Consider the following 234,969-nt stretch of genomic DNA (forward strand, 5'->3'; position numbering starts at 1 on the left):
TGAAAAAATTGTTGGCTTATTTTTTTTTTCTAAAAAGATATTAAAATAACTTATTCTCAATATAGCTAAGTAATAATCCAAATGCAGTGAGGTGAGGAAATCTGAATCTCTTGGGAGCTTCTAAACCTGAGCAAAAAAATTAAAAATACCAGACCCACCAAACTGAGATCTGTGTATCCTCCAAGTAGAGGCAGAGCTAGGAGCTGAGCGGGGAGATGAAGCCAGCTGGGTGGTGTAAATGCAGGAATTCTGATTTTCTCCAGCTACCTGGGCTTAAAGCTGGGCTGCTGTTTACTTTTTAAATTGACTTTGTCTTTCTGTAGCTTCTGGCACAAAGTGACATGCAAAGTCTGTGACAAATGCAGGATGTGTGAACTTCTGCTGAATTCGCTTAATCCCAAAGGATTTCTCTGCTGTTTACTGTCACCTAGTTAGGTGCTATAAATCCAGTTGCATCTAAAAATTCAGGCTACAGAAGATGAAGCAGTTAAAGCAGAGTGTGGCAATTTATACAAGCTGAACATGGAGGTGCTTGCTCATGTCACCAGAGTGCTTTGTCACTGCACCTGAGCCCTGTTCAGGCCAGAACTAACCAAAGTCAAGTGGGAAAAAGCAAGGTTTTATTTTTCCTTCTGGTTGACAAAATTGTCCCAGGACACCCAAGAATATCCATGTGCAATTAAATGATGATTTTGTCCTTTCTCTCTGGAAAACTCACCTTTGCAGGTATTAATTCAAGAAAACTTGTCTCCTGATGAAGAAACGGTTTCTATTCTGAAAAAGCCAACTCTGCCAGGTTTTAAGCATAGAAGTTGATTTTATTAAAACTCCGAGGCAAGAAAGCTCGTCTAAAATAGTCAAATTGAAACTAAAAGCTCCATAAGTAGGATGGAATAAAATCCTAGACTGGAAAAGTTACCTTATCTTGATGAACTCCTTACCATGTTTACCAGATTAACTTCTTTTTGATAAGCGTTAGCTTTATTTAATTATAAAGTAATTTGCTTCTAGGATTGTAACCTTAGTCAAAAAAAACATCTTTTAGTAGTGTGAGAAAAACACTGTGTGAGTCTTTTCTCATGGCAAAACTTAAAAAATGAAATTTATATCATGTCTTAATCTCAGCCTTTCTCCCAAAAGCAGCCATGCCCAAACGATTTGCTCTGCATTCACACTGCTGCAGCTGAGTAATGTGTGTGCTGGCACGGGCTGATCAGTCCCCTCCTCTGTCACCTGTGTCCTGGCACAGGCTGATCAATTCCCTCCTCTGTCACCTGTGTCCTGGCACAGGCTGATCAGTCCCCTCCTCTGTCACCTGTGTCCTGGCACAGGCTGATCAGTCCCCTCCTCTGTCACCTGTGTCCTGGCACGGGCTGATCAATTCCCTCCTCTGTCACCTGTGTGCTGGCACAGGCTGATCAGTCCCCTCCTCTGTCACCTGTGTCCTGGCACGGGCTGATCAGTCCCCTCCTCTGTCACCTGTGTGCTGGCACAGGCTGATCAGTCCCCTCCTCTGTCACCTAAAGCAAGCAGAAATCCCAAGCAGGGCCCCAGAGCGTGCACGTTTTCAGCCGGTGCCGCACTCGGCGCTCAGAGGAGCCCGGCTGTCCGTGCTGGCGGCAGACACTCACTCAGGATCGGGTACATGAGCAGCACTTTCCTCCTGTAGATGTCGGGGGGGAACTTGGCGTAGTACACCTTGGCTCGCTGCGTCTCCTCGTCGCTCTGGATCAGGATTTTCCCGATGCGGATGGAGCGGCAGCAGTCCCGCAGGCCCTGCTCCATCGCCTCCCCTGCGGGGGCAGCGCAGACACAGCAGCAGATGGTGACACTGGGAAAGGGCTCGGGGCAAGGGGCTGCAGGGCCAGGGACAGTCCCAAAGGAACAGTCCCCAAAATTAGAGTCCCAAAGAGACAGTCCCAAAGGAACAGTCCCCAAAATTAGAGTCCCAAAGGAACAGTCCCCGAATGGACAGTCCCCAAAATTAGAGTCCCAAAGGGACAGTCCCCGAATGGACAGTATCAGATGGACAGTTCCCAACAGGAGAGTCCCCAAAAGGACTGTCCCAAAGGAATAGTCCCAAACAGACAGCCCCCAAAAAGACAGTCCTTAATAGACAGTCCCCACATGGACAGTCCCAAAGGAACAGTCCCCAAATGGACAGTTCCAAATGGATAGTCCCCAGAGAGACAGTCCCCGAATGGGCAGTATCAGATGGACAGTCCCCAAAGGAACAGTATCCAAGATTCAGTCCCCAAATGGACAGTCCCCAAAAGGGCAATCCCCAAAAGAGACAGTCCCCAAGTGGACAGTCCCCAAAAGAACCGTCCCAAAGAGCAAAGAGACAGTCCCCAAGACACAGTCCCCAAATAGACAATCCCCAAAACGACAGTCCCCAAGACACAGTCCCCAATGGACAGTCCCCAAAAGGACAGTCCCAAAGAGACAGTCCCCAAAGAGAGGGTCCCAAAGGGACAGTCCCCAAAGAGACACTCCCCAAAGGGACAGTCCCAAAGGAACAGTCCCCAGATGGACAGTCCCAAAGGAACAGTCCCCAGATGCACAGTCCCACCCCTGTGCTGGTGGACAGTTCTCAGCATTAAAACACCTGAAGCTCTTCCCCTTTTCCCCGTTTACAGCTCGGTGTTCCCGAGCCCTGGGTTTGGTGCTCCCAGCTGTGCTGAGCTCTCACAGGACGGAGCTGGAAAGGTCAGAAGGGGCGGGTGGGGTTTGGGGACATCCCAGTGACAGAGGCTGGGGCAGAGCGTGGGGCCAGAGCTGGCTTTGCCAGCACAGATCCAAAGGTTTGCCCAGCACTGGGCACTGCCGGGGACTCTGCCCCCGCGGAGCGTGGCTGGGGTGGGGCCCTGGCTCTGGGCACAAGAGGGAAACTGGGGAGGGCACTTGGCCCCTCACAGGGAACAGCTGCCAGGGAAGGGGCCACAGGAGAGCTGTTCCAGCCATTTGTCTCCTTAAAGGTTAATGGGAGATATTCCTGGACATTCTCTTAGCAAGGATACCTAAGAAAAAAACTAACAAATAATAAGCTGATAAATCATTTCAAGAAGATACTGTAGCATTATGAAAAGTAGGCTTTGCCCTGTTAACCAGATATTTTCCTTTAATGTCATAGTTTAGAGTAAGAGAGCTGTTAGAAGGAACTTTCACCCAGAGACCAGATCTTGTCTTTCACTGTACTTTGATTAAGAAAGAGGAACAATGTGTCAATATGACAAACATTAATTGGATTGAAAGCTAACTGATAGGTCTCCAAGAGTAATTGTAAGCAGAGCACTGAACAGCAGAGCTCCCTTCCTGCCCGATCTTGACCCCACAGCACTTAACGTGTGATCGCTGACCTGTGAGAAAATGCCAAATCATTACTGGTGATCTGCAGCTGCACAGAAGTTGGGGCAGGTCGCCAATACCAAACCTAATCTGGATCACTTAATGAGCTGAGTTTAAATAAACAACATGTTTTTCGTGCCACCAGATGTAAAGTTGCTAGCCTAAGAATAGAGCAGCAGCTGGACTAAGAGGTGGGTGATAAAGTCATGGAAAGCAGTGACTCAGAAGAGGAATATTCAGCTGGAGATGAGCTCCTAATGAGATGCTCTGCCAAGAGGAGCTAATGCTTCCAAGGAACCACAAAACAAGGCACCAAGGAAGACAGAAGGGGTTTTGTTACCTTGGTGTGGGCTCCAGGAAGTCTTCCTTGAGGGCTGGAAAACACATCTTGATGAGAAAACACCCAAGGAACACAGTTTACAAGAAATAAAAGGTGAGGGGACATTTTAAATGCAGTCTCTGGGAAGGCACCTGACAGATTTAACCCTAAAGGGTGGCGAGGCCCTGGCACAGCCTGAGAGGCTGTGGCTGCTCCGTCACTGGAATTGTTCAGGGCCAGCTTGGATGGGGCTTGAAGCAACCTGGGGTGAAGGTATCCCTGCCCTGGCAAGGGTGGAATAGGATGATCTTTAAGGTCCCTTCCAACCCAACCCATTCTGTGACTCCATGATTTATCTGGCAGAGCGGTGTTTGGTGGCTGGATATCAATCCAGGTTGCTGTGCATTTTTAGGACTGGGGAAAGCTGTCCACTGGAGCAATCCACATCCACAGTTTGCCAACTGTGGCAGAGTGCCTGTCACTGAAGAGTCACTGGAAATACTTAATGAGATCATTTTTTTCCCAAAGGAAACACTCTGGTTTGGACAAGCAATAATTCAGAGGAATCCAAAGGCCTTCGTTAGGCAGGAATTGGGAGCAGGTTACGAGAACAGCTCCTGCTAGATTTGCTCTGGATAAATACAGAAACCCTGTGGCTTCAGGCAGGGGCGAAGGGAGGGGTGCACCAGGCAGCACAACCTGCACACTGCCTTGGCTGTGCTGCCTGTGTGCTCCCAGAGAGGTGAAAAGGCTATTTTTACCTGACCCATCCCCCCTTCCCATATTCAACATCTTTTTTTTTGTGTTATTAACATTATCAATGGGAATCCTGGCTGCCCTCAGCAGCACCAACTGTGGGGCAATCAGCGTTTGTGAACAGCGACCAAAACGTGCCTCAGACAATTCATTGCCAAGCCTTTTGCTTTAACTCTGGTCTGTAAGAGCACCATCAGCCCCTGGGAAACTTAAACTCATTACAGAGCGAGAATGCAATCAAACAGCATCAGCTTTATTGCAGTCCCGTGGCATTTGGAAAGTGTTGGGTGCCCGCTGGGTCTTGTTGTTTAAGGGAAGCAAAAACTCTGGGCAGGCTTTATTGCTTCATTCATTTGTGTGGAGAAACCAGAATGGAGTTAAAATCCTTTAAGTGAAAAATTCAGGAAAGAAAAAAGGGGGAAAACAGAATGGGGCTGGAGAAAGAGAGAGATTTCCAAGATTTTTTCTTATTCAGTGTTGATGGTCTCTTTCTTACTTACATCCAGAACAGAGTTCTGATGGTCACTTACCAATCCTTATCTTGGGGCATGATTTCTGACATCTCATGTGCAGTGTGAGAGTGTGCCAGTGACTGGGTACTGGTGCCTGGTTAATCCCAGGGATAGCAGGGGGGACCCGGAGTGCCTTCTGCCTCTTCTGTTTGGCAGCTGTTTCAACAGCAAATGCTAATTCCTCTCTCAATGTTTTGCTCTTTCTGGGAATTTAAAAATAACTTGCCTAATGAAGCAGTGCTGAGCAGCTCATATGTCCAGACAGATAGGAGTGAAATGCTTCAGTTCAGAAAGCAAAGTCGTCCGTGGTGGCAGTCCCTTTGAACAAGTCCCCCAAGGCCCTTTTTCAAATAATCCCAGGACTGGCTGAAATTAATGCTGGAAGAAATTCAGAGAAAGGGGGGAGAATCACGTCAAAGAGGCTGGGACTTGGGAAGACATTTCTGGGTGAGCTGTAATCAGGCCCATCCTCTGACATCTCTTTAGCAGTGCTATTTAATTACTCCTTTATGGACAGGGTTTGATGTATGTGTGCTGTAGCAGGGACATCCAGAACATGAAAGAAAAACGTGGCACTTACGTAAGGCTTTTCAAAGATCAGTGAAGCTCCTTGTCCCTTGTTAGAGCAACAAGAAGCTGAGCAGAGTGACAAAACTGTCTGTCCAAGGGCAGCCACCAAAGCATGAGCAGAGACAATTAGCAGAGACAAAGGAATGCAATTTTCAACTTCTCCCTCAAAAACACCTTGTTTTGTTACACATCTTTGATTTTCTATCTCCTGCACCTGGAGGTCACCATCCTCATTTAAGTTTACCCTGCAGTGAGCTCATCTGCCTCAACAGGACGGGACACATGAGAACCATGAAGGGTGAACACGGAACAGGAGCTGGAGGAATGGTTACAGAAGGAGCTGGCCATGATATGCTGGGAGGCAAAATTGCTGTGGAAAAGCAGGCATGGGAGCCAGGGAGATACCTGGCTTCTTCCTTGGGGCCAAGACTGGAGTCAGAAAGTTTCTTCCTGCCCACTTGGAGCAGCCTTAGCCTCTTGCATTGATTTGCTACATTATTGTTTTCTTGATCTAAAGTGAAATAATTTGCTGTTGGAATCTGACATGTGCGGAACTCTCAGAACTTTGGGCTTGTAAGCTAAAGCTTAGAATTAAAAATAGGATTTGATCTGAGACCTTGGAAAAAGCTTCCAAACATAGGTACTAGAAGTAAGAATGCGGATTTATAGTTTAGAGCAGAGTCATGTTAAGCTAAGTAAAAAAAAGTTTAGAGTTTTAGAATACAGTATTGTAGGTTTGTGTGTTATAACATGATTGGCTAAGAAATTTACACTGTAGCATGAGTCCATAAGATGAAATATTTAAGGATTACGTTAAAAACATAAATATCCTTGTTAGCAGTGTTTAATTGGTTAATAAATCCTTAAAAGGTCTTGTAATTAGAGGTCTTGTGACCTTTTGAACCATGCAGTAAATATGTGAGCCAGCCTCACCCTTCCTGCCTATGTAGAAGATAAGAAAAACAAATCACATTATCTAAAAAAACTCAGAAGTCCCATCTCTAACTCATTCAAAATTCCTTCACAATTCCACACAATTTACAGTGCCATAATACTTACCAGATTATAAATGCTAATCTTCCTAATATTTCAGTGACAAAATTGTTTTTTCCTCAGCTAGATGAATGATCATTGCATTCTTCAAATCAACTGTTATTTTTCTTTAATTGCTTCTTATGCCTTTGCACTGTTAAGAGAGAGGATCTGCTCTCCATCCTTGGAGGCTGCTCAGGGAACTCGGCAATGTCCTCATCTCCACAAGAGGAGGTAATCGATCCTAAAAAACTGGTGGTTTTATTTGGGGTAGAAAGGATGAGGAAAGTATCCATCAGAAGAGTTTTAAGAGTTTTCCACACAGAGATTCACAGTACAACCCTATGTTAACCCTACAAAGACCATAAGATCTGTATCATATACAGCATGTCCGTATATTTTCATTGAATTGTTCTTAGAGTGCAATTCATCTTTCCCTCGAGTCCTGCATCAAATGTGCCATGCTGCAAAAGGATGAAATGAAGCCAAACCACAGGGATCATGTGTTACTTTGCTCTGTGCTCATGCCAGGGAAGTGAAGGACTTCCACCACTGGGATTCAACTGCTAAAACCCAGGAGCTTCTGTCCCTCTGTACAGAATAATGAATTCCAGCATTGTCCTTCATCCTTCAACCAAGAACGTGGCCTGTGTGGTGTCCAGGGAAGTTCAGGCAATGGCACATTTCTTTTCTGTGCTGGAATCATGACCTAATTCATAACTGTAGCCCTAAAATTAAACTGGTGATTGCTCCCAGCTTGGCCACCCAGCCACTGTTCTCCTTAACTAACACGAGTCTGCTCCTCAGCACATTCCCTGTAGGATTGCAGACTTCACACACCTGGCAATAATTGAGAGATCTGCACCTTTCTGTTCTCAAATCCCAGCCCTGACATCAAACAGCCTTGGCCAGAGCAGTGCAGTGACTGTCTCACTCACACCAGGAGCTGCATGGAGCTCTGGGATTCAGTAAGAAGAGTGACTTTTCAGCTCTTGGTTTCCATCATCTTGGTGTCATAACCCCAGCAGAGACTAGAAGCATCACAGAGGGGTCCTGCCAGGCACCCACCTTGGAGCAGAGCCAGGGCAGAGCAGGTGCCTCAAGCACAGATCCAAAGCGTGTCCTCACAGGACTTGGGGTGATGCTAAATCCCTCTGGGCAGTGCTGGACAGGTTCCCCTCACGGAACACTACGCCAGGGGTTCATTGCAGCAAGATCCTACATAGTCTCTACAGCCAATGCCAGCATTTTGCAGCACTATCTGATGGTTGATGAAGGAAGGATACATTCCTTAAAAATAATCCTCCTGGTGGTAAATAATGTGATTTAGCAGGCTGCCTAATTCTCCCCCTCAGTATTAAACTGCCCTGTTTATTCCTGGCTGCAGCTCTGCTTCTGTCCCTGCCCTGGCCTGTCCCCTCCGCTGCTACAGCTGGGGCTGGTGTCACATTAGCCCTGTTTTAGCAGCTGCCTGCTGTAAAAATGTGCCCTTATCTCTCAGACTGCAGTTTATGCTCAGTCTCTTTATTTCCCTTCATGTAATCATCAGACATTTCTGCGTTTTGTCATGATAAATACCAGACTGTTGAATCTCTGGGGCTGCCAAGAAATGCATCTCAACATAGCACAAATAGAGCTGCTATTTTTTTTTAATCCTTCCTTTAGTTTAACATTTATTCCTGCTATTGTTGTCCTTAGAAGGATAAAGAGGGCTGCATCTCACTAGCCAGTTGCTCCAAATACATTAGATTAAAGATTAAATAACACGATAACCGAAGGCTATGAAGACTATATTAATATATTATATTGAGATAGTCAAGCAAAGATGTGATAATGTGCTATTCATTATACAGGTGCGCCAGTGCTCACTACAGGATAAAATTAGATTGCCTCATCTGCAGGTCATGTACCTTCTACAGCTCAGAACTGGCAGAGCTTTGCCTCTCTCTGCATTGAGACAGGAGTATGACAGTCCCAGCCCTCCTTGCACACAGAGGTGTTTGTGCTCACACCACACTGCCCAGTGCAAGCCACAAAGGATCCTGGTCACCACAGCCTTGGCATCACAGCTCAGGACATTTTTCCCATTCCCACTGTTTAAATGCCGTAGGTTTCTCTTTCCCCTGCTCTCTGAGAAGACGTGTGATGTGCAAAGAGATCCTGATGCTGGCACCTCCCTGAAGTGCTGCTACTGAGAGGCAAACTCGGCTCACACAAACAGTCACTGCCGGGCTGAACAGGCAGTGTGGCTCTGTGTTCCCTGTTTTCCTTGATATCCACATCCCAGCTTCCAGCCTCCCTCTTGAGGCACGTCTGCCACACACCTGAGCTGTAAAACGCCTCTTGCTCCTAGGAGCATGAAGTACTTTTCTCTCAGTGAGTCGATTTGCTGTCTGGAACTGCCTTTATCGCCACTCACCCTATTGTTATTTCCATTAAAAGGTTGGAAGCCTAATACTGCATAATCATGTAGTCTGAGATCTCAAAATGAAATCTGAGGGTAAAGAAAAAAGAGGTGCAGGTATAGGCAAGAAGTAGAAATGACTCTTGTGCTTCTCATGGAAAACAAAGAGATACAAGATGTAACATTCCACAGAAACTCACCTGTGTTTGTTAACGGGATCAATAAGTGCCTGCACTGTCATTTTGGCTGCCTGGGTTATCTCCCTGGGCGACTCATCTGCAGGAAATGCTCTCAGATGGGTGCCCTGTAGGTGTGTCAGCTGGCTGGTCTCTCTGGATAACAATCACTTCCCCTTCTGCATTTTAAGATAGCTCAAAATATAAATTTTAAAAGAAAAATCCAGTTAGGAGCTGTGATACCTTGTGGTATCACACAAGAAGGTAAAAACCATTCTGTTTTAGCACTGTCAAGAAAATGAACTCCATCCCACCCAAGACCAGCACACTGTCCCTGTCCTGGGGTGGGGAAGGCTCTTTGGTGACAGCAAATGCTGCTGGAGAAACAGAAACCCAGACACTTGTTTTGCATTCAACTTGTCGGAGCTTGATATTTTTGGAATTCCTTTTTTCCCCTCAATTAGATGAAATTTGTCACAGAGTTCAAAAGTTATGGAAATGGTCCAAAAGACAGGCTGGTGATGCAATTGCAGAAACTCTCTTTTCTCAGCAAATCAACTTAAATCCCCTAATGACTGGAGAAATGATGCCACAGCCCATTAGTTGGTGGCCACTTACATTCCAAGGTCACTGTCACTGATGAGAGAGAGAGGATGGCTGAATCCTTCCTTTCTCATAATTAAAGCTCATGAGCTGCAGACTCATTTCTAAGGTGCTCCTTTCTATTGATCTGTAATGCCACTTTAGAGATTCCAACTAATAATATTAGATTTTCATCAACTCAGATTTGGTCGTGGATGCTGCTTTCAGCTGAAAGAATCGTGTTAACTGCCTCTTGCCTTTTTCCTATTTATATTTTAACTGCATTGTGTGAGAATAATGTAACACCTTCATTCAGACAGAATTAGTCACTGACTTTATGTCGAAATCTTCAGCTTGTAGTAATCTCACCCACATTCAGCCAAGCAGGTAAGCACATACTGAAGTCTACAATTAAAATCCTTAATTAAATCCTTAAATTAAGCACATACTTAAATGCTTTGCTAAAGAGGGATATAATCTCCAACATGCTCAAGATAAAGTGTACGTTTAAGTGCTTTATTGAACCAGTGCTTTTGCTGCAACACAAAGTACATTTGCCAAGCAAAAGCTACTCCTATAGGTGTAATTCCATAAAAACTGGGGGATGGGGGACCCTGTGGGCATTTATCAACATAAACCACACGGCACCTCTCCTGACAGATCACACCTGGAATGCTGGGAGGTGTAAGAAACCTGTGGGATTGTTGCAAATCATTTAAATGTAGAAATTTTGTAAAGTATAGTATGTAGGAATTAGTAGCCGTTTGAAGTGTGGTGTAACCTTCGGAGTGTGTAACCATAGTATTCAAGCAACCGTAACGAATGTTTAATCAGGGAGGGAAGCAAGAATGTTGATCTGTATACAATGTACTGGAAATCATGATAGGTACCTGATTTATAGTCTTGTTTGTAGCTTAAGGAGTATATCGTGAGTTTCACAAGAAGCCAGTTGCTAAGAAAGGGAATTGTTGGGGGGGGGTCCGTTACTTGGAGAAATCTGTAACAAACTGTAGTATATAAGGAGATCGATGTATCAGTAGCGTTGGAGCTCTGATTTGGGACTGGGGTCCCCAGACTCCCGGGCCCTCAATAAAGCACCACACAAAGCTTACGGGTTTTGTGTCTCTGTTCGGGCAACAGGATGGGATGTTGCCAGTGGATCAGCTGTGCAGGAGCTGGACTGTGCTGGACAAAGGACAGGCCCAGCTTGGATGGCTGCTGGGGTCCACATGGCTGAGATTTTGGGCAGTCTGGGCTCTGTGTTGACTTCAAGGAAGTCAAATATATTTCTAAGTTTTAAATATATTTAAGAGAAGCACTTATGAATACCCCAGACAAAGAAGTTTCCATTTTTTCTCCTGTTGACTTCCTTGCATGAAGAGACACAAATTCATCCTGAATTTAAGTCATTACCTGGTACCCTCTAGAGGCCTCCAGCCTGCCAGTGTGTCCCAAACTATCCTGTGGAATTGTCTGCAAAATTGTGCTGCTACTTTGGGACGTGGTGAAGGCCACTAACCGACCCCAGAGACACTGAGGAAAGGCTGGTGCCACCCAGGGCAGGTTTGTCCCCAGGACAGGTTTGTCCCCATGCAAACTCTTCCCTGGAGGCAGCAGCTCCCACTGGCAGGACAGAGAAGCTGGTGATATTAAACTACATCCCAATTAAAATCTCACTCTGCCTTCACTCACAAGGAGAGGCTGCTGGGCCATGCACAGACATGGATGACGGCTCATCCAGAAGTTACAAGTGTTTTAATTATATGTACTTTTATATAATATAAATACAGTGGATAAACACAACCCCATTTATCAGGTTCTTTCTGTGGCATTGCTCTGGTGGATGAAGGCTCTGCTTGTTTTATTAAATGGGTTTTGGTACCACTCACGCCGAGTGTGGACTGGCCAGTGTGGGGTTGTGTCAGCACTTGAGAAAGCACAGGATTGAACAGGGTCCCCAAAATGAGTTTTTGAGCAACATAACCCTGATTATAGAGAAAATATACAATAATAGCTCAGAGAAACAGCAGCCTTCCAGTTTGTTCCAAGCCCTATCCAACCTGGCCTTGAACACTTCCAGGGATGGGGCAGCCACAGCTTCTCTGGGCAAATGTGTGCCAGGGCCTCGCCACCCTCAGTGTAAAACATTTCTTCCCTACATTTAGTCTGAATCTACCTTCTTTCAGTTAAAATCATTTCCCCAACCCCTGTGGCAACAGGACCTGCTGAAAAGTCTCTCCCCCAGACTTGTACTAAGGAGCTGGAACTGTTTCCAGCCCATGGATCACAGGCTTGATCCCACATGGGACACACCTGATGGTTTTGGTGGCCGTGGGCCTGGCCCAGCCCTCTGTGTGTTTTATTTACTGTAGAGCTTCTAGTGCCACATGAAGCTCAGCCCTTCTCAAAGCTGAGCTGCTGATGGGCTTCCCTGGACCATGGCCCCACTCCAGCCCTGCCCTGCCCTGCCCTGCCCTGGGCTCCCAGCACCAGGATCCACACAGCCACTGGAGCACTGAAATCCTTCCTGGGCCCCATTTTACTCGTCTGAAACCCCTCTGTGAACACAGGCAGCTTGTAGAGCTAGCATTTCTGCTTTTGGGGATTATTTCCCAGCCCCCTGCCAAGGGATCCAGTCACAGAACACAGAGTTCATGTGTGAGCACTTTCTGCTGCCAGGGCTGGGAATGACCCAGCCTGAATTAATGCTCCCTTCCTTCATTGCTCCTATCAAGTGCTAATAAAAGGAACTGTCGATTTAAGACAACGAAGTTTTATTCCTCTTCCACAAGAAATTGAAGACCGTGGCATCTCAGTGCACACAGCGCCCCTTCCCAGGCGAAGGCCAGTCTGGGAGTGTGCTGGGACAGTACCGGGACAGGGACCTGCCCTGGGACAGAGGGCTGGGAAGAGGCTCCGCTCCCTCCGGGCAAGCCCGGCCCCACCTCTGCACCCACGGAAGGCAAAGCCTGAACTCTCTCCTGCCTTGCCTTGCTGAAGTTTCCACTTCTCAGTTAGAGCAGCCCCACTTCACAGCAAAAGTGATCCAAGCCTTCTTCCTCACTGTTCCCCACCCACAGCCGCACCTCCCTCCCTGATGTGCTTCCCACTAACCAGCACCAGCCCAGCTAGGCGGGGGCCTGGAGTGCCCTGGGAGGGGGCAGCCAGACAGATTTGGTTAAAGAAACGATTCCTAATATTCAATAAATGGCAGTTTTAATTTCTTCTTCATACATGATCTTAAAATGAGATTTTAAATTTTTTTATTTATTCCATAAACAATATAACAAAACTCAGCAAGTTAACAATATGACGTTTTCACCATACAGAGTCAGTCACAAATATTTAAAACCTTTGCAACAAGAACAACAAAACCCAAAATATTACAAGAATAATTTACAAGAGGATCTATAAAACAGCAAAGCGCTCACAAATTTTCCAGTTTCCTTTACACAATATCACTACACTCTTTCACAACATTTCTTTTTATTACAAAATTCCCAACAAAAGTTTAATTTTTTTCTTTGTATTTTGGTTTTTAAAACCAGAAACTCTTAAGTATACATCCTTTTATTAACACCCGAAGGTGCAAAAAAAGGGAAACCTCACACATACAAACACTTCACAGCACTTTTCTAAGAAAAATATACACTTACAAAATATTTTACAAATTGGCACACTTAAAAATATACAAGATTTTGTAGGCGTCTTAGAGTGATCCTTAAGAATTATACTTCAATTGACTCTACAGAATATTTATAAAGCTTATTCTAAAAGAAAAAAGGCAAATCATTTCCAAACATGTTAAAATTGCAGTGTAAAATGTGGAACAGAAATGGATATGTTACATTCATAAAAAGGGCCATTTAATAGTTCTTAAATGCTCAAGGGGGGGAATAAAAGTTTTCTTTAGCACCATAAAACAGGAGCAACTTCCTAACGAGGTGCCTCTAGTTCTATGGAAGGGAACTCAAGGAGCAGTACATTCACATCTCTGGAGGCAGCAGTCGAAGCGCCCGGCCGGCGCCGGGGCAGCGGAACAGAGCAGCTCCTTGGATTTCTACCCTGCTTCCCACCGGGAGTAAGAGACAAAAGGAGTTTCACTGGTACCTTGGTTTTGTGTGTGTGTGTGGTTTAGTCTAGGTTTAAGTCTTCCCTTTGTGCTTTAGAAATGGGCGTCTATCTGTCTGTCTGTCTGTCTAGCTAGCGAAGGGTAGTGAAAAGACCAATTTTATTTCTTGTTTCCTTTTGCACCAAGTGTTTAAAGGCTCAGTAAACGTGTCTGGCAACCCAAGCATCCTGCAAGATGGAGGGAATCCTCCTGCTTCAGATCCCAATTCCCTTAGATGGCTGTTACTCCACTGTCATTAGTGTCACTTGTTTACCTGAGAAACAGATTTGAAAAGCCTTGCTTCTACCACAGACATTGTACTTGGTTTATTTTATATTTTTCTTTTTTTCTTTTTTTTTCTTTTTTTTTTTTTTTTGCATTATTTCACATGCTGAAGAGATAAAGAGGCACATTCTCCAATAGATGTCAGCAGTTTGAACCATGCAACCTCCACTGGACACCCTGGGAGCTGCACAGGCAAAGTCCAACACACTGAATTGACCAAGCAAAGACCGAGGGCCTGATCCTGCACCAACCCAAGTCCACGCTCCTGATCCTCTTCCCACTTACACTGACTTCAGGGGAGTTTCTCTTGGGACTTGACATCACTGGCTGGAAAAGCACTTGGGACATGAGAGCCCCTGGGAGTGAGCTCCCACCTAAGTGCTTTGCTAGATGGGGAGCTTAGAGAAAGAACATGGTCCAGCAGCTAAAGGATGACAATGCTTAAAACATCTTTATTTTGGTTCCTGGCTTGTTTGGCCCATAATGCCAAAAAAATTAACAGCAATCCTGATTGTTAAACGAGCAAGTGGTGCAGCAATGTTTTCTCCAAGCAATCACCAGCCAGCCTTGGCTTCTCCTCTCCAAGCTGACCCAGCCTCAGCAGGACAGCACAGCATGGCAAGGACAGTCCTGTGGCTGCTCCTGCCCTCCTGTTGCTCCTCTTCCTTCTCCTCCTAAAATGCCTGGCTACCTCTGGTCCACAAGTCATTATTTTCAAGATGTTTTTTTAAAAACATCCATCCTCCTATGCTAAAAGAAAAAAAGAAAAGCAAGATGAAAACCTGGTAAGATGTATTTTGTAATAAAAACCCAAATGGTTTTTATTGGATCCCCATCACTGATATTTTTCTATTTACAAAACCTCTAAATGCAATCGATGGCCATGGGCTGGGTTAGCTCCTGCTGCAGGATTCCTTTCTGCAGGACATCTCTCCTATTCCTGTGCCACGGGAGACCTGTGCTCCTGTGGCAGAGTGGTTAGTATCACCTTGCCCTGTGGAATTCTCCTCTCAGATGGATTTTAGGACTTTTGGAAGTGCCCAGTTCCTGCTTTCTAATGCCAGTGCCAATTCTAAGTCACCCAGACCGTGGTGACACCATGGCTCGGCAGCACTGCTGGCACTGTCCTCCCATCCTGCACTGGAGTCAGAGTGAAAAGAGATGAAGCAGAAAAGACATTTTAAGGGATGCTGCAGAATAAACATCTTCTGTGTGGCTTGGCTTCATCGCTCCCAAGAGCCAAGCAAGCTCCCGGAGCCCAACGAGGAGATGCAGGAGGAGGATGGAAGTTGCACTGGGACTGGGCAAGAGGATGGGCTGAGGTGGGAGCCAGCACAAGAAGGGGCAGGGAGCCCCAGGGGTGGGGGTGGCAGGCAGGGATGGGTGGGACCCACATCCCTGTCCTCCCACAGCTGTGAGAAGTGCCATGAAAAACAAAAATGCAATTGGAGAACAAGAGTTTGTACGGTGAGAGATGAGGCAAAGGTGGGAGGTGAAAACCTTGAGGTAGTGATAGGCAGGTGGAGATGAATCTTAGGAAAGTGAAGTGCCAGCTCTTCAAGGAGAGAGCTGGCAGATCTTTCAGGATGCTTTTCATAGAAAGCAAGAGCTCTCGATCCCCAGGTGCAAGAAATCAGGCAAGGAAGGCAAGAGATTGGCCTGGCTGAGTTGGGACCTGCTGGTCAGGCTGAAGGGCAAGAGGAGATGCACAGGCAGCAGGAGCAGGGACCGATATCCTGGGAAGAGTACTGGGATACTGTCACGTTGTTCAGGGACAGGGTGAGGAAGGCAAGGTGCAGGTGGAGCTGAATGTGGCAAGAGACATGAAGAATAACAAGGGCTTCTACAGGTGTGTCAGCATGAAAAGGAAGGGTCAAAGCAGGAGTGACACAATTGGCAGACTAACAGTGGATGAGAAGGTTGAGGAAACCTCTCTTTCCATCTCCTGTGAGTGGTGGAACCACAGGACAGGGATTGGAGGAGCAAAGTCCCTTCCATTGTAAGAAAAAATCAAGTTTGTGAGCACTTGAGGAACCTGAATATACCTAAGACTATGGAACCTGATGAGATGCATCCCAGAGCCCTGAGGGAGGTGACTGATGAAGTTACCAAGTCACTCTCCAGAGTCTCTGAAAAGTCCTGGCAGTCAGATGAAGTCTTGGATGACTGGTAAAACTAAACCATTGAACCAGTGCCCTGTCAGCCTCCCCTCTGTGCCTGGGAACACCATGGACCAGGCCCTCCTAGAAACTCTGCTGGGGCTCACGGAGGAAAGGGAGGTGACTCAGGACAGTCAGCACAGCTTCACCAAGGGCAAGTCCTGCATGGCCAGCCCACTGGCCTTCTAGGATGGAGTGACTGCATCCATGGACAAGATAAGGGCTCCAGGTGTCATTTGTCTGGACTTCTGTAAAGCCTTTCACACAGTCCCCCACAACACCTTTCTAAACTGGTGGGTGTTGAAGAGAGATGGATTTGAAGGATGGAGTGTTCAGCAGATGGGGAACTGGTTGGACAGTCACATCCAGAGGGCAGTGGTCAACAGCTCACTGTCCAGGAGGACATCAGTGGTGAGTGCTGTCCCTCAGGGGTCTGTCCTGGGACCAGCAATGTGGAGTATCTTCACCGGTGATGTAGACACTGGGATTGAGTCCCCTCAGCAGGTGTGCAGATGACACCAAACTGAGTGGTGAGGTTAACATGCCTGAGGGACAGAGTGACATCTGCAGGGGCAAGGACAAGCTTGAGAAGGGGGCCCAGGGGATCCTCATAAGGTTCAAGGCCCAATGCGATGTGCTGCACCTGGGATGGGGCAGTCCCTGGGATCCAAAGGCTGGGAATGAAGGGATTTAGAGCAGCCCTGCTGACAAGGACTTAAGAAATTTTTTATGAGGGTGGTGAAACGCTGGCTCAGGTTGCTCAGAGAGGTGGTGGCTGTCTCCTCCCTGGAAACATTCAACGTCAGGTCAGACAGGGCTCTGAGCAACCTGGTCTAGTAGATGATGTCCCTCCTTTTTGCAGGGGAGTTGGACTAGATGGCCTTCAAAGGTCCCTTCCCACCCAAATACTCTATAAAGATCAAAAGGAAGGAGGGAAAATGGTCAGCTCAAGGCAATTTCTAAATTTTGGGGTCAAGCAGCAGAGCGATGACCTTTTCAGACACAGGGAAGGGTCAGTGCCACACCATGAGGGATCCAGGCTCTTTAACATCTTCCCAGCAGTCTTTTGGAGGACACGGGATGACCACCAAAGCTGTCAGCAGCTGGAATGGTAGAAGGACTGAAGGAGAGCAACAAGGCAGCTGGAATTTGTGATTAACACCATTCTGAAACACCCAGCTAGGTATTCATGGATAAAACAGTCGATATGTTTCATGCCTGATCTTCATGCCCTATTGCACATTCCTCACATGCAGTCAGTATTGCTATCCCGTCCAGCACAAGGGGTTTTATTCTGAGTTCCATATTCATAACATTAAGCATAAGGAGCACAGTGCAGGCCAGGTGAAATGTGCTTTCAACTGATGGTTCTGGGTCAGAAAGAAGGTCTGTGCCTCATCCCAGCCCTGGGCCTGACCTGTCTCTGTAAGAGCAGCAGCCAGAACATCCAAAAGAAGGGAGCTGCCAGACCCACTCCTGCAGCACGTGGGGGGAATGCTGAAAAACTGGAATATACCAACACCACAGCAGTGGTTGGAGCTTGTAGTATCTGATGAGCCTGTGAATAGAAAAGAGAGCTGCTGGGGAAGCAGGGAGAGTGTGGTGGCTTCAGGCCAGCCCAAGAGCCCAGGGTTGGAGGTCTACCATAGCTCTTGTCTCCAGAGTAAATCCTGAGCATATTGTGGATGTCCCTCCTGGAGCCAGAGCTGGAGTGGGATGCTGCCTGCCATGGGGCACCAGGGACCACTCTCATCCACACCAACCCACTCCAGGCAGCGCTAGCATTTATTCCATGAAAAAATGAACTTACAGGAGTTTTTTTAATTACTTTTTTTTTTTTTCAGAGTTCATCCTTTCATCTGTTAAATACAACAATGCAGCTACCGAGCTGTTCTCTCTGGGATCACAGAGCCGAGCTAAACTGCACCCCAAGCTGGGTAAGAGCTGAAAACACCATTCTAAACTAACACTCTGCATCTCCACTTCGATTTTAAGTGATCGCTCTGCTTTTCTGCTAAATGAACTTAAACCAATTCTGCTGCTTTGCCTGGCGCGTGGGTGGATTGGGAGGAAACCTGAGCCCAGTCCTGCCCTCTGTGTGACACCACGACTACGCCTGTGGCCGTATCAGCAATGTAATCTGTCCACTGCTAGAAAGGCTCCTCTTCCTCACTGCCTGCTATTGCATAAGGTGTCCAAGCCTCACATCCCTCTGCTCCCAGGGCTCTTGCATATCAAGGTTTTTCATGAGAAGTCAGCAGCAAAACACACAGGCTCTCAGTTGCACAAGGAAAATAGATCTTTGTTGGGTTCCTTATTCTCGTGGAGGGTGAGGGTGTGGTGAGGAGGGTTACAAGTAAGGCCTTTTGAGAGTACATTTAGCATTCAATACTTAACGCTGTCTTAATAAAGTCCAGTCATGATCCGGCCCTGATTGGTGAGATCACAAATAGCTCCATTGGTTGTATTTGTTTCATGAACTGAATCAAAGAAAAAGTTCAGAGTTGTATCTTAAATTAATGACTCTGCTTTCGAAAGTTCAAACTATATTGGCATCGCAAAGTTAGACATGGAGGAAACACCAAAGCTATGATGGGAGAGCACTTCTGACAGGCTCTGCATCGAAAATGTTTAAGAAACTATTCAAAGGAAAAGTGAATAGCACTTAATGTTTGAAATGTATTAGTTCTGGTTTTATACCTATTTCAGAATCTATCCCAGGTTCTTATAAAATATATAAAACTGAGATACAAAGAATTAGCTATGTAACTTTGCATTTCAAATGATCTTCAGCTACAGGTTTTGCTTTAAGAAAACAGACACTTGAAAAGCAGCTGTTCTGTAGTCTCTAGATGCAGACACTTGAGTTCCTGGCAAACTTACCGTCAGTGGTTTTCTGAACTCCTCCACCATTGCAACTCTCTCCTATAATGAAACTCAACATTTCACCATTAAAGTTTTTCTGCTCGTGGTTTCAAAGAGAGGACGTTACCATTTCCCAGCATTGGTTTCAAAGTTCCTTTTTTTCTTTTTTTTTCCCCCCCTTTTTGTTTCCTTTTTTTTTCTTTTTTTTTTTTTTTTTTTGTTTTCTTCCCTTTATGAGCTTTAAACCACAGGGTGAATCCATGAAATGAGGTAAGTAAATTTGGCACACTTCTAGTCATGTCCATAAAACTTTTGGTAAGTTGTATCAGTGAACAAAATCGTTTCTCATCGTGAGTTACAGGTGCTTTCGAAGGGGGGTGGTTAGTACTTAACAACTGGAATGTTTCTAGTAAAACCAAAAGGCATAGCTGCAGAAAACACTCACAACCCAATGTTGATAGAGAAGTAAAAATATATACAATACAGTCACTTGTTCATAGTTTGGCACAATTTTTTGTTGTTGTGGGTAATAGTGCATAAACTACTGTACAACAGTATGACTTTTAAAACAGTCTTTCACAGAGAATACCAGATTAGGTTTGCTTTCAAATAATAAAATTCCCACAATTTCAAACTCTTCATTTCAGCACTTACATTTCAACAGACCACAAGGCAGATTTTGAAAAGGAACCAATGGGGGAAAAAAAAGAAAAAACAACCGGGAAAAAAAAAAATGATAAGAAAAGAACCAAACATCAACTGTCTTTCTAGAAAAGGGAGTCTCTTCTTCAAATACAGGAAAACCCAAAAATGCTGTTTCTGCTTTAAGAAGAATGGAGTCTGATTCCCTGCAGGAAAAAAATCAAACATTTGATGCCATCTTAGTTAGCTCGTCCGGAGTCACCACGACGGAGCGAACGCGCTAAAGGCGGGCGGGTAGAGAAGATGCAGCTTTAGATGATGCAGGTTAGGAGACACAACAGCAGAGGGGGCCAGAAAGCACTCAAAAATTGCCACGTGAAGCTCAATTAGGAACGAGTTCTCATTTGCAAAGTAAAGAGCCTTTAAGTTTTGAGATCTTGGCTTTTGGATGCAGAACCTCTTTTTTTTTTTTTTGTGGTTTATTTTTTACAAAATGTTCCAAAAAAAAAAAAAAAGTCTTTCCTTGTCAAAATCATTAAAAAGAGCGTGTAATTTTTTTTTTTTTAGTTTTTGTTTTTCCCCCAATAAATAAGTAATTAAAAACTGAAGAAGCCAAACAGCAGAAAAGAGTAGCCTTGTTAGTTTTTTTAACCCCAGCCAAGCCAGAAAATTGGTCATTCTTTTAGGTAGCTTGCAAGTCATAATTATTTTCATGCATTTAAAAATAATAATTAAAAAAACCAAACAAACAAAAAAAGAAACCAACCCCAAAACCAAAACCAACCAAAACTGTAAAAGGGGAATGTCTTTTTTTTTTTTTTTTCATGCAAACTTTTGCTTTCAGGAAGGAAAAACTGAGGAACAGCGGGCCTAGCAGGTGGGAGGGAGGTTAGGGGCATTCCAGCCAGTTTGGTGCAGCATTACCTCAGTTTCTCAAAAGCAGCTGTCACGGGTGGGTCCTTGTGGGGCTGTTCGCGGTCCGTCCGCTTGATTTTACAGTTCTCATCCCTCAGTGATTTTGAACTGGATTTATGACGGTAGAGTTTTTTATGGGTAGGTCCATTATTGCCTAAAGTGCTCAGGTTACTATAGTTTTTATCAAAAAAGGGAGCGTGAATGTCTGTGGTGAACCCGGTGGAGCAGTTGGGGCGACCGGGGTCGCAGGTCACAGCTTTGCTGTTTTTGCTTGAGCCCTTGTTGTTTGACTTGTGGTTCTTCGCCGCCCCTGGTGAGCCACCGTTCGCCTTCTTCTTCGACTCTTGGGACGTCCCTGCCAAAATTTTAAGAGTTTTCAGTTTCAGGCTGTTGGACTCCGGTGACCGGAATATGTCTGGAACGCTGTTGTGGCTGACGGGCCCCCACAAGGGCTCAATGGAGGCCATCATAAACCTCTGGACATCGGCCATTCCCGACGCGATGTTGGACAGGATGTTGGAGGGCTCCTCGAACTCCCTCTGGTCGTCATCCAGGAGGCTGGTGGCGTTGCCCAGGCTGGCTTCCGACCAGCCCGTGCCCCCGTCTTTTCCCAGTGCCCACTCTCCAGAGAGCCCGTTGTGCTTGCCCAGCTTCACCCCTGCCGGGCCGCAGTGCTGAGTGCCCTCGGCCATGCCCTTGGTGGCCGTGGCCACAGTGCCCAGCTGAGTGACCACCCTGCCACCAACAGCTGGAGCCTTTTCGCCGTTGACTCCTGCTGCATTTTTCCCTTTCCTGGTGGATTTGGGTGCCTGCCTGGAGTTTTTCCCTTGCGGCTTCTCGGTTCCTTTGTTGGTTTTGGGTGATTTTTTCCGGGTGGCTTTCTGGGAAGAGCTTTGGTTTGTACCCACATTCTTGCTGGATGAACTTTTCCTCTTCGATTTTGACACTTTGCTATTGGTGCTAATTTGACCAGATGGCTCATTAAATGTTGACAAGCATGGACTCTTTTCGAGAAGGCTGACAGAATCTTCATCGTTGAACATATGGAACTGGAACTGGTGATTATTTAAAGCAAACCCATTATCTGCCTGATCCTCGGTCTGCAGGACCCCACAGTTCCACTTGACCTTCTCGGAACTGTTGAGGGAGGCCTGGGGGCTCTCCTGAAAGCCCTTCAGGGTGCCCAGAGGCTTGGCATCGGAGCCAGCTATCTGTGGGGACAGGTTGGGAGTGTCTGGAGGGGACATCTCCGAAAGCGATGACTGGCGGAACCTATCAGGTGTGAAGTTGGAAATGTCTAAAAGGTCCGTGGACTCCTTCAAAGGGGTGATTTCATCTATGCTCTGCTGGATCACTAGCTTGGGACTGCAGTGGGCCAAGAAATCATCATTAATATCATCCTCACCGTCCTTTTCACAAGACTTTAAACTTAAAGAACTGTAATTGCTAGAACTAACTGACAATGAACCCACTGAATCAAAACTAATGAGCCTGCCATCATCCGTACTGAGTGTACCTCGTTGGAAATGAAAGCGCCCCTCTCCATTATTGAAATGACATGACTGATAAGAATCATCAGACTGCACTTGTTGGCTATCCGGCATGTAATTTTTTTGGTATAGCAATTTGCCGCTATTCAGATTGACTTGAGTGTATCCAGAGGCGGGGAGGCCGTCCGTGCCCGGGGCAAACTCGCTCGGCATTCCGGCCGCCTCCGGCATGTCCCCGGGGAAGTCCTGGCGCTCGCTGCCCTTGCTGGCCGGCCACATGCTGCCGAAGCCGCCCTGCTCCATCTCCAAGTGGCCGGGCGACTGCTGCAGCTCCGACTCGGAGGGAGGGGAGAGCACGCAGCTCTGCGCCGGCTGCAGGGACGGGAAGGGCTTTTCCGGTGGGACGATGCTGGGGAGCGGGTGCTGCTGCTGCTGCTCGGAGGGGTGCTGGGCGAAGTACGGGATACCCGTGTTGCTCGACAGATCTGAAGCATCTAACAACGTCTGCAGATACCCTCCGGGGATCAGGGGTACATTGGTGGTGATATTAGCAGATGGCAGAGGCTTGTCTGAAGAGGAGGTGGATGGTAGGAAAGGAGAATTTTTAGCAACTTTATCCTCGTGGCACTCGGGGAGATGGGAGCTGTCTGAAGCACAGGGACTGTTTTCGTCCTTCAGACGCGCTGCGGAGTCCTGATTTTCCAGTGCTGGGGAGTCCTCTGCCGTACTGGTGGCAGCTTTAATCTTCTTGCACTTCAACCTGGCTTCACTTTTGAATTTGATTCTGCGGAGCACTTTCCGCTCCGTCCCCTTGTGCTCCCGCTCCTGTGGTTTGCATTTCACGGCGATGCCCGCGATGTCGTGGACGTGTAATCCGTTGGCACAGCTGGGGGTGGCAATGGCTAATGCCGGCAGCCCTTTCAGGCCCACGTCCTCCTTACTGCTGCAAGGCTGCTTGTGATCAGAGGAGCAAGAGCCCAGCTTGTTCACTGATTGCTCGATGGCTTTAATTCTTTGAATCCGGTGCCTGTTTGCTAGCTTGCATTTTCGCTTCCGTGGGTGAGGGAGGAACGAAGCATCTGAGCCGTTAAGATAGAAATTCTGCTTGTGGTAGAGAGACGATCTAAGCAAATCCAGCCGGCTCTGCTGCCTCTCCTGCCAGAAGCCCTTCAGTGGGGCCAGCTTCTTGTATTTGCTGAGCAGCTCCTCGTTCAGAGTAACAGTTGTCTCGTTGGCATCCACTTTGCTGAGCTTCACCAGCATATGCTTCTCCCCTTTAAACCTGTTAATGATGATGTACTTGATGATCACAGGGGGCTCCTTGCGAGAGACTTTTCGCCGTTTCTTGGGGCACCACTCGTCGTCGTCCTCCTCCTTGGGCCCGTCCGGGAGCCACTCCTTCTTGTCCAGGATCTTCTCATTCTCGATGGAGTCCACATCGTACAGGTAGTCGTCGCTGTATCGCACTTTCCTCTTCGCCCGCAAGCCGTAGTTCTGCTGGATAAAGGAGCCAGAGTGGTCCCGGGCCAGGTACCGGCTGCAGTCCTTGATGTCCCGCAGCACGTCGTAGGAGGACTCCGTGCAAGTGCTGTCATCGCTGAACTCCCCGGAGTCCTCTGTGGAATTCACCGAGTCCAAGAAGTGGCTCCTCTTGGAGCCCACGTACTGCACCATCTCTGTGCTGTTGCAAGATTTATTTAAGGCAGCTTTCTCCTCCTCCTCACCGTCCTCTTCCTCGCCATCCTCCTCCTCCTCCCCCCAGATGATGCCTTCCTCGGATTTGAATTGAGAAGGGTCGGTGGCACCGCTGGGCCCCCTTTTCAGGGTGCTCCTGCTGTCCCTTTTGGTGCAGTTGCTGAACACGCTGGGGAAGAAGTTGAACTGGGCATCCTCTTGTAGCGTGGTGGTCTTCTCCCGCACATTGTCCTGGAAAGATTCATATCTAATCTTTAGGGAGCAGACATCACTTCCCAAGGTGGAATCGTCATCATCGAACATGTAATTGTCCACGTCTTCCTCAGAAAACAGATTTACAGAAAGCTCATTTTTGGAGCAGAGGTCAAGCAGCTCAATTTTACTTTCACTAATGAAAGATTCAAAATAGCCCCATTCCTGGTTGGGATTTGTTAGTAAAGGTTCCTCACCATTGCATTTGTCTAATAGTAATCCCTCGTAATAATTTTTCTGAGTGGGGTCCTCTGAATCACTGTCAGATTTCTCTGCATCTCTTTTGTCCGCTGCCCTCGATTTATGCATAGGGAAGCTTAAAAGCTGGTCTGAAAGCAGTTGATCCCCATATCTCATGGTTTCTCCTGTGCTCATGCAGTGAATCCCTATATCAGAGACCGAACAGGTGTCATAATCCCTATTTATATCCCCCACTTTCAAGCTTATTCCCGGCTCCGCATCAATGCCGTCCTTGGATTCAATAAAGCAGCCCAGACAGGTCCGGCTCGGCTGCATCAGGCAGTCTCCCGTCAGCGCCGACATCCCCCCGGGCTCCATCATGGTGAAAGGAGCCTTCTCGCAGTCGCCCGGCAGCGACCAGGAGCTCATGCCCTTGGTCACGCAGGACGTGAGGGAGATGGCGTGGGCGGAGGAGTCGTCCGAGGCGTGCTCGGGGACATCTGTGAGGCGCAGCGGCGACTGGGGGCTCAGCAGGCAGGGCTTCTTGGCCGTCGGGGCGCGGTGGCACGCGGGGCCCTCCTTGGGAGCCGCGCTCAGCGCCGGGAACGGCGCCGCTGCCTCGGCGGCGCTGCAGGGCCTCTCATCGGCGTCCAGGGCGTGCGGCTCTGCGGGTATGGAGGAAAGGAGAGAAACAGAGAGGGGTTACCACCCTTGGAGGCAGAAAATGAAAGAGGGTTACAAAGGTTACCACCCTTGCAGGTCTCAGGCTCGCCGCCCCGTTCCCCTTCTCCCAGTGACTTTTCCCAAGTGCTCCTTTGGGAAGCCCTTCCCAGCGATCCTTCCCTCCTGGATCCAGTTAACGTGGTGATGTGCATGGAAGGCAGAGGTAAACAGGCTGCTCCCTGCAGCCAGCTGGAAGAGGTACAAGAGTATGTTTAAAACACGCAACGCATCCGCTCTTCCCTCCTCATATCCATACGGTTACCTGGAAACTGCCTCTCAAACCTCACAATGTTATTAAAAAACAAAACAAGCCTAATAAAAATGTTCTCATTAACATTGAAAAAATTAACAGGAAAGTGAGAATCTTAAAGAAACAAAGCACCCCCCCTGCGGGGTCTGAGCTTGCACACACCTGAGCTGCTTTACTGCTCCGGAGTCAGGGAGTGATGGCTGATTTTAAAAACCCAGCGGTCTTTTTGTCACTGTCCACACCAAGGGAAGGCAGAAGATAACACAGAGTTTAAAGCAATTATTGTTAGAATTATTGTGGGGTTTGCCATTCTTCCCTAATCGCTAAAAATGCCTTTTTAGTCATGTAAGGATTTTTTAACCTAAGGATTTTTTTAGTTTTACCTCGTTGCGCTTCTTTTATGGCAGAATAAAGTTATGAATGTACTTTTATCTGACTCCTGGCTCAACAGACGGTATGACTCTTGAAATTTAAATACGATGTCTTTTCATCCATGAACACGCTCTGATATCTCTGCATTAAAAAAAAAATATATTCCAATGAGTGCATTCATCCCAGCCAGAGAGCTCTGCCGACTCAGAGCCTGGTGCTTTTGTCACGGCTCAGGTCTTTCCTTTTTGGTGGCTCCGCTGAAGGCAGAGGGGTGAGAGCCAAAGCTTTCCAAGGAGGGACAAGTGCTTTAAAACACAACTGGAGCACCAGGATGTGGCATTAAATGGGCCACGCAAAGGGATTTATTTGGCTGCTGCAACCCTCCACAAGTGCCCTTATTCCAAACTGAGAGGAAGGTGAGTCTCCTGCATCCTTGGCAGCCTGGGGAGGGGAGGTTGGTGCTGGCACAGGTACAACCAGCAGAGTGGAAAACCCCCCAGGTGGGGAGGCTGGAAAGGAACAGGATGCCATGGAAGGAGTGGGATGCCTGCCTGTGCCAAGCAGGAGATCAAAACCCCTGTGATTTCATCCCAAACATTCCCATAAGTTTAGTGTTACAGGGGCCTTAGGGATGGAGCCATCAGTGAAGTCTGAATAAAGCACAAACTGCAGCTGGAGCCTCGCAGCACTCCCAGGACTTTAAACCTTTTCCCAAAGACTCCCTAACTCCAACCAGAAGTGCAATGCAATGCCTGTCATCATCTTCAACATGTATGACTTGGGAAAGGCCAGACTGGCTTGCTTGAAATTGGTTAAAAAAGGAAATAAATAAAAAAGCCGATTTTTGAGTCCCTCCCACCAGTCTTCAGATCAGAAATGCAGAGGTGGTATCTTTTTCCTTAAGCACCACAACAAATTAACCAGTGCAGTTCCACTTCAGAAGTAAAATAAAATAAAAATCAGCTTGGAGCTGACAGGAAGCATGGAAAATTTGAGGATAAAAGAAGAATGTCTGTGAATGCTGTAAGACTCAAAGAAGGGGGAGGCAGAAAGCTGAAATTCAATCTCAAAAGCTATGTTGAATAGGCAAAGCTGCTATTATATAAAATAAACCCTCTCTGGGCCTTTCTTTAGGTTTATACTTGTGTGAGTGAACTTAACTCTTGTGAAATACAAATGCCAAAACCTGATTTTCTGGGGCTCCATATCAGCCTAAAATCAGGCCTGTGTTCAACTGGTGCTCCAGGGGAATACAGTTCACACAGAAAATGCTGGAGAGGCAAAACCACTTTTCCCAGTTTCCCTCAGCATCCACCCAACAGCACATGGGCAAGGGGAGGTGACAGCTCCAGAGCTTCGGGCTGGCTCCTGGCCTTGGATTCAGCAGCAACTCCCACACAGCAGTGTTCAAACTGGAAGTTTAAACTGACAGAGGGGAGGCTGGGATGGGATGTGGGGAAGGAATTCTTAGCTCTGAGGGTGGGCAGGCCCTGGCACAGGGTGCCCAGAGCAGCTGTGGCTGCCCCTGGATCCCTGGAAGTATCCAAGATGGATGGAGCTTGGAGAAACCTGGAATAGTGGAAGGTGTCCCTGCCCATGGCAGGGGGTGGCACTGGATGGGCTTTAAGGTCTCTTCTAACCTAAAGCAGTGTTATGTCTAATTAAAGCACTTTTTAAGCCCTGTTTAATTGAATTCCATAGAATTGGTGTGGGGTTCTAAAAATCCCCTCCTTACTGATCAGGGCAGCGCTGACTTTGTTGTCCACTGGATCAGACAAAGGGACCACGGCTACAAAATCCCTTTGCAGCTCCAGCAGCTGCAGCTTCACCCTGTGCAGTCAGGAAGGGGATGGGCTGACAGGGACAGACAGCTCCCAGATTACATCCCAGGGGCAAGAGTGAGCATGTGCCTCACCTGCCACCAGCATGAGCTGCGGGGTCCTCATGGGCACCCGCATGGCTGGAGTTGCTCCAAGGTTTTGGCAAAGAACATTTGTCTCTACCACCTTGTTTAGAGCTGACAGAAAGATCTGATCATATGTCAGAGGACCAAGTCCTTGACATCTAACAGGATCAAATTTATATATAAATAAAACATATCTATCTATCTAGCTCAAGATTTATGGGCCAATACAAAATGTAAAAAGCCATGAAATTAAGCATAAAACACATTGAAGAATGAAAGCATCAGGCTCTGCCTCCCCTCTGCATTTGCTGTGGCCGGAGATTACAGTCCAAATGACCTCAGAAAATGCTCAGAGGCTTATTTATTTCAATCAGGGTTTCAGACAGCTGAGCACTGTTACTCCTAATTAGTTATTCTGAGAGCAAATATAGAATCAATGAAACAGATACAAAGTTGGGCATTCTGGGAGGCTGCTGCAAGGGGCTGATAGCTCCCCATCCATGTTGGTGGCTCCCAAGAACACTTCCTGTCTGTGCAGAAAAGAGATTACAGGATAGGCAATCCCATGTGCTGGGTGATGGGACACAGGCAAGAATGAGCTCACAAATCCAACTTTCCCTTCCCACTAATCCTGGTTCCTTTCTCCCAGCCAATCTGTAATTTCCCCCCAGTTTGTAGGGACTAAGTATCCTTCAGCTAAATCTTGCTAATATTGGCTAATGGGATTGTAATGCCAAGAGAGGGGAAGATTCCCAACAGATAGAGGGGCTGGATGATTTTTTTCCCCCCAAGAAACCAAAATAAAATCTCTAATTCAAACTGCATGTGCACATAAACATTTCCAGCCATGCCCATGCACAGGTAAAAGCAGTTCTTGTTAAGGCCTAAAAAGGTGTAGATTTATGGCTGGAATGATTCCTGTGCAGAAAACACCCATTTACTCCCCTGCTCCACATTGCAGAGATACCCACAAACTGCTAATATTAAATGCACAAAAGGAATTAGGAAAATAAGTTGGCTTCCAAGTTGTCACTGCTCCCTCATGTACCATAATTAAGTTCCTTACCATTTTCTTTCACCCCATTAATCAGGATAGTTTCTTGGTCTTCTGAGGCACAATCCTGCTCTTGTTGGTCATCCATCAATTTAACCTCTTTCTGTTCACTCCATGCCCCACTGCATCTGGCCAACCTGCACATTTCCAGAAACACAACCACAGTCAGTGCAATCCCCAGGATCAGCTCAAGGAACCGTGAATAAAAAATAACAACAATAAAACACCCCCACACAGCCTCACACGCTGCCTGCATCCTCCTTAAGAGGACAAATCCAATTTATTTAGGCTCTCAGCTTGTCACTTTTCCACTCCAAAAGCCAAGTCCCATGTATTTTCAGCAAGGTGAAAATGTTGTGTATCAGCATTTCCTTCCCCCAAGTCCCGCTCTGGGAGGTGGAGAGGTGCTCAGCACCTCTGCAGGACCCTCCACATCACCCAAAATTGCTGTGCAAAGGCACATTAGTCATGTCCAGCCAGGAGAGGCCATCCATCTCCAGATGGATCAGTGGAGAGATGAAGGAGAGGATTCATCCCGGTTCATCAACAGCAACTCTACGACGCAGCTGGAAAAAACCACAGATGTGGAGTGACAGCTGCTCACCCTCGCTATCAGCCACTGCCCTCCAAGCACTGGCAGGCATGAAAAGCTTCCCCAAAAAGCAGTTTGATGTGGAAAAGTGTCTCCAGTCTCACTGTTCACCATGGGAGCCCCATCCCTGGAAGTCTCATCCCGCAGACCCCTAAGACTGCCCCACTGGGTGAAGCTCCAGCTCCAGGGAGTGATGAGCAGCCCAGGCTGACTGGGCTCGGTGGGGCTTCACCAGAGCAAAGACCCTGAGATGAGGATCCAGCCCAGATCTTCTCATCCCTCCACTGAGGGCCCCCCACCCTTCAAAGCCACCACCTGCCTACGGAGTGATGTGGCTGGAACTCGGGCATGGCTGGCACTGGAGAACCCTTCTCCTGTGCCAGAATCAGTGCTCCTGATTGACAGAATTTCACTTCTGTGACTGCACATTCAACTGAAAATCTATTTTATGCCCTTCTGGCAACTCAAACTCCATTTTTTCTCTCTGTTTTCCTGTACAGAACAGGTACTAGACTGCAGCATTGGTTTAGGTGTTTTTCTGGGTTTGGGATTTTTTTGTTTGGCTTTTTACTTTTCACATCAACATTTGTCAGTGTCTGCTGCTCCCGCAGCACTCATTGCCCTGGGGTTCAGCAGCCAAACTTCATTCATATTCAGATTTGCAGTGGAGTCCTCTTAATTAACGTGAAATCTTTACAACCGCCTTAGTAAGTGAAACCTTCACCCAACTTAAAGATGTTGTGACACCGAGAGGAAGATAAGAATAACAAGCATCAGTAACTCCATTCCTTTGCATATTTAGAGGAATATTTAACTAACCCCGAGAGTTTTCCTTTGATGCAAATCCCCATCTCAAAGCTCTCCAACACCAGCCTGTTTGCTGTGGTTAGACCCCTCTCCTGCCAGCACCCTCCCCACAGGCTGAGCTCCCTCTGTGCCCTTTCACTGCTGACATGCTGCAGCAGGAGACACTCCAAAAGCCAGGGCAGAGATCAGAGCTATTTCTCCATGAAGGAGATTAATGTCTGAGTGTGGAAGGTGCTCTGCATCTGCCACTGACAGCCTACAGCTTCGTGTCTCCTTGATAATATCTCCTGCCTGTTAAATGTGCCTTAATTAATACAAGTATTAATAAATGAAGTTTTTAGAATATCTATTAATAAAAATGTTAATAAAATATTGTCAGCCTCGGGAGAACCAGAGGAGTCTCAGGAGACCAGAGAACCATCACTGGCTCCACACGTGGGCAAGTGGGGCTGCTGGGGACGGGGCTGAGGTGTCACAGAATGGTTTGGGTGGGAAGGGACATTAAAGCCCATCCAGTGCCACCCCCTGCCATGGGCAGGGACACTTGCCACTACCTCAGGCTGCTCCAAGCCCCATCCATGAAGAAGGGGTCCATCTTTCCATGATTCTGATGGATACTCAAGGGCCAGCCTTCATGGAGAGAGCAGGAACAGACAGGGGGGGAGCAATGGGCACCCAGGCAGCCAAGCAAACAGGCACAAAGGGAGCGTTTTCAGACCTTTAGTCTCGTATATTATGATTTTTGGGGATGTGTGTGCATGAGGGAGAGGGAAGAAGACCAGGGGTGTTCCTGGTGGATGAGATCCAAAGGCTGGAGAAGACAATGAAGACAATGAAATGCAGCAAGAAAGGGGATGTATGTGCTTGGGGACAAGCCTTTTCCTCGACTGCAGTGACCCAGAGAGCAGAGCTGAGCTCCAGAAACCAGCTGGGAAGAACTCAGAAGGGTCCAGAGGGGCCATCTTCCCAGGGGTCAGACAGACATGAAGTACAGATGGGACAGACAGCCCAAGTTTGCTGAGACCTGCTGAACAAGGGGACCTTTGGGACCAGGAAAGGTGAGACCCAAAAGGGATGGGGGGAAACAGCAACAACTGGGAAAGAAAAGCTGACCAAGGGCAGGACGTGATGCAGAGCAGGAAGGAACAGAAGGCTGGGGACAACAAAGAGGAGGAGAACAGCCGGGTCCCAGGCAAGAAAAACGAAAGCAGGAGAGGTCTAGGGGATAAAGGCAGTGTGCAGAGAATACACTGGGTAGCGGGAGAGCACAGAACACAAGAGCCATCTGCAGACTGAGGTATAAAAGGGAGAGAATATAGATTTCAGATGGTGTCAGGCCACTGAAGAGAGGCGCTGCTGGGGTCACGATATTATGAAGAGCTGGCAGGAAGAAAATCAGGCACCAGCTCCAAGTTTATGAACTTGACTGGAGCCAGAGTGGATGGAGGAAGAGGATGGCGGGCAGAAGGGACGGGCAGAGACGTGGGGTCAGATGAACTGCAGCCTCTGGAGGAGGAGGGCAGGAGCACAGTGGGGCTGGCTGTGCTTCAAGGACAGGCACAGCACGTTCAGTCACAGGGAAGAATTCAGAAGCACTTTTGCTGATTGCACCGTGGACTTCAGGGCATTGGCCTGCTAAGATCACAGCTGGCACCACAGAGAGTCACTGGCTAGCAAGGAGATGGAGGGGAAGGAGCAATAGGAAGCAAGCAGTGGAGCTGAACAATAATCCAACTCGTTTTAAGCACAAGATGGACAAATTAATGGACAGAAGGCCAGGATGCAGAGCTGTGGTAGCAATACACAGCGCTCACTGACCTGGAGAAACCCCTTTCAGCCCTATGGCTCAGGTCAGGTGAAAGTCTGCAAGTGCCTCTAAAAACTCTCAGCATCACAGCTGAGGAAATTCCCCATTCCTCACAATTCCTGTCAATTTTCCTATTTCTAGTGCTAACAGGGCCATACAAAACCTGTTAGTGACCAGCCCCCATGCACACAAACACAGCACCACAATGGACCCTCTGCCACAAACCTCCTGCTGCCTTCGAGCAGGTCCTTCTGCCCAGGGGGCCAAGAAACCCAAAAGATGCTTTTGTTCTCTTTAAAAAAACCTCCTGAGACACTCAAGAGGTGTTATGGGTGTTGGTGGTGCTGGAGCGGAGGCATGGAGTTGAGTGGTTGGAAAATGATGTCCCAGCTGAGGCTCTACCAGCTCCCTCTGCTCCCAACTAAGAGAAAGATCCTGGTGGAATGTCCCTTCACCAGTTCCTTGGAGTAAAACCAGATTATTCCTTGTTCTAAGAATTCCTAGAACCACAGAATCCCAGAACAATCAGAGTTGAAAGGAACCCTTGAGCAGAGAAGGAAACACCCAAATTGCAAAGCTAAAAATCCTGGACACGTTCCCTCACTCACCTCCAGTTACATAAAGGATGGACCTGCTGCTCACTTAAGCCCATCCAATCTTTAGGATTTAAGCATGTTCCTGTTAACACTGATTTTATAAAGACAAAAGGGGAAATGCCATCCTTTTAACCAACCAAAAAACAGCATCTGCTCAATGGCTGCCCTCTACAAAGAGCAACAAGTTGCTTTGCCCATTTGCTGCTGCAGCTTTTCTGAATGGATGTTTACAAAGCACACAGGCCCATCGCTTCACTCTGTCAGAGGTGCCATGGGGAGATGGCATCCCCTTCAGCCTCCCCAGCTCCACAGAGCCCCAGATGCCAGCCCAAGGAGGAACTGTGCCAAGGGACCTGCTGGAGAGGTTTCCTCCCCCTGAGGACTCTTCCTCGGGAAGCAGCAGTGATATGTCCTGATGGCATTTCCCAGCAGAACCAGCAATGGTCACAGTGATGCCCTGGATAGCTTAGAGGAGATAAAACAAATGAGTTGGTCATGATTGCCACAGAATCCAGTGCTCTGCCACTTAAATCTATGTATCTTCATCTCAATAGAATCTATAAATACAAATATTTATCCCCTGCTGCTTGAACATCACCTCATTCAGATTTCCTGGGTATCACCACTACACCACAGAGCTCAGTCCTCTGCCCAGGCAGAGGAGGAAAATGAATCTATGAGGGAAAAATAAGGAACAGCCCATGAGCCCATGACTGGCCCAGCTGCACATGTGGGAATTCTGTCAGGTGGACAAGGTTCTGAGCTGGTGGTGGCTGCTCTGGAATTAAAGTTGCAAGAGTGTTTCCTCTTCAAGCTGAACAGACAAAAAGCCACTCACACCCAGAGAAAACCCAACATGCCAGCTCCTATTTACACACATCTTCCACATCCCGAGTGCTGCAGCCCATGAGGGGAGATGGAGAGGGAGTATCCAAAGTGAAGGAGAATCTTTTTGTGGAGAAGTGGGGGAAGAAAGAGAAGAAGAAGAAGAAGAAGCTGTACCTTTTTTCCTGCAGAACTGTGAATAAGTGCAGGTGTTCTATATATGCAGTTGTATCTTTCAAAAAAAGAGCTTTAGAGAAATTAATTACATGTCAGAGCCTCTGACAGGTCTTTTAAGAATTGTGATACTTTTGAATGAAAACATTATATACTTAAAAAGAAATACCATGTAAATGTCTCCGAGATATTTACAGTCAGTGGAGTAATAGTAGGAGAGGATTCAGCTCTCCCCGTGGATGGGGGCTGCTGAACACACCATGCTCCTCCTAACCATCTCTCCTGCCCCTGCAGGACCTCAGCAACTGCTGCAGAAGCTCAGAGCAGAGCTCAGGGCCAGGAATTGCCTGGGAACAGAACCCAGGCTCTCCCCAAAATGCTGAGCCACCTGTCTGTCTCTGCCCCCAGGGCCCGTCCCTGAGCACCCAGCCCCTCTCAGCAGCAAGGACATCTCACACCCTTCCTCCCATGCTGACAGGGGCAGCTGCCCTCTGGAGAGGACAAAAGCCAGGGGGTTTTCTCCTTGGTTGGTTTTTTCTTGGGTTCTCTTCCCCCCTTTCCCCCCCTCTTTAGTCCCACAGCAGGGCACAGGACAGAAGTTCCCATGGAGAAATTGTGGTGAGGCAGCACCAGAAGCCCCAGCAATGCCAGGCTGGCTGTTCACTGCCCTGAAGGATGCTGTTTTCCTACCAGACTGAAATCCCCTGATCCTTTATATTCTAGGGATGCCATCTGACCCTTGTTTTTTCACTATAATTTCATAACTGGGGGATGAAGTGCTCAAAATTTTCACTTGCCAGCAAATAAGGGTGCATTTTAATGCTAACAGCACCTCTCTGAATAAAGCCCTGTTTCCATGAATTCACATTTCTACCTAGGCCAAGGGTCTCTGATTTTTGCTGAAATAAGGAAAAAATGCAGAGTACCTGAGGTTTCCAGATCTGACAGGGTCAGAAAAGTGAAGCTCCTAAGGAAAGGCACATGGGAACCATCCTCCCTCTCTGCCCACCACCAAGTGCTGCTCCAGTCCCCCAAAGGGATGTTGGACTTGAGGGTTCTGGTTTCAAAGCTATTTTCACAGAAAAATTTCACAAGGAAATTTTATCTCCCAGCAGTTCCCTGGGCTTTTCATATCAATGATGGTGTGTACACCAGAGAAAAGCCCAAGTGAAGGAGAAACAGTACACAAAGAAGGGTTTTGTGGGTCAATCCCAGCAGTGAGACATCTAAAACCCTACAAGAAGGTTAGGCCTGATAGAGCCAGCCTTAGCTGAGAATAGGTTCAGGTATAAATACAGATAAAAGCCTCCAATAAGGAATAAATCTGGAGGGGGGGGGATAAAGTTGATTAAAGAAAAAGGAGGTTGCAGAGAAAATGGAGAACACAAAAACCATTAAAATAGGAAACAATTTCAGAACTGGTGTGTTCCCAGAAGGTGCAAAGGATGGATGAGCTGTTAATATTCATAGCAAGCCTCCACTTTTCCTCAGCTGAAAGCAGATGCAACAATTACTGCAGAGCCCAAGCCCCAACTCCAGCAGACCCCAGATATGATATTAAGAACAGGCTATTTAAAGCCAGCTCTCAAATAAATGACAGTTTCTGACCTTACTCTGGGAGGACATAAGGTGTGAGTGTTTCAAGACCTGTCACAAACAACTTAAAGGCAAAAAGGAAGGAAGTGAACAAAATTACAGCCTTCCTGACAAAGCACACGTTAAATACCAAAGGAGCTTTCTCTGTAAATGTATTCTCAGCCATCAAGAGCAGCAGCGTATCACAAAGGGAAAAAGGTGGCAATTAAAATCCTGGAGGAGCTGAAACGCATGAGGGAACGTCTGAAATGTGGAGGGCTTCAGCATAATACTGTCCTGGGTTAGGGAAGGCAGAGCTGCCAAACCCCAGAGAGGAGAGCTCCAAAATGCAAAGCAAGAAAAGGAAGAGTCAGGGAAGAATCACTGGAGAGCAGGGGAAGCTCGTGGGGAAATGGAGAACAGAGATACTGAGGAAATGGAAGGGAAAAGGATGGTCCGGGGCCACAAACAAGGGCTGTGGCCTCAGATGAGCACAGCTCCACTCCCTATCCCCACAGACAGAGATCAAGGACCTGAGGAAACCTTGATGATTCAAGGGAGGAAGAATTAAATATCCCTTTTTACCAAATGTGGGATGAATTTGCACATGGGGCCGGGTAAATATTCCTCTGGGAATAATGAGGGTGAGGAAATGCAGGAGCCCAGGTGGACCTCATGAGGGTTTCAATGAGTGCACCCCGTTTTGAGGACAAGAAGCACAAAGAGAATTCCTTCCTACCCAGAGCAAGGGAGGATGATTAAGAAGAGTCGCTGGGGAATTTTTTGGTCATCCTCTCATATTTTATAGAAGTGGAAGGAAATGAAGCAATAATTAGTGTCAGCAGCTGCATAGTTTTGAAAAGCACTGGCAAGTGAGGGGGAGATTTTCATCTCCTGAAAATGAGTAAGAACACAAACTTTGGTTTAGCTGTGATGGCCAGAAGTAAAAACATTTCTAAATAATAGAATCACAAAATGGCTTGGATTGGAAAGGACCTTAAAACCCATTCCACCACCTGCCACAGGCAGGGACACCTTCCACTGTCCCAGGCTGCTCCAAGCCCCAATGACAACCTGGCCTGGGACACTGCCAGGGATCCAGGGACAGCCCCAGCTGCTCTGGGCACCCTGTGCCAGGGCCTGCCCACCCTCACAGTAAAGAATTTCCTCCTCATTCCTAATCTAAATCTCCCCTCTGGCAGTTTAATCTCTCTTTGTCCTTTCTGGAACGCCTCTCTCTATCTTTTTTCAAAGCTCCCTTTAAGTAGCAAAGATGCCCAAAGACAGCCCATGATGTTGCTTTTTGCCTTTCCTCCTTAAAAACAACTCTATTCCAAACATGTCGTTTTCACTCCATCTCTGGATATGAAGTTAAATAAAATCAGAAATGTTAAGGGCCTGGATTTCTGAGAAAATTAGAGTGGAATGATTGAAAACTCCAACTCTCATAAATCTGCACAGGTTGGAAATTCAGCAGGATCGTGGGGTATTAACCTCACAAAATCACGAGGACTCTCCAAAGCTAATTATACATCAGTCTGCTCTAAAATAACAAAACCAATAAAGAATAGTTTGGGATGGAGATTTCTTGATGGGCAGAATTGCTTCATTTAAATGAAGTTATTACCCAGATTCCCTTTCTGCTGCTGTATTTATGGATCCATTGACAAACCAGTGTCTGAAAAGCTTAACAAACTCTTCCTGTGAACCTCATCAGGAAACAGGAGAGGCCAAGGTCAAGTGCATTAAGATTACAGAAGCTGATGAAGAAAGGGGATGCTTCAGAGTCCCTCACACACTGGGTTTTATGAAATAACTCAGCTGAAGAAGGGTGTGTAAAATTTTGTTTAGAGATATGGATTAATGCAGAGCCAAAACAGCACAAAGAGTTGGATTTCACAGGGATATGCTGAAGAAAAGTCTCAGTCCTAAATTTTGCCATAGCCTCTTTCCCTATGAGAAATATTCTCTTATTTTCCCTGTTAAAAAAAGAACACCAAGTTTAAAAAAAGAAGGAGGAAAAGGGGAATTTTTTTTTCTGTACAAATTTGTAATATATTGAAGTTTGGACTAAGGAGGGTAATTAGGCTGGTGCCGGAGGAGGAAGTGAAAGCTCATCAGGATATTTGCAGTAACCCTAGTGGGGTAAACATTTCTCTTTTCTAATATCTTCAAATTAGAAATTTTACAGGAGAAAAAGAAATTTTAACAAATCTCGTTTGTCTCTTATTAGCAATTAGCCAACATGGACTCTGGATAAAAAGTGTTAATTTCTAAAGTACACATAATTTTCATGAAAGCACAGATAGGAAACCAAACAGCAGAGTGCTTGGCTTAGGCACAGGAAGGAATTAAATGGAGCAAGGGAGGAAGGGCTCATTCCTCCCATGTTTTACACGAAGAACTGGCTCAGGGAGCTGCTGTTCCCTTACTGTGGGACACGGAATCCCAGAATCCCAGAATTGTTTGGGTTGGAAGGGACTTCAAATCTCATCTCGTTCCCAGGAGCAGGGCCATGTGCTACATCCCAGGCCATCACCTTCAAGAAACTAAAGATTGCCAGAGAAGAGGCAATGGTGAGAAATCCCCCCAAGAAGGGTGATGTTCCACAGGGATGTGGAAGACAAAATCCCCTTAGACATTATATCCAAGTTTCTAGCCAGATCCTTTGAATGTTCCTGAACAACTCCCAAGTTTCATAAGGACTTTTCCTTTCTATGTACATATAAATGATGGCACTGATAGCAGATGGGCCCTTCCATACGATTTCCTTTTTAAACTTCCAACTTCATGCAATTCCTGCATATTCCTTGTGCTTGGAAAGGAATGCCTGTGCTTTCAGCTCTGGAGCACAAAGCTGGGGTTACTTCTGCTCATTTGGTTTTAAAACTTTTAATTACACAAGCAGGTAGCAAGTCTCAAATGCATCATCATCACCATCATTTTGCCCTGAGACCACCTCGGTGCAGTGGCTCTGCCTGGCAAGGTGAGCCTAAAAGTGAGCCACACTTAGGGAAAACATGCAGCACCTGATGCCTGACTTGGGTTTGTTTTCCTGAGTAGTTTCCTACAGCTGACACAGCTGGACCACAGATTTTCCAGGTAAAACAGCTTCCCAGCCTCATCCCGTGATGTGCATCCCAAGGAGCCAATGCTTCTGACTATAAAGGGAATCAGGGGAGGTAGGAAAAGGAAATGATCAAAACACTTATCACACCGAGAAAAGAACTTATTAGGCCCGATAAGGAGTTGGAATTGATGACAATTATAAGATACCATCCATTTTTAGCTAATAATTCAGAAAATGGATGAATTATTTGAGGAATAATATGTGATCATTTATTTAAAGACTTATACTAATGTATACGCTGGAGGAAGCGGAGCTGAGGTTGTAGGAACACTTTAACACTTCCATTCCTGGGTGGTTCTTCCTCTCCACTCAAATGCAGAGATTTAATAGCACTGGATTGAGTTTGAGGGTTACAGGGCCCCTGTAGGAAACATCAAGCCATTTTCCAAGGCTGTTTTATACACAACCTACTTTTCCTCCACTTCCCTATTCACATTTAAGAAATCCACCAACGTTTTCCCTTTGAGAACTGGCTCATTTATTCAAAATTCCCCACACCAAACAACCCCATCCCCACTCCACAGGCCTTAGCAGGTCCCACAATTAGATGGAAACGACAATTAAATCTAAAGCCACGTCTCTTAATTTTACTTGGGAAGATTTTGGGTTCCGCCGAAGGTCGGAGGCGATTTCTGAAGGCAAAATCCCGCATTAGGAGAGATTGCATCTCCTAAGATATCCATCCAAATCTCCATCCGTATCCAGGTAACAATCTGGAATGCTGATATTTAAGAGGGAAAATATCTGGACAGCTGCCCCAGCTCCCCGGGAAGCAATGTTTAGTTAAAGTCTTGGATATCACTGAAAGAAGATGTGGAGATGTCACACTGAGGCTGAAGCATTTTTTCAAGTGCTGAATTATTCACCCGTGAATCTCAGATGTGAAATCCAAATGCTCCGGTACTGCCCCGGCTTTAGACAATGGCTAATTCCTTTCTGTGCCACTGCAGGGTCTCTTCATCAGCTTTCTTTCATCTATAATCACAGCCAGGTCATGGATTATTAGTCATATTCAGCGCAGAATTCAAACCCTGCTACACCAATCAGCCGGGCCGGGACTCCCCCGGCGTTAACACCGCGGCTCTCGGAGGAGCCGGCGGCTCCTGGCACGGCCTCACAGGGCACAGGAGGCACAAATCCAGCAGCCACTTGCCCAAGCCAAGAGGGATGAAGCCCTGAGCTGGGAGAGGACACAGAACAACCTGGGGCTGCCAGGGATCTGCCCCAACATCCCACCTGCAGCATCAGGCACGGCACAGGGGAGCACGAATCAAGGAAAGGATCATAAAGATCAGCTCCAGCCCCTGCCATGGCAGGGACACCTCCCACTGTCCCAGGCTGCTCCAAACCACATCCAGCCTGGCCTGGGACACTGCCAGGGATCCAGGAGCAGCCCCAGCTGCTCTGGGCACCCTGTGCCAGGGCCTGCCCACCCTCACAGGAAAGGATTCCTTCCCAATATCCCATCCATCCCTGCCCTCTGGCAGTGGGAAGCCATTCCCTGTGTCCTGTCCCTCCATCTCTTGTCCCCAGTCCCTCTCCAGCTCTCCTGGAGCCCCTCTAGGCCCTGGAAGGGGCTGTGAGCTCTCCCTGGATCCTTCTCCAGGTTAACACCCCGAGCTCTCCCAGGCTGGCTCCAGAGCAGAGAACGTCAATATGTTTCCCCTCCATGTAAATGTAGTGGGAAGAAAAAACCATAAAGACAGGCATTTATCAGCCTTTGCTGGAGGTGTTACTTTGCATATCAAGCCATGAGGATGCAATTGTTTCATTAGGACTTCGCTGGTGTTTGTAACGTTTAATGAGTCTCGGAGAACAGAGGAAGAAAATACTACAGGCGCTGCCGCAGCCAAGATAAATAGGTAAACATCCCCCGTCTGACATCAGTTAATGCATCACAGCTCTGCTCACTTAGGGCAGCCATGAAATCAATTCTTCAGTAAAAATAAAAACTCGTATCCAAATCTGCGCGCGCGACGCGAGCGAGGCGAGGGGCGACGTGAGGGAGGGAAACTGCGGCTTGGCCGCAGGCTCCAGGCCTCTCCTTGTCTCCGCCTCACGCCAAGCCCGCTGAGGGCTTTGCTTTCCACAAAGTAAGGGTTTGTCATTTTTCCTCAAAATAAACAATCCGGCTTTTTAAAAACTTTCTCAGGAGTCAGCAGTGATGTGTTCCCAGCCTCTCAAGGACACTTCATTGTCAGTTCCAAAGTATCCCAGATAAATTGAGAGCAATGATGGAACTGCTAAGAAAAACTAAAACCAAACAAAAAACCCCAACTTCTTTTTAGCAAAGCTAAAAAACATTTTAAAATCACTTCAAAACCCATCTTATTCCTGGCTATACTTCGCAGCCTCCCACTGTAAAGAGTAAGATCTCAACAAAGTCAAAACCCAACTGAAAACAGATTAATAAATGCCAGCTGAAGGATGAATTCACGGTTTTGTACCAATTCCCCTGGAAAACCAAGACCAGATAACGCACAGGATGCACCTTGAGGTTCCCCCCTTGGGTGGGCTTTGCTCATGTCCCCTCTGTCACCCACCTGTGTCACCCTGACTCTCAACCACATGCCAGGATTTGAGGGGTGACCACCATTGTGTGGGTCCTGGCTACAAGTTTGCCCAAGGGGCAGCACACCTCAGTTTCCAAGGGAAAGATGGATGTGATGGACCCAGAGCTCCCCAACCCAACAACTCCATCCCCCTAACGGCTGATACTCCTCCCAGACCCCTGCAAAGAGCAAGGAGAGGGGAAATGCAAAGGACAATGGAGCCCACGGGCTCTGGCTTGGCAGCAGAAACACCATCAGGGAGGAAGAGTGCCATGGATGTGGCTGCACGGTGCCATCTGTACCCTGTGGTGCTCCAGCAGCTGCTGCCACTGCTGTTGGCCCAAGGTGGCCAAAATCCAGCAAATTCCACCCTCAAAGTCAGTGCCAGTGGATGACCAGGGTGCACAGTTATCATCTGAAAGAGGAGAAAGTCGCTCCTCTTCTAAACCTTGCCTCTAAACCTCCTACATCCAGCCCTGCTGCTGGGATTAAAGGAGGTGGGAAGGGTGCGACCTTGGCATCCCATGGCAGCACAAGGAGACACAGCCACCTCCACAGGATTTACCAAAATCCCTGCAACACCTCCTTCCCTTTTAGCCTCAACAGTCCCGTTCTCCACTCTGCAGTGAGAAGGGGTGCAAGGCAGGAGCTTGGGGACCCTGCACGTCACAGAGGCACCTCGAATCCTGCTCAGACTTTACAAAACCATTCAGGGCTTTTTTGGGCAGCAGCTTCCATCTATTTTGGGCTCAAACTGATTGGCAATTTTGAAGAACGCGCTGCAAATTGCTCTGCTAATCACGGCAACTCCAGCCGTGGAAGTGTATTAAAATAACATCAGTGCTGAGAAAACTGAGATCAGCCAGGGAATGCTGAGCTGAGGCTGACCGCTCTGGAGCCATCATCTTGCCTGCCTGGAATGCTGCAGCCTCCCCAGTTTTTCCTAGCTGATTCCAAATTCCAGATGGCCGCTCGCATCAATTCAACGATAACAACACTTAGGGTTTCAGTATTTTCAGAAAAGCAAGTGGTTTTCTGGTGGCCGTGGCCTTTCCCAGGCTGCAGGTGCCTTCCCAGTGCCACCCACATTGGCACGCACGCATCACACCGCAGCTCTGCATCTCTGACACACTGAGTGTCAACCATACCCGGGAAAGGCCATTCATCCAGCTGAAAAATAGGGTACCTCTCCAAGGAAATATCGACAGACACAAAAGAAGATTTAAAACTCCTCTTATACCAAGTTGTCTCTAAATCCTTTTAGTGGAGGGAGGGACAGGGCTTTGTGACAAGTGGGGAAAGGGTCTGCCCCAAGCATGTGGGTGCTACTGTCTGACCTCAAACCCTGCTCAGCTCTGCCCTCCCCCAGCTCTAAACCAACAGAGCCTTAGGGAGCATCCTCTGTGGCCTAACAGCCTGCAAGGAGAGTCTATGCCTCCATCCTCTGAGATGAAGATGGAGGGATCCCTCCCTTCTGCACCACAGGTGAGATCCCAGGACCTCCCACCAGGTCTGGAGAACTTGGGGCATCAACTCCCACTCCAAGACACAAAATCTCCCACCATGAAGACACAATGAGACTGTGACACTGTGTTGTCTTATTTTCCAACTCATCACTTCAGATTTCTAATGAGATAAAATGAAAACTTTCAGTTGGATAAAGCAAAAACCATCATTCAAGCTCCAAGCAGGGACACGCACCCAAGGCTGGTCCTGGGCACTGCCGTGGGTCAGCTGAGGTTATTTGGATTCAGTGTGTGCTGCAGAGGGCAGGATCCTGTGGGAAGGGGCTGTGCTGCGTCCATGTGGGACAGACAGCAGCAAGTGTTCCCAGCACTGACTGTCCCAAAAAACCAATGAAGAGGGAAGGGGAACAATGCCCTCTCTACTGGCTGGCTAACACAAAGGTGGAGATGGAGGATGAATCACCCAACTCCCCTTCCGCCATTTCCCTTACACTGGTGAAATATCCTCCACAATGGATGGAATCAAAGTCTATCACCAAGTTCAAGAACACATTTAATGCAGATCTATTCATTTCAAGGAGTGTCTGCACAATGGACAGCTTTCCCCTTCAAAAATTATTCCAAACGGCACGCTTGCTTTTCATTCTTCTGCATCTTAACATTTTAAAAATACAGCACATTTGTAATGAAGACACACGTTGCATAAACCACAGCCTGCTCTAAAAAGTAGATTTCACAAAGACTTGCCACGGTACAGGGACAAGGACCACTTGTTGATAAATTACTTTCACTCCGAGAGTGGAAAAGTCATATTTGTATACACCGTAAGTGGTGCTATTGTTGAGCAATTTGATGGAAGTCCAGCAAAACACGTTGTGCAGGTTTTTATTTAACCTCATTTAAATCAAATTAACCAACAGAGATGGTGTCTAAGGACAAAGCAGAATCCTGTACATAAATGAACCAAATGTATCACTGAGTGCCACATCCAGTCTTCCCTTAAACACCTCCAGGGATGGGGACTCCACCACTTCCCTGGGCAGCCCCTTCCAATTTCTAATCACCCTGACTGTGAATAATTTTCTCTTAATGTCCAACCTGAACCAGATGAGCTTGCAGCTTGGAACCAGGTAAGCTTTACAGTCCCTCCCAACCCAAATCACTCTGTGATTCCATGATTTGCTGACGGAAAGATTTGGTACCCCTGCAAGAGTGACACATGTGCATAAAAAAGAAAATAACAACAAAATCCCTCTGACCATAAAGGCAGTGTGGGAACAGAGCTGAAAGTGAAGACATTCAAAACACACAAGAGGCTTTTAAAAATCAAAGTCGGGGTAAAAGGTGCATGGGGTAAGTGCTGCCCAGGGAGAAGAGCCTGGGGTTCGCTCCTCCTGAGCCCCAGGGATCTGTGCCAGGGAAATGCCACGCCCACCCCAAAATGAGGAGGTTCATTTGGAAGATTCAGACTCCTGGAAATTACTGCAGAGCTCCAGATCACAGAGATAACAGGCTGCCTAAAACTGACCTGGGATTTCATTAGAGCTGATAACGGTGGGAAAAAAACCCTTCCAAACGTGCATTACAAATTCAGTCTGTAGAAACTCTTTCAAAGGTATCTCGGTTAAAGCAAACGATGTGCAGGCATTTGATTTGCAGAAAATCAGGGATTCTGTCCCTGGGAGCAGTGGCAGGAGCAGCAGCTGGTGGGCATGGAGGCTGCAGGGAACATGGAGCTGAGCCTTTGCCAGGAGGGACAGGAAGGAACCGAAATCTTTGTCCTGGTCTTGGACCGGTGGTGAACTCAAAATCCCAAAGCAGAATTGATCAAATCTGGTCTTTGCTGAAAAAAATACAGCTAAATACAGCTGGAACATGGGAGTTTGTGAACTCCAGCATGGAGGGTGACCATGGTGGGATGAAGAGTGGTGGGCAGTGGGCAGAGACGTGGTCACTGTCACTGCAGCCTCTCTGCTGAGCAATGGAGAAATTTTCCTGACTGAAGAATGGGAAAGCGGACTGGAGACACTGACACAGACTCACAGAATAATAAAATGCTTTGGGCTGGAAGGGACCTTAAAGATCATCCAGTTCCACCCTCTGCCATGGCAGGGACACCTTCCACCATCCCAGGCTGCTCCAAGCCCTGTTCAAGCTGGCCTGGGACACTTCCAGGGATCCACGGGCAGCTACAACTTCTCTGGGCACCCTGTGCCAGGGCCTGCCCACCCTCCCAGGGAACAATTCCTTCCCAAGATATAATTTATCCCTGTCCCCTGGCAGTGGGAAGCCATTCCCTGTGTCCTGTCACTGTAGGTCCATGTCCCACGTCCCTCACCAGTTCTCCCAGAGCCATTTAAACACTGGAAGGGGTTGTAGGGTCTCCCTGGATCATTTCCTCATAGGATAGGAGTTACATGATAGGAGTAACATCACTTCCACCACCTTTTTGGCCTCCTCTGGACTCGTTCCAGCAGCTCCATGGCCTTCCTGTGCTGGGGACTCCAGAGCTGGAGGCAGCTCTGCAGACCCCACTCTCACATGAGCCACCACTGTGAAATATCCATCCTTTATCTTAGCAAGGGAGCAACAACCCACTGAATAAACTCCAGAGCAATGCATAAATTAAGTCCTAAACCAGTCCTCTAGCTGTGCCCATGGCTCTTGTTTAAGGAAAAGGCATTAGCACAGCATCTTAAAGTCACTTAGAGGATTCCTGGATATTACCCTGGCGAGGTGACGCCGCTAATGATGCTGCAGGCAGAGTCTGTTTTCCCAGCCCGGATCTTAAAAAAGGGGATTGGCATGTCCAAGTATATTTAAAGCACAGGGGACAGGCTGCTCTCCCAGCAGGACAGGCCCTGCAGCAATCCAAAGCCACGGCTTTTGGCTCGCCACGCTGGAGAGGTTAATGGGAAAGATGCCGGATGGCGTCTCCCGGCCCGTTTGCTAAACCCACATGATATCCCTGCTAAAAACCTCTGAGCAGGAGCTGATAAATGGGCTGTACTGAGCTCAGGGCTGCGCAGCTCACGCTGCACCCCAAGAAATGTGAGTGGTTTCAAAAGGAGCCAATTTAGCCTGGGCACGGCGAGGTGGAAGCTGTCAGTGCCGGAGTGAGAACGGGAGCTGTCAGCTCGGCCAGCCCTGGCGCCGTTTCCGAGGGCTGGGCTCTGCTCCGGAAGGTTCATTTGCAAGTTTGTCGGTATTTAAAAACATTTTGGGGTGGGAGTGAGTCCAGAGAAGGGAATGGAGCTGGGAGAGGGCTGGAGCACCAGGAAAGGCTGAGGGAGCTGGGAAAGGGGCTCAGCCTGGAGCAAAGGAGGTTCGGGAGGGCCCTTCTGGCTCTGCACAACTCCTGACAGGAGGGGACAGCTGGGGGGATTTGGGATCTTATCCCAGGGAACAGGGACAGGAGGAGAGGAACAGCCTCAGATTGTTCCAGAAGAGGCTCAGGTGGCTATTTGGGGAAATTCCTTCCTGGAATGGGCTGTCCTGCCCTGGCACAGGCTGTCCAGTGGTGGAGCCCCATTCCTGGAGAGATGTAAAAGCCGTGTGGATCTGTTACGTGGGGACAGGGGTGAGTGGAGGCCTTGGCAGTGCTGGGGGAGTGGCTGGACCTGAGAGTCTCAGAGGGATTCTCCAGCCTGAATGAGGCTGTGATTCCATGACTGTGTAGGAAAACCAGACCTCTTCCAGTGGCAAGCAGCAACCTGGGAGCTACAGCCTGCCTCACCCCTGGTTTAAAACAATTTATGGGATGGATTTAGGGCTTCTGCTTTGGGTTCATCCTCACCTGAAAAACATAAAGGTCTTGCCAGAGGAGTGACTTATCCCAGCAAGAGTTAAGTGCTGCAGAAAGGAAGCAATTAAACCCCTCACAGTGATTCAGTCCATAAAACATTTTCACTGCTATTTGTCTGGGAATAACTTGCCAGAAATGACAGACCCCACTTATGTGTAATGGCTTTTGGAAGAGGTGGGAATCCCCTGGGATGAGACACCCAGGCATCCTGTAGCGCTCTGATTCTGCACCCAACCCCAGCCAGGGCCCACTCCTCCTTGCTGATCTTTCCAACCTTAATGATTCTGTGATTCTATGGAAAAACCCCAATCCAAGGGAGCAACTGAAAAGCACAGCTCAAGGTGGAGATTTCCAAGGCCTACATCAATTGAAGACATCTTTAAAAATCTGAGAATATTAAACATTTCCTTTAATAGAGAGGCTTGTATCAAAGAGATAACCCATCACAAACTGCTCTGGTACCTGAAGTGGCCCAGAGAAGAGGGGCCAGGCTGGGGGTGCAGAGGATGCTCCCCAGCCCCCGGGCTCACTCTACACCCCTGAGCAGGGAGCTGCCACTCAAACACCTGGACAACAACCAACCAGGGCAGGCAGTGATGCCTTGTGAAGGCTGACCCAGAGCAGAGGCTGGACAGAGCTAAAGAATAAAGCAGGGATTTATTAAAAGGCCTCAATGGATCCACCTTGGGCAGCACAAGAGCCCAGCCAGGGCCGCACCCAAGATGAACCAAAATGGTCCCAAAATCCCCGACCGCTCACGGGGTCTCTCCCTTGGATCAGTTCTGCTCCATTTGCACCTTGCAGTTCATTGTCCAATCCCAGCTTTAGCCTAGGCACTCCCATCCTGCTTGTTTTTCTCTCCTCAGCCCACGCTGTTTGTGCTCTTGGGCTGAGATTTGGATCATTTGTCCTTGGTCCCCAGCTGGAGCAGGAATTGTTTTGTCTCCCTGCTCTGTGCAGAGAGCTCACCATGCCCTAATATGAAGCCCAGACCCACACACTAAAGCAGCACAGAACCTGAAAAATATCAAAGGTAAACCCTGAGGCATCAGGAGGAACTGGGCAAGAACATCTCCCAGTGGTGATTCCGGCCCCCAGCCACCTTCCAGCCCCACACTGCTGCTCCAGGGGCAGCCGGGCTCCCTCAGGAATCCTCCCCAGTCCATCAGCCCACGGACAGGCAGGAAATTTCCATGTGCAAGCCCTGTAAGGCTTATCCAGTCCAGCTCTGTGCCTCAGTCTGCCAGATGACAAACGTCCTTGGCTCCCATTTACTTCAAGATGTGCTGAGAGCCTTTCAGAAATTCAACCTCTTTATTGCGAGGTAAATGACGCATGTTTTGCTGCACGATCTCGTTCCCTATTATCCCCCATGCCCAGGACTGAATGCAGGTGTCACAGATGGTGCAACTCCATCCCACTAAAGGGTTTTCTCCCTCCTTTCTTGGAGCCAGGAATATTTTCTCTCAACAGCAATCAGATCTCTGGGTTGAATTGGCTCAGTCGTGTCAGGTCACTGCTGCAACTCCCCTGTCTACCAGCACAGATTTCTCTGACTGTTGCTTCTCCTGGCGTGGATCTGCCAATATTTCATTAGCAGATCCCTGGTATCTGTTCTTTGGGTGGATGGGGAGGAAAATGACAGCGTTCCTCTCTCTCTTTGGTTGTGGGAGGGAGGTGAAGCTCCACAGAATTTATGCTCGGATTGAAAAGGATGGGATCAGTTTGGAACTCAAAGCACTTTCATGGTTTTTTTCACCTCAGTTAACAACCCAGCAGCACCACAGAGGGGAAAGATTTTAAATTATCTAAATTTAGTGCTTCCAGCTTGCCCTGTGGTATCAGCTCTGACTGTTTGGTGTCTTTCCCAATGCTGGAGCTCCTGGAGTTGAGACCTGATAGTCTCACCTGAACCAAAGCCTGTGCCTGGTCCACCAAACTGTAAAGAAATGCTTGAAAACATGAAACAAGTGTGATTTAGAAGCTCAAAAACCCAGCACACACGTAAAAGAAATCAGGATTTACTTTTTAAATGGCATGGTTTAAGCCAGTTTCACAATTTCTGAGCATGTAAGGATTCACCCTGTTCCTTATCTTTTACCATTTATCCAATCTATCCTCATTTTTCCCTGGGTCCACCCTTACACATCCACAGTTGCTACAGTTCCTGCTCTGATTTACCTGCATGATGTCACCATTGCATTGGATGGTGTTGGTTTGCATTGTTCCCCTCTTTTTACTGAGGTTCAAAAAAATCAAAAAACGCAGTTCTGAATGGCAAATTAAGTTGGACTTAAAACAGCATGCAAAGAGCAGTTGTGTTTGGTACCAGTTCCCTATCAAAGGTCCTTTTAACAGGCACGAGCCCCTTCTCACGCAACAAAGTAAAGAAATCCAAAGATGTACAAGAGATTTTTCTTGAAAATCTTACAACATGTAGATGCATATCCATAAAAATATTCCCCAGCAAGTTAGAATCTACTTTTTAAAACCATAGCTCTAAAATGGCTTAATGGATGAAAACCATTTTCAGTTTTCTGTTATTTTTTGGGGAAGTTTTTTTGGTTTGGTTTTTTGGGTTTTTTTTTTTTTTAAATTGCATCTGGGCTGACAGCTTGAACACTGAGCTGCAGCCTGTGAGACAGAAATACCAACTCACTCATACCAGCAGTGCTGCTCCCAGTCGCTGTAATGATCTTAATCAATGAGTATTGTGATAAAAAAAGGGATTCTGGTCTGCCTGCCTTTGGCATATCCTAAATATAAATATCAGTGTCCACATTCCACATGATGCAGCTGGAAAAGAGAAATTCCCTCTATGGCAAACCACAGAATCACAGAATGGTTTGGACTGGAAGGAACCCGAAAGATCTTTTTATTTCACCCCTGCCATGGACAGGGACACCTTCCACTGTCCCAGGCTGCTCCAACCCTGTCCCAGGCTGCTCCAACCCTGTCCAGCTTTCAGATGATGAAAGCTGGCCTTGGACACTGCCAGGGATCCAGGGGCAGCCACAGCTGCTCTGGCCTCAGCACCCTCACAGGGAAGGATTTCTCCCTAGTATCTCATCCATCCCTGCCCTCTGGCAGTGGGAGCCATTCCCTATGTTCTGTCCCTCCATCCCTGGTCCCAAGTCCATCTCCAGCTCTCCTGGAGCCCTTCAGGCAGTGGAAAGGGCTGTAAGGCTTCCCTGGAGCCTTCTCCTCTCCAGGCTGGACACCCCCCGCTCTCCCAGCCCGGCTCCAGTGTTCCCACAGCTCCAGCCTATCCCTCTGGGCCCCAAAGCAGGAAGCCAAGGGGAGAAATGCTGCCTCTTGTCCTTCCCCTCCTGCCATCCCTGCCCCAGAACTGCTGTCAGGAGAAAGCCCTGGGCAAAGGAGATGTCCATTAAATATCCATTAACCCCCGCTGAGCTCGTGTTTTCCCCAGCCAGCTGCTGGGGTGGGGGGTTCCCCTGCCACGTTACACCAAGCACCAGCAACCCCACCAGGAGCACAGCAAGAGCAACCCAGCAGGAATGACCCCAGCTAAACAGCACTTCAGGAACCCAAGCAACAACCTTTTGATGCAGCTGGTGGTACCTCATGATGTTGGTAACTACTCAATGTCACCTGTTAATCCAGGTCGAAAGAGCAGCCACCCGTGACCATCTCAGCTCGTCAGGTCCCTGCCACCACCTGCCCTGCTGTCACCCTTGTACCCCGGGCAGGACCCAGCCCTGCAGGGCTCAGAACCCCACAGAAGCCATTTCACCCCTGCTGGGAAAATGTCACGCTGTCATTTGTGCAGAGCACAACAGGTGCTACAGCACAGGCAGGGGGAGGAGGAGGAGGAGGAGGAGGAGGAGGAGGAGGAGGAGAGTAACACCAGCAGGAACACCTGGATAGGCAAGGGAGAGGCTCCATCTAAATCCGGTGTGAGTTCCAAGGGAAGCAAACAAGGTGAGGAAACAAACATGGTGCTCCTGCCTCCCACTGACTGCCAGATGCAGAAATAGCTCGGGTGAGTTCAGATGATGAAAGCACAAAGTGCAAAACTGTTCCTACCACACACAGCCCCACGTGGCTGCAGGCAGGCAGGCTGTGTCTGCACGCGTGCTGGGAAGAGGCTTTCCCTCTGCCAGGTAGGCTGTGGAGGAAGAGCTGGAATGTCGTGTCTCCCGTGGGTGACGGTGCTGTCGCAGAAGATGTTCAAAAACCTTATAAGCCCCTGGGAATCTGTGCCACTGGGAAAAAGCAGGAGGAACAGGGCTTTGAAGGCAGCCCAAGAGCTGGCAGTCTGGAATCTGGGGTTGAACCAGTGGAGAAACAGGGGAGAAGCACAGGATCATCAAGGCTGGAAAATGACCTCCAAGATCACCAAGGCCAGCCCTCACCTGGACACCACCATGACAAATAAAGAATATCACAAAGTGCCACAAACACTTGGTTTTTGGAACACTGTCAGGGATGAGGACTCCACCACTGCCCTGGGCAGCCTGTTCCAATGATTAACCACTCTTCCAGTGAAGAAATTTTTCCCATTATCCAACCTGAACCTCCCCTGGCCCAGCCTGAGGCTGTCCCTGTCCCTGGGAGCAGAGCCCGACACCCCACACCCCCGGCTGTCCCCTCCTGTCAGGAGTTGTGCAGAGCCAGAAGAGCCCCTGAGCCTCCTTTGCTCCAGGCTGAGCCCCTTCCCAGCTCCCTCAGCTGCTCCTGGGGCTCCAGCCCCTTCCCAGCTCTGTTCCCTTCTCTCCAGCCCCTCCATGTCCTTCTTGTCCTAGGAGAGGAGGCGTGGCAGAGGCGCTGTGTCCTGAAAAGCCTGGAACACCGATGCTAATAATAACAACCTCCAAAAGCCTGGCCGGATTTATCCCGGGAAAAACAAAGAGTGAGCATCTGTCACCAGCCCCTGCCTGCCAAGATGCAGCTTCCAAAGAACTCTGTGGAGTCCAGATTGGCAACTCTGGGCAAGCCTGGCCAGAGCAGCTCGGGTGTGTGAGCCACATGTGTGTCACCAGCCTGGACACGGTCCCCGTGTCCCCAACACCTCCTCTGTCCCCAACGCCTCCCTTGCCAAAGGTGGAGCTTCCCCTTGGGGTCTCCAAACCCCCCAGGTGATGAGTCCATGGATGCTGGGGCTGGCATCACAACTTCAACTGCTTGGGCCTGTTTTTCTAAAATGATTTTTCACCAGGAAGAGCCTGTCTCAACTCCACAAAGTTGAGCATTGCCAGAGTCCTGCTGGAGAATCCGTGGTGAAAAGCAGGAGAAATCACAGAAATTCAGCTCATGGTATCTCTGTGCAGTTTAGATCATAACAACAACTCTGTGGCTCCTGGGCAGTGTCTGTCACCTGCTTCCATGGGCTGGTGACAGAGATGGCTGAGACTGCAGTAAATCCACCTTGAGTTTCCCCCCTACCAAGCCACAAACTCTCCATCACTTCCCAATTTTCTGCTGCTGTCTTTAGAGCTGACACTCACACACTGTATGGACCAAGGGTGACTTTCCTTCTGGGTGTTATTATTAAAATAATCACCACTGGCTGCAGCACTACTGGAAACAAAACAACATTTGCATTTCACTCCACAAAAGTGGCTTTGCTAGGCAGGAACATTCCTACCTTTGCACCCTGCCTGTGTTTTGGGGAAGCGGAGCACAAACAGAAACAGGAATAAATGTTCACATGGAAACACAAGTAGATTTCGGTGCAGCTTAAGGCTTAAGAAAAGCACAACACAGATATGAGCAAAATAAACATTTCCTCTTTATTAGCTTCAATTAAAGAGCTATTTTGTTTGAACTTCTCTCTTCTGTGTTTAAGTCGCACCAAATTTGCATCATTGTTTGAAGCCATAAAATCAGAGAATCATGGAATTGCTAAGGAAGGAAAAGCCCTCTGAGATCTTTGAGTCCATTCCCACAGCACTGCCAAGGCCACCATCACCCCATGTCCCCAAGTGTCACATCTACACAGCTCTGAAATCCCCTCAGGGACAATGATTCCACCACGGCCCTGGACAGCTCATGCCAGGGCTGGGCAGTCCTTTCCATGGAGAAATTTTCCTCAGTATCCAGTCTAAGCTTCCCCTGGCCCAGCCTGAGGCCGTTCCCTCTCCTCCTGTCCCTGTTCCCTGGAGCAGAGCCCGACCCCCCTGGCTGTCCCCTCCTGTCAGGGAGTTGTGCAGAGCCACAAGGTCCCCCCCAATCCCCCTCTTCCCCAGGCTGAGTCCCTTTCCAGCTCCCTCAGCAGTATGAGTGGGAAAGAAATCTCTGGAGAAGTAACCAAAGGTGGAAGTGGGACCGGTGGATATTCACTGTCCACATCCATCAGTGGTGAAAAGAGAACTGAATTTCAAGTTCCTTTTATGTCGACAGTGTGATGTCATAGTGGCCATGCTGAGCAGAGATGGGCTGACAAAATTCCCCCCCAAAATTCCCTCTTTCCACCATGAGCTGGGCAAAGGAGAAGGCTCACAGGGGCAATCCCTGTGGATGAAGATCCTGATGTTAAACCAGGAGGCAGCACTGCCCTGCACTCCCTGACCTGGGACAGACAGGGATCACTCCTCACCACCCCAGGGCTCAGCAGCACATCTGGGTGAGGTTCTGCCAGCAGGGAAACACCAGGAATGGTGGTGATAATGACAATGATGAGGAGGGAAGAGAATAGGGATGATGATGATAATGGCAATAGTAACAGTCATAATAATTATCCTAACAATTTCCTTAAGGTGTCATTAATTTTATGCAACTTCTAAATACATAATATAAATAAATATGCAATAGACATATAGTGTGTAAATAAAATACATATATACATGTATTTTATATATAAAATATTAAATATATAAATATATGTATAATATAATATTTAAAATATTTTTAGTTTAAAAAGCCCCATGCACACACCTGACTAACTGACTAAATAAATCTGAAATGGTGCCTGAAAGCCTTTTTGGCCAAGAAGGGATGGATGTACCAGGGGTGAGGTGCTGCAGCTGGGTCCAGCGTGTACCAGGGGCTGGGGGGCTGAGAGGGATCCAGCAGGGCTGGGTCCAGCAGGGATGGCTCTGGCACATCCAGGGCCTCTGTCCACTTGCAGAGCTGGAGCCAGGATCCAAACCCATCCCTGTGCAGCTGCCAGCCCCCAGTAACTCTGCTGAGAGTGGAATCACTGAGCTCTCACTGCTAAAAAGCCCCTTTGAACGTGCTGGAGTGTCTTACATAAGATGGCAATAAACTGGCACCAAAAAAGAAAGCAAGTAATTACACTACTGCCTTGTAAGCTTTGATTCTGTGCTGTTTGGGAACAATCTGAGGATTTTTTTTGTTAGGCTTATGAGGATAATGCCGAGAACAGCAAAGGTTTGGAGGTGGGGTGTCCAGCTTTCAAGCTCCCATGTAAAAACACAGGTTTCCTTAGAATTTCACAGCCTGACAGGCACAACCAGAGAGAAGCAGGAGACATTTCTGCCCTCTCCTAGCAGCTTATGTATTATTCCTTAAAAAATAAAAAATAAAAAAGGAAAAGAAAAGAAAAACTTCCAGAGCAATGTGGTGCCTTTATTCCCTTGTGTTGTTTAAACCATTTTTCAGGGCACTACACAATGAGCTTTCTTTGGGAAGTAGAACAGTAGCCTTCCCTCAGACCACAGTGAAGCACTTACAGCTTCAGTGCCTTGAGAAGGTGGTGGATAAAATAGAAAAAAAGGGAGAAGAAGCTAAAAGGAAGAGAGAATGAATTGGGAACTTGAATCAGGAAGGAAGGCGGGGGGGGAGGAAGAATGAACAGGCATCAAATGCAGGGATAATTGCAAAGCACCACCACACTCCTGGCCAGGGAAAAAAAGGAATTGTAGATGAATCATGAGTATGACAAAGAATCCCTTCAACAAGTTGTCTTTTATCACAACTTTGCTGCTCTACAGCTACACTGCAACCAGGAGAAATTGCATCATGTCAACAGCAAGTTTATAGAGATAAACTGACTGGAGCAGGGGGAAGATGCTGCAGTCACTTGTGCTTCCCTGCCAGGCTGCAATGAATTCCCTGAGAACAGCACACACAGGGCATGAAACCAAAACACACCCCTGAAAGGGGCAGCTCCAAAATATCCCTGGGGGGAACCTCCTAAAAATCATCCCAACCAAACCCCCAGCTGTGAGCAGGGGCATCTTTCACTAGATCATGCTACTCAAAGCCATAATCTTTTGTTGAGGTTTAGATTGGATTTTAGGAGAAATTTCTTTGCCCAAAGGTTTGGCCAGCCCCCTTACAGCTGCCCAGGGCAGTGGAGGAGTCCCCATCCCTGGAGGGATTTCATGTGGATGTGGCACTTGGGGACACAGGTCAGCGGTGGCCTTGGCAGTGCTGAGGGAGTGGCTGGACTCCATCCGAGAGGGCTTTTCCACCCTGAACAATTCTGTGATTCTATTCCGTGGCTCCCAGCCTCTGTCTGACCCTTGTCCAGAAGCACTGGAGGGATTCTCCTGCCTCCCTCCCCAGGTCCGTGCCCTCCTCGCCGGCCTCTCCCCTGCAGAACGGCTGCTGGCTCAAATGCAAATAGTGCACATGCAGGCACAGGAGCTTTTTTTAAATTCTGAAAGCTGAGACTTCTAAGTTTATCTCAGAAGGACACTGGAAAGATGAATAGAGAGAAATTATGCAGAGAAAGAGAAAATATTCAAAGAGTGGAATTATGTATGCATAATTGCCTGGCTCCCTGGGGTGCACGGGCGAGTACACCAAGTCACTTTGTGAAATCATTCCCCACAACTCCTGGATCCTAATTATAGTGCAGTAAGTGGGGAGAAGCTAATTTTTAAACAGTCCTGATGGGGTAACTGGAAGAACCATAAGGATGCTGTTTAACCCCTTGCCTACTGAGAGGTTTCAAGCAAAGAAGCCAACACAGGAGGAATAAATGAAATGCTGGTGAAGCCAACGCATCGTTCCCTGGTTGATTTAAAGGTGGCCAGCAGGAGAACAAAGCAAGCACAAGGCTTCAGGTTAGAGGAGAAAAAAGAGGGCAGACCTGAAGAAATAAGCCAAAATTAAAAAACCACCAGTAAACATGACCTCTGCCCAGGCTTCAAAGGAGGCTGGAGGCAGCATTAGGGTGTCTCTGTGTCCCTCTGCCCTGCACAGCAAATTCTCAGCCAAAAGCTTTATAAATCCTAAGTATGCCTGTGCAGGAACCTCTTTATCCATGCAGAAAATACAGCCAAAGCTGCCTGGTACCTCAGCACATTCCCCAGTGCAGCACAAGTACCTACAGCAAAAAGAGCCCCATTTAATGCTCCCTGCAATCATGGCTGGCTTGGGAAGGACCTGGTTCCAGCAGAGATTTGCTGATCCAACACCTTCTGAACCCCTCACAGGTCACAGACAGCAGTGGGACAGCAAGAAAGACAAAACTGGGTGGTTTTCCTGCATTATCTGTGAAATGCTAAACCTGATTTCTTTACAGGAAAATAAAAGCAGTAGCAGGACATCCCTGCCCGCAAGGTGTGCCAGGGGAGGTTTAGTTTGGATAACAGGGAAAATTTCTCCCCCCAGAGGGTTGTCCAGCCCTGGCACAGCTGCCCAGGGCAGTGGTGGAGTGCCCACCCCTGGAGGGATTTAAAGCCATGTGGATGTGGCACTTGGGGACATGGGTCAGAGGTGGCCTTGGCAGTGCTGGAGGAATGGCTGGACTCAAAGATCTTAAAGGGATTTTCCAATCAAAATAATTCCATGACCCAACCCATGCTCTCACACTGCCCTACGAGTTCAGCTAACACAAAAATCAGCCATCAAAGGCCTTTTATTCTCACCATGCTCAAGTTTAAGCCAACCAAAACCGCTCCTGGAAGTCCTTAAACTCAGATATTTTGACTAATTTCCCTTTAAATTTCTCAGCCTGGTAATGTTTGTTCTCGTTCATTCCAAACCCCTTCCAGTGTTCCAATTAGCATTGTTTTTCCCCTATCGGAACAGATGCAGGCACACAGTATTAAAAAAGAAGAAAAAATAAAATAAAATACACCATTTACCCGTTCTAGATGGGCAAAGAATGATTTTGTCCCTCAGCCATGCCTTGCACAATACCACTAAAAGCATGAAAACACCACTTAGGACTCCCAGGGACGCAGCACATGCGCGGGGCCGCGGCTGCTGCAGCCCTCTGGTGCACAACACCTGGATTCCAACATCTGCTGCCAGCAGAGATGGGAAAAGCTAGGCTTTCACTCCAGGTTGCATTGTTTTGAATCCCCGGGGTGTTTGGGCTTTTGTGTTTCTACCACGCCCTTTTGAGGGGAGAGACCCCTGGAGATGGATCCCCTTCAGGGGAGCTCTTAGCCTGGGAAAGGGAGGCAGATGCTTGCAGGGCTCCTCTCTAAGAAAAGCCACCTCCAAAATTTTATAGATATCCACAGGGTTTAATACCAGAAGACCATTTAGGAGAACCTCCTACAAAAATAAGCAATTAAATCTTCCCCAGTCACCTCTTTGTTGAGGCCAATTATTTGTTCAGAGGAGAATTTGCAGAAAGTTGTGCTTGACTTCCAGCCTTGATCTCAAATCTCAGCACGTGAAGAACTCTCAGTGCAGTCTTACAAATGATGAACTCTGCCAAGCCCACATTAATACCTAACCCTCATGCTCAGAAAATTATATATTCTACTCAAATTGAATAGTTATTCCTTTTTTTTGGCCAAAGTAATAGACACAATTTTGCTACTTAATCCTCTCCTATTGTCTCAAGCTCACTCAAATTACAGCCATTTGAACTGTGATCTGAGCTCCCCTGTGCTTAAGGAACTAATTAGACCAAGGACAGTCAAACTTCCCAACTTCCTGAATACTAAATTCCTTGTCTGGCCAAGAGTCACAGGATGAGGCCTGGGTGCTGTGGGAAGGGAAGAAGGGAAGAGCAGAAGCAGGTCCCAGGTGGGTGATGGCTCCAGGGACATCCCAGTGCCTCCTGTCAGCTGCAAGGCAGGGGAACAACCACCAGGAGCTGACAAAAAATCCCTACTGAGTGGAAGAGAGTTCATGTTTTCTCTACTTCCTTCTGTTCCATCTGAAAACAAGAGGAAAACCTGAGAGAGCCTCAAAACATTGTTCCTTGGGGCACTTGTCCCAGAAGAGGAGATTCTGGTTTATAATCTCATTTTGGGGTGGGACTCCACCTCTCTCCTTTGAAAACCTCAATGGGGAGCACACAGTTTGCCTGAGTTCAGAGGCCCCTCAGGAGAGGGGCTTCAGGCTGTACCTCGTGTCACCCCCTGTCCTGTCCTGTCCTGTCCTGTCCTGTCCTCTCCAGCAAGGGCAGGATGACACAGCCAAGCCAACCTCAGCAGACCTGGGGTGGCACCTGGTTGTGGCACACGCGGTCAGGGCTGTAAAACACGGACACACGGCGTTGTCCAGGCAAATCTCCCTCTCTTTTTCTTGGGAGAAGAGAGGGAATCAGGCTCCAGGGGTAATAACATTTCAAAAAAGATGTAAAGGAAGAGTTTGAGAATGAGAAGGGCTGGGAACACAACATGTTGGCAGCACACCTCACCTCCAGTTCCAATCTGGCCCCAGAGCAGGAGTAAACCAAGGATTTCCTGACAAGGTTTATTGCTGAGCCTGCTTTGAGCCTGACAGCACAGCCACCTCCTGCCTGACAGGACAACAGGAATGACAACACCCACAGAAACCGAAATTGCTGTCTGCACTCGAAGGTGGCCCTGTCTGAACTAAAATGTGCAAATAAATTTGCACCACGGGTTTTGGGTTCTCTGGGTGAGTTTCAGGGCTGTCAGTAAGACTTAAAGCATTGCTTGGGTTGGCAGGGACCTTAAGGAACATCTTATTCCATCCCCCTGCCATGGGCAGGGACACCTTTCCCTGTCCCAGGCTGCTCCAAGCCCTGTCCAAACTGGCCTTGGACACTGCCAGGGATCCAGGGGCAGCCCCAGCTGCTCTGGGCCAGGGCCTCACCACCATCAGCCACACTGATTTCTTATAATCATTATTATACACGAAATACCCAAAGCAGAAGCCATGTACAGATGCCATGACACAGAAAAATTGACTGGATGCAACAGCACCATGTTTGCCACCAAGACAAGGGTGGAGGAGTCACAACAGGCACAGAGGTGACAGGGTGAGGGCACAAGGAGGCTTCAAGTGCCAGACGTGTCTGCTGCCCTTCCACACCATCACCTCCTGCACACAATGTCAGAGGAGAGTTGAGGGAGGATCTGGAGGCATGGGAAATACTCCTGCAGGAGCTTGCTCAAACAGCTTCCAGTGTAACACAAAAGGAAACTTCCAAGTGTTGGAAGGCCCAGCCAGGATATTCTCCAGGACGTGCAAGGGGTGTTCCAGAGACTGCAGGACCAAGAGCCCTTGGGCAAGGGCAGGAAGGAGGAATCCCAGGAGAAGGCTGGATTCAGGCAGATTTCCACAAGGATCTGCAAACGGGCTAAGAGGGTGCCAGAGGACTGAGACTCAGCTGGCCCCTGTCACCTCCTGGAGACAGATGATCACCTTGGGCTGGGCCCTCCACGATGGGGACGATGGGGATGCTCTGGGATGGGTCACACCCCACAAGGAAGATCCAAGCAGTCCCACCCTAATCCAGCCTCTCAGCAGCACCAAGAGCACGCCCAGAGGAGCAGAGAGCTCGTGTCATTTTTCCACCCTCAGAGCTTCCACTGGGTGCAGATGATCTCGTGACAAGATCGATGGATCCTGATATAGCAGCACTTGAGATAAACATTGCTGCAGAAGGGCTCTTGTGAGAGTATCTGGCATGGAGAGGAGTTTGGAGGGATGGGTGCTGAATGAGGGACAATGGAACACCACCAGCTGCTGGGAGCACTGTGCCACCTTTTGTACAAACACACCTTTTTGGGGTGACACTTAAAACTACCTGCAAAGCCATTTCTTATTTCCAAGCCTTCTTTCCACAGTCCTTACAAAAGGTTTTTGGCACCAGCACAGCTGTGTTTGGAAGTGTCTGACACAGAGAGTTCCTGTGTCACTGCCTCAGAGTGCTCGTGCAGCCCCAGGCAGAGGCATCTACACCTCAGTAGGTGAGCACATCTCCTCAGCTCCACAGAGGTGAGCAGGGGCTCACCTGCTCCCTGCAGCCCCCAGGTGCTTTGGAGGGATGTGCTCCAAAATCCCAGGCATCATCATCATCCTGCTGCGGACCTGCTGTACCCCGGGGTGTTAGACCAGTTAAACACCCCCAAAATACCACTACCCCACATCTCCCCACTGCCTCTGGTCAGATCCAACCTCATCAGCAGGAAAACAATGATCCTGGTGCCTCGAAGCTGCCAGAGCACTGCCCAGCACGGCAGCACAAGCACCAGAGCTCTCATCTCAGAGGGGCTGGTGGCACATGGCACAGAGAGAATCCCAGTCCCAGCAAAGCCAAGAGGAGCTGAGGCACACCAGGACATCCTTTGAGCAGGATACACCACCAAGGACACAGATCCATAGATAGACAACAGCTTCTTCAGGGACCTGATTCCTATAACCACATCAGCTTTAATTTTTACACTGACTTTAAAAAAAAAAAACCCACACAAACACACCCATAAAACTGGGAATCTTGCCCCACCCCCCAGCCAGGTAAAATCACATGAAAGCTCCAACTCTGGCTGGCACAGTGGCCAGGATCAGGAAGGGGAGGGAATGTTTATGAAATGGTTTGAACCATTGCAATTCAATTTTAAGGCAATTTGTGCGCAGCAGCAGAGGCAGCCCTGACTGCAGCAAACAGGGAGCAGGCTGGATCAATGGCAGGGTGGAGGTGGGGGCAGGAAAGCAGGAGCAGCAGACTGTGGCACTGGGGCTAATGGCTTTGGAGCCATTTATTCCATGAGAAACACAGCTCAGAGCCACATGGGGTCTGTGCCGGGAGTATGGCAGTGCCTCCAAGGGACAGTCCCCAACTCCAGGGAGGATCAATACCAAACACGCCAGGAAAAGCAGGAAACTTCTCCTCTTACAAGAATAAATAAATGACAATTAATGGATCCAGTCAGGCCATCTGCAAAACCCAAAAACTCTGCTGAAAAAAGCCCCCACCCAGTGAGGTAAAAGCTCCAGTGCTGTCCAGCATCCCTCCTGGGACAGCCACTCCTCACAGCCACACCCTGGCCCTGCCACCTCACCCCCAAACAACACCCTGCTGCCAGAAACGGGGATGGGCTCTTCATTTTCTGCACCAACAAGGAAAAACCCATGGAAAAAATCTCCAACCCCTTCCCCAGCTTGGTCCTCAGCAGCAAAGCTTCACCTGGAGACACCATTTCCCCTCTCCTCCGTGGCCTCCATCCATGCTGTGGATGAATATTCAAGGAGTGGACAGTGAGAGCTGGTTTGGGGCTGGAACAAAGGGAAATGGCTTTCTGGACCCTGGTTTTGACAAATGAGGAGAGGAATTGCCCCTGATGGCTCCCTGTGCCCTGCAATGCAGGATCAGCAGCTCTGGATCTCTGCACCAGCAGAATTTGCTGGGAACTGCTCCTGATGGTGTTTGCAGCCCAAGGATAATGCGCTGCTCTTTCCACATCCCACTATCTCCATGCCCAAGCACATATGGTCTGGCTAAATAAGAAGCCTTGGAAAGGCTGTCAACAAGACTAGAGGAAGGTGGGCATCTGTGCAGAAACATATGCATGTCCCAGCACTGCACTGTGAGCATGGAGAGGATGCCCAGAATCCCACCAAAACCTGCCTGGGTCCAGCAGAACTGGACCAGGGACTCAGTGGCTGCCACTTCCCTTTGTGCTGAGGGACTGCAAACCCATCGTTCTGCTTCCAAGCAGCCTCCTGCCAGGAAATCTGAGATGTTCCCTACTCTGGTCCAGCATTTCAGGGCATTGCTGCTCCAGCCCTCATTTACAGACCCACTGATGTGTTTGCTTCAAAGTCTTGTGTGTTTGCTTTATATTCATCTGTAAAAATCTCCCCCACGGTACTAAAGGCAGTGGAATAATCTACTATTTCAACCCGCATTCCTCAGAGAATTCTGCAGTTAAAAAAAAAAAAAGAAAAAAAAAAAGAAAAAGGGGAAAAAAACCTGGTTGAATTTGATTAAACCTTTGGAATCTCTCCAATATTTCCAGTTATTCCATCTGTAGAAACACTCTACTGGCACTTGGCACATTCAGAGCTTTAACTGCCTTCTAAATCAGCAGCAGTTCTGCCTAACAATTTGGCATTTGCACAGTGCCTTGTAAATCACCCACCTTACATCTCTGGGTACGAGCACCAAACCCTCCAAAAAGCCCATTACTGCCTCAGAGAAATTCTTCAGGAAGAAAATACCTTCTTATGGGCTTGTCTCTTGACAAAAAGAGGGGGGCACTGGCATGCAGTGGGCACGGTACTGACACCAGGGCTCCTGGTGTTACTATGGCACTGAAATCAAACCCAACACAGCCAGCTGGTTGCTACACTGCTACTAGAGCTTCTTCTCTGCTTCTGACCTTTCTAGAACGCTCCAAAATGCATTAATCTGTACCAAATCCACCCAGGATCTAAGCTGGATGCAAGGTGAAGGTGTTGGTGTCCTGGTCCTCCCAGCGGGCACCACGGAGAGAACGATTACGATTCCGTCGGCTGGGATTTGTTTGGTTGTTTTCTTTGGGTTTCTGGATTTTTAGGGGTTTTTTTGGAAGTCAGGAACCAGGCTCGGAAGGGCTGCAGCTCCAAATCAAGCCACAAAGCAGCAGGAAAGCACTCGGCAGTATCAGCAGCGATTTGTGCATTTCTTGCAAACAAAGAGCGGAGAAGGTCGACGTTGTTACCTCCCTGCTTCCACCTCTTTTGTCTTCCCAAATCGTTGGAGGCTAAAAACCTCCCCTTCCCAAACTGCTCCTGGCTCCAAGCTCTTCTGAAAATGCTATCCCCTTATCTTTATCCACACCTGCCCCTCCTTTTATGCCTCCCCATCGACAAAGTGTAAGAAAATCATCAATTTAAGCACTATGCTCACGCCTTGCCCCTCGCCTGTGCCTCTGATGTTGTTTTCTGTGGGTCCTTCCCAGCATGGATTTGGGCTCTGAAGTGTATTGGGAGAGATAAAAGGAAGAAGAGGACAAGGCAAAAAAGAAAAGAAACGCATGGAGTTAACTCCCCTCCTCCTGCCCTTTGCTTCTACAATCTCACTGATTTTCACTTGTGCTGTGACCCTGCAGCATCAGAAACCCAGGGTCACCTGAGGACTTGGAGATGGTCACTGGGCCACGCAGGGTGACCACTTGGAATCTGCCAGCAGGACAGAGTTCAGGGCTTTGTGATTCAAAAGGACTGGCCACCACAGCCAGGGCTGGGAGGGAATTTCTGACTTGTTTTGCAGGTGCAGATCCGACATGCAGAGTGGAAACGCTCCGGGCCCGTCCAACTATGAGAGGCAGCGACTCCAACTGATTTACTCATTTATATTCTTTAGGAATTAGTGGCTTAATTGATGCTTCCCATGCTAACATATTTTAAAAATTGCATTTTGTCCATCCTTTTGTACCCTTTGCTCTAGCCCTGCTTGGTGCCTTTTTTTCTTTTAACTCTAAGGAGGAATAATTTCCCTCCTTGGCTGCACTAAGACACCTGCGGCAGCGAGCACCCACAGTGTCCTTCACCCATTTTCAATCAGTTCATCAGGCAGAGCAAGGTCCCACCCTACATCTACCACAGGATCCTGTGCCACATCCATAAGCCTGGGGTTTGGGTTCCCCAGTAGAAAGCTTAACCCAGTAAACAGCTTAACCCCCCTCTGCAAGGAGCTGGTGGGGACTGGGTGTGACCAGGACACCCAAGGGTGCTGCTCCCCCAGCGTGCCCCTCCTGCCTCCAGCACTGCCCTGGATGAGGTGCAGGGGCTCCAGCACTGCCCTGGCACGAGGGGCTGGAGCAGGAGAAAGGATCCTCACCAGGAGGTTTGGAGAAGCAGAGCTGAGCTCAGCTAAATGCTCCCCACCAGGGCTGGGAGAGCACCAGATTTGTGGCCACTCAGCTCTGCAGCCACTCTGCACATGATGAAAATATCTGTTCCCTCCCAGCCAAAACCCCTAAAAATAATAACTAAGCAGAGCTGTGCCTGCAGCCAGCCATGCATACGAGATGATGGCCTTCTCAACACGAGAGCAAAAGGGCAAACGAATCACATTACACTCCATGAATAAAAGCAGAGTCTCAATGCGCAGCGACTTAATGATTCCATTCTGGATGCACGAGAGAGGCCGGCCTCGTTTGCAGAGGTGCTGAGCGTTCCCAAGTCCCCCTCAGCTCGTGGGGACAGCCAGGACTCTGAACTCTCCTGAGACCCATCCACTCTGAGGAAATCCCCCCACTGGCAGGGAGGCTTTCCCTGAGATCTGTGAAATTAGAAGCCCCCAGAGCTGGGACCTTGTATCTCGACCTGCTGCACCCAAACCCATCCCTGGGAAGGTGGGATTAGGGGCTGCAGCTCTGTTTGGACTGTGCTTTCATTGCACGCAAAGTGATGAGGAACAAGCCCTGCCCACGATGGTGCCCCTGGAGCAGAGAGAGTCCTGCACTCCCCAGGATGCCCCCACTGGCACCAGGAGGCAACCACGGCGTTTTCCCAGCCCGCCCTGGCACATTCCCTGGGCACAAGTGAAAGGCACGGTGGTACCCTGAGGAGGCACCTGAAATGGAGAAAAGAGGATTTCCAAATGACCTCCTCAGCCCGCAGCTCATGGAGCTGTTACAGAAAAGCACATCGTGGAGAGACGGCAGAATAAAACCAAACCCCACTGTCATGGCATTACTGGGAAGGGGCTTCTGCACAGCACAGCACCCAGGGTGAGTGGGAATCACCTCCACTGGGTCCTGCTGGGGTGCTCAACATGCCACCGCCCCTTCCTGGGCTTTCTATGCTCCCCATGGCATTTAAACCCAATCCTGTTCCCATTTTGTTTGGTAAACCTTGCTATTCTCTTCTAAACACCCCCCTGCAAGGCTGGGATTTCCCACAACAGCCCCAGTGTCACATCACTGTCACATCTGACACACAGGCAGTGCTGGCAGGGTGAGCTGCACCCCAGCCTGGCACCAGCCTCCTGGGAGGGACTGAAAATCCTCCATACCTTCACTATTTTCCTACATCTGCTTGGAAAATAGAGCCCAGGACAACCTCTTCCAAACATCAGTCCTCTGGCAAACAAAAGGAAGTCAAAGGCAAACGATTTATTGCCAAACCCTCTTCCTTCGTTGTAAAATACTGCTTAATTTTATCCCTCAGGCATCTATTATCTCATAGCCCATATTATTTTTCCAGCTATTACTGCTTAATTTTCCCCATCCAGAAAGTCCATACAGACACCAGCCAATTTCCGTCTTGGCATAATTGTTTAGGAGAAACAAGCAGCTGTTTCACTGGGGTCCTAAAGAATTGATGGGGAATCAATGCTTCTCCTTTCTTTGTCCACAAGAAACCTCGGAGGAAAGTCACATGTGCTCTGCCCCAGCATTGTCACCCTGCCAGGGGACGCTCTGTGATCAGAGGGGACCCTGCAGAGGGGGGAAGATATGGGGCTGAGGAGCCAGACCCCTCATTTATAACCCCCCACTGTGGTGGAAATAAAGGTGAGCATAAATATGGTTTTTTTTGGTTTTTTTTTTTTTTTTTTTTTACTTTAAATAAAAGCTGCCGATTTTAATAAAAGTTTAAAACAGAAAGTAAAACCTGTGGCTAATGGAATCTGCCTGGACTGCTTCTGCTTCCCATTTCTGATAGAATTTGTTGGTTTGGTGGGGATTTTTTAGCAGCAAAGCTTCTGTGGGAGCTCAAAGTATTCAAAAAATGCCAACACTGGTAAACACAGGACATTCTCCAGGCACAAAGCCCATAACCCTTGTTTTGTGGAGACTTTGGAAAAGTGATTACCAGCATCAGCTGGCACAGGAGGGACCAGCACACACCTGACGGGGTGGAGGTTTGCAGGAGAGCACCCAGGAAACCATCTCTGCTTCCCAGACTAGCATGGGGCAGGTAAAGGATGGCAAACAAGCTCAGAAACTCTCACCAAACAAAAATGATTGAGGCAATGAAGAAATGAACAAAATGGTGAAATACTGTAAAGGCACACAAGGAATGAGCAAGTTACTGGCAAAATCTGTGAATGCCCAGGTGTGTCAGTATGGGTGAGATGGACAGGGCCAGGAACCCATCTGGCCTGTATTCACACCAGCATTTTCCATGCAGGGGTGTGCCACAGAAACATGGAAGATCCTGAGCTGGAAGGGACAACAAGATCATTGAATCCAACTCCTGCACTGGACACAATCCCATCCTGTCCCGTGGAGTGGTATCCCAACCCTCCTGCAGCTCTGGCAGCCTTGGGACCATTCCCTGGGGAGCCTGGGCAGTGCCCAGCACCCTCTGGGGGAAGAACCCTTCCCTGATACCCAACCTAACCCTGCCTGGCACAGCTCCAGCCCTTCCCTGGGCCCTGTCCCTGGGACAGGGATGCACTTCAGCCTAATTCCAATCTGGGCTGAACATTTGCTGAAGCACTGCTGACACCCTTTTCCCTGCAGACACAGCTATTTATGGCAGTGCTGGGATTCTGGATGCTTGTGGAATTGACTTTTTGTGTCACAAAGCACCTGTGCATCCAAGGGTTCCCTGGTGAGTGGGCAGAAAGGGATTTGTGATAATGGAGGGAATGGGAAAGCATTTCTCAGGGACCACGGAAGAGCCTCAATGGGCTCAGCACGTGGACATAGGACAGAGCATCCCCCACATCCTCCTTCCTTTTAACACTTTATTGCTGCTTCTGAAAAAAGGCATCTTCCTTTCCCATCCTGGCTTTAGCTGTTCAATTAGAAAAGAAGCTCCCAAGGCAATGGGAAGCATCAGGGCTTTGCTCCAGCCTTGTCCAGTGGGTGTTCCCAGAGCAAACGGGAACTGCAAGGCAAGGCTGGATGGCAGTGAGTCAGGGAGGCAGAGAGGCGTGAAAACAGGATGGATGGGAAGGCAATAAACCCACAGTATTTCACTGAGGGCCTCAGCTCCTGCATCACCTCCATCCATCAGCACCAGCAGGTCCAGCCAGGGCTGTGCTCACACCAGTGGCACTGGCACAGGAGGGGCTGTGGCCACCTGGGAGCATCACCAAGCCACGGGCTGGGGCCACCGTGAGCTGTGGCAAGGCCACCCAACATCCACCACCTCCAGCAGCTCAAATCCCCCTCCAGAACAACAGGGAAAGCACTCCAGCTTTTACCAGTACACGAGGCATGGGAGAAAAGGGATGGGGCAAATCCCATACCCAGGAAAAGGAGCAATCCAGGAAAGGCCCTGATGGTGGATGCAGCATTGAAACTGTCCTGCTCAGGGACTCTGTCCAGGAAGGATGAAAAGGGCTCGGCCATCATGGGTCTGATCTGCTTCAGGAAGAGGAACCTGAGAAATATGTTTAAAAAGGAAAGTTGTTCCCTGCAAAAATCTGGGAAACAATTCAAAGAGTCAAATCAGAAAAAGGTCACCCCCAAAACTCCCTGTGTCCCTCATCCCCCATTTCTCCTGGAAGCACAAAGCATGGCAGGTTCTTTTTGGGACCAAGATGGGAAAACTCCCCTCTCTCTTTATCTACAAAGAAATCACAAAATGATCACCAGAAAGGAGAGGATGGGAACTACCTCAGTGCTTTATTTTCTGGAGCTCCAGCCTATTTCAGAAAGAGTCTCTTCTTTTTCAGAAGGATCTCCACAGGTTCCTGCACCTCCTGCCATCGCTGCCCATCTCTTGCTCCAGAGATCCAGCCACAATTCCACAGCAAAAACAGCCATGCACAAGCTTTGCTTACACACCAGGCTCATGGCATTTCACAGAGAGCTGGCGCCTCCCAAAACAGAGCTCTGCAGCCTCCTCAGCTGGTTGGTCCAGCTGACCTACAGCTTGGACACAGGTGGGGGCACCCAGCCAGGCTGTGAATAAATCCCCCCACTCTCTCCCTAAAAAGAAGCATATTCCCCGTTAGAGCTGCAGCAAACTCAGGCAATCAGCAAGAAGAAAGCTTTTTAAAGAGATATAACCCAGGATTTCTGTGTTGAAACACACGCCACAGATGGTGGAGCAGACGAGGATTAATTCATGAATCATATTTCTTAAACGATACAATCTCTCTTTTCACTTCCATGCTTTCCCTTTTCGACTCAGAAGCAGGGATTTAAGATGCCCTTCCCAGATATGAATTTTGCATGAACAAACATTGCAGGGGTAAAAAAAACCAAAAAAAAACAACAAACCCACAACAGCAATAAACCAGAAAACCCAGATGTTTAAAGAGAAGTTCTCAAATGCAAGCGAAGGCGTATCCCTGTCCATCTACACCAGAGCATGTGTGGAAATACAATATATGCAAGCACAGAGCTGGGAATGGGGTGGGAAAACGAGCTCCCCAGCATTTGGAGCTCACTACTGCTTCAGCCAGGGTTCTGGATTTCACCAAAGCTGATTTTCCATCTCCTCCTATCTCATCCACCACCCTCGCAGCAAAAGGAAAGCCTGGAGGCAAACACTTCCAGGGAGAGGCCTCCTGGCTCTGCCAGTCAGTTTGTGCCTCCTCCAGCCCCCAGCAACGCTTCCCTTCGGAAAATCCTGGCACAGGCACCGCCAGCTCGCCCTCCAGGAAAGGCTCCCGGAGCTGAGGGACTGCAGAGAGCAGCAGCAAGGCAAAACATCCTGCCCCATGCACACAGCTCACCACCCCAGCTGAGAGGGGTTTGAAGTGGGGAAGAGAGAAGGAAATGACACAAGAGCTCTTCAGCAGCGGGAGGCTCCGATATCCCGGCTCCCTCCCAGCTGGGGAGCTCCTTCAGACCAGCCACAGCCACGCCAACCCGCGCAGAGCCTCTGCTTCCCCCAGGCAGGAGCAGACACGGATCCAGGGCGAGCAGAACCAGCACCAACACTCCAAACTGCCCCTCCCGGGCACTTTCTCACCTTGCTTTAATCAGCAAAGCAGCATTTCAGTCATTTTTTCCACTTTGCACGCAGAGCAGCTGTGTGTGTGCTTAACAGCTTCTTTACACAGTCTTGCACTTCCTATTGTAGCTTTACACACAGAATAAGAGTGAAAAAAAAATCACTTACCCTTCAATTATTTCAACCTTTCCCTGCTCTGTGCGTGACGTGGGCTTCTCTTTTGGTTACTATTTCCAGATTTGGTCTTTGGGTAGGTGAATGGAAGAGGAGAATGACAGGAGTTGTATTTGATGACGATGGAGACTGTAAAATAAAGAGAAGCATTTTCAGCACAGAGCAGTCCTCCCCTATACATACAGATCAGATTATATTAAATTAAATTAGTGACACCTACATAAATGCTTCCTACTGTTTTTATGCACACATACAAATATCACAACTGTCAAGGAGAATGCGGCTGTCAGTGATACGGCAGGGGGGAAAAAAGAGCAATTTCTAAAATGGAAGGGAAAAAAGGAAATCTAGGCTAACAACCAGCGTTTGAGCAGCAGCAAAGGGGCTGCTGCTGGTCTGCAGGAGGGCCAGGAGGCAGCTGGAACTGCCACGGGAGCACTGGAAAGGGCTGGAGCAGAGGACAGCATGCAAGGAGCACGGGTAGAGAAACTGCAACAACAACCCTGACAAAACGCTCCTCTGCTTCCCAAAATACCACATCAGCTTGTGAGGAAGGGAGGAAGGAGCCAAGAGAGAGCTTCAGGAAACACAATTCCCCCATGCCCTGCATCGATGGAAGGACTCCTAGCACGGGAAGGAATTAATAACGTGGTCATCGTAGCAGCAAGTACCCCCCTAAAAACCAGATTAATCTCCCACCATCTGCTTTAATAGCAGAATTTCTGCTAAGTGGTTTTCCCCTACACAGCCCCACATATCCATGTAAACAGACAAACAAACCATTTGGCTTCCCGCAGTCCCGGGGAACGCAGCTGCTCCGAGCAGGGCTCGCTGCCTTTGACACGGTGCCAGGGTTGAATTCCTGCCATCCCATTTACTCCTACACCTCTCCCCACACCCTGCTCCTCTGCAGCCTCCTTAAGGCTTGGGGCACCCCCCAGATCACTGCCCATCGAACATGGCAGCCTGGGATCCTTAAAATATCCTTTGATTGTAGCTGAGAAAAACAAGGGAGGTGAGGAATGAGAGGAATGGACTTCCATGCTATAATTTTCCTCATGGCAACTCTCCCATCCTCTGTATGCAACTGGCACCTCCAGCACCACGAGTCCCAGCCCAAACACTGAAAACACCCAAAAAAAAAAAAGTATTTACAAAATCACTTGGAAGATGCCACGGCAGGCAGTGGAAAAAACCAACCCCCCGAGTCAAGAAGATTGTCTGCTTGGTTGGAAAAACACAAAGGTCACCGCAAGGAGTACATAAAAATACATGCTAACGTTGAAGAGGTATAAACATAACACTAAATAACGCTTTTTATACCCAGCTCAGCATTTAACACTTGCCCAGAGGCCTTTGATAAATCCCAGGTGCCTGAACAAAGCAAGGAAGCTTTTTCATTGCTATTTAGCAAAACAGGGAAAGTAAAGCACAAGAGAATAAAACTGTTCAAGACATCAAGGACCGAGTCAGAAAGAAACAGCCAGGTCTCCACATCCAGCTCCTCCATCGCCAAATGCCCTGCCAGGCTGCTGGATGGAAATAGAAATACTATTGTTAGCCCCAAGCCATGCAGACTCATTAACATTTATTTTAGTGCTATAAAATATATTTTTAAATACTTGAAGAAATAATCTGGAGGAAGTGCTAAAAGCTCGGAGCATATTTTCAATATGTCCCAGCTTTTCCAGGGAGATTTGAGACCTCCTGGAAAGACAGCGACCGTCTCGGAGGCTGTGGGAGCATGAGGGTACCTCCAGCCATGAAGCAGATGCAATTCCCTGCCCTTGCTTCTGCTCCCAGATTGTTCAGTGAGAGGGAAGTCAAAAAATGTCATTGATTTTAATTACTGGTGGACAAGAGAATCCCCAAAGTATCGTTCCCACATGTTTTTAATGCGTGTGGGTGTTCACATGCCAATGACACTTGGAAACAGAGGAACCTGATGCCTACTGGGTCACCTCCTCGCCAGCAGAAACCCTTCAGCAGGGACAAATCCTTCTGAGCACCTTCCACAGGGCCCCAGGTCCCTCATCCTGAAAGTTCATGGAGACAAAGCATGTCCGAATTATCAGGAGCATCTCCCCTTCCTTGTGAAGAGCAGCAGCCCCATCGATCCCCCAGCTCTTAGGAGAGGGGTTTGGGGTTGGTTGAGAGGAGCTGTGGTTATTCCAGAGGTACCCATAAGCACATCCAGAGAAAACCATGGTGTGGGAGAAGAGATTCAACTGGGAACAGGATCCAGAGGTACACGGGGACACACAGAGCACAGGGCCCTGTTCCTGCCACGCCCAAATGGATCAAGCATACGGACAATCCATTTTCTCTTAAATAAACACTTCATAACACAACTCCTGTTTTCCATCTGACCCAGCCAGCCTTGGATAAAATAAAATGGGAGGAGCCAGGGACTGAGAAGAAACAGTTCTCTCCCTTTTCCTTGTCAAAATGTTACTGGTTATTCATGTTTCACAGGCTTCCCATGAATTTGGGCAGTCTGTAATCGGTGTTCTGGTGGGGGAAACAAAGCACCACGACCATTTGTGCAGTTCCAGAGCAGGTTCAATAGACGTCCACTGTGCTTTGCCATGCCAGGCTTGGAGACACCACCTTCCCCAGCATCAAGAGGCCAGCCTGGCACAGGGCGCTGGCCATGGGACGGCACGACAGAGCTGGAGGAGCCAGCGCTCCGAGATGTCAAGGCGCTGGCTCTCCCCCGTGCTCTGGAGCTCAGCAGACGGCAGCGGTTTGGGTGCCCGTCCCTCAACAAAATCTGCACGAGCTGCACCAGGCCCCAAGTTCAAAGTCAAAAGGAACATTTGTTCTACAAGAAAACACATTGCAAACGACCCCTAACAAATTGTAGCTGCTGGAGCAGGCAGCTCAGAGCACAGCAGTGTTTCTCAGCCCCGTTGTTACTGCGGGCGCTGTGCTGCACGTGTGAGTGGCAAGGCAGGCACGGCCACAGTCTGTGTTTCAGTACAAATTACAGAGCAGCACCACAGAGCTGGAGAGGCAGCTCTGCTCTTCCCTGCATTGCTTCCCTCACGTTTTGATGCCCATTAAATTCCTTCCCATTTAGTTGCTTTATTTCAGCTCCTGGCTGCATAAAATCGTTCCGCGAGCGCCGAAGCCGAATAAATAATGGCAAAACTTTCCCTGCAAAAACTCTGAGAGCTGTTATGTAAAGCAGGGAGGGGATCAGCAGATAGAGACAACTTGGAGGCAACCTGAGGGTTGGGATTCTGTGTCAGCTCGATACACAGGGGAAATAACCCTTTAATCCAGTGCAGTGTATTTCATTTACTGTAGTGTTATCCAGTTCGAAGATGTTATGAAAGGAATCCCTGGAGAGACTTAAGACTTCAAAACCAGCCTGAGTTTGAACTTAATTCCACTGTTGCAAAAGGCTGGAGCTGTGGAAGATGACCTTTTCCATACCTTGGATGCCAGGAGCCATCCTGCCTCATAATGTCACGCCAAATTAGAATATTCTCTTTTTGTTTTACTCGGGATTTTGTTTTGTCATTTCTTTTTAATTAAAAGCATCTGTCACTGTTAATGAAACAGGGGAAAAGAGAAGAAAAAATATCCTAACACACAAAAAATTAAAGCTGGTGATGTCCAGAGAGATGGAGAGAGTCAGAAAGCTGGATAATTAACAGAGGAACTTTCACCTCCCCGTGAGATCATCACCAGAGCCCAGGTCAGGACCAAAGGATCACCAGTGCCATCTCCTTGATGCTCATCACCTGGACAAAACAAAAGGGATGCTCCCCACACACATCCCCCAGATCCCACTGGCAGCAGAGCCTTGGGTGGTCTCTTCTCCAATAGGAAATGAGAGGGGAAATACTTTTGAAGTGCAAATCCCAAAGTTGCTCAGGTCTTGCCAAGGTTATCCTGAATGAAAGTTCAGAAATACTTGAAAAAAACCAACCCATAAATCCATGCTAGTGAACCAGAAGCTGGTGGAATCCCGGGGGTGAAGGTGTGTGGTCTCATCTCTCACCAGCTGCAGGAGCTTCCCTGCCCAGGGGGTATTTTTAAGGAACCCTGCAGGAATTCATTGAACAAGTCATGGAAATCCCAGTTAAAGTTGTTCACTACTGTTAACTGCTTCCATGGACTTTCCTGTTTGGAGGTGAACCATAAAAGGCCAGTTTTCACTTGCTGCATCTTCCAAGTCAGATTGTGAGCGCAATTAAATGTAAATTTGTGTTTTCCAAAAATAGGGTTCCCCCACAAAATACTAAATTAATTACAAAATGTATTCCTAATGTGAAATTATTTAGCCTGTTAAAGCGGTACAAACAGCTTTATTGGATCATTAATGCTTAGAAATGTTCAGTCAGCACAGTTGGAAAAAATGTAAACTAAATATGTCAAGGATACGTTGCTTTCTCCACTCACTATTTTTTTAATGTCTTATTTCATGGTAGATAAGTGAAAAATCTTTTTACCTGACTTAGTAAGAGGCTCATTTACTCATGCAAATTTAAAACCAAGTGTCATAATACAATGAAATTATAAAAACATATCAAAAAGGAGTTAGTGAGTCACTAAATTTAGCTCCTAATGGAGTTCAAGCTGTCTTATACAGTTGTGTGCTAATGGGAAGAGCTCTGGTGGTCTGTAAACACCAGAGCAGAGCTCAGCAACCGTCCCACGTGCCCAGGGTTTCTGGAGAAGCCTTTGGGGTTTCCAGCCCTCCACACCTGAGGAAGTCTAAGGGAAACTCAGATTTTGATCCCAGCCAAGGCGAGGAATACAGCGAGCATTAAATAAGTTAAAATCCACTGCTATGAGCTCTGGGCAGCCCCAGGTTCTGCAGAGCCACATCCCAAGCTCTGATACCACACTTGGGGTGATTTGCAGGCATGGTCCTCAACATCCACAGGGATTTTCCTAATCCAGCCAACATATTAAGGCTGACATGGGGAAGCACTGACTTTGTGGGCTGGGAGATACTGAGCAACACGAGGGCTGGGCTGGGAATCTGGGCAGATCAAAGTAACAAATTAAAGTGGTGCCTCGGAAACAATGGCAGCAATTCGGGTGCCAGGGCAGGAGCAGGATCCTGGCTGGGGCTTTTTTCACTCACTGATAGTCCAAGGACAGCACTAACATGAAGTCTTTACTTTCCGGAACAATCTCATCCCAGGAGTAAGGAAAGATGGTGTAACAGAGGAAAAAGGGAGGGCCAAGGTTAAGAGATGACCAGTCCATCCAACAGAGCTCCAAAATCCATCAAAACCAAAGCACCTACTGGGCAGGGTGGGAAAAAGAGGCCTCTGCAGAGAAATTGGCTTAAGATACAGGGAGACAACTTCTTAAAGGTGAAAATGTCCCTATAACACCTTCCAGTGCTAAAGGGGCTCCAGGAGAGCTGGAGAGGGACTTGGGACATGGGAATGGAGGGACAGGACACAGGGAACAGGTTCCCACTGCCAGAGGGCAGGGATGGATGGGATATTGGGAAAGAATTCCTGGCTGTGAGGGTGGGCAGGCCCTGGCACAGGGTGCCCAGAGCAGCTGTGGCTGCTCCTGGATCCCTGAGGTGTCCAAGGCCAGGCTGGATGGGACTTGGAGCAGCCTGGGATGATGGAAGGTGTCCCTGCCATGGCAGGGTGGGACTGGATGGGCTTTAAGGTCCCTTTCGACCAAGCCATTCTGGCATTGTCTGACACCCCTGTCCCTGGGGGCACGCTTGGGTTTGGGTGCCAGCCAGCAGGACAAGGTGGCTGCAGCAGAGGGGATGGAGGGAAGGTATGGCCCCATGCTGCCCCTTCAGCTGCTGAAGAGCAAAACTGGGGGCCCAGCACACCGTGAAAGGAAGAAATAAATATTCCCAGTGCTTTCTGACCTGGCAGAAAATCGTGAAAATAAGGCCCTGTAAGGAGAAGAGGCGAGGGAACTAATGGGGAAACATCTTGTTGCATTAAGGGCTGTGTTGAAGGTTTACAGCATCATCTCCAGACAAGTCCACTGATATTCCTGAACCCTCATCGATTCACAGGTCAAACCAGGAATGAAAAATATCAATTTTAGAAAATATCACTGGCTGAGATACAATAAACCTACCCTGTCCCTATGTACAGGTAAACAGAGAGACCTTTCCACGTGAGAGTGAAATCTGCCAGAGAGCTTGGCTGTAACTACAAAATCCCTGACCTGTCCCCTTCTGTAACACTCACAGGCTGATACAAGGAATTAGGGAGATGTCCTACATAACTGCTTTAATTAATTTGTGAAATTTTGCACCCTTCTTGGAGGCGGGCGACGTGGCCCTCTGTGCTCCCTTGGATTGCCACTGCTCTCAATTTTATTTTTATCCCGAGTTCGATATGAATCAGGCTTTGCAAAAGACAAAACAACCCACTGTAATCATCCAGCATGCCAATTAAACTAAAAGATACCCTGGAAATTAAAATTAAATGCCATATCTATGAAAAGCAGCAGACAGCTTCCTCAGAAACAACAAAAAGAGCCCATATTATAGGAACACGGCCGTGGCAGCCCAAAATCGGCGCCGAAGCACTTATGTAACTTACTACCATCCTTCACATCTGCATACTGGAGGTCTTCATCAAACTGGGTATGTTTTTGCACGTTTATCATCAAGATTTATTGAAGTTGATTCCATAAATTTCATTGAGTTGTTCACTGCTGCTATTTGTTTCCAAGGCAACAAATGCACTTTGCCCAAGCTGCACAGTACATCACAATTGTTCAGGATTTGGGGGTCCCTGCCCCTGGTGCTGCACAGCGCCAGCACCTCCCAACGCCAGCCTGGCAGTGCTGACAATTAACAAATTTGGGGGGGATTTCTGGAAAAAACAATCCCTATTAAGGGAGAAAAATGTCAAATGAAGCAGGCAGGGAGCAGGCTGCTGGCGAGAAGGTGGGATTTGTGCAAAGCCCCCGCTCCCATCTCATTTACACCTCGGATAGCTGGAGGTTGAGAAATCCATTCGCAGGTTCAGGAGGAGCTGGAAGGTTCTTTCTGCACAAAATAATGACAGAAAGTCGTCCCTTTGTCATCATTGTGGAGAAAGGGACAACAGAAGTAGTGAGGGGAATGGAGAGGAGGAGGATTTACAAACACTGCACAAGCATCTCCCCATCAGCAGCACCCAGAGCCAGAGCCTGTGGCACAGAGAACTTGCAGGCAACCTTGGAAAAGTTTGGCTTGGGATAAGAAAAACCAAGCACCAACTGAAAGGAAGCACTGCTGCCCAATTTCCTGCTATTTGAAAAGTGGCATCGCTGCTGTCCTGGCCCCATCAGGGCTGGAAAAGCTCAGGGGCACCTCTCCCTCTGCACCACAGCCCCGTGGCACAAGGCACAGTGCTAATCCACACAGGATCACCAGAACATCTCGTGAAGAAGTGGCAGTGACAGAGGCAACCTCAGCTGCAGGAAGGCAAAATTCAAATACAGCAGACCAAGGCAAGGCAGGTTCTGCTCCTGGGGACTCCTCTGGGAAAAGCTTCCCACAAAAAGCCATTCCATCAGCATTTCTAAATACAAAACCAATCTCGGACACAGCAATGATGTTTCAACAGGACACAGCATTTTTCCAAAGATAATGAAGATATTTTTGTTTCTCTGTCATAAGCAAATATCCACGACTGAAAGAAGGAGTGGCTGCCAAACTCAGCACTCCAGGGCTGGCTGGTACAGACTGAACTGGAAACTTCATGGTGTGAGTCAGGGAAACCTGAAAACCATTCAGCTTCTAAACCCAGTCACCAGAGTGCCGTGTAGATGCAGAGGAGCCACCCCCAATTATCCAGAGCACAGGAAGCTGTAATCCCTTCCCTTTTCCCTTTCTTTTTTTAACAAAATTGCTTTGTTGGGTAGCACATTCCCTTGGATTCCCAGAGCGATCAAAAAAGACAGCATCCCTGATGACAAAAGCCACTCGTTTTTCTGCTTTCAGCCTTAGAAACGTTAAAGGATTGTTTGCTTTCTAAGTGCAAGTCCACATTTAAGAGGAATAAAGAATTTCTCTGGCAGGCTGGATCAATGATGCAGCAAGCCAAGCATGCGACCTCCCGCAGGGAGCCTGGGTCCGGCGCTCCTGGAAACAATAAAATAACCTTACACTGCTCCTGATCGACTGCACGATGCGGGGAAGGGGGGGGAAACTTACTCCTGACCCTCGATATGGGAAAGAGGGGGAAAACTTACTCCTGACCCTCGATATGGGAAAGAGGGGGGAAACTTACTCCTGACCCTCGATATGGGAAAGAGGGGGGAAATTTACTCCTGACCCTTGCTGCAAGGAGCCACCCCCTTCTGAATGAACTGACGGCTTTCATTAGCACTGCTGTGATCATTTCATCCCCTTCTCCCCTTCGTCAGACTGGCACCCAGGATGCCAACTCTGCTTTCAAAGCCGTGGCAGTGGCTGCAGCCCGTGAATTGCCCTCTTCTTCCAGGAATGATGTTGGAAACAGACGGTCCTTGCAGTCGGGCGACGGCTGAAGAACATCCCACGCTGCCGAAAACATCGAATGTAAGGATATTCTCCAGCCAGCAGCACAAAAGCAGGGAAGGGTATAAATAGCCTTTGAGGAGGGTGTATAAATAGCTGTAGGTAACATTTGTATGCTATAAAAACCCTTCCTTTTTGGCCCAGCCTCGCAAGAGTGAGTTTCCTCTCGCAGCACTTTGGAGACCGGCTTCCCCTCGCCTTGCAGTCAGCACAGCAGGGAGAGGACAGGGACTGCTCTGAATCCACTACTGCAGCCCTTGAAAAAGGTGGAAGTGAATTTCCCTTGCTGTTTAAAAGAGATCCTATCAAGGCCTATCCTAATAGGAGACCAAAAACTGGATATATCGGGCTAGATCCTTCTGCAGGTGGCAGGCATGGGGCAGTGTGGGGCTGGAGGGAGTGGTGATTTTCGTGTGCCTTCCTTCGACATAAAACCCAAGTGATTATGTGGCCACACGCACATCTCAAGCTCTCCCTCTCCAAAACGAACCCAATCTGTCAAAGTGGGAACGGGGCGCTGCCAGCTCCAGGCTGGGGGAGCAGTGCAGTGACAGTGGCATCTGCCTATCACACCACCCCTCTGCCCGGGCCATTCTTACCAACCAGCAGAGGATACAAATACTCTTAAAAAGGCCTTATTTTCCTCCCAGGCTATTTGCTGGCGCTGCAGCCTGTGGGTTCACACGGCCAAAGCAGTGGGAATTTCACATGCCGAGCGGCTCAGCTCGGCCGTCCCCATCCTGTGCCCCATCAGCGACCCCAAAGATGCTCCAGCCCAACCCCATCGCTCTCCACACCCCCCTCGGTTCTCCCCCTGACGAAGCAGTATCCTGGCACAACCACACAGCCCCGATCCCGCCTTCCATCCCTCCCGAAACCCCCGCTGAGGGCGCAGAGAAGCCGGGGAGGGAGCAGCCCCCTCCCGCGCCGGCTCCCCGGGAAGCGGGGCTGGAGAACAAGGCTCGGCGATGAGCGCTGGCACCGCTCGCCTGCCACCCGGTGAGCGGCTCCCCGCGGCGTGCAGGTGGCTCCTTTGATTCCTGATTACTTGTCAGCCTTCCTTCGGGCTGGCACCGTGCCTGGGTCAAACTTTGCAGCGAGCGGGTCACCCCACGGAACAGCCGCTCCAGAGATGCTCCCGGAGCCAGCGCGGGGCTCGCCGCACCCCGGGCCACCCCACGGAGGAGGGACACGAGGTCCCGAATGCCTCTCCAGGGAGGGCCCCTCACCGACGTGATGCCCCCCAGCCGAAAGCTGGCACAGCACGAGAGCTGCAGAGTGGAGCTGTCAGAAAAATCCCTGTTGAATTTGTCCACCAATTCATTGACGACAAAATGTTACCTCAGAATATGCCGGTTTCAGCAGAAATCACACAGGAATGTCTTGGAAACCCCAACATCCAGAGCAGATCACAGCATCATCTGCCAGGGAGACACCTGTGTTCAGGACCCTGCTGTGTCCAGCTCCCACCGAGCATCTCCCACACCTCCAGGGGCAAAGCCCAGGGAGCAAAATCACTGGAGCAAAACCTTCCGAGGTTGTGGAGCAAAAACCATCCGAGTTTGTGGAGCAAAACCTTCCGAGGTTGTGGAGCAAAATCCATGCAAGGGTGTGGAGGAAAACCATCCAAGGGTGTGGAGCACCACAAAAAGGCACAAATGTGTGGACAAGCCTCTACAAAGCAAAAAGAGCAGCCTGTCAAATCCACAGCTCCACAGGCTGGTAACAGCAGCTCTCCCAGTTCCGTGTTCTTCAATAAAGCTGGGAAGCACAGGACTCCACTGGAGGATCGCAGCATCCTCCAGCCCAGGCAGGCAGTTGGGTAGTTTGGCCTTTTTTAACTTTGCCCAGACCCTGCTTTAGCTCATTTTGGGCACAGGGCGTTTCCCAGTCTGGATTTGACCCTTCAGCTGAAGCTCTCCATGTGTTTGAGTGCCTATACCAGCAGGGACTGTGTGTATTTGTGGGAGAATGGAGGAGCTAATTCAGGGCTTTGGTGAGATGAAAGGAAAAACCCTAATTAAAATAAGTTTTAAAGCCCATCAAGATTTTTTTGTCCCTCTTATTCAGATTAGCAGCCAAGCTAAGATTCCACCTGGATTCCAGAAGTGCTGCTTCCCTTCTGCCATTGTAAGACACTACACCCCACACAAACCTCAGAAAATAGAAATAGGGGGGAAAGCACATCTGACAGTAACTAAAACTACAGAGACTTCTCCAAGAATGCAAAGTAATGCCCTGATTTTGTAAAAAACTTCCTTCTGCCCCACCCAGCTCATGACAAGCACTGCTGGGAGCACACCACTACTCACAGAGGGTCCAAGCAGCTTTCCTTCTTCACAGAACCATGGAATGGTTTGGGTGGGAATGGATCTTAAAGCCCATCCAGTGCCACCCCTGCCATGGGCAGGGACACTTTCCACTGTCCCAGGCTGCTCCAAGCCCTGTCCAAGCTGGCCTGGGCACTGCCAGGGATCCAGGGGCAGCCACAGCTGCTCTGGGCACCCTGTGCCAGGGCCTGCCCACCCTTCCCAGGGAAGAAAAGACTGGTTCACACAAGGATTTGGATGACAAGGACACTCATTGCCCTGCGGATTCTCCAGAGCCAGCAAACACTGACAGGAGCAACCTGACTGAGCAACTCCAACCACCCAGGCACGAGTTCTCCTCTCAGCGTAGGGAGCTTTGTCCCAGGGCAAAAGCAGGGGTGGGGCAAGGACACATTTCCACAACAGGCTGATTTTTAAAGAAAAATCCCAAAGCAGAGCCACAGAATTTCTGCATGTTCACAACACTCACAACTGATCCTGGCAGAGATGGAGCAATGAGTGATCATCAGAGCATGAGAAATGCAATTTAACATCACAGTTCCCCAATCCCTGACTCTGCTTCCACCACTGTTTGTGATCCCCAGGCATCCCCCAGCACCTCCAGGAGAGAATTTTTTGAGGAACATCTGCAGAGTTACAGCAACAGTCTCACACAAATGCGTTTTACAATGAGGAGCAAGCACAGAGTCAGTCTCCCTACCATAATTCCAAGTAACAAAACTGTATCAAAAATAACAAAAATCCTTTGTGCTCAGAGGTTTCTCCAGCAACACCAGTCCTGACCTTCCAGTCACCCATCTGCCCTCCAGCCCCAGAGTACAGGATTTGGATGCTTGCTGTGATATACAGCAAGGCAGGGAAGAGGAAAACCAGCATTTCCAGGCAAACCTTTTGACAGATATTTGTTCTCAACTCTACAGCAGCCTGAGCCAGGGCATTACCTGTATTGCATCCCAGGTACCATCAGTTTGATATTGAGATTGCTTTAAGAAAAAGAAAAACCAAATTGATTTCTTGGGAGGATAAACTCGCAGCTAAAGGGAAAAACTACAATTACACTTTTCAGCCATGAAAAGTAAATCAGATGGTGCTGAAATCCCAGCAGAAAACACAGATTAATTAAAGTCTGCACTTTCTAAATCTGTTATTCAACTAAACACAGCTGTTAAAAAAATGATGCCTTTGCTGTAATTTCCATGTACATTCATACCACCGAAATACTGCAAAAAACATTATTAAGTGTGTTCAGTGGCTGCTCGAGTTGAACAGGAAAAGAAAGCACACACATATCTTTAATTATGACAAGGACTGCTTTCTTTAAAAGAAAAAAATTTACTTGGGAGCTCAAACTCTGCCTCCATGGATGGGCTGGAATTTATTCCAGTGGGAGGAGAGCAGGATTGAGACCTTGAGGTGGAGCAAACCAGCACCATCTCAGCAGGGTGGGAGCTCAGGGTGCTCCCTCCCCCTGCCTCACCAGTGCATGCCCATGGCACGTGGCATCCATCAGCCAGATCCCAGCTTTCCTTCTGGTGCAAACCCACTTGTGCTTCCAAGTGCTTTTGGCCATCTGTCCGTCACAGGCAGCACTTCCCAATTGCACTGATTTCATTAACCCTAATATATTTTAAGATCTTGCACAGATTAAAAAAAAAACCCCAACCACCATCAGTTACTCTGCAGGGCCTCATCTAAAAGCCCATCAAGGCGAGGAGAGGCTCGTGCTGACCCCTGAGGATCCAGCTCTGCTTCCACACTTTATTTATCAATTATTCATCAGGAGACAGCGCAGTTACCGACACAGGGAAATCCCACAGGACACATGTCCTGGTCCTCCTGCACATCCCAGTCCCTGCCAGGCTCTGGGGGAGCCCTGGCAGGGTGAGGAAGAGCACAGAGCTGGCAGAGCACAACCACACTGCCACCCTGCCAGGTGGGGACAACCCAACACGCCCCCCAAAAAAGCGTCCCTCCTTTTTCCCCTCCTTTCCCTCCAAGTCACCATCAAGGCTCAAAATGGAGAGGTCTTTGGAGAAATTGAGAAATGGCAGTGATTTGAGCGGGACCTCAGAGGCACTCTGCAATTCAGCCCAGCCACGAGAAACTTCCTTCCCAGCCCCACCAGAGCTGTGCCTCCCCTAGGGAGGAGAAAGCAGCGCTTGAACTGGGGAGAAGGGAGAGAGGCATGGGAGAGCCCTCGCTGCCTCCCAATGCCTCTGAAATCGTTCCAGCTCGAAATACAATTATGATGATCTAATGCAGTCATATATTAATGTTGGCAAGAGCTCCCTGCCTTAATACCAGCCCGGAAAGCCTCCTGTAATCCAGACTGTGAGGTGACAGCAGTGCCACCAACACACCCTCACAGCCACTGACACCAGGGGGACTCATCTGTGAGCCTGGAGAGGGAAAACCCATCAGCTGCATTGCCAGTGCTCTGTGAGACACCAGCCACCACCGTGGTCATCCAACAGCCCACCTGGAGCTGCTGTCCCAGCAGGGAGGGCACCCAGTCACCACCACCCCCAAGTGCCCTGAGTCCCTGTTTGCATTTAACCTCAACAGAAATTACCATCTTTTCATTGCCCTGCATTTCTTTTTGACTGTTGTTTTGGTTTTGAGTTTTGGTTTTTTTTTGGGAATGCAAAATTGGATGGGAAAAACATACATTCAAATGTAAGGAGGCCGTAAAGAAAACCATTCTCAAGTCCAGGGAGGCCCCTGAGTGTCCTCCCAGTCACCTGTGTGGGACAAGGAACGTGTTGAACAAACTGGGCTAAGCAACTCCTCACAACTCTACAGAAACAGACACTTTTCAGGAGGTTTCACAGTTGCTGGTTTTTGCATGAAACACCTCGCTGCACCTACTTACTATTACCTTTTTACCTAATCTACCCAACCCCATCAGTGTGCATCTTCTGAGAGTTCCCAAAATACGATCAACTTGGAGAAAAAACAATGAAAACCAAGGAACTTTTGGTAAAAAAGAGGAGCTGCATTTTTCAGGGATGAGCAAGTTGCACTGGTAGCAAAGTACTTCCTATAATCTTCCATTACAGGGTGAAGGTTTTAATAAAGTGCAATAAAAAAAGCTCACATTTTGATCTTTTCCCAGAGCTAGACATGGTTTAATTAGCTTGATCTCATTATGTAAACTGGAGAGGAAAAAAGAACACCATTAAAGCAATATCCCACTGGCAAATGAGACAACCTTGACATCAACTATGATATTTTCTTGAAGAACTCTCCCCTGCCTTTGATGCAGCTTCCACACCTCTTCCCCATCACCAGATCTTCATCATCCCACCTTTTCCAGCTGCCCTGCTCAATCCAGTGGCATTTCTTGGTTTCTGCTTTCCCCCAAGCAGCCTGGAAAATGCTATTAGGGGGGAAAAAAAAATTCCAGCTAGATGCTGTCTTGGTTGTATTTAGCCCGAGATCACTCAGCATGCTCTTTAGAAAAGATCAACTGGAACTAAACGTTGCCATAATATAACTCCATCTGTTAAAGTACATACTTTTGTAATAACACATTCAGAACTCAATGAGAAAAGCCAGAATTACAAACAAGGTGTCCATAATGAGCCTCAATATAATTATTAAAGCAGATAAAGTAAACCTGGGTTTCAATACAAGGAAGTTATTTGGACCTTAATGATAATGAAAAGTAAAAAAGCATCTGTAATTTCCGCTGAAATGTATTTCAGAAAGTCAACTAAGTGCACGTCACTTTGTTAAGACTATTCTTATTATTGTGTTTGCACTGACAGCAAAATGCTTCTTAGTTCCAGCTCCTGGGATATATAAAAATATGATTAGAGCACTATAACAATACAACAATGGATTAATTTGCCCAAGCATTACATTTGGATCTGAAAGACTTTGATAATTTATTTTACCAACTGAAAGGTGGTTATTTTGGGATCCTGGCTCAGAACTAAGTAGTTCAGTGTAGCATTTTGAAATATTTTTTTGTTATATTTCAGCACTGGCAGCACTGTGAGGTTCCCAGTGATTTTCTCCTGTTTGCCTCTAACCCTGAGCTTTTGTGCCAAGCCTTAGCCTGGGATTTAGCTTGGGCTGCCTACTCCAAAGGGCACCACACATCCCACAGCCTGCAAAACAACCAGGCAGTGGTGATTTATCTGGTAAAACTGCCACCCAAGGAACAGAAAATGATGGGTTTTGGAGATGTTGAACAATCTTACCTACAACAGGCAAGGAGAGCATAGAGAACTAATCCATGCTGAACACTGAAGGTAACAAAGATGGACCAAAAGCTGTTGGAAAGTCTGGCCTGGAGGGCAGATGATATAAAGGAAAATAATTAACTCATCTGCTGAGTGTCAAGCAGAGCCATCCTCTACAATGGCAAGATTAGCATGGAATAATCACAGATTATCAGCAAGTTCAGGTGCTCCCTCCCAAATTAGAAGAGAATTACAAAGAAGTTGCCATTTTGGCCAAAAACAGGGACTAGAACCATGTTTTTCCAACAAAGTAAAGGCCCCAGGAGCCCAGTTATGGGGCTGTTCCAAAAGCAGGTCTGGGTCTGCAGAGGCAGGAACAGCCCAAGGATCAGGAACAAAACACAAGCCAGAAATACCCCACACCATGTGACAGCACAGACAGGAGAGCACAGCTCTGACCCCAGGCTCTTAAAATCAGGGAATCACCGGGTCATTTAGGTTGGAAAACCCCTCGGAGATTATCCAGTCCAGCACTGCCAAGGCCACCCTGACCCCTGTCCCCAAGTGCCACATCCATGGAGTTTTCATACCCTTCCAGTGATGGGGACTCCACCTCTGCCCCGGGCAGCTGTGCCAGGGCTGGACAAACTTTTCCATGAAGAAATTTTCCTTAATATCCACCCTGACCCTCCCCTGGCCAGCCTGAGGCCATTCCCTCTCCTCCTGTCCCTGTTCCCTGGGAGCAGAGCACAAAGGTCCTCCCTGAGCTCCTTTTCTCCAGGCTGAGCCCCTTCCCAGCTCTGGATAATTCAGCTCTTAGGCAGTGAGACTTATCCTGGAGCAAATTGCCCAAATCTTGCATGAGACTTTTTTTTTTAAATCCTAAAGAAGATTTTTAGGACGACTGAAATTTCCCTGCTCTTCATCTTCCTCCCTAACTCTAGTTATTTTGCAGTTAACTTTTGTGCTTGTTTTTTGGTTTTACAAACTAAAATTTGGTCAAGTATAACATGCCACATGCCCTTTTTTCACTTGAGGAGGAAAACAGACCAAATTTTCCTTTTTTTTTTTTTTTCCCAGAAGAGAGGAAAAACAATAATGGGGTCAGGGCTCAGGGATGTGGCTCTTTAAAGTGCCAGTGAAGTTTTCTGGAAGGTCTCATTCTCCAAGTTTTAATTAAAGTAATAAAGCTTATAAATGCTCTTTGTCAGATTTTCTTCCCTGGAGAGTTGGGGGCAGAAGCTGCTGGGTGAGGATTACAAACAGGACGTGCAATTGGCCTCTCCAAAGGGGCACCAGGCAAGAAGGATGGGTCTGAAAAACCTGGAATTTTGTGAGCATTTGAGCAGCCTGAAATGCTGTCTGGAATTCATATGTAGTATTTTGTAAGGGGTTTGTCCCCTCCCCAGCCTACAGCAAGCCAGTTAGTGGGATAGCATGGATTTGGGAGAAGAAGAGGAGGATAAAGAGCAAATGGAGGCTTGTCTGTCTCCTCAGAGTCATCTTAAAACTTTTCCTGCCCTGCTTTCCATATGGAACCACGTGAGCTTCCCATTCATTCCTATCAGTGCCTTGCCAGATTTGGATGATTGCCCAACGCTACTGCTGCCAGAAATCCCAAACATCACAGGGGTGATTCATCTGATGCCTTGACAGCTCTGGAGCTGGGCTGGGGCGGGGGGGGAGACCCAAAAACCCAAATACCAAAGGATGGAGGGATCTGAAATCCTGCTGGAGCCACAAACAGAGCAAAACTCTATTCCATTCCTGTTCCATCAGGAACTGCAGTGACAGGACAAAGAGCAATGGGTTCAAACTGAAAGAGAGGAAATTTAGGTTAATATTAGATAGAAACTCTTCCCTGTGAGGATGGGGAAGTCCTGGCACAGGTTGCCCAGGGAAGCTGTGGCTGCCCCTGGATCTCTGAAAATTTTTAAGGACGAGGCTTGGAGGAGCCTGGGACAGTGGAAGGTGTCCCTGCCCATGGCAGGGGTGGAACAGGATGAGCTTTAAGGTCCCCTCTGACCCAAACCATTCCATGGCTATGCCCTGGCAAAGCCCTTCCCCCTTGATGCTGTTTAGGTCTTGTTTATACAGTGCTCGCTCATCCAAAGAGTTCACAACTGGAGAACAAGGGAGGCTTTGTACCTCCTTGCTCTGCTATGTTAAAAATTGATTTAGCATAATGGTTTCAAAGAGATTCAAATCCAATTTTGTAAATCAAAGCAGGAACTGTACTGACTCATTCCACAGCAGCAGAAAGGAACCTGCTGAATTCTGAAAACGACAGTCGCAGCCCTGAGCCTCTGTTAACACACGCACACTCAGAAAGTGATGAACCAAACAAACCCACAGTTTAATAAGCTGCTTTTATTGAGTGCATCTGCTCTCCACATCTCTAAGAAGGGATTTTAGAACCCCAGAATGGTTTGGGTTGGAAGGGACCATAAAGATCACGTAGTTCCAACTCCCCTGCCACAGGCAGGGACACCTTGCACTAGACTAGGTTGTTGCATGCTAAATCATCATCATCATCATCATCATTTCCAGACGATTTTCATCTGGAGAAGAAGAGCAGGCAGCATCTTGGTTAGCCACAGCTTCTCAGGTAGCATCATCCAGCTGTCCTGCTCATTGTGGGGCACTCATGGCTAAACCAACACGAGATCCTTTCTCCTCCAAGCATTTATCATCCTTCAGGAGTCAGCTTTGAATTATTCAGTTCTACAAATGGCTTTCAGCATTAAATCTGATTTACAAAAAAAAAAAAACACCCGTAAACAAACACAAATGGGCAAAATAAGATAAACTAAGATAAAACAAATGTGCTCTGCACATGTTCTAAGAACTCCAACATACAAACTACCTCCTTCAAGGAAAACACGTTCCCTTTAATATCCTGGATATGCAGAAATAGCTGTAAAGCAAAAAATGCACACATTCAGAATCATTTATAGTGAGTATCTTTGATGGTGACGGCATCTCTTGAAGCAAACACAGCCAGAGCTGACAGAGCCTGATTCCAGGCAGGACAGGGATGTTCTGCTGGCTGCAGACAGCCCAGCACTCATTAGATCTTTGAAACAAATTCTGCCTCATTTCTTACAAGCAGTACAGAAATCCTATCACTAATTCACATATAAACAAGCAATCTGAGCTTTAAAGAGCACCTGAACCCTGCACAGGCACGGAAGGAATTGTGGATATTCCAGCTCAAGTACTTACAGAGATAAGGTGGGGTTTGGTGGGGTCATTTAATTTTGTTTTCTTTTAGCGAGAAGATACTGACATTTTTCCTGGCTTTCTTTTCAATTCAACACTTAACCTTGTTTATGCTACTGATTTCTCACCTAAATCAAGATCTCTGTGCTACTACACAGAAATATTTTGTGTTTATCCTCAGTTCCCCAGCTCTACCAAATCTATTCTACAAAATCCCTGTGGAAAGCTAAGGGCTTCTTGTCCCAGGGACACATTTAGGGGGATCTGGAGCCACAGAAGCAGGAGGTGTGGAGGAAGCCCTCGTGTCACAGACATTATCCACCAAATGTTTTAGAGCTGGGAGCAACGAGGGGGAGGCAGTCACCAATCTCCCATTGAGAGGAGTGAGAATAACGAAATCTGTACAGAGAATGGCACACCTGGGCTTGGTGGGGAGGAGTCAGACCCACGCCCTGCCTGGGGCTGCAAAAACAGGTAAAGCCCTGGCCAAGCCCAGATCCCAGAACATGACTCTGAGAATGTTTGAGATAAAGTGGGTGAAGTTCTTCACTCATCCTCTTTTCTTCTGGTGTCACTCCAAGCCCCCACCACAGCAGGCACCAGGCACTGCTGACTTTGCATCCTCCTAAGCCACCGGGAAAAATCCCCCGTCCCTGGGATGGGGAGCACATCCCAGCAGCACAGCAGCTCTGCTGGCTCGGGCACCCCCAGGCTCAAGGGACAGCATCTCAAGCACAGCAGCTTTGCCAACTTTGCCTGTGGGCCAGCACGTGCCACCAGAGTCATCCTCGGGAGCACGGGAGCTGTCCTGGTGTGGCTCAGATATGGATTAGGGAAGGGGAAAAGGAAGGAAGAAATTGTTCCTTCTTCTCCCGCTGACATGTGAACCAAATACAAACATCTCTTAATTAGCAACACCCTCCAAATCCCTGGCAGCTGCAGTTTTGATGGGCATTTCATCTAATCCAACAATTCTCTGCATGGAAAACAACCACCTTAGCCCCACGTGGAGGATTATGGATTTCCATGGATTTCCGTGGGTGCTGAGTTAACTCCCGACGCTTCCAGCACCAGTCACAGCGAGACATTCCCAGGGGACACATGAACTGCCTCAGCTCCAGCCAGGCCTTCCAGCCCAACTCCACAACTCCCTAACTGGGAGACATCACACCAGCAGAGCCAGCCTTTTTTTTTCCCCCTTTGAAAAACTGTGAGGAATATTTTGGAAATGCACCCATCTCTCCTCCACTCTGTCATCATCATCACCATCACGAAGAGCCTTCAGCGCACAGCAGCAGCTCTCACCTCGCAAGGTTTTTGTCCCTTCTGTTGCTTTTATCTCACATGAAATGAGAGGACAAATGGGGGGCTCTCATTTCAAGGAGAAAATGATCTTTCCCAACTTCCATGCCCGTGGGAAGGCTCCGTCCTGGGAGGACAGCTAGAGATCCTGGCCCGCTCCTCGGGGATGAGGACCCAGGAACAGGTTCTGTACTGAGAGCCGGCCTGCAGCACGGAATTAATGCAAATGAGGAAAATGAATATTTAAATAAAACATTTATTAAGGACAGATTAACTCTGTCAATCACTGCTCACTTTTGTTTTGCTGCGTGCGCGTTCGGAGCGGCTGCACAAAAACCAGTTTTGGTTTTTCCAGGGTATATTTAGCTCTGTATTTAGAAGTGCAGCATCCTCCAAGATTTTTTTTTATTAAAAATGAAGTGCATTTCCTTGTGCAAAGGAGTACAAATTGCTACTTAAACTTTCTTCTATTGTCTATTTGCCTGCAATTTCCACCTCATTTACAGCCTTTTTGTGTCTGCCCTTTTGTTTAGTTTTTACCTTTGACGTTCTCTTAATTTCTCTTCAGAGATACCTGACACCTTTACATTAAACTCACAATACCCATAATTCGGGAGTTTTTGGAGAAAGGCTGCTCAGCAGCAGCAGCAGCAGCAGTTCCCAGCCAGGCTGAGAACCCTGGTGGCAGCCAGGAGGTTTGGAGAACCATTTCCAAAAGGAATTTTCATTTCTTGTCTCCAAAGTGTGTACGGAGAGGAAGGAGCACTGGCACACTGTGCTGGGTTGACCTCAGCTGGACTCCAGGTGGGCAGTCAGCCACACCATCCCAGCCTTCCCCAGCTGGTTAGGGAGAGAAAATACAGTAAAAGATTTGTGGGTTGAGGTAAGGACAGGGAGAGATCACTCAGCAATTACTGTCATGGCCAAAACTTGGGGAAATAAATGTCTTTTATTATCAATCGAATCAGAAATAAGAACTACATCTGAAAAGCACCTTCCCCCCACCCCTCCTTCTTCCCAGACCAGACCTCACTCCCGGTTTCTCCATCTCCTCACTCCCAGCAGCACAAGGGGACTGGGAATGTGGCCGTGGTCAATCCCAGGGATCCTGCAGCCAGACAGGGGCCCAGCACAGGGCACAGCAAAGGAGGATGACCACAAACTGCAACTGCCCAAGCTCCAAGGCTGTGCAAAGACATCCCCTCACCTCCACAGCCCCCTCCTCCTCCTCCTCCTCCTTCTCCTCCCAGTTGTTTCTTACAATGACCTTGGTGCCACTACACATGCCCAGGGCTGCCAGGTGCCCAGATCCCCACTGATATTTGGGAAGCAGGACCTCTACAACCACCCAGGGGTCTCAATCTCCTTAGAATTGTCACAGATTGAAAGATTCAACCCATCACCCATGCTGGCTGGACCCACTGGGGGGGGATACAATCCTATCTCAGCAACAACCCCATCAGCAGAGACCCCCCTCATCTCCCCCATATCTCAGCTGAGTCCCATCCCCACCTAAATGGGATTTAGTCACCTAAATCCCACTGTCTCCTGCAGCCCCAAGCCTCCCATGCACCACAGCAGGGGTGGGACAGGACCTACCCGAGCCGGCCCCTGCTCAGGAGCAGCTTTTGCTTCTCAGCCATCCCTTCCCGAGGCCTCCTGGGTTTGCAGAGGAAGCACAGCACCCATCTGCAGCTCCCCACCCTCCTCACAGGCCCCCCAAACTGAACCCAGCCAAAGCATTTTTGCTTCATCTTGGTCCTTTTCAATCTTGATTTCCTTTCAGCGAGTGTTCCAGTGCAGCACTGCTGATAACAATGGGGTTATAATATATTGCTGTTAGAAGAAATAATGAGAATCTCCTCCACCCCAGCATCTCCCGGAGCCTGCCAGGGCTGGAGTGGCTCTTCAGTGCACACCAAGGACAGGGCACACTCAGAATGGTTATTGTGAAAAGCACTGAGACCATCACCCCAGCCCTCAGCAGATCAGTCAGGCCCCTTCTGCTAATGCTTCCATTTTGTTTGCAGAATAAAGTGAAACTGGTTTGCCCCTAAATGCTTGCTCCCTTTCTCTCCAAGCACTCCCGTGCTCTTGTTTCCTCCCCTCCTGATCTCAAACCAAACCAGCTGTTTGGTTTTGCTCCCCAGGCAGCACAATCAGCCTCTTTCCCTTTAATAAAGGAGAGGGGAAAGCAAAAAAAAACCCCAAAACTCAAACCCAAGAACGGTCAGGCATTAGCATCTCCATCAAACACACTGGCATGACAGTAACATAAAAAAATAAAGCAAATAAAAAGACTCTTGGCCATTAAATTTCCCAGAATTTTCACTGTGCCCTGAGACTGAAGGGCTTCATAAAATTACAGAATGGTTTGGGTTGGGGAAAAAACCATCTTGATCCACCCATGTCGTGAGCAGGGACACCTTCCACCATCCCAGGCTGCTCCAAGCCTGTCCATCCTTGGGCACTGCCAGGGATGCAGGGGCAGCCACAGCTGCTCTGGGCACCCTGTGCCAGGGCCTCCCCACTCTCCCAGGGAACAATTCCTTCCCAATATCCCATTATTCCTTCCCAATATTCCTCTGGCACTGGGAGCCATTCCCTGTGTCCTGTCCCTCCATCCCCTGTCCCCAGTCCCTCTCCACCTTTCTCTGCCCACCCCAAACTCACAGGAGAGAGGATAAAGCCCTGTGAGCTGCCAGCACCACATGTCCCCCTCCTGGAAACACCACCCACCCACCCACCAGCAGCGCCGTGGAGCGGGGTCGGAAGCTGGGATTTGATTTTCATCTGCTTTGTTAAATTTCTGCTAATTGCTTCTAACGCGCTTCCTCCGCCGAGCCTTCAGAGCTTAATTCCTCCTGGGCATTCGCTCCCAGTTTCACTGAGTGCAGCAGGAAAATGAACCCTAACCACACGCTGATGATGGAATCACTCATGGCCTTTGGAAAAACCAGAGCACAGGTGGGGTTTTTCTGGGAGGATTCGGGGTTTTTTGTGACCAACAGCCATCGTCAGGTTTTGTAAATCGATGAAAACTGAGCAGAAAATGCTGCAGCCCCATAAATGCCATGAGGCTGGGTGTGATGGCACTAAGTCCAGTGTTTTATAATTGATTAGCACATTGGAAAGTGCATGAGAAAGACTGAAATGAAAAAGTTGGCTCAGAGGTTGTCCCTGGATCCCTGGAAGTGTCCAAGGCCAGGCTGGATGGGGCTTGGAGCACCCTGGGATGGTGGAAGGTGTCCCTCATTGCCTGGTGGAACGAGAGGAGCTTTAAGGTCCCTCCCAACCCAAACCATTCTAGGAATGTATGAAGTTTTAATAAAATTCACCTCTAACCTTCCTGGTTTAGACTGAGAGAAGTTGTCACCACAAAGTAAGAAACTTTAGCAGTTCTCCAGTCATCAGCAAGCTGCAGCCAGCAGGAATTAATGCATTAATACTCTTTTACTCCCCAACAACAAGGATGTAAGATCCATAACTCCCAAACAATATTATGCACAGCACATACTTTTCATCATTACACATTAATAGATTTGGGAGTGAAAGTTGGAGGGGTGGTGTTACATGTCAAAATTAATTATAATGCCAATAAGCTGAAATTCAACAGGGAAGATCAGGTTGACTAAATTATTGTGTTGAGTTATCAGCACTGAAAAAATCAACTGCAAGAGGCTGTAGCCTTTGGCTGCAAATCCAAATGTAGACTGAAAAATAATGAGAAGTGAAAAAAACCCAACATTGCCAGCCCAACCCATTGCAGAGGATTTGAAGTGACTGAGAGCAGATCCAAGTTAGGCTGAATTTCTTTGGGATCTAATTTTGCATTGTAGCTGTTGGAGAGTTCAATTGGATCTTAACTTTTCACCACAAAATTTGGGACCAGTGGCCACAAATGGTGTCAGCTCAGCTAAATCAGGCTGTTTTCTTCCTTTGCACTGGAAAGGAAAGTCCAGCTCCGTTTCTGTAACATTCTCCCAGTGTCTCTCCACAGAAGGCACCACCAGCACCCTTAAGGACAATCAAAGAGAGACCAAAAATTCTCCCCATGCTGAAAAGAGGCCAGCTGGCAACTTCAGAAGAACACCGTGATTAATGTAATATTGTTAAAAAAAAAACTAAACAAAAAAAACACCCCACAACCCTGCAAGCAGAGACCCTCCCCAAGCCCACAGCATTTAAGCCTTCACTGCTTTCCTAAGAGCTGAGCACTAAGAAAAATCTTATTTTGTACAAGGATGAGAACAAGCAAGTACCACATGGCCATTTGATTCCTCCAGAGCCAATTAAATGGGAACAATAAAATACAGTCTGAGTTAACGCTGGACAAAAGGATTAAGGAATGAGGGAAGACTTATTTATAAACATCCACACGAAAACCTGGTTAAGAAGAAGTAGGGGAATTAATAAAATATAAAAAGGAATGATTCCAATATGGCTAAGAAGGGGAATTCCTTTATTAAATTTGTCTTCTCAAGTAAATTAAGGGAAGATGCCTGTGCTATCAGAGTGATGGTGAGTTTACAAAAATAGCTTCCACCGAAGGAGGGGAAAAGGGAGTATCTGGAAAATGCAGACATGTGCCAAATCACTCAATCTGTGCAATTAACCAAGGAAATAAAGTGTTGTTATTTGTAAAGAATTATTTTTTTCAAAGGGAAATCTAACAAATTTCTTCAAAACATAAGGCTAATACCCTAATACCTAATTCTGGAAATTACTTGAATGGATGGATGCAATTAAGTTCTATTCCTAGCAAAAGAATGGGGAGAACATAAAAAAAAAAAAAAGAAGAAAAAAGTCTCTGTTGCAGAGAGCAGCTCAGCAAGCTGCAAGTAGAGTCTTACAGAGAACATCTCGCCAGGCAGAGTCAGTTAGCACAAACTATTTATTTAAGGAAAAGAAGAATGGAAATGCCACATGGATTACAGGAGCATTTTCCAGAGACAATCCTAAAATTAAAAGCAAAAATTTGAGCAGCCTCAACTCTCTCAACTTTAGAAGGGATTAGGATTTAGCACCTGCAAGGCCAAGTGGAAACAAAGCAGTTGGAGAAAACAGCCAAGGAATCACATGGGTCTGCGTTAGATTTAATTTTAACACTTTTGTTAACGATGTGGGAGAGGAAAGAATACAGTTTGTTAAGTTTCACCGACTATGCAGTGAAATGTATTGCGGGATTAGACAGGAAAAATAAATACAAACAAAGGAAGTCTTGCTTTGATTGCCTGGGACATCACAAATTTGGGAAGGTGCCTCACTTCACTCAGGACCACCTGGTGAACAGCACTCAAGAAATTTCCCTGTCCTCTTGAGGAGGCCCTCCCTAAACTGCCAGATCTGAAAGGAGATGTCCAAATCACACAAAGATTTTTTCTTTTGGAAAAAAACAGAACTGAAACTGAGGTGGTATCACCAAACCACAGCCACACTCCAAGAAGGAGCTAGAGTTGGGGATGCGTCCATCCAAAGAGGGAGCTGGAAAGGCAGAGGCCAAGCAGCTGGAGATGAAATTGCAGAAGGATGTGGCAGCTAAAAGGACAGTTTGGTTTCTGAGGCAGAACTCACACGTCTCACATAGCAGGATGTTCCAGTCTCCTCTCTCCACAGATGTAATTAATCCATAAATGGAATAATGTATTCACTTCTGGACACCTCATTACCAGAGAAGACATTGACAAATGGAACTGAGTACAAAGAAAACAACAAAAATGTTTAAGGGTTTGAAGGGAAAAATTTCTCTGGGAAGATCAAAAGATTTGAATACGTCCGGCTCTAAGCAAGAGCACAGCTAAGCTGGATGAGATGTGTATCAATATGTGCTTGAAAGGTGTAAACATCAAGCAGAAAAACCAGCATGGAGGACTTTTAGCAGGAAAAATGGAATCAAATTAATAAAACAGAAAACTTGAGATGAAAATCTTGTTGCTCTTCTGGGATGTACAGTTAGTCTCGAGGGATTGTGGTACACATTTGCTAGGAACCAGACTGGACCAATCCTTAATAAATGTCCAGCAGCCAGGAGAGGTTTAGAACTTCCATGGTGATCTCTGACATCTGTTCCCCCTCTCATGTTAGACACTGATATAGTCTAGTTATGGACTTTCACAGAAGTACTTTACCTAAACCTGGACCAATTTAATAAATCAAAGTATCAGCAGATATGCATGGTTCCCCCAACGCAGATGACAGCTGAAGGACTCAATCCAACCATCCCTGACCTCCCAAAACTGCAGTGGGTCTCTAATGGTAACAAAAACTGCAAAGAGAGACAAAATGGGGGAAAAAAAAAACTGTTAGACCTGCTTTAAATAACCCAAGCAGCTCTTACATCCCCCTGCCACAAACCTTTCCCAAGCAAAGGCTGTCTCCAAGTCCATCAGACTTTGCCCAAGGAGATCCTGCCAGGTCAGATTAGGCCTTTGGACGAGGACATGTTCAATAGCAGCACATTCCTCCTCTTCTGCTCACCCCAGAGTGCAGCAACAACTAACTGGAATCAACCTTCTACTGAAAGGAGATAATTAAAAAACTACATTAAGCCAGATGCAAGCCTACAGCACCGTTTAATGACTCCTGTCATCAGAGTGACACTTGGTAGCTGTGCCCCATCCAGCAGGTTGTTATCTGAAGGACTAAACCGTGGAATTTCCTTTAAAAAGAGCCTTTCAGAGCAGCAAGTAGGGAAAAACCAAAACCAAAACAGCCAATTTGATAGGAAACTCCACACCAAAAAACCTGGTGTCATCCTCCCTTCTCTGCTCCAGCAGCAAATCTCATCCAGGCAATACCTTTCCATTGGCACACGGAGCTGCCAGGCTGTCCTTGGCAGTGCTTCTGCAGTCAAGAGCACTGAGCACATGGGATTTATTTCCCTTTCCTAAGGGATGGCAGACAGCAGCTCCTCATGCAACCCCAGAACCAGAGCCCTGGGCTGAGCCGAGCCGCAGACAGACACGGAGCCATAGAACACCTCAGGATTCCTATTTCCTTTTTTCAAAACTGTTTTTGGAACTTTAACGGAAGGTTAAACTGTAAAAGAAGGAAAATCTGCCAGGCAGGTCATGCAGAGGCTCTCTGCTGGCACCCACACGGGGCTGTGTTTATGGGTTATTGATGTGCCTCAGCCTGGGCTGCTGCACACTCCGTGCCCAGGGTCTCTCTTTTTCTCCAAACATTCTGAAGGAGAACAAGAGGAACCTCTGCAGAGGTTGGCAGCCTGTGCTGCCCAGGCACTGCCTCATCACCATGACAAAGGGAGGTTTGAACATCCTTCAGCAAACTCGATGGTTCCCTTCTAGCTTCCCACTGAAAACCTGGCACTGAGAGTCCCCAGCTCCTGATATCCTACTTACTCAGGCAGAGGAACAGCAGCAAATACATTTTAGGGCTTTTTGCAGTTCTTAATGAAATTGTCTGTGTCTGTAGGATTCCTCCCAGTCTCACAGTGCTGCGCTCACTGTCTGCAGTCCCTGTGGTAGCTCCCAATAAAGTCATGAACTTCTTGATCAAGGAGGGCTGGCAGGCCTTTACCATGTGAAAATGTCCCTGTTTGTTGCTTGCTGAGGCAGGATTTACAGCCAGCCCGAGCCAAGCAGCTTGTTTCACACCTTCCCATGGCAGGGGAACAGTGTTCTCCTCTGGAAGGCACGTCCCAGACGCTGCAATAATGCAAACACAGATCTGTCCATCACCAGGAATGTGACTCTGGGAGAGCTTTCCAGAGGGAAGCCCTGAGATCCCAATACAGAAATGGCCAAATCCCACCCTGCTGCCTCCTGCACCAACCGTGCCCACAACCCAGCCTGCAAAGAATACCACTGGAAATCCAGGATGCAGAGGAGGGGAAACAGCACAACTGGGAAGGAAGTTCTGAAAAAGAAGAGGATTTTGGTAGCTCTATGATGATACTGTGGGCTAATATGCAAATGAAACATGGGTATTCTAATAAGGTATCACCCAACCTAAAGACAGGGTCAGCAAGAGCCAAGTGCTGAGGTTTGCCAGGAAAACCCAGGGAGCCTTCAGAGGGCATATTCCTGCATCCCTAATTCTTCAGCTGATGTGATTTCAATGCTGAGATGTGATTACATCTGTGTTACCTTTGCTTGGCAGGCAACACCACACGAGATGAGCACACTTGAGAGGCCACTGTGCTGATCCTCAGGGGTTCTGTGGTTAGAGGAGCCTGGTTAAACTGCACCAACCTGCACACAGCACAGTGGGTGATGGCATTTGCAGCACAGGTGAGTGATGCCATGTGCAGCACAGGTGAGTGATGCCATTTGCGCAGCAGTTCCCTGACTTTTTCCCCAGCCCTAATGTCCAAGAGGGTTCTTTCTGCTTGGCTAATTCAGAAGAAACTTCAGCCAACACCCTCAGACCTCTAGAGGGGTGTGCACCACACAGCATTTCAGCAGGAAAGCAAACACACCCATCCTGCTCTCTTTTCTGCAAAGGTTCTGCCCCATCACACATTCTGCTACCATGAGCATGTCAAATCAGCCCCTCTACCAAGGCTCTAATTTCCTCCTGTGTGCACCCAGAATGAAGCTCAAGGGTGCTGAGAACCCAGAGTTATTCCCCTGTTCGCCAGTGCCCAGCTCCCAAACTGGGCCTCCACTCTGGGGCTATTCCCTCATCATCAACCCTCCAGTACAATCCCACAGGTGGCATCTCCTTACTCCACAAGATATCCACAGCCATGGCCAGGTATATTCCAGGAGGTCCCTGGACACTCCCCTGCCTCCAGCTTCACCTCCAAGGAGGATGTGCTGCCACACAGGTTCCACTAAGACATGGCTGAGCTGGAAAAGGCCCCATTACATGTGGCACAGGTGCTTCACTCCAGCGTGGTTTCAGGAGCCTACAAATCCTCTGTGAGGAAGGGGTTCCTGGGTACCCACAGAGCAGGAAGGCAGCACTGGGATGCTGCTGTCCCTGAGCCCCTGGGGGAGGCAGCTGCTCCCACAGCCAGGCAGCGGGTGACACCCCACACCCCAGCAGCAAGCCCTTGTGTCCCCGGGGCTGCTTCTCACCCACGACAGGCTCGTGCCTCCATGTGAACACAGCCAACATCCTGACAAGCACAACAAGTCTGCCCCAGCTGCTAACAAGACTCTCTCTGCTTTTATTTTATTTTTTCTAGATACTCTACACAGAACAACCAGGTTTCTCTGTATAAATTGTAGGTGCTAGAAAACAAGGTGTTGAAATGACTTCGATTACACTGGAAGAATATCCCACTGTGTCCTTAGGGAAAAGAGAGAGCAGAGAAAACACATTTGAAAAAAAATATTTTACTGGCTCCTGTATAAACCTACTCTCACACTGGGGCAATGTTTAAAAAGAAGAAACAAAAGACCTTTGTGCAAGTTCACAGAGGAGGAAGGTGAGTCCAGTGAGCAGATCCACTCTCCTATTCAGCAGATCCACTCTCCTACTCAGCAAAGCCACAAAGGAATCCCAGAGTGGTTTGGGATGGAAGGGGCCTTAAAGATCATCCTGTTCTCCCCTCTGCCATGGGCAGGGACACCTCCCACTGTCCCAGGGTGCTCCAAGCCCCGTCCAACCTGGCCTTGGACACTTCCATGGATCCAGGGGCAGCCCCAGCTGCTCTGGGCAACCTCTGCCCTACTCATGGGAAAGGATTCCTTCCCTGTCTCTGCAGTACAAGCCCAAGCTGAAGCTGAGCTGTGCTGGGATGCTCTGCAGCTGGAGGGATCCAAGATGCAGCAGCAGGAATGGGAAGCTCCAGGCTGCGGCTGCACAGCAGCTCACACCCAGCACAACTCAAGCTGCCATGGGAAGAGGTCGTTTTGTTTGATTTGGGGATTTTTTTTTTTCCCTCAAAATATCTGAACATTTTGTTTTTTGAGTCCTTAATACATTTTTTTGCCCTAAATTTTTTCATGGAGCTTCACAGCTCTGCTTACAACAGCGCTTGTCACCCCATCGGGAAAAGACAGCAGGCATGGATTAATTTTTGAGGAAAGCTGCTTTCATGCCAGTGAACTTGGCAATAGAGAATAGAAGAAGAGCTATCCCAAAAATGCAGTATTTATGAGAGGAGTGGTTTCTAAAATTGTTTTCGCTATGGATACCAAGAAGCACCACCTGATTCCTGACTCCCCTTCCCGCACACGTTTTCCTGGGATTATTTTTAAGGTGACATCTACTTCACAGAACTACAACCTCAAAGGAAAACAGTTCTAGCTGGACATCCAGCATGACCCATTTCCAAAAGTCACTGTGGAGGGTTGGCAAATGGAAACCGCACTTTTATACCCACAGAAAAAATAAAACGTTGCCCGCAGAAACAGAAAGATTCTCTCGGTGCGGTTGTGATTCTGAGATTTAATTATCTCAGCCCAGAACTGCAGGTATCAATGCTTCAGAGCTAAAGAGCAAACAAGGCAATTATTCCCAGAAGTCCTCCTTTTACCCCTCTAACAATCGTCAGGGTTACAAACATGCCAAGGTCAAAGAATGTGTAATAAAGAAATTTATTTCCAATTGGAATGCACAGAAACCTTGCACTATAATGGTGGAAGAGCAGTGGTGTGAAGCTCAGCAGCACCGAGATTAATGCATGGCTAAAGATCATAAGGACTATCATGGAGCCGTGTCTGAAATGACAAGGAATAAAATTACCCAGCATCTTTCCAACCAACTCCAGCTCCTTCCCCCTCCAGATTCCCGCTGAGCCCGGAGCTCTGCCATCCATCAGCCACGTTCCCTGTGCCCTGGGATGGCTCCAGGATCTGCGAGATGCTCTGGGGGGGAACTTCTGGGATTGGCCCCCTCCAGTGTGAATGGAGCGTAGACGGGGGGAAGAGTCCTTTCTGGTGGCAGCCTCCCAAGGGCCTAAAAGCCCCCTAAGAACAGGAGTCAAACATGTTCAGTTCCCTGGATTTATTCCTCAGCTGCATAATCCTGGGACTCCACAGGGAATATTTGTGGGGAGCCATTCCAGCAGCACAGGCTGGAGCCACACACACCACGTGGACAGGGAAGCATTAAGCACCAACCAAATCCTCCCTGGTCACCTACATGGACAACACAGGGAAAAGTGACCATCTTGAGGGCAGTGACAGACAACTTTGTAATTTAAAATCTCCTTTAAAAAGCCAAGATGTTGTTTGTTAAAAAGAAAAGCCAAACTGTAGACAATTACTTTGTGCTTACATTGATATTAAAATTACCTTTGCCCTATCTCCAACATGGCAAGGCTCCAGCAGCTTAATTTTTTGCAACAGCAAATCATGATATTTTCATACATAAGGGCAGGAAAAGTGTAATTGAGTCTCAAAACAGGGGAATACCCCATGTATTCCAGTGGCCAGAAAAACTAGAGCCATATCGCTGCTACAGAAAATTGTTGACTGATTACAGCCCCAAGTAAGCTAAAAGGCATGAAGTGAAAATAACTATTTTAACAGTTTCAAGTTTTGTTCTTTGGACTTCTTAAAAATCCTGTAAAAAAATTAGTTTTTCTTTCAAACAGATACATTTCTGTGCTATTCAGCCTGCAACAACAGCATTTGACTCAGACTTTCCACATGGTTCCCACTCCCTCTCAGCCAGAAGATTTTTGTCATCAAAGTTATACATTTGGGCAATTTTTGAAAACAGCAAAACTGTTTGTGTGCAATTTTATGCAAAATATGTATATTTAGGAGAACAAATATGGACCTGGTACATCCTACAGACCCTATTTATAAAAACTTTAGAGCAGGACTATCTCTCCTGCTCTGGGAACTGCTGAGGAACCTCCAGTCCTGGGGGCAGTTCTGGAGAAGGACATGGAGGGGCTGGAGCATGTCCAGGGAAGGAATGGAGCTGGAGCACACCAGGAGAGGCTGAGGGAGCCTGGGAAGGGGCTCAGCCTGGAGCAAAAGAGGCTCAGGGGGCTCTTCTGGCTCTGCACAACTCCTGACAGGAGGGGACAGCCAGGGGGGATCGGGCTCTGCTCCAGGGAACAGGGACAGGAGGAGAGGGAACGGCCTCAGACTGGGCCAGAGGAGGTTTAGATGGATATTGGACAAAATTTTTCACTGGAAGGGCTGTCCAGCTGCCCAGGGAAGTGGAGGAGTCCCCATCCCTGGAGGGATTTAACAGACCTGTGGATGTGGCACTTGGGGACACGGGTCAGTGGTGGCCAGGGCAGTGCTGTGGAACCAGCTGGACTTGATGATCCCAAAGGTCTTTTCCAGTCTAAATGATTCCATGATTCTGTGTTAAAGCACATTACACATTACTTTAAATCTTCAATCCCCAAATCAGATGAGCACAACTCACTTCATTTTGTGGCTGGGCATGGATTCAGTCATGTACCAAACAGTGCAGAACAGCTCAATCCGAATTTAGACACAGATATCCGAATTTCCAGTCCTTCCAGCCAGCACACATGCCCTGAAACGATGGCACTGGACCTGATATTATACACACCACCCAAACATTCTTGCTCCCCTTTGCTAGAGACACAGTCTGCTGGGCTGAGTCCTTCCAGCTGGTTTTTGTAAATGATAGGAAAAAGTGAGGGTGGGATCATTTTGATTTGGCTGTGTGCATTACAACTTGCTCACTGGCACATGCATAGCATTATGGCATGTTCTCAACTTTTTTTTTAAATTGAAAAGTCTGAATTTCTTGCAAAAAATTCCACCCATTGACTGCTCTGTGCTTGGCAGGGAAGGGAAAAGGAATAAATAGAGGACGCAGCATTTAGGTTAAGGGAAAAAATACTATCTTTGTTCCAAAGTACAGCTTTACTAGAAAAATATTGCAAATTAAAAACACCCAAAATTAAATGGCAGTTCTGTGAGTTTGAACTTTGCCAGCCTTTCCCAGCACCTGCAGCCAGCTCCTAACCCTGGCTCCCAGCAGGATGGGGGCTGCAGCAGTCCCAGAGCCTCACCAGGCACAGCTCAGACACTAAACCCCACTAACAGCCTCCTCCAAGGGTTTCTCATATGCAATGAGCAAATTCAGACAAAAAACCACAAGTTTTTAGTAATAGGGAAGGAATAAAACACTGCAGTGTGTCCTAGAGCACAGGAGAGACACGGAGAGCTCAGCCAAGTCTGCTGGGTTTGTGCACACTGCGACTCCACAACACAGGCAGGCAAACCAGCAGTAGTAGCAAAGCCCAACTAAAGGCAAGAATCTGTGGTTTTGGGTGGGAATCCAGCCTGGCTGGCAGCAGCAGGCAGTTCTCACCTCTCCCAGCACAGTGCCAGGCATGGGTGTGCTCACATCAGGCACAGCCCCACCACGGCAGGGACAAAACAAAGCAGGGCAGAGAAGAGAACAAGGGGGAATGGCTTTCCCAAAGGAAAAGGGTTTACATTAGGTATTGGGAAAAAAACTGTTCCCAGTGAGGGTGGGGAGGCACTGGCACAGGTTCACAGAGCAGCTGTGGCTGCCCCTGGATCCCTGGCAGTGCCCAAGGCCAGGCTGGATGGGGTTTGGAGCAGCCTGGGATGGTGGAAGGTGTCCCTGCCCATGGGAGGGGATTGATCTGGGTGACCTCTAAGGCCCCTTCCAACCCAAACCATTGAACCATCTGTGAAGGGTGGGTCTGTCGAGGAGGATGAGGAGAGCTAAAAAAAAGACATCAGCAAAGGATGTGCTGTACTGAGACAGTGACCAAAACCAACCCATTCCTGGAGCCAGCCCCAAATCAAACCACTCCTGCCTCAGAGCTGGGGCACAGAACAGTGGGGTAAACCCAGTGTGTGACTGCCAGGTGGCTCCTTGTCACGTTAGTGTCACCAGCACCACAGACCCCCGGGCAGGAGCCTCCAGCCGCACTGTGGCCTTTCCAGGGGACAATGGCAGTGATGCCACCAGCACTCCCTGCAGCGTGGCAAGGTCGCAGTGGGAATGCACCAAGGGCTGGCTGCAGAGCTGCAGGATGAAGAGCAGCACTTCACAGCCCTGCCTCAGCCAGACAGTCCCTGCTCCTCCTTTCCCAGGGAGAGAGACTCACTCCTGACTGAGTCTCTCTTATTACAGCAACAATTCTCCACTTCTCCCTGGGGATCAGCCGCATGGAGCTCGCTCTCTCTCTCTCCCTCTCTGTCTCTCTCCCTGGTTTTTGTTGCAGCTGCTGTTAAACTGTGCTCACGGATCGATCCACGCCTGAAAAAACTTCAGGAAGCTCGTGCTCCTGGCTGAGCCCTGCCAGGGGAAGGACCAGCCACATCCTGCCAAAGGAAAGCTCCTTTGACAGCCTCTCCCTACCCATGAGACAGTCCATGCAAACTGCAGACCAAGGAGAGATCAAGGAGTGGGAAAACAGGTGAAAAAAACCTAATTCTCCTCATTTTCTACCAGAACTGCTGCTTGTGCAGGGATCATTTTGGGTGTGATGCCCTGGCCATGCACAACCACTCCAGGCACTGTTCATGCACCAGTATTTTCTACTTAATTTTGCCTTTACAAACAGGCAAATATAAGAGACCATGGTTTAAGGCACTGATTTTCAGATCTTAAGTTGTAAAAGACATTTGAAGGTGCACCAGTCCATGGGCATCACCACTGACCTCCTCAGGGCACTTCGCAAATGCTGCCAAGTGGAGAACACCCTCATATCTGTGCAAGTTCTGAGCCTTGGCTGTACTGGGCTCCAGAGGGGCAAGGGGAGACCACCACAGTCCAGGGAAAAACCAGGGAACCACGATGACCAGGTCTGGTCATCACTGCTCCTCAACAATTTTCTCAAGGAAAAGTCAAAGGATGCACAGACATTAACAGCACCAGCTGACAGCAAACTCTTCCCAGGATAAAGATTATGTACAGGCTGCTCAGAGGTACTGCAGGCAGGCAGATTTTTCATCTATTACCACAGAAAGGCAGTCCCTTGTAACAATAACACAGTTTCAAAAGGCCCTCGCCACCCTGGCTCCAGATGTACAGCAGCTTCTCCAGCTGCTGCACAAACAGCAGCATTTTCACCCTGTTCCACAGCCCTGCAAGGAGACAGGCACAAACCCAGCCTGCCCGAAACCTCCTTTCTTCAGCAAAATACCAGCAGACACAGCGCTGACCCGCTGCTTCCAGCGGAGCCTGAATATCCACGTTTATTTGTATTTTCCGGAGGATTCTGAGCCCGCAGCCCCCCGCAGCACACACACAAAGGAGGGAGGACCACCACGGCCTCTCCAAAGAGAACAGAGCTCCTGAGGTCTGAGCCAGCGTGGCACAAAGGTCACTCATTACTGCAGTGGGGGGTGGCCGAGGGAGAGCAGCTACGAGCTGAAATATTTGGGGAATAAACGCATTTGCTAATTCATTTCTGTTCTGTACAAAAATGTAAATCGGGTGCAAAAATAAAACAAACAGAAGAGGCCTAATTATTTATACAGGCATTTTAATCAAACAATGAATAGCACACAGCAACCTTCTACATCAATTAATAAAGCTGGCTTCTGCAAAACAAAAGAGTTACACCATGTGCCCTAATTATAAAATCCAGCCTGGAGATGCTGCCTTTTTTTTTTTTTTTTTCTTTTTCCCTCCTCTATACACCTGGCTTAATATATGCCCACTGCATTCCTGTGCTGAGGACACTCGTTAGCCCCACTCTCTAGTTACAAATTCATTACTGTGCTGCATTTTTCCTCCTGGCTCTGACAGTAGGAGTGGTCACACTGCAGCACTCCAGGCAAACCAGCAGCTAATTGAAGGCAGGGGCTGGGGGGGCTGAGGGGAGGGTCTGCCTCCTTTTCCCGTGCAGGAGGCAGCTGCTTCCACTTAAGCCAAGCACATTTCAGGAGAGGAGGATAAACCAGGAGCGATGAGATGCTTGCACTGGATTGCAGGGAGCCACCTCGGTGTGTGGCTTTTTTACAAAAAGCACTTTACAGCGTGCTCCTCCTCGCCTTACCTTGGGCTCCACTCCATCAAACACCGCCTGTAAGGTGTGTGACCAAACTGGCTGAAGACGAGCTGTCCCCTTCCTGACAAGTCAGGGCTTGTGTCTCCTGAGAGCTGATCTACCAAAAGCAGCCCTGGTGCCTCGCAGCTCTCTGCACATCCCGGAGATTTTTGGGCTCAGCACCTCCAGCAGGCAATCCCCAAGCGTCAAATGCATTTTGTCCCCAGTTCCGTTGGGTTTGGGGAGCAGGGGATGCTGCTTGTTTATTTGTAAGTAGTGACAACAAAAGGCAGCATAAACATGGTTATATCTATTTAGATTTATGGCATTAACCACAAGTTTTATGAATCAATCATCCCAAAACTTCTCCAGTGCTCAGCAACATGTGGTTTGCCCAGGGCACGTGGAAAGGGGGGCCACTGAGCCAGAAGAGACCTGGCACTGGGGTCATTCTGCCCTTTAAAAAGCACAGATGAAGCTCCCCCCCATCTCATCTAAACAAACACCTGGAAACTCAGAAAGTGCCTCAATTTCTGTTTTCAAATTTCTCCCTGCAACTCACGGGTGGGGAAGACACACGGGCAAAGGTTTCCCAGGAGGGATGAGGAGGTAAAAACCTGGGAAAACGGGGCAAGGAGGACATCTGAGCAGAAATGGGCACGAGGCTGGGCTGGGTTTCCCACAATGTCCAGGCAGGTGTCACCAGCTCCGCGCCCACCCCCGGTAACACTGGCAGGGAAGGAGCACCAGCCCAATCCACACTGACAGCAGTGGCATCAAGAGAGGAGCATCTGGCTCCTCTATTCCAGGAGCCAGATCCAGTTCCTGGAAGCTCATCCAGGGTTTGTGCTGCTCTCTGAGCCCATGAAACCTGTCGGCACTGCCAGGGCTCAGCAGCTCCTGCTCAGGCTCTGGGCGCATCCGCTCGCCCAGCTGTACAAATGGGTTACGAGTACAGAGTGTTTTGAGCACTATTTCTAAAAAGGACAGCTCATATTTTGCGTTCGGCGTTGCAGAACATCTAAAAATGGTGATGAAGTCAGACCAGCATTTATCCACACAAATGGGAAAATATGTCTGTGAAATAAATCTAAATAACAGCGACAGATTTGCTTTTGTCTCTTTTAGCAGCACGAGGAAAGAGACCGATAAATTAATTTAAAAGAAAAATCACGCTCAGTTAATATATTTGGTCTAAATATTAATCTAGAGGCAGTGTAACACGCTTTAGGAATTTGGGGAAGAGGACTTTAAAACCCAGAGCGTGTGTTTACAGATTATATTCCATTTCGCAACAGGTAGGACAGGCTGGTAAACAGCAACAAAAATGATGATTATCCTTGGCTGGCACCTCACAGAAACCATCCAGATTTACTTTGATTAAGTCCTTCATCCAGAAGTCAGGCACTGCAGTGCCAATACTGCATGTGGTACTTTCCACAAGGCAGGAAAATACAAATATAGAAATGCAATTGCAATTGAAATCAGTAAGGAAAAAAAATGGATTTTTGAAACACACCAAATGTAATCAGATACTATTGACGTTCAATTATTCCTTGTTACATTTAAAAAATTTTGTTAATATACATTTGATTCTCCTAGAGAATATCGCTCAATTAGAAAGCTCTCCAAATTTCAGAACCAATGCTTATGTGGAGTAAGTGAAAACGTTCAAAAATGTACTTGTCAGTTCCTGTTGCATAATAGGCCTCGTGGCAAAGGAAAGCAAGTTGCACATTCAGTGCCTGCAATTCCAAATTACCACCCTGAGTCACGGCTGGGGCTCGGCTGCAGGAGAAGCCCTGTGCCCTAACTCTGACTTCAAGAGTTAAATAGAGATTTCAACAGCCCCGGCACTGACAACAACAGCAGCAGAGACACTGACAGAGTTCTTGAGAGAGGACAGAAAACATCTCTCCTCCTTGTTACATCTTGACATTGCAATTCCAAGAAACAATGGGAAAGCAGAAGCAGCTCCTGAGTTGTTGGCTCCACACCCCAAAGCTGGGGGTGAAACACCGAGCTGTGCAAGGGACACCTCTGAGACCTCCTGTCCTGCCCAAAAACAGCCCAAAGAACTGCTCAGATAGCACCAGGGAAGAGATGGAGAACCTCTGCCATGAGGAAAGGCTGAGGGAGCTGGGATGGTTCAGCCTGAAGGAAAGGTGGCCCTGAGGAGACCCCAGAGCCCCTGCCAGGGCCTGAGGGGCTCCAGGAGAGCTGGAGAGGCACTGGGGACAAGGCATGGAGGGACAGGACACAGGGAATGGCTCCCACTGCCAGAGGGCAGGGCTGGATGGGATATTGGGAATTAGGAATTGTTCCCTGGGAGGGTGGGCAGGCCCTGGCACAGGGTGCCCAGAGCAGCTGGGGGTGCCCCTGGATCCCTGGCAGTGTCCCAGGCCAGGCTGGATGGGGCTTGGAGCAGCCTGGGACACTGGGAGCTGTCCCTGCCCATGGCAGGGGGTGACACTGGATGATCTTTAAGGCCCTTCCCAACCCAAACCCCTTCTGTGATTCTCTGATTAAAAGCCAAGACAGCAGTGATGAGTTCTGGGTCCCTTCCACCATACAGGATTTCAGGGATTTGCAGTCACCAGCACACAACCCTCACTATCAGCAGCACAAACAACCTTTCCTTATTTCTTCCCATGCCCTCAAAGTCCTCTTCAGAAGCAGAGGACACTGAAGAGCATCTCTGTTAGCCAGGGAAATATTAACACATAATCACTGTTAGATTGTACAACCTGACACCAACCCTTTCTCCTCCTCTAGACCCTAGAACCAGCTCTCCAATAACAACATTTATGAGAGTCCTTTAACAACTCCTGTAATGATTCACTTAAAAAAGAAAATAAATCATTTTTTATTGCAGTTCCCTGCCTCTTTAGGAAGATACAGCATCCTGACAAATAAAATGTACCTCCTGAACAACAAGACCTTAGCTGTGACATTGTGAGCAGTGAAATAACACTTGGAGAATAGATGTATTCCAGAACCAAATATCCCCAGGGAGCTTGGATGTTAAAAGCAACAGCACTTGCAATTTTGGATATACACATCTGAAATGTCCTTCTAAGCTACACCACAAATTTCACAGGTGAGAAAACAGGGGAAAAAAGCCCCCAAACTCCAAGTGCAGACCAGAAATGTGCTTCAGAGAGGAGAGATGCTGCAAACAGGGCTGCTTTCTCAGCAAGCAGCAGGACTTCCCCTCTTTGTGATTTACAGATACTTAAAAACAAGTAGGTTAATGAAGCAACAATACACTGACTGCAGAGTGCTGATTAATACAAACTTCCCAGCACTGTGATCCATGAGCCAATTCAGCACCAGGGCAATGTCCTAGCTGTTTGGCTGGGCTTCTTAAGGAAAAAAAAAAAAAGAAAAAAGAAAAAAAGGGAAAAAAAAAAGCTTTGAAGAAGCAACAATGGCATTTATTTGGTGTTAACTAAATAAAATAATTCCTAAGAAATAACTGCCTGCATCTCCACTGCATGGGGACTAAAACCCCACAGCTTACAGTATTCTACTTTCCACTCTGCATGTTGAGCTTGGCTTGCTCCACTATTTTCACTATTTTCATTAGCTTTTTAACAGTTTAATGTAGAAAAAGTTTGGCCCAACCAAGCTGATCTGCAGAGAAACCACCAAGGCCTTAAATGTGCCTCTGGCACTCTGTGAGTCTCTGCCTCAGTTTCCTCTTCTCTAAGGAAAAGGCAACTCCCCTGGGCTGGCTATTAACCACAAACACGCTCGGGAAGCCTCTTCAGCACTTAAGAAGATGAAATTTCTCTGTCAGGAAGCACAGGAGCATCCCCTCCTCACCCACAGGACCAGAAGTCCACATGCCACCAGCAGATGACAACAAAATCTCTCCAGCACCCTCCTACAGTGTCCTCACCAGAACCACCTGGAGATGGGCTTCAAAAAAAATAAGATGCAGAAGCATCTTCAAGCTCTTCCAGGTTTTTTTTTTAGGGCACAGTGATGACTTTGGGAGACTCTGGAGCACCACACAGCCAGGAGCAGTGCAGGGACTCGTCACCTTGGCTGCTGGCACGGGCTCAGAAGGGCCAAACTTATGCTACACACAAACAATCCAAAAAATCCCTTTCCAGAGCTGCAGAACACCTGAAGCTGTGCCTTCCCAGCCTAAATATGCTGCTGGAGGAGAGAACCCACCCAGCTCCTGGCATCACTCCAACAACCCAGACATCCCAAGCACTGTGGTCCTTCCAGTGAACCACAAGATACCGCAGCAACATTTCCCATTCTTCTTTTATTTTTCTTCAACAAAAAAGCACAAACTTGCACATTGGTGTTTCTACCCGTTACCTACAGTGAAGATTTCCTGACTCTCACCAAAACAAAGGGACAGGATTGAAAGGGGAGCCTTGAGTGGGGTGAGACCATCGAGGTGGTTTTCTGAACCAGCTTTTCCATCTCGGGTGAGGGCGTAGCCAAGCTCAGAAGTGATCTGCACTGCATGATGGCTGTTCAGCAGTCAATGATACACTACTGGAGGTCTCAACCCAGTTCTCAGGGAACAAATGGCTGTATAAAAATAGCCATTACCTAAGACGACCATTTTCATTCCAGGACAAAAGAACGTCGGGCTGGAAATTGCAGAATTAATCCCTTGAGTCTGCAGCCCACCACAACGTCTCGTGTTTAATTTGCAATAGGGAAAAAAAAAATCACATCATGGTGACTAAGAACAAAGGACACAAAATAAGAATTATTTTTATATTAACTACCACTGAAACAAAGGGCAAATTGCAACCTCCCCTAAAAGAAGGTCCAGAGAGACCTGAGAGCTCCTTCCAGGGCCTAAAGGAGCTCCAGGAGAGCTGGAGAGGGACTTGAGACAAGGGATAGAGGGACAGGACAAAGGGGAATGGTTTCCCACTGCCAGAGGGCAGGGATAGATGTGATATTGGGATGATGTTCTTCCCTGTGAGGATGGGGAGGCCCTGGCACAGGGTGTCCAAAAGAGCCCCATCCCTGGAAGTGTCCAAGGCCAGGTGGTATAGGGCTTGGAGCAGCAAAGGCACACTGGTAGGAAACAATGGGCCACCTAAAATAACAGTCCAGGTGTTCCCTTCCTCCCAGCCTGCTCCATATCCTCATTCTTCACACTAAAACTTGCCAAATTTATGCCAACAACAACCTGCCCGTTCGAATCCTGGGGAAGGGCTGCGCTGGGACAGAAATGGAAAGCCACAAATCAACCTTCAGGAGAGCACCACAGGATGGAAGGGCCATTTAGACAAGCAGAGCATTTATTTGTTGCGACTGATTTGTTAAAAGGAGTAGCAGATTAGCAGCAGGTTAGAGCCAAACACAGCAGCTGGTTTGCAGTGACTAACCAGGGCAAGCAGGGATAACCATTTAATGAAGCAACGGCGTCTGCCAGAGGAATTCTCCAAACACACCCAGAAGAGTGAAGGTGTAGAAGGCCGAGTTAGTGATGATCAGAATGACAGTCAGCGTTTTCCTCATGGCTGCTGTGCTGAACCTCAGGAAAATGCTCCTGAGTGGTGCCAGCAGCAAGCACTGCCCCCCCACCATTCCCAGCTCCACCAGAGCTTCCCAGAGCTCCCGCGCCAGCCACGTCCACTCTCCTTCCTCACAACTGTCCCTCCCTCCAGTGCCACCAACCCCAAAATCAAGCTGTTGCACATGAAGGATTAAAAGGAGAAAAAAAAATTAGAATAATCATAGTAATAAAAACTCAGTGAACCCATTTTTTAGGGTTCACAGAGAACCTTTTAGGATGTCAGGGTCACCCTGTGAATGCTGGTCTGCAGGTGGCAGCTGCATCCTGCCATCACTGGAGTGGATTAAAACCATCTGAGCACGCTCCTGTGCTCCCTGCATATCACTGGGTACTCAGGGAAGAGCTGGCAAAGGTTATCCCTAAAAGTTTACCTCTGAATCAGAGCTGATAGGAAAGAAAAGCAAGCAGATGTCGGATGAGTAACTTAAACGTGCTCGAATGGGATTTCAGAGCAGTCAAAAAAAAGAAAATGTCCCTGGGGGATTTCTCTGGACTTCATGTTTAGCATAGTGCATATTGATTAAAAGCAGTCACTGGTGCAGGTATGTAGTAACACAGTATTGGGTTAACACATGGGCAAACTGGGACTGACAGCTCCAAACACCTCTGGGATGCCCAACCACATCCCAGGCTGGACAGGAGATCTGCCCTCAGCGCAGCTTTTAGGAAGTCTTCAGGACAGAGCATCAATGCAAACTCTTCTAAACCTGCTGCTTCTACCCTGTTTTCCTAGGTACAAGTCTGATGTGTCTCTTACAGAGGTCTCTCAGCTCCCAGAGGAAGCAGTGATTGGTTTGGTTCTCACTGTCCAGCTGGGAAGAATACTTTGGAATGGAGAACACTTGCAGCTTTCGATGCCCAAAGAGTGGCTGCTAAAGAAATGAGGGAGCAGACACAAAAAGAGCAAGTGATATGCATTTTGACTTGAAAATCCTGGTACATTTTGTATTTATCCCAGTTGCAGTCAAGTGTCTGCTGCAGGAAGGGGGCAGGAGGAAGCCCTGAAGGCAGAGCTCACAAGGATGAGGCAGAAACACAGAAGGATGAGGCAGAAACAGAGCTGGAGGGGAGGAATGCCACCCTCAGACAGGGGGACACAGCCACTCTTCTGGGGACATACCTTCCTCCTTCATTGCTGATCCCTCAGGAACTTCCAGCCAAGAAGCTGAACAGCCTCAGCCCCATGGCAGAGCCCCACAAAAGCTCACACTTCCTCAGCTCCCCCTTGATTTACAAATCTGCCTCTTGCAAAGCTGCATTTCCGACACCGGAATTCCAATCTGCTATCACAATTTTCAAAGCTACAACTAAAAACTGTCCTTTTCAACACTGCCCAAGTGGCAAACCACAAAGAAACTCAAAAACCCAACCACAGAGGTCTTTAAAGAATAAAAAATATTTAGAAACTCCACAAAGCCGTTCTGGCTGCTGCACAGCAATGGGAAAAGCACTCAGTAAATCACCCGCCTGACCGCTGGGCAGGGGCCAGCATTCCCTGAGAACCTGGCTGGCAGCAGCACTTCCACAGGTTCTCCACCACAGGCTGCCTGAATTTGCTTTTTAACTACCCAGAGATATGACATCAGCCTTTGCTGGCAAAACAGTCTCCAAAAAACCCAACAAAAACAAGCCCAAGTAATGTTGAGCCGCAGCTGTGTGCGTGTACGTGGAAAGGTGCAATTCAGCAGAGCCTGGGTTTGGACAGGGGAGCCCTCTACAAAGAGAGATAGGTAAAAAAGACCCAGGTCTATTTAGAAATGAGAAAGCACAGATAAAGCAGTAAAAATTTAATAAGATTGCCATGCCCCACTTCTTTTTTTCTCTCCTTCCACCCCATTCCTCTCCACCTATTTCATTCAGGGACTGTCACTCAGTCCCACACAAGGGAGGATCTCCACTGTGTCTTACAGAGTCTTGTAGGGGAGGAGAAGCTCAGCATTTGCCTACATGGCTTCAGGTATTTTTCTGGCACACCAAAACCAGAGCCCTGTACAAAACCAGCTGGTAAATACCCACAAGGAGCAAAAAAACCACTGGATAATAGAGAAGAGGCAGCCAACACTGCTCACACACAATATAAACCTGATTATATGGTGTATAAAACCAGTCTAACAGCAAAGCAGGAAACAGGCTCTGTCTCCACATGATTTTGGGGGTGTTTGTGGCACCCACACACCATTTTCCAATTGCTATCTGCAAAGAGTGCACTCTGGAGAGAAACTGAGGCAGCAGGCTCCAGGATCCAGATTTGTCGTTTCCATCTGTGTTTAGCCTGTTTCTCCTCTCCTGTGTGACTCACCAGAAAAATGGAAGTGGAGGAAACTGCTCAGAGATTAAGCTGAAAAGCAAACAGAGAAAAAAGGGATGACTTCACACTCCGGGGTCCGAGCAGTCTGGTGATGCTGCACACCAGCTGCTCCCAAAATTCACCCTGGCGGCATTGCCTACCCATCCTTAGTGAGGAAAATCCCAGGGGCAGGGTGGGCTGCATGCACTGCTTACAGAGGCCTCTATGAGTCTCCAAATGCCAGCCCAGGATTTTTACATGGAGCCTCCAAGCACAAAATGTCCTGAGGACAAGTGGTCTCATAATTGGTTAAAAAAGGCAGGGAGGGTCAATCTCTGAAACATTAGGCTCTGTACTCAATTTCACTACTGTTTCTCTTCTCTCCACAGTCAAATCCTGCTATTTACTCCCACCTACATACCATCAGGCAGATGGGAGACACTCAGCATAATTCTTCACTCTGATCCCTCCCCGTGTCCCCCAAAACCTGATTTGGTTTCCTATGCAGCGAGACAAAAATCATATTAAACTGCAGGGGAAAAAAAAAAACCCACAACCCAACCGGCTATGCTACACACAGGATTTGCATCTGATCCCAAATTTCCTTCCCAGCCTGCGCGTATGTTTTGCAGATTTCCACCGTGGCAGGACTTTCATCCCCTCCCTCTGCACAGCCACTGCTTGTCTTGCAGGGTGAGATTGAAGTAGACAAGTGTGAAAGAATCATATAGGGCTCAACATCATTAGGCTCACCCTGAAAGCACAAGAGTTGACAGGTCTGAGGAAGAACTTCCGATTTCCCCCTGGGGCTCAGATTTGGGAGCTGGGAGGTTGGGGAGAGAAAGGAAGATCTTTTAAAAATAAAGCCAGGGAGGCTGGGTGTTTGTGGCGGTCTCTGCAGTCTTGGGGGAGCTGTGAGGCTACCAGGATGTCAGAAATTATGAGGAATTAAATAGCTATGAAAAGCCTCGAGTTAAACCTAAACCCAAACTGCGAAAACACAATGAAAGTTCAGCCTGTTAGAAATAATGTGCTGGGCAAAACATTAACACATTTACACTTGAAAGTTGTGAAAGAATCAGAATCACCCTCCTTAAAATGTATCAGTCAGACGAGATCTGATTTCAGGACAGAGCATCCTGCACATACATAAAAGAAAGTACTTGAATGGGCGTCATAACACAAACACCCATTTATTTTCTGCCAAATAAGATCAGTGTTCTCTCTCCACAAAATAATGTTCCCTGCAAAATGCTGGAGCTTAGCTTGCTCCCTTTTTTTTTTTTTTTTAACAGAAAAAGAGCTCACCAAATCAAATGGCCCCAAATATTTCAGTTATTAACACAGGCTCAGTTGCACACTTCAGGGCATTTGTCCTTAATTCAGACTGCTGGGTTTACACAAAAATATAACATAAAATAGCCTCACCTTAAAGGCTGCCAGATCAGCTCTGCCTGAAAAGTCAACCAGGGCTTTCCACAACTGAATCAATAGCAAAGTTAAGATCCTGCCCACTGAAAAAATCCAGTGGTTTAAAAGCTGGGGCTATTATGCAATGGTTCCCTCATCGTCATTCCAGGTAATCCTCAGTGGCTTGTGGATGGGTAAATGGCATCTCTGAATGGGAGCTGCAGTTTGAAACAGTATTTGTGGGGGCTCGGTTTGGGGTGCTTTTAAATTTATTTTATATTTATGTGTGGAAATAAGTGTGAACCACTGAGGATCAAGCCATGAGTGCTGATGGGCACCAAGATCAGGATCAAGCCTGATGGCCATAAACCAGGCAGGCAGGTACATTTTGTACTTCTCAAGGCCTTTGAGGTCTGCCTTGTTCAGAAAACAACACAACAGCTCCAACCAGACAGCGCAGAGAGAAAAGGACACCAACACAGCAAAATGGAGGGAGATAAACAAACCAACAGGATTTATCAGCAAGGCCACCCCAAAAGCAACCAATGCGCATCCCAACAGCTAAGAAACAAAGTGAGAGACAAAGAGCTAACTCAGGGAGTTGTGTAAAAAGTATCGTCATTCTGGGGAGGCTGCTTCATGACTTTTTAAATAAATACACCTGGCACACAGGTTGCAATGGGAATATATACTCATTAATTTCCAGACCAGTGTCAGCTTTCCAGATACCAGCTTGTGCCACAACAATGCCTGTAACTGAATACAAACCCTCCAGGTCACTGTTCTGCCTGGGGTATTAAACAGCACTGAGGAATAAAAGGCAGAATGAATATTTCAAGGGGCTGCAGCATCAGAAGTAATGGATGGGGATGAGACCTGAGCAGCTCCTGAGCTGAGCTGTTCCATGGCACAAAGTGGGCTGGCTTTCAAAAGCCATGACCAGCCAAAATTTCCAGAAGCAAGCCACAATTCATGACACTCCCATTTATACCCTACCAGGTGAGATATTTCATCTGCTTTGTTTCCAGGCATTCAGCACTTCTGAAATCACTCCTCCCCATCACATGGGGGTGCACAAACATTGGCTCACCTACAAAATTTGGTTTCTCTTCCCCCGACTCAGTTGCAACAAGGGGGAAGTTCCTTCAGCTGTAATCCCATAGTTCCTGAAGTTGTTGGGAGGGGCTGATTGAGGTCCCCTCTTTTTAATTTACTGATCTCTGATATCCCCCAAAACTAATTTAACAAGTCCTGCTTGTTAAACTGAAAACCAGGCAGGCAGAAACTCTTCCTGCTATTCAGGTGCTTGCCAGAAAACTCAGCTGCAAAATATTTCTGTGCAGCACCGAAAGCCTCTCCCGAAACCTTTCATGTGTCTCTCTACACGTCAAGCTCCCTTTCTTCTTCCTTTTATCTTCATATTTAGATAATTCTCACTAAAAGCAAGGTGGTCGTTCTTGTGAAATTACCATAACATCTCTTGATGGACTTTTAAGATCTCTGCTGCTTGTTACACAGCGCTGCGATGTGTTTTGCCAAGAAGCGAGACATTGTTTATTCTTGTATTAGGGAGACAAAGTGTTTCCCACTTAAAGGGCTTCATCTCTCCTAAAAACACAGCAGAAAGAGTGGCAGAGCTGGAGGGAGGAGGCTCCTGATGGCACCAGAATTTCAATTCCATTGATTAGCCAGCATCGCTGGAGTAAGGAGATTTAGTGCCGAGCCGGTGTAAATTGGATTCCAATTGCTGTCCCTGTGTAAAAGGGGGTCTCACATAAAGGATTAAACGCAGGCCAAGGGTGCACAATGAACCCACTGGCTCATTCACAATCAGCTTTGTGTACTCATTAGAAAAGGGAGCTAATCACCCCAGTTTGTGCTGGTTTCAGAGCTGCCAGCACAAAAGGCTGTGACCTCCCACTGCGAGTCAAAGACAAAATATCCCACTTTCTCCCATGTACCAAAACCTCTCATTTTGTGCCTCCAAAATTCAACCTTCTGATGGACCCACAATAAAAATTAGCTATGGTCAGCAAGACTCAGCTACCCCTAAAATCCCAATTATGTTGCTTAATATAGGGGGTGAATTAGGAAAACTAAACATGTGTCCAGTAAGGAGTCTTCCAGTGACCTAGTTCTGTCCCAGTGTGTGGCTCGCTTGTAAATGTGATCGGAGCATGTGCAATGCAACAAAGCCCAGAGATTTCCTAAGCAATCTCCCAGGTTATCAAAAATCACATTTCAAATAGCACCTGGAAGTGTATTCCCACACTTTTTGGTACAGCACAGGAAAGCACAGGAGTTAAACCAAAAGTCATAAGGAACTGAAAAATGGAAACTTTGCTGTGAGTGCAGTTGGAAGAAAGTGCTGGGCAAGGGGGTGTTTTGTTCCCCCATAGCCCCTTGGGTCCTACAGGCAGCTGCTTGAAAAGAAAAAGCACTCCAAGGCTGGACAGCAGCCCTTGCACAGCCCTGTGTGAAATTCACCATCCAGAGGTCGGGGTGATGGGCACCTCCACACACCAATGGGTCCCTGAACCCTCTTCACATCTCCCTGGTGAAACAACATCTCAGCCCCTCAGAAATGGGGTGACTCCCACACTGAAATCACCCCCCACAGTCTTCCTTGGGGTGACAGCCCCTGTGGTCTACCTTGAGACCCCACCTTGCTGATGTTCCTGTCCACTGTGTGTTCTCAGCACTTTTGGCCACCACATCTCTCCCAGCAGAGCTGCAGCCACTGCCCCCCTCCCTTCCAGCACCTCAAAATAGCTCTGTGCCACTGCTGTGAGATGTGGGATCAGCACTGTGGCTGTCTATCTTTAGCACAACACACGTTTGGTCCTTTGTGAGATGAGGTAGTTGCCCTGCTTCCTCTTCCTCCTCCTCCTGTTTGGCTGTTTGGCCATGCTGCCCGGTGTCCCCCACGGCTGAGGACGTGTCCACAGACAGCAGTGAGGGTGTCACCAGCCAGCTCATGGAAACGCCATGGGCACTTCCAAAGCAACTCCCTGGCTGGGAGAGGAGCTGGTGCGTGTGTCCTCTCACTGCACACCACGACACAGACATCAACAAATGCCACAGGGACACTGCTGGCCACTTGCGACGCTGGAGCAACCCAGGAGGCAATAATGCAACACACGTTCTCACAGAATCCACCCAAATTGTGCACACTGTGTCAGAGACACCAAGACCCTCACAAGCAATAAACTCCACCCACTTCATGAGGATTTCAGGGAAAAGTACATCAGAGTAACAGTTAGGGGTCAAGAAAGATTCAGATTGACCTTGCATGATGTTAAATTATCCTGTGCCTCGAATATAACCCTTGGTTTCCAATTTCTTTTCTACTACAGAAAGCCCCAGGCCACAGGAGAACTCCCAGCACCCACCCATTTTCAGATTAGGAAAACCAAGTTTGAAATCCCAAGCAGTCTGAGGAGGCAGGAGCCAGTATCACAAATGCCTTTCCTGTACACACCTGTTTTCCCAGAAAAACAAGGGAAACAATTCCTGCTTCTCTTGCAAAGGAAATGAACCTGGCGAAGCCTCGACACCACAGCACTCCTGCAAGGAACAACCAGCACCAGGCACACCACGGAACTGCCACACCAGTGAGGATACCAAAAGTGAAGGGCTGATCCACTTATCCCTCCTTACACCCCTCCCAAGCAAGTGTAAAACCAGAGGCAGGCACAGCCAGCAGCACCGTGTGTGCCCTCCCACAGGCTCCCAGCCCGGGCTGAGTGACACATCACTGGTGTCCCATGGAGAGGAAAGCAGGTCAAGAAAACTGAAGAAATGCAGAGAAAAAGGTCAGAACGGTAGTTTTCCTATTATTTATAGCACAACTATTTTATTTTTCCTTAATAGAGGATGTTTCATAGTTCGGAGGAAATCAGTCGACCTTTAAGAAGGAACAATTCTGAAGGAAGACAATCCAAAAATATGCTGAAGGACCACTCTTGTCAGTGAGGAACAATTTCTCTGTCCACAGGGACCTCTGTCAGGCAAATAAAATCTTCTGTCAGCAGCTGCACACAGAACCTCCAGTGCTGGAGGATAAAATCTGATTGTGTGCACATCTGAGGAGATGGTATCTATTCACTGCCTACTGGCACACAATGCGCTGGGTAAAAACAGTTTAAGCTAAAATCTCATTCTCCTCTTTAGAAAAAGAAGGAAGAAAAGCTGTAGGCCTATGGCAGCAGCTCCAGTCCAGATGTGTCCCTCTGCTGATTTTTATGTAAGTATCAAGTGTTTTATTAAATTACAACCTATTGGCAATAAGAAAGCAGAATACTCTGGATGATTTTCAGTGTCACCAAATTGAACTATTTTTTAGGATATTCAAGAAAAAGCCAAACCCAAATGACACACAGAAGTCACAGAGCATTGAAACTACCCCCTGATATTTTAGACTGAACAAGCCCCCAACAGTTTTATCCAAAAACCCACAGATTTTTGTTATTATTGGAGCTGCATCATATACACCAGTTTCAAGCCACTGTGTCATAATAATATTAGCAATAATATTCACTGGTTTATTGTCCTGGGAAATCAGTGCTTAGCAGCTTGACATTTCACTAACACTTGAAAAATTCCACCTCACATTTCTGCCACTCAACCAGCACCCTGCAACCAGCACATGAATCTCTGCACTCCTCCATCAATATATTCACCAGATTCTCCCACCAAGATGATAATACTCAATCTGCACTTATTTTCCAGATGATCAACTGGACTTCTGCACGCCTTACAACCTGGCCTTTGGCATTCTCAGCAAGAGCAGCATTAGGTCCAATGATCATTATCTCCATGACTTCAATTTTCCTCTCAGCCTCTCGCAATCTCAAACCAAAGCTTTCCAACTCCTTATCCACTGCAGCATGAATAGCATCTCGCTTTTCTATAATGTCTGCCAAGCACTTAGCAAGCCCAGCACTGCTTGATAAGCTGAATCCATGCCTCCTGACAGTACGGAGCTGAGAGCAGCCAAGCCTGACCCTCCCAGCTAGAATGAAGTTTGAAAGTGAAATATCAGGGCCTCAGAGTGGCCACTCTGCCTCATTTTTCCTCCACAGTCACTGTAAGCACACAGTGCCTGACATCCCATTCCTGGGGTCACACCACCAGCTCCAACAAGCTGCCCACGTTTGCAGCCCACAACCATCCACCCTAAAGGTCCATGTGGGTTTATCACAGCTTAAACAGAGGAATAAGCTTTCCATTCCCAAATATTGGATTATACCCCAATTCCAGAGGTCAAAAGGGTATGGCAAACAAGGGAGACAACTGTGTAACCTGGCTTTCAGAGTTACAAGAGGTGAGAGAAGGGCCCGAGGCACAAGTCCCTTCCCCAGAGCCCCAACACTGCCATCCTTCCTTCTCCTGAGGATTCCAGACCTGTCAATTCCAGAGGCACAGACCAGATGAGTTCTTTCCTACCTCATGGTGAGTTAGGAAAAAAAGCTACCTGGTTATAAAAACCACATGGCACCTCCCTTACAGAAACATCCTCAATGATTTCACTTCTGTGGGTTAACTGGGATCCCCATGTCAGGGTTGGGGAGCAGCAGAGTTCCCAGTGCACCTCTCTGTGGATTACCCTCACTCCCAGTGCCAAGGCTGATCTTACTGATTTAAACTCACCCTGCTTTTTTCAGGGATCTACAAAGAATCAGCTGTGGGCTACAAAAAGAAATTCTATAAAATAAAGATGCTTTTTGTTGGGGTGGGGAGAAGGGGGAACCACAGAAGAAGGAGAGAGGCTAGAAAAGATATTAGCTCTCAGAAAAAATCAAAATAGAGACAACTACAATTTGATTCTTCCATCACCTGAAGAATACAAACAGCACACACTGTAGAAAACTATTACCTGAAAGACTCCAACAGAATATTCGATGTACAACACCTCCTTGGCTCTGAATTGCAGCCTTTTCCATGAGGAAACAAAATGGAATCGTGTCATCATCAAGGTTGGAAAATCCCTCCAAGATCATCAAGCCCAACCACCCCCCCAGCACTGCCAAGGCCACCACCAGCCACATCCCCAAATGCCACATCCACAGGGTTTTTGGACCCTTCCTGACACAGTGATTCCCCCCTGCCCTGAGCAGCTGCTCCAGTGGGAAGCAGACGGGCGGTGGAGGATAAGGAATGGTGTTCATGTTTGGATTTAAACGTTAGAACTTGGAGAGTTGGGGAAAAAGGACTGGGGAAGGAAGGGAGGGCTCTGAGAGCCACTTCTGGAGATGGGAACAGTGAGTGGAGGATATGAGGATGCAGCAGCTCAGACTGACAGGAGATGCTGCTTCCCCCAGCAAGCCCCTGTCAGAAAAGAGCAGAACCCAGCAGCTGGATTTTGTATTTGTTATTTCTTTCTTTAAGAGCTACATAAACGTTCTGATTAATAATAATGGACCTGTTACTGCTTCCACTATCCCCAAAAGGAGGAAAATCAGGTTTGGCATTTGCAATTATGACTGCTAAACCAGGAGTTATCAAGTGTCATGTTAGAGAATAGAGGGCTTGATCCTGGGCAGTGCCGAGCGCTCCCAGCACCGCTCAGCGAAACCATCAAAGCATCTATTAATTTTTGTTTAATACACCTAAATTCATTCTGTGTCTAAAGTATGTGCTCAAGCCACGTGCCTGGGTCACAGCAGAGACCGGCACTGGGGACATGGAGGAAATCTTTCCCCTGGGAGAACTCAGCCTGGAGGAGAACACGAGGTGCAGCAGGTGGCCCAGCACGGATCACATCCCACATCCTCCACGGGACCTGCTCCCTGCTCAGGTGGGCATGTGGCACAGAGGGAGATCAGGGTCACAAGAACCCATTAGGCTCCCAGAGTCCATTCCTGAATTGTACCCTTAAGGACTCCAACACATTTGTTGCTGGAGCTAGTGGATGTCTCATCCTATTTACATAATATATGACCTAATTTTGTGTTCACTGAGTATTTAATTACAGCCCATTGAATACAAAAATGACTCAAAATACTCCCAGCACTAATAATTAATGTTTTAATTGTGTTTTCTTCGTGGGGTTGGTTTTTTTGCCTCGCATGCAGCATTTAAATAATTTGAGCACATATCAAAAAAAAAATTAAATAAAGAAAATGCACTTTTCCTTCTGGAACCAGCTCAGAAGGGACCAGTGCTTGTTTAACGTGGTGGCCCCTCCTTTTTCTCCACAGACACAGGGATTCTGTATTTCACACTCCCACTACCAGAATTAATCATTCCAGCCCATTTTGTGGACTAGAACCTCTGTCAGCTCACTCACCCAACTCCATCCCTCCGGGACAGGCCCTTGTCAAGCCATGGAGCATCATCTGCTGCCTCTGGCAGAGCTGAGGCACAACTGTGCTGAAAGGAACCCGAGCACAGCCGCTCAGCGATCCTCTCCCAGCGCACCACAAAGCGTCTCTGTGAGGAACACCAACTCCTCATCGGGGTTTTCAAGGTATTTCATAAGGATCTCCTTCATTAGTGAGTATTTCCATCCCAGGCAGGGCTGAAAATCCCCATCCCATTGCCTAATGTTTGCAGCAAATCCAGTCCTGACCATTTCTCAGGGCAGAGCGGGAACAGCTTTGCAATATTTTATTTCAGCTCATCAAAAGGCATCGATGACCATTTAATTAGGCCAGTTCAAAACATTTCACACTTCAGATAGCAGCAGATTTAAAAAATAAATAAAAATTGAAAAAGAGCAGAAGGACTAGTAACTGTAGAATCGTTCACATACCTCAGATTGAAAGGGTTTACATGTTCTAAACACTTCAGGAATTATGTGTACTGAACCCATAAGGAACAAATTCATCAAAGAATCACTACCACAGTGTACTGGAGCAGTATCAGTCCCGCTGCAGCACATCCAGGAGTACTCTCTGTGTTTTCTTCCCTGGGAATGACTCAGATAATGACAGCAAGTGGCAAATTAAATCATACCAGTGCTATCTGAGAGCTGCAATCCTTTATAATTAGGGGGCTTTGTTTGTTTAGGGAAAAAAAAAATCCCATTTATAAAAAGCTTATCTCAGGGATAAGGAACCATTGTTTTTAGACTGCTTTTTAAATAATGCTAGCCTTTAAAAAAAGAAAACAAAACAAAAACAAACCAAAAACAAACTCCAAAAGATCTTCTAAGCAGAGGGTCATTATAAATAAAACAAAACATTAGCCTGTAAACCACTGTTTCTGCAGAGCCAAGAAATGCTCAAACATACACAATATGCTAATCCCACACTTAGCTGGACCACTAGTTTTCACCTTAAACCAAATTAATTATTCCTTCCAAAATTACTTTATTAGAATAATAATCTCCTCCTCCTCCTGATTCTTTTGCTGAAATAATAATAAATAGAAATTCTGGTATTACATGGCCATAATATACACCAAGAAAGCAGAGTGCTGTAGAAAGGCCTTTTAGCTTTTGAGATCAATACAAATTACTATGCTCAGCATTCCTCTCTCCAGATATTTACACCATGCTCATCACCTCAGTATCCCAGCTCAATACAAGAAAAGCAAAAACTTGTTCACAACACAGCATATTTAATCTTCAAGTGCTTGACAAGCACCAGCCAATATCCAGAACTCCCTGGTGGCTGCTCTGGTGGAGCGACTCAGAGGCTGAACAGAGAGAAGGGCTCAGGGCCTGGGCAGAGCTGGGCAGGAATTGGGCTCACCTGGTCCAAGAACCCCCAGGTGTAGCAGCCCTCTAAATCCGCAGGCATCTGAGCTCATGGCCACATTCCCCAAGGTGTTGAGTCCAACACCTTCACATCCCTCCAGCTCTGTGCCCAGCATCTCCCTGGATATAAAGAATTGTCCTCTCTGTCCTCTCCTGCCTGGGCAACTCTGGAAGGTGCTCCAGATTCTCCAGGCTTTAAAAGATCACCTTATCCAGTGCCAAACCCTTCCATGCAGCCTCTATTTAACCCAAATTTAGGGCTTCACTCAGGGATCCAAGCACTTAAAAATAAGATGCTGCAAAAGCCAAGTCTTCTATTAAATTTAATCCCAAGCAACCTCTGACATCAGAGCCACAGTGACTAATCCAGCAATGATCAGTGAACAGCTCTGCTCCACAATCGGTTCCGTCATGAGGAGGAAAGACTGGGAACAATCTCAGGATTTGGGTCTTGTGGGAACCTGGTGCACGTCACCCACGCAGCCCCTGGGAGGGATGGCAGACTCATGGCTGGGTAATCACTCCGTGGTTTTTGTGAAACACAAGAAATCCAGGAAAACCAGTGCTGGAGAAGGCCACTCACAGGTGACTCTGTCATGGACAGAGAGTCCATGGCAGCAGCGACATTTGGATCTGCTTTTGCTCCATTTCCTGACGTACAAGGTAGGTCCCCCTCACCTGGGGCCTGGGAGACTTCATTGCAGGATAAATATCAGCACTGCCTGCAAATAAATACCCTTTAATGCATCACTCTCATTATTTCTAACGCCTCAGATTAGGTTTGGTTTTGTTTTTAAATAGAAATTAGGTCTTCATCAACCTTGAATGCTTGTTCTTGATCTACCAGTTAAACAAATGATCTATCCATCCTTGCTGGGCTTTGGTGAGGATTGCTTGGATACCTTCTGAAAATAAACAGCCCTTGGTAATCACTAGTCTTGCTTAACAAACACAGCCCAAACCAATATCTTATCTAACTTCTAACCACTGAGACCCTAAATAAGCTGATGTTTTGTAAGAGTCCAGAACATGGTGGGGAATAAGAGTGAATCTGGAGAAATTACTCAAAGGACTTGCCTCATTTTTTATTTACTACCCAGTGACATTCAGTTCTTAATCAGTCATTTTCTAGGAAGGTTGTATTAATTTTAATAGCAAACACACAACACAAGTCCATATATTCATCTGCTTTAGTCCCATTCAACTCCTGATGAACACAGTGTAGGACTGGAGCTTGGACACAGTTTTTTCTCACTCGAACAGCTATGAAATTTCCCAACCTCTGTGATTACAAGGTCCACAAACATTTCCAGGAAAGGAATAAATGGGGCATTACCTGAATCACTATATCCACAAGTCAACCAAGGGAGGACAATTCAGAAGAGAGTGGTTAAAAATGAAGGAGGAATTTCTAATCTCCAGCAGTGGTTTGATGGGTGAATATCCCCCTGCTTCATCCTGTCCAGACCAGGGCTCTCCATGTAGGACAAGAAGTTGGGGGAAAGAAGAAGAAAAAATAAAGCTTCCTTTGTCTCCAACAGATTTTATAGTTTCTGTTTAGCATTTCAATGAAATATTTACTTTTCTTGTACTTTATGCTTTAATTATTCATTACTGAAATCAGTTTAAAGAGCTGCCATGCTCTTAAATGAAGTTCTAAAAGCGATACCTTGGAGCTCCCCATTTATTGTAGTTTAGTGACTTTCATCTCAAGTCTGCTCTGACAAACTCACTCCAGACACCACATGAGGAGCTCCTGTAAGGGCTGCCTACAAATCACACACTGAGGCAGCAGCAGAGGCAGAAGCTGGCTCATTCTGCTCCTGCAGGATGGTGAAAGGCCATCACTGTGTCTGACTGCAGGGGTTAAACACCCCTGGGGCACGTGGGAGGTTCTGGTGTCACTGTGGGTCTGCCACACGAGTGGCAGAGATGATCAACATCCAACTTTAAAGGGACAGGGAAGAAAGAGCACAGAGAATACTGAGAATACTGGCTTCATGGCACAGCCGGGAGCAGGACTCACAGCCAGGTTCCTCCACCCACACCCAGGTCCCTGTGTGAGAGGTCTGCAGCACATGAAACACCCAGACAGGGCTGCAGAGGCTTTGCAGATAAACCCTCATCCCCCCACACTCAGTGGAGAACAGTAAAATACAGCTCCGAGCAGCAAAACACAGCCACAGCAAACACAAGTTTAAAGTTCACCCGGTGCCTTTTCACAGCAAGACGTGTCTGTGGACAACCCAAAACCCTGCTGGCACTGGCAGGGCCTAACAATAAAACTCCTGCCTAAACCTTCTCAGTTTGTCTTCGCAAGGAAAACCAGAGCTGTCATCACCTCACCTTCGCTAACCCAGGGCAGCTTTCAGAGGTGAAGTCCCTGCAAATGGTGCAGCTTTTGACAAATTGCTGTGGTCAGACCAGCCTGGAGGTCCCCATCACCTGCCAGCATGTCTGAAAATGTGTTCCCTGGTCTCTCTCCTGAAGTGCAGCTGGTGGCAATGACGACGGTGAGTCCCAGCTGCTGGTGCAAGCACCGAACACAGAGACGATTTCAGCTCGCAGTCCAACTCGATATCGCTCTGAAGGGAGAGGGGAATAGGAATGAGCAGACTACACTGGTCAGTGTGACAGTCATTTGTCACCAGCTGAACTGTTGTCAGGTCTGGGGCACTTCATTTCTTTCACTTCTTCAGCATGACGGTGGCGGAGATGATTGAGAACAACACTGGGGTGTCTGTGCAGATCTGGAGAGAAGGCTTCCAGGAGGGACAGCAAGATGCTCAGTGGGGTGTTTCAGGAAGGGAGCAACAGAAGTTGGCAGCACAGGTTTGAGGGGGATTCTTGTCAGATTCAAACAGAACAGTTTGGGTAGGAAGGGACTTTAAGATTCCTTGGGCAGGGACACCTTCCCACCATCCCACTGCTCCAAGCTCCAACCAACCAACTCTGGACACACCAGGGATCCAGGGGCAGCCACAGCTGCTCTGGGCTGTGCCAGGGCCTGCCCACCCTCACAGGGAAGGATTTCTTCCCTACATCCCATCTATCCCTGCCCTGTCATTCCCCTTTTCTTTTATCACTATATGTCATTGTAAAAAGCCCCTTTCCAAAATACGCTGCTGTTATTTCATGAAGAGTAGATACAATATAAAATCAGACCCTGAGAGTAATTATGAGGTTCAGGATAATGCTACTATTATTTCTGGTGCTCAGTTTCTCTATCTGGTGTCTAATGCATCTCAGAAGCTCATTATTAATCTCAAAAAAAAAAAAAAAGTGTCTCTATCTAATTCACTAACTGTGAATACTAAATATTTCAGATTGTGTTTTGTTTGTTGTCGTTGTTTTTTGAAGAACTCAAAATTTTCAAAACATCTAGAGGGCTCCTAAGGAATAGCATAAAACAAATACTTTGCATTTTCAAAATTAAAATTCTGGATGAGGCTCTAAACCTAACACCAAACACTTATGCAACTTGAATTTTAACCATCTTCACATCCTTAATCTTCATGATGTTTAGTACATTACATTTCTTTGACAACTAATCAATCAAAGGCATCATACCTTCTGTAAAGCTGCCAATTTAGTGTCATTTTGCCCTCTCTCAACAACGATTTATTTTCTACAGAAACTTCCTTGTTTATTTTATATATGTATAATTTATATATATAAAAATATAGCAGAACGAAGAGGGGAAATAAGAAAAGCAAAGCAGCCAACACAATATTGCACCACTCAGGACTGTCAAGAAGAAACCCATGGCTTTCCACGGATCCACAGCCTCTCATCAACACATCATCGAGGACATCCCCACGACTCGGTGTCCAACCAGGGAAAGCAAAGAACTGGCTCTAAAAGGACTAGGAAGCTCTGGAAAGAGGCCACGGAGGAGCCAGCAGCAGTAATGAGCTCTTCTGAATGAAGAGGGGAGCAGTTTTGAGAGCTCTGGCAGAGGGGATGGTTGTGAAATGCAGTCTGGTGGTTGTGCTCCGCCAGGAGAGCGCTGCCGAAAATAAAACCCCAGCACATCGCTGTTTGTCCACGGCCTGACACAAATGTCTCGAGAGATAAAGGGAGAGTGGAAGGAGATCAGCGTTAAATACTAACAGAGGCAACAGCACAGAACTACTCCAGGAAATGGCAGCTCCAAAATCACAGCAAACCTCCCCCCAAGAGGGAAGCGAACACCAAGGGATGCCCACCAAGAGCAGATGTCTGCAGGGGAATTCTGCAAGGGAAGGTAGATCCCTCTGCCAGGTAGGTTCTGCTCTCCCTAAAAGCACGGGGGGGTTTCAAAAACAGATTGATTTCCTAAACGGGAACAACACCGCAGCCCAATTCCATTCTTTTCAAGGGAGCTGAATTTGAAAGGTCTATTCAGGTGTGATGGCACCTTCCGGGAAAAGGCAGTGAGGAATCAATTCTGTAAACCACGGTGATTGAGGCCACTTAAGAAAAAACAACAGGAAAAATCAAATCTTTCACAACAATTCAAAGAACCACCCCTAAAGCACCTGACAGCCACAAGAGCAGATTGTTCTTGCAGCAGCACACCTGGCCCCATCCCTGTCTGCCCGCACATCCTGGAACCCACAGCTGCTTCCTACCAGCTTCAGGCTACTCCTGGGAGCAGGATCTTCCCAAAATAACCTCAGGGTGAGGAACGCAGACCCAGGGCTTGCTCTGGCTAAGTGGCCTGGGGAAATGGGGCAGGGCCATCATCCCCCTCCAGAGCCTTGGAAAGGGCAGGGAGCAGGAGAAGAAAAGGCTGGAACGATGCCTGGATGCAAGGGATGCCAACACTGCCTGGTAGCTGATACAAAGATACATCCAGCCTACAAGCCTCCCCCTCAGCATGAAAGCAAACCCATCCCACACCATGGCAGCACTGCTCTCAAGCAGCTTCAGGAAGAATCCAAGGATTTCAAATGTGAGGCTGAACGACAGACTCGGAGAGGAGGGGAAGGGAAGCTCCCACCTGTGGGAAAGGCTCACAGGTGCTTTTAAACTCATTAGCAGAAACCTGCACGGGAAGATAATAAAATTCAAAATTCAAACACCCAGTTAGGGAGGGCAGCTTGGCACACAGCAGCCTCCCAGATCGCAGGATATTGGTTTTAATATCCAATTATTTCATGGCTATTCATAAACTTTACCAAAACTTCCCGGTCACCTCTGCAGACCCTGCCACGCTGGCGAGCAGTGCTGAGATCTGGGTAGGCTGCAGTGACCTTCCCACACCACATCAGCATGCATTGTTTGATAATTTAGCAGTTCCTCCTGCTGCTTTCCAATACATATCAAATTACTTCTGAGCTAATACTCAAGTCTTAAAAGCTTCTTACAACTCACCCTAGAGCCAGCTCCAATTTGGTGTGCTGGGCACAGCAAACCTGCAACACTGCAAGCTCTCAAGATAAAAAACTTCTGCCTAAATTCTACTGCACTAGCACCTAGAAAATGAAATTAAGTGGTCCAAGGTCACAATAGGCCCACAGGTACCCCCCATATTATTTCTGTAAGTTGTACCCAACACCTTGTGTTCAGAAATTCTTGTACTTCCATTTCCTCTCTCTGAGACTTCAGTAACACAATTATTCCCTTACAGTGGACAAACTGAGACATAAAACTTTGCCCAAAATCGATAAAGGATATACTTCTATGCAATATGATGTATTAGAGTCCAGATTCCATTATTTTCCTCAGTTCTGATCAAGTTTCTGGGGTTCTTGTGAACATCACAAACAGCAACTCCTGTGCTCCACGTGTCAACCCCAAAGCCAACCCAACGAGACAACCACGGCTGGGCAACTCTGCCTTGTCCTGCCTGTCCTGCCTCAGGAGGGCTGGCCAAGCCTAGAACTGGTTCTAGCTGTCTGAAAGGATCAGTGAGGGGAACATCCTAGAGCTGGACATCAGTGAGGGGAAGAGAAACCATCAGATATTAAGCATCCAATAAAGAAATGCAGACATATTTATCAACTGGCACTCACCACCCTCCAGCCTGTGTAGCTCAGGCAGCACCTTAATCTGGCATCTATTAAAAGGTGTAAGACAACACTGCTCCACCACTGAGGTCCTGAGCCGCTGTGCTGGCAGGGCACATGTCCCCACAGCTGTTCCTCCTTCCTCTGATTCTAATGAATCCTGTTTACTCCTCTCCTGTGCACCTCCAGGCAAAAATGGCCCTTTAGCTACTGTACATCTTATTTGTCCTTGCTTTTGCAATAAGCACTCACATCAATGAGTGTTTAAAACACTGCAAAATTCAAAAGAAACTCCCCTAGGTGGTCTATGCATACAAATAAGTATATATTTTGCTTTTTTCATAAAAAGACACCCTGCAGGTTTCAAGCTCCTCTCACTGCAAGAGATATTCTCAGGCAACAATGCTGATTTGGTGTAAGCTGATCCATATCACTGAATCCTGCCTTTGTTTTTGGCAGTCCTCTTTCAAGGTGACTAAATTAAAGTGGAAGTACAATTCCAGGCAGCCCAACAAGGGGCAAGGCTGTTTTGCAAAATCTAAAAGGCTAAATAAGATGAAGCAGACCTTCAAGCTAAAGAATTAGCTCATTAAAAAAAAAAGGCACTGAGAATGTCACTGGTCATCATGGAATCAGAATCCCAGAATAGTTAGGGATGGAAGGGACCTTGACGCTCATCTCATTCCAACCTCCTGCCATGGGCAGGGACACCTTCCACCACCCCAGGCTGATCCAAGCCCCGTCCAACCTCACTTCGGACACTTCAGGGATCATGGGGCAGCCACAGCTGCTCTGGGCACCCTGTGCCAGGACCTGCCCACCCTCACAGAGAAGGATTCCTTCCCAATATCCTGTCAAATCTATCCTCTGGCAGTAGGAAACCATTCCCTCTTGTCTTGGCACTCCATGCCCTTTTCCAAAGTCGCTCTCCTGGAGCCCCTTTAGGCACTGGAAGAGGCTCCGAGGTCTCCTCAGAGCCCTCTCTCCTCCAGGCTGAACAACTCTGTATCAGAACTGGAAAAATTACACCAGCAGGTGAAACCAACACCAAAGCTCCTGACTCACAACCCCTCACATCTAGTGGTCAGGGGTATGGGCAGAGTTTGAGAAGCTGCCTCCTCAGTGAACCTGATTTACAAGAACACAACTGGTTTGGCTCAGTTCAAGCAATTCAGCCCAAAACACACGGCTTGTCACCAACCCCAGCCCCTCCAAAGCCATTATGCACAGCAGATATTAAGAGACAAATGGAGAAGATATCTAAGTTCGTTCTAAGTGTGTGAGCCTGAAATTGCTAAGAAAAAATATTTGCTGTCTGCACCTGTGTGAAATTGAGATCAGGGCTGTAAGTGCTCTCAGCACTGTGCACGCTGTGGCACCAATACACTAATCACCCAAGGGTTCAGCAGCCTCGTTAAAATGCATCAGCAAAGAGCACATTTCCTCATCTAACAGACTCCAAAAAGGAGCTGATGCACCCTTCCTTTGCAGCAAAACCAGGGCTTGTCAGTATGGGCACCTGTGTGCACCCTGGACTGAGATGCCAGTGAGCTCATGGTCCATGTGAGCACTGGACACAGGGGGGTGTGGGGGTGCCTGCAGCTCCAGGGGTGCTAAAGCACATTCTCAGCTTTTGCACACAGTAAATCCCCTCAGACAGAGCCGTTCCTCACATATATCAAGGCTGGCTGAGACACTCCAGCTCACCACACACGAGCCTTTCAGTCTGGCCAAAAACCACATCCTCCAAGGGAGCCACTCAAAGGTAGCCCTGGCAAGTCCCAGCTGGGAATTCACAGCACACAAATCCCAGCAGGAGACCTGGAAGGCAAAATCTCCAGGTGTAACATCCGCTATTTCTGCCAACACCAATTTCTCATGTAGGAGGTACTGGACCCCTCTGCAGCCCACCCTCCTCACCTGTGGGGCTGGAGGGTGAAACCAGGAGCGCAGCCCAGCCCAGGGAGCTGAGCCCTCCTGGCAGGGGCAGAGCAGGGATTCTGCAGGCCAGGCTCTGCTCACAAAGCCCAGCAGAGCCCCCGAGCCACGGCAGGAGCGCGGGAGAGCCCGGGCAGGTGCTGCTGCCAAGCTCACCAAACACACTCAAGGCCAGACTGCTGCACACTAAAATAGCTGCTGCATGAAAGGCACAGCCAGCTCTGCATATTCAAGATCAGAGCAGAGATAGATGATGAGATTCTCTGTGCTACTCACAAAAGCCAAAAATCACCAGTGCATTTACAGTTCAATATTCGCCTAATCCCATCTTTATTTCTGCTGCATAAATGAAGCTCATTACAAATTATTTTCTTCAGAAAGCTACCAGCAACGCAAAATAATTTATGAATGTGCTGTTTGCATTTATACATCCTTGACACCCACAGCAAACATCAAAACAAGGAACTCAAGTCAGTCACATTGGTTGTAAGACACGATTCCTCTTTTCTCCGTGGATCCTGTCACAGCTACACCCAGCAAGCTCCTTCAGCAGCATCTTTCATGTTACCAGGTGTACATACACACAGGTACATATGTCCACTTCCTGGGGGCTCCTTCTCAGCCTACCTTACTTTCCTGCATGAGCCAAAAGCATTTTGTGACAATGCACATACACCTATTGAATAATCAATGGTACAAATAAACAGTAAAATGTTCTGACCCTGCTCTCTGTGCTGCTCCCTTCCTCACTCCCACACTACACCATTTGCCCACCAGTAAATGGTGAGGTTCTGACGTGCAGGGACACACCAGGGATGGCAGCAGGTGCTGTCAGTGCAGGAATCACACAGCACCACAGCCTGTCCCACCCAGAGAGACCTGGAGCAGCTGTGAGCTCAGGCAGGGCTGGTACAGGACAATACCCAGATCTGGAACATCTGCCAGCCCAGGGAGGGCTGGTACAGGGTGCTGCCATCCCATCTTCCCTGCTGGGTGACTCCCTCCCAGCACCCAGGAGGCAAAGCTGATATATCAGGATTTGCTTTGCATTTCCTTCCTTGAGCACTTCAACAGGATGCAGAACTCAACAAACAAATTCAGGGACAGAATTCCCTTTTTTTAAAAAAATATTATTATTACAAGAGCACACATACACACACACCAATGAACACATCAGCACACAGAGCAAGGACAGGATGAGCACTGCCAGACATGCAAGGGCTGCACATCTGGCCCAGGGACACAGGTGGCACGTGGCCAGGTGGCTGCTCGGGGCGTGGGCACCCTGGAAGTGCCTGGAGCAGCCTGGGTGGCTCTGCCATGGCTGGTGCCCACCAGGCAGGGTGGATTTGTTCAGCCCCCGAAGCCTTTCCAGCCTCTGAACCTTGGCACTGTCACAAGGAAGTGTTAAACAGCAAAACCATGCTGGTGAGAGCTGAGCAGACACAGGAGATGCTGGGGAGGAGGGAGGGATACCAAAAAAGCCCCCACAGGTCCCTCCCCTCAGAGCTGTGCTGCACTGGTCCAAGAGGAGGGGGCTCAGGTCAAGGTGGAGTGGGGGCAGACTCCTGCCCTGCTGCCTTTGGCCCTTCCAGCCAGTTTGGATGGGGCTTGGAGCATCCTGGTCCAGTGGAAGGTGTCCCATGGCAGGGGGTGGGATGAGATGAGCTTTAAAGTCTCCTCCACCCAAACCAGCCTGGATTCCATGAAGATTTACCAGCAAAGCGACCCCCATGGCTCCCAACAGCTCTCCCATGTGCAGAACCCAGATCTCTGCGTCCCCAGCACATCCCACACGTTTGGATCTGCAGGACCCGGTCTGACCACCCCAGAGAGAGCCACCAGCACAGCCTGAGAGCACCACAGCTCCCTTTCTTCCTCAGGGCTTTGTGCTTGCAAGAAGCAGACACAAAGAGGGACTCTTATTGTCAGCTCTGTGCTGAACACACACACACACACACACACACACACACACACAGAGCCCTCCTGATTGCACACACCAGGTAAAATCATCATCAGGAATTTTCCTCAAACGTTGTTATGCTAACCTCACTCCATCAGCCAATAGCTCTTTTCCTTCTAAGTCCTTGAACACCAGTTATTTTACACCAAATTCAGTGTTTGGTCTGTGTAGTATGGGAATTCAGGGGGGGAAAGAAAAGAAAGAAAAAAAAAGAGAGAGTACTACATTTAACACATTTGGAAATACAATTAATCAAACACAACTTCACAAATAAGCAGTCCCCTCTGCCCTCAAAATAAAAAAGAAAAACTAGAGTGCAAATTTAGGAACTGAGAATGGAGCTTGGAAATTTGCCACTAATGGAGAAGAACAGACATGGCTTATGAAATAACCCCACCGTTTCTGTGGATAATCATTATTTTCAGTTTGGCCTCCCTAAATTAAATCGGTTTTAATCTTTCCTGCTAAACTGGCACAACGTTGACTCCAGCTTTTGGGTGTCCATTTGTTCTACCACATGACATCACGAGATGCCTGCCAATAACAGAGAGATGCCTAAAAGCCTTGAAATTCTTGGCTTTGGGACTCCAGGTTTTCTGAGAACTGTTAATTTACTTTGGCTTAAATCCTAGATTTTGGCTCCACTTGAGAAAAGTATTTCTCACACAGTAATTAAACTTGTAGTGGACAACACTGAAGCAATAGGGGACGAGCTGCAAAGACAGGATGTTGTCTAGGCACGTTTTTCTGAGCTTTCTCTTCTTGCAGCCATGAGAAGAAAGCACTGAAGGACCAATAACACAGTTTAAGTTCTAATTAGAGGAATCAAGGAAGTAGAAATGGCATTTGTTAGACAAAACTTTATATATAATTACAAAATTGGAGAAAGCCAAGCTGTCAATTGGAAAACAAACTCAGACCATGTAAAATTCAGAACAGGAAACAGCAGCAGTGAAATTACCTTTCCCAAAGGAATATTTCCTGGGGTCTGAGCAGCATCTTTGTGCTGGTGCACAGCAGGAGAAGCTTCACCTCTCCCACCTGCATGGGGATTCTCCTTGAAAACACAGTAAAACCAGGGGACAGCACAAAACCAGCCCCTTGACCCTCAGAACCAGGACAGAGGCGCTTGGCTGCTCCTAAATGGGAATTTGGCTGTATTTCCCTGCCCTGCTCATGGAGCAGGAGAACAGAAATGGCACAAGACTGCAAGTTCAAATACATTACAAAATAGTCTGCAAAAATAGCTGGGCCTTGTAAGAAATATCCTTCTCCATGGAAACCACCAGACGCTCCCAATTCTGGCAGACTAGAGAAAACGGGTTTGTATTATTAAAGGAAATGTCTGTGTACTTGGGCTTTTATAATTCTAACCTTCAGCAAGAGAGGAGCAGTTTGGTGTCCAGCACAGGTCAGCTGAACTTCCCACAGCCTCTCCTCGTCCAGGGATGTGAAATTCCCAAGGGACAGAAGGATGGGCGGGGGGTTTGCTTTGCAGGTCTCTGCAGTGCTTTTAATTACAGATACAGAATGGAAAGAAGCAAGGAACAAAGACCCCCTGGGGTTTTAAAACACCTGTCCACACAAATCAGACACCTCCACGTGTTTTTGTGTGGAATGAGGCAAAGCAGTGCTCCTGCAACACATTATTAAATGCGATGTATATATTTCAGCATCTGTGTATTCCAAACCTCTCACACTCAAGCAAGTGCAAGATAAGCCATTACTATTCTCTCCCTCACCCAAAACAGTTTCCACTTTGGATGCCAGGTGGGGAACTATAGATTAATTAACTCCCAACTGGCACTGATGGGATAATTACAGTCTCCTGTCTCTGGATTTCACTATTTCCAGCTGAACTCCCACACCAAAAAGCAAATCCTAACCATGAACCTCCACTTCTCTGCTGATTCCCAACAGGGCACTGACCCCTTACCTGTGGAGGCTGGGATTCACAATTCAGAAGAACTTAATAGAATATTTTTAAAGAAATAAAAGTGCTGCAGCCTCAAAACATGAAAGGGCTGGGCTACAAAGGAGCACTCATATAGAGAGCAATTATATTTTTGATATCTAATGGTTCTGCCTCAGGAAGCAAGAGCTGGCTAGCATCAAACTGTATAAAAGAAAGGATTATGGGCTCATGAAAAAAGAATGCCATTTTGATTTAAAACCCAGCAAAGCATAGTGCAGATTTGTTATTTTAACTCACAGTGCTTAATTCCTATAACAAGCCTGAATGCCATTAAGGACGAAAAATACACGAAATACTTGAGGTACAAGACATTAAAAGTAACCTCAGTTCTCATCAATGGCTCTGAACATGCCATTCTCTGCTTCCTGGAGCTGCTCTGCACCTGCACAATGCATCTGGGCTACACAAGGCTGCAGCAGGAAAAATTAAAACAAAAAAAAATTCAAACTCATTTCTGAGAATCAGCTTCTGCCCAGCATTTCTCACATTATGGTAACTCCCAGGCAAAGGAGCCCAAAACCTCCTCCTGGCTCCCCAACCACCACCAAAAGCAGCTCCCACCTGGTTTCTGTGATTTCATTCAGGGCCACAGGTACCACGGCCGAATTTTTAAAAGAAATTCTCAGCATTTAATCCCCAGCACCAGCAATCATCATCACGGGTGAAATACAGAATTTGCACAAAAAGGAAAAGATTTAGTTCTTCCTCAATTCATGAAATTAAAGGATAATCCCCAATTATTCAGAATACTTTTGTAGTCTGGTATCTCAATTTGCCTTTTACTTTTATAGCGGGGTTTTGGGTGGTTTTGTTGTGGGTTTCTTTTGAAGTCACTTGTGTCCAGAGGATTTAGAAATTATGCAAAACCAGTTGCTGCTCCCTGTTTTAAAGAAATGGGTGTGTTCAGCGTGCCTTGTTTCATAAACAGCATGCAGCATGAGCAAATAAACAGACAGAAATATGTTCTTGCTGCATTAGTCCATTAAAAAGAGAAAAAAAACCCAAAAAAGAGTTCTAACAAGCAGACGTGGACGTGACTTCTGCAGCACCTGCACCATCACCACGGCAAATGTGACACTGGGCAAACACACGAGGGAAGATGGCAAAGGGGCCAAGGCACAACGCAGGAGTGGAGAACTAAACCTGTGCTAAAATGTGGTGCTTTGGGATCCTGGGAGTGTCCAGGGCCAGGCTGGATGGGGCTTGGAGCAGCTGGGACAGTGGAAGGTGTCCCTGCTCATGGCAGGGGGTTGGACCAAAATGGGCTTTAAAGTTCTTTCCAACCCAAACCATTGGAATGTAATTTTTTTCCCTGATCAAACAATCACTCCAAAGCATGTTTGAAACTTCTCATTTTTGTTAGGTAATCTCTAGATAAAGATCCTGGAAGATAAATCAATAGACTGTAATGGTTAACAAGGCACCTTTAGACAAGACTGATAATCCATTCATACAAATTCCCTCTGTTTGTCAAAAATCTCAATCCCACAAGGTGCACCTGAGGTTGTTCAGGAGGGAGAAGGATCACCTCCTGTCACACCCCATCCATCCGAACCCACTCCATTCCCCCCAAAATCCCATCTTCCTCTGCCCACTGACAGACTGTCCCAAAGTCCCATCTCCTCCACACTGAATAAAGCTGTGCAGGCACACTCTGGAGATTTCTGTGGAAAAACTGGGGAATGGTGTCAGTGATGGAACAAGAAGTGTTCTGCTGAGAGCTGTAACAAGAAATGCTGCTCACTTTCTGCAGTGAAATGACAGCTGTATTTCCTCTGCTGACATCTCTTTCCATGGCCATCACCTCCTCACAAACCCTCCTGAAAACCCAGTCCCTGAAACTTCACACCAAATCATCCCAAGGGGTGAACCAAGGGAATGTCAAATTATGTTAAAAAATAAAATTAAGTAATCTGAGAAGGAAGTGATCCAAAAGCCACCTAAAAAAACTCCACTCCCTTCTTTTCTGTCCCTCCCTTATCCCATGTCTTGGATCCCAAGCCCCCTGGCTGCTCCAGGTTACAGGATACATTTGTGTATTTTGGGGTGAATTGACTGATTTTTGACTAATTCCAGCTGGATCAGTGAAACAAAACAGCACTCTGTAAGATTGGGGTGCCTCAACCTGGCTCCTTTAAGAACACTCCTGTAAAAACCAGCCAAACCACAACTGCCTTCTAATATTACCCTTTAAGTAAAAGTCCTGGGTTTATTTTTCCTGAATCAATAAAAAAAAATTTATAAGGGTTTTTATGACTCTTTTGATATTTATAAGAGCCATTTTAAAGGGAATAAAACAACCCTACTGACTATTCAGGAAAATAAAATTCTATACAAAAAAGAGCTGTCAGAAGCCTTGGCTAGTTAAAAAAACTGCTAATTTCTATAAATCACAGCTTAAATTTTGGGTGAAGCCACAGCAGGTACATAAGGGCAAAACTGTAGTTCTCTTCTTAATGTCATTCAAACAATCAGATCCAGACAGAAGAAAGAAAATTCACTGCTTTCAAGTGATGAAGGCTATAAATTAATATAAAAATATTTAAATATGAAATCTGAAGAGACAAAAGGCAGCTGGAGGACAAGCACTGCAGCAGCCAAATTCAGATTTTTAGCCTCTGAAGGCTTCATGCACTCAGCCCTTCCTTCCAGGGGTCTCTACAGCTCCAAGCAGTGGAAAAACATCAAGGAAGTACAAAGATGCCCAGAAATACACACATCTACCTGCCAGGCAGAGCTCCATCAGGATGAGCTCCATGGAAGCCTGGGCAGGACCCGCTCCCTTCCCACAGAGGACAGCATCAGCAGACAAATGCCCTGTTTGGTTTCTACAGCTCAGGAAGCTTTACAGCTCATTTCAAGGAAGTATCTTGGATTTTTTATACTGTTTAGAGCTTTGGGTTTTTCAGTACAACAGTGTCACAGCTCAAAATCACTCCTGCCACACACACAGTGAGAGGCTTGTGAGAAGTGGCCTCTGCTCCACCACCTGCCCTTCCCCACACAGGCTCCATCCAGTTTGCTTTGCTGGGGAAGAGGGAAACACCCCAGGAACACCTTTCCATCCTCACCACAAAGCCTCCAGCTCGCCTTCCACTAACCTGTATTTGCAAACCTGCAGGCAAAACATCTTTTCCCTCATTTTAATTTAATTGAGAAGCAGGTGCCTGCTGCAGTCCCCCAGGGCACGTTTATATCCTCCTGCTGACGTTCCAGAGGTTCCCTGCCACTCCTGCTGCACGAGCCCAGCCAGCTCTGCCCAGGAGGCAGGGACAGCCACCGGCTCCTCCCAAGCCTGCCAGAAACCGGAGCAGCCCCGTGTCCTGCTCCAGGAGCCACAGGGATGGAGGGATGGATGATGGATGGATGGGGGGATGGATGGATGGATGGATGGGTGGATGGATGGATGGATGGGTGGGTGGATGGATGGATGGGTGGATGGATGGATGGGTGGATGGGTGGATGGGTGGGTGGATGGGTGGATGGATGGATGGATGGATGGATGGATGGATGGATGGATGGATGGATGGATGGATGGATGGATGGATGGATGGATGGATGGATGGATGGATGGATGGATGGATGGATGGATGGATGGGTGGATGGGTGGATGGGTGGATGGGTGGATGGGTGGATGGGTGGATGGATGGGTGGATGGATGGGTGGATGGGTGGGTGGATGGGTGGGTGGATGGGTGGGTGGAGGGACAGATGGACAGAGGGATGGATGGATCCATGGATGGAGGGACACACAGCCACCTCCTTGCCCAGGTGGCATCTCCCAGTGGCTTCCCCAGAGTAATTCCAGCTGTTCCAGGTGCCCAGAGCAGAGTTGTGCCCCAGGGCAATGGGCTGCTGGGGTTCAGCTGAGCTGCAGTAACTGGTTTATTCATGACTAGAACCCTTGCAGGAATCATTACAAGCTTTAGCTGCTCATACATGGGTTGCAGATTTCCAACACAGAGAATTAAAGCCACAATGGCAAAAACAAAACTTCAGTGGGAGTGACACACAATTTGTACCAAGGAGGGCAAAACAGAGCAGGGAGGAGCACGATGAGAATTTGTTCTTGTAGGGAGAAAGGAGAGGCAACCCTGGGCTCCTTTCCATCATTTCTGCTATGGTTTACACCTCTTGATACCCAAAACAAGGCAAAGTTCACTAAAAGGACACAATGCAAGGAGCTCCAGCCATTCCATATCCAATTTTAACAGATCTGAAACCCTCTGAAGTCAAAGCAAGTATTTCCATGAAGTCTATGTGCCTTTTGCTTCTGCCTTTTCTTTTCGTCATTTTCTTTTTTACAAGTATTTAAGTCAAGAATATTCATACTCATCCTGTCCACTCCTCAGGAGGGTGGAGAGGTGTTCAGTGCCAAAGGTATAATAAAGTGCTCAGATAAGCTTACAGGTTTAAAGCCAGACATCAGTAATAGAAGCAATCACAGCCATCAAACTACTAAGATGAGCAGTAATGGGATTATCTGTCAACACAAACAAAAGGATAAACACAAGCAAACCTGTAAGTCCCTGAAACCTAATTCTCATGTTAATCTTAGACTATGGCAGGAAGATTACAGAACCCTAGGATCAAATAAAAAGTTACTGATTGTAAGATTCCTGCCTTAAACAAAGTAGGTGTTCGTGGTTTGGGATAACCACGTGTATGGCATCAGCTGGCTAAGGACAAAAACTGCACCATCCCAAAGGAGCAGCAAACAAGGGATACAAGTCAGGGAATTTCCTCTTCCAGGAGGGGCTTGGAGCAAGCAGAGATAGTGGAAGGTGTCCCTGCTCAGGGCAGGGTTGGAACAAGACCCCCATTCCCTGACTCCCTGCACCACTGAAGGGAGAAGGTAGAGCTGGGACGAAGGGAGAGGTGGGGGGCAGGTGTTTTGAAGGTCTTACTTCACTTCTCATTATCCTGCTTTGGCTTTGTTAGTAACAAATTCAATTAATATCTCTAATTCAAGCCTGTTTTGCCTGTGATGGTATTTGGTGAGTGATCCCTCCTCGACCTTATCTCAGCTCATGAACCCTTCATTACATTTCCTCTTCCATGCAGAGGGGAGTGAGAGAGAGGCTTTGGTGGACCAACCCACTACATCTCCCTTCACCACATCCAAGCAGCAGGGGAAAAAACCCAACTCACCACTAAACCACAACACAGCTAAAGCAAACACACCATGGCATTCAAACCCCTCTCCCACTTGGCCAGCCTTACTGGTGTGCACACAGCCAGAGCTGAAACACCCTCTGCAGAGCTCTGGACCAGGCCTGAGCCCGATCCCTGAGCTGTCCCTGCTGCTCTCCTCACATCTGCCTTTTACATCACAGCATCACCTGCCTCTGCCTCCGAAACATGGAAACTGCTGGGAGCTGTGTCAGCAGGAAAAGAGCCCCTGGGCTTGTGCTGCCAGGTGAGCAGGGGAGGTGCACACACAGGGACACAGGTGTAAAACACGAGCACAGGTGTAAAACATGCAGGTGTAAAACACGAGCACAGGTGTAAAACATGAACACAGGTGTAAAACACGAGCACAGGTGTAAAACATGAACACAGGTGTAAAACACGAGCACAGGTGTAAAACATGCAGGTGTAAAACACAAGCACAGGTGTAAAACACAAGCACAGGTGTAAAACACGAGTACACATCAACCACACGCACCCTGGCAGGAGTCTGAGCACGGGGAGGGAGCCAGCCCTGCTTTCCTTCTTCCCACTCCTCCACAGCAAGCCCTGCCAGCTGCCCTCTTGCCTTTGCTGCGTTCAGCGCAGCTGCCAAGGCTCCATCCAGATGAAAAGGGGGCAGCATGACACACAGCACCCACCCTGCTTCCCTGGCAATCCAATTACTGGGTTCACCTGGGCCCAGGGAGCAGGGAAGGAAGAGGGGGGCCCAGGAGCAGGAAGAGGCTGTGGCAGCCCGTAGTTAATTTGATGGCACCCAACTTCTGATCCAATTACAGCCCAGCACTGGGGGACTGGCAGAGCTGTTTCCACCTTCCCACCTGGATGAGTGATCCCAGAGCTGCTGGAGCTGTGCTCATTCCTTAGGGCTGCACCCCCAGATTGCTGATCAATGAAGAGATCCTCACTTTTTTAATAGGATGGGATCAGGCCCTGGTTGCACAAAAAGCCACAGTGATGGCTACGAAACTGGCAGCACAGCCACTGGGAAGGCTGAGAGAGATACCTGCCTGTGTCTGGTAAAACAAGGAGTTATTTCCCTGGCCCTGCTCTGTTCCAGACGCTCTCTGCCCACACCAGGATTGCAGATACACGTTTTTAGGAATCTGTTCCCTCCCCTTTTTTTTTGCACAAGAGCCTGAAGTCCACGCTGCTCCCTGTGTGACAGGCACAGCTCCAAGCTCCCAAGGAAGGGTACATGAGACACCAGAAGGCTCCATATGCATTTTTCATCTTCTTACACAACCGTGCCCCTCCACACATGGCTGAGGAGATTTTCTGCAAGCAGCTCAGCCATCCACCTAATGCTTACTTAATGGGAGTGTTTTCAGAAAAACACTACAAGAATTTTCAAATAGAAACAATTAGCATTCACAGTAATTTGCATCTACTTTCCCCCATTTCTGAAGCAGCAGGCTCTGCTTTAATATTAACCCCTGCTTGCTCCTCAAAGCCCAGTGCAGGGGAGTGAGCCACACAACTCCCATTAGAGACCACAGGAACAATTCAGTTCAGTGGGGAGAAGATTACATGGCAGCACTTGAAACTTTGGGGGACAAGGCTTTGTTTTTAAGCATCCTGTGTGTCAGCAGAATGAGCAGCTTCCATCACACCACAGCTATTTTCACCAGGGCTCCATTTCCTAATCCATCCTCCTATGCATCCAGGGACTAGTGATGGGATTTACACGTGCAGTATTCACCAAATCACTCCCCCATCACCTAAGCTGCCCTGAACTCATGATAGGCTGAGGCCAGAGCAGCCAAGCTCCTTCAAAGGTTCAAAAAACCCCGAGCCTGTGCTGGAGAGCAGGAGGGAAAGGTTTCATTAGCCAGAAAATTTGATGTAGGCTCATTTTTGAAAGGCAGCTATCCCATGAGCATTTACATCTTGGAAGTCACAAATTACACTGAGAAATTTTTGTTTTCCATGGCATGGAACAGCAGCTTCTACCTTCCAGACCCTGCAGGACAGAGCAAGGTGAGCACCTGGCTCAGACATGCCTGCAGACTCCTGGTTTGGGGCCCAGGGGGGCCAGGCACCACTCCCTGTGCCCACGGGATGCAGAGGAAGGGGGGAGGATGGGGACAAGGGGAAGGCCAGGATAATTCCCACGAATGAGGCCGTGTTTGCAAAGGTGCCCGAGAGAGTTACTGCTCAATCAACACCAGACGAGCAGACTCTAAGAGGAAAGAAGAAAGGGAGCAGCTTCTTACTAAAACACAGCAGCTTTTTTGCTGTCTAGCACCGAGTTCCACAAGAGAGCAGTTTTTTTTCCCCCCTCTTCCAAAACCCTGAAGAATTCCATGTAAAATAAGTCCAAGTTTAAAGACTCCAGATCTGACAGCATCTAAGCAGAGCCCACTTCAGCAATGCAGTGCTGTCCCCTGTGTACACACGCTGCTATTCACGCTTTAAGAGATCACAAACTCCTTTTCCTGCAGGACCTCTGCCTCCTTCAGCTCACTAGTTTGATGGGGAGCAGCAAGTGATGCAGAACAAACGGGAAATGTCTTGTCAATCTCTGTCTGATCCAGCAACAAGTTCTGCTGGCAGGGCAGATGTGGATTCAGGACTGTGGTACTGAAATACCTGAGCTCTGTAAACAAGATGGCTGGTGTGCAGGGAGAAGGAGACAGACCCAAGGAGCATCTGGATCCTTCAGAGGACGCTCTGGATTATTCCTGGTGAGCTGGGTGTGACACTACTCACCATTTACAGAGTGCTACCCGAACAGAAGGGACACAGAGAGTCAACCAAAGTCTCTCTTCTCTCTGGTGACCCACGACAGCATCCAAAGAAATGGCTGGAGCTGTGCCAGGGCAGGTTTAGGCTGGGGATCAGGAAAGGTTCTCCCCCAGAAGTTGCTGGCACTGCCCAGGCTCCCCAGGGAATGGGCACTGCCCCGAGGCTGCCAGAGCTCCAGGGGCATTTGGACAGTGCTGCAGGGATGCCCAGGGTGGGGTTGTTGGGGGGTCTGGGCAGGGACAGGACTGGACTGGATGATCCTGGTGGGTCCCTTCCAACCCAGGATATTCTATGACTCTGTGACATACTTAGTTGTTCAAACCATTACAATATAAACTGTGCAACCAAGGGATTTTCAAGAGATCCTCTTTGCAAAACATCTTCTTTAAATGTAAGTGTTGAAGGGCTTTTTGGGTAAGAAGGCTTTTGTTTGGTTTTTAGCGATAAAGAAGTTGAAATACCATTATATCACTAAATTACCAAAATGTGTCTGGCATCAGCGAGACACAAAACAGACTGAACAACAGAGGTCCCATGTCAGCAACTCCTGAACAAGGTAAATGCAGCAGATCTGATAAATGAATCTGGAGATAAATGAATCCCAGAGCTGGAATCCCAGAGCTGCTGACTGCACACTGCGAGACACCCCACGCCTGCTGCTCCCCAGGATCACCTCAGAGCCTGCAGGTACACGGTGACTCCAAAAGCCCCAAAAGCTGCACCTGTGCATGAGGAAAAGAGTGTGTTTTATCATCATCCAGGCAGCTGATCACAGGAACAGAGTGACACAGCCACACACCCCTCCTGGGGCAGGAGCCTGCAGAGCACCAGCCCCTCTTGCACATTTTGACTATTTCCTCCTCACAAAAATAAATACAGTTAAAGGCAAACCTCAGGAAAAGGTAAAGCTAAATATCACATCAGGCTTTGCAAACACCTTTCTTTGCCTACTCATTAAGTCATATCCTGTAGTAACTACAATGCCAGGGAGATGAGGGTGCTGAGTGTGTTTGCATTTCCCAGACACAAAGCTCAGAATGAAAAGCCACTCCGAAAGCCACACCACGCTCTCCTGATTTTCCTGGGAGCTCAATTAAAGATCTGCTCAACCTGCCTCCATACAAAATTCAGCAGCCTGCAGGACTTTGAAATGCTTTATACCCTGGTGTGGAACAGCCACTGGATCATTAATACTCCACTTCAATGTAAATGTTTAAAAACTATGCAAGAGTTGAAAATGAGATCTGTCTCTGCCAGTTTCGTTTGTACACTGGGAAAAGTCACATCTTAAGAACTCCAAACTGCCAGCAGCAGGTACGCTGAGCACATTGCAGGGCCACATGGAGAACAGCACTGCAGAGGGTGATGCTCAGGCAATGAAAGAGCAGAAAGCCTTGGCTGAACCCAGAAGATCCAGGCCCGGAGTGGGCTCCAGAATGAAATCCAGAGCACGAGGATGATCGGAAAAAACAGGAAATTATCATTCCCACAAACACTTCCTTTGGAAACTACTTTCCACCCCTGAAACTCAGCTGCCTATACTTGGCTTTTTTCTGGCTGGCGCAGCAGTGATGGCTCTGCTCACACCAGGAGCTGACACATTCCCAAGCACAGAAAACACAAAGGAAGCAGAGATCTTGTCCATCACCTGGAGATAAAACAGTCATCCCAAGCTTGCCTCCTCAGGCTCTGGCTCACTGCAGCAGCTCAGCACATGCTTGGAAGTGCCTGCTAAATAAATCACAAAACACACACATCCAGAACAGGTCTCCTGGAACTTTGGGAACAGAAAGATCCCAAGCAGCTAAAACACTTCCAAAACCAGTTTTCAAATGACAATTTATCCTCATGATATTCCTTTAACTTATGCCTGAGTTATTTACCTCTTCTTCTGCAGATGAGGATCTGTAAGGAAAGGCTAAGCAATACTTTTCTGGCAACCCAGACATCTGCTGCAAGGTGTTGAGACTGTTCATACACCTCCAAAATTCTAAGGAAAGGGAGGAAAAAAGATAATATAATCTGACATAGATTAAATGTCACCACATATCTGTGGCAATGTCTAAAGAGCAGGACCTCACAGTGCAGGGTGTACATGTGCAAAAAAGGAGTCTGAAGTCCTTGTCAGAGTAGCTTGGATTCTTTGATGTATTAGTAGAGGAAAAGGTGTTTAGCAAACAGGAACAGCACCTGCAGTGAGGCCTGAAACAAGACCTCCCCATTGGATCTTATGGATACGCATAGCTGGAAGGCAAATAAGCAGGAAAAATGATGACAATGAGGGACAAGGCAGAGGAAAAGACAAAAAGCTCTGGAGTGAGGACAGAGAGATGAGCAAGAGGGACAACAGCCAGTGATCTCAGCTTCTCCCTCCCTCCACACCACTCCTGGCTGCCCAGAACAACCCAACACCCACTTCTCTGCATCTCAGGATGCTCCTTTTCCCCTTTATACATCCCTGAGCTCCCAGAGCCCCCAGCAGCTCCCTCAGAGCTGGGACAAGGACACTGCCAGAGCCCGCTGGGGAAGCGCCTGCCCCCAGAGCCAGTCTTCCACGGATCCTCCCCGTGGGCTGCTCGCCTGGGATGGGTGAACCCTGCAAACAGTGAGCTCAAAACTGACTAAATCCTTCCTCTCTCCCTCTCCAAGGTAAGTGCAGGCCTAGGGATGTTTGTTTGGGATGTCTGCGTGTGTCTGCAGGCAGAAGGATGGGTTTGCTGCCTCGTTTCTGAGATGTGAACCGGGAGAGGAGAAGCAGGGAAATCTGTGCTGTTTCTCTAAGGACTGATGGGGAGGAAAGCACGGCAGTTTGTAAAGGTCAAAGCCTGTGCAATCATACATTTTGCATGGGTGAAAGTCACTTCTGTGACAGAGGGAACAAAGGAGTGACAGGAAGGTGGAACAGCAGTGGCAACACTTCAGCATCCCAGGTAAAAAGGCAAATTGCTACTCTCCTTTTTGAGTGTTTTTGGGAAGGTGGTTTCAAAAGCAACTTTTATATTTTCATGGATTAATCCCTCATTTTCTTTTCTTACACAATTTGTTTAGAAAAATCTCCTGAAAGCATTTTCTAGATGTCAAATATTGTGTAAGCCACAACGGAAAATAAAGGCTTAGGCAAAAATATATACTGCAAACATCACCTTTTTCATTTGGTTGAAGTCATTTACTCCAGTAACACTGTCAAGCTGAGAAAATGATCTTTTGTCTATAACTGCTACATAGCTATTAAGCATTTTAGCATGTAAGTATGATATTTTTCTTCTTTAGTGTGTAGCTCTGCTTGGATAGGTGTGGGGGAAAATAAAATCAGTGATTAAGCTTGGATAGGAAGTTCAAAAAACAAACACAACAGCCAACAAGGAGATGGTGTTTACACTGCAGAGAGAGAATTAAAACAGCATTTAAGTTGAAGCACAAATGGCTGCTCCGTGACAAAGTCAGTGATGCCACATCTACAGCTTGTACCACAGGTCACTAAATAAAAAGAGCTTCTTAGAAAACATCAAGCAAGAATTTGCCTGAGCAAACCCCTGCCTGGGGATGCTGATGAAGTAAGAGGTACCAAAGCATGGATATCTTCATTTACCTATCACCCTTATCAAGGCAAACAACTCCATGCTTGTTTTCTTCTTAAATGAGAATTCAGGAAAACTTGAGGCACCTGAACAAAAAGTTCAAGTGGATGCCCACAGCCATGCCCAGCAGCCAGAGCAGGGCAGGGAGCAGGGAAGGGAGGAGGAGCAAGAGGCCACATCCTTCCCTTTGCCGTTCTAAGGTGCAAAAACTTCTCCAACACGACAGATTTTTAAGAAGCTATCACACATTCATAACACTAATTGATTTTCATAGAGAAGAGAGCAGATGAGGTCTCTTTGGGAACTGCCTGCTACATTTCTGCTTGAAAGGAGATCGCTGCTGGTGTGCCTCAGCTCCTTCATAAAAAATTTAATTAACAATATCTCCAAGAAGGAAGGCACAGTGAGGTCCCCAGCTATCATGTGACTGCCAGCGCTCCGATGCACCACGGCAAATTAAACCTGAGCAAACAACACCTGGCGCACGTGACGGGCTGGGCAGGATCCCCAGCAGCAGCAGGGACGGGCTGGAGAGCAGGGAATGACACAAAGGGACGGAGAGATGCCTGCACCCAGCCTGCCACTGACAGCTCGTGCTCCTCGCTGCCGCTCCGGAGGGTCACACGTTTGTATCTGTGATCTGGTGGCAATGGCACAAGCAAAATGCTCACCAGACCGTGGCTCCTGCTGGTGATCCTCGTGGATTCCCAGAGCCTGTGAATGGAGTGTCCCAGCACTGTCACCCCTGAATGGCACCAGGAATAGAAAGGCACCATGTGCCAGGTGTCCCATCTGGCACAGCCACGGAGGGGAGAAGGCAAAAGCGAGTTTCTCTTCCCTCCAGCACCACTGCCGCCCTCGCTGCCTTTCCCTGGAGGAGCTCTCATCCCTGCAGGATTTGTTCCTTCCACAGACTGAAAGCAGGGGGGGAGAAAGATCTGAAAATATCCACATCCAATGCTATACACAGATTACCAAACTGTCCCCGCACACGGACTCCAGGCTCACACGCAGCACAGGGAAGCACATGTCTGAAATTCCCCCAGCTGCACAGCAATTACTGCTGGTTCACAGGGAATGATGGGGCCAGCAGGACTTGGGAAGTGATCATTTACTTCCCTGTGCTGGGAACTGCTGAGGAACCTCCAGTCCTGGGGGCAGTTCTGGGCACCAGAGGACATGGAGGGGCTGGAGCGTGTCCAGGGCAGGGAATGGAGCTGGGGAAGGGGACTGGAGCACCAGGAGCGGCTGAGGGAGCTGGGAAGGGGCTCAGCCTGGAGCAAAGGAGGCTCGGGGGGACCTTCTGGCCCTGCACAACTCCTGACAGAAGGGGACAGCCAGGGGGGGTGGGCTGTGCTCCCAGGGAACAGGGACAGGAGGAGAGGGAACGGCTGCAAGTTGCACCAGGAGAAGTTTAGACTGGATATTAGAAACACATTTTTCCCAGAAGGGAAGGGTTGCAAAGCATTGGAACAGGCTGCCCAGGGAAGTGGAAGGGTCACCATCTCTGGAAGCGTTGGAAAAATGTGTAGATGTGGCACTAGGACATGGTTTAGTGGTGAACCTGGTGGTGGCTGACAGCTGGACTTGATGATCTGAGAGGTCTTTTCCAGCCCTAAACACTTCCACGATGGGCAGCAGGCAGTGCCTGTGCCGTGCTCTGACTCCCATTTTGTTATCCTTTAAAAACTTGCACCACCGCAGACGTGATGCCAATACACTTGATTTATTATCTATAATGTCACAATTGAAAAGGTTAATCACCACTATTAGTCAGTGAAAATGAGGCAGGATTATCACTTGAATGACAACGCTGACAGTGGAGCAGGGGAAGGGAGGAAGGGCAGGCACACGTGGGACCTGCCCAAACCACAGCTCCTCCACCCTGGAGCAGGAGCAGAGCCTAAAGGGTCTCCACCAAACAAAGACCACAACAAAGCCACCAAAATGTGAAGAATTAGTGTTACTTCTTACAGCAATTTTTAGCTCTCTAAGTGATCTTTAGTTTTTCCTGGCTGACAAAACTCTGGTGACGCTGTACCAAGGTCCACAAACCTGGCAGAGGTGGCTGTGCCCAAGGAAGGGTTTTGGAAGCAGGATAAGGAAGCAGACACCCCTTATAGCCCCTGGTGCCATCCCACATGGTCCCATAACCTCAGCTGAGGATTCCCACTGCAGCCCCAGCTCGGAGCTGAGCTGGAACAGCCCCTTTGAGTCACCTCACAGGGAACTGCTCTCCAAGCTCGGGTAAATTCATCCTTTAGAACGAGCTGCAGACTCCAGCCATGCTCCAGCTCCTTTGAAAGGAAGGCTGAGGGAGGGAAGGGAACATCACAAACACTGAATACCCACCTCACCCATCTCCAGTTGGCAGCATTATCTTTTTCTTCAGCAGTTCAAAAAAAAAAAAAAAAAAAAAACAACAAAAAAACCCAACCACCAAACCAGCACCACTAATGGGATGGAAGAAGAACTATTTTTACACAGGCTGCATATTCCAAAAGCCCTGTTAAGCCAGAGATGTGGGAAAGAGGCGCTCCAGAGCACCCTACTGCTCTAGTCCTGCTGGGAAGCTGGGAAAACACCAGGAAAAATCACCCCTGGGAAAGGGCAACGCTGTCCTGTTCGCAGGGGAAAGGAAAGGAGCAGCTGGAGGATGCACCTGACCAGGTTCAGATGGGAAAAGCCCACAGGTTCCAAGAGTTCTGGGATCTGATCATTTATCTTGGGATTACAAACAGGAACACAGGTTTGCAGAGATAAAACTGAGAAAAGGTGACAAGAAGTTGGATATTTGAAAATTAGACCAAGACGGTTTTGGCAGCGAGATCAAAAGACAAAATTAAACCATGGCATTTAATTGCTGCCATAGCTGTACATCAACAAGACTCATGGACACTCACTGCAATATTTCTACACCATTATAAACTTCCTTATCCTTATTTTGAAGGTTTGTTCTAACCTGAAACTCAGCATAAAAAAAGCAAAGCTCTGAATCTACTCTAGGATTTGCTTTTCAAAACCAACCAAGTGTTAATATGAAGGTTTTAATGCTTACATAAAAACAAAAACGAGATTATTCCGTGAAGTTGCTGATTGCTGATGTCTTTGTAGAGTGGGAGACACTAAGAAGTGACTTATTAACAAAAACCCAACATAGGTGTTCATAAACATACCTATTGACTAATTTTTAAAAACCCTGTTTATTGGGAGATTATAAGCCATTTTATGTTCATAAAAACAAGCTTTACTTTCACCATTTTAATGTAAACAACCGTGTCTTGGTGATTTTTTAAAAACAGACTTAAAGTTGAAAAGACCGTGATTATTTACATTAATCATTAAAATTTCAGTTCTGTGTAACAAGCAACTGTAGCAACTATTTTCCTGTCTTTTTATTTATTAAATATAGCAGGCCAGTGGTAAGGAAGGTATGCAAATATAGAATGAAATATTTATGCTTGGTGAAGTATCTTTGAGAATAAAAAAAAATTAAACTCTGTGAAGTGCAGGGAAGGTAAAGGTGATTAAAACAGTGCTCAAACCCAGACAGGTAGTGCTAGTAATGGGGTAAAAAATCCTCACATGGATGGAGAAGGGTCAGTCTGGCTTGCAATTGATCATTTGAGAGGTCTGTCTTTCAAATTAAAAGCTTAACAAAGATAAACGGATGTCATTCCCAAAAAGCCACATATCCAATAACTGCAGGTGATACCAAGTATTTCGCTTCTGCTTTTCTCTGGGGTGAAGAAAGAAAAAAAAAAAAAGAACAAAACAACAACAGACAGCAAAACAAACAACAAAACCCAAACCACAACAATAAAAAAAATCCAAACAAAAACCCAACCACGCAGAGAAAACAGGAAAAAAAAAAAAAAGAAAAAAAAAAAGCTGCAACATAAAAAACCAAGCTCAGCACGGGGTGGGGGTGAAGCATATGCTTGCAGGCGGTGCTGGGGGATGGAAATGCAGGCAGGAAGGAGTTAAGAGCCCTCGGAAAGGATCTCACCCTGCTATGCCGCGAGTGCGCAGCCGGGATGTCGGGCAGGCGACGCTGACACTCCATATGCTCTGCCATGCCGCCTCACCACCGCCACGGCACACAGACCCCGGGACGGGAACCCAGGCACCCCTCCCGAGCCCGAGCAGGCTGTGCCGGCCGTGCCAGGGCTGTGCCGGGCTGTGCCACCCCGCAGCATCCCCAGCACGGCCCGGCCGGGCACACGGGCACCGGCCCACGGCAGCGCCCGGCACCGCGACACGGCCCTGAGGGCCAGCACCCAACACAGATCTCACCAAAAGCACCGGAACGTGAGCAACCGCAGAGCACCTGGCGTTACTTCTTACGGCGATTTATAGCTCTCTAAGTGAGCTTTAGTTTTCCCTGGGTTTAGTTTTTTCGTGGCTTTTCCATCGGCTGGAACTTTCCAACTTTGGGAGGGCTGGAAAAAGGACAGGCACAGCCCCCGGTCCCTGGCAAGCGCTCCCGAGCCTTCAGAGGATGCAGGGCCGGAGACACCCCAGGGATGTTCGGTTCCGGGCTGTTCCCCCTCTCCAGTGGTACCCAGATGCCAAGGAAGGCACAGTCAGAGCCTCAGGATGTGCTGGGCTGGAAGGGACCCGCAGGGATCACAGAAACACAGAATATTCCGTGTTGGAAGGGACCCACAAAACCATCGAGGCCAACTCGTGGCCCTGCACAGCACCATCGCCGAGACAAGGCAGATGCACTTTCATTACACTCATAAATCAGTGTAAATCCAGAGTTCTGCTGCTGCACATCTCCATTCAGTGCAGAGGCAACGCTGGCCAGCCCTTGGATTTGCTCTGCTCAGCTCGCCCTGGGCAGCACAGAGCTCTCCTTCCTCTCCGAGCAACGTCTCTGTCACCATCAAATCACTCATTTTACAGCCACAAAAGAAGTTTCTAGGTGTGTGGACCTTCCTTTTTGTCCACAGTGGTTTTCTCCAAGGGAAAACAGGCTGCTGCACTAATTTCAGCACTGTACTAATAAATGCAGACAAAAATATGCTAGAGAGAACAAAAAGAGAACAAACCCCCCCAACCAGAATCAGTAAGTAACACATCATGGCACCACAGTGCACATCCAAGCTATGGTGAACTAATCCCTTCAAGAATTTCCACATCAAGAAATCATTTCAATTATTGATGAAAAACACATAACGAACATAATGGGTTAATTTTATTGTTTATACTGCATGACCGTATCTGGACAAGATAATAAAAATAAAAGGCCAATCAGATTTTTAAATCCATTAAAATTTACAGGACTTTGAAATTAATTTCAAATCTTGCTGTCAGAGTTGCCCTCCAAAGAATTTACAAACACTCTTTTTTTTCCAACATGAAACCTTTGTTCCCTACTACAGCTACGTGAAAAATCTATATATAATATGGAAAAACTCTTTGAATGTACTTGTATCAGTATCTTCAAAAAAATAGCTGGGGAAAAACAGAAGAACTCTGATGATCTTTTCTCAGGATTGCTTATTTTAAATGCTACACTTGCAGCACTGGGAGGTAAAAAAGCCTTCTTACAAACAACAAATTTTGAAGGTGATGACATCCCTTTGCAAACAGTAGCTGCTGCCAACAACTAGCCACACATTTTTTTTCTCCCCCTCTACCATACCTACACTTGTAAGGAACACTCCTTTTAATTAGAGCGAGAACACATGAAATGGGAGCCCACAGGACTGCAGCCTAAAAGCCACACGCCCATATTTGCTGACTGGAAAGTTGAAGGCTGATTTTTTCATTGTCTCAAAAAAAAACCTCAAAAAAACAAACAAACAAAAAAAAAACCACCCAAAAAATCCCAAAACAAAACCCAAAAAACCCACCTACCACAAAACCTAAAACCAGCCTCACCACAGGAACCAAAACCAAACCCAAACCAAACAAAAATCTTTCCACCAGCTCTCCCCCAGCACTCAGAACATAATGGAAGGAAGACAGGAACACAATCAACTCCAATTTCAAATTCAACCTCTGCCTGCACTTCTCAGCCTGAGCAACCCGTGCTGAAAGCATTAGCTGGGAATCAATTACCAGCATTTAAAACAATTTGTATAACCTCAGATACAAAAATTCTGCAATGCATTTCTCACAGAGGTGCACCCAAGTATGGCAAATGTAAAAGCAAACATCCAGTTGAATGTCAAAATGTTCATTCCAGGGTGCTCAAAATGCTTTTTATGCTAAATTATCACATGCAAATATAGGCAATATGACATTTTTTGAGGTGAAAGAGCAGGAGGGAAGCAGAAAGAGGTTGGTTACTTGCAATTGGGCTTTTCTTGCCAAATTTGATGCATTTGATTTTTAGAATTAACACAGCCTCCAAGACGAGTGCCTAAAGCTCACGTCTCAATATGCTACATATTCAGTACAAAAATTAATTAAGAGATTACCCACTGAAGGTCACACACACATCGACAAGGACTGGAAACAATTTTGTGGTGGGGGAAAAAAAACAACTTAGACGTGAAAGAAAATAAATCGTGGCGCTGAAGAGCAAAGAAGAGCTGTGTTGATTTCACACACCACGTCCTGCAGACACCACCTCAACCAAAAAATCATCACCACCCCGCTCCTTGGGTGCGCTCACACACCTGGCAGTGAGAACTGCAGAAAGCTGGGAAGATTGAGCACTCCAGTATCAGTTCCTCTGGGTCGGCATTGAAGGCACCTGAGATGGTATTTCATGTTGGGACTCAGGTGTTTATTATTTCTTATCAGTTAAACAGTTTCACAACCATGAGTTCTGCAGCAAGGCACAAAACGGTTAACAATCTCTTGTTACAAGGTCTTTTAAGACTAAACTCTCCAATTAAGAACTGACACCCAGATTATTTTCCCTTTTAACCCAGTAACTGATCCCATAGAGCCCAAAATGCAGACTTTTCCACCCAAAAAATGCCATCCAAACCCATGAAGAAGGAGAAAGAAGAAGCATGAAGAAGAAACCCAGGACGACACCCTGTGCCCTCCATCTTGCTTCCATCCACAACATTCTAAAAATCCCAAACCCTAAATTTCTCACTGAGTGACACACCTACACTGCTCTCTATAATCTACTTCACACTTTTGTGGATTCCAGTCTATCTTGAAGTCTGGGAAACTTTCTCCACGAATGAGGGTCAGAGTCAGTGCTCCCCTGGGGGTCAGGGCACCCCAGAGCAGACAGAGGAATATTCCCTGTGCCCTGGGTTTGCACACTCCAGGTTTTGGATAAGGTTTGGAAAACTGCCCTGGGAAGAAGAGGAAGAGATGCCCAGGTTTGGTGGGGGCAGAGCTGGTGGCTGGGGATGGCAGGAGGCCGTGGCACAGCTGCTGCACACTCTCAGCACAGCTCCCCACTCCAAGTGTTTATCAGATCCCAGCAGCACTGCGGCATCCAGGAGCGGGGATGTGCTGTTTTGTTCACATTCTAATGTGCCATCTTGCAGTAGATGCTTGCACAGCAGAGTAAATACAATCTCTATATATACCCTGCGTGGGAGGCAGGGGTTATTTCTGACTGTCTTCATTACACTTCATTGCCAATTTGAATGTAAAAAAAAAAAAAAAAAACCCGACCAAAAAAAAAAAAAAACCCTCAACAATTCTCCAAAGTGATTTCAGTCTGATTTTTATAATTATTTCCAGAACCTTTTCATTATGCAATTTTGAATACTTATTGAAAGCTCGCTCTCTCTTGCAAAGTTATCCTTGATGCAAGTCAAGCAAACCAGACAAGCTAAAGCTTCTCCCTCTTCCTGCTTTATTAATAAACACAGACATGAATGACATTCACAGTGCTTAGCCCGGAGAACAGTTTAATAATGATGCTGCATCTCGCTTTATGGGGAGGGAGCTAAAGAGGAAACTCAAAGGCTAATAGGTACAAATATCGTGCTTCAATTGCAATAAAAAATAGTGCTGAACTGTAAAAATGTAACTGATAGCAGCAATCTCAGAGATGTGGGTTCTGGTAACCCTCAAGCTAAAGCCGATTAGGTTTTGTTACATGGGTCCTTTGTGTGTTTTTGTGCTGCTGTACCAGTTAAATTGACCTCTACAGGCATGTGTGTTGCTTTTATCCTTTAATGGCTTCCCATTCCAAACCTAACTTGGGCTAGCAAAACCAAATAAATAAAAAATCCCCCCCTTCCACCTGTGAGAGGGAGATCTCTGCACATGAACACCTTGCAGTAAAATCCTGGGAATGCCAAGCAATTAGCACGATGGCAGCAGGATGTGAGAGCTGTCAGGAGGGATGCTGGGGCTCCAAAATGGAATTACAGCCAGACACCAGGCAGAAATGCCCAGCCCCAGACTGCAGCAGGTCAGGAATGAGCATTTCAGAGGGAACACACAACCTGCAGAGCAGCACCAAGGAAAAAAAGACTCCCAGACTTTCCTTATTTTTGATAATTGCCTGTAGAAGTCTGTAATCAGCTCTACAAATAAAAACCAGCAACTCTAAATATCCAACCACTTCCATTTCCAACACAGTCGGTCTGTATTTCTTCTCTAGGGCAATAATGCATGCAGCTAGCCCAGCCTCTTGCTCTGTGTGATGATTTTTTTAAAAGTAGACACCTCAGGAGTTTACCTAAGACAAATCTTTTGCATTTGATGATGTGAAGGAGCCCAAGCAGCAGGTCCACACAGAACAAGCCCCCTCGGCTGGAACAGGGAGCAGCTGCCACCAAAGACAGGCTCCAAAAAAACAAAAGGAGGAGACAAGACAGATGGGAAAATTGGTTCAAAATTTTCCCACACTGAAACACCTTTATTTGCCCACTTAAAACAGCCCAACTTCAGGGAGACGTCACTGAGTTGCTAAAGGGAAGTTTTAGCCACATTCTAAATATGTGTATTTTTCTGGAGCTTCAAGGAGGCAGAATTAGTCAATTTGGCTACAGGCCATGAAACATAATTAGTTATGTGAAGTATGTTTAAATATGTAACTACAACTGCTAATAGGAGTGCCCAGCCCCATAAATACGCCGTGATGTGATGGGAGAGCAGCTGGGCACAGGCAACACGCCGGAGACGCTCCCAGAGGAATTGCCACCTCTTCAGGAAGAGAACTCAGAAATTACAAATCTAAATAATGACACACAGTGCTGAAACCAGGAAGGAAGGAGGGGGACTTGGTCCATCTTTAGAGCACGTGGGGAAAAAAGACAGTTTGGGACTTGTGAGAAGAAAAGAGGGAGGAATTTGCTCACGGAGCAGCAGCACATTTCCTGCCTTCAGGAAATTCAAGGGTCAGTGGAAAACAAAGTTCCACTGGAGATACAACAGCCACCATCTGGAACCCCTGAAAACCTCCCAGACACAAGAGCCACCGGCCCAAACCCCGGAAAACCTCCCAGACACCGCTGAGCAGTAACAACCTGCAAGATATGAAAATAAAAGAATGGTGTATTAAGCGATGTGGTAACTGCAATTTGTCATTTAGCACTGTGAATCTATGGATTTTAATGACAGGGTCTCATTTACATTTAACAATCAGTGTACTAGAACATTTCTTAGGAACTGGGGGTATTTTCTTGTCTCAGTAGGAATATATAGAAATTTCTTCTTGATTAACAACAGACTATAGGAGTTTTGCCCTGAAATCTCAGTCCTTTGGTTTCTCTCTGGAGCTGGATGAATATCAACATACCAAACTGCAATCCTGACAAGAAAGCTCTCCAAAATTCAGCTGTTTGTAATAATTATGTATTTAACAATTCTTCCACAAGAATAACATTATAAAGCACCTTTCATTTTATTGTTCATCCATATCACACATCTGCTTTAAAAATCACTAGCAGCATATCTTGTTCTTAATGATGCATTTTGGATGTGACTTTCAAAAGCATTTACAGCAACTTAGGAGCATAAATCCCACTGATACTCAACAGTATTTATGGCCTTAATGCCTGTAGCCATTACTGAAAATCTCATTCTTTTCCAGGGCTTTGGAGATATTCCAGAGGTCGTACATGTAGTAAGAAATGGCAAGTGTCACAAGGTATTTTGTGTTTTACAGAAATGCTATGCAGCTTTAGGACAGGCATCAAGAATACTGAATACATGCACTTGAAACAATAATGGGGAGTTTAGGAAGCAGGGAAAGGCTCTAGTTGAATTTAGCCAGTGAGTTTGGGGATAAGGTTGCTCTCTGTTGCATCCAAGCCAGTAAAAGTGGGATTCTGATTCTTTTTTATTCCACTGGAACATGGGGTTTATTCCACTGGAAGATGGAGCTGCAATGTAACTGCACTGTTGCACACTGACCCCCACAAACCATATATGCCTTCTCCTACTCTGACAAAAACAACCAAAACTGTAGGCCTCCATTACAGCTAAATTAAACTGCTGAACAGTTCAATTAGGCCATTTAAAATGCATATTTTGGGGCAAATCCTAATTAGCTTTCAACAAGCAGAGGAAGCCCCAGCCTTGATTAACAACCTCGTTTACTCCGAGACACTCCTGCAGAGCCCAGCGATCGCCGCCCGCACCCACCACTGGAGATCAGGAGCTGCTGGGCAACTGCACAAAATGGGAAGCTGCAAGTACATGTGGGAGAATCACCATGGCCTGGGCTGGAAGGAACATTAAAGCTCATCTCTTTCCATATAAATAGGCAGGGAAACCTTCCACCACCCCAGAGCTCCATCAGACCTGGCCTTGGACATTTCCAGGGATGGGGCAGACCAGTTTGCAGTGGCTCTTGTAGCTGCCACTGATTCAGGTCTTCCTGGAACACAGAAAGTACAATAAATAAAATTACTTCAACACAATGCATGGATGAACATCCACCAGCTCCTGAATGATTCAATGGGAGCACTGAATCACAGCACTGAATGATTCAATGGGAGAACAGAAGTTTTTTTGCTCTTCAGCCTGGTTGTCATCACTGACATCCTTGGGAACTGGGAGTCTACAGCACAACTGGGCCCCAACTCCCTACTCTCAGTTTAACCTTCTGTAAAAAAAAATGGGTTAAAAACACTTGCTAATGAACATCACCAGCAAGCAACAGGGCCAGAGTATTGCTTTTGCAGCAGAACTAAATTTGATGGATACCAAGAGCATTCAGCACTTGTACACAATCACACAGCCATGATGTGTCTGTGGTAAACTTCCACATACTGCAAAACGGATTTTTATGGAAAAAAGCGCACAGAAGTTTGTTCACGACAGACACTGGAGCTGTATTGTTATTCTGTCATCAACTGAGAAGCAAGAATAACATAGAAACTTTCCAGTGAACACAAAGAAAAAATTTCACTCTGAACATCTGCTTACAAATCTTTGAATCAAGCTTTTTACAAAGTCTTATCTTTTAATTACCTCCTGCCCCCTTCCACGCCATCACTTTTGGCTTGCTAATTTAATTTCTTGGACATTTCTGCACTTACGAGTTTGACTACATCACTTGCTTAAACCAACGAGAAACTCCGGGGAGTTGTGAGATGAACAACTGTAATGAATTTTATATTTTAAATATATACAGGCCAACATTACAGGCTGCTGTATTCTGCAGAAGGGTCCTGCAAGCAGGGAGCGAGTCCTGCCAGGGCTCTGTGGGAGCGGCTGCTTGGCTCCTCCTGCCTGGTGGCCGCCAGCGCCCGGTCACTTCAGCCCCTCGCCAGCTCACGCCTCCCTGCTCCCTGTGACCATCTGCAGCTCGAGATGCGGCCTCCCTGCCAGCAACACAAAGGAGCCAAGGCAGGGGAAGCCAGGGAGACAAATCAAACAGCCAGGCAGTGCCCCAGCTTTCCTGCCAGCACCATTTCAGGCCAGCGTGATCATCCAGCCCCGTGCAGACTCCAGGCTCCTCCGGTACCGGCACCACCGCTGGAGCCAGAGCACTGCTCCCGCGGCTCTGCCATCCCATCACAACCACCACTGCTGCTCCCACGGCTCTGCCATCCCATCACAACCACCACTGCTGCTCCTGCGGCTCTGCCATCCCATCACAACCACCACTGCTGCTCCCGGGGCTCTGCCATCCCATCACAACCACCACTGCTGCTCCCACGGCTCTGCCATCCCATCACAACCACCACTGCTGCTCCCGGGGCTCTGCCATCCCATCGTCACCACCACTGCTGCTCCTGCGGCTCTGCCATCCCATCACAACCACCACTGCTGCTCCCGGGGCTCTGCCATCCCATCGTCACCACCACTGCTGCTCCCGGGGCTCTGCCATCCCATCGTCACCACCACTGCTGCTCCCGGGGCTCTGCCATCCCATTGTCACCACCACTGCTGCTCCCGGGGCTCTGCCATCCCATCATAACCACCACTGCTGCTCCCGGGGCTCTGCCATCCCATCATAACCACCACTGCTGCTCCCGGGGCTCTGCCATCCCATCACAACCACCACTGCTGCTCCCGGGGCTCTGCCATCCCATCATAACCACCACTGCTGCTCCCACAGCTCTGCCATCCCATCATAACCACCACTGCTGCTCCCGCGGCTCTGCCATCCCATCGTCACCACCACTGCTGCTCCCAGGGCTCTGCCATCCCATCACAACCACCACTGCTGCTCCCGGGGCTCTGCCATCCCATCGTCACCACCACTGCTGCTCCCGCGGCTCTGCCATCCTGTGGGAAATGGATTTGGAGGGAATTCTCAAAGCCTGACAGAAGGCTCACCTAGTGTGCATCTGTATGCAAACCTTGAGATGAGAGTAGGACAGACATTGCTGAGAGAGAAATGGAACTAGAAACAAGTTTCAAAGGATGGTTTGTAAATAAGACTAGATACTTCAGAGAAATAAAACTATGAAAGATCTATTGTAGTAGGATCCACGAGGGGTAATTTGAGATTTTTGGTTTTAAGGCATTTACAGCATGGCGTGGCAAAAGCAGATAGGCCAAGAAATCCTTATAATGTATTATAATTAAGAAATAGATGGCTTCTGATTGTGATGGTGTGAATTCTAACATCTGTATTGTCTCACCTTTCATATGAGACTGAAAATAGAATAAAAGTTTTTAAAATGCCTCTCGGTTGCCCCATCTGTGGGTCAGAAAAGGGCATAATCCAACACCATCCCATCACCTCTGCTGACAGCAGCTCTGCTGCCTGGGCACCACCTGACCTGCCAGCTGGTGCCACCTGTTCCACAAGACCCAAGAGACACCACGGCCCAAGCATGTCCCAGACCAGAGCTGTATTTTTTGGAGACAGTGGTGTGATGCTCCCTGCAGCCCCAGCTTTCCCTTAGGCACGGCTATCATCCCAAATTTTTTTGCTGGACTACTTTTCTGCCCTCCTGGGCTGGAAAGAAGACAGGAACAGCAGCCCAGCTGCAGAAGATGCGTGGTATTCCTCCTGCCCCGAGACAGGCATTAGCTGCCACCTGACAGCAGCCAACCAGTCCCAGGGCTGGGCTCCCCCGGGTCAAGCACACACACCTGGCAAGTGACTGCTAACCCTGGCTGGGATGGCTGATCTGCTGTTAAACAAGCTGTGCATCATTTCCATATGACCTTGATTCCTTCTCTTACAGTCCTGTTCCTGGACATGCTTCAGATACATCATGAAACTCTCTCAAGAGAGCACACTGAGTTGTCGAATCAAGACTTCCAACAGACTCGCTGCAAATACACTGCTCAACTCACATAATCCTTAATTAGGTTTCATTTTTTAATGCAAGGCTTCAACAATTAGCTCAGGAGAAACTGTAAAAGCAGAAGCCAGGCCACCAAGGACTTCTCCCACACACATCTCTCTCTGCTGGTGTGGCTGCACCATTATTCCACAGCTCCAGCACGGATTTGGACGCAGCAGCTGGACAGCACTTGTACAAATCCAGCCTGTAAAATCCACACACCTCTCCAAAGTGCACTATTCCCTGCAAAACACTTGCCTGCATGAAACTTGCACACAAAGGGAACTATCCACGTAACTGACACCTGCTTTGAGCCAGGAAATAATCCTATCTCCCTAATGTCTGATCTACAAATGAGGTCTTTATTGTTTTCATTATACACACTGTTTACACACGTTTCATAAAACTCACCACTAACAACTCATCTCTATAATTAATTGAAGTAGGTGGAAACCAGAATAAGGATTAAAGAGAGGTTTTATCAGCTTAACTCAGAGGTGTCTTCCTGAAGTCGCACACCTTCCACGTGCTGCTGCTGCCCTGGCTGCAAACCTGCTGCTCTGGGGAACAGGGAATTGGGCATTTTGGCACTCCCACTTTGTTCTCTGTATTCCTCTGCACACAGACCAGACAGCCACTGGTTGGAATTAGCAAAGGTCTGAGTTTTACCTTATAATCTGAGCTTTAAATGGTGACTTTAAAAACTCTCCTACAATGTTTTGACTTAGCATAAGCCAAACAGACCTTCTTAGTTAATATGTACAACACTAGGAACAACAGTTTAAAAAATAAATCATGATTTACAACTAAATCCTCTAGACCATCTAATCACATTCTTTAGTACCTTAACTGTGCATTTCCTGCTCTGACAGGAGCAACTCCAACCCAAGTCAGACAGTTCCATCACCAGCACACACAGCGAGTCTGCCAAGGGGGGGACTAACAATTAAGATGGAAATATTCATTTTATTCCTTTCAAACTAAAACCCACGAGCAAGTTCAGCTTAATACTGAGTGATGTAGTTTGTTTATCCTCTGCCTGCCTTTTTTCCCTCCAGAACTCCAAAATGTTCAACCAGATACGACATGGAAGCAACCCCTGCAGCTTTAAAGACTTTGAAGGCAATTTCCAAACGTGCTGCTCTGGTTTTACCACGCTCACACCACACCAGCAGCCACTTCCAGAGCAGCTCCAGGCCCACTGAGACCTTCCCTGAATTCTGTAGCACAGACTCCTACAGAGGGGCAGGAGTTCATATTCCCTTTTCCTGAAGCATCTGTCTGAAAAGGGTGGATTTTAATGGTGTTATTTACAACTAACAGCGTTATAACCCATAAAAACCTGAGTTTATAGGTTTCTTTCCTGCAGTAATGTTTATCTGACAATAATTTTGCAGACCACAGGTTTACAAAGCAGGGACACCTGGTCTCCAGTTTTTTCTGAGGTCCAATTAAGTGGCAGGCAGAGGCTGCTCACCCTCCTCACTCCTCCATCTCAGCCATCTGAAAATTCAAATCTCCTCCCCCTACTTTACCTTAATCTCTTATTTTATTAATGTTACTAAAACTACAGTCATCCTGTATGTATTCTGAAATTCCTTTCCATTGAGGGTCCATGAAATTGCCTTTATAACCCTTACAACTCGTTTAAGCTTAAACAGTCACTCTCAGTCTGCAAAGGAAAATTGAAAACTTAAACTGGACCATCTCAGTTCCCATTCAGATCCAAAGTGAAGCCTCCTTCTGCTCTTGCAAAACAGAAACTAATTCTGGATAGTCCTGGATGTTTAAGGCCACCGTGCTCTCTAGATAAATTAACAAATAATGAATTCCAGGGTTTTGAAAGAACACCAAGAACTGTAAAGAAGGTTCTGTTAACCTTGAATAAATATCCTAAAGAGAAGTATTGGAAACACACAGAAATAGTGGATGAGTAAGAAAGTGCAAGACAGCTCGTACTTAGCAAACTTCAAATAGTTTCTCTTTTCTGAACACATTTCAGGAAAAACAAAGCTACCTTTGTTAAAATCAGCCCATTGCAACTCTGTCACAGGCAGCCTGGGCAGGGCAGCACACCATGACACCTGGAGCTTTTTAACTCCGGATAACCAAACCCTGTCCAAACCCAACCAGCTCAGAAGGAACTGGCACAAACCACCAAACCCAGCAGCTTTTAGTGCCACAGCTCGTTCCTGCTGCTTCCCCAGGCACACGGAGCTCAGTGAGATCAGACAGAGGCACTCCCACATCATCAGGGCTGATGGACAGTTCTGTATTTACCCAGAGATAACACCTGCCTCTCACAGGATTACTTTAGCACCTACTATAATGTGTTTAAATGAGATGTAGGTCTACAGGCACCTGAATTTGCTTTTTGATATATTTACTAAAATGCTGGCAGATTTGATGCATGCTTTGCAGAGGCCTATTTTTTAAAATAGAGGAATTACACCTTGTTCTTACTTATAAGTTTCTAAAATATTAGGCTAGACAGAGATCCAATTCCAAGCTTTAAACTGCTTGATAGACCTTGACAACAGGGTTGGCTTTTATGCATCATCTTGTAATGCAATAAATTTCGCTTGAAACATCTTCACCTGTGTACCAAGACATGTCACTGTGATACAGAAAACCTGACATGAAAATAAAAATAAATTAATAAATTAGTTGCTCAGAGAACAACTGTCTTATGGCCAGAAAAACACACTTCCTCTGATAGACTCAAAAAGACAGTCTTATTTTATTGAAAGGTAATTTAAGTAAGGAATAATTATGAAGTACAACTAATCAGGAGCACGTAATTTAAGACTGGAGACAAAGGTATGAGAGCTGATAGCCACAGTCCTCCGATTTCAGACTGGAAATGCAGTTAATGAGAAGCTGGGATTTTAACCTGAAGTTAATGTTCTACCTCAAACGATGGCACAGGAAGTTTTGAAGGTGTAACCTGAGCACCCAACAAGAGAAAACAAACAGAAAAACCCAGCATTTCTTAATTTTTAACGCCCGTGTTTCTGCATGCTTGCTTTTTTGAAACCACATGGAGATCTGCTTCTCAGAGAAAGCTCTCTTCCTTTTCCCAGCTAGCATTATTCGCCAACCTTCCTTTTCATTGTTTAGCACCACAATTCCCCCTCTTTTGCCTACACCCTCTCTGCGGAAGGTATTCATAAAAATCCTCTGAATTCTCCTCCTTCTCCCTTTCCACGCAGACATTTTCTTGTTCACAAACGAACACATGAATCAGCCCAAAGATCTGGCCACTTCCCATGGGGGACCATCAGCAGCATCCAGCACAGATTGGGGAATGCACATTTTTAATCCACAGCTCCGCCAGCAGCGCGCTCCTGGTCCGCTCTCCCGGGCCCATGGAGCAGGATCTGATGTAGCTGCCAGTGCCAGTCCTACACGCTGCCCATGGATGTTTCCAGCCCAGCAGCACAGGCTGTGGTCCTGGGAAAGGAAACCAGTGTTTTCCATAAAACACGGTCTCTCCTCTGCAGGATACAGCTCTCCGCATGTATCTGCTAACAACATCTCAGTATTTCTCCACCCCCTCCCCATGTTTCTCCTTTTTGTCAAGCTCCCCAGCATTTGTTCTGGGATCTAATTAAGGTCCCTTATCACCATGGCAAGAGGGGGGCAAGGTCTAACAAAACAGCATTAATGAACCGATTGTTTTCGCTGGGCACATACAGAGTTCTAATCCCCAAGATTGGAACATATCAACACTTGGAAAAAAAAGATGTAATCTAAAGGAGTCTGTGTTGTTTGCATTTTTGCAAGACTTGAATTAGAAGCCCTGTATTACTGGCATAATCCAACAGCACCTCAGAACTTATTTTTAATGGGAATTTTATTCTGATTAGGACAGGCAGCTTCATTTTGTCTCCTCTTCTGAGCATATGCAGAAGTCTCGCTCCTACCATCTGACTCTCCTTCAAAGAGATGAGCTTCCCGTAAACTTCATTAGTTAGATGCCATTTTGTAGGTAATTCAGAACCTCTTCCCACCTTTCTGGGTTATTAAATCTATTAACATCCTAGGATATTGTTATGTAAGTACTGCTCATCTCCATTATGCAGCAGAATTAGACGAGAGTGATTAGAACCAAGTTTGTCTTGTTTCATCTCATTCTCTGTGTGAACTCAGGCACCAAAAGCCAAGACAACCTTCAGGGGATGCAGCTTTGATACTGAAAGGAAATACAACCAAAGGAGAACCAAAGAAGTCCACGAGGGGTAGGAAACATGGGCTTCAGGTGAGAGTTGTAAGGGAGAAGGTGCCGTGTTTCCTTGCCCTGCAAGAGCAAACGCTTCACTCCTCCCAGCATTCACATCCTTGCTCCCTCCCTTCACCTTCAATCCAACTTCCAGTAACATCCAAGGATTTTAACACCACCTACAGATAACCCCCCCTGGAAGGATCCCCTCCAAGAAATCTCTCATTTAAATGCTACAGAAAGTGTTCCTCTTAACTCGACCCCTCTTGACACTGGCTCCCCAGTTGCCTTTTGAAAAAACTGCTAAAGTAGTTTAATTTCTGGACAAGAAATCCGTCCTGGCCACAAGTAATCTGCAAAAAGAGCTCTCCACCTTTCACTAGAATAGAAGTCTTGAAAATAGAATCCTGAACCTTTCAATTAAGCATGAGAACTCCTCCATGTCATCTGAAGGGGAAGAAGTTATACAGCCCAAATTTCGAAGGTTACCTCCTATTCCCATTCTGGGTAATAACATACATACTGAAAATCTGACTCTCCAGCACAGGATAAATTGTAACATTTTATAAAGCAGGATGCAGACTGGAAGAGCCATGGATACCACACACAAGCAACAGGAAAAATGCAAGGAGGAAACTCCAGCTGAGGAGGAGCTAAACTTCTTTTTACTAAAAGAAATCAAGAAGTTTTTATATTTTTAAACTTAAATTTTTAAGGCTTTAAAATTTTTAAAGCAGAACTGAGAGACTTCTTCAACACACTTTTCCAACTTTAACTGATTTTCAGGACACTCCTGGGAAGCAAACACATCCATATGAATAATCCCATTATAGAAATGGGGTGAACAGGACAGAAGAGTGATGGCACTGTTACAGGGCCAAGAGAGAAGTAAACTCTGGCTCAGTGGTACCTGCTGTGTATTTTAAATGCAAACCTACGTCCCTTGTCCACTGTTCTGCTGTCATCACATCTTTTGGAAAATAAAAGCCAATGCCAGAGAGTGGGACAGCAACTGGAGCCCGCCGCTTCACATCCCACCTACTCGCAAAATCCCTGCCTGCCCGGCGTGCTCACCTGCCCTTCTGGACAATAAAGTGTCTTCTGGTGGGAGGCCTTCTGCCCAGAAGAGCATCACACAGTGCAAACAGAGCTCATCACACAGTGTTTGCTCTCCCATCCTCCCTGCAGGAGAGGATCACGTGCAGAGCTGGGATGTTTCCCAGTAAATGCACCTTTGCAGGCAGCGCGGGACAGCGAGGCCGTAAGGGATGGCTGGTAAGAGCACAAAGGCTTGTTGCTGTGTGCTTATGTAGATGGCAAAGAAACACATCCAAACCAGAGTTTGTTTTGCACTTTGCTCCCATGGCCATGGTCTCACTGGCCCCAGTAAGCACCTGTTACACCACACAGGTTCTGATCAGGGTTAAGACAAAGTCTGGCTGTGCCAAGGAACCAACACTGCCAGGAACAGGCTGGATGTCAGAGCCTTCGAGTCCTCTGGCTCTCACATGCACAAGGCACTCAGCCCCCTGCAGACAAAACCACCAAACTCCATCCAGAATGAAGCAGGAGGCTGACAAAGTAAAGAATAAATTGTCTGGGTTGCAGTGAGCTACAGCACCCCATCTTTCTCGCCTCCAGTCCTGGCTAAAATGCTGAGGACTTTGTAGAATCATTTAGGTTGGAGAAGACCTCCAAGATCATCAAGTCCAACCATTACCCCAGCACTGCCAAGTCCACCACTAAGCCACATCCCCAAGTGCAACATTTTGGAGGTTGACTCCAATAATGTTTCCTGTGTGAGAGTGCTCAACCTAATTTTATTTCAGGCACAACAGTAATAAAACTACCTCTTATTACAGCACGTAATTAGTGGCTAACTTTCCAAAATAAAAATGGCCATGAAATTCAGAATCGGGCTATCCTTCTACAAACCAGTAGTTTTTTTGCTCAAGCTTTCGCCAAATACAAAACCCCTTACATTGACAAATGCCACAGAATTACAACTCTGACCTATTGGGAAAATAAAGTCAATGTGATTTAAAATGATTCAAAGGGCTCAGAGTTGGGCTCGATGATCCCTGTGGGTCCCTTCCAACCCAGGATATTCTATAGTTCTATAAAATTCCAGAAACCCTGTGCTTACAGAGACTCCCTACCCTGCACATACGTTCAGAAACTAAATACATTATCTAGAGGTAGTAAACAGATTTGTAATGGGTGTCACTTATCCCTGTCAGCAGCGCTGATGAATAACACTGTTAACATGGATCAGATCGCCCACCAACCACACTCAAAGGCTTCCCCTGTCCAAGAGCCACGGAACTTCTCCAATTAGTGGCTCAGAACTAATTGTCAGATGCAATTTTCAGGCAGCAGTTTCCTCTCCCTCCTTAACATATTCCTAGTGCAGGCATTGCCCACAGCAGCAGCCTTGCTCAGCCACCTCCCTCCCTCCCTCCAGTCGTGTCCCAGACCTAATCTCTCCTCACAGCTTTTGAGCACAGCTCTTCCAGGCAGCTGACATTTAAATAAGCTCTGTATTGACTTTCCTCTGCTGTACCTCGAGTCCTCCTTGTTTTGCTTATGTTCATATTCCAACTCTGCTGCTCTGCAGCTCCTTCTGAAGGTAATGGAAGCGGAGCTGGACTGATAATCAATAAATACCTTCACCCTGCAATCCCTCAGAGGCCGAGTCCAGGAGGAGATTTCCCTCTCTTCCCATGCATATTCACTATTTTGGATAAACTTTTAGAAGGCAGGGAAAGGTTCTTTCCCAAATCTGCAGCATGTTTCAGACGATGCTAAGCCTGTGAACTTTCCTTTAACTCGCGTTAAACCGATACAACTTTTAATTAAAAAAGTAATTTTGAAAAATTGCTTGTGCGGTGCGGAAGGTGATGTTCAGACAGCATCACTGATCCCTGGAGTTCTGCAGCCTTGAGTTTAATAAACTGAATTTTCAAAAGTAAACACAGCTTGCATCAGCACGAACCTTCTATTTTAGCCTTGTATTTTCCATCCTTTCCTTAGCCAGAAGAGGATGTTTCCAGAGCAGCACACGCCAAACACTGCATGGGTGTCACTGGGCTGGAAAGGGAGAAAATTCCCACCCCTGGAGCTGTGTCCACCTGCCAGGTGAGGAAACCTTGCCTCTGATGGAGCAAGAGAGGAGGGTGAGACATCTCCTCCCCCCCCAGCACCCCCAGAGCTGAGGGATGAACTCACAGCCCACCTCACCTGCTTCTTGGGGAAGAAAATGCCAGGCACAAGGACTGCCCTCCAATTTACACCTGAGCCTCTGCAATTTTAACCTCACACAGCAGCTCCTGCCTCCTCCAACTGTAATTTAGGATTTATTTTGCCTAATTTGTTATTTCCTGTAGTAGGTAATCCAGCAAGGGGGAGGGACAAAGGGCAGAACAAAAGCAAAATAAAAACTAACCCAAATGTCTTGCTCTAGGCAGAAACAAGTCAAAAACACTCTCAGGTTTCATTCTGTTTGTTTTTATAACTGGGGTTTTTTCAAGTACTTTTAGAAGAATCATTTGAATTATCTTTATTCCACAACTTCAAAAAGATGCTCCATGACAGTGGGTGTCACATCTCCCTCTTCTCTCCCCTTTCCCCTTTATCAATTTATCCCAATTATCCCCCTGCCCAGCCCACGGGCTCAAACAAGGGCTGGGAAGCCAAGATTCTTGGGTTCACTCCCCGACTGCATTTCTAGCAGGTCATTCATTTCCCTGTGAGGTGGCTTGCTCTCTGTAGAGCAGGGAGAGGTGGGTTGTGCAGCTTTGTCCCTGTTTATAAAACAAATACTCTGCGAATCCAAGCGCACTGTGCTGATCTGAAACACCAGGCATTCTGTTATTATACATAAATAAATATAAATACAGCATCTACCATTTCACTCTACTGATTTGCATTTCTACTATTTTAGAACTTCTAACGTTGTTAGAAATGCCAAAAAAAGATGATTTCATGTTCTTATGCCTATTCCACCCAGAAATGGCAGGCCTGGATGCAATTTTTCTCCTTCTGCTAAAGCTGTACTCCTAACTGTATTTTCTCAGTCAAAGCTTCCTAAGAAAGCAACTTTAAAGGTGTTGTTTGCAGCTGCAGTGAAATAAACACTTACACATTCAGTACTAGCCATGCTGAGCCAGGTATTTCATCTCCACATCCTTCAACTCTGAGCACCACCAGTGATTATCCCATACAACTTAATTCTGGAGAGCATTTTATTAAATATGCATTTGGATTTGGTCTCAGTTCCATAAAATATTTAATCATGTGCCTAAATATTAAGTACCCCACCAAGTTTGGGTTTTAGGCTGTCTGGTAACACACACAACAAACTCCAGAAGATAAAACATGTTCATTCTTTATCTGAAGAGCTCCACTCCACAGATCAGCCTTTCAGAGATGTGCCAGCTCCAGCTCTAACTAGCTCTTCACACTTTTTTTAAGACTAATAGGCTCCACATATTCATCTCCAAAGGGTATAAATTCCCTTCCTATCTTTCCCTTTTAAATATGTCAGGCAACATTACAAAAAAATAACATCTGTGCCACAGTTATGCAACAAGCAGCATGATAACCATTAAACTGCACTTTATAGAGAGTGGGCTGAATTAAAAAATAAAACAACAAAAAGGAAACAGAGGAAAAAAAGGCTCACCTTTAAACCTAGGGATCAGGGAGGGTTTCAGCACCACCGCTCTCCCTTGCTAGACTCCCTGTTTTGCTGCCCTTCTTCACTGGTGCCTCATGGCTATTAATGGCAGCCTGAATATACATGCCATGAACTGCAAAAATGGATTGAATCTGGCTGGAAAGGGCTTAAACATTCAGTAAGAAGATAAAGAATCCCAAAAGTGGTTTTAGTATGTGTGTACATTTTGTTAGGGTATACCAACAGCACTATATATTCTTTCCTTGCAACACTTAGCAAGCCTTCTCTTTTCATAAATATAGGTCAACAGAGCTAAACTCTGTTTTTGCCTCAACTCCCACTTTAAATGCATAAAAAATTAGATTTTTAGGGAGCAGAATGAAAGGAATGGTGTATTTCATGCTATTATACTCCCAGCCAAGGATCCCAAAGGGTTTGTTTGGGCTTTAAAAACAAAACAAAAACCCTTGGCATTTGTCAGACTAAAACCATTTTTCTTTGGTCTTTGCACAACCATCCTTTCCAGATTTGAATAAATAACATCAAACAAACTATTTTGACTTCCATTTACCGTGCACTGCACAGAAGTTGTTCAAGGATAGACAGAGCAGAGTGGGCAGCATTTGGGGACTCTGAGGAGGACCCTGCAGAGCCCCCATCAGACCTGGAAATGCTCATTCCAACTCTGCTGCTCCCCTCTTGTCATTTATATTTAAGCAGCCTTATATTGCCCCAAAGAGAAATTATTCAAACAGCCACAGATAACAAGTTTAGCAGCCACCACCACAGGGTATGGCTGTACCCAGAAATGCAGGGAGGGGGATGAAGGTATTAAGAAAATAAGAAAAATACTGACTAAACTCCAAGCTACATTTCAAGTTTTCAACCTGACCCTCGCAAATGTAGGAGTGATTTAACACAGCCCCTTCAGCAAATGCCCAGGCCTAACAGAATGATAGAATATACGATAGGATAATACTCTTAAATATAATCATGTATTATATAGATACAATATATTTTATATAAATTTAATACTCTTAAATATAATCATGTATTATATAGATACAATATATTTTATATAAGTTATGTAAATATTGTAATACCCTTAAAGTGCCTTCAATTATATTTTCAGCTGCAGATTTCAGATATTTTAGGTTTACTGCATGTTGCAATGGGGAACACGACCCTTCTGCCTTCACATGAGGTTTAAGGGACAAGACAGTCATTAAGCATTTCTGATACAATATTTGGACTCCACCATGCACAAACTCACTGATCGCAATGCAGATGAAGACTTTCCCATACCCCACCAGGCCAAAGAGCTTCAAAACACAATTTAAGCAGCATTTTCCTCTTTTCCCCATCACTTTCACTGAATGTCCCAGCAGCAATCCCTTCCTAGGAGCCACCTTCCTCCACTCCTGCTCTTGGCTCTTTGCTGGCATTGAGGCTGTTTTGTATTTAGTCTCAAGCCACTCATTTTACCCAACACCCCCTCCATACCACCTGCAGTGGGTAAAAAATTAATCCAAGACGGTTCCAAGCTCCCCCTGAACTAACCTTTAGGAGGTCTTGAACTCATCCTAGTGAGGAATCCAGCACACAGGTTGTGCATGGAGAGGTGAAGAAGGGAGGAAGGGAGGATGTAGTTTATAGGGAAAAAATCCAGAGAGAACCTGAGATACCAAGGTTTGCTTAACACATGAATTGGAACCTGTAATTCCACACACCAGCAATCAGAATCAGTAATTCCACATAACAGCCAACACATCAGTCACTAAGGAGCTGCAGCTCTGCAGCACAACCAATGCTCATCCTTCCTGCAAAGCCAGAAATGCTTCCAAAGGGTGAAATCAGCACCAGACCCTGTTGATGATTAAGCACCAGTTCAAACACCCTTTGCAGAAGAAGAGAGAACTGTAAGGAGCACGTGGTTCTTAGCTCAACACTGCACAGGGACATAAACTGTAACCCCAGTGTAAATCCTGAAACACAACTTTTGTGCTGCCTGAAACAACCATAAATTGCGATGCTGAGCGATCGAGCCAATCAAAAATTCACTCTTTCAAACCAGAAGCTCCTTGGAAACCCAGCGGCCTGCCCAGCCTGCCATCCACCTCCCAGAAAGCTGCTGTTGGTACCTGCTGAGGAGGCACTGCTCACACCCAGCAAGCAGCAGGCAAGGACTGAGAGCAAATGAACCAAAGAAACAATACACAAAAATGAACCAAAGAAACAATACACAAAAATGAACCAAAGAAACAATACACAAAAATGAACCAAAGAAACAATACACAAAACTCCTCTTCCCGCACTACAAACTCTCTCCACCAGACAATACACTAAGCAGACAAATAAGACAAGTAAGTAAGTGAGGGTTCCAGGGTTAGGACAATCATTTGTTCTGCGGGAGGTTTGGGCTGAGGGGCTCCTCTGCTGCACACCTGCCAGGGGCTGGGAATGCTCCTGAGCTCCACTGCTGGCATCAGCCATGCTGCCTGTGTCAGAGGCAGCTGAATTCCTGCTCGAGCTGCCAGTGAATGCTCCATGGCCTCCAGAATGAATCTCTCTCTCTCTCACGCGAGTCGCTGCATGGACAGGTGATTTTGATAGAGGAGATTTCCTCAGAGGCAGGCATAAACAAACCATGGGAAATTATTGTGTGCTGCTCCCTACAGAGCCAGTGGTGTCAGGGAAATTGGGGTTTGCTTGTTTGCTTTAACATGAGCTGAAAAATTGTGGTCAGCAGCACTTTCCCTTCTGATCTTCCCAAAAATTCCACCCATCTTGCCATGTTAAAGGCACAGCTGTCAATGAAGTTAACCTGTCCGTGTAATGTGGGCAATAACATTAAACAAAAAAACCCACATCACAGGTTTTTGTAGCTAAAATCACCCCACTCCCCAACAGTTTTTTCATGCAAATGAGAACAGTGACCACCCTGAAAAGGCAATTTTCATTTTCCCCCTCGAGGTTCAGAGAGAGCCAAGATTACTAATTGCTCCATTCCCTGGAGCAATATGCAATAAGATTCAGCATCCATCTGTACTACCACTGAAATACCAACATGACCCTTAAATTCACATTCAGAGTATTAAAACATGACCTTGCAAGGCTACCAGGAAAAAAAAAAAAAAAAAAAAAAAAGCTGCTTGCTGGTCAAACAGACACCAGAGCCCCTCTGTCCTGGTTAAATTCCCAGCCACCCTCCTCGCTCCCACGAAGCAGTTCGGCATTTCTCTGAAGTTATTCAACAACTGTGAAGGTCAAGTATTGTCCTGACTGGCCAGTCACAAACAAATCCACCTTTCACATCCATCTGTGCTTCAGCCACCGAGTAAAACCCCAACCAGAGGGGGAAAAGGACAGGAAATTAGGAGCAAAGGGTCCCCACCTGCTCTCCAGGGCACAGCTGATGCTTGCAGAGGGCTTAGCTGACCCAGCCAGGGAACCTGCAAATTGGGGCCGATGAAGTGGACGGCAAAGAACTATTTTTTTTTCCATGTGTAAAACTCATAGTTTCAGCTAAAATACAAGAAATTAAAAAAAGAGCTTCAGTGGCACTTCTGAAGAATAAAAAAAAAAAAAAGGCTTTGGAAGCTTTAGATTTGAAGCTTCACAAGCTTCTTATGAAAAATGCAAGCTTTGAAAAACTTCTGAAGAATTAATATTCTTACTTTGGGCTCTTCTGCTGCCAACGGACTACGGATGCTGTAACTAATAAAAAATAATTAATGCCAATAAACAGGCCCTTCATAAGGCTTCAACTTCCCTCCTCCATCAAAGACTCATCTCATTCATTGGGACATTGTGCAGGAAACAAAATTCACCCACAGAACTTGTCTTTTCCACGTTTGGTTCCCCTGTGCTGTAACTGACAATTCAAATCCTCTCAAGTTCAAGGACAGGAATCTGATTTTTTTTAATAAGGACACAGCTCCAAAAGCAGCTCCAGAGCATGGCAGAGACCTTACCTGGAATGGAACTGGGAAAGAGCTGGGAATTTGTGCCCAAGCCTTCCCCAGGACCCGTGCTGGGAATGAAAGAACCAAGAAGTTCTCAGGAGTGCTCTGAGCACCCCAAACACGTCCTGGCACTCCTGAGGGTCCTGCAAGATCCACAAGAGCTCATTTTCCTGGTAACCTCCACAGTGTGGACACTCCACGAGTGTCCAAACACCCTCAAGAATGTAAGAGTCTCATTGCATCACCACCTTCTCAGCAGTTTCAGCACGTCAGGAAAAGGACAGTGACAATGTTGGGGTTTAATTTGTGAGGAGCTCCCTACCCTGGGGGAGAGCAGAGGCAGAAAACACCTCAGCTGTTTGGGGTCATTTTAGAAATCCTGACTCTCCTCTCTCCAAGGGCCTCGGAGCAGTGTGGAACAGCCCCAGACACCAGCAGGGAACACCACAAAGCAGGAAGGGACCCCGACACCAAACCCACCTCGAGGAGCCCCTTCTGCACAACAGAAACCCCACAGAAGCGAGAGGAGGAAGCTGGTAAATTGCCAAAAAACCCCAAACTGGGGTCAAGGCCGGCTCTGCTGCTCCTGCCAGCCCCAGTGACACAGAGACCGGCGCTGCAACACCACTCAAGGGGACACCAGAAGTCAGACCTCAAGCTCCCTCTTAAGACAGAGGCACTCTGGTCTGATGCCTGAGGAAAACAGCAGCTACTGGCAGAGACAGAGATCACAGTCCCGACAGGACAATTCGGGAAGGCATTAAACTGAAGGGGTAATTAATTTGCTGGGGTCCAAGCAGAAGCAGGGCTGCTGGGCCAGCAGACTGTGGTTCCACCTTCCCAGCAGGGAGCAACACCAGTAAATGAAGACAAGGAGACCGATCAGAAGCTTGTAGTGACACATCCACCCAGATTCTGAAGATGCAGCAGAAAACAAAGACGTATAAGATCAGTGAAAGGCAACAATTAGCCAGCAGAATTCTCCATCATGGGAGACTATCGAGACAAGAGCTTGGATAAATTAAGCAAATCAGTTATCTCGTAGTCAAAAGCTTTTTTAAAGGCAAACAAGACCGCAAATAGAGCTCAGACTGCTGGGCATAAATCACCATCTGAAGGCTTAAGGGTTAGAAGAAAACTCTGCCCAGGGACAACACCCCCAGCGCTGCCCACTCCCAGATCCCTGTGCAGCTGCTCCAGCTGAGCGGGCACAGACCCTGCCTGTGACTGGAGGGCACTGGGCCACGTCCCTGGATTATTCACAGGGCTGACGTAGCCATGCAGACACAGATCCACCTCATCCGTGTCACTCTTTGGAGACTGCATAATCATAGCTCAGCCCATGCCAGAGCAACATGAGGAACACCTTCTGTACAGAAGAAATTCTCAAGATTTAAAGTTTTAACACAAGCTAACAAACGCCAGGGATGAAAGAAATCCTGGGATGAAAGATCTCCATGACACCTGCTTTGAATAAAAAGACATTGCTACAAAAATATCACAGACCTGCTGGTCTAGAGCCTTTGCTTCATGTCATTCCCCAGACATCAATTTGCAATAGAGGCACACAAAAGCAGCATTACACAGATTACATGCTACTCCCCTGAACTGCAAACAAAATCCACCAGCACTACCACCACAGTCCAGAGCACCACGGCACCAAAGCCACTTCCCCTGGCTGTTCCTAAGACAATTTGCTAAGGATAAGGGTTCAACACTCATTTGCAGAACTGAGGGCTCCTCCTGTAAGCTTCCCTCTGGCTCGGCTTTCCCAAACACTCCCCATTTCTCCTTGTGTCCACGGGCAGGTCAGCAGTGCTACCAACCCTCAGCACGGGCAGCAGGACAGGTTTTACACTCAATTCCTGCATCCTTCAGGATGCAGATGCAAACCCCCACACCTGGATGCTCAAGGCAGTCCATCATCTTCAGCATCTGCAACTGCACTGCTTTCTACACGACACAACGCGTGGCAATTATTTAATGTCTGGTTGTAACGGCACCCAGGAGCCCTAAAATCAAAAACCCAAAAGGCTGAGATCCCACCACGCCTCTCACAGCACATACAGGTAAGAAATCAGGTGGGTCCTTGTGCTAGAACAGCTCAGACCCCTGCACAGGTGACGGGTGACACTAGGGGTGTGTACAACCAGCTCAGAGAAAAGAGGGAAGAGCAAGGTACCAACAAAACACGGTTTGCTCAGTTTCATGCCACATGGCTCATTTACTCACTGCTGGCAGCATCCACAAAATCAGGCTCGTCAAGCACCTGACTGTATACACAGGTAATGATTATAAAGCCAACTCAAGCGGGGCTAAAAGTACACAAAGATCTAGCATAAAAATAAAAAAGTGCAATCCTCTCCCAGGTGGAAAACAGGACTTTGAACATAACAGGTGGATTACATAACAATTATTTTGCTCCCAATTCTCAAAATATTTTTTTAAAATACCCTCACAGACTAAAAGCTGTCATTACTGAGAAGCAATAGCAATTTTGCTCTGGTAGACCGTCAGGCTACCCAACCTCTCTCAGGGCCAAACACAAACCCAGCAACGGCAGCATCAAAGAGCCCCCACACAAGGACCAGGGCAAGGCCTGGAGCATGCATGGCTCTCCTCCCTGGATTCTGCCCAAGGAAAAGATTATTTCCTAATGCTGCTTTTTGTTTGCAACAGGGCATAAACTTCAAGGGGATGGTTCACTGCTGTGCTGGGGGAAAGCAGCACGGTTGGGTTGCTGCTACAATGGAAAAGCTTTAATATCCAAAAAATGCACCTCGCATCGATGGCTGGGTCCCACACCCAGGATACAACTGGAGCCAGACCCCTTTGTCTGGGAACACTTTCTCCCCAAGCCTGGGGCCTTCTTGGTCCTGCAAGCACATTTGAGTCTTTTCATATTTTTATTTGCAGAGCCAGGAAAAAGATACACACGTGACCCATCACAGAACCATCCACGAGGCCTCTCCATCTCAAAAGAGAAGGACCCCACCAAGGCACTGCCCCACACAGACATACTCCCTGTCCCAGCCAGGGAAGTTAAAACCCACTGGCCACAGCCCCTTTTTTTCAATCTGAAAGAGACTCCTCAACATTCAGAACTCGACGTTTAAGTGGGCTGCCAGAGCCTCGCCTCCAAAAGGCAACAGCAAACACAAAAAAAAAGGAAAAACAAACCCCCAGAAATCCCCCCTCCCTGCCCCCAAAGCTGAGCGGAGGGCGAGGAGCAGAGAGGGAAAGGGGGACCAGGCACACGGGGAAGGCAGCCGGGTGCTCCCCTTCTCTGCCTCCCTTTTATTCCTGCTGAGTGTAGTAACACTTGAACTGGCTCTCTTTATTTGCAGCCGGATACGCGCTTTCAAAGATACTGTACTACTGTGTAGGCCAAGCAGGGACTCTCTTTCTTCCCTTGGTTAGGGCTTTTGGGAAAATAATTATTCACCAGAACTGCCATCGTGAACGGAGCAAGCTAAATCAATGTAGCTTTGTATGGGCCATTGCCACTGCAAAGCAAATACTCCATCAAGACATGGATCAGTGAGAATTTTATCACTAGGAATCCTTATGCACATCCTTGTGTATTTTTAATATCCACCTTATCCCTCCCCACGCTCCTGCACCCCACCCTCCCCACGGATTTGTCTTGTGTCACTGCCAGCTATGGGGCTTGGCCACGAGATTCACATCAGTAAAAACGTCTTAAATACACAGGTTTATTCTCCTTAAAAAAATTATAATAAAGCATTGGTGCAGAGCAGATTTATTCACTGAACAGGTTGATTTATTTAACAGACTTGACATACATCAAAACCTACTATAGGCTTACATAATTGTTATCCATTTAGCAGGTCTGGTTCTTTTGTCAAGTATTTGTTTTTCAAAAGTGATTCACTAAAGGCTGCTGCCTTCTGCACAGCTCACATACCTTAACAAATGCAGTCTTGCATGGGGTATTAGCTGAAGTGACTTTAAATTGCATCCTACCTGCTTGAGCGCTGCCGCTATTTTTTTAGCCTCTATATTATGCCATTACTAAACCGCACGCACACCGAAAATTTAAAAATAAAAAAAAAAATTTAAAACAGCAAAGCAAGAGGCAGGAGCGTGTGTAGAGGCACACCGAGCCCCGCTGGCAGCAGCGTGCGCCGCGGGCTCGGTGTTACCGCAGTACCACGCCGCTCCAGCGATGCCAGCAGGTACCTCCGGCGCGGCACAGCGAGTACCAGGATGTTGATGGCTGCACAGAGGTTTCGGGGCCGGCGCGGGGCAGGGGGGACGAGAGAAGCGCCGGGCGGAAACGGGGGGAAAACCTCCGGGAGGATTTAAGGACCACGGAGCCGTTTTGTTTTCCCGCAAGAGGCTCATTGAGGCCTCGGCTCGCACAGGCGCACCGCTCCCTCCGGCCTCACGCATCCACCCACGGCTCCCGGCCGCGGATCCCCCAAATACGCACCCATCCTGCGCGGGCTCCCCGCGGGAGGCGGAACGCGGCGGAGCATCACCCACGGCAAACCGATCGCCTCGGCGTTCACCGCCGGTCCCCCACGGCTTGTTTGGGTTCATCTATCGCACCGTGCATCGCTCGCTCGCCTCGGGGCCGAGGAAGGATTTCATTCCCCCCCCTCGCTCCAGCATCCTCCTCGCACACGCACACCGGGCACATCCCGGGGCTCGGGGATGGCAGCGCCCGGGTGCCGACCGCACGGACCCGGCGCTCCGCCGCCCGCCAGACAGATGGTTAATTACATTCACAGCCGCATTTTGCGCTGGGATAGAGTTTCAGACAATGAGCCAGTTTTATTTGATTAGCCAGTTCTCTAGTTTAATGCGCGCGGTGACAGCTACTCCCAGGGCTGTGGCTTTTTTTTTTTCTTCCCCTTAAATAAAAATAAAAATCCCATCCCCCCTCCTTCATTATGTTTTTGTTCTGGCCGAGGCTGAAGTAAGCGCGGCCCCCGCGGCCGCCGGGGGGCCCGGCGGGGCGGCGCCCCCGCCCCGCGCTGCACCTGCCCGGGGGGGGGACACGGCGCCAACTTCCCGCCCCCCCCCGTCACCTCAGACCACCCTCGCACACACGCACACCCCGCAACTTCCCCGCAGGCCTCCGCGCAGGCCGGCGCTGCCATCAGCATCCCCTCCTCCTCCTCCTCCTCCCCGCTGCCCCCGCGGTGTGCCGGCGCGGGAGGGGGGGCGCGTGTGGCTGAAGCTCCGCCGCGGCGGGACTCACCTCGGCGCGGGGCCCGCGATGGAGCGGGGGTCCCCCGCCCGCCGGGCGCTGCCGGTGCTGCGGCTCAGCGCTGCTCCATGCGCCCGGGGCCCGGCGCGCGCAGGTGGACGCGCCCGCCCCCGGCCCCCGCCTCCCGCCGCCGGCCCCCGCCCCTTCCCCCCGCCGCCGCCGCCCCACGGACGGGCCCCCCGGCCCCGCGCTCCCTGCGCAGGGACGGGCGGAGGGCGGGAGGGAGGATGGGGGGCGGCGGCTCCCGCCTCGCCTCGCCCCGCCGCCGCTGCCTCCTCCTCCTCCTCGCCGCCGCCGCCCCCCCAGGCCTGCGCCCATTCAGGAGGTGCCGGGCAGCGCCGCCGCTGCCATTGTTCGCTGGGAGCGGGACCCGCGCCCGCCCGCTGCCCGCTCCGCGCACCCGCGCCCGGCCCGGCCCGCGGGAGCGCGCACCGCGCCCGCTCCGGCCATAAAGGGCGCGCGGCCGCCGCCGGGCCCGGGCAGGTGCCGAACGCGCGGCCGGGGCTGCGGCGGCGGCGCGGGGAGAGGGAACGCGGGCGCCGGGAAGGCTCGGGGGGAAGGAAGGACAGGACAGGACGGGCCGGGCCGGCGGGGAGGGGGCAACGGGCCGAGCGGGTGTCACCGCCCGCGCACGGCTCGGCCGGAGCCCGGGAGTGGAAGTCGCTCCCAGCGCTGTCCATCCGCCTGAATTCTCCATAGTGCATATGGGAGTCACCTTAGGGCTTGCAGCAGCTTTTCTGATTTATTTTCATGATCGCGCTATTAATAACAGCGTCTAAAACTGTGGTTTACCTTCAGATGCCCATTCCCGGGAGGAGGCTGCCTCATCTCAGGATGGCTGAGGTCTCGCCGAGATGCCAGGCACGCAGAGGGAAGGCAGGGACGCAGCAGCCGCTGCCTTTTGCCGAGCAGGAGGGCGACAAACAGTCAAGGCAGGAGCCAACATCGCCAGAGTCTGTGAGCCGACAATATCCTCCCCTTCTCGCAGGACCCCCCCGCAGCCCTGTGTCTCTGTCCTCACATGTGCACCGTGGCCAGGGTTTCTGCACCGGGGACCGGAGGAAACTTCTGTTATTTCATCTCCTGAGTCAACAGAATGGTTTAGCAAATAGAAGGCAAACCGGACACACCTATTAGCCTTTAGGTTTATTTAAGTTCATTGTGATATTTAAAAGAGGTTTCTAGTCTTAAGTTATTGCTTGAGTTACTTTTTCATCTTAAACAACACATACAGTCTAAAAATTGATTAGTTAATTCTGTGGTTAAAATATTCAAGTCTCAAGCACTTTAGTCCTTGTTCCCACAGGATCAGAGACCCCCCCATCCATGCAGTAATAAAACAAGAACATACAACAACATATGGAATGGTCTCTGAATTCAGAGCATTTTACATAAGAACCTTCAGCATTGCAAAATAAGAAACTAATCTCATTTTTTCTTCATTAACAGCAGTACCCAGAACCAGGGCATGCCATACATCACATGTGAATAAATTATTCATTCCCACTGTGTCAGGGCACACGCTTGAAGGGTAGCAGAAACTGAGACCAGCAGTAAATGATTTGCCCAAGGCCACAGAGTGAGGTGGTGTCACAGTTTCTGGGAAATAGCACTTTGCAGTCCTATCCCAAGTGATGGTTTTCCTCTCCAGCCTCACCACATTGCTGTGGGAATCACACACTTCGGTCCCTGCACCTTTGCATGTTTGTAATGCTGCATTTTGTTTCACTACCCCGTCATTTTCTTGGCAGAAAGATTCGAGTAATATAAATAAGTAATTAATCAGGGTCAGGTGAGATGGTGACAGCACACCTGGCAGTGCTCTCTAAAATAAACACACAGGTGGATGGTGGTCATGAACTGCTTTCAAAATGAGCTGGGGGCAGGTTTTGCCCTCAGCAACCTCACATAGGGGCTGTGCCCTTGAAAAGTGCCACCAAAGGCACACAAGCAAATCTGGCAGCTCTTCTGCTGAGGCAGCTCCCAGGGCAGGAGTAACACGGCCAGGAGCACCTGGCAGACCCACCCAGCTGCTGCCAATGCCTTTGGGAAGGTGCCACACTGGAGCTGTGTGCCGGAGGTGATGGCAATCACCTGAGTATAATCACCGAGATAAGATTAGAAGGAAACCTGGGGAGGGCCTTGGTGGAGATGAAAAGACACATTCTGTTAAGTGAGCCTTGCACCTGGATCCAGTTTAGAAAGACAACCCAAGTATTTATTTAAGTGCTGTATTTTAGGGGGAACACAAACATAAGGCTCAAAGATTATCCTTGGGCTGTGAAACAATACAATGCCTTTAGTTCCACTTACTCTCACCACTCATGGAAGGTCCTGCAGTTACAGAACCACCACAACAGTGATTGACAGGCAGCCTGAAGTTCTGCACAGCATCTCGGGCAATCTGCACAATTAACAGGCTGTGCACTGTGATCTTTCCATGTACTGCCACAAACAGATGTGGAAGGGGCACTGACAGGGTACCCTTGGCAGGGTGTTCATTTTCCAGGCTGTTGAATAGAGGCTCACAGGTGCAAGAACAAGGTTCTGAGAAAGCTCCTTTTGGCAGGAAGGGATCGGCAGCCCCTGAGCCAGGGGTGATTGTGCTGCCAGCCCAGCCCTGCCCCACAGCCCTGCTGTTCTCCTGCCCCCCCTGCAGCTCCACTGCTGCAGCCAGCACCGTGATCATTCACTGCAGCCTGTACCACGGAGCAGATCAGACATTTACATCTGTCCCAGCCTTCCAGCTGTCTTCACACAGACTCCATGTGCCCAGACATGGATATATGCCAGGATCCTCTGCCTGCTGGTCTCTCCAGGAAGCAGGAGTCAGCCTAAGAGAAAAGAACCTGGGTTATGACAAGAGGCCAATGCCACGGTGGTTTCCAGGTCTCCAAGTGCCCATTTTCTGTCATTCATTCTTTTCTTCATGATTCCTTCTTTTCCAGATTGATGGGAGCCACTGCAGCACACCCAATACGGGTCAAATCCTTATTCTTCTGTGGCCCAACTAATTTCTGTCATACACAGCCCTTCTACTAAACCATACCAGAGGCAGAGGTCCACCAGAGGATTCGGGTTTGCCCATGGCACAAGTAGAACACAAATGGGATTTTCAGAAGATCTGAAATCCTGCATTCTTGGGTGAGCCTGGTAAAGCATGGTTCAAGCAGAAAGCTGCCCAGATGTTATGAACCTTACAAACTCAGAGAGAAAGGCAGCAGGGTGGCAGGAGACATCACCCTCCTATCCCACTCTAACACAAACACCTGGAGAGGATTTCTTCCCCACTCTCTCAGACTTCCAGGACAAACTTCTGAACAAGAACAGTCTAACAGAGACCATTGGCAGAATGAGAAGCACTCCAGGAAGCAGTATGGGGTTTTGACTCATGAGGGTGAAGGACTGTCCCGACTTCCCCCCTCTCCTCCTCTTTCCTTCCCAGGTCCTTGTATGTGCTTCAAAATCAACAGCATGCTGTGGGAAATACCACTGAGCCTGCAGACAGTGAGTCCTTCTTACTGAGCCCAAAGCCATTCCTGGAGAAGAAAGCTGGAATCACGAGCTGCACTCACTGAATTTCTCCTTTCCTCTCTGGCACACCTGTCAAGCCTTGCAGCTTTGCCAGAAAACCATCCCAAGCCACCCAAACCAGCAGTGCAGGCTGAGCCCCCGGCTGCAGACAGGCTCCCCCAGCATTCCTGGCTGTTTGCATCCCCCCCGAGTGCTGTCTCCGAGCAGCTGCAGGAGCAGAGCTGATGTTCAGTCCACACCTTCCCAGCAGGTGCTCAAGGCTGTCACTGACCTTCGAGGGAAAGACAAGTTTCCAAGGTGCCTGGCAGAGCTGTGGAAGGACCGAAGGTGAGATGGGTCCCAGAGGAGTTTCCAGGCTTCTCCATTCCTGGACAGGCTCCTTGCTCCACCAAACACCCCAAAGACACCCAACCCTGCCTCACAAGGCTAAAAACCTCCTTATTCAAGTCAGGCAGTTCCAGCAGGGTCACAGCCTCTGAGGCTCCCCTGGCCCCATTCAACTGTGCTGCTAACGGGCTCTGAGCCCCCAAATCTGTCCCTGCCTATTCCTCCCTTTCTCCCACCTTCTTTGCAACATTTCAGCTTTAGATTGTAAATCTTCCTTTAAATTGTGCATTTCTCTCACCAGTTTCCACGGCCAAACACCTCCTTAGTGGTGCCTTCTGAGCAGGAGGAAAGGAAAGCTCCCATTTGTGCCCGGGCCAAGGCGAGCGCTCTGTGGACAGAAGGCTCTGTGTGCCCTCGTTCCCTTGGCAGGAATAACAACCTCGGCCACTTCAGGGGAGGTGACTGGATTAGCAGGGGACAAAGGAAAAAAAGGGAAGAAGAAAAGCAGCCAGTAACAGCCAGAAAGTCTCAAGCATGGCCTGGTGTATTTGCAGTGAGCCAGAGCACAGGCTGGAACAAAACCTGGAGAAGGCAAAGGGATCAGGACATCACAGAGTCACAAACTGCTGTGGAGGATCAAACTGCAGGTTTGATCTTCTCACATGACCTGGGCAAGGATGAACTGCAGAGGTGCAGGGCAGTTTCTGGTATCCAGGGTTCAAGGCCGGTTGCTGCCTTGGCTGAGCTGGCTGGCACCTGGAAGTGCTGGGTGAGGGTGGCAGAGCCCAAAGGTCTGGTCAGGACTCTTCGGTCACAGCTGGAAATTCAAATTCTGTTTTGCAATTCCATCCTTCCCATTGCACTGTGGCTCTTCTGGGGCAGCTCCACAGACCAGCAGAGCCAAGCCCTGTTTATTGTGGATGGAGCTGTTACTTGCAGTGTTCTATAAATTATTTCCTTTCTTTAGGAAACGTGCAACTCTTCGTGCCCGGAGGCACCTTGTGCTTTTCTCTCTCTTGTTTCAAGTGCAGAGGACACTGCAGTGGTGAGCAGAGGTCCCACAGAGCAGAGCTGGTGGAAGGGGTTGATTTTAATGCCAACAGAGCTGCCACAAAACACAAAGCTCTTGCCATCCCCAGCGCGGCTTGGCCAGCCTTCAGAAATAAACCCATCTCACAGAAATCATAAAGGTAATTCCTCTGTTCTCTGAAAGGAGCATTCAGGAAATGCCCGCTGCCTTTGAGCCCAAACATCCTGGAACTGTTCTCCTGAAGCACCAACACCTCAGTAAGCTCCCTGAGTCGGTTTGCAACTCACCTGGGTAAATTCCACGAGCTGGTCTCACCTCTGCCTCAGCCTGCACAATCACCGAGGTTCAGCTCTCTTTAAGCCCCATCTAATTATGCAATTTAACTGCAGCAAGAACAACAGCCTTGCTGAATATGCAACAGTCTCCTCATTGTGTTCTGATGGGGGGAAACAGGAGAAGGCAATTTCGTTTAAAGTTCAGGCATTTCCATGGGGCTTGTCCAATGTGAGGAAGACAGAGGCCTCTCTGTGTCGGGTGAATCTGGAGTCAGAAACATTCTCCTGTTGTGTCTTGGGTGCAGCCACAGCTACCTGAACACAATGGCACAAACGCTGGCATTTTTCCTGCTCATTTTTCTTCAGGACTGTAGTTCATTAACTCCAGTAACGCAGTTTCATTAATGTGCATTAACCAATGACTTTCCCATTACTGCTGCTGTCTCCAATCAAAGACTCATTTATGGAAAACAAGGGCAGAGGGAACAACATGCTTTGGCAGCTGTAAGATCATACGCCCAGAGCTTTATACCCTCTGTCTTATATTTTTACGTTAAAGTATCACGAGCTATTACCATATTTTTCATTATTATTTGTGGCACTAAATACTGCAGCTCCCAGTGCCAGATGGCAAATATTCAGAATAAAAATAATGCAAGGCCAATCTTAGAAAGACTCAATGTGAGTGTAACAGCATGTATTCATCCTCCTTTCCTAATGCACATGGTTAAAATATTAGCAGACTTAAAATCTGGTTTTCCAATTTAGAGGAGTCACATATTACAGAATGATATGCATGCATATATACATATATTTAAATATGTACATATAAAATTTTTAATTTCTTTCCATTTTATTTGCATGTTTCAAGGGTCTTAACATAATACATGGACACATCATCTTTCACTCTTCAGGAGGTTATTTTAACCAGGAAAGAAAACCAAATAGTTTCAAAATGGAACATAAGCAAAACCCTTTTTCTAGAAATTGTTATTGGTACAAAATACTTTTTTTTTTTAATATATAAACAGCTTGAGTCCTAAACTTAACCAGATGGAAACGTGCCTACAAAGCGTTGGATCTAATTCAGAAGAGACTGACAGCCAACAGATGAGCCAATTTAGCCCATCCCATGCCAAAAATGGTCAATCATGTTATCCTATGTGTGACTCGACTCTGGCAGATGCCAACTCTATCCAAACAACTTCAAGCATCTTTCTGGAAGACTGGATTATTTTACACACACTTTTAAAAAATCATAATAATGCTCGATTTTTCTGGAAACCTTCCACTTAGCTTCAGCATTTTCACAAGAGATTTTTGATTTATTTATTTTAAGGATAAATCGTTTTATTTTATGGCCTAACAGAAGAGATGCTTTCCAACCCAACAAAGCCTGATAAAAAAATTACTAAATTCCAGTTCAGTGACAGACCCCCATTTGTTTAAATATTCATACAAGGAAAGCCTTACACCTGTGCAAATCTTCCTTAAGCCAAATGTTTGCTTTCAACAACACAAAGAATCACGACAGGATGTACAAGTTAAAGGTGCTTCCTGTATCCCTCATTACATTTCCCAAAATTAAGAGTAAAGTTAAAACTAAAGGAGTTTTTTACATGCTGAGTGATTACAACCAGGGCTTTTTAAAACATTTGCAATTCATAATCTCTCAGTGAATTTTCTTTTGTTGCCTATCAGAAGACCTATCAATCATCTGCCTCCACCTTCGACAGGACAGGACTTCCACCTCGGTGCAACCCACACACTCCGGGCAGCACAGTGCTGGTACACTGGTTTTAACTTGCCCCCAAATTGAATAATAAAAAAAGGGGAAAAAAACCCCCAATTATTCAGTGATTACTCCATCACTGACAGCACAGGACCACTCAATCCCTCTCCAGTGCATCACATCCCCTGTAGCTAAGCCCTGTATCTGCTGTCAGCTTGGGCTCTGCTTAAACTCAGCCTGAATTTTAGCTTCCCACTATCACCCTGGGAGGTCTCAGGTGATGAGAGTTCTCTGTTAGACTGAGAGCTGCAGAAACCACTGCAAACACTTAGCAGCTCATCATCTTTCACTGGACACCTTGAAAGGGCACATTTTAAAAGATGGACGTTTTCAAATCCATTGTTTCCAGAGAACAGTGCCAGCTTTCCTGCCACGCAGAGGGCAGAGGTTCTGCTCATAGCCAGCACTTTGGGTTGTCTTCTTGGCAATCACACACAAGGTTGCAATTTCATTTTCCATTTGTCCAGGAGGTAATTGCATTGCCTGTGTGAAGTGACCTTCCTGCACACGGCACACGGAGCCAGGTAATTATCCACGGGACTTGCAGCAGCCTCTCCATTTCCAACCTTTTTATAGAGCCCTTTGTGATGGCAGGCCCAAGATCTTGGGATCCACGGACGTTCATCTAGGCTGAAGTCTGGACATTTTTAGAGATCTTCCTTCTAGGACAAACAGATATTCTCAGCTGTGTGAGCATTTCCTTACATTGGTCCTGCTCCTCAGAAATAAGATGGTGTCAGGGTGTGTGTGACCAAGGGACTTGGCTGCAGGTGTTCACGCTGGACTTGAGGCAACTCTTACAGAAAAGGTCACACACATTTAAAGGATTCACTTCTGCACTTCCCAAGCAAAACCCACTCTGTTTTTACTGGACTGAAACACCAGGGTTTAGGTAACCACACCTTCCTTGCATCAAACTTGTACCTAATTTATCCCAGCTAGTTTATAGATCATAAAACAATGGAATCATGAAATTGTTTAGGTGGGAGAGGACCTTCAAGGTAGAGGATTTATAGATTATATTGTTCTCATAGCTTGTCAGCCCTAAGGCTGGTGGGAAGGTATGGAGTCCTTGGAAAGAATCACAAAATGCTAGAGAAGCCTTTGGAAAAAGTGGAGAACTTAGATTTTATCCTCTAGATGCATTTGGGTTTTTTAAATAACAATTATTTCATTTCCTCTATTTATGGATATTTAGCCAGTGGGTGACCAAACACTTCAATCAGCCTCAGCCAGGCTGATCCCAGCTTCTCATTGGCCCAGATAACCTCTGGCTGAACAGCAGCACAGCACTCAAACAGTGCCAAGGGCTTCCCTTCGTACTCATTGCCACACTCACAGCCACTGCCCACCTCTGCTGTACAGTCTGCAGTGCAAAAACTGGGTCTGGGATTCAAAAACTCTGTTGGCAACAGTTGAGTGATTCAGCAAGTATAGTTTTTTTCTACAGCCACGTTCTTTTCTGCACCTATTTTAAAGAGCAACACTGGTTGAACTGAGTTGGCTGTGCTGCCATTACCTGGTAAACCAATGTTTCCTTCAGTTCCTGCCACCACTCCCACAGGTCTTACAGCAGGTTCAGTAAGAACTTCAGGCCAAGTGTGCATTAAAACAAGTAGATGGTGTCTACAAAATATATCATTAACTTTAGCTGCACTGAAAGGAGCCCTGTATTCAGTCACAGGGCACAACTGACTCATCCAGGGAGCCTTCTTTAGAAAGACACAGCTCTTCTCCTTGGCTGCTCACACTTATGCCTTGTGTGAGTTCCTCAGATACACCTGCGAGTTTACAGCTCTCCTGCCACTGCCCATTTCACTTTAAGTCAGGGTTGACTTGCTCTGAGCCATGAAGTCATTAGTGAGTGTTCACTCCCCACACAGCCAGTGCTGGGCACCCCAGAGCACTGGCAGCCAGGGCTTCACCAGCCTCCTCTATCTCCTGCTCCTGCAGAGTTCATTGGCCACTGTTTTCACCTCATTACCTCCTGCAGTCAGGGAGGAACAATCTGTTGAGAAACTTCCATTTAATCTGGCTGAAATATTGGGATGTGGTCATTTGTACAGAAATTCTCCTGGATGGTGGAGTGGATCCTCGAGGGAACTGCTTTGGAACACAACCACTCCTTCTCCATGAAATATCACTGGATCTTGCAGCAGTCAGTGGGAATAAAAACAAGTGTGTTTAACAGATGTCACAAACTGTTCCCAGGCTGTCACAGCTTTCCAACATTTTCCAGTGGATTGTTATTACCAGATCCCTGCAAGTCAGCAGCAAGCGATGCTGCCTCTGACTCCGCTCATCCCGCTCCGACTGATGACGTGAGCTGTCAGACTGTAAACTCAGAGTTGTCACATAGCTGTAATTTGCAGATTTAGTAAAAGAGCTTAACATTCCTTTGAGTAAAGTACTTAAGAGATGTATTCCATGGGATTTATGGGCTGTGAAAGTCTGTGTGGTTTTCAGCTAGAACAGGATCTCCATAGGATGGCTTGAGTGTCAGTAAAGCAGCTTTGGCCTAAATCAGAGACTGCCATTAGATGTGAGCTTATATCCCACTGAAGGAATTTCCACAGGGACTCTGCTATCAAGTCAGAAAACAGCCATTTGGAGGATTTGCTTTCCTAGATACCTACAGGAATCACATGGGCAATTATTTACTGGAACTTGACTGCTTCCCAGCAGGCTAAATAATAGTTAGAAAGTTTAGGGCCTTCAATTATATTAAACAAATCCCATAAAATAATCAACAACCACCTTTTTTCAGCTTCCAGAGCTGATCATCCACTAAAAAGTAGGTTTTTTATGGCTCCCTTTTGTTTTCCCTAGTGTTATTTGCATTTGACTCACTGTCAATGATTCCTGGACCATTTCCTTCAGGAAATAATTTCAGTGCTGCAGGCCAGCTTCTGTTGTTCCCTTCTCACTGGACATACTCAGTACATTTATACATACCAGGGCTCGATGGTGTGGCATTTCCTGTATGAATTAGGAGTTGAGAGTGTTACTCACCTGTGAATCACACACACACCTCCTGAGGGAAGATAAAAGCGTTGGAAACACCCCACAGCAGCACATGCTGGACATGGCTGTTGTGCCAATAAATTCTTCCCAGCTTCGATGCCATTGCATCATGGAAATATCCGGCTAAATCTGGCAGAATTAAAGTAATTAATGTACAAATCTAAGGCAGAAGTTGCACAAAGTCTTAGGAATATTTAAGCAACTTTCAGACACTTTTTGGTACAACATATTTTGATTTGAGAATTCATTAACTGCTCAAAGTTCCAACTACCAGTTTTGCTGGGAGCATAGCTCAGGCAACAGCAACTATTAAAAAACCCACCTAATGGGCTAAATTTTGCTCATACTGTTCTTCAGGAGGTAGCACTTCAGCCACAGAGTTCTAGAGTTCTGTTTGGTGACAGAAAGTTTCTGTGGTTAGCTGGAGATTCCTAACATCAAAAGTGCCAGGGACTGATAAGAAAGCCGAAGACAATGCAATTGCTCCACATATTGCAGCAGCACAGCACCCAAACACACCTTTCAGCAGCCAGGCTTGCTCTCTGCAGCAGCACTAAGCAGGGTTCTTGTAAACACTGAGTTTTAGTGGATGTGGCATTCAAATGGATCTTTCCATGCTGTGGGAATCATGTGCACAGCTGATGTCTGCAAAGCTCCCTGAGCATTCTGGAAGCAAAGCTACCTCATCCAGACATGCTGCTGAAAATGAGACACCTGGAGAGCACCAGCAGCACCTGAGCCCAGCAGGCAGGAAGCACTGGAGCAAGCTGTTGGAGCAGGCTGCTGTTTCAGGTCACCCGATGGCCAAACTGGAATATGCAGAGGCTGTGACAAGGCTCCCTAAGCAGCACTTCACTGAACAAACCTCTCCCTGCAAGGCTGTGCCTACAGATGTCCAAAGGCAGCACAGGAGCCTTCAGTGTCCCATTCCACTGAGGGCACCTCTGCAGGCAGCACCCCTCCGCAGAACATGTGGGATAAAGCCCAGCTCCAAGACTGAAGCTGCTAATGCTTCCTCCAGTTTATAGATAGGAAACATTTTAGGGAGAATTTAATTTTTAGGAATTACAGCCCCTATGAGGGGAGAGGGAGGAAGATGAGGCACAAGGTAAGGTCATGTCTAAGGAGGAGAGATCAGCTCACACAAAAAGCCCAAGGGGCCCCTGCACGTGGCCACCGTCATGCAGAGCCCAGATTAGCAATCACTGTGGGGAGTGAAGGGATTGAATGGAGAAAATCTTCCTTCTCCACTAACCCAAGCTCAGCACTCTACATTTCCCTTCCTCTGACATTTAACTACTGTAAAAAAATATTGTTTTTCTTTAAAAAAGTCTCTGTACTGTACAACATCAGGTCATTAATTTTTACCCCGTAGATTTCAGAAATGTTGTGTGTGTTACCATCATATTCCTTGTGTGGGCTTTGAAGTGAAGCAATTTCCACAAGGCAGAAGGAACAACTCCAGCCTAAAATACTTGTGCCTTGTGCTCTTCCCCCTCCCTTGTATCCTGCCAAGTATCCTACGTTCCTGCAATTGCAAGTAGCGGCATCGACACGCGCTATCACTCATCACCTTTTACAGATTCTGCAAACACTGTTTTCCCCAGAGAACATTCCCTGGTTTTAATTGTAAATAAGCTGAATCTTTTATCTGTGTTCTTCAAAAGCCAGGAAGATTTTCAATTCACTGAAGAAATAAAGATTTTTACAACTCTGTGAGCAAACACATGAAGATGTATTTCCATGTTTTAAAAGCTCACGGCCCATTCCGTAATTCCTCCATCGCCGTTCTTGAATGGTTCACTCCCAACTACAGACTGACCTTCACATTCCATTTTCTCTGGCAAGTGCAATATGGAAACTTCTCATCTGTTCAACCTCACTTTTCTAAATATTTGTTGGTGCATGCTCAAGGGCAGTAAAATCTTCAGCTGACACTTGCAGTGCCCTGCACAAGACACTCAAAGACACCTCACCACCTGATGTATTCTGCTCCAGGCTCTTTATTCCTATCCATAATGGAGGGGAAGAACTTGTCTCCTTTTCCCTCTCTAGCACAAGGCTGAGAGCTTTACAAGTTTATGTTGGTGTGACTTAAAATGTTTTACGTGCCAATTTTATAAAGGGCATTAGAAACTGGAAATTAATGTGGGGGAGCTGAGATGTTACATGACTCTTTCAGCTTTGGGGATGCTGTTTTAAATTCTGCTCAAAGACACCAGTAAAGCATTTTGGCCCTTTTTCTTTTAACTAATAAATCCACTGTGCTATTTAGTACAACTGACACTTCTCACCTGAAGGAGATCCCACACCCCAGCCTGAAGACCTGCCTCTGGAGAAGTCCTCTCTCAAGGTTTCTGCTGGTTTTCCAGGCTGGGTAAGGCTATTCCCTGAGTTTAGTCCCAACATCTGCAGAAGGGTCAAAAGTCACCTGGGAGGAATTTAAAAGATAGTTTTCAAGAACTAACTATTTAAGGATTTTCTTATAAAGACATCAGATTTCTCCACTAAAGTCAAGAAGTAGATGAATTCTATCTGTTCTATACATTACTATATATCTATCTACAATTTGCATCTTGTCCTTCCATCTACTACGTGGCCATTCCGTTAATGTCAGTAACATTTATGGAGCATTCCTGCACTGTCCCATTACAGGATTTAAAGGTAGAACAAATGAACACTTCAAAACAGCAGCTGAAAGTTCATCCAGTCAGACTTGAAACACCCCAGGCTGCTCTAGGATCTCCCATCCATCCATCCATCCTGCACCATGCCCTGTGCACAACCTCAGAGCTCAGTGACAGCAGGACAGTGGCTGTCGTGGCTCAGATCAATACAGTGCAGTGCAGTAATTAATAATAATATAATAATAGTAAATGTTTCCTGCATTCTGCTTTGATAATGAGCTACAGCTGCAATTAGAAATCCAGTCAGTGATTACACTGTCATGTCACAGAGATTCTTAAAACTGCTCTACTTTGACTGAGCATACATTGAGAGCTTACTTTTATAAAAAACACAGTGTTTTAAAGCAAGAAACAGCCAGGCTTCTCACCAGCATGTTCATTCCCATCGGGGGATGCAGCCAACACGAGCTGCTCACCTGCTTTTGCAGCTCCACACACAAAAGCTGAGTGGGGGCAGAATCCAGGTGTGATCCACGAACTCCCGTGATGGATCACTGGAATTCAGTCACCTTATGCCAACCCACACCCCAGGACTGGTTACCTGCTCCACTGGCACCACCAAGCACCACAAACAATTGCTGAATTAAGACTCACATTCCACAGCAGTGACTGTTTCCTCTGGGAATTGCTGCAAAGTTGGAAAAGCTGTTGTGACAGGACAGCCATTTCTATTCACAAAGATAAATCTTTTATTTAGTAAGAATTATCTACACACAGATGAAGGACAGGAGTGGGGTAAGGAGTCTTCCAGCAGAAGGGTTACACAATCTCATCTCAGCTGAGCTTTGTGTTGTTCTGGAACATGTCACATTCCTGTACAATGTAAGTTTTACATTTCCATTCTGAAAAGAAACTTGAACAAAATCTCAGTGTTGAGAGATGTAGGTAACTGTACCTTCATGGAACAGAAGAGCTGAGATAACCTGAGGGATCATCTGCAAGGAGTAAGCGTTCAACATCCACTTGGAAAAAGCACAACCTCCCTGCCAATAACTCGTTAAGTTTCCTGACTTGGAGGTTAAAATAGCCCAAATTTTGTGTGTTGTGACTTGATATGCTGAGCCTAAAAAGTTTTACATGGAAATTAGGATTGATTTCTCTAAGTTCACAGTTAACAGATCACTACACACTGCAAGCAGCAGCCCCTTTTTAAAGTCCATTTTCTACAAACACAGTTCCTCTAAAAACAGAAAGTGAAGAGAAAAAAAAATAAATGTATTTTTCCACTCTAAAATTGTAGGCAAAGATTTTATAATGGGAGTAGATAACTTGAATTTTGAACAACAACCAGCTACGAGTCCAGAATGTGAAAAGCTGCTGTTTAGAAAAGTGATGTTTCAGTTTGCAGCAGAGCAGAATTACCAAGATCCACTGAGGCTGGGAGAGAGCCCCCAAATCAATCTGTCTCTGTGAGAATTGTAAGGCTTCTCTGAGAGGTGCCAGGCAGACTGTCCTAAGGGTCAGTGAGTCTCTCCAAAGCCACCACTCTCCCATTCAGTGCTTTAAGCATCTGCTTCAGTGGTGACACTTTGGAGTCACAGTACAGGAATAAAAACTCAACATTTAAATGAAAAAAAAAAAATAAAAAAGAGCACAAGTTTGACTTTGCAGCAGACAGAAGACTCACCCAGGATTGCTGCAGCTTCTCCACAGCAATTCACCCCAATACAGCCACCACCAAGCCAGGAAAGTTTACCCAGCAATTCCAAGACATGAGAAAGTTTTCAGTCATCTCCAGAAACTCACTGCACTTCTTTAAAACACGGATTTTACTGTCTGAGCAGACTCTCGGTTTAGGACCTGCCTTTGTCCAGAGCTCCCTCCTGCCATTCCAATTGAAGCTGGACAGAGCTGCAGCACATCCACTGGCACCAAAGGGTGGCAGAGACAGGTAATGGCCTTAGACCTGCAACCCTACGGATTTAAACAATTATTGATCATTCCTGGCATTTACCACCTGAAAACCACCCTCATTCCAAACCTGTAATGCCCAAGACTCTCAGTCCTTGCATAGTCCATCCCCAGTGATAAACCCATCAGCTTTCATCTGAAATTGTCCCTCACAAACTCAATCAGACTTGGCATTAGAGTGGGTTTTGATTCCAGACATTTCACAGACAATTCCCAATTCTGTGCGCCCTGTCAGGACCTTCTGGGATGTCCAAGCCCTGGAACATGGAAACCTTTTCACTGAGAAAAGCCCTCTCCCTCCACATTTCAGACCAGAGCAATTTCTCATCTTCGTGCCACAAGGAAAACAATCTTAGGATTGAAATGTTACTATTTACAGCTTTTGCCTGTTACCTGCTGCATGAACAGCAGACAGATTAATCCAAAATCAGCTCTTGCAGAGCAGGGGAAGAGCCATAGTTTGGGGTTTGTCACAATGCAGGAAAGGGAGATTCCTCATAAATAAGATTTTCAATAAACCTTTGCTATTTCTGGCAGCTGGGAGATAACTGCACCATTACAGTCACCTCACTGCTGTCAGCAGCTCAACCAGGAGACAATTAAGTAAAATAAAGGGAAGGTTGTAAGCTGGAATTCTGCACTGCCACTACATTAACTGGACTTCACTTTGCTTCTGCACTCCAAGGATGAAAATTAAAGTGCTTTTAGAATAATTTTTAACTGGAGACTGATGCCAGGTTGGTTTTTCATCCATCATTTTAAGAGAGAGAAAACAAGTAACTAGAAAAGGTTTCACTCCTTTTAAGTTATGTTCCTATTTTTAGTTGTAGGGGAGTGGTATAACAAAAAAAAAACGCTATATTTGCAATTAAATTTCCAGAAGCACCAAATTCAGCCCTTCCCCAGTGCCCACACTGAGAAATTTTGCATCTGATTTACAAATGTAATTATATCAATGTAATTATACCGGTGTAACTCCTCAGAAATAACAGTGTTATTTTTCAGTATCCAAGAGAAAGATTTTAAATTCTTAAATTCAACATGAAGAACTAAACCAGGATAGCTTGTGCTAAAGAGATGGTGAATTCCCTGGAGGGACAAGGCCTAAAAATACAACCCTGTTGTGGTGGGATGACCCTGGCTGGATGCTCGGTGCTCACCCAGCTGGGCAGGGGAGGGAACACAGCCAAAGGCTCGTGGGAAAGGCAGGGACAGGGAGAGACCACTCAGCGATTACTGTCATGGGCAAAACAGACTGCACTTGGGGAAATTAACTTCATTTACTGCAAATTAGAAGTGTGAGTTGGGTAATGAGAACATGAAACAAAATCTTAAACCACCTTCTTAATCCCTGCCTTCTTCCCAGGCTCAACTTCACTTCAGAATTCCCGCCCTCCTTCCAAGCAGTGCAGGGGGTGGGGAATGGAGGCTGTGGTCAGCTCATCACATTGTCCCTGCTGCTCCTTCCTCCTCATTCTCTTCCCTTGCCTCAATGTGTTTTTTCCATGTGTCCTCTTGCCACAGGGTGCAGTCCTTCAGGAGAAGGCTGCTCCAGCATGGGTCCCCCACGGGGTCACAGCAAACCTGCTGCACCACAGGCTCCTCTCTCATGGGTTCAGCCAGGAGCCTGATCCAGTGTGGGCTTCCCCCAGGGCTAGAGCCTCCTCTGGGAGCACCCCCCTGCCTCCATCGTGGACTCCTTCCCAGGCTGCAGGTGCATCTCTGCTCCATGCAGGCCTCCTTTCCAGGCTGCAGGTGCATCTCTGCTCCATCGTGGACTCCTTCCCAGGCTGCAGGTGCATCTTTGCTCCATCCAGGCCTCCTTTCCAGGCTGCAGGTGCATCTCTGCTCCATGCAGGCCTCCTTCCCAGGCTGCAGGTGCATCTCTGCTCCATGCAGGCCTCCTTCCCAGGCTGCAGGTGCATCTCTGCTCCATCGTGGACTCCTTCCCAGGCTGCAGGTGCATCTCTGCTCCATCGTGGACTCCTTCCCAGGCTGCAGGTGCATCTCTGCTCCATCGTGGACTCCTTCCCAGGCTGCAGGTGCATCTCTGCTCCATCGTGGACTCCTTCCCAGGCTGCTAGTGCATCTCTGCTCCATGCAGGCCTCCTTCCCAGGCTGCAGGTGCATCACTGCTCCATGCAGGCCTCCTTCCCAGGCTGCTAGTGCATCTCTGCTCCATCGTGGACTCCTTCCTAGGCTGCAGGTGCATCTTTGCTCCATGCAGGCCTCCTTCCCAGGTGCATCTCTGCTCCATCCAGGGCTCCTGGTGCATCTCAGCTCCATCCAGGCCTCCTTCCCAGGCTGCAGGTACATCTCTGCTCCATTCAGGGCACCGGTTCATCTCTGCTCCATGCAGCCCTCCTTCCCAGGCTGCAGGTGCATCTCTGCTCCATCATGGGCCCCCACGGGCTGCAGGGAATCTCAGCTTCAGTACCTGGAGCTCCTCCTGCCCCTCCTTCCCTGCCGTCGTGTCTGCAGGGCTGCTCCTCTCCCATTTCCCACTGCTCTCTCTGGCTGCAGTTGCTCTTACACTTCCAAGGCTTCTCCTCCTCTCCCAAATCCATGATCCCAGCAGTGCATTGCCCTGCTGGTGATGTGCTCAGCCCTGGCTGTGGCGCACACAAGGGAAGCTTCTGGCACCTTCTCCCAGACGTGACCCCTGCAGCCCCCACCTACACCTGACACACCCACAGTGCCCTGCAGATCCCAAAGACTGAGGTTTCCTCCCACTGGAGAAGTTCTGGCTGTTGAAATGAGGAGATTATTATAGCAATGCTTTCAGCATTATTCAGGTCATTTTCTCATACATTAATGAGATAATAGAAATTTATGGAAGTCTTTATTGAATCTTAATTGCTCCCTAAGACCATGACTGAACTAGAAAGAGTGACTTCAGTCTGCTTTGACTACTACAGCAGATGCTGAGGATGCAGAATCCTGAACTCGGATTTGCTCATTTTTCACCTAAAAATGCTGTTAGTTTTCCTTTAGAATAATACCAATCCATTTCCTGATAGTGCAGAGTGAAAGGTGCTTCTGAAAGGTGAGAGGGATAATTCCAATATTTAGTTTGCTACTAGAAGTCTAATATTTTGTCGAGGCTGTTCTTACTCTCTACAAGGAAGATTTTAAACCAGAACACCACTGAAGAATTTAAAAGGCATCTTCCTCACTAGCAAATGAGTTCAAATTAGCCCAATTACAATTAAAACATGACGCATTTATCAACCATCAATGATGAGAAATAATGTAAATCAAGGACAAATCTGTTTACAATTTAATAATCCACATCAGGCAACTACCAGGAGAATTTATCAATGCCTAAAAATTGCCATAAATTACACCCTTGGCTGGGAAGTTTAAAGTTTTTGAAAAAGCTCAGCTCTTGCAGATGCCACTGAATATTAGAGATTCCTAAAGATGCAAAAATAGAACTCCTTTGGTTGAAATTATGTCCCTCTGTGAAACTGTAAAATCCAAAAATTGCAAAACCAGAAGTTTTTGAATGCTGACTTAAAAACAAGAGCTGTATTTCACTGTATTCTTGTGCATTTTTAACCTGCTATACAAGATCCAGGATCCTATTCAGCATGAACAGTTCCCACAGCCTTTCACACTGTTGATAATTTCTTCTTCTAGCTTCTTCCTTTCCTCCTCTTTGGATGTGTGGCTATTTCTCTCCTCCCAGTGTGGGTGGTTGTGACTGTGGAGCACTTTGCTGCTCTGTGTGTGCCACATCTCATAGTAGAGATTGCTGGGGTTTGCCAGGAGCTCGGCGTGCCTGCCACGTTCTGCGACTTTACCCTGCAAAACAAGGGCAGGAAGTCAGGAACCCACATTCCCAGATCTTTAGCAAGAGGCCAGCCTAGGGACCACAGTTTCACAGTATGCATTAGAGCAGTTATTACTGAGGAAGAGCTTGAAACAGCAAGGATTGACTGCACAGCGCAGTCACTTGTGTGGGCACTGCCAGCTGAAAACAAGGAGCTGTGCTCTTCTCAGACTGCAGGTGCCTTTTGTCCATCTGGACAAAATCTAAATCCCACAGCCTGGAACGTTTCCTATCTAAACTGCAGGAGTTATCTAAAGTTAATGTGGACCTCTATATGAGGAGCAAGGTGTTCAACTACTGCAAAGGTGACATGAATGTACCAAAATAAACATGGATTTATCTTTGCTCAGTAACAAGCACAGGTGAAAAAGCTAAAAGAGAAGAGCAGACAGAGAGGGGTTTATATTAGACAAGCAAAGCACATCTAAGATCAAATCCTGAAAACAATTAGTGCAAACTGTGCTTTTATGGGTGCTCTGTAGCTTGTGTCACTGCAATCACCACCACGAACATTGTGTGAGCAGTTCAGTTCTCTGGGCTGTTCTCAGGAGCAGAGATGATTTATTGACTATCAGCATGGAAAGGAAGAGTTGGACAGGAGAATCCCATGAGAACTCCAATCCTACAGAGAAATACCATCACTCTTCAAAAAACCAAAGTCATTTTCTACTTTGAGAGACACATTCAGACTTCAAATTAAACGGATACATTAATTCATTCTCCAGCTACTTTTCCTTCTCATTATACAGACAACCACATGGATTTGATATCAGTTCAAAATTCTGATCTACAATTAAATCTACCTCCTTGTGACATCTGCTGAGGGACAAGTTGGGAAAAAATTTGGGTCTTGGCACTTCTATTAGTAGTTGTGCCAGTGGAATCTGAACAAACACACTTGATCAACAGAACCACAGAATTTGCTTACATTCTTGAAGTGATTAATTTGGAATAGAGACCAGGTTTTGAATGTTGGCTTCTTTTTAGTAAGTCTTGACCAATCCTAAAAATTGAACTTCTCTGCTCAGCTCCACAGCATCAGGATCTGTATCATTACTCCAACGTTTACTCACTCAGGAATTATTCTGATTTTACCTCAGCAAAGGCGCTAGAATTGTGATTCCACGATTACCATTGCTAAGCAAAAGCAGCCACAATCACCCTGTGTCATCCCTGCTCCTTATTTATCTGGCTGCTAACACATCAATCCTGCTGGGATGGCAGAGGCACACGGCAGCGCTGCCTCCCTCATCCACAATTCCATCCTCCAGCAAAGGAAGCACCCTGGCTCCTTCACAGTTCGAGACTGTGCTTTTATTTTTAATTTAACAGTTACACTACAACACAAAACACACTCTCAGGAAGCTGTGAAAAATTGCATGGAAAACAAAAAGCTGCCAATTGCCTTGTGACACGTTACAAAATGTTTGTGAGATGTTTTAACGTGCACTTGTAGGAAGGATACACCTTAGGAGAGGGTTTGTCAGCAAAAGCTGAAAAAACAAAGCAGATCAAAACCAAAAACTTCACGGAGCACTGCAAGTGATTTATTCCACTACTTCATCCTGAGATTCATATAAAGCTGAGTTTTGTGTAGCAAATGTCACTATTTCATAAGATATGGTTCTAACTGTCCATTAAATCATTGAATGTAGTGTAAGAATAATTTATTTGCTTTTAGATGTGTATTTTAAGTCACTAAAGACACCTATGAGCACAAGCTTATAAATAGCAACTGATAAAAATGAATGCAGAGATAAATTTAACATCTATTATCAGCAGATTAGAGAACTGTACTTTCAGCATTATCAGTTAAAAGAATAATTATGGAGTTATCTTAAGGACATTTGTTTATTTTAAATCTCTTGCCAGATACTGATAATAGAGAAAAAATGGACTTTGGATGAGTATGAGGTAACAGCTGAAGACTGATATTAGGGAATCAAATGTTGAAACGTGTTGGTTTTTTTCTTAGAAAAGAAGCCAACAGAAAGGGAACAATCACACTTTTCTACAGGTACAACAGAGAATGGTGCTCAGATTTTTAACATAATGAGGCTGAACAATCCTGCAATAGTTCTGTCTGCATGGAAACGGAACACACTGTCCTCTCTCTTTCCACTGAGAGGAAAAATGGACGTATGTGAAAAACAGGCACCGAGCAATGAGAATGAAGCATAAACTGGGGGAACACATTAGGAAACTTCAAATGACAGAAGCATGCAAAAAATTAGATTAAAAACATGCAACAGTAAGGCATAAAAATAACAACATAAAAGACAGTCACAAGCGCCAGGCTTGGGCCAGAATTTTCAAACATGGTTCACTTCCAAAGAAAAAACTTCCAGCAGCTTGGTGGGAGTGTAACAATTCAAACTGGACACACAGAGGCCCTAAACCAAACCCTGACATGATGTGAATATCCCACAGCACCAGGTGAGCCCTCACCTGATCCAGCACGATGATCTCATCTGCATCCACCACCGTGGACAACCTGTGGGCAATGAAAATCGACGTCCGGTGCTTCACCATGTCCCTCATGGCTTTGAGAATGTTCTGCAAGATTGCAATAGACACAAACTCTTACACACTCCTGAGTGAGATGAGGGGAAATAAAATGCTGCTGGAAATATGCAAATTACTGTAAATAAGTTTTGAAAATCATCTCTGGTACTGCTACAGTTTCCCAATAACAAACAGCCACGAGTACGTACAGGAGAAACAGAAGAGTCCCAAACATGAAATATCTGTGGTTTTGCTAAAGCCTCAAACTGAAAAAAAAAACCAAAACTTGTATTCACAGAAAAACACAGCTATCCCCAGGGACAAAGGAAGAGAAGTGTCACTTCATTTCAGGAAAAACTTCCCCATGGAGCCATGCTACACAAGCAGCAAACAGCAGTAAGAGCATCTGAAAATAAGAACTCCTCGTGGTTGTAATATTAATGCTTTCCCATGATTGTTAAAGAAAAAATCTCTCTCAGTATTATGCTAATGTGGAACAAAGGCAGAGCAATTCTGGGAATTATCTATCCTATCTAGCCAGTGTTTCCTTTGTGAGCTCTATGCCACCTTCCAAACCACATCCCTCTGCAAGGAGCACTGAAAATTTTTGTCAGATAACATTTCCATTCCCAGGCATACTCTTGTGGAAAAACCTCATTTTCATTTGCTGTCTTCCAAGTGCATTTCTACTCTGAAACTTTCTGCTTTGCTCATGACTCTTGCACAGCTACAGCAAAACAAGAGAGGAAAAATCTGAGAACTCAGTGTGATGTGGACATTTCTGGAAGCTGTGCTACATTTCAGAGCTGTGCTATACAGATGTACAGCTCATCCTCTGGATTCTTTGCATCTGGAAAATGAAAGTAATTTAGTGATTACAGGTCAATAAATTCACTCAATCTGCAGAAGTGAACAGAGCCATAGCTTAGCTCATTTTTAATGACATTACTTTGGGAAATTACTGCTGGTGCTGAGAGTTTTGTGCTTAAACCAAGATGTTATGAAGGCTAATGCAGCTCCTGTCACAGTGTCACCACATTCATGTCACCCCTTCCCGTGGAATGAACACAAATGAACACCAGCACTGCAGGTCACACCTACATCACCTGCATCTGCTGCACAACAGACCAGGGGGGGTTTGTCCTGCATTGTGCCTCAACTATTGAGAAGGCTTTTTTCAGGGCCACCTGCACCAGCTTCAAGGGATGAATGTGTCAAGGTGAATGAGACTTCCAGAGTGGAAACAGAAAATATCCCAGAGACAGCTGATACCCCTCACTATCTCCAGGTAGATGGACTGAGCATCTCTGCTCCATGCTTTAGGACAACAGCTTCAACACAGCATCTCTTAACAATACTGAGAAAACACTTGAAAAAGAACAGAATTCTCAGAGGAAAAGAGCAAGGAAAAGCATCAGAATCAAACATCATTGTATCACCTAAATTCTAGAATTTTTAATCAAAATTTACCTCTTCTGTAATTGAATCTAAAGATGATGTGGCTTCATCATAGAGAAAAATAAGTGGCTCCTTTAACATTGCTCTAGCAATTGCAACTCTTTGCTTTTCTCCTCCTGAATGAGGGGGAAAGAGGAAAAAAAAAAGAAAAAAGATTAAGTTACAATTGTGACAGTCTAAATTCAACAGCAGACATGATTTTGGAGGGTTGGTTGTTGGGTTTTTTCTCCTTTTTTTAATAGACATCAGAGTCACTGCTGACAAATGTCTGACATGTTACATAAGACAGCACACAAGTTCCTGCTCCCTGGTAAATTTAGTGATTCAAGATTGCTCATCCTTTTGGAAAAGGACAGAGAACTATTTGGTATCTGCTCCAAGGCAAGAGTCTGACACAGGTGAGAAACAATGCTGTACAGTTACTCACTCTGTACACCTGGGAGTAGGAGCCCATTCACCCGGCCTAAGCTCTGCTCTATCCAGTAACTCTGCACACACAAATCCAGTTTTCTCTCACCACTGCTCTGTCCAATACCTGCTGTATTGGATTTCAGGCATCTTGCTCACACACTGTGTCTTTCAGGGCTCTCCTTGACATTCATCCAACTTCCCACCCCATAATGGCAAATTTCACTCAAGAACAGTTAATATTGTACTGAAAACCACCATCAGCCTGCAATCTACAGCCTGGTGGTTTCTGATATAACCCAGTTTCAGACTAGTTTCCTTCTTAAACAATTCTTACAGCCAACAACTACTCAAGAATAACTCAGGGCAACTTTTACAGACAGGAAAACAGGTGCATTTGAGAACTTAAAATCTGCTAAACATTTGGTACGCGACGCAAACACGTCACATTTGTGCACTTGTCCTCCTTTGTTTTATGCAAGACTTCAAAACATTCCATTTAATACCATTATATTCTTGTTAATGTTCCATTCCTACCAGGAGAGAACATGCTTTCATAAACCATTTAAAAGGCTGGTGGTAATGCTGCAGTTCACATTTTAAACTGTCTTTGGCAGAACTCAGGAGCAATTAGAAGTGTATGATTTACTTAGTCTGTTTGAGTGTGCTCTCCCTCCCCCCTGTACAGCATCTTCAAAACTCACAGCTTGACAATATCCGTGTTTGAGAGCCATATTTCAGCAACCAGATCCCCCATATTTGCAGGGAATGTCGTTCCCCATTCCCACTCAGGGCAGCAGCACAGTAACTGTTCCATTCCCAGAGTCAGGGATTTGGGGCTGTTGCAGCTCTGCCTGTTACACATCTATTAGACAACACTGATGTGGGTTCTAATTGGAACAACCCAAACAACTTGTTTTTCACTCTTTACTCTTGATGAATCAATCCTTGAGAACAGTAAGAACTGCACGAAATGCTACATCACCACTTAAATTGGCAAATCTGTCATTGCAGCTAAAATCTTGTTTTTCCATTGTGCACATAAACCCCTGGATTTTAAAGAGAATCACTTCAATTCATGCAGCTTTTACTCACCCTATTCCTGCCACAAAATAACAGAACAAAGCAGGACTTTGTGTTCTCCTTAAACTTGAGGAATCCTCACCCAACTTAAAAAAAAAAACCCAAACTGATTCTGAAATGAATCCACTACATATCCTGATAAGAATTTAGGGAGCCAATCTACTATTGAGAGAACTAGAGATTCCAATTAGCAGTAGCTTTTTACAGAGCCACTGAAGGAACTCAGAGCCTTCCATTTGTTATCTCCAATGCTTTGAACAATGTCACCAGTTCTGAGAGCACTGGCCTGAGACTCCTGTACCCTGGCTGCACACATTCCTGAAGCTTGTTTACCACGGGTATTTGTCAATATTCACCTGATTGTTGAAACTGAAGCTGTTCTTTCAGTGGCAGATGCTTATTCAGAGCTCAAAAGAACTCCATTGTCTTTCTCCTGAGTATTTTACATACTCTTTCTTCTTTAAATACAAACAAAGCAGTAAAAGAACACAATTCCCTTACCTTTCTTAACACCACCTTTGTGGAAGCACTGGCAGGTGGGTGCTTATGGCCATCCCAGTGGCAGCACAAACTGAAGGATGGAGGAAAGGCAGAACCCATTTTCAGAAAGGCTCTGTTACAGGAGTCACGAGGTCAGAAGGAAACTCCAACATACCCACACACAATGCTCCAGACTCAGAAAGGGACACAGAATCACGCAGGTTGGAAAAGCCCCACAAGACCATGGAGGCCAACTGTTCCCTCAGCCACCACAGTCACCACTGACCGATGTCCCCAGGTGCCACATCCACACAGCTGCTAAATCCCTCCAGGCACGAGGAGTCCACCACTGCCCCGAGAAGCCTGATCAAACCTTTGGGTGAAGAAATTTTTCATAAAATCCAATCTAAACCTCAACATAAGGTTAAGACATGGAGCAACCTGGTCTAGTGAAAGATGCCCCTGCTCGCAGCAGGAGGATGGGTTTGGATGATTTTCAGAAGATTCCCTCCAACTGACACCATTCTCTTCTTCTATCAACACCAAGACATTTCAAACCTATTGTCAGTCAAATCCTCTTTCTAGCAATTATGAGTGTGGGGAGACAGGCAGCACAAGACAAATCTTTCATTGTTAGCACGATTCTCTTCAGTTCTGCCAGTACCTATTTAGCACCTTCTATTCCCTCACCTAGATCTGTGCTTCACATACTTTCTTTCTCGTTTAGGTCTCTGCACAATCCCCTTCTGCAACATGCACACTTTCTCCTGCACTCACGTTCTGGGTACAGGCTGTACCCTCTGACCGCCTTTTTCAAAGGCACCAGGACTCCTGACTGCAGCAGCAGCAGAGAAAGAAATCCCCCTCAGAACTGTCTCTGCAACAGGCAGCACCTGTCTGCACCCACTGCATCCCTCAGCATGAGCAGGGCTCAAAACACACACAAAGTTCCCAATTCTAGTCCACTACCCAAAGAGATCATGAGAAATATCATTTTTACTTAGATGCACCGCCAGCTTCACTCACAACCTCATTTAACACTATCCCCTGAAAAGACATTCCTTTGAACATCTTGCAGACTACAGCTGCCTTAAACTGCACACCTTCATATTAATATTCAGCCTTTACAGGTAGGTATTTTGAGCTCCTCTCTACAAGGACATGAAGGGGCTGTAGAGCGTCCAGAGAAGGGAATGGAGCTGGGGAAGGGTCTGGAACATAAGTCCTATGAGGAGCAGCTGAGGGAGCTGAGAAGGGGGCTCAGGCTGGAGAAAAGGAGGCTCAGGTGGGACTTTCTGGCTCTGCACAACTCCTGACAGGAGAGGACAGCCAGGGGGGTCAGGCTCTGCTTCCAGGGAACAGGGACAGGAGGAGAGGGAACGGCCTCAGGCTGGGCCAGGGGAGGTTCAGGTTGGATGATAGGAAAGGTTTCTTCACTGAAGGGCCATTGCATCAGGCTGCCCAGGGCAGTGGTGGAGTCACCACCCCTGGAAGTGTTCCAAAAACGAGTGGACGTGGCACTTGGTGATGGTTGGACTTGATCTTGGAGATCTTCTCCCACCTTAATGATTCTGTGTTATAAGCGAAATAAACTAAAAGCAAACCTGAGGACTAAACTCTGCATGAAACTTTGAGGCAGCAGAAGGGATACAAAGAAGCTGGGAGCCAACCTGAGAGCTTGAGTCCTCGCTCCCCGACCTGGGTGTTGTAGCCGTTGGGCATCCTGAGGATGGCGTCGTGGATCCCTGCCAGCCTGGCCACCGCGTACACCTCCTCTGCTGTGGCCCCCGTGTTGCCATAGAGCAGGTTGTAGTAGATGGTGTTATGGAAGAGCACAGCATCCTGCATTGGTGGGAAGCACATGTAAAATAAGAAATTATGAACATCAGCTTCAGAACTGTCCCCAGCCCGTGAAAGAACAGCCTGTATTTTTCTTTACGCAGCCTGAAGGTAAAAGTGTTTGGGGATATTTCTTTTCCCAAAAAAGTGATTAATATATTTTGTGTCCTAAATATGTATGTCATGCATAGTTTCACCACTTTGCTAACTCATTACGGGTGGTAATCAACTATAAAGCTAAATCACTTAAAGCTGGAGGCAGCTTCTCATGGGGAGGCTTAAACGCATTTCAGAAATTGGATCTATATGATGATGCATATAAAAACATAATATTTCCTGGGGGAAAAAAGTCTAGTTCCTTTGAAAGTCACCATGCGACACCACTACATCAGGACTGGCCTTCCCTGAATGGTGCCAGATACTGAGAATTACTAGTAAAATAGACTAGAATTATTGTTCCAATGGACTGTCTGGGGAGAAGGAAACATGGAATACCTGAGGCACAACTCCTATTGCCTTCCTCAGACTTTCCAAACTGACATCTTGGATGTTCTGTCCAGCAACATAAATGTTTCCTTTCTGAGGTTCATAGAAACGAAATAATAGCCTTACAATGGTGCTTTTCCTGGAATTGAAAGGAATTGAAGTTAATGTTACATCCTGGTTTGCCATTTACAATCTCCAATTGGGAATGATGTACAAACGATAAAAAGAAAACACAAGCAGCACCACATTTAAGAAACTAAATTCTGCATTGATTGGCATATTTAGTCCATTTACCCACCCTGACCCACTACCTCCTACAATGGCCACTTTCTTTCCTGCAGGGACTTCAAAGGACACTCCATCAAGGACTTTCTGCCCCTCCAGGTATTCAAAATGCACATTGTCAAAGGCAATGGAAGCAGTCTGGGGGGTGATCTGCAGGGGTGGAGCCAGCTCTTTGTCCTAGGAAAAGAAGAGTTCCACTTTATCTGCTGCCCAGAAATTATCTCCAACACTTCAACAAGCTCAACAGCCCCTTTCCCACCTCAGAAAAAGGCAAACAGACACTCCAGCTCAGATATGTGGAAAATAATCATAATTTGTGGCACAAGTGACATTGGTTTGCTCCTCCTTTTCCCCAGAGGAGGTAAAAATTCCTGCTGTAAACACTCTGCCTCATAACTTCTTTTGCAATATATTCTGCATCATTAATTACCAATAAAAATTCAAGCACGAGGCATGAATACTTAAATAAAAAAATCTCAATACAAACACAGCTTCCATGAAGCAATTTTTGCTTCTCTGCAAGAAAAAGAAGATCAACTTATCGCAGTAACTGCACTTAAAGAAGAGGCAGAACAGCAACCTCACACACAACAACTCTTTCATGAACAGAAATCAAACCTGGAAGATGAGAACATGGTGAAATGATGGTATTGCCACTAACAGCCCTGTTAAATGCCCAGATACTTTAGGAAAATAAGCTACTACTTACTTTAATTTTGGTATCTACACTGAGAAGTGTAAACAAGGTATTCATATCTATCAGTGCTTGTCTTGTCTCTCTGTACACTGTTCCCAGGAAGTTCAGGGGCAGAGAGAGCTGGAACAGCAATCCATTCACCATTACCAGATCTCCAACAGAAAGGCTGCCTTAAGACAAAAGGGATAGGAGAGAATAAGGAGACTTGAAGGGTTTTCCTTTCTTTTGGATGCACCAAAAGAAAGAATCAAATCCATTAAACCTTATTTCTTTTATCCCATTTCTAAACCCAGATGTTTAAGTAACAAACAAAACCCCAGAATCAATTCCCAGATTTTACAGGGGGGCCTGAAACAATGTTTATGTGGATTTCCCTTTGAAAAAGATGTAATAGCAGTGGCCAGTAAGGCAAGCAGCACATACAACATCAGACTGTAAAATCCACAGAGAGGCCTAAGGAAGTTAAAAGGGAAGGAAATAATATATGGAAGCACAAATCAGGAAAGCCAATCTTAAGTACAATTACAGACAAATCCAAATGATAGATTCTGTCATGATCAAGAGAGAGCTTTCATACTGTATGTACCACAGAGCTGCTAAAACACACTGAGAACCTCTGGGCAGCTCGGTATCAAACAGGCTGATCAAGGGAAAGCTCAGGATGTCACAGCAGCTAAAGGTAAGTGGCAGGTCAGTTCAGCTGAAACAGGCCCAGAAAGATGATTTAAAGCCATATGTCTACCATCCTGCTTCAAGTTATTCTAAATCTTCCTAAGAACAGCTATAAACTGCATCTACTGACTGATCTGTTCAGTGTAACCCTTCCCTGCCCTGGCATCTTTAAAAAGGGCAAAGCAGATGCAAGAAAGAGCACATGGTATAAAGGTCTGCCCTTCAAACACTTCTGGATGTTAACAGTCTTTAAAGCATCATTATTTTTACTCTAAAACCACCTTGCTTTAACAGAGCTTCATCCCAATTCTGTATTTGAGGCTTGTACTCTGTCTTCCTAATCAAGCAGGCTTTACTTCATGTAGTAAATTAGACAAGTGTAGAACAGATGGAAGCAATTCTTTTAATAATGTGCCCTTATTAACGGAAGGAAAGTGAATTATTGGTAACAAAACTACTGGAGACAAAGCACAGGGGTATACGTATATGGAGTCTTGCCAAAATGGGAAGGGAGAAGGGTAAAAAGAAAGGATCTTTGTACAGTGTCCACAGAAATATTTTTATCTATAGAAGTGCCTTTCAAAAACCTTCAAGAAAAACTTCCTGAAGTGACATTTTCTTGGGATCTTTCTTTAACTGCTAAACTTTTATAATGTTTTTGATAAAATCACAGTATGATTGAGGGAGTCATTGAGAGAGAGATATAATGGAATTAATAATACTCCAAGAAGCAGAAATGTATAGACAAAACTTAAGCAAAAAACTCTCAACCAAAAATTCTCAAAATGAACTATCACATCAACCCTCAGTTAATTAAGACTAACACCTCTGTTGTGGATGAACTGAGGTAAAGGAGACTCATTTTAGGCTTACAGACAGGTGAATTACCTGCAATAATGCCCTGGCTGGCGAGCACCATGATGGCTGTTAAACCCACGCTAAATATAGCACTCTGGCCAAAGTTGAGGAGAGCTAGAGTAGAGGTAGTCTTCAGGGAGGCTTTTTCATAGGTCTTCAGGAACTCATCATACCGTTGGGCTTCATATTTTTCATTATTGAAATACTACAATAGAAACAAAAATGGTAAATGTGACAGTGACAAACACATTGGACTGTTTAAGTGGCTGTAAAATCCAGTGTGAACAGACCGAGTGCACTGACACACAGACAGCTCCACTCCAACAGTTCTCACAACTGAAGGAAAGAATCACAGAATATCCTGAGTTGGAAGGAACCCACAAGGATCATGCAGCCCAGCTCCTGCACAGACACCCCAACAATCCCACCCTGTGCCTGACAGAGCTGCCTAAACACTCCTGGAGCTCTGGCAGCCTCAGGGCCATGCCCATTCCCCGGCAGCCTGTTCAGTGCCCCACCATCCTCTGGGTGAAGAACCTTTCCCCAATACCCAACCTAAACCTCCTCTTCCAGACTAAGTTTACTCTGCAGAAACTGATGGTCAAGGTGATTCAGCCATGAAAAAAACTTCTCACTCTTTATTAACAAAGAGATTTTTTTCCAGCCCCCGCTAACAACCCTCCTGCTACTCTGCCAATGCCACGCACTCCTCTTCAAATGAATAATGCTTAAAAATAAGCTATTGCTCCAAATATGCAGCCCTTTAAAGATGAATCTTATGACTCACTTCCCTAAGGCTGACAGAAGCAAGACAAAGAGCCTGGTAGTAAAGACTGGCCTTACCTTCACAGTCTCATAATTCAGGAGCGAGTCAATGGCAGCGTTACCGGCGTCGTTGTCAGCTTTGTTCATTTCTATCCGAAACTTTGTCCTGGCAAAGGAAGGCTTGACCCAGTCAATGATGCTTTAGGATTTTAGCTTTTATATTTTTCAAATCCTGTACTGCATCAGTGTATAACTCTAAACTCCATCTAGAGTGTTAGTTAACTGTCTTCACATTTTGGTCAGACAAAACAATTCGTCTAGGCCTGAGATTCAAGGACACTCTACTGCCTCAGACCCTGAAAAGTATCAGGAAAAGTGACTTGGGGGGGAGCAAACTGGGGGAACACGACTTCATTGCCTGAAGCTGGAATTGGAGGATTAACCCCTGATAGGCAAATGGACCAAACTTGTAATTGTCTGAAAAACTCGTGATCATCATCCATCTTGGGTGTGTCCTCGGAGGCTTTGACTGAACCTATTGAAGGCCTTTAATAAATACCCACTTCAGTCTCTTAATCTTGTCTAGCCTCTGTTCTAGGCAGCCACTGCAAGGCATCATCCCAAGCTGAGGCTGAGGCACGAGAGCACCCTGAGCCATGTGAGGGCAGGGCCTGCCTTACCTCCACTGTGTGATTCCTATTGTGAACGCTGCGTAGGCTCCCAGTGTCCCCAGAGTGACCAAAGCAAACTCGGCACCACATTTGTAATACTGCCAGATTTAAAATCAAATGAAAAAAAAAAAAAAGAATCATCATCATTTTCAAAACTTCACTGTTGTCTCCCTAAGCTATTCTAATTTTAAGACAAGAAATGATGGTCCCTCCCAACACAATCCCTGCTCTGAACAGCTTAAGGCTAAATAAAGGCTTAAACTCAAAAGGAAAGCAGCAAGAAGGATTTAGATGAAAAGATTGGAGGCAATAACCAAGAGCTAGTGTACATAATACTGCAAAGTTATTTTTCACATTATAAAACATAAATGCTGCTGATGCTTGTGCTGTTTTCACAAATAAGTATTTGTTTCTATGCCTTTTCAGTGGATTTTGAAAGAAAGCCGGACTGTCGAAGAAGAAATAAATGGCCTTACAAAACAACTTAGGAAGCATTTTCTGTACTTCAGGGCACATCAGGAGAGAAAAGCCCTAAGGAGGGTTGGCTGACAGCCAGCCTGGTCTGCAACTTCCACTGGTTAGAAAATGGAACCCAACAGGCATTTCACTGTTCCATTCAAATTTGATTAAGTCCTTCTAAAAAGGCCAATAAACAGAACAAGATTCTTGCTTTTCATTTAAACCGAGATACAAAATCATAATTCAGATTTTTGCATCCAAATAACACCCAAAGATCCTGACTTCAAAGACAGAACGTGTAATTTATTTTGTAGAAGTTTAAATTTCAGGGCATCAAGCTTAAAACTTGCCAGGAGAAGCCTGTTTTCCAAAAGCCAATTTTCACTTTTAAGTTCTGGATAAGTCCAGATCAGTATTCAGGAAAAAGCCAATAATCACTCCCTCCTCTATCCTGAATACACTGAACCACAACATTTTTATTCTGTTTCCTCACTATTCAGCTGGGTATATTTGACACTTGTGTGCACAGTTTACTTTTCTGATTTCATTTTTCCAACAATTCTGAAGAAAAACATTAACAACTGTCCACATGAATGCAACTGGCTGAAGAGAGGCTTTAAATGTGAGAACAACTTCAAATAAACTTATTTAAAGCAACAGATATTTGAAAACTATGGGTTGCTCTCTTTTAAAGTAGTCGCTTTCACCTTGTAAATTCAATTATTATCATTATTAATACTTAGCAGACTTTGGTAAGAGCATCATTCCTAAATGAGCCAATTCCAACAATGACTAAACCACACTTACCAGAATTCCACTGACCAGAGCCACTTCAAACATTGTGGGTCCCAGGTTAAACACTAAAGCACTGAGAACAAAGCTGATGCCCCTGGTGCCCCTGTCGATGGTTTTTGACAGAGCTCCTGTTTGCCTGCTCAGATGGAAGGCCAGGTCCAGGTTGTGAAGGTGCAGGAAAACATTCTTGGCAATCCTCCTGATTGAATTTTGAGCTACCTTCCCAAATACTGCATTTCTTGCTTCATTAAATAACGCTGCCCCAGCTCTTGAGATACCATCTAAAAAGGGATGAAAAAAGTTTACAAAATGAAAATAATTATATTTTCAACTTCCCTTCATGCATGAAATTACACTAGACTCATTCTTTATACATTTTCAACAATTTTAGTTCAAAGGTAATTTATACTTAATTGGCCCAAGCTTTATGCAATTTTTCATTTATAAACCATTGTGCACACATTTAAATCAGTTTCTTTTTTTAGCTGGTTATAAGAAAGGGCAGGATTTATAATCAAGAATAATTTCTATAAGCATTATTTCATTTTTTAATTGGAATACCAGAAGCAAGGTCAGAGAATATTTGGAATAGACATCAACACAGTGTAACTATGAAACTGTTACTCTGAGGACTGGATCCCCTCTGCCCTGGGGGCTCTGGCAGAGCTGGGGGTGCTCACCTGGAGAAGGCTCCAGGGAGACCCCAGAGCCCCTTTCAGAGCCTGAAGGGGCTCCAGGAGAGCTGGAGAGGCACTGGGGACAAGGCATGGAGGGACAGGACACAGGGAATGGCTTTCCACTGCCAGAGGGCAGGGATGGATGGGATATTGGGAATTAGGAATTGTTCCCTGGGAGGGTGGGCAGGCCCTGGCACAGGGTGCCCAGAGCAGCTGGGGCTGCCCCTGGATCCCTGAAGAGTCCAAGGCCAGGCTGGAAATTGGGGCTTGGAGCAGCCTGGGGTAGTGGGAGGTGTCCCTGCCCACGGATGCCCTTTAAGGTCCCTTCCAGCCCAACCCACTCCATGATTCTGTGATACACAAGCAGCTGTGATGCCCAGCAGTGCAATGGGCAGCTCTGAGCCCCTCCCTCCTCCCCTGCAGAGACCCTTAACAGCCAGGCAGGATTTGGGAATGCACTCACAGCCCACGAGGACAGCAGTTGCCAGGGTGGCCGCAGTGCTTGGGGCATCGCCGAGGTTGAGCACGTTCCCAGACACCTGGTTGAGGTTGTCCACTGCATATTTGAACATGAAGGGAACCAATATATTCATGGCCTGAAAGCAGGAGCACAGCAATTAGAGCATTTGCATTAAAGCACGTATGGAGCATGACTATTTTTTTCTGAAATTGCTCAACTGTTATATTTAGTCCTTAAGCACTTAGTGCAGGTGAGTTGGCTCTTTATTTCAAGCACCAGGTTAAACCCTTGCTGCTGGGACTGCAGGGTTACTTGTCTCTCTCACTGCCTCCTTTTAAATACGGATCTCTATCCTCAACAAACTACACTGCAAAGGCCCTTGAAGTGAGGCTGAGCTCTCAGGACAGCACGGTAAGCCCAGGAAATTAATCAAGCAGCAGCCCCTGCATGGCACACACAGTGCCACTAAATTGTGTCATCATTTTGAGCTGTTTGCTCTTTGTGGTGCTGGCAGTATTCAGTGTGAAGAAGCTCTGTTCCACAGGAAACCACTCACCTGCACTTTGCTAACACTGGGTCACTGGGATGGGTTAAACCAAAGCTCCAAGAAGTCCAAGAAAATAAACCAACCCCTCTTTTGTCTCTGTTAATACTCCCCTAAAATTTAAATAATGCTTCCCAATTTGCAACATCACTCCAAATATTAACTTGGTGTCAGCATAAACCCTGGGGTTTGGCACAGCAGCACAAAAGACTTTCTGTACAGTCTATAAAACAGTACAAATTACTGTACAAATATGAGTTTTCCAACAAAAAAGTCACATCCACCACCTATCAGTGTGTCAACAGTGGTGGCCCCTCTAGATGTGAAACCCCAAAAAGATGGATATGTAAACACACCAACTTCAGCAGTTTTTTATTTGCACAACTGTAGCACAAGAACAAATGGAAAATCTCACAGAAAACATAAAATTCCTTGTTAATGCACCATTGTTACATTGCTCACTTATACCAAAAAAGACAATTTACAGACAAACTTCACAAAATTCATAGAGTTTCTTCATTCAAACTGCTCCTAACTGTTGAGATTTGAAAATAAGAACACAACTTTTCTAGTGGAACAAGTACGTTATGACCCAGAGTCTTACAATCACAGCAGATGTTAAAATACTTAACAGCAAGTTGACTTTGCTTAAGGTTGGGCTTTTTTTTTAGTATTTGGAAAAAACTTGTGAGGAGATGACAAATTTTTTTACATGAGAAGAAACAAAAAACAGAAACCAGATTGATACAGATATTTCAGCTCTCTCCACCAAATGTTTTGGATACCCACTTAGATCTCAATTGTATTTAGGGACATCTGTCAGAGCTGAAAGCCCAGGGAAAAAACTGTAGATTAACTGGATAAAACCAGATTTTGAGAGAAAAGAGTGATAAAGTCATTCTTAAGTTCAGTCCAAATTCAAGGGGGAAGACAGACTCCCAGAAGTTCTAATGACTGACCCAGGATCCAATATTCCCAGTTTTACAAGTTATGGCAAATAGTGGAAGGCAAAACACCAAGCAGAGTAATTGGGTTTTGAAAATATTTTTGTAAACTACAGATCTAAAGAATAAAATGTAAATTAATTTTTTGAATCTGTGCTGTTAGTTTTTTTAGACAGTGTTTTAGGCTAAAGATTTAAATGCAAATGAGGAAGAAATTAATTTTCTCCTCTTCCCCCACATGTTCCCTATGAAATACATTATAAAAAACACATCAAAATTCTCAACACAGCATAATTTAGGTAACTCCTGAAAGGAGATACATGAGATCTGAGGGCACCTGGGTGAGGTTAGTGCTGGTTTGTTAATGACTGAAAGGAGAAAACAGCTGAAAGATCAGCTCCTACATCAAGCATTCCTCTGGAACTCGTCCAGTGCAGCCTGGGAGTCCTTCAGCCACAGCTCCCCTTCTAACAGATGGGAATTGTGGAAATCTCAAATCCCTCTCCCTTCCCCAGTGTAACCAAACAACTCCACTTTGCCTTCAGAGATACTGAAGCTGCATTTTGGGGTGGCATTTTGTTCTTGATAAAGATGGATCTAGTGCCATGTGTGTTCCAGTGACAACCAACATGACAAAGTGCAGGCTTTCCTGGAGAGGCCTCTCAGGAGAAAATAAGAATATTGTAATGCAGATGGTCTTCATTTGCTGCAGATTCTCACAAATCTCTCTGCAGGGATTTTATTCCTCACTAGACTGTGCTACACTACAGGTAGTTTTGAAACAGAACTACAGATATGTTTAAAGTCCATTTAAAGAAAAGAGATGTATTCTTTAAACTGCTGTTCTCCACTCACAATTAATTTAACTGGTAACAGCCTACAATTTTGCAGAAATGTCTTCTTTTACATCAATATAATTCTTCCCAATAGAGTTTTAAATGAAATTTAAAGCCTGGTCTCAGGTTATAGTTGTTCTGACTCCTGGAGGGTAAAGCTTGAATAAGAACAAGGCAGCACAGTATTGCATTTCATTAGCAATCAAGACAGTCTGCTTTCCAGTAATTTAAAAAGAAAAAAGTTAATCTTACAAAGTTTATAGCAAGAGATGAGAGGCCATTATTAGAAACAGGCCTTTCCTACTCAATTTGTTAAGTCAATGAGATCACGTTCATAGTAATGGAAACAAAATTTCATCCTTCTGCAAAAATTCACAGTTCTCTCTTTGTATTTGCTGGCACAGAACAAAAAGCTTTAAGCACACCTTGGTAGACCATGAAAATCTACCATGAAAAACAATTGTCTTACACAATATATCTGTACAGGCTTCCCTCCTCTGCCTAATGCCTGAAAGCTTGATAACAATTCCCATTAAAAAGACTCTTTCAATATGAATTTGTACATTTTCTATTTCTGGGTTTGAATTAATAGCTTATCCTTGCTTGAATTTATTGGAAAGCAAATACAGCATCCCATGAAATCATCCCAACTCAATTGCCCACATTTAACAGCAGGTTGCCCTAGAATGAATCATGAGTAAATGAGTTTAAACATTTTTTTAATGACTGCACTGTTTTAAGCTGACAGTGCAGTATCATCTTTACTCCCCCATGGGACCACACTACTTTTAAGGCAAACAGCCTTATCTTTCATTTTGCTCTTCCCAGCATTTTTTGTTTAACAAAGATGATGAATTAATGACAGGCTGAGACCCAACAAGATAAAACTGGTCCACAGTGAACTGCTCCTTGCCAATAATTCAGTGAGAAACACTGGCATGAAGACAACTGAATTTATCTCCGGACCAATATAAACACACACATGCAACAGCTCCATTTGTGGAGATACAAACAGAAATCTCCATCCCTTGTGGAGGCAAGACTGCTAAAGAAGCTCCAAAATGTGCTCCAGATGAGGGAAGAAGCATCTGCCTTCATGGCTCCTTCAAATTTAATGATTACCTGAACTACACTTTTTCCAGTAGGGAAAAAACCCAAACCAATTTAAATACTTTTCACCTGAAACTCCTCGAAAAGCTAACAATTTCTAAAGGTTTATTGCAATTATCTAACTCCATCTGAGCCCCCAGAAAGAGCTCAAACACCAAGATCATAGGAACATGCTTCACTGATCAGCTGGATATCGTTATCTGTGCGTGCAGGCAGAATTTGCAATTCAAGCCTTGTGTCCTGCCTCCTTAGCCGACCATTCCTGTCCTGAAACTGATGGAATTAGCAGTCAGTAGAAATGCAGAGAGTCTGAAAGAATTCTTTGGCTCATGAATAACACATGCCTGGTCTGTGACCAGGAGGCCAAAACCCATTGCAGGCTGACAGAGGTGACAAGTGATTTTGTCATATTCATGTGTTTAATCCAGCTCCTCAGAAGCCTCAGCGCTTTTCTCCTTGTGCCACAGAAAAAAAGGGAAAAAACCAGAAAAGTAAGGAAGCATTTGCTATACAATCACCAGTAGAGAAGCCAAAAAAAGGGGGGAGAACATGGAAAAAGAAAATCCAGATATGCAGAAGGTGGGCAGGCTGAGCTATGTGTCTGAAAACACAGATTTTCCCTGGGTATTCCTCTCACCTGCCTTCCTCTGGCATCCTTCAGATTGTGTACATACATCTAGATAGGCTATAAATATTTAAGGTAAAAATTTAAAGTGTGTCATAATAATACAACACATCTTGCAAGGAAGAAAAGACCTCACTAGCCCTGGAGCAGACTCCATCCTGTCATAAAAAGCCATCCTAACAGCTCGCTTTGAAGGCTCACAATACCACTGGCAGTTATGTGGAGACAAAAAGGAACCAAAAATCACAATAATTTGTTCAATGACAGGCAACTGGGCCCCACAAAAGGAGTCGAGACAGATTGTAACTGCAGGCTCTTCAGTAACTGCACACAAACTGGCTTTTGTTTTGAAAGTGAATTTTACTGAACTGGAAGATTTAAAGAGACAAATTATTTCCCAAGCAGCAGCACAAGGAGAAATGAACTCCAGCTGTTTCGTGGGTAAGTTACCAAATTAAACTGGGGGTGTATTCCTTACATTTTTCCCCCATAGCTGAGAATTTCATAACCTACCTGTCCTCTGTGATTCCTTGGAGTTTTCACAGAATAAAACTGAAGCCACCTTACAGCTGCTGTATTTTAACTGGAAACCTAACACTGTAAATTCAGAGGCATAAAACCTGAAAATCTTTTGTCAAACTCAGAAGGAATTGGCCAGAGAGTTTACAGAAGTGTTTCTTTTGAGGGAAGGTGACTTGCAGCAGCCATCAGGACCATACAGTTCTCTTATGCAAACTCCCTCAGAACGAGGGGCCTTTAGACAAAATCCACAATAAGGATGTAAATCCTTCAGACACAGAATTCACTTTGTTCCACAGTGAACAAAGAAATCAGGCCAGGACTGCAGTGAGGAGAAAAACATGCTGGTGTTCCTGTGCTGACACAATTATATAGCAGAAAAACTTTAACGAACAGCTTGTGTGGTCTGTGGAGTGCATTGTAATTAACCTCACAAGCAAGCAGAACAAAGGGCTCCCAAATGGGATAATGAGGAAACCACACACAATTACACATGGTCCAGGAAAGATACAGGTAAACCACTTTGCACTGCATTTTCTCCAGGACAAAGTGACCTTTTGTGTGCTCTGGAAGGGCGGCAGATGTTCAGGGCTCAAAGCTGCGACAGACTCACTACAGCTCTGAAATAAGCTGTTGCACATCACTTGTGTCACACTGACACACACACTTAGTACATGTAAAGTATGAAGCAATTCAAGAAAAGTTCTTCCCACAAAGGAAGAGCGAGCACAGCTCCCAAGATGAGGGGTAACTCCTTAATTTGCAGTTATCCCACACAGCTTTGTAATGACAGAACAAAACAAAGAACGGTAGCAAAGAACAGCTAGAAGACATCCATAAAATTATTTACTCTGCCAGTTATGATATTTATTTTCCATAGAGAGCTTGCTGTGTGTTTTCCTAATGAAATCCTTGTTTGCCCAAAAAAACATTCTCACAAAACACTTCTGCTTTAACAAGCATCTCCTAAAACCTGGGCAAAGCTCAACAGGTTTTCTGCTTTTCTTCTCAGAGTCTGCTCTGGATATCAGGGCTTCTGGGCTGCCTTGTACAAATACAAAGTGGGAAACTTAAGAGAACACTTAAGAGATCCAAACACCAGTTACTTCCCCAAAGAGCAGTTCAATGATTTTCTGATGGGGGAAACATCTCTCTCTCCTAGTAGAAATAAAATAGCTCTTTTTTACACCAAATACAGAGCTATTTGCAAGAGTCAAGGTATCCTGGTCATCAATTTTGTTTTGTTAACACCCCAGAAAACTGCTTGAAGCATTAATAAGACTTCTTAAAGGCAAGGTACAGTGCTGCCATATGCAGGATTAGAGGCTGGATTCACATTCTCCATCATATTCATAAAACACTACAAATTAGAGAATAGGGAAAGGGGAAGAAGAACAGCAAAAAATACTTGAAACATTTAAAAATTGCCTTCAGATTATTATTAACATTACTAATAAAAGTCTTTAAAAAGGAAGTGAGTTAGAATAATTTTCATATCCACCTGGTAGAGCCATATCACAAAACCTCAAGGCATCTGCATGTTGAGCAGTTTCCCCCAGAGTTTTAAAATGCAGTGGAAAGCATTGCTGTGTGTTTTGCCCAGGCACACAAAAAGGGGGGAAGCTCATTGCACAGTCCAGCCATATTCTGCATGTCATCACCTGCATTATCAGCAACATCCTGGACTGCAGCACAACCCAAGTATCTGCTGGAGACAGTACCCACAAGTACCTGAGAGATAAAAACCTCTTGAGAAAGCACTGTAGACCAGCAATTCCTCTTCAGCTCACAGAAATGAGCACATTTCTCTCCCAAGCACTCCTCTTTTAACACCTACAGAGCTGAAATTTGTCTCTTCTCTCTTTTCATAACACGGCAATGGTGCTGAGTGCTAATATTAGCTTTATGTTTGGTTAAAATTGCTGTACTTAAAAGCAACCCAGCTGAGCTGTATGTCTCAAAGGAATTCACAAAACTTCCTCCCAGTATTTTGCAATCAAATATTTCTTTTTTTTTTATTTAAAGCAAAAGGAAGCTAACATTTGCTCTTCTGAACTACTTCTACAAGGTTTGCAAAGAATTTGAATTATATCCCCTTTTAATCTGCAGAAAACTTTTGCATGCCAAATTCTTTGAAAGAACAAATAAACACTAATGTTGTTGCAGGTAAGAATATAGATCCTTTCACATAATGAAATAAAAGCAAGAGCAATCTTCCATTCCATAATCAAAGACTACATGAAAAATCATTTGAATGAAAGCAGGGTTGTTAATACAAAAGGTTATACAGCTTTTCTCATATTAGGACACCAGAGGAGACCCCAAAACAATTAATTCCTCTGTTGTCTCATAGAGAAATATCAACAGACTGGAGCTAAAATCCCCTTTCCACAGCACAGCAAGACCTGTGAATAGGAACCACCACAGTGATCAAGTTCAGGGTTGAGAATGGGCACAGAGCCTTGAAGAAATCCTGTCTGACAGCATCAGACAAGGAGAGAAGAACAGCCTTTAACTCCCATTTCCTGTAATTTCTGAGGTAAAAAATTGACCAGAAATGGAAAATCCTGGGCTAAACTAATGAGATCAAGGGAAACAAAAATTCTAGTTGTCATCATCACCTCCCTAAACATGCACATGGGTATTACCTGCAGGTATACCCTGCTCCAAAACGCAAGCTATCATTTCTCATATAAGTTCCTGTGAAAAAACCAGACATCTCAAAAGCGTAAAAGCCCTTAAATACTAGAATAGAAAATGATTCCTTGCACAGATGAACAGCAACCGTGAGAGGACAGCAAGTATATGCTCTTACCTTGGCACTTGCCAGGAAGCCCAGGGAAAGGGCGACCCTGGCCCGCAGGTCGGGCCGGTCTTTGGGCCACACGTAGGACAGCATGGCCCGGATGATCTTCTTGGCATCGATCTCCTTCAGCTGTGGGCAAGGACAAAAAAAAGGCACTGCCTTACAAAGATACTTGGAAAGTAAAACAACTATAAATAAGTATTAATTTTATCCATTTGTATCACTTCTGTATTTGATTTGATAGGAAACAGACACTCGGCAATGCCTGAGACTAGGGCTGCCTATGAACATTTCAAGGTGGAAGTTTTTAGGTTTATACCCATGACATGCCACTAAAATGTTCCGTGTGCTCCAGAGTGCAAGTCTGGCTGGCTGCAACTGGAGCACAGAGAAAGCCACAATTCCCCATCTTTAAATACTTCCCAGAACAAACAAACTGACCCTTCTTTTTTATCTCCTCAAGATTGCTGTACAAAATTCAAGGGCTTGCTACTTCTCCTTTGGAAGACGTTTTAAAAATAGCAGGAGAGAAATGCAACAAAATTAACAAATTAGCAAAATAACTAAGGCAAGAAGGAAGCCTGAAAGGTCCACAATAAATATAAATAGTTTGGAGAACATTCCCTGACACTGGATAATCAGGCTTCACAAGGCAGAAGATGTACATGGCCACATGCTGGCTTAACTGATGCTATCAATTTAAAGTGAATTCTTAAAATAAGTTCTCCTCCAAATCTCTAATTTTGCTCTAAGTAAGAGCACAATCCATTTAACAAGACAGCTTGTAAAACATTACTTTTTCTATTTGGGTTTAAGTTTTGCTTTGGGATTATTTTTCTGTTGTTGGGTTTGGCTGCTGTATTTTTTTACAGCAATGTCGGCTATTTTCCAGATGGACAGATGTTTATCACTGACACTTCTGATAATCCCACTGAACTCCCAAGCTAAATTAACTGCAGCCTAAACCACGTTTCCTAACAGAGAACAAGAGGATGTGCAGCAACACTGAGCACAAGTATCAACAACTCATTTTTCTGTGCTGGCTACACCGGGGTTAACTTGAAAGACACGAGGGTTATCTAAGAGAGAAAGGAGGGCAGCAAGGGCAGCTAATCTCCCCATTCCAGGCAATATTTTGTAGTGGGGAGGAGGGAGGGAAACAAAAAGTTAGTGCACACCTTTCAAAGATGACTCTCATGACAGAAGTCAGCGGGAAGGGGGAGCATTATAATAAATCTTACTGTTTGAGGATCAACCAAATTAGAAAAGAAATTCTCTGTTAAGGTCTGGGGTGAATAAGCAAGAAAGGAGAGGTCTGTTAAAAGGTAAAATTGCTGAGGCAACCAGGGAAGCCAATCCTATAAAGGTAAGCTTTTAAAAAGCACCAGGAAATTCATCTCAGTTTTTCTAGTCACAGCTTCAAGCAAAACCAAGGCATTTTGTCACCAAATGTCACTGCAAATGTATTGGAACATTACACAGGATAAGCACATTTCAAACTACTTTTAAAAAATGGGTCTATGGAAGATTTGTCAGTGGAGAGAGGAAGCAAAAGCGCCTCTGTTGTGTCCTACCCACTTAAAAGATGGAGATATCTGCTGCAGCATACACATGAATCTTTCCATTTAAGCCAAGGATATGCATAAAAAGCAGTTCAAACACATGGAAAATATCTTTGATCACCACTTACAGGTTAAAAAGAAGGTAAAAAAATGGATACATTAACACAAAAGATACAAAAGTGCAATCAGAGCAGTTCTAATTATATGTTGCTATTGGCTAGGCAGACTTTGCACAGAAAACCTATTAAAAGGAACAAAATATATAGGCTGCAAACAAGGAATCTATTTCCTTTTTTCATGGCTCTGAACGGTGACAGAAGCAAATCCATTTAGAAAAAAGTCAGGAGGCAGCCACTCACTTGCCAAAGGCCTTGCAAAGGAACAAGAAGAAATATCAAAGGATGCAAAATGCACACATATTACATCAAAGTTTACCATGAAATAAATGTTACTGTTGTACAGAAACATGAGTTAAAAAATTGTTTAAATATGCAAGTGGCAACATTAAGAATTAAAATGAGCAATCTGTTCAATGGACTCAGGCCCTTTTCTGATTCTCTGAGGTACATGACAAGGTTAAGAGATGAATTTATTTTACCTCCTTTTAAATGGCAGTAATGTTTTGCACTTTCTTTAAAGGTCTGTTTCTACAGAATTTGGAAGGGAAAATATTATAACTCTAATACAGCAGGGAGCAAAGAAGGAAAGCCTTTTCCTCTTTTTGAATGCAGCATGGTTTTAAAACACTCTATGCAATACTGAAGGTTATTTGCAAAAGAATGACCATTGACCAACTTCCTGCCCCTTCTACCCATCCCACCAGGTGCTGGACCTTTTAAAATACCTAAAGAGGGGAAAAAAAAGAGAAAGCCATAATTCTTCTTCACCATCTCCATGGTTATTGAGCACTGCAAGGCATTCAGTGGGCTGACCCTGTCACTTGGTGGATAAAGCCTGTGCCAGGATGATGAGCTGTCAGAAGTGGGATACAAGAAAGTGGTAGTTTGACTTGAATTTAAGCTGTCACTGTCGATGAAGAGAGAAAGACACAATTCTGGCTCCCTGTGTGCTCCCTCAGGGAGCTCTATCATCCTTTGTATTGTACCAGCACAAGTTTCTTCCCCTGCATGAGGTTACTCTCCCAACCAGCACCAAAAAATCCCCCAAAACTGGCTAAGATCAGTTCTCATCTCAGTACTCAGCACAGCAGCCACTGCTGTAAGCAAAAGTTATTTTGGAATTTTAAAAAGTGTAAGTTTCTTTAGTAGTTACATGTGAGATGAAGGCAATGTGCCCTTCACTCTGTGCTCATCCTTAGGGTTCAGTTCTGTACCTGCAGAAGCTGCTGTAAAAGGGGCAATTTAAAATGTCACTCCCAAAGTCAGAATAAACAGCCTGGTTTGTCAGAAAAAATCTGGAACAGGGAAAAGTGTAATAGAGCTGACAGGTATCTCACCTGCAATTCTCCTAAAAGTATAATCTTAGAGGGAACAAATGTAGTGAATGGGGTGCCAGTATTTTTACCCACTGAATACAAGTGCATGTACACATGAGATACAGGAATTGCACTTGGAGCAGCAGAGTATTTCCCCCCCTTCAGTTCTGCTGAGAAATTCCTGGCAAACCCAACATTACCCTGTTTTTTTCCACTCTTCACATTTCACCTCTTCCACAGCTGGTCCTTGCTGCTTTCTCCTGGACAGCTGGTATTTGTTCAGTTAGACAACAGCCTTAATCACAGAATCACAGAATTTCTAGGTTGGAAGAGACCTTTAAGATCATCGAGTCCAACCCATGTTCAAACACCTCAACTAGATCATGGCACCAAGTGCCACATCCAGGCTTTTTTTAAACACATCCAGGGATGGTGACTCCACCACCTCCCTGGGCAGATGATTCCAGTATTTGACCAACCTTAACTGACCATGTCCTGTATTAACCACGTTTCAGCTGCATTTATTGGAATAAAGAAGTTAAGGGATTGATTTATACAGGAATAGCTGCAAGTAGTGGCTGAAGGGAGAATGCCAATGGAATTTTACACTGCCAGCAAATTAAAAAAATATCATCTGGCATCAAAAATTTTTGATAACATATTGCTAATGAGTTTTAGTGTTAAGGAACATCCAACATCCCTTAAGGTTACTTGTGTTGTGGTAAACAGAACCTTCCATTTCCTTTCTGACCAGAGAAAACCCTGGAATTTAAATATGTGAAACAGAGAAAGAGACTCAGTTAGGTTTGAAGTCTGTTTTGCCCAGGAAATCTCTGAAAAGAGCTTACACCTGTTGCAAGGAGGGTCTTAAAATGAGTCTGAAGTTAACGTTACATGCAGAGCCACTGGTACCACTGGCTGGAGACAGCCAATTATTTTGTTTCCCCCTGTGCCTCATGCAGAAAAGGTCACAGATGTTTACTAAAACAAGCTGGCTACACCTTAGCTTATGAAATTCCCTCTCACTTTAAAACATACACCTCTCCTGACTTCTGCCTGTAGCACAAACAGTTCTGAATTCAATGAAGGGACAACTCTCAGATGGAAAATTTGAAAGAAAATCCTAAATTGAACTCTTCAATTTCTTTACAACTGAGGCTGTGGGAGAGACATCCTCAGAACAGTTAAAGCAGCAAAGCAGCCCTGAAAGACCTGGATTCTGAAATTGAAAATTGTTTGTCATCACTGCTGTCTTCATTAATTTTAGGGAGGATTCCACCCAAGTTTGAACAAATTATAACCATTCACACAGAATGATTCTGAAAACACACAAAGCATCGGAAATACGTGTGCCCAGGAAACGAGAAGATGGAAGTTCTGTACACTCACGAGCTTTGATTTGGCAATTTTAATCACATAGTTGATACTGTCCTGTTTTAACCATAAGTTTGCCTCATTTTCTGATTGTAATCATTTGGTGTAATAAAAGAACCTGCTTCTCCTCACATACCATCATCATTACTTTAATGTGCTTCCTGAATAGAAATACAGTCAAAATACACCAGGTGTATTACCATTAATTCCAAGTAGAAATACACAGTTCAACTGCTTCTCTCCCCTCCCATTTCAAGTGTGATTTCACCAACTGATGCAATAACCCATGAGCTGATTTCTACTATGCTGTCTGCCAAGTCACAGGGAAATATCAGTCACAAACAAGATCAACTGACTAGTGAACGACAAGAAAACATTTTCCATCAGAAGAATCTAATCCAGGGCAATTTCAAGGGAGTGTGTAACAGTAAAATGTAAAAAAATATTTATTAAAAAAAATAAATAAAGCCCTTCAACACCATTATCACAAACATTTGGTGATTTAAGAGCTAGCAAGTCTAGATTGACAGTTTAACAGTATCTACTACAATATTTATATACTACCAAGAGAATTTTGGAAAAAATTGTTGCTTGAGGTCTTCAGTTTTTAGGTTTAGGTTTTTTGGGGAAGCTGACAGCATTTTTTAATTTAAAATGCAATAATAATTAAGCAAGTTTTACCCCTTCCTTTGGATCTGTGTGAAGCCCTCCACCAGCATGGCCATGCCAACACATCCTCTTCTCCATCAGTTGCCACCTGGGCAAGATCTGTGTGAAAACGAAAAGTCAATTTGCAAGAACCTCAGGAAACAGGCACATAAAAGCCAGCAGAAAGAAGAACTACTGGCTTGTTTTACCTCCCTCGTCGTCAAACAGTTTAAACTTGTTTTAATAAAAGATCTCACCTCCTTCTAAAAACCTTGCCCTGCTTAAGAAAACAATAATAAAAAAGGGATATAATAATCCTAGCAGCAAAGAGCACGTTCCAAGCAGCCAGGAGGGAAAGATAACATATCCTTAAATATTGACAATGAACTGAACACAGAAAAACCTTGAGGTTTTGGAGGATAACCATACTCGGGCACATTAATATGTAAAGTGGAACACATTTAGGCAATAATACTCTCTCCATGTGTGTAAGAGTAACTTTACTTGAGGGCAAAAAAAAATTAGATAAATCTGCTTCACACTTGTCTTTCCTCCCAGGATGGGAATGGGAACATGTTATCCCATTCCAGAGGTCCTGCCCCTGCCTACAGGGGCAGTTTGGAAAAGAACCTGCTCGTTAGAAACAAACGCTCACTTCTCTTAGCATGTAGCCAAGATACCCTGGAGAAAATTTCTGAATTTATTTATGCATGTAGATGTATTAAAAAATAACAACTCGCTACCACCAGGCATTTCTCCAAGTTCAAAGTGCCTGCCACAAACAACGGACCTGTTAAAGCTTTTCAAAAAAGAATCTGCTTTTTGTTGAAAAGATTTGCTACATGTTGACAATTTCCAGGTTCAAGTTATGTAAAAAGCTCATTAGCAATCTTATTTTATGTATGTTGGTTGATAGCAGACCCCAGGGTTTCCCAAATCAAAATGTCAGTTTTCACATTTTAAAGCCAAGCTTCAAAACCACCCAATCTAAGCAGATTTCATGCTCTGAAGTCACAATGACCCTCAGAAGATTTTAGCCATTTAAGTCAGTTATGAGTGGTTATTATTTTATAATTAAAAACAGAAAACAAAAAAGGCAAGACAAACACATTTCTCAGCTTCCTTGAAACAAGTGTGTTAGTCAGAAATGTGTCAATTCTTCCACAAAGGAAAAATTGCATCTGCCCTGTGTTTGCTCTGGTTTTAAGGCAAGCAGACCTCATAGGAGTAACAGCCTGACATCCTGGCACTCAGTGATGAGAGTATTCTACAACCTAAGCAGAATTTTGAAGGAATAAAGCCCTATATATTGAAGGAAAACTCACAGTTTCCTACCTGGGTACTTTCTGTGCTTAATAAATGAATCTACATACCACCACACAAACCCCACACTTTTAAGAACTCTTTTTTGAAGTTATTGTGTTACCATTAGTTTGCAGAGATTCAAAAATATTTCTAGGGGCAGAAACATAAGTTGCCACTTAACTTCTGAACTGTAAATAGAGACATTTTAAAAAATAAAAGTAACAGCAGTCTAAACTGAAAGATGCTCCAAAGGCTTAAGTTTCTCATGACCTGCACGTTGGAAGAACAACAATTTATACCCACCTCTGAATGCTGCAATAATGGTCTTGAATAATTCCCTCCCAGACTGTGCCATGATCCTTGCCTGCAGATTGGTGGAATCTACAGAATAAAACAGGAGGAAAAAAGAAAAAAAAAAAAGAGAAATGAAAACAGAGTCATGCAGAACATGCACTTCACATTCAGAGAATATTCATCTAGTTTATGTAAACAAGCATAACATGAAAAGAAGGCAGATGGCTTTGTTTTTTAACAACTGACCAAAGAAAAAAAAATTGGTGGGGAGCAGCTGTAAAATAAATTACATTCACACATCAGAAATGCTCAGTGACAATGAACTGAATTTCCCTTCCCCGAATCCCCACTCTCATCAGACTTTGTTTCTTCTGTACAACAAAAGCCCAGCTTTCCCTTTTCTCTCATTTTAATTTTCTCCCAGGTTGTCTTCTGACTTCTTTCAAATAGTCTTTTGTCCTGTTTTTCATCAAGAAATGTTATTTTTATGCTTATAGGTTCTGCCATTCCCAATTCCTCTTAGCTCAGCTCATGCCATGCTTGTCTCCAGAAGGCAAATCCAAGCTACAGCTTTTGCCTGGGAAGCTCTGGGACCATGAGAAAGTGAAGCAGGGCTGGCAGCAAGTTCCAGGTTATCAGGACACAATGTATGCAATATTCACAGACCCTGCGATGCACCTTAACCTGTAACACACAGCTGGCACCAACTCTACCATGCTGTACACATTATCTCCCAAAGCAATCCATATTTTTATGTTTTAAAGGGCCAAAATAGTTTAAAAGGAGCATTTGTTTTCCTCAGAGGGACTGGGTGGCAGTGCCTCCCCATGGCAAAACACAGGGACCTCTCCTGGTCAGCACTGAGGGTGCCACATCAGCTCTGACACTCAGTATTCCATCTTTCACTGCTCTGTTACAGAATTAACCCTCCCCCTCACTCCATACAACAATCACACCAAGAGCAAAAGAGCCAAAGAGCTGCTCACCAGCCCATGGCAAAGGACAAACAGCAAAAAAATAACAAAAAAAGAGAAGAGCTTGATAATAAAAAAGTAATTTTAACCTTGACAAACAGCAGCACCATCATATATCTTATACTTTGCCTTAAACATCCTTCTCTTCCTAAGACACATATCTCAAGTAATAATTTCATGAGTCATTTCAAAGAAAATTAAAATCATTTCTCCGCAAGTCATCACATGGACCTGCTATTCCAAACATTTCTATTACATGGCATACACAGAGAAAGAGTGAACATCATAATGATACATTTTGCATTTAGTAGAGCTAACTGGCCTGGCTGAACCATCCTGGTACTTCCAAGACCTGGGTTAAACAAAGGAATTAAATTTCTAAAGCATTTCCTTGTAGATGCACTCCTAACTCAACAGCTTTGTGTCAGCAGAGGATTCCAGCTAAAGCAAGACATTTTGCACAGGAATGTTGACAGTGGCACAAACACAAAATATAATGGAAAAATTATGCTTCAGCAGTATTGGGAAGTAGCTAATGACTGTTTTCTGGAGTGTATACACAGGACATCATAAAAATGGTTCAATAAAAATCCATCTCTTTTGACCTCCAAGTTCTCAGAGTTCACTTCTGACTGACATGAAGCAAACAACATCTCAGAAACAACTTCTACTGAAACACCAGCAGACTTGGTCTCAGTTACTGCATTAGATAGCCTAGTTTCTTATGAAGAAGCTATGAACTGTCATGGGGTTAAGTCAGCAAAAACATTAAAGATTTTGCAGAAGATACACAGAAAAACCTGCTCTTATTTTCAGTCTTGAGCCTGCAAGACTGGAGGTTTCAATCCTCTCTCAAGCTCCTGCTAAAAACAAATCTGAGCAAAGAAACAGAGTCAAACAAGGTGAACAATTTCTTTCAGTGGTAATTCTTCTGACCATCACAGCAGAGACAGCAAAACTGCCCAAATGAGAGGGGCTGCAGCTTTCCTTGCCACTCTCCACACATCCTGCAGGAAGACTGAGGACTCCACTTTCCCTCACCACGGCTCCCAAGCGCTTTAAGACTACAAAGAAAAGCCATCCTTTAATCACAACACATGAAAGAAGCAGGTTGTTGCTTTAAAGAACCAGGAGCAAGTCCTGCTTATTTCAGAATTTAAGAAATAATGCAGGGAACTCGAATTCTGGCATTTCCTAACTCCTGAATGCCTGACTCTGCACCATTATGTTCTCTTAATGTATTTTTGGATATGATTCTATAAACTCTAAAGGATGAAACAGATGTCTAGTACTGATTGCACATAAAAGTCATGTTGTTAAAGTGTCATGACTGTGGGTAGTAGTTTAAATACTACAAATGCAAACAAACAACAGGGATTAAACACATTTGTGCAAGGTCAAACCCACACTTAGAAGCTTCTCTCTGGAATATGATACGTTGTGTTCCAGACAGGCTGCACTCATCTCATGGGGATTTTTTTTTAACTAACTGTAACAGTAAAGATAACTGAAGGTGGGATTCAAGTTCCTCTGCAGCACTGAAGTCCCACAGTTAATCCTGCTGAGTTTACAAGGCAAGAAAAGAAATAGCGCATAGGAAAGAGTAAAGGAAAATGAGAGAAAAGGGTGAAAATACTCAGTTACAAAAATAGGCCAAACTGTCACCAGAATGAACAACACAAACTTAATTAGAGCTACATTTAACAGTGACCAGTGTGCAGCTGCTCTGGGCACTTGGATGGATGTGTTCAGGGCAAAGGAAGGGACCTTAAAGCTCATCCAGTGTCACCCTCTGCCATGGGCAGGGACACTTACCAAGACACCAGGCTGCTCCAAGCCTGTCCAGCCTGGCCTTGAACGCTTCCAGGGATGGAGCATCCTTCCTCACAGCAATTTTAGATGCCCATTTTTATAGGCAGACATGCGGGATCGCTGCTCTGCTCAGCAGCAACACCTCTCTACAGGGATTTTAAAATTCAGGGAATTTCAAACAGCCCCTTACAAAGCAGGTACTTGCCAGTGAGGGTTGCCAGGGACTGTCCAACTGCACCTTCAGAGTCCAGAGAAGAGAATTTAGCAATGCACACAGACACATGAAATGTCTGGACAACAAACATCAGTGCCATTTTACAGAACAGACCAAGCTTCAGGTGAAAATAAATAAATAAATAATTAACCAAGGTAAAATATAAACAAATGTAACAAAAATACCTGAAACTTCTCTTGCAACCCCTGCCAGAGCAAGGGATATAATTAAGTTATGCAGAAGAACAAGCTCTTTATCACTAGCAGCTGGAAGGGCAAGATAATGGAAGGAAAAAGCCTCTATTTTGTACTGTTACAGTTAGAATAATTTACACAGCCCTGCTTTCCACAACTGCCAAAGTTCTCCCCGAAAGAAACTTCTCAGTGTATTTCTCTGCTTTTAAAGTTTCCGAGCAAAATAATTAACCCTAGTTAAGGGCTGTTTGACTCTTCCAGTCAAAAGCTATTTTCTTTCCATGTAGCTAATTTAACAAATTTTTAGATTAATTTAATTTCCATATTTACACTGAACAGAATTTGCCATTGCTTTTATTTTGTATATAGGCAAACTTCTACAAAAAAAATCCAACCAACCAAACAAAAAAACGCAACAAAAAACCCCCACAAGTTTCCTAGAAAAAAAAAACCCAACAGCAATTGTTCAGTTGCTCGTGAAAGGTTATCAAGCCAACGTGCCAGTTCTCTACTCAGCAGAGATCCTAAATTCCAAACACAAGTTTGGACACGATGAAGCCCTGCCTGCTCCAACCACAGGAGGGTGAACTGAAGGAGCCGTGGTTATGGAAACTCAAGCTGATCTCAACATCAAAAAAATGAGGCCTGATCCCAGCTCCCGAAACCTATTTTTCCCCTTTATAAATTCAGCTTTTTTTCCTCTCCAGGATACAAATGTTGCATGCCTTAGTATTCAGAAAAGCAAGACTCTAATCAAAACTACTGAAAAATATAAATTTGACAGGGAAAAAAATACTTGAATCTGTATTGCAATAACACCCAAACAACTCTACTGTATTTGACTCTCACGGTACTGAGTGCCATGGAAAATACATATATTGTATTGTAATACAATCAGACTTACAATTAATTGTAAGCTTAAAAATACCCTACAATGGACACGGAAAACAGGAGACCAAGCACCACATGAATGCAAAGCAGAGTAGAAGGATGAGAGCCAAGTCTTTGAAATTAACTTTTGGAAAAAGAATGGCTACAACTTTGCTCTTACAGTCATTTTACCAGAGCTTCTTCCTGTCTTTCATGCCATTTTTCCTCAGGAGTTAAGCTGTGGCTGTACTGTTCACCAGCCTGAGCTGTACCAGGCACAACTCTTGACTGGCCCAGCTCTGGTGCCACAAACCCCTGCTACTGGTGTAATGACATCCATTAAAGCAGAACTGTGGCTGTGGAGTTCACTCCCACCTGGGGTTTCACCCCAGCACTGAGCAGCTCTGGAGTAACTGTGCCACAGCAGGTAAAGTCCTTCCTGTCAGGAAAACACATCTTCCTCTGTCAGCAAATTTATCTAAATGGTTGAAAAAACATGTCCCAAAATTCTGAAGGGCATTATAACCAAAAAGTCCAGAACACTTAAGTTTAAGCCTCTTGTTGGAGCTTTTGTTTAATAAAATAAATGCTCATGCATTTCATGAAGTCTAATTTTCAGCCAAATAGAGCTTGATGCAAAAGTGAAAATTCATTACCAGACCATCAAAACATGTATTCATGGAGCACTTTCTAACACAAAAATGCCTAGAAACTAAAAAGACAAAGAGATGAACACATATATATACATCCCACAGATGTAGTATTAACTTTCTAGTTCAGCAAATCCAAATTTAGTGACACATGGCAATTAAAACTGATCAGCAGGGACTGGCATTTCTCATATAAAAATAAAGTCATTCAAAAGGCAAGCAGGAATATAATTAATACTTTTATTCATCACCATGATAGCATTGCTGTTTGTTCCCTAACAGCTGAAATACGTCTCCAGGAACACCAGGCAATACTGAGTATTCAGGTGTATTTTAATGTATGCAAATACATGGGGAAAATATTTGATCTGCATCGACTTTAGCTCTCAGCCTCTTGCACAAGTTTCAAAATTAAAACCTCCAAAATTTACCCTGTCAGTCCTGCTCATCTCATCTAGTACCATAAAGTTGACTGTAGTCCCTGACAGAACTCTGCCTGTCAGGAAAAACTAATCAAGGCAGGGGACAAAGAAAAGTTACTCATGAACAGCAGTAATCTGAGGGGATAAAAAAGTTTATTATCAAACAGAATTACAAGCTGAGAGTTTATGAAAGTTCATTCCCTCAGTCTTTGGGATACACTTCCTTAAGCCACTTTGAAAACTGCCCGTGAATTACTGAAAGCTGGACTTAGTTTGAGATAAAGTACTCAAGACTTTACTTGTAATAAAAAATAACTCGCTAGGGCACATTACAGCGTTCCATAGCTGACAGCGGAATTAGCCGTCAGCACAAGTTAGTCACTACACACGCATTCAGCATCCGCTCAGAGACACTGAGGCTTTCAGTGCTTGTCCCCAAGGAGGCCCCACGACACCCCCGGCCCCTCGGCACGAGTGTCCCCGCGGGTCCCGGCCTCCGGGAGCCCCGGCCCGCCCGCGCGGCAGGCACCGGCACCGGCACCGGGCGGCGGGTGCCGGGGCGAGCAGGCAAGGCAAGGACGAACCGGGCGGTGCTCGCAGAGCCGGCGGAACAGCGCTGCGGGCACCGGGGCCCCCTCAGCCCCTCACCGCCCACCCCTCAGCCCTCTCAGCCCCCGGCACCGCCTCAGCCCCTCACCGCCCGTCCGCCCGCCCCGGCGCCCCCACACACCTGTACGCCCCCCGGGGCGGCTCGGGCGCCTCGCCGCCCGCTCCCCACCGCTCCCCCGGCGAAGCAAGCGACGGCGGCGGCGGGCGGCGGGCGCAGCAGGGCCAGGGCGAGCAGCAGCCGCCGCTTGCGGGAGGCTGCGGCCGCCAGGCCCCGCGGTGCCCCCAGCACCGCCATCTTGCGAGGGCCGGGGCGCAGCGGATTGTGGGACGGCGGCGGACCCGCGGGAGGGGCGGGGATGGGAGGGGCGGGGAGGGTCTGGTCGCCCTGAGGGGAGGGCGGCTCCTGGTGCCGTGGCGGGAGCCGTGTCCGGCTGCTCTCAGAGCTGTCGTGGCGGGCAGAGAGAGGCTGTCCTGGGCCTCACCCTGCCATTCTGTGAGAGGGGCTGCCCCACGGTGGCCCAAGATGGGCAGCTTTGTGCACCGCCATAGCACTCTGACAGGGGCTGCCCTCAGATCCACCATGGCATCCTGAGAAGGGCAGCCCTCAGCCCTACCATGGCACCCTGAGAGGAGCTGCCCTCATTCCCCATGGTGCCACGAAAGGAGGTGTCCCGAGCCACGGTGCCCTGAGGAGACAGCCCTCAACCCCACCATGGCTCCCAAAGAGGGGCAGCCCGCAGCTCCACCATTGGACTCAGACAGGAGCAGACCTGAGTCCTGCCACTGCACTCTCAGAGGGGCTGCCCTCTGCCCCATCATGGAGCCCAGAGATGAGCAGCCCTCGGCCCAGCTATGGTGTCTCAAGTGTCCCTGAGTGCCACCATGGCAGCTCCCAGAGGAGCAGGCTGTAGCCCTAGCAAAGCACGCAGTGAGAGGGGCTGCCCTCAGTGCCACAACAGCATCCAGAAAGGGGCTGCTCTCAGTCTTGCCATGGCACCCTGAGGAGGACAGGCACACCCCTGCCACGCTGGGAATTAACCAGGCCCTTCTAAGCCGGAATGAACCAGGCCATTCTGAGCCATGCTCCTCTCAGAAGCCTTTCTGTTCTGACTGTGCAGATAAAAGCCTTCTCCTTGAGGCACTGCGCTGTTGGAATACGGGTGTCCTCAGCACAAACCACACAGCTTCGCTTATGTTGGTCAGCAGCTCTGTCAGTACTTCATGCAGGGTGCTCCTTCCAAGCTGCTGCTAGCACTCCCTCACTTTGGCCTGATGCTGCTGGACACTGTCATCACTGCAGACAGAAAGTGCTTGAGTTGGCACACAGCCTATCTGGATTTTGGGTCCCCCACAGAGCAGCTGCCCAGGCAGTTTCCTTGCCTGGGGCGCAGAAAAGCCCTGGCTCCAGCACCATGAGAGAGCACAGGCCGGAGGGGAAGGTGTGGATGGCACGTGGGATGATACATCTCTATACAGACCTAATCCTGTATTCTACACCCTTCCCAGGGTTAAGTTCTGAGCTACCTCAGAGGCCTCCTCCAGCCCACACAGCTCAGCCGTGGTTCCTTTGAGCCAGAATAATGCAGCAATAGTACAGTTCCTAATTAAACACCCACTTAGGAAGATAGAGCTATGCCATGGATTACATTTCCAGTGGCCTATATACTCCCATGTGATCGGCATGCAGAGCTGTCAGAAGGCTGTAAGTCTGTGTGGCATTTCTAATCACACAAAGATTTCTTCAAAGCTACCAGAGCTTGACTGCTGATGCTCTTGCCTTGAGGGAGAGTTGTAAGCTCATTTGCAAGGGAGAAAGACAGACAGACACACAGAAAGGAAGAGGACAATTGGCTTAAACTCGATTTTTAATGAGGCAGGATTTCTCTAGTCTGTACTTTGATACGCAACTTTGCTCCTGACCAGGATCCACTTCAAACGACAGAGGCGACATTTCTCTGGCACTAATCTAATTCTTCATCATAATTGCATTTGGCAGAGCTGGGTCTGAACAGTGCCGCCCCGTGGCATCGTTCAGAGGGATAAACAGGAATTCTGGGCTTCTGGCTTCCATACATCCGCTTCCTTCCCTTTGCTCTGCTCTACATGGAAGTTTGGCCAGGCAAAACGGGATAATCACAGCTCTGTCTGGGATGGCCTGGACAGACAGGCTGGCCAGCACGGCAGCATCTTTGGAGTGATTTCAACTGTTTCTGCAATTCTCACACACACACTGCCGCAATCATTTCACGCACAGTGTTTGTGTGCACATGTGGTGCTTTATGAGTCAATCCAACATGCAGCACAGGCTCTCAGCCCTGTGAAATGTGTCCAGTGTTTTGACCATGTCAAGCTCTTTGGCCACATGCTACGTGGAACATCCTGCACATGGATAACAGCCCCCTGTTGTTATCAGGTGTCACAGGATCTCACAGCTCTAATGACTCTAACAGAGTCTTACAAATCCCTCAGCAAATGTTTATTGCCAAACCACACAACCCCTGCATCATCTCAGCCTTGTCATTGTTAGATAATGTACCATTTTATTTTTTCCAAATATAATATATTTGATATGAGTGTTCTCCCTGCAAATTTTACTTTAGCTCTTCTTTCTTCTTTAATAACTCCCCCATGCTACTGGCTTTATTTCCTCCTGCTAATATTTCAGTCTTGTTTCCAGTTCTGATCTTCTCTTTCTCCTTTTGATACCACTTTATTTATGTGATCCCAGATTACTGATATCTGCATAAAGGAACTGCTCAAACCCTGAGAGACACCCAGGGTGAAAAGAGCCCACATTCTTGTAGTAGTCACAACCTCTATCCCAGAGTGACTGAACCAGGAGAACAGAGCTCATGATAGAGACACAGAAAGCCAACAGAGGAGTTTTATGAACTTACACTGTTTAAAGTAGCTCACCACAAAATAAATATCTATTTCTCTGCAGATTTAGCTGTGGAAGCAGAGGATCTCCTTGGAGACAGACAAATCAATGCCTGCTCCAGAGCTGGCACTCTGGAAAGAAGACAGAAGCAGCTCAGTTGAAGAAATAGAAGCTCCAGTAATGGAAATAACTCACCACAAAGGAGATTTGTGAATAGAATCCTAAAAGATATCTAATCTGGCCTTTTTCCAGGAGCGGTGTAGACAACAAACCAGGGCTTCAGACCAAGGGCAGTGTCATAAATGAGAACATGTTAGTTTTTTGGCTAGAAAAGTTTACAGAAGCAGCTCAGCAACACAAATACAACACCCATCTTGTGGAGGTGAAATAACATTTTATTTAGTGTTTCTTGAAGTTCTTAGCTTCTTTCTCATGAAAGGTGCTTAATATGATTCTGTAAAGAATTTCACTTCTAGCAATAAGTATTTATATCTTCTAGAAGTAAGATTTATAATTGATAGCATTCCTATAAAATGGAAAGAATCAACACTGAATTCCAGATAATCAGTATGCCAAAGGGAGACTGAAACCTCAGTTCTGTATGGTAACATTGACAGTTCCAGCTGTGGCAGGCATCAGCCTAAAAGAAAGTCCTCCAGGGCTGTGAGAATCCAAATCAATTCAGGAGCCAGGCTAGAGGAAAAAGAAAAGCATCAATATTCAAACATAATTGAGAATCAATGGTATTGGAAGGGTGTGAACTCAAGGAAGGGAATGCTTCAAGGGAATATATGAAGCAAGAGGGAAAATTAATGAGAACAAAGTCATGCAAAGAAAATAAAAATAGAAAAAGAGGACAAGGTTAAGGGCAGATAGAAGCACTTTTTCAGAGGTGTAAAAGAATTTTGGCAAGTAGAATGCATGCTGAAAGGCACAGTGCTCCTTTGGAGATAGCAACTGTTGCACTTATTTCTAGAAAAATATGAAGTATTAATCCTTAGATCCTGCATTTAAGAACTGAGCAGCTGCACACACTTTGGAAATGCAGAGTGAATTATATCTCACAGCCAATTAAATAAGTAGCATAAAAGAGCTGTATTTTAAAATGTGTTTGATTGTGTTACAAAAATGATACGCTCAGTTGATTTCACTGAAAATGTGGTTAGGCATTGGAAGGAGTTCCCCAGGACAGTGGTGGAGTTACCATTCCTGGAAGTGCTCAAGAAACAACTGAATGGGGCGCATCAGCCCCACACAGAGCAGAGGCATCCAGCCTTGCCCAGGTCATGGATTTACTGCTTGTGAGAAGATCAAACCTGCAGTGAATCCACAGCAGTTTGTGACTCTGTGATGTCCTGATCCCTTTGCCTTCTCCAGGTTTTGTTCCAGCCTGTGCTCTGGCTCACTGCAAATACACCAGGCCATGCTTGAGACTTTCTGGCTGTTACTGGTTGCTTTTCTTCTTCCCTTTTTTTCCTTTGTCCCCTGCTAATCCAGTCACCTCCCCTGAAGTGGCCGAGGTTGTTATTCCTGCCAAGGGAACGAGGGCACACAGAGCCTTCTGTCCACAGAGCGCTCGCCTTGGCCCGGGCACAAATGGGAGCTTTCCTTTCCTCCTGCTCAGAAGGCACCACTAAGGAGGTGTTTGACCGTGGAAACTGGTGAGAGAAATGCACAATTTAAAGGAAGATTTACAATCTAAAGCTGAAATGTTGCAAAGAAGGTGGGAGAAAGGGAGGAATAGGCAGGGACAGATTTGGGGGGCTCAGAGCCCGTTAGCAGCACAGTTGAATGGGGCCAGGGGAGCCTCAGAGGCTGTGACCCTGCTGGAACTGCCTGACTTGAATAAGGAGGTTTTTAGCCTTGTGAGGCAGGGTTGGGTGTCTTTGGGGTGTTTGGTGGAGCAAGGAGCCTGTCCAGGAATGGAGAAGCCTGGAAACTCCTCTGGGACCCATCTCACCTTCGGTCCTTCCACAGCTCTGCCAGGCACCTTGGAAACTTGTCTTTCCCTTGAAGATCAGTGACAGCCTTGAGCACCTGCTGGGAAGGTGTGGACTGAACATCAGCTCTGCTCCTGCAGCTGCTCGGAGACAGCACTCGGGGGGATGCAAACAGCCAGGAATGCTGGGGGAGCCTGTCTGCAGCCGGGGGCTCAGCCTGCACTGCTGGTTTGGGTGGCTTGGGATGGTTTTCTGGCAAAGCTGCAAGGCTTGACAGGTGTGCCAGAGAGGAAAGGAGAAATTCAGTGAGTGCAGCTCGTGATTCCAGCTTTCTTCTCCAGGAATGGCTTTGGGCTCAGTAAGAAGGACTCACTGTCTGCAGGCTCAGTGTTAATTCCCACAGCATGCTGTTGCTTTTGAAGCGCATACAAGGACCTGGGAAGGAAAGAGGAGGAGAGAGGGTGAGTCCCTGCATTTCTTTTCTAAATCAGTTTCTCTTTTTTAAAGGCAATTTTTGGAAAAGAAGGCCTTTTTAATATATATTACTGCTACACATCTATATGCCTCTTTCATTTTAGACAGTCTGTGCAGAAAGCTGCATGGAATAATTGAGCTTTACACCTTTCAGAATTGCTGCCACTAAATTTCTTAAACTCATTTTATTTATTAAAAAAAGGAAGATTTAAGAATTCAGAAACAGCACAAACATTTCCCTACCTGAACCTTCCTGGTGATCAAAATTGTAGAGGATTTTCCAAACCTGAGTTCTGACACAAACACCCACTGAGGTTTTTTGTACATCCCTGTGTTCCTTTCTAGAGTT

General features: G+C 46.6%; 3 protein-coding genes across 7 annotated transcripts; 1 reads left to right on the top strand and 2 right to left on the bottom strand.

Annotated features, from left to right (window-relative positions):
• Positions 1 to 12,914: 12,914 nt before the first annotated feature.
• On the bottom strand, positions 12,915 to 177,476 carry NEXMIF (neurite extension and migration factor). 5 transcript variants are annotated; one of them, XR_005259900.1, is made up of 6 exons: positions 176,557 to 176,693; positions 68,035 to 68,169; positions 28,611 to 28,735; positions 20,686 to 24,958; positions 19,138 to 19,967; positions 12,915 to 14,845 (listed from the first exon to the last, which is right to left on the bottom strand). XR_005259900.1 is itself a non-coding variant. In XM_038164769.1 (5 exons), the coding sequence occupies exons 3-5, from the start codon at positions 28,684 to 28,686 to the stop codon at positions 19,763 to 19,765; spliced, it is 4,554 nt and encodes a 1,517-aa protein (XP_038020697.1). In that variant the 5' UTR covers positions 28,687 to 28,735; positions 68,035 to 68,169; positions 177,358 to 177,476; the 3' UTR covers positions 12,915 to 19,762. The 5 variants fall into 5 exon arrangements, 4 of the variants coding, with proteins under 4 accessions (XP_038020697.1, XP_038020695.1, XP_038020696.1 ...); XM_038164769.1 differs by lacking the exon at positions 176,557 to 176,693 and adding an exon at positions 177,358 to 177,476 and having other exon boundaries at positions 12,915 to 19,967; XM_038164767.1 differs by having other exon boundaries at positions 12,915 to 19,967.
• On the top strand, positions 176,563 to 177,925 carry LOC119712910 (translation initiation factor IF-2-like). The gene is made up of 2 exons (XM_038164771.1): positions 176,563 to 177,048; positions 177,364 to 177,925. The coding sequence occupies exons 1-2, from the start codon at positions 176,575 to 176,577 to the stop codon at positions 177,700 to 177,702; spliced, it is 813 nt and encodes a 270-aa protein (XP_038020699.1). The 5' UTR covers positions 176,563 to 176,574; the 3' UTR covers positions 177,703 to 177,925.
• Positions 177,926 to 193,965: 16,040 nt separating this feature from the next.
• ABCB7 (ATP binding cassette subfamily B member 7) lies at positions 193,966 to 229,620 on the bottom strand. Its single transcript, XM_038122718.1, has 16 exons — positions 229,447 to 229,620; positions 223,590 to 223,667; positions 222,015 to 222,101; positions 216,972 to 217,091; positions 209,582 to 209,714; positions 208,454 to 208,722; positions 207,197 to 207,285; positions 206,595 to 206,682; positions 205,782 to 205,956; positions 204,234 to 204,391; positions 203,538 to 203,701; positions 203,249 to 203,378; positions 202,585 to 202,756; positions 198,956 to 199,059; positions 197,429 to 197,536; positions 193,966 to 194,952 (listed from the first exon to the last, which is right to left on the bottom strand). Exons 1-16 carry the CDS (start codon positions 229,618 to 229,620, stop codon positions 194,734 to 194,736), a joined length of 2,268 nt encoding a protein of 755 aa, XP_037978646.1. The 3' UTR covers positions 193,966 to 194,733.
• Between the last annotated feature and the right edge of the window lie 5,349 nt (positions 229,621 to 234,969).

Source organism: Motacilla alba, chromosome 4A (assembly GCF_015832195.1).
Source record: "Motacilla alba alba isolate MOTALB_02 chromosome 4A, Motacilla_alba_V1.0_pri, whole genome shotgun sequence".
Taxonomy (NCBI): Eukaryota; Metazoa; Chordata; class Aves; order Passeriformes; family Motacillidae; genus Motacilla; species Motacilla alba.

Excerpts from the sequence above, each read along its gene's own strand:
- LOC119712910 (XM_038164771.1), top strand. The coding sequence starts at position 176,575 with ATGGAGCGGGGGTCCCCCGCCCGCCGGGCGCTGCCGGTGCTGCGGCTC. Across the intron at positions 177,049-177,363 it reads CCGCCGCCGGGCCCGGGCAG|ATGCCCATTCCCGGGAGGAG; the intron begins GTGCCGAACGCG and ends GTTTACCTTCAG.
- ABCB7 (XM_038122718.1), bottom strand. The coding sequence starts at position 229,620 with ATGGCGGTGCTGGGGGCACCGCGGGGCCTGGCGGCCGCAGCCTCCCGC. Across the intron at positions 208,723-209,581 it reads AACTGCTGTCCTCGTGGGCT|ATGGTATCTCAAGAGCTGGG; the intron begins GTGAGTGCATTC and ends ATCCCTTTTTAG. Across the intron at positions 205,957-206,594 it reads TGAATTATGAGACTGTGAAG|TATTTCAATAATGAAAAATA; the intron begins GTAAGGCCAGTC and ends TTTCTATTGTAG.
- NEXMIF (XM_038164769.1), bottom strand. The coding sequence starts at position 28,686 with ATGGATGACCAACAAGAGCAGGATTGTGCCTCAGAAGACCAAGAAACT. Across the intron at positions 24,959-28,610 it reads TAATGGGGTGAAAGAAAATG|AGCCGCACGCCCTGGACGCC; the intron begins GTAAGGAACTTA and ends CCATACCCGCAG. Across the intron at positions 19,968-20,685 it reads GCTGCTTTTGAGAAACTGAG|GGAATCAGACTCCATTCTTC; the intron begins GTAATGCTGCAC and ends TTTTTCCTGCAG.